The sequence below is a fragment of the Lepisosteus oculatus genome, chromosome 5 (assembly GCF_040954835.1).
Source record: "Lepisosteus oculatus isolate fLepOcu1 chromosome 5, fLepOcu1.hap2, whole genome shotgun sequence".
Taxonomy (NCBI): domain Eukaryota; kingdom Metazoa; phylum Chordata; class Actinopteri; order Semionotiformes; family Lepisosteidae; genus Lepisosteus; species Lepisosteus oculatus.
Window position 1 is genome coordinate 33599419 of NC_090700.1, and position 288358 is coordinate 33887776.

A 288358-nucleotide genomic window follows, 5' to 3' on the forward strand; every position below is an offset into this window, starting at 1 on the left:
TTACACGCCCTTGATGGTTTTTTGAGACACGCTGTCAGGGTCAACCACTCTGACACCCGGCCGTAGCAGGTGCCGCTCACACCCCGGGATCTCGCGGCCCTCACCAGACTCCCCACGCCGCCGTAACTCCCCGATTCCCTAGGGTTATAATAGAGCGCGCTCAACCCCACAGCAGACATGATCGCCTTCCAACCCTAATACACGCTTTCATACACTTATTTATAAATCGAGGGATGCGGTGGCGGGGCTTTTGGACCCATGAGGCTCAGGACTGCTCGGTGAGGGAAGGCGGGGCACACCATTGGCTCGGGAGGGGGCAGGACATCCGACCATAACAACTCATCATTGGATGACAAGGGGGCGGGACATCCGCCCACCACGGACTCCCATTGGCTGAAAAAGAGGGCGTGGCACTTGTCAAAAAGTCAGTAATGTCAGTCAGTAATGACTTAGATTTAAAACAGCTGTGTGGAACTGGCTTTATCTGTCATTAAATTTAAAATCTTCCATGAAAAATGTAGTAGAAACTAGTGCATTGTACCTCCCCTGTGTCTCAGTAACGGTGGCAACTTGTTCTGTGAATCTGTTGAGCTGCAAAGTGCTCTTTCCTCCACTCTTTAAGACAGAGTTGGAGATGTGCAGATGTAAAAACCAGTGTCGTAACTTAAGAATTGCTCCCCAAAAAAGCACTTTTACTCTGTGAAATTAAAAATGACATGGTTTTATTTATATATACCAGAAGCCTGTCCAGATGTTTCCAGAGTGAAAAAATGTGTAGCTTCTTTTGACTCATCACTAGAAATTAAAAGGTTTCATTGATTGTGTTATTTTGGGATGCTGGAATATTTTTTTTAATTAGGAACAAGTAATAGGTTTATTCCATGCTGAAAAAAAGAAGAAAGAGAACACAACGTTTCGGCCGTGGAGCCTTCTTCAGGTGTCAGTTTTTCAGGAGTCGGATTTTTTTAATTATACCTATGATTAGGATAATGGCCGATACATAGGGAGAAGTTCAGAGATTACAGTACCTTAGTATTTTGGGTTGACAAACCCAAAATAAACGTTAAAAAATTTTATGTCCTGAGAAAATCAGGTGACCCCCCCCCCCCCCCCAGTTATTAAACATTACATAAAATAATATATAATTATTTCAAAAATAATGAAATCATTGTTAGAAAGAATTTAGAAAATAGTGAATGCAGGTATTTTTAATGTTTTTTGTATGAAGAATGATAATGGATTTGATTTTTTTTATTAATAAATGAGCATTGCTCTGTAAGGTTGCATTAATGCCATCCTGCAAAACACTTGCATTTATTTTTGTAACTCTTCAGATTAATTGCATGGATAATTTTATAACATATTTTAAAAACTTTTTTAAAGTTTTAAAATCACAGTAAAAATCAATTAACAAAACCATTCAAGTTTCTCTTGTAAAAAAATCAATATATACAGGAATTGCAGAATGAATCGATCCCGACATGTTTACACTTCAGGTGTATAATTCACAATGACAGATATTTTAGCCATAATTTGAAAACAGCAGCTAAGGCTACATAGAAATTATGTTGAAATAATATTTTCACAGATATTTTTTTTTACCTGGAGTCTATTTATATATTTAGTTCTACAAGTAATGGAGTGGACAACATTATTGAATAAATGTAAGAAAACATTATTTGACTACTGTACCTCATATGGGAGGAATGGAAAGATTTTTGTGTGATAATGTTTTCATAGAGAGCTCTGGTTCATCTGCTTTAGAAATATGTTTTTGCAGATAAAAGAAGTATAAACCATCGGTATCATTTATTTACTTGTATGCTGTTGATTTTATTTTCAGCAGAATGGATGACCAACAGTTTATTTTCTCATTACCTGGGTGATTTTCAAAGCTTTTTTGTGCATTCAATTTTTGAAAGTCAGGTATAAATATATTAAAAGGTAAGATATGGAAAATAATTATGTATTATTGTTTTCAGAATCAGATTTGTTTTTTCACTTCAAAATAGGTGTGGAAAATTTGCAAGAATTTCTTTATTTTGGGAAAAGGTGGAAAGGTTAAAACTAATCTCTTGAGTCTTTCCTGATTTGTGGCACTCGTTTTACCAGCCAAAGTCTAACATCATTTGTACAACACCTTGGAAGTTAAAATAACATCCTCAAAATGAAAAAGAAATGTTGCCTGTTCACTTGGATTGTTTTTCAGTCTAGCAAATCCTGCATTTTGCAATGGTGTTTTAGGTCATTCAAAAAGGAAAAGTATAAACATTAATCCTTTTGAAACACTAAATTCATTTATTTAAATGATTACAGTGAGCCTAGAGCTCAACTGTCTCTTTGTTCTTGTGTGAATATACAGTATTATAAATCTATCTGTACTTACATCTTGTCCATTTCTTGAATAGCAGGCCTATCAATATATTTGATCAAAAGCAAGCAGTATTTTCACTGCTTTCACTGCATATTTTAAATAGCTCACCAAAGCATATTGTAATCTTGTTCATTAAAGGAACTGAGATCAAAGATATCAATATTGTAACTAGCAGAGGTCTTTGAACTAGTTTTATTTCAATGACTGTCAGTTAAGTATAGAGATAATAAAAGTCAAGAAAATCAGTTAATTCATTATCTGGTCTTCAAACACAGGATATGTGTATTTGTTATTCATATAAAACATTGTAAAACAACCATTTTCTGCTTCAATATCTTATCTTGTGCATATATGCTTTAGCTCTTGAAGGCAGACAAAACAGTTTCCAGGAAGCTCAAGAGTATTTTTTCTTTGCAAATTTTTTTTTTCATGACTGTTTTTGTACAGTAGGTTTTATTACACTTTGTGTCAAAGTAGAAAACAAACTGAAAAAAGGTAACAGAAATGAATGAATATTGCCTAGATGCCAGAAATGCAGAGGTAAATTCCTATTTAGATCTTCTTCTCGTTCATAGAATTTAACATTTAAGATTTTGTTCTAACATTTTTAAAATAATTTAGAACTGCCAGATTTATTATATACAGCACCTTGAAGTCTGCACATTTTCACCCCCTTGAAATATAAGTACTGTATATACTGTAGGTATACACATTTTTGTGAAAAGTGAATAGTGCTCATCAGAACCTGAACACTCAACCTGAGCACTTAAATGGATGAACAATGTTAGACATAATGAAAAACTGCACATAAAACAAAAACTAAGATATGTGGATTGCATCATGTATAAGTAATATTCTAATTATTTTATGGAAGCTGCTGGCAACATTAACATCCCCGAGTTGTTTTAGATACTGGTTCTTTGCACATTTTTTTTTAGCAAACGTGCTCAAGCTTTTTCAAGATGGCTGGAGATCACTGATGGTCAGAACGTTTCAAGTCCTGTCACAGATTTTCTATTGAATGCAAGTTAAGAATTTGACTGGGCCAATTAAGGACATTCCCCTTTTTTCTTAAGCCACTGCACTGTAGCTGTGACCTTTGCATCATTGTCCTCTCGTAAGGTGAAAGTTCATCACATTTTTAGGTCTTTAGTGGACATTATATCCTCTAAGATTGATCTGTATTTTGCTGCATACATTTTCTGCTCAATCTTGACAAGCTTCTGAAGACAAGCAGCCCTTTAACTGAATGCTGCCAGAACCATGTGTAACAGTAAAGATGGTGTTGACTGGGTGATGTACTGTATTGGGTTTGAGCTACTGTACATGTAAGAGATTGCTTTTAGATCAGAGGATTTCAGTGTTTTTAAACAAATTTGAGATGAGTTTGCCATTCTGCCAGTTTGCAATTCTGCCATACAGGACAGATTTGTGGAGTGACCAGTATCAATTTGTTGATTATTGTTGATCTATGGACATTTTCTCCGATCTTAATCATTTCACTCTATAACTCCTCCAAAGTTGTTTTTGATCTCACAGTGGCCGTTCCCTCTGTGCCTGTCTTCTCCATTTGGATAGACAATCTGATCACCCGATCAAAGTGTTCTCCTGAAATACTTAAGCTTTGCCGTAACACAAGAAATGACCACTGATGTAACCAGCATCATTTTCTTTACAATCTTTTTAACATATAACTTATTTTACAGGTAAAAATGTTCCATTTGAACTTTCAAGTTTTGATTAAAAATTTGGAATTCAACAAAACGAGATAACATTGAAAGCAGACAATTACATCTGCAAAGCTACTATATACTGTATGTGTTCATGCAGTGTGTTTGTGGTTTACCTTGCAATATGATAATGGTGAACATTGCCACTTTCTATTAAGCTGTAAGACCAGAAACTGAAAACAAAAAAAGGGTTTTCTTCAGACACTTACAGTGTAAGTTTGTTATGGCCCTTATAAAATATTCTAGTGGAGCACAATTATCCTATTTCTATATTTTGTCTTGCTCTGCACCATGAGTCCATCATGATGTCCTTTCTTTTTAGAGATCTGCTCTGTTTAGAGCAGTACTAATGTTTAAATCACAATTTCAACTTTCTAAATGTAGCACTGGAAATATGGCACTTGATCTAAGCCCCCTTGTTTCCTTTTCACTTGTATCAGAGGGTTAAACTTAAAAGCAGCAACAAACTCATTTTCCTTGTGTATGTATCTACCTTGTATTTCAAGTCATAAAGTTTACAACACAGATATTAGAAACAGAAGAGAAGAGAAGCAATTTAGTAGATCAAGTGTATTTGTTGTCTCCTGTTAATCATTATGTGAGCACTGATCCATACTGTGTACCCTTCTTATGTTCTTGAGCTGCTAAATTGTAACATGCCTGCATTAGTGGGAGATGTGCTTTGAAAGTCTTGGGAGAGTAATGTGTTCATCATTTAGTGTCATATTTTTTAGTAAGTAATCCTGTTTGTGCTTCTTTGACATTGTTTCATCTTATTCTTGAAATGTTTTAGGTACAAAAGGCCATGTAGTGATGTCCCTAGTGTGTGGAGCTAACTGAGCACTAACCAATGTCAAATAGTAACAGGTCACCCCCCTACTCCTCCAAAAGCCCACAAAATGCTCCAAATTACAGATCCTTGAAGAAGAACTGGGCAAAATATGACATCAGGAGTGTCCTCTGGCAGTAGCTGGATGTCAAGATGTTTGCCACCAGAGATTGTGTCTTTTATTATCCAAAGTAAAGAGGTACCTTTCCCACCACCCTATTACTCATCATAACTCAACAATTCCCCCAGACCTAAGTTCCCAGTGACCCTTGAGTCTTGGCCTGGGTGAATGACTGCTACATAAACAGTAATTAAATGTTGACTTAGCAATGTATTCCAACTGTATACAGTGCCTTGGTAAAATATTCATCCCCCTTTTTATTTGGACCTTTTCACATTTTATTGTGTTACAGCATGGAACCATGATCTATTTAACTGCGAATGTTTGCCACTCATCAACACAAAGTACTCTACAATGGCAAAATGAAAAAAAAAATCCAACCATTTTACTAAATTAATTAAAAATAAAAACCGAAAATAATTGAAGGCATAAGTATTCACGCCCCCCCACCCCGACTCCAGTGCGGCTTTTTGCTATATTTTTTTGGGGTCATTTTCTTGTTGGAAGGTGAATCGTCTGCTAAATCTATCTGCTTTTGTAGACAGCAGCACGTTTTCCTCCAGGAATTCTGTATTAAGCTCTATCCATTTTTCCTTCTATCTTTATGAGTTTTCCTGTCCATGGCGCAGAGAAGCTTCCCCAAAGCATGATGCTACCACCCCTATGCTTCACTGTAGGGATGGTGTTCTCAGTGTGATGTGCTGTGTTAGGTTTGACCAAACATAAAGTTCAATTTTGATCTCATCTGACCATAGAATCTTCCTTCAAATTGTTGAGTCTCTCATATGCCTTTGGGCAAACCCCAGCCGAGATGTTATAGGAGTTTTTTCAACAAAGGCTTTCTTTTTGTCACCCTTCTGTACATGCCTAGCAGCTTGCGTTGGCCTCAGGCAGTTCTGCCAAAGTAGCGTCTTGCTGATTTCAGTCTTTAAAACAATCTGTGCACAATCTGTCTTCTTGAAGTCCAGCCATAAGGTAAACAAAATGGGAATTTGGTTCGTCCCAGCTATAGCTTTTCAGAATATGCTTAGATATTCTGTATGTTGACAAAAATAAAATCAGGTGAAAATAACAATAGGTTCACGAACACAAGATTTCTTCTGTTGGAAGGAGAATATATTGGGCACAATCCCACACTTTACCAGCTCACTCTCTTATTCTGGCATCTTGGAGAAAAGTACCAACTTGGACTGCTTACAGCCACGTGATTGTAAAACTCAGTATGTCCATTTCGGGAGAGACAGATTTTAAGTCTGTGGTTAACCGATGAAGATGTGTTAAGTTACAATACAGGTTATATTGGGTATTGGGTGACAGGCCATTAGGTATAATTCTGGTAACCACCCTACAGATCACATTGGTGGTCCTTCCTTTAGGTGATTGACCATGCCCTGTGACTTTAAGATCATGTCCAGATGTGGCTATGGCTCTCTGCTAGACATCCAGGCACCAGCAGTGGACATCCATCATGGTAGTTTAGACCGTCACTGTTGTGGAAAGGATCATTATCCAAAAGACAAACTCACCTCCCTTGTTTTCCCACACACTAATACCACTAGGTTATTTTGTAGCTGAGATCACAAAGAGGGGGTCTCTTTAGTTACATTCCTCTGCTATTCACAGATAGCAACATGCTGTTTGGTCATAGCACATAAAGATTAATAGAAATCTTTATTAACACTTAATTCCAAGTAAAATAATAGGCTTTGTCACTACACAATTAATATATTTTGCCTCATATCATGCAACAAGACTTTCAGCTTGGATGCGATCCAAGATATGTTGAAACAAATCTGCAATAAACACAGAAAATCTGCAAAGAGCCTTATATCTGGCTAAACCTGAGTTTTAAGAACATGTTTCATCATTTATAGTGGACTTCTAATCCAGAGTCACTTTGCTTTTCCTTGGCTATCTCCAGAGTGAGTTATTATTTGTATTGTGTTTTTGAACTTTGAAAATTTATTTAACACGTTTGTTCTTACGAGGTACTGTACACATTCTGAACTCCAAACATGTTCATCAAGGTCAGTTAAAATCAGGTTCATGCTCCCTGCTACAGGCAATTCAAGATTTAAATTATCTGTTGTCAAAACTCTTAGAAACATTTTCTGTTGACAAATTCAAAAAGCTTCCATTGTTTTCTTGACGGTATCAGTGCATATTAACTCATGATGTACATTCTGCACCTCTTAGAAAGATAATACTTTGCTATCTAAAAATAAAATGAAGCTTTCACATATGGAGCACAATATTTGGTATAAATGGTAGATTAGTGTATTAAGCACTTTGTTTGTGAATTCAGTGCTTTGATAAAGGTCTTTGACCATAATGGCATCTTTTTGTTATTTCTAAAATAAAACTGTGGTTTTGCTGCTGCATGTTTCCCTTCCTTCCTATTTTGACCAATCCTCCTACACACCTTCAGCAAGTACGTATGTTGTTAAGTGTTTAAATTGAAAAAAAATTAAGTATGGAGGGTTTTTTTTTTCATTAAGACCGCAAAATGGAAAAAACACCTCCATATTTCTATTTGTTTTTCAATTTAAACAATTAACAACATAAAGTATGTACTTGCCGAAGTTAAGTTACTGTTGATTGCATCTACATGTTGAATAAGGTTTGATTTTAAAAGGCTGCAGTATATTTCTTGGTAGTGAAGTGAGGGAAGTGTGCAGTGGAAATAATATGAATGTTTTGTTCTTGGTGTGTGAAATTGCTTTCAGGTTTAACAAAATATTCAAAGTGTTGACAAAAAAGCAATTTATCTTCATTCTAATTTGAGTTCAGCCTTTCTTATTGTTGAGGAGGTGACCATTGTTTGTGTCATCTTTGTATGACTTATTTTGGGAAGAGCATTATTTTGTACGATATCCTCTTTCTTCAAGCAGTAGTTTGGGTTTTAATGTGCTGTTATATATGTTAAGAATAATATATCTTGTCACTGTTTCTACACTTTTTAAACACTGTACAATGAAAAGCTTAGGAGACCCAGATTGAATAACAATTAGTGAAACTGTCCATGAATTCTTGTGAAATGTTATTACGGTAATAATGTAGAAATGGATATACTGGAAACAAATGGTAGGTTAATGGATTTTCCATTAGAAGAGTTAAATCAAAGCAATATGACGCATTCAGTGGTGTAATACACCACTCTGATAGTTGTTTTTTTTTATACTGTATTTGTTTTGATGGCTTCATATTACTCTTTAAAGCATACTTTATTGTATCTTAGACTTTTAAAAGGACTGTCTGAAAGTAATTTTGTAATAAAATAAAATCCAGACTATATCTGCAATCAGTTTAAAAATAAAATATTTTGTGTTGGCAAGTGCAGCACAGAATTTCTTAAAAGAGTATTAATTAGAGAAACGCTCTGATATGACTCTGAGTTCCTTAAATAGATTATATTTCCTTAAATGGATCTGCCCCCTTTAAAGAAACCTCTATATAACTGTTAAAAAAGGTTTATTCAATATGAATGTGAGCAATTAATATATTTTAAGACCTGCTGTCCAGGGGGTATATGTTTGACTGCAGTAGTGAGTTTAGTTCTATTTACTGCTTCAGGGAGCTTTAACATAGCTCTAATCACTGACCTAGTGAAACACAAAAGACATTTTCTCATATGATATCTAAAAATCTTTTGGTGCTCTGTAGTATGGCATAGGAATGTTAAATACTAGTTCATAGAGGTATTGTGATGTAGGGAAAAAATCTCCTTTAACACAAAAATACCTTTGGTCAAGATGGAGGGCAACCTTACTACTCAATGAAATAAAGATGTCCTTGATCCAACAATGTCTCTCTTCCTGCAAGGCAATCCAGCAGCGGATTTTCAATGCAAGGCCACACAGTTCCAGAATAACAGTGGTACAACTTCAAGAAACCAAAATCAAAGTTTTGGGCAGCTTTTTCTCCTGACCTGAATCTAGTACAAAATCTGTCAGACCAACTTTCCAAAGCTACATGAGCTGGCGGCGCCTCCTCGGGGGAAGTTGCAGAACATCACAAAACAGTCTGTCCAGAAGATCCATTCATCTACAATATCAGCATTTTGACTGCTCAGGCAGGTCACACAGATTAATCTATTAGAAATGTTTTTCTGTTAGTTCATTTGTCATGTTTCACTCTAATGATTATTCTATCTCGGTTTTTGTTACATTTTATGTGATTTTCTTCAGATCTATGTTTAAAATATTTCATTATATCCATTGGAACTGAGTGTTGCATTTCATCTATGCATCAGTATATTTTGCTGACAAATGTAGAGGCATGTGCGTATAAAATCAATGCAGAGCATTCTGTTTTCCTTGCTAAAAAGATCTTGTTAGCCTAGGGGAATTTGTGTCATGTATCAATAAAGCTCCAACAAGAGGTCTGCTTCCTCATGCTCTCGTTGCCTAAATTTTTCAAAGCACTTTACAGGTAATGGCGACTCCCCTCCACCACCACCAATGTGCAGCATCCACCTGGATGATGCGACGGCAGCCACAGTGCGCCAGAACACTCACCACACATCACCTATCAGTGGGGAGGAGAGCAGAGTAATGAAGCCAATTCATAGATGGGGATTATTAGGAGGCCATGATTGGTAAGGGCCAATGGGGAATTTGGCCAGGACGCCGGGGTTACACCCATACTCTTTTCGAGAAATGCCCTGGGATTTTTAATGACCACAGAGAGTCAGGACCTCAGTTTTACATCTCATCCGAAGGATGGTGCCTGTTTACAGTATAGTGTCACCATCACTATACTGGGGCATTAGGACCCATGTGGACCCCAAAGTGAGCACCCCCTGCTGGCCCCACTAACACCTCTTCCAACAGCAACCTTAGTTTTCCCAGGAGGTCTCCCATCCAGGTACTGACCAGGCTCACACCTGCTTAGCTTCAGTGAGTTGCCAGTTGTGAGTTGCAGGGTCATATGGCTGCTGGAAATGGCTGCAACTCACTTTATCCCACAAGTGCCTCACCAGCATATCAGTAATATATACTTCAAATTTAATTAATCAACAATTAGACAGCAGCAATTTAACATACTGTAACAGATTTGGGTTCTCGGGCATGTGCCTTCGCCACTACCACCCCAGTTCATCCCTCCACCACATGGGCGTGAACCCAGGTCTCGACTGTCGCAGAACAGGGGTCTTGCTGGCTGAGCTAAAGAAGATCTTACTCAGCTTGGGCGCCCAAGATCTCTATTATGCGCAGGGGCGTATTCATTACAATACTAATGACACTAGAGGTCTCAGAGCTGAACTATTTAGCTACTGTAGCTGAGACATTCATCAAAAAATGTGTTTAGGAGAGTTTAACAGATTACTTTTATAATTTAGGTTGTGCTAAGGTGGATATTTGAACAGAGAAGCTACAATATACCAAACAAAAGCATACCATTTTTTTATCTGTAAATGAACAAATTACATGAGTCAAGAACACTTTTTAGTCCTCTTTATCTCTTAAGAGACCACACAACTCAATTCACTTTCTTTTAAGGTCGAAGTTCTCCTCAATGAACACTGTCAATAGTGTCTGTGTATCAGATGAAACCATGACGTTGATTAATTGGATATGGGGCTAGAAATATCTCCTTGTTATGTGTTATTGACTGAGGACATCATTACTCTATACAGAAGACAGAGATTAGGACTTGAGTTTGACTTCATCTGCAGTCAGTGAAGCTGAAAGAGATGGGCCCATCTGTGTTATAGTGAAAAATGGGTCTGTTTGTGTGCCAAGTTGGTTGCTAAGACATTCAGAGCCAGCCTGCTGCTGGGAAGTCTTATCATAAACTTCATCAAAACAGTTCCTCCATCCTCCCTGTGGGGCCAAGTTATCTATACACACAATTCTCAATCTCTTTGATAGCAGGGGTGAAACAAAGGCTTCTCCTGTTTATGTATTTTTATTACAGGCTTCACATAAACCCATAGCAGCAGTTACTATTTGGAGAAAGGACTAGAATGTTGCAGATGAGGAAACTTCCTGGGACATTACTTAGGATAATACAAAATCTGCCTGCAAGACTCCTAACGACTGAATGATCCACTTAAATTCCTGGCACCCCTCATAGATAATATCTTATGAAGATAATTTTCATTCTTATTTGAACAGTCTGACTGTGGATGCACTGGGGTACTTTGTTACACATTTCCAGATGCTCAGAGGTTGTGAAGTTCTGAAAAACAGATTCATCCCTTTTCTACCATTCAAAACGGGGATATTTCCTGTACACATTACTTTAAGTTTTAAGTAAGTGCTGGAAACAGATCTGTCTAGCTGGTCTGACTGCAGCTAAAATGTTGATAGTGCTGGATTGGGAGTCTCTGCATTGCCCCATCATGCATCAGTGGATCCTGGTCCATTCTGATATTACTGTGAAGGAAATTCAACTGCTAGGATCCATGGTGCCAGTGGGAGTGTGGAGTTCTGCTACTGATGCAGTTGCAGGAGGCTCCAGTGTTATACAGTATATATTTGCTGTATGTCCAAGCTCTAGGGACCCTTAAGCAGATGCTGGGGGAGGAGTACCACTGTGATAGATGAATTAACCGGTTATGTGAGGTTGGGGAATGGTCTTTTTTTAATTTTGTACTACGTTGTGTTTTGAAAAAAGTAAAAATAATACACCATTCCACCTAGCATATCTCCTAAATTTCCTTTATCTGCATTCTTGCTCGAATCCAGTCACATACCAAGGAGTTATCTTGAACAGGATCATATTTCCCAGCATTGGCCTTGAGCTAACCCGACTATGACATGCAATTCTGTTGTGTGCCAAGTCCAGTGAAAAGTGATTCAATCTCCTAACTTCACATAAGGCTCAAGACTGTATTTATAAGGAAACGTGAACAGGCATGGTCATAGGAGTTCATAAAGAAAAAGCAAGTGACTTAAAAAGTAAATTTCTGCCTTTCATTTCCTTTAACTGGAAATTTCTGAAATAGGGCAGCACTTTATATCAAATTGTTATAATGCCTGCCGAGTTAACATTGTCTATTTTTTGCTCCAGTGTAAACACCAAGGTACTGTATTTCCTCTAAAGAGTGGCAAGAAAATAATTCTAAATTTAGGATCTGCCACTAAAGATAACAGTTAAAAATACATCATAGAATATATACAGTATAAAACATTAGCATGAAAGCTAAGTATTTTTCAAAACTTCACCAATCATCCTACCAAGATCTCCACAAGAGCAACCTGGAAAACCATCCAGGAAATCAGTAAGAACTCTAGAGTAACCTATAAGGATCTCCAGGTCTTGATGCATCAATCATCCGGAAAAGACTGAAGGGGAATGGGTTTCATGTGAGGACAGCCAGGAAGAATCCATTGTCCTCTAAAATGCATATTAAGTTTAAGTTTGTCAAAGACTACGACAGCCTGAAAAGACATTTCTCTGCACAGATGAGTCAAAAGTTATTGTTTTTTTTGCCACAATAAGAAATGTTCAGTATGACAAACAACCAAGCACTGCCTTCCACTATAAGAACCTTTTCCCAACACTCAAGCGTGGTGGTGGGAGAATCATGAATTGGTGCTTCTTTGCTGCATAAGGATCCAAGCAGCTTACCATCATTGACAAAATCATCAATTTAGCTAATTCTGGAAGAGAATATCAGGTCTTCCATTAGTCAACTGAACCTGAGCATGCAGTACAAGCAGATCTTCAACAGAATAGCCGTTATACTGCATATAGAAATATATATATAATAGACATTTTGAAATGGTCCAGACCTAAACCCCATTGAAGTGTTATGGCAGGGCCTGAAGAGACCTGTTCATGCAAGACAATTCTCAAATGTCATTGACTTCAAGCAGTTCTTTGGCTTCTGTCTGGGCCAAAATGAAATGAAAGCTGATGGGAGAGAAAAATGAACAGGTACATTGCTGCTCAAGGAGTTTTGCCACTGGTTACTGAATCTAAGGGTTCACATACAGTACTTACTCACATATTTACATTATCTCAGGCATTTATTTATGAATCCAAAACACTAGCATGACGTTTACAAGTGAGTTAAAAGGAATGTAGCAACCCAAATAATTTTTTAATTAGTTTTTTCTAAAAAAAAAACAGCCATTTCACTTCTGTATTTCCATTACGATTTGTACCTGTTTCTCTCTGTAATGAGAAAAGGAGTTTCAGTTCCTTGGAAAAACTGGAATTGTATTTGTGCATCTCACCCTGACCATATCCAGAGGAAAATACAAAGAATAAATTGGTTTTCTTGGCACAAAGTGTAATCATTTTTTACTTCAATTTTTATTGTTTGAGGAGATGGGAACACTTTGTTCATCTGATTTAACGTTTAAACAGTCTTTCTAAACAATAAACCTGGAAGTCGTTTTAATTCTATGTCAGGCTTCAAGGTGGTAAAACAGCTGAAATGTTGTGTTCTTGTTTCTTTCTTTTAGCATAGAATCAACCTCTGCTTGTTCCTTTCCAAGGCAGTAGCATTCCCTGAAAAAGGCGTTTGGATACCCTGGGTCAAAGCTCATCCTTACCATCTCTCTTCCTACTGTTGGAGGTGAAGCACCACACCCATACCCATTTCTATGACATGACAGGTCCACCTGCTGTCAATAAACAGTTTGCTGCTGTGAGAGGTGTCACTGAAGAAGGTGATGATCTCCTTCTTGACTGCATTATCAATATCTTATATATAGTGTACTGTGCAATATATCTAATGCAACTGCCAACCTCAGTATTTGCCCTAATCTGGAAACGGCATCTCTGCAGTGACACTTACTGCAGCACCCACCACTGACAGGTGGCATGCTCTTGAGCCCAAAAGAGCACTTTAAAAGAGTCAAGAGAGGTGAGAGTCAGGAATGTAATTGGGCCATGTTGTGGAAGCTCCTGAGAAGCTCGTATTTAGGTTTTTGAAAAATTGTCTGAAAATAGGTTTCAGAATGTAAAAAGAACATAACATCTTGAATCCTGAATCTCCTGAGGTACTGTAGCTAATACAAAAATATTCAGATGTAAACTTTATTGAAAATGCATCAGAATGCCAGACTATCTAACTCCAAAGTCCCTTAGAGACATTTAACCTGAAAGCTCCTCTGTCCAGTGTTTTAGATTTAGTGGTGCTTTCTTAAATGTCTTTGCTTATCACATGTGAACAAGCATTGACAAGCTTCCTGTAGATGTGGTTCACCACAGTCAACACCATATTAACAAAAATACTTTGATACTGTATATAGGTCCTCATTGAAAATGTTTATTAAGAAACGTACTATAGGTCACCTTAATAATAAAGAAATACATATACCATCTTTAATACTTTTACTTCTCCTTCTATCCCAATCAGAAACAGTCCAGTTCTGAAATCTTGCCTGTTTATCTGTGCTTCGGTGCGAGTTGGAAAATATGTAGGTTCAGTCCAATTACCTGGACAGCATCTCTGCTCCAGAAAGGGTTTAAGGACTCAGTAACTAAAACACTTTCTTCAGCAGCCACTGAAACGGAAGGAATTGCATATACAGTTTTATCTCTATGTTCTATCGGTTACAAGGCAGAACATAGTTTCTGCTAATTCACTAATTTCATAGTTGAAGCTATTACAGTTCAGTCAATTAAGTCCAAATATTTCCTGCACAGATGCAGTAAAATAGTATTGTTGTGGTAGAAGCAGAGGGTTTGCAGAAAAATGAAATGGATTTTGTCTTTGTTTTCTATAGTTTCAGACATCCAATTTTACTTGTAAAATTAAAATACTTGTAATTAAAAAAACAGTCTTGAAAATGCATTTTTCTTGAAAGAAATAATACACACAAAAACTAAAATGATGCAGTTAAGTCAGTCACTTTTCTGTATTTTTAAGATTTAATCATTATAAATAATAATATGAATTAGAAAATGAGAGAAGATAATTCAAAACCACTAATTTTCAGACTGTCAAAATGTGTTTTGTTTTGAGGGAGAAGGCAATTTATTCTGAATTTTTATATTTTGATTTTGTATGCACTTTTTTGGGCACACATAGAATGGGTGTGGAAAAAACTCCATGAATATTTGTCTTTTATATTCATATAAGCATATTTACAATATATGCCTTCACATCTGGCCTGCTCCACTCTCCTGTCACATCTGAGAGGCCTGTTGAAACTGGCAATCCCCACCAGTTTCAACAGTTAAGTTCCACCTAACTGTTTATTCCTGTTAGTCTCCCAACAGTTCAGCAAGCAAAATGCTTGTGTAGACATTCCATCTGTCTGATAGACAGAACAGTTGACAACCCTTAGGGCAGATGCTTAATTCCATCCCCTGCCAATAAATGGAAAATATATAATTGAAGACTCTTCTGACAGTGTGATTGCCCAAAGCTCCTCTTTATATATATTTTTTACTTTTCCTCCAACCTTCCATCACCTTTAGCACAGCATGGCCTCAGGGGATTGGTGACCTAGTTTGCCCTAACTAATACAACTGCAGCCCAGCTGGGACTGTAGGATCTTTCACACTAACGATGTACACCTGGGGATCTTTTCAATCAATAAATCGGCTTGTACTGTCTGACATAGACTTTGGCATTATGTACCATGAACGACACTGTTCAGAATTATGTACATTATAATAATGATAATGGCCTTAAAAGGAAATGAAAAGATGTGAATGAGAGAAAACCATTCCATGTACAGTATCTTGTAAAAGCAGTGGTTGGCTGTTACAGTATGCCTCAGCTGACTGCAGTGCACTGTCATGGTCAAGATGACCTGGTTTCCTTCATGGGATTCCGGAAAGGTCTGGGGACTGTAGGGAATGAGGCAGACTGAAAAAGACCACTGGACATTCGCTGGTTGGCGGCAGACAGGCAGACAACGGACTGGCAGGTACAATCTGGCAGGTACAGGCACAGCAACCCTGCTTAAAACAATTAACATCAACACAATCATTACGGAAGAATGAATAAAACAATTTTACATTTATTTGTTGTTTTTTTTTGCTCTCACTCTTTGCATTTTCAGAACTACAGTCACTAGGCAACTGGTATTGGCATGCCCCAAACAGCGGAACTGAGTTGGCAAAATGGCACTACAGCAGGGAGAATGTTTGTCAGCCGGGGGTCCTCTTGGCACAATGATGCCTATGACCTGCCAGGAGCCTCTCTGTACTTGTGTCAGCGAGAGGGTGCTCGTCCACTGGGCGATAGCTGTTCTGGAGGGCTCCGTGGAACCTGCTCACTGTCAGAGGATGAAAAGGTCAGATGGGTGGGCATTTCAGAGAAACTAGGCATTTTTCATTTTCCCCAGGTGGGCACAGCAGTCATTAAGAGTTTTTATCGACCGGTGATTCCAAATTGGGTGGTTATCAAATAATACTGCCAATTCAAATTTTATAAAAGAACCCTGCATAGGTAGTCATTACATACTTTTTTAATAATACAACATAGCTGATTGCATAAAACTGTGTCTCTAGTCCTGGTCCTGAAGACCCCCCTGTCCTCTGTAGGTTATCTTCTAATGTTCTTAAACACTAATCAATAATTATGTGTCATTTATTGTTGTTAGGTGCAAGCACAATTAAACATGTACTCTGTCTAATGAAGAAAACTTGAGGTATAATGACTTGATTACAAATCTTGTGCTTAAAAAATATGATAATTGTCTTCACAGTCCTTTCTACAGTAATAAGTTTGATTTTGTAATGTTTGAGAGAAACATTTTAAAAAGAAAGTTACAACATACCTACACATTATTCTATCATGCCCGCACATGCAAATATGTCAATTGTTTTTCTTTGTAATGCCTTGGTTCACCTCTTTGATGTCATACTCCATTTCCTGTTATAATGTTAAGGCATTCCACTGAAATATTTCTTTCAGTGGCTTTCTTTTCCCATATACAGGAGAAACAGTAAAAAACAAAACACCAAAGGGGACAAAACAGAAATAAATTATGCCTTAATCTATCCATGTGTTGTTTTTTCTCTCACTTCTAAATTACAGAAATAGGGAACCAAAGTGTCTTTCCCATTCTTTTATTCTTTTAAGTAGTTTTACAGTTGCTGGCTATGTCCTCTTCTTTAGCCACATGTTAAGAAATTCCCACTGGAAAATCTTGGCCCTTCACTTCTGCATTGGCCTTAAAGAGTCATTTATTTTCTCCCTGGGATTTTCAAACAGATACAGCAGAATCTATATGTCAAATGGAAGACAGGCACTGTGTCTCCAAATACTGAGCTGCACATTATTGAGGAGCTCCAAAAGAAAAAAATCACCAAAGAGAAACATTAAAGGGCTATGATATATACGTAAATGCTCACAGACTACATTTTTTTAACAATGTAAGCTTCTTTACCATGTTTGCTCTGTCTTATTCATCCATTGTCGGTTTTTGGCAGCAGATTCTTTGCACCCTAGTGCTATGAAGTATGATTACACCAGTTCGATTTGTGAGAAAGTGTTGTAAAATCAAACAGACCACTAAAAGACAATTAACTGCATAATACAAACATAACTACAGAAGAGGTTCATGCTTCTAGATCTTGGTTCATGCAGTGATAGGGCAGAACTGTTAAAGATTAGAAAAATTGTTTTCTTTTGATTGTAAACATTTTTGTAATCACATGTTGATTGTCCATGAGTACTACTGAAAACAACGCAAAGATTAAACAACAATCTGTTCAGCAGAAATCACCCCATACTGTATATCAAAATTCTTAACAGGTTAAATTGTGTTTAAAGGGGAGAATATTCTAAAATGCCTTTGATATAGCCTGTGCTGAATATTAACATTGAACAGATTTAGCTTCAGTGTTTTGTAATTATCTTATGTTTTGGGTGATCAACTTAAACTGGATAAGGCCTGATAGAAAATTCCATGTAAGCTTTTTTTTCTGTATGTGACCATTTCTATGTGCCTCTCTCAGCACTTTCATTGCAGTCTCTCATTGGCAATTATTGTCTGCAGCCTCTTGCATAGCTTGGCAGACAATCTTCTCTGTAGTGTGAGGTCCTGGCTGTGTACACTGGGCTTACTCTTCACCATGCCATTGAGTGGGACTCAGCCAGACCTGCTGAGAAGTGCACATCTCCTCTCAGCTGGAAAAACGCTACTTCAGCTTTCAATGTCATTATACGGCTTTCAGCACTCTGTGCCACCTTCCTGGCCATCTGTGAAACAGAATCCAGAGTGAGAATGTCAGGTTCTAGACATTTTCCCTAAGCCATGTTCACAACAAAAAATTGAACTACCACTAAACATCATTAACTGTGTAGGTGTGGTATTTATAAATATTTCCTTTACAGATTTATGTATTCATATCTATTCCAAATGTGTTTTCTTCTACATACAGTGGTGTGAAAAAGTGTTTGATTTCTTATTTTTTTGCATGTTTGTCACACTGAAATGTTTCAGATCATCAAACAAATTGAAATATTAGACAAAGATAACACAAGTAAACACAACATGCAGTTTTTAAATGAAGGTTTTTATTATTAAGGGGAAAAAAAATCCAAACCTACATGGCCCTGTGTGAAAACGTGATTGCCCCTAAACCTAATAACTGGGCCACCCTTAGCAGCAACAACTGCAATCAATTCTCCTTCAGGATTTTTTAGTAGACAGCCGAATTCATGGTTCCATTTACCACAGCAAGTCTTCCAGGTCCTGAAGCAGCAAAACAGCCCCAGACCATCACACTACCACCACCATATTTTACTGTTGGTATGATGTTCCTTTTCTGAAATGCTGTGTTACTTTTACGCCAGATGTAATGGGACACACACCTTCCAAAAAGTTCAACTTTTGTCTCGTCAGTCCACAGAGTATTTTCCCAAAAGTCTTGGGGATCATCAAGATGTTTTCTGGCAAAACTGAGACGAGCCTTTATGTTATTTTTGCTCAGCAGTGGTTTTCGTCTTGGAACTCTGCCATGCAGACCATTTTTGCCCAGTCTCTTTCTTATGGTGGAGTCATGAACACTGACCTTAACTGAGGCAAGTGAAGCCTGCAGTTCTTTGGATGCTGTTGTGGGGTTTTTTGTGACCTCTTGGATGAGTCGTCGCTGCGCTCTTGGGGTAATTTTGGTCGGCCGGCAACTCCTGGGAAGGTTCACTACTGTTCCATGTTTTTGCCATTTATGGATAATGGCTCTCACTGTGGTTCGCTGGAGTCCCAAAGCTTTAGAAATGGCTTTATAACCTTTTCCAGACTGATAAATCTCAATTACTGTGTTTCTCATTTGTTCCTGAATTTCTTTGGATCACAGCATTATGTCTAGCTTCTGAGGATATTTTGGTCTACTTCACTTTGTCAGGCAGGTCCTATTTAAGTGATTTCTTGATTGAGAACAGGTGTGGCAGTAAGGCCTGGGTGTGGCTAGAGAAATTGAACTCAGCTTTCCAAAGATGTGATAAACCACAGTTGATTTATGTTTTAACAGGGGAGGCAATCACTTTTTCACACAGGGCCATGTAGGTTTGGATTTTTTTTCCCTTAATAATAAAAACCTTCATTTAAAAACTGCATTTTGTGTTTACTTGTGTTATCTTTGTCTAATATTTCAATTTCTTTGATGATCTGAAACATTTCAGTGTGACAAACATGCAAAAAAATAAGAAATCAGGAAGGGGTCACACAGTGGTGTGACACTTTTTCACACCACTGTATATTTTATCACCTTCAGTAATCAGAAAAACATGATTAACACTTCCTGTTTGCTAAATGGAGCAAGGAAATGAATGTGCTTACAGAACGTTTTACTTTTGACACTTTACAATACATTTCCACTCCTTTCCATTTAAAACCCATATGCTCCCTGACAGAGATTTTCCATTTGTTTCTCTTGGATAGCACTGTCAGCATCCTTACCTTTACACCATGCGTTTCTAACAACTCCCTAACCCAGGGTCGGGCTTCGACTGTTCCTGTTTTAAATTCTTTGAATACTTCATTTTATATCACCATGGAAACCTCATATGATATTGTCATCTCTAACTCCCCAAAGCGGTTTTTATTTGGGCTTCTGCATCAAACATTCCTGTTGCCACACTGTTTTATGGACTTTTGGGAAGTATAAAATCCTTTCCAATGCTATTAAAGGCTGGAGCTACAGTATGCTGTGCTTCTCCTGCCTGGGTCATCTAGCAGGCAAATCATATCTTAAGCTTCACCCCTACAGAAATTCTCCCCCTCTCTTTAAATGTTATTTGTGGTGTGGCTCTACCATGATTAATTCACATGATTTCTTCTGTAAATGTCAAATATCTCTGTCACATTTACACTTTTGTGAAACAGCTCATTTAAACAGTAGGCCTTTTTGATGGCTGTTATGTGTCTCCAGACAGTCCACATTGAGATTGGACATTGATTACTAATATTGTGAGTTATAGCTCCTTGAAGAGCCATAATTCTTTCTGAGCATGGCAAACTGTATATTAGGGATTGCCAACACTGGCGCTAGGAAGCCACAACAACCCACTGGGTTTTATAGGTCACCCTTAGTTAATGCATTTAGTTTCAAAAACAAAGTAAAGAAAAATACCACTACCAACACCACATAGATCTGCAGGTTCACAACATGGTTAAGTCCTTCATGACTTAACCAAGCCCTTTGCCCTGGGGCCTTAGTTTGGGGTGTAATAGATTCTGCTATTGAAGTAAAACTGCCGCACTTCAGACTGGGTGATATCAGATCCGGGTCCTTTTCTGACTTTATACTCAGAAACTAGGCAAACACTGGGAAGTTACAGTAGATTTACAGAAAGAAAAAATAAGTATTGCGTACAAATACAGTATGTGATGTGTTTCAAAGATCACATATTGTGTAAAGCACTGCAAAAATGAAACAGAAGTCATGCCCTGACTTGCGACTTGCAAAAAGCAATGTTTTTTTTCCATTCCACATTTCATCAAATGTCTGATCATGTCATAACAAACCAACAGCTTTTCTGAAAGGTTGTATACAGTATAAATTCCTGAAAAAATTACACTTTCAATTCCATGTCTGCTTATATAAAAGTATACATGTGTGTATTCACTTGACATTTTACAATTGACTATAATGATATAATCGGAGGATTAACATATACTGCAGCAGAAAGTTAAAATACAGAAAGACTCAAGGCAGGGCAAACTCTTGACAGATGTTTCATGCACATAACAGACATACTGCATGTAGAGTACTACTGTATTATTAAGATGTAAAACTGAACTTGAAGAAGCTGCCTATAAAAAATACTTACTGTAGGTGCTTATGTTGACATATTTACATCATATAATATAGGGTGGCAATATGAAAGGTGAACGAATGTTAGGATATAAAGGTTTAAAACTGTAGAATTTAAATCAAGAAATTAAAAGTTGTACATTGGATTAGTAAAACATTATTTACAAAATGGTTAACCATTTTGGCAATCATGTTACAAAAAATATTACTACTCTGGAATCAGTCTATGAGAACACCAAACAGATACAGAATGTTGTCTATGAAGAGATGTGGCTGAAGTATTCAAAATCCTCAGAGGCATTGATAATGTCAGCCCATTTTTCCTAAGTGGAAAATACGATGAACGGAACACGAGACGCTTTTTTGCACAAAGGGTTGCTGGAGTGTGGAGCACGCTGCCCAGCCATTTTGTCAGTACTGGCTTCATTAAAAGAAACGTCAGAATGAGATTCGTAATGTACAAGATTATTTATCGACCAAACGAGCTACAGTAAATGGGCTGACGACCTGTTACTTTTCTGTGCGTTTTGTGCGTTTTGTTTATATAGAAAGCACACATACTCCTGGTACTGGATAATACTGTCCGGTTAGAGATCACAAATCATAGAGAGCAGAATACTACCTTTCTTTCTTCATTTAAAATGTGGTTTTAGGTGGTATTTAAAACGCAGTCGGCCGGTGGTTAACTGGGTTGTTATAGGTACTTTTGAACCTCGATCGCGCAGAAAAGGCTGGGTGAGGGAAACATATGATGTCTACATTCGCTCTTTTTAATTCAAAGGGGCTTCCGATTGCCTACAGACCTGTGTACGTGCCTCCGTTTCCAGTCTTTTGAGTGCTAAACATTCTGGACAATGTGCACCTGCCGTGTGATTTAATCATCCATTTCTATTAGACTCACGACACACTTTCGCTTAGTTAGTTCTACGGACTGCATGTTTTGTTTTTTTGTACCTGGACATTTTTTAATCTTTCTGTTTAATAGTGGCTGTCAACCTGCTTGGGCTTGTAAAAACAGGGAGACATGTTTTAACTATGATAACCGTATGATAACCGTAATTCAGGTATTTACAAGGTGTGTTTTTGTAGTATTGTGACCCTCATTTACCATGTATATTTTTAATGGAGGACTACAATTAATTTTTTTTTTTTAGAAAAAAGGTAGAGGTAGACGCAGCCTCCCTTAAATGAATATCATACCCTCCCACCCCTCACCCAGGACCAGGACACTTGAATGAATCAACAAAGCAAATAAAACCTTCCATGCACTGTCACACATTACGGCCACACGTCATACTGTCAGAATTCAAACGCGTGTTGTCGAAACCCAGCGAGTGAGCGAGAAGCTGAGCAGCTCGCATGAAACGGGGAAGAAGACCAGAAGATTATGACCTGGTGCGAGTAACGAAGCAAAGCGCACGGGGGTGTGGGAAAGATACTGTGTTCCTTTCCCTTTTTTTCTTGTACGGGACAAAGGGAAAAATCTGCGCCACCTGCGTTTGAATGATGGTGTAAACATGGACTGCTTGGACAGGACTGCTTTCAAAAGAGGGAAGAGCCTGCAGAGCAAACAAGAGAAATAGGTCGCCAAGAATAAAAGAAGAAAAACATAATAAATATTAATAGTAATAAAGGATATAAAAAATCAGGACAGCTGTTTAAGGTCAGCGCAATGCTTAGGAGGACCACCACCGCACAACGGAAAACGTGACAAAAACGCTGTAGTTAAGAGCGACACTGCCATCAGACTATCTCATTTCGTTGCTTAATTCAAAACCGTGCGTACTCGCCCGACGTCTCCGATGGGTTGTTTATTTAACGAGAGAAACAAGATTGTTGAAGGTGACTTAAGATAATGAACAACAAATTGTGCTAACAATGGAAATTGTCATGTAAACCGCAGAAGGATTTTACCTTCATGCAATGGATGGAGGTCCTGTAACTGGCATTTCGGAAAGCACCGAGCGAAGTGTGAGATAATGCGGGGCTCGGGGTGCACCTTTTTCTATCAGGATACATGTGCTAACATTTCAGTCTAACTGGATTTTTATCAAGGGGACACATGTTTAGTGTACATGTGGGACCTTTTTTACCTCTCACGGATTGTCCAAGACGAATTATGCCTTCAGACTGGATTTAAAAATACTTTGTGGCATCCCTCCTTGCACAAAGGTGAAATTAATTTTTAACATCAAGATTTGTTTGTGGACGGGTCCTGGAAATATGACTGGATTGTCATTTTTACCGTACATAATTAGACTCTCATGTTTTTAAGGGGTACGTAAATTCTTTGCTCTGGAGTTCAATTTTACGGTTTTAAGGATGTCTGGACAGCTGGGACCATCCCAAGTGCTCTATATAGGAATGGAGGTAGTGATAGCCGTCTCTTCTGTACTGGGCAATGTAATGGTAGTTTGGGCAGTGAAAATCAACCGCTCATTAAGAGACACAACTTTCTGCTTTATCGTCTCTTTGGCCCTGGCTGATATAGCCGTAGGAGCGCTCGTCATCCCTCTGGCCATCACCATCAGCATCGGGCTACAGACTCACTTCTACAGCTGCCTGCTCGTAGCCTGCACGGTGCTCGTGCTGACTCAAAGTTCGATCCTAGCCCTGCTGGCTATTGCCATTGACCGCTACCTTCGGGTCAAGATACCCACCAGGTAAAGTAGCAGCTTCAATGAAAGCTCCAAACCTGAACGCTAAGAATGATGATAAAAAAAATGACCCGGGAATTCTCATTTATTGCCATTAGCTAAGATAAAAAAAATACGTTTACCGATTTTACAGAAGGGTGAAGATTTATCAAGAGTCTTACCTTCTCTGCTATGGTTGTGCATACTCCGTTTCTATAGCTTGATACTGGGTTTTTTGTTGTTGTTGTTGTTGTTGTTGTTGTTTTTGGAAAATTCACTAAAATACGAGACTTGAAGTTATAGTGTTCCGACATCACTGAATGGACTGAACACACCACACACAGTGTGGCGATAGAGCTGCTTTTGTGCAGCACCCAGTCTGTGGACCTCAATATCTTGGCCTAAGGAGGTTTACGAAAGGGTCTTTTTGTAAAGCTTGTAATGTGGAATTTGTTTTTATAGTTATTTTTTTTCTATACAGCTACTACTACTACTACTACAATAATAATAATTCAGTTGTTGTACAATACGACAGTACGATAAAGTCAATATTTCTACACTGATATGCCTACTCAGATGCTCATTAAGATAGCTAGAAATAACATTCTTCTGCATGTCATACCACCCGTTAACGACCCTGGATTTCTCCTGGGGGAAAACAGTCTTCACGTTTCAATACTTAATAGCAGTTTCACCAGATATGTGTTGCTATTTTTAGTAAGGAACTGATACCTACGTCGCTTTACTCATCCTGCATAATCTGTAGGTGAAATATGATCGTGGAAACGCTTTCTTGGAGCTAGAGAGTGTTTATGCTGCTATTTTGCATGGTTCTGTGTCACCTTGAATTTTTTTGTGAAATTCACAGACGTTGTTAAAAAAAGTCGCTTACGAGGTTAATTTTTCGCTCTTACTGTGTACAAAATATTTTCCTGCTAAGGACAGCTATATTTACTCGTCATATCTCGTTTTCAATAATCTACTACCACGCAGAAAACAAGCTCTCCAATTTAAGATTCATTCACACATTAATGCTATCTTGCTAACAACTGGATACCAAGATTACATTATTATATATTTTTTATAATATCTTTGGTTTGCTTAAATTCGGTAACGTTCAAATCTTCCACTAAGATAATCAGTCGTGAAAAGTTACAAACAGTAATGGAGACTTGAGTCCTTGGTCTACTCACCCATAGACATACTGTACATACTGTATGCTGAAGCTTTGTGTATAACATATTCCATTTTCACAAAATCGTTTCTGGTCAAATCCTTAATCTGTTTTGATCCGCCTAACGTGAAATAAATTAATTATAAATCAACACGGTTTAAGAAATCAGATATATTCCCATTGCAATTAACTAGTGGAGAGTAAAATATGCAGTATATCCAAGACCAGATGCTTTTGGGTCTGGCTGCACATTACCCATCCACACAACACCAGGAATAAAGTCAGCTAAGATTTTTTATATATATATGACACCTTTCTTGCAAAAATGTTAAGCACTCACCACTGAGAAAGCCCATGACAGAAAATACCTTTCCAGTTGGTAAAGATATTAGGTCAGATCATTTTAGTGAAGACTGGTAGTTTTCCTTTCTAAAATGTCTCATGTCTGGTTTCTTCTGTCCGAAGAGCAGTACTTAATTCAACCTGCCCTTGAACTTTCCTTTTTCTGGACCTATTTTCGGCTTGTTTTCACATCTGCTATGGGGATATGAATATAGCATATTTTGAATCAAATGAATCTGTAGTCCACTACTTTTCAAAAGGGGAAATTTCTGGTGTGTATATTAGTTTATAATACAGCAGTATTATTATATACTGTAATTGCCAGCAATTACTGTATAGCACCCTGCAGCCTCCAAACTGGCCGCCCACTGAAGTTAAACCGATGTGAGACTGGCCAGTAACTGGATGGGAGGCACAAAGCACTTTTAATGGAGTGTCCAGAAAAGTGCTATACAGTACTGTATAAGTGTAAGGAATTATTACTATTATTGTTGTTGTTGTTGTTGTTGTTGTTACACAAAGCAAATTTGTATTTATTCTTAATATTTATTTAATGCACAATATTACTGTGGAGCCTCAATAGTATTGACTTAAAGTATTACCATATTCAATCAGCAATTAAAACTATTGTACCAATTATCTAACATTTACTAAAGATAACAAAAGGAAAGCACTATAGTAAAATAATGATCTTACCCTTTAGATTTATTTTAAAAATATCTGCTGATACATCTTGTTGGCCTAAGAGATGAAGGGCAAATGTATTACAACCTACTTCAAGAGGACATATTCCAATGCTGAGTTCATAACCATGTTTGTGAAAAGAATCCCTGTCAGAGAACAATTCTGGAACAAGGTTTTGATATACCCTTCAGAAGAATACACAGACCTTTGAAGTCCCTGCAATGTATGATCCCAGAAATTTGAATGCCATTTATTCTATTGGAAGCTGGTAATTCACACATCTGGTTCTGTACATTTTCTATATGTAGCACCAAGATCATAATGTATAAGAGTTAATCATTTACATAAATAAATCTCTGTAACACAGGAAACAATCACAGATGGATACCAGGTATAATGATTCTTTTGAATTCTTACCATATTGCCTGCAAGGACAAAAGTACAAATTATGTATAATCTAATCTTCTAATTGGAAATAAGCATAACTGTTTCTTTCCAGCATATACTTGGTTATCAAAAAAACGATTTCCAGGATTTTTTTTTCATATATTCAATTTTCTATTCAAACTGCAAACTAAAGTGCTGAAACAAGATTGTAGTGATTATCCAAGATACAGATCAGGAAAAGACAGTGCTGAATGAGCTGTTTACTTGCAGATTGCATATTAGAGCAAGAACTGTCTCTGTTCTACAAATTGATATTGCAATCAGCTGTCTGCTGTGAAGGGTGCACTATGAGCTCATTGTAGCTGTTCACAGTATGTCACTGCAGGCTATAAGAAATATTTCACTTGAAAACAATGCCATAAAATCTGACCTGAGCCAACCACAATTTGAGAAAGTACAGTTAGTCACTTTTAGCAAACAAAGAATGAGTGACAAAAAATGTCTTAAAAGTTCATGTAAACACTAGCAATCCAGTGAGTGTACGGTAAGAATGAAGGGAAAAACAGCTGTTAATTTTAGTAATTACTATTTGTTATTTACTGCACTGTAAAGCAACTATAGTGAAACTGAAATAAAACACATTTACATACCTTCTAATAATGCAATTTGTACATACAGCACTGTATGCAGAGGTGCAAGCCTCACAAGGAGGAGAAAATTCTACCTACAGTATAAGAGAAAAGGGAGAGATGAACCTGGGTTTAAGAAACTAAAAACAGATTAAATGCAAACAATTCAGAATACGCTGCATTCAAATAGTCTGTGTAAAAAAAAATGAAAACGGCTAGAGCAGGGAAATGTTGTTTGGTTTGTGTTTCCCACCATGAATGTGTCAGTAGGGTAGTCACTCTCCCTGTGAGAAAGAATGGTGATACTATTCCCATTGGCATTTAGAGTTCCAAAATGGGTGAGAATATTTGTGGTGAGAAAGATGTAAAAAGCTTCCGCTGAGAAGGTCTGAGGAATAAAGCTGACTAAGAAAGATCAATACAAGGAACATAAATACAGGGGAAAGCATGGCATACAAATGCCTAATTCTGAGACACCAGACAGTCAGGCAGCCAGGCTTTATTTGGTGCTTGTTTAAACAAACTGAGTTCATTATGCCCCTTCGAAAAATCTAAAATGTGTTTTAGCAGAGTGATTGAACTCTGATATTGAGCATTAGCAATATCAAGAGAAAGCTTTAAATACTTGACCCTTCAGATGACACTGAAAGTCAAAAGGGCTTGGGATTTCATATCACTGAAAAGATTAAATTTTTAGATTAATGCTTGATTACTCTCTCTCTCTCTTTCTCTCTCTCTCTCCTTGACAACAAGCTGTTATGTTCCAGCTATAATCTAGAGCATCAAGCAACCTGTACACAAATAGACAAAGGTTAACTTGCAACAGTCAGAGTGAAAAAAGTCTAAGTACAGTAGTCCAACCCACAGCGGAAGATACACAGAGAGTTCTCCAAATATTTTATCTTTAATCTGCAAGAGGCAACACATTTAAAACTAATTCTCAGTCTTCAGTAAATATATGATATTAATATAAGGTTTGACATTTCTGCAGTTAACAAACAATATAATTCACTTATTTATTATATATGTGTCTCTCTTCACAAATTAGTGAATAATCTTGTTCCTGATACAGTGCCAACATGCTTTTTGTTGTCCGAAACAAGCTTGCACATTTAACAGTCAGCACTAATACTTAGACACCGGTCAATAGAAACACTACTGCAGATTCAGCGTCTTAGGTAGCAAATGACTGACACCTTGTGGTGGTTGCAGTGTGCTCTACAATTTGAAGATATCCCATTTGGTTTGAAATTGCTTTTCAGATTTGGATTCTTGGCTGAGCTAGTGATATATATATATATTTTACCAGGTTTTGTCCAAACTGAAGGCAAGGTAGCAGTGTCAGTATTATTGGACAACACCTTTTTATTTTGAAGAAGATTGTCTGGGAATGCATTTTTTGGTTCATGCATATTGGAGCATGCTTTCTCAGAACCCCCCAGAAGACTATTGTTCATTTCATATGCGATGCTTTGTTAAGAAATATAAATCAGACTAATATACAGTATATATTTTGTAATTTCAGCTGCAAAATGATGGTTGCTAAATCCCCCCTACTCCCATAATGCTGGAATTTAAGAATAGAAACACAACTGAAATGGTTTACTATCCTAAAGAGATCAGAAAAAAAGGGCTTTTAAAGGCCAGCTGATGAGGATGACAGCGTCAGCTGACCTACTTCTAGTCTCTTTATGCTTCTTTTGTCTGTATAGAGTCTCAGGTGATGTGTACTTTTAAATTGATTCATAGAGGGCTAAGAGTCAAATTTCCACATGGGGATAATTTAATGTTTGAGATATAATGGGATTCACAGTGATAGCTGTGGTTATTAGGTTGTTTGTATGTGTGAATGGAGATGTTTCATATGAATAAAGTCTCTTTTCCTTGTATTTTGGCTATCTGTTGTGAGTTTCATGTGCTTTGGGGTTGGGCAGCAAGTTGACCTTGGACTCCTAGAGGTTTTTTTTCTCCTTACTGAGGAGTTTTTGATTCCTCTCCTCTGTTGTCTTCTGGCTTTTTCTCTGTCTGTATTGTAATGTCATGTATTGTCACAAGGCTTTGTTAAGTGCCTTGGGGCAACCGTGTTGTGAAAGGTGCTATATAAAAATAAATTGAATTGAATTGCTCAGGGCTCATGAGCCACCTATTTAGAGGGAGGACTGACAAGGGATTTTACAGTGTGCTAGCCAGCCTTATTATTTACAGCATTAGTCAATATACTGTAGCCTTAGCCTAACAATTATTGTTTTACTTGTATCCTGAGATATGTCTATGAAGAGGTGCTTTTCGTTTAATTTACAAGAAAACTGAACTGCTACAGTATGAATATACAGTATAAGCAGATGAAAATTCCTGGGTAGTGTATGGTAATATTTGAATTTTTTATTGACATACAGTATTATTTACATAGAATATAGTTCTCAGAGAGGATCAGACGTACTGTTATGGTGTTTCCCAAATTTCATATTTCAGTCCATGAATGTGGCAGATGGCTCGCTGAGGTCAGACAATGAGGTCCTGATATTCTTGTTGCATCTATATTACTGTGTGTACTGTATGTGGTAGAAAGAGGAAGGAGTGGTTCTCACGCATATTAGCTCTGTGCATTTTCAACCATGTTATTGTCATTAGCAGAATCTCTCTGATTGCATCCCAGTCTTTTATTTTTTACAATAGCCATCTTTGTGGTTTACTGGGCAAGAGTGGTACATTCTTCACCAGCAAATGCTGCCATCCTCCAGTGCCCAGCAGTAATACTGTATGTCTCTGACTATGAAGTGGGCCAGCCTATTGTAGTCACCGTGCGTACAGCAATGCTTAATGTATGAAAACACACATCCTTTTGTGTATTGGAGGAGCTGCTTTGATTTAAACTAGAAACTTAAATCTGTTTTTTGTCCCAGTACAATGTGCAGACTGTCCAATTCTCACATTGTGAGAGTTTGTATCTTTACCAGTTTTTAAATCTGCTATAGTTTTTTCAGCAAGAAACCAACAAGCTAATTAAAGCTGAGAGAAAAAACTAGCAGAACTCTGCTACTCTCATGAACTCTGTTTTATATTCACAGATTTAAAAAGTAGGTTACATCTGTATTTTTATATTAAAAATATTACACCATCATTAATCATTTCAGACATTGCTCACTGCTTAGATACATTGTGGCCACAGTAAAGAGAGACTGACTCCCTGGATTACTTTTTACCTATTTCCACATAGAGAACAAATAATTTAATAATTTATCAGTTTAATAATTGTGACAAAGACAGTTTAGTTCCTGACCATCAGACACAAATGCTTGAGGTTCAAGGTAGAATTATTAAACATGAACATGTGGCTTACTGGCTACCTATTAAATAGTTTATATCGATAAAGTGTCTTTATGAGATCAAATGCGAATTTACTTACAATAATGTAATATTTTGTACTGTATGTTGTTGTACTGATATATTTATATTTATTTTCTGTTTTTCATAAAAGACACTTTACCTGTTATCTCAGAGGTTTGTTTCTACTGAACATAGATCAAGTGTTTTTCAAGTTTTCACAAAAAAAAATGACAACCAAAGAAAACGTACACTGAGATGTATCTTTGTTTTCATTAACAATAACAAAAAGCATCATTAAAACCAGTTCACACTTATCTCTGAGCATAATACTTATGGATACAATGAATAGGAGATAATTCCTGCCCATTATATACCATGTATTAATTGTTTGTTCTGTGTAAACCTCAGACCTCAGTAGGCTTTTGGTACTGTTGTGGCCTACGGACTCTTAAAAGGGAAAGAGGTTGTTGCTTTTATTTATGATAGGAAAACAGCCATTTGTAGGATCAATTACATACAAGAGAAATAAAAAGCTTCCCATTAGCTTTCTGCTTATTGGAAGTTGCTTTCTAATCAGTAGGTACTGTCCTCTTCTACAGTATGTCCTCAAATAAGTGCCATTTGTAAAGCAAATGTGAATGGCCTCAGGATTGTCCAGAATACTTTATTCCTGCAGTGAAATACATCCGTTTTTTTTCTTTTCAATTTCTCCTCTTTTTGTGGTTGGGGAGATATATCAGCCAATAAATTGACCATTTACAAATGCTACAATGAAACCCAAAGAGGTAGTGTCTCTTTCTGTGTCTTTTGCATGTATCTGTCTTTCTGTCCACCCTTCTATAGGCCAACGTAATGGTGCTGTTTTGACTGTCCAGAGGAATGCAGAATGACAAGCATTTATCATCTGTCCATCTGTCCATGTATCTGTCCATTTTAGCATGCTACAGTCACAGTGGTGGTAATGCAAGTCTCTTGCCTGTAATCTGAAAAGTGGTGGAAAAGTAATGGTGGAAAGCTTTGCTTGCTCTGAGCACTGTGGAGATTGCAGAATGTCAAATGTGAATGGGCCTGGCAGACAAATGGGCCTGTGAGGGGAATGCATGCACTGTGTGGTATGGGGATTGTAGCAGTAAATTGAATCCATAAATAATTGATGACTCCAGATTGTGTGAGAATATTAAAAACCATTGGTTAGTCCCAAAAGAAAACCACAGAAAATGTTTCATTCGTTAAGGAAGGAATTCCGCACAAATTCAGTTTTGGCCCTTAGTTTTACCATGCACCAGTATTATCAAGGTTAGGTTTAGTGTTCTTTCTTAAATTCGTTACCGACCTCCCATACATCCAATTTAATTATGAATGAGGAGTCGTTCAGGAAGCAAGGCAAGAAATCACTTTGCATGTTATAAAATGTGTCAGAAATTAAACAGCGCCTCTGCCATAGAAGGGGTGCATGTACATAAAGTGCTTTTTATACAATTCACATGGAGGCTCTCTAAACTATTCAGCATTAACAAGGGATCTGCTCTACTGACAGATCTACTTTTCTGAAAGAAATACACACAAGGGGTTGGCGTCTGTGGCTGTGGTCCCTGCCTGTGTGCTGAAAGCAGGCAGAGGTGGTGACGAGATGTTTCTGTTTCTGCTTTCTAGCTACAAGAGGGTGGTGACAAAGAAGCGTGCTGGAGCAGCCGTGGTGGCTTGCTGGACAGTGTCCTTCATCGTGGGCCTGACGCCAATGCTGGGCTGGAACAACCTCCAGAAGATGAAGGAGAACGGGACCCAAATCACCTCTGATCTCACGGTCACCTGCCAGTTCGAGAACGTCATCAGCATGGAGTACATGGTCTACTTCAACTTCTTCGGCTGGGTCCTGCCTCCCTTGCTCCTCATGGTCCTCATTTACGTGGAGATCTTCTACATGATCCACAAGCACCTCAACAAGAAAGTGACGGCCAACAGCTCGGACCCCAGCAAGTACTATGGCAAGGAGCTGAAGCTGGCCAAGTCCTTGGCCCTGGTCCTCTTCCTGTTTGCCATCAGCTGGCTCCCCCTGCACATCCTCAACTGCATCACACTATTCTGTCCCTCCTGCCAGAAGCCGATGATTTTAATTTACATCGCCATCCTACTGACACATGGGAACTCAGCTGTCAACCCCATTGTGTACGCCTTCCGGATAAAGAAATTCCGATCCACGTTCCTCAAAATATGGAACCATTACTTCTGCTGCAAGGAGAGGAAACGGCCCACCAACTTTCAGAGTGAGCGGTCAGACTTCCAGGGACGTAACTCCATCTGAGCTCGGCAGGCAGGCTCCAGATATTTTTCCATACAGCATCTCTATGGGCTTTACCATCGCGACCTGTTACAGTTCACAACACTGGCCTCTGGTGTTCCTGATGTGCTGATGCAAATTGAGGTTACACTACAGAGAGGAGAGGCGTGCTGTTTTCTTAAATGGTTTCTTCTGATGAGAAGTGTAGAAATTATATTCTCACTTATCTGTCGGGAAGAGGAATATTTCAGGAGAAAAGGGGGAGAAATGTTCTTAATGTGTGCCGCAAGAAAATGTAGGTTTATGTGTATTTCTAAAAATATATTAAATTGTTAACTGTAAAAGTATGTCGGTAACCAAGGTTGATTTTGGAATGATTAAGTATCAGCTAAACCACCAAATTAGATGAGTAATTTGAAATATGAATAATTTATTTGGTGATTCAGAGGAAGACAAGTGCCACAACCTGCACAACAGTAATAGGCCTTAATGCAGAACATTAAGAACTGCTGCTGGTTTACGGACGAACAAGATACATTAATGCTGACACACAGATTCTGTATTTCTGCAGTCTGATTTCCCTCTTCACCGGCAGAATCCTATACTGTTTCAATTTACTGACAGAGCTCTTATTCATGATGAGCAGGATCTCAAAGCACTTTTCCAGATCAGGTGAAGGGCAACCACAGTGCCAATGTCTTATTACGAGTACAATAATTAGATTTCATTTGCATAAAAAATGTTTTGCTGTTCATTCTAATATAGAGATATTTCACCAAGGTATATGCTGAAAGCAACTGCAGTGTTTAATCCCCCGTTTCAGTATCAGATAACTTCTTGTAGTATTATTTACCTTGTTGACATATATTTCTCATCTGTGTGTTTCTGCTCCAGTGTTGCATTTTTTTAACAAATGCAGACCCACTGATTGTATAGCCTGGACTATTTTACAGACCCAAAAAGGGGGTCAGGACTTTCACCGCTCATTGCTTTACTTCTGTTTGGGTTCGACAGTTGTACCTGATAAATATTCTGAAGAAAATAATGAAGTCGAACACACCAATGGCTGGTGAAAAGATATGGAAGACAGATGAGTTCTGTGTTTACTCTGTTCCATGTCTTTGTTCACTCAAGATAGTTACTGACGTCTAATTCACAACTGACAGATGTATTTAACACTATGGATAGAACAAAACAGTCTGATTGCCGATCAATAAATGTATTGTCATTCTGCAGAATACCGCTGTTATAAATGTCTTGTTTTACATGTGATTCACTTACTGGAACAATGGTGCACTAAAGCAATCAGGTTAATAAGTATTGAACTGTACTAATCTGAGTATCATCACTGTATGGAGGAATTAAAGTAAAACAAATTAAACTGAACACTGATGAACAGGGACACTGCTGTGGTGGTTTTAATGTTTTTCTCCTGCCCTCACAAAGTCTTGTTAGATGCTAGTGTGTCAAACCAGGGGATTAAATAATCACTGATTGGCTTTATTTAGTGTTCATTATTTCCTGTTGTAACTCAACAGGAGACAGTAATTGTAGTGGTGGATTGTGATGTTCTGTCAGGACTCCAGGGGTTTTGCCTAGTTTTGTACCTTTTTCTTTGTTTTAAAGGGAAACACAAGATAAGTAACACAATTATGGTATATTAATATAATATTGAGCATTCCCCTGCTCAGTTTCAATATCATTCTGTCATTTCATCTACACCAATGTATTTTGTGTTCTGTGAAGAAGAACCTGCTCTACCATCCATCCATTTTCTAACCATTTCTTCCAATTCAGAGTCCATATGTACATGATGTGCCCTCCAAAAAAACAGTACCGCCTAGTATGGCAGATGCAGCCATATTAGTTCCAAACAATTTCTACAGTTATTACCAGAATTTCACTATATACATGATGGATAATTCAGTTCATAAAAATATGGTTGGAGTGTCTTCAAATTCTCACACTGTCCTCAGGTTGTGCCAGCTGTTCTCTCATGTGCTTTGGGTGAGCCTTGAGTACCAAGACTGACTCTACACCATCTGGCATAAAGTGGGTGCCAACAGAATATCTTTTCTGATATTCATATATAACTGAAAACTGAATGTTTATAAAGAAAAATTATATAGGGCATCCGATTCAAGTATTTAAACTCCTCACAAGTATTGACACAATCAGCCCAGTGGAGTTCTTTAGACTGAAGAAAGAACCAGAGGACAAAAACTGGGATAATGGGAAAGTGCATTAAAAGCTTGAAACAGGATCCATTGTTCTTTTACACAAAGGGTCTGTAACAAGCTGTTGCTAAACTTGCTTCTTTTAGGAAACTCCTCAGTTTCAACAGTCATAGAATAAACATTAAACCAAAGGCAAACGAAGAAAGCAAGCCTGTGAAGAGTACCTGGATCTGTAAAGGGAGACAGTGCTGTATCTCAGGGAGCTCTAAAATAAATCCTCTTAAGAAATGTCTTTTATGTAAAGCAGTTGTTTACTTCCTTTCAGCTAAACAATTAAGGCACATTCAGCAATGCATTTTCTCCGTGTCATCTCTTCACCTCTCTTTCTTCATCCCTGTCAGCTCTGAAGCTTTGCCCCAGTAAACAGCCCTAGACAAACCTTTTGTCTGTAAATAGTAACTACTTGGTCATTTAAGTATTATAAACCTTTTTCTTTGGTTTGGCATAATAAAGAATAGAGTCTGCATTCTGAGACCTTCTTTATTTCATTGTATGCTCAGGGGAGATCAGAGAAAAGCAAATCAGAGTATACTGTACATATGCACAGTATCCATCGGCTATGAAAATTAAAGATTAAGATTCTCTGTATCCTTGTAAAATTAATCTGACCTTTCCTTCTGACACAATTTACACTGATGAAAATGCCACTGTTGAATAAAGACCTTCTTTAGGTAAAAAAAACAAAGAAATTCCCACAGGATTGTGCTGTGTCAATTCAAGGTCAAAGGGGAAAGAATTCCAATTTTTCTTGCCGTACTCCCATTCAGTAGATTGGATCGTCATGTATTTATTTTGCAAACAAGCAGTTTCTGTAATCAAAAACTTAAAACAGCAATGCTAATGAACACAGCCAAAAAGTCCTGAGCAGTATATTTTACACCGCAAAATCTGTGGAAGGTCACATTAAGACAATGTGAAGCTGAAAAGCTTTGAACCACTAACTTCAATTAGGAAATCTGTTTTGGATCTCATATGCAAAAGCCCCTAGCTTTTTGGGGCCCTAGGCAAGAACTTGGAAAGGGGCCCAGATCACAGTTTGCAACTGATAACAACTATTATCAGTTCCTAACAAAATCTTATTTTACTATTTCAAACAATAAAATTAATTACATAACTAGAAACCTTTTCTTAAGCAGCTTGGAAGAATACAGTACATAACTTATAAACAAGAACACACGACACACGTTTTACAAAGGTGACGCATTTTAACTTTGAAAGTAATAAAAAGGAGAATTACTGACAATAAATAATGATTGTAACTTCAAAATTTTAGCAAATCATAACTTATAAATTACAGCATTGAAATCTTTGTAGAAATGAATTGCAGAAATAAAAACAAAGAAAAAAATATTCTATACATCAATTTGCCTATATTTTCGACCTCAGGTACTGCATGTTTTAATCAACGTAGGCTCTGAAAAGCTCCTCTCTGCTTCGGCTGCTGTCACTGGGAGAGAGACTGCAATCTGAAGGGCTATACAGTAGGTTGAGTTCACGATACTTCCATTTAATAAAATACAGGAGAAACCGCAAGGAAAACAATACGTTTTAATGTCTAATCGCCGAACGGACTTTGAAAATGTGACATGTTTGCTAGTGTTGTTGATCTGACAGACATAAAACCAAAATAAATACAAATGATTACATTATTGCACATATCGTGCATTGCCAATGACTTGATTAGGCGTAGTTCTGTTTTGGGACCGCCGATCCTGCTCTTCTATTCCTGGCTTCAGAAACATTGCGCACTCTATTTTGATTGGTCATTTTTGGAAGACTGGGCTTCCATTAGGGTAATCCACAGCAGCAACAGAAAGAGCTGCTAAAAGGATTTTATTTCGCTCACATTTGAACGTGCCAATTAAAAATATGTTGCGTTGCACATTGAGGGGGCCTCCTGGCGGCCTTGGGGCCCTAGACAGTAACCTAATTCGCCTGTGCCGTGGGCCGACCTGATCATCAATCTGAACAAAAGAAATCTCCCCATTCCTGTGAGATAGAATGCTGGCAATACATATGAATACAGATGTGCTCACCCTTCTGTATTTACATGCATTGGCAGAATTCTGTCTCACAGAATAAAGATATTTCTTTTGCGGTAAAAACTGAATAGTTGTATATGGCATTGCAACCATTGATTTAGGAGTGCTGGTATAGTGATGTAATGCCTCCCTCTAGTGGTTAATCAAATTTTCTTCATGAAATGAGATGCTCTTCTCCAGAATAACATATTACCGTTTTTACTGTTGCTACTGTACATCCATACAAAACCTTTTTAGGCAAAAGCACTAATGCAGCACGTAGGTTGTACATTGACTCCAGGCTACTGTAATAATAATCTAAATCGGAAAGCAATTTCTTTAGGACTAATTTAATGCCTGATGATTGCCAGCATAAAAATTCGATTTCCAAGCTGTTGGACTTGTTTCCGGGTATTAGGGCTTGATGGTAGTTACAGGAAGTAACTACTCTGAGACTTTTCTTTTGTATTTCTGAAAATATTAACATACTTCAGTAATGAAAGTAGTGTAGGGAAAGGGTATTTATTTCGGCTTTAACCCGTATGCTTTAAAGGAAAACTCCCTGGATATATGGATGAGAAAACTGGTACCTGTGTACCAGGCCAGATCCTAACCTTGCACACTTCAGCTCCCCTTTGCATATACTGTACAGTATCTTGCAGCCCCCCTGCCTCCCCATCTACACCCTTGCAGCAGCTTCCTAGCTCATTCCTCTCAACAGTGAGGGGAGTATGGGCAGGTATTCTGTCAGGGAGGCTGCCGTTCTCTTTGCTACTGTAGGTGAGTCACACCAAATATTTATCTATCACATTCATTAAGATCGAAGCCGAACTACTGAAAACTGTGCCACTGTACTGGCACTGAGACTGGAGAAGGGCTGTAGGCATTACTAGGTACTTATCCCCTGTAGAGCTGGTGAAGGGCAGAAACTATGGCCTGTCTTTCTACAGAACTTTTATTAAGTTGATCTCACAAACAGTGACAGGTGGGACAGCCTACGACAATGTTGACTGACTGAAATAATGGAAAGCATTTCTCCTCTTCTGTTTTTCTCTTCATCATCTCCAAAACATAATAAAAGATCATTGGTTGGCTCTGGGTCTTCCATGCAATTATGGGAGCACAAAAAGCTTAATGCAGAGAAAAAACTAAATCTACCTATATACTCCCTATATTCAGTAGTAGAAGTTATTCAGTAATATTGGTACACCCTTAACAGGTAAGAATTACTCTACAAGATGACAAAAAATCACCTAATACACACATAGCTATCATGCAGCAAAACATTTAAATTACGGGACCCGTAAACAAGTTTATTCATTTTACCTTTTATTTTAATTTCATTAAGAATTCCCAACATTTAAAATTAGAACAATAAAATTAATTTTAAAAACATTGTGTCAATGTTTATTGCATCTATACAATGTGCACAGCATGAAGACTACAAAATGAATGAAGATACCAATTTGTGGTTTATTTTTCAGGTTAATAAAGCCTATCCAACCTGAAATGAAATAAATTCTATGTATCAAGTTACAGTACATACTCTATAGACTGTTCACCACACACACAATTGCCTTCCCTCTCATTTAATGCTCAGATTTCATTTAGCTGACCACTAATTTCACACTCTTCCATGAGCAGGGTCATCACCAAATATTTGTCTTACAAGACATTTTCACAAAGTGTTTTATGCCGTTTTTTAAATAATTAGGTATCAAGATTATTTAAAGACTCTTTTGTAGAAGACATTCATAATTAAAAACAGGATGTTTTGATTATGTTTTATTGCTCAGGAATGTGAGGCAGTGTAATATAACATCCCTTGTACTGCCCAATGGCATCATCCATAAGAGTGACTTGTCCAATTTTCTAAGTACTGGGAATGGCCTATGTTTTCTAAGGGCTGTAAAATAGCTGCAGACTAGGATCCTATCATCAGAGTGCTGTAGTAAAGAAATCTGATGTTGGCAGCAGCATTACCAGCTACTAGCCTGATCCTGTCGGATCTCAAAAACTAAACCAGGTTCAACTGGGAGACTTCTCAGGAAAAAACACATTACTGCTGTGTGTGGTGTTGGTGGACCAGTAGATGGACATTCATTTTTCTGCACCACAAATAAACAAAAAACAATACTGTAGTATACCCCGATGGTGATCAGAAACACTACTGTAGCAGGTGCAGTCCTTTGGATGAGATGCTCAGATGTCAAAGTAAGATACGTTTGCTTAACCTCTGCTCTGAGCTTATACAACTTGATCTCCCTACAGCTCCCCCCGATTTCAACTGGTGAAGCAATTTCTCACTTCTCCTCCTATTCTGCTATGTAGTGGGGCAGCATTAATGTCATACGTCACCCTGGTGGGTACAGCACTTCAGTGGTCGATGAGGTGATCTCTCTTGAACATGTACAGGAAAGCTTGTGGCCTCAAGTGGCATGATTGGTGGTGCAGGGGCCGCCAGAGCACTGATGAAGGTATCGGTGGATCTGGCTAAAATGTCCATTGAAACAGCTTCAAGCATTTAGAGTGTCTGGTAGCCAAAAAAAACATCAATAGTAAGTTTATGCAACATTTCATGCAACAAGACACAACCTAACCAAAACGACAGATGGCAGATTTCACATTCTGCGATACGATCACGTGATTGGTTCCATATCTTCCTGCTTGAGGTGGACAAATCAGCTATTCTCTACTTTTGTGGTATATTTGAAAGTCAACAACTCAGAAATAAACTGTAGCCTCCAATGTCAAAGATGTGTCAGTGATTTGAAGAGACAGCACCTCACTTATGGCTGAAAAAATAACCAATAGGGGATATAAGAGTGTCTAGAAATGTAAAGAGATTATGTAGTATTGTAAATCATGCATGGTTATAGAAACTAGGCTTCTACTGTACATACAGGGGAAAAATCCTGTTACAACAGTGCACTAACCTTTCAATTTCTGAAATTTTAGAGATTTTTAAGACCTTATCTTTTAAGAATTAAGTCAAGATGGCAACTAGATTAGGTGTATCTTACTTTCACAATAGCAGTGTACTATCAATTAATTTATTGGTTTAAATTTTGGACACCTAACCTCTATATACAGTAGTTTTGTGGCTAGGAGCTACAAAAGTGTAGTGATCAAAGTTGCAGGTGCTACATATGTTCATTGAAGTAATACAATGTGTGCTTGAGATGATAATGATACATTTTTAAAAAACTCAGAAATGTAATTAATATGCTTACTACAGTACCTATGATATTACTAGCAAATACTCATTTTTACCTTCCACTGAGAAAAACACTTGGTACACTTTGGTGCTTTGGTACACTTGACCAAATTCTCTCTATCATAGGTGACAGGGTCTACTCTAAATGTACTATATGAAAAAACACAAGTGAGTGCGACACCCATAAAAATGAAAAACTGTACTAACAAAAATTACGGTACAAACACTCCTTATTGCTTTATTTCATTTTAGAAATAAGAATTCAAAAGCATGCTATGTTAAAGATTATAACAGATGTGCTATAGGGCTTTCCAAAAAAATAAATTTAAATTATTCAATCAGTGCAGTTTGGTGTAATAGAGAAGTTGACAGGATTCTGTTGGTTTTGGCAATATATTCCCTTTACCGAGAAACTTAATTCATAAAGGTGATTATGGTGATTAATTCTAACAGCTGATTGCTCAGTTTTTAAATCAGAAGCAACATTAAATATTTTGCCTCACTTTTCTTCCATTCTTACATTGTTTGTTTGTTTTTGATCTTTCATTCTATATACCGTGTGCACTCTCACCCACAAAACTTGGCTTTAAGTTTCAGCTGCTGTTCAGCTCCGTTACATGATGAGCAACATTGATCTGTACATCTCTGATGTGCACTCATCTGGTAAGCTAAGCTATGAGAAAACAAAGGTGGGGTAGTATTAGCACTACAGCTGCAATAGTATCTGAATCTGCTATACAAGGAAGTGGGATCGAATGTGTCTGGAAGTGCGTGATGAGACTTTGAAGGAGTTGTGCACAAGCATTTTGCAAAGACACACAGTGGAAATGGCACTCAATCTTGGCACTCGTCAATACTTGAAGATTGTCTTTATGTTGCTGTTTAAGAAAATATTCTAAACTGCACAGAATTTTGCATGTACCGGTACAGATTTTAGAGATCAGAAAACTCTCCTGTCCTTGTTAAAGGAATCTTCTTGGTGATTGTCATGATTATATGATTCAAACAGAAATGAAGTTGCTTTTTCATGCTCGCAAAAAAAGTTCTTGAAAGCTGAGCGAGTGCCATTTCTTAAAAGACAGATAAAAACAAAGCAATAAATACTTCCATTCAGACAGAATTCTAAAAAAACATCTTTTAGTTTAGAGAACTAAAAGATTGCCGTTTCAAGAAGACCTGATGTCACACTCGATGTTACTTTCCCTCAGGTAGCTGACTTTGTCCTGCACAATTTCTCTACTGAGAAGCCACTTGCTCCTAAGAAAGAAAAAAAAAGTTACAAACGTATTGTGGGAACGGAAAATAAATAGGCATCTAAACACATAATTTACTTGTCGTTCAAATGTCTTCACCTCTTTAGACAAGAATTTAAAATCATATTCTACCGAAAAATAGGTTTCAACATTTCGTGCACACCTTTAACACAAACAGAAAGCAAAGGAATGACTTGTGTCAAGTCAATCTAGATCCTAGACACTATATTATATTTGCAAGACATTGCCTTTCTTGGCCAGCACAGTTTGAATGAATGCAGACTGAGGTTCAAAGGTGCTCTCTCAGAACTGACTCAGCACCACAAGGAAGTGTGGTTGTGATTAGTCAATCACAGCTTTCTTGGCTCCTGAAGACATAGCAAACCCATGTAATGACTTGGGCACCAACAGGCTTGCTGTGATATTAGGAAAGCACATGTCTCTCCTCAGAAGGGTGCAGTCTTCCAGGCAGTTGCCACGGCATAAGAGGAGTTGAGGTGGGAGCATCAGACAAGCCAGTTTTCATTTCCTCATTCAAACTGCATGAGTACCAAGGATTCTAACATGAGAAGAAATCCAAACCTACTTGTTTCATACAGTACATACCAAACGTGCAAGCTCTGCACACTGCGTGCTTGCAAAAAGAAAAAAAACAAGGAAAATGTCTGGAGTGTTTTTAACTTTAAAAAATGCACATAATAGAAGATCTAGTTTACCAAGAAGAAGAATGTGATGAATTCTGAGGTCAAATTAAAAAAAAATGAAAACTTAAATCATCATACAGCACACATGTAATTTCAATTTACATCACAAAAGTAAATTAACCATTCCAAACATGCAAAAGATATTTCACAAAAACATTAACCAGCGAATCAAACATATACTTTTCTTTTTACCCACACTTTTACTTTTCTTTTTATGAAAGACATTGCTACTTTTTTATTTTTATGTATCTATGTTAACACCTAAAAAGGGGGAAAAAATGATTTGCTCACAAGCAAAACAAAAACAGATACAGAACACAAACCTTACACAGTTCAAAAACTTTTGTGATCTCTGCTGGATGGTGCTGACAATCACATTACTCTCTTGGGTTAGACAGAAAGTATCTGCAGTTTGTTTACAGAGTTAAATGTTCACAGTTAATCACAAACAGAATAAAATTGTTAAAAAATGTAGATGTTTGATATGATATTTTCAAATGTTTTGAATAAACTGAATTTAAATATATTGTGTACCTGCTCTGTCTGTTTTTAATGGGGGCATGTAATAAAAAAAAGCTACAGCTTAATGTTGAAGCATTCAACTCTGCATAAAGTGGTTTACCCAAAGACAAATGTAGGTAAATTGGCTTCTGTAAAACTGGCCCTGGCATGAGTCTGTATGTGCCTGTATGTGCCCTGTGTTGGCCAGGCAACCTGTCCAGGGTGTATCCTGCCTTGCCCCCATCACTCGCCTGCCAGGATAGGCTTTTCGGGGCAGTGCAAATACTGGAAATGATTAATCATGGCAGATAATCTAAAACAAAACAACAGAGCACAGCTTGGAACACTGAACTGTGAGTTGCAAAATGGAGAGGGGAAACTTTGGAAGGTGTTGATGAGGCAGATTTACTGTAAATGAGGAGAAGAGTTCATTTAAGAGCTCAGATAAGACCAAGAGTTCATTTCATTAGTTTGAACCCTACAAAGTGAAATCATTTTACAGGTTTTTGTATGATTTCGTCTCTCCTTGTGTTTTGCCTGTTTTGCTCACTGTATAAAAATAAAAGCACCAAAACTGTCTATTGTTCGAGACCTGCATATTTAAGACACCTGCTACTACACCCCACCCCTGGTGGCTTACATATATACTTAAAAGAGGAGAACTTAAATAAAGAGTTCTGACATATTGTCACTTAACGCACTAGTAGGACTTCATTCAGAACACTGTGTCCAGTTTTGGTCACCACTGTAGAAAGAAGATATTGCTCCGGCAGAATCCACCCAAAGAAGAGCAAATAGATGCACTGTCAGGCTAAAAGTTTAAACAAGATAGAATTTTTATAGTCCTGAATATAAGATAAGATAAGATCCAACCTGGTTTAAAAGAAGATTAACAAAATCAGCTCCCTGGACTTCCTAAATACCAATGTTGAAACGTTAACAAATGGGAACTACAAGGAGGCCAACTTAGAACTGAGGCCATGAACACATCCTTTACACAAAGGATAGTGGGAGAGTAGAACACGCTACCCAGCTATATTGTTGAAGGTGATACCCTGGCTTCTTTCAAGAAATGCCTAAAATAGACTAGGTAGCCTCCCCTTGAAAATAGATTCTCTTTTCTTCAAAAGAACCTCCCCAACGGCTGGCTTCTAACACCTGGACATTATTGCATCAGCTGACCTGAGAAGTGAATCCAAATAGCAGCAAAGATCAGAAAGGTAAACAAGCTTTACCAGGGTAGGAAGAATGCAGCAATGATGCTTTTAAAGGAACAGTCTTCTGCATACCCTTACTGAAATGCAGTGCATCAGTTTACAGTACTGTATATCACATTTCACACTAATTTCCAAACTAGGACCCGACATTTAACTTTAATAAATTACATCCATAGTAAAGTATAGATCACTATCATTTCTACACTACATTAGAAACTATTATTTACTATGTAAGAGTTAAGAAAACATTACAAATAAAGTAATTAGATTTTGTCTGAGGAAATTCCCCATACATGAAGAACCCTAGGCCAGAAATGCTTGGTAACGTAAAACAGAAAATTAAAACTGTTTATCTACTAATTTTCCAAACAATCAACTGTCAAAACTCTTTTGGCAAAACACAGGAAACACAAATAACACAAATTGAAGGTACAGACAAAAAAAAATGTTTATCGGCTTTCAAACATGATTCAGCCAATAAAACAACCTTTAACCCTGGCACGTGCTAACATTCCCTTAAGATGACTCATTATGCTGGTCTAGTTTTCTTCAGAAATACCAGCTCTGCATGGCACTGCGTCATAAGCGTTGAAAAATTTTACTCTCTCTTCTGCAAAAGTGTGTTACTGCATCCTTCCAACAGAAATATGAAATCAAGATTATTTTAGTTCATTGAACACTAACTAGTGAAATCATTTTGCAGTTCCTGTATGATTTTTGCTTCTACTTGTTCGCTGATGAACTTTCATTACTGCGTAGTAACATGGAGTGATTTATTTCATGAAAAAGCCTCTCCTTCACGGCCAAAGGGAACATTGTCATTCATTAAGCTTAACATAAATGCCTTTAATAGTTATTTCTAAATGTTTGAAAATTCCAAATCATAAAGTATTTTTTTGCAGGTGCACTAGAAACTAATCTGCAGATCACTGTAACAAAGCTGTATTTTTTTTTCTGTTCTTGACTTGCTATCCCTCAATGTTTATTCATTTATTTATTTATTAAACTTGTTCCCTTGTAAAGGATTAAAAAAATATAACCACAAAACAGGAGATGCAGCATCAGAGCATTTTAGAACCACTTGCCAGTAAAAGTAGTGTTTTAATTAAGCTCTATGGTCTATGAACTCATTCACATTCATCTGTTTTTTTTTCCTGTGGCTTTGGGTATGTTTCTCTATTAGTAAGTGCGAAGAAAAGGGAGCCAAGAGAGAATCTGCAAATGTACATTACAAAGGCTACAAACATTAGAAAGCAAATATTACACAATTTTAAAAGTGTTATTTAAAACTGCCTAGACACAAACTGTTTGCAAACTGGGGAGAAGTACTAACTCTTTCCTAGCTTTCATTTTCATCTGCTCCGGAAAATTCTGTTAAGAGCTGATATTGCAACACCTGCTCTGAACAAAATTTCAATTGGTATGGAAGGACACTCACCCAGCCTCCTTGCTGGACAATCCAGCTGCCCAGACGAGTCTCCACAAACTGAGTCAGCACGTTCTGGATGGTCTCTGAGAGATTTGGACACTTCTTATATGCATATAGTCCCACAGTCACAGATGCCTTCAGAAGATATTTCTCCTGTCGGACCTCTGCTCCTTCAGAGGGCCAGGACTTGCAGAGAGACTCCACAGCATCTGAGAAAGCCAAGGCAGCCTGCATAAACAGGACACACAGCAAACGTCAAAGAGTCTTTTAAATAATTTGCTCCATCTCTCAGTTTATACAAAAGGAAAGTGAAGTGTACACGTAGTAGGTTCACAGCAATTCTAAAACTTTAAATGCAAAACAAACTGATTCATTTATTGCCATTCCCAACAAATGGTGAACATTTTAAGACCAAATATTGATATTTTTTTTTGTCAGAAATACACAACTTCATTTAAAAACTCCTGTAGTAACACAATGTTATCAAATGTTACATATTATTATGTATTAGACTTGCCAGACAACCAGAACAGGAAATGTGACAGAATTGCTTTTTTAAAAATGTCATTGTTGCCGATTATCTTTCAAAATCTATGACTACATCTTGATTTTTAAATTAATAAAAAAAAAATGTTACCTGCTCTGCAGCTGCACTTCTTGCTTGATTCAGAAATTTATCCATATGAGGCTTAATCACCTTTTCATTGTAATCATCCCCCAACTGCCTGAGCTTATCAGCAATAATAACAGGGTCAAATGAGTCCTCTTCTAAAATAAAAAAGTAAGACCATTTCAACTGAGAATACACTACAACATGTTAAGAAATTGTAGTTCTGTGCTTGGAAAAGGGTCTATCTAAAATTCTGAATTTTTCTTGTTTCTGCATTATTAACTCCCCATTTCCACTTACAAGTACTCAATAACCGTCCTCTGTTGTTTATGATGTAGTGTTTGTATGGATGTGTACAGTACTTACTTCAACTGTACAGCTGGTTAACTTGTAGCAAATTAAGTGATCAGGGCTAAGATAAAGTTTCTTTCATATGTTGGTCAAGCTTGGAAATACAGGTAGTTGTGATAATTAATATTAGCTACAGCTGTAATGCAGCACAAACCCTAACAACAAAGTTCGAAATAACAAATACAGGTACCTACAGTATTCAGTTACTATACTGTACAAAAGGGCACCAGCAATCAACTACAGAAGAAGTGTTGATTATATACAGTAAACGGTTATAGTAATACGACTGCTTTCGTGGACTAGAGTGCATTTACAAAAACGATACAGCCTTGACTGCAGCAAGATTTAAAAACGAACTCAAATTGGTCTAAGTTCGTTTCTTCTTGCGTCAATGATCTTAGTGTGGGGCTTTTCCGACATGGCGTTTCGATCAGTAAACGTCAGTTAAAACGCTTGACAAAATTGCACTTTGACTTACCGTCTCCGACACCGTCCGCAACCACAGTGTCTTCGAATACGAGACTTTTTGCTTTTAATACAGGCTCCTCGAAAAGACATTGGATCACTGAAGAGGTCTGCTGTTTGAAATCTTTCGGAGCCATCGTCTTCTTGGATATTTAAGTTCTTATTTGAACAGCCAGTCAGCTTTGCTTTTCACTTTCCTATTTCCTGGTCAGGCGTGGGGCGAGGCTGCTGGTTACTTTAATCCCTCGGTTCATCCAGGGCAACTCTACTATTAACAGGATACGGACAGCAACAAAACACCAAAAACAAATTTAAAGATTTCTACAGTTTCCTTACCAGATATACTTTATTAGGTTATATGCCGTCATTTCTTACTTGTGTAACAGGTTTATCAATGCTACATCACTTTTTTAATACTGGATATTATGTTCATTACTCCAACAAAGTCGAAACAAATACAGAGTACAATTTTAGAATTCCCGCAAATCTTAACTCGTTTAGGAAATTCCCAAATGTTTCGTCAATAGGGACAATCCCAGTTTAAATTAAGGGCACCCCACCCGCTTGCTGGAAAAACCACTTGTCAGTGCTGTAATTATAAATGTCATACCTATGCCATGTTTGGGGGAAGTCTGAAGCTGCGAAATACAATTTCGTTAAAGACAGCAAGGCAGCAGAACGCAACGCACTGACTGAACAACCATTTATTGCAGTGAACAAAGATAATAAAATAAAAATCGACAATATCAACGCTACAAAAAGTGACGTACAGACATCTGCAACATATGCTGCGTCCTCTTTGTGTCTGCTCCGCAGTTTCAAATTCGCCCTGACCTGTAAAAACAAGGAGCTGGTTGGTAACATTTGACAAAAGAGTCAAGCGCTGGGTCTCAAGTCTCTGTGTGCTGACTGGTCGGGAAGCCCGTTCATCATGGTCGACCCGGAAGCAAGGCGTGGAATTGTTTATGCGAAAAAATATGGCGGGTATTTACACGTTTTGTACCTAATTTTCAGTCATGTAGAAACGGTTTTTTCCTTATTTGTAACTGAGTACAGCCGAAAAGTAGGATTACATTATAAGTGTCGATTTTTGGGTGTCCTTAAAAAAAATACAAACGACAAGGTAAGGTATTAGGTCATGAGATTGCAATTGTTTTGCTCAAACTCAAGTCGGTACTACAGTTATGAAAGAGCAAACAGCTGTAGAATTCCTAGTTTTTTTTTATATTTTGTGCCCACTTAAAGCAAAATACAAAGAAATTCGTTATTCAGCGCCTTTCTTGATTTGACACCTTGATGCACCTGGAATTGAAGTTAGTCTTCGTTTAACCTGTACTTTACATTTTATTTCTTGTTTGGTCAGATGTGTCTGTAATCCTAGGTGAAAACTTATGTATAGATATATATATACACCAAGTGCGGTAAAAGAAAGTACATTAATTTACACTCACCATAGCTTGAACTTTTTAAGACTGGAGTGATTCTTGCTATTATCATTTGAATCCATTTTTAATGCATAAACTATATTTTAGATAGAATTTCACTTTTCATATTACCACACATAAACGTGTGCGTTGTCTTTATCCATAAAAGGAGAAATGAGAGTGCAGCAATGACTTGTAAATCGCTTAAAAATAAACATGCAGTTGCTCCATTTATAATGATCTCGTTTTCACCTTGGTGTTTGTTTGGCAGGTGGTTGTGGGGGCTTACCTTATTGACATGAATGGAAAGGTGATCCCTCACACCCCTCTGGCTGTGGATTTCTGGCAAGTGCGGAAGTGCAGCCATGTGCGTTTGTTTTTCCTGTCGCACATGCACACTGACCACACCAGCGGGCTGACATCCAGCTGGAGTAATCGGCCCATCTACTGCTCCCCTGCCACTGCCAAGCTGCTGAAGTTAAAACTGCAGGTGAGCAGGCCTTTCCCCAGTTCTCTGTTAACTAATGCCACAATATGTGTTTCATGATGATTTGAAGGTTGTTTGAGATTTCAAATCTATCTTGTAGTCTGTTGTGCTTTGTGAAGGTATGGCTGCCTTGCTTGTGTGGGATATGAACACTGTGTTCGAACCAGATTTGAGGAAATCTGAAAATATCGTGCTTATTGCGCTTGACCATTGTTTGGCAGAAAATTGCAGGTGTTTTCAAGCCATGTCTTCTTTTAAGTCACATGCCCCTTTTCATCCGATTTCTTTGTCTTATTTAAGTTTGCAAAAAGATGAAAGAGTATTGTGCTTGGTTTTTAGGCAAAAGAATAGCAGTGACAAAGGCGTGCAATGTGAAGTACTATTATAATACAAATAGGTGCTCTTCGGGTGCATGTTGGTCATCAGTGAAAGCAGAATCTCAAACAACAGCACAAAGATCTTACCCCAGAGCAGTTTTTCGAAAGATTTACTGAAGAAAATTAAGCTTCAACAAGGTTTTTTTTTTTAAATCCAAAGCAGCAAACCACACAGTAGTACCGAGTTTATTAAGCCCTGCCTTGGGAAGACAACTTCAATAAGTGGCCCAGACAAAAAAAAAACTGCATTCAGTGAAATCTAAAATAGGTATGAATGGAAGGCCTTAGTAATGATCTTTAGAAGCAATACTGATAATACTAATAACTGCTCTGTTGATGAATGTTATATCATTCTCTTTATAAGTGAGTCTGTAATTTATATAATTGTGATATGAATGTTGACTTCTGTTCTCAGTTAATTGAGCTAACCTCCTCACAGATCTATTCAGATCCAGCCATACACCCAATCTTTGTGTAGATTTTGCAAAGACAAGGAGAAACGGCTGGTACTCTTCAGCTTTCCATCAGAGTATAAGAAAGGTTACAAACAAGAAGAAGGCTATTTAGTTTATTTCATCTAGGCTATTTAGTAGTTAATGATCCAAAGATCTCAACCAGCTGTTCAAATTGAAATCATAATTTAAATTATTACCGTTGAAAGTGGCAGTAAATTAAAGAAAATGAGTGTCCCTTACCATTTAATACACAATTGTAAAAATTTATGGAGTTTAGGTAGAACTGGATTTAGATTTTCATAATTTACACACCATTTACTTTATACATGGGAGGAAGTATAAATAGATTTTGAGAATTGAAATTGGAGGAATTGCATGGATTCCATGGGCTGAATATCAATGGAAGGAATTGATGTGGAAAGGGAATCCCATGAACTGTAGTTGGCTTAGTGGAATTGGAAGTGGCGTCTTTCTTTGGCTGGTTCAGTGCCTTTCACTTTAGAAATGACATTCAAAGGAGCTGCTGCACAGAGGGCCAGGTTGCCCCTGATGTTTCCCTCCCACCCAGGTGAAGGAGAAATGGATACACCCTCTGGAGGTGGGCGAGACGCACATGCTGGCCCTGGATGACATAGGCAAGGAGACGCTGACAGTCACTGTGATTGACGCCAACCATTGCCCAGGGTCTGTCATGTTCCTGTTTGAAGGCTACTTTGGCACCATCCTGTATACAGGTCAGAGCTCTGTTTACCCCACAGAGACTTGGAAAGATTTCACTGCAAGTGCAAAAGATTCTGTCACTTTTTATGTGTATGGAAGGTATTCTTGATACAAGAGCACTTGGTATCAGCCTACTTGAAATATGATATTCCGAATACTTCCACATAAATTTCGGAAATTGGAAGTACTGTGAGTTCATTTGACAAATATCACAATCAATTTCCCTAATCTGTGACAATTTAGAAAGTAAGGAAATAACCAGTGGAAAAGCTTAGGTAACATTTTAATTAGGTGGAACTCCATCACTTTTTTGTATATTTCGGGGTTATCATGAATTGGCAATGATGTGTGCATTTCAAACCACAGTGAAACTACCTGTATAAGGTAATGTGTACAACCTCCAGTTTACGTCACAAAAGAGTCAAAGTTTCAACGTGGGTATATAGACTTAATCTGTGTTTACATGATTTTTCTTTCTTAGTCTAGTGTTTCATACACCCATACATCCAACTCATTAACCTGTGTTGTGTTTTGTTATGGTTGTGTACACATGAAAATACCTCCCCTTAATATTTGAAGCTTGTTTTATGCCAAGCACTCTTCACTGCATTTATTAACAGGAATGATTAACTGTGCTTCATCTAAATCAAGAACACCATCTGAAACTGAAAGCTTGTGTACAGCATTGCTCCACACTAACATAGAAATCTCTTATGAGTCATTTTCCAGATAATTACTATTATTTCCTCATAATCAGCAAATTAAAGTTCCAGTATAGTGTAGACGTGAAATACTAGAGACACAAATACTCTAATACACTCTACTAGTACACTACTAGAATGCCTACTTTTGAGTCCCTGAAAATGAGGAGCAGTGTAACATTTTATATTTTGGATAGTACTAGAGATATTAAAAATAGACTATTGAAAATGGAGCAGGGAGTATATTATCAAATTATTCTGTAACTCTGGCCTGGTTAAAGTAAATGTGACTTTGAAAGTATAATCTCTTTTTTTCATGATAGACAATTCTGCAGTAGATAAAATGCTAGGTTCATAGCTATAATAAAAAGGCTTGTGTTCCTCATTCTTGAATCCCTATATGTCAAACTGTTTTTTCCTGACATCAACAGGAGTTTAATCTCCTCCTCTCAGATTCTAAAACTTAACTGTTAACATCCCCTGTGTAACATCCATGTTGCACCTGCACACATTTAAAAGGGGGATATAAATATTAATTTATGGTATCATAAAATTTAACAAATTTCAAATTGTGTTCAGAATTGTGAACTTTTTGAAAGTACTGTATTGTTACCATGTAGTCCCTGAGATAATGTATCTAGAAAACGCCACTTGTACTGTATGTGTTAGTTTCATGAAAAGATTTAAAGATAATATAGTAGCAAAACTGGCTTGGTCTAAAATTTGTTCACAATGTAATGGGGCTGTTTAAGTGTCAACAGAAGTTTTGTTGCCTTGTTCTGAATCTCAGACAATGACAGCAATATAACACTATGCATGCATTGAAACTTCAACTTTTTTGTGATATAAATTGGAGGTTGGACACATTACCTTATACAGAAAGTTTAATTGTGGTTTGAAATGCACTCATCATTGCGGATTCATGATAACCCTGAAATATACAAAAAAAAGTGATACAGTTCCACCTAATTAGAATGTTATCTAAGCTTTTCCATTGATTATTCCCTTACTTTCTAAATTGTCACAGATTAGGGAAACTGATATTTGTAAAATGAACTCAGTACTTCTAATATCCACCTGTCCATTTTCTGACCACTTCTTCCAATTCAGGGTTGCCGCAAGCAACCAGCACAAGGCAGGATACATTCTGGACTCAATACCAGTCCATTGCAGGGCAGAAACACTGACACAGACACAATGTTCCCATGAGTTGACCTAGCAGCATGTATTTGGACTGCTGGAGGAAACCTGAGCACCAGATGAAGCCCACACAAACCTGGGGAGAACATGCATACTCCACACATATACTGTAGCACCTCAGGTCTGGAATTGATGTCTGGGCCCCAGTGCTGCAAGGCCGCAATTCTCACCACTGCGCTACTGTGCCTCCCATTACGTCTAACAATATGGTACAAATTCCTTTGGTTGTTTTCTCAATTATATACCACTATGATGGTATTTCTGAAATTAGTGCATTTTTTAAATATGATAACAGCAGAATGTGGCACAGCATCACTAGTGAAGACAAAATTCTGTGTGTTGACAAGCACTTCAGACGCGTTCAGAAATCACTTGCCTCCCTCCTCCTTGGTGTGTCTCTGAAGCTGTCTGGGCCTGCAGGTGATTTCCGCTACACGCCGTCCATGCTGCGGGAGCCCTGTCTGGGGAGCTACAAGAAGATCGACGTGCTGTACCTGGACAACACCAACTGCGACCCTTCTAGGACCTTGCCCTCTCGCCAGCAGGCCACCCAGCAGATCAAGGAGATCATCCGCCAGCACCCACAGCATAACATCGTTATCGGTGAGACAGGGGATAAGCTGCTCTTATAGTAATGTCAATTACTATTGATCAATTAAGCAATTATGATTGCTCAGTCCTCTTGGATGGGAGGGTTTATTCTCAGTTAAGGGTGCAGGACCTACTTTATTGTTCATTACTGTAGGTTTGACCTATTTTATTTAATACCGAGAATCATCTATGACTACCTGGGGGATAGATAACTGAGCAAAATGTTTAGTTTAATGTTTTATTTTTATTTGTTGCTGAAATACAGGCTGCATTGAAAATGAAGGAATAGATGTAGGCAAAGAATCTGCCTTTAGTACCTTCAAAGAAGTATGAATCTGCCTTTAATATTTTCCTATAACGTAATAATACTCACTTACAGTATGGCTAACTTTTGTACTAGCCACCACAGCAGCCATGAGGGGTAGGATGAAAAATGTTGTCTTTAAAAATAAAGGAAACAAGAGAAGGGGAATTCACAGCGCTCAGTGTGTTCATAAAACAGCAAGCATAATAGTGGGAAACACAGTACACACACATAATAGTGTGAAATGCTTTCTTCACATGTTTAAATACTAAATGATGAACTGTAACATGTGGGTGGCATGGTGTGCAGTGGTTAGCATTGCTGCCTTGCAGCGCTAGGGTCCTGGGTTCAGTTCTAGACCTGGGGTGCTATAGGTGTGGAATTAATATGTTCCCGCTGTGTTTGCTTGGGTTTCCTTTTACAGTCCAGGGACTGGCGTCCCTTCCAGGGCATACCCTGCCTTGTGCCCATTGTTTGCTGGGATAGGCTCCAGCTCCCCCGCAACCCTGAATTGGAAGAAGCCGTTAGAAAATGGATGGATGGAGCTATAACACTTGAACAGAAAGCAAAAAAAACTTAATGCAAGTAACCTGGGGAGTGAAGCATTGATTGTTTTTGAAAATGAATAAGAAGTGCTGTTTTTACTGTTGTTGCTTCAAAGTTCGTGAGTGCTATTATTCCTAATTCATCCTTGCCCCCCCTCTTTCACAGGCCTCTATGAGTTGGGCAAGGAGACGCTGCTGGTGGAGCTGGCTATGGAGTTTAAGACATGGGTGGAAGTGAAACCAGAGCGACTGGAGACCCTGTGTGCTCTGAATCTCCCAGATGTGTTCACCACAGAGCCGGGGGCCGGGCGGATCCGAGTCGTGTCCCACACTGAGATCAGGATGTCCTCTCTGATCCTCTGGAACAGGCAGTACCCTACAGTGGCCATTCTGCCCACCAGTCGGCCTGTGCCTGTCCTGCATCCCTGCATGTATGTAGTGCCCTACTCTGATCACTCGTCCTTCCAGGAGCTGGAGGACTTTGTTTCGGCTCTCAGACCTGCTTCTATAATACCCATCATCGGGACCTGCATCCCTCACTTCTCTGCCTTCTTGAGTCCCAGAAAAAGCAGCAGGGAGGTGGTGGTGCCTGAGTCTGTGAGACAGTTCATGACCAAGGTTTGTAACTCTGACACTTCAGTCAAACCCACTCGTTGGCTTTTCCGACCTTCTCCCCCTGTGGCGAGAGGCGTGGTGTTCGAGTCCCCAGAGCACAGTTCCCAGCCTCCTGAAATTGTGGCGCAAGAGAATAGCCCTCCATCCAAAGTGTTAAGCCCAGATTCCTGGATGGATGTCCAGGACCAGTCCACACAAAAGCTCCCCTTAATTTGTACCGGAAGAACAGAAAAGCAGAAAAAGCTGTTGGATATATGGAAGTGTTCGGCCGTGGATTCAGAGATGACCAGAGGGGACGCTGTGACCTTTTCACTGAAGCCTAATGTCAAAGAATTAGCCAAGTCTTTGCTTTGTTCGCCTGGCTGCATGGGCCACTCACCCAACATCTCAGCTCAGAAAAAAAAAGTAACTGAAGTAACATCTCAGGTAGGAAATAAAGATGGGGAAAGACATAGTCCAGGTTTAGAGGATTTAACCTCCATGTCTGGAAATGAATTCCTCTCACAGCAGCCCACAGCTGTGAGGGCAACAGACTGTGACATTGTAAGAACCCAGAATTATCTTGAATCTGTATGTTTTCTGCTGGAAGCTGAGAAGGCTTGGCTTTCTCAGCTCAAAGTAGGCAGTTTTCTACCAAAAGAAGAAATCTCCAACAAGGTTATCGTCAAAGACAGAGAACTGGCCAACAAGTACCGTCTTACTCCTGTAAATTTCTCACAGCAAGATCAAGATGCCTTTGACTGAAATTTGTAAAGATTACTTACTGTATCCTGTCCCTTAAAACAAAAATAGTTTTAATAACTGTGCCTAAATCATTCTACTCCTGCCAGCTACTTATAGAACATTCCAGCTCTGGAATTGTTTTTTCTTGACAGCATAAGTGTTTATTATCCACATTGTTTATTTTTCACAGTATTAAGCTCAAGATACTTTAAAACAGGAAAATAACACCGAAATTGTACAAGACACTTACAGTGAAAACAGAAATTGTACAGTATGTTGCATAACACTGGTGCGTCGTTACATGATTATGCTTTAGTAACTCCCAATTTCAAACACTGCCCTTTGATAAGTGGAAATGACTTAATTTTTCCCATACCTTGTAAGCATCCGTTTATAAATTAGAATTTACTCAAATGTAGTTGAGGCATGTTAGGATATTAGAAATACTGTAGGTCACAGTATTATAATATGGACATCTGAATTGTAGCCAGCTTAGTAAAACAGAATTGTATTTTTTTCCTACTTGCCCAATCGGGAGTCTTTGATTCCTTGTCTGAGCTCAGAGCAGTGCCCTAGCTGCCTCACAGGAACAGTGAGGAAAGCTGAAGATGCTCCCTTGAACTGCCCACCCATGCCAGTTCCATAGTGCTTTACAGAAGCTGGAGATGATTGCAACAGTGGCGTCTCTCACTGATATCACTGCCCTGGTAGTAGCAGGAGTCACTGTCTCACCAGGAAAGCCAAACTAATTCCGTTTGTGCAGCACAGTGGTGTCATGACGTGACCCGAGGTGTGGCTGTCTGGATCTCAGAGCTCAAGCTATACTCGGAGCATGGGCCTTAACGTGGGAGTCCATTATTAACATTTCACATTGAAATTAAGTTTAATCAAGTGACTCCATGTTTTAATGTTTCAATAATTTTTTCAAGCTGCTGTCAATTGTTGGACTCTTAAGAAGGCATACAGCCACTTCTACATTTAATTTGTACATGTGGCTGTTTGGACAATCTTCAATAGTATTGGAGGTTCCCAGTTTTGTTCTCGCCAGTTTATAAATGCACAAGTGAAGTTCTACTGTAAAAGCCTTCACCGCGTGTGTCACATTAAACACAGTCTGAAGACTAAGCTTTGATAGCTCCTTTACAAGTTGAGCTCACTGGTTTTACAGTTTGCGCGGTTAGCATGACAACAGGACATGGTAGCAGCAACAGTTTCAGCCTGGTTAGCTCTTCCTGTGAGACTTAGCTTGACTACACTTCTCCTTCCTATACCGTGCTGATGTGGCAAAACATAGGCCATCTACCAAGGCAGTACAAAGGGTGTGGGACCCATTCTTTAATTCCTGCATCCTTATAAGAATCCTCCTGCATTGTACAAGTGGAAATCTACAGTATGTATGTTGCAGATACTGTACCACAGCGTTTTCTCAAACTGTACTTTGCATTCACCTCAACTGTTCTTTGTCATAATGAGCAAGTTAGTTATTCTTCAGGTGTGTGTGCACCACCTCGCCTGACCACAGCTATGATACATCGTCTGGAGGGCTGCTTGTTTGTGAAAAACATACGGAAAAGGATGTAGCAGTTGCAGATTTTGAAGGTGATGGTTAGGTCTGCTGAATCATGAAGTGCTTGGCGGGTTTTGACAGCCAGCCAGTGCTTGGTTTTAAGTGTGACATTACCACCAGCAACCACAGCGGCTTCCCGCGTCCCCATGACACGGTGAGGTTCCTCAGCTGCATCCGTCTTGCATCTCTATTCAAGGCTTGAATCTACATTAATGTGGTTTCACGCTGCAGGCGCACAGTGTGAGGGTATTCGGATTACGCATTCTGAGGCCTTTCTCTTTTTATCTGCCATGCATTGTTAATTGAAAGCACTCCAGTAAGACCTTTGAACAACTACATTTGACACTTTTTGTGTGCATTAAAACTAATGGGAGTGATGCAGTACCTGTTAGAATTAACACGGGCTTACAAAAATATACAAAATCGTCCCACATACCATGAAACAGAGGGATGTTCCCCAACCTGGAAACCCGAGAATGGAGATAGTGCAGAGGAAATTTACATTTTAGCCACCATATCACCCCTAAAGAGTACAATGAACAATGTTATTTTGAAAGAAAAGGAAACAAGAAAGAAAGGGGACTTCACACTGGTGTGGCATTAGCAGTCCCTGCCTAAGATGTGCTCTAGCATTTCACTTGGTTTCATGGTATGTGAGACATTTTTGTAAATCTGTATTCTAATGGGTGTTGCATTACTTCCTTCGGTGTTAATGACAACACAAACGTGTCAAAATTCAGCTGTTTAAACATTTTACTGGATTGCCTTAATTTCATAATAGTCAGTAAAGTAATAAGTGCAGATATCAGAAGTGTTTAAAATTACTCCGTCACAGATGGGAGCCTGATGATAGAAATAACTGAAATTCATAACTATGAAGAGACTGGCATTCTGTAACTAGAATATATACAAATTCACAAGAAGAAAGCATTTATGAATATTTGCTCTAAGATTATTTTAATGCACTGCAGCCCATAATCATACAATTAAAAGGTGCAATAGAGCTAAAAGTGATATAACACTAGGTAAATTTAGGTTATTTTACTATATAAACCAGCATGAATGTATAGTATCATTTCATGGATTGCTATACAGAAATACTATACTATAGTCACAAAGTTGTTTGAAAACATGACTGAAATAAGAAACTAGCTGTCAGAATACTAAAGTGCTCAGCCTTCCCTGTGAAATGGAACAGCAGTAATACACAATGAGAACCCCACAAAGTGACACTAGAGGGCAGTGAGCTACTAACTTGGTGCCTTTTAATTTACCTTTTCAAACAGTTCATTATTTGTGTTGTAATTTTGCATGTGCCATTGATTACTTTAAATTACATATGATCTTTGTCCTTGAGGGCAACCTTTTGAAAAGAATATGATTAATAGTAATGCAATATATTTTGGTTCTAAAAATGTTTAATAAATCTTGTATAAAGTATCAGTTTTCAGGTTTCTCTTTTGCATCTGCGCAAAATCCATAACTCTACAGAATAAATACAGTAATTTTTATTTTCGCTTTACATTTTGTGTGTCAAGGAGGAGGAGGGTTACGGGGTGTTTGAAGTCTTATTTGTTTAGATACACTTCTGTGTCTGAATACATAACATTTTCAAGTTACCTGTTTTTTTGTGGTATCACACACTGGCAGAATCTTTCCTCTTTTTTTGTGATCATTTTTGTATAATAGCTATTCTTTTCTGGAGCAAAATCTGTGTTTGACAGTCCCAGGAAGTGGAATATTTGTCCTAATATCAGTCAAAAATGTCCCACATGTTCAAATGTCTGATTTGCTTTGTGTAAAATGTGAAGATAGTCTACTGTTGTATTGTTGCATGTAAACTCTATGGCATCCTGAAGTCAGATTCATATCTAGCGTCTCACCTGCATTTCATAATGTAATGACCTGGATTGTTTTTCAAGATCTCAGATTCAGCCCCAACCGGAATGAGGTCAACTACTTTCACAAGGATAGGTTTTGACAAGAAGAGTCTCCTCATGACGGCACACAAGCCCCACCCAGCCGTGTGGTTTTAAGTGCAACATTCCTGACTGGGGTGGTACTTTCACAATGACCTACCAGCTGTACTGTGAATGTCACGCGACTGACACTTAACAAGGTGATAGCTGTAGGACTTAGAGCTAGAGCACGCATCTGTTCTCAGCCTGAAAAATAGCTGAGAATAGCAGAATAGACTCATCCATATATTCTGCAGTATAAAAAAAGATTGATTTTACTATGCAGCTGTATTGATGAAATTAAGGTTAGCTTAGCTGCTTATGATTAATGCCAATGAACAGTGATAGAAGACAAATTTCATCTTAATTGATAAGCAGCTGCAGCTAACTTACTGGTAACTAACTGGTACTGACATTTGTTTTAATTGTGGTTGTCTTTCATTTCTCAACATGCTGCATAATGATTTTAAAGCTTACAAAACGCAACTATAGTGCAACTAGAGATCTGTCGCCTTGTGCTTCTGATGGGTAGGAAAAGATTAAAGTAAACACACCTGCGAGAGTAGTGCGCAATCATTGGGTGTAACAAGTTACACCTTTGACCATGAACCAGCATGTTTAACCTTCCTCCAATAGAACTTCAACCCGATTCCCCAGGATTACTTGTGATGTGGATGTGGTTCAGTGGCTCTCTAAATGTGTCATAGTCACTGGTGGATCAGTTCCCAGTCTGGGAGTGTGGGTGTTTGCAAACTGGGGCGTGAAGCATTATATCATGCAGAGGCATCTTACAGCACTTCCCCAAAAAAACATGCAACCTGCAAAAAAGGAAGAGAATAATATTAGAAACATTACTCAGACTGTTAATTACTCAGACATACTGTATCAAAACATGGATATGTGTTTTTTTAAGAACAGGAAAGTACTGTTTCTGTTTTTTTTTTTCAGGGTTTGCATTTTCCAAGTGGAGTAATGAAACCATCCACCCATTTTCTTTGTCCAGTTCAGGGTTAAAGAGGCAACCCATTTACAGTTAGACTGAATAAATCTTGAAAAAAACAAGATCTATCACTCTCATGTACAATACTGATGCTCTCATGAGGTCCCATGAGGAAGTTTAAAATACAGATTTCTTTCTTTATAGTACCCATAATTTCAGCTGTGAAAAACCTATGAAAGATTCACAATGAGCCTGAACACCCCATGAGTGCACTTCAGTTTTGCCTACAAAAAATCTTAACATCATCTTGGATGGAAATACTGTACAGTATAAACTGTAGAGGAAGGTATGCGTGAGAGCTGTGACACGATGAAGGAAGAATATTACCTTCCTGTTCTCTTTTCCTCGTAGGCTGCAGAACAGAAACTGTGCGCAGCTCTTGATCTAAATTCCCTTTAAAAAAAAATTTAAACATGAATCTTCAAATATTTCATAAAGCAATCTTGTGATATACCGCTGGCCGCACACTGCTGGGTGGCATTCTGTGCTAGTTTCTCTTTGCTTATTCGACAGTGTGTTTCTGTCATGCCAGCTGACTATTTGGCTTCTCATATAGGTTAGCAATGAGGTCCTAACCACCTTACTGCCTTACATCTTGCATTACATTTCAACATTGATATTGAGGTTATTGTTAGAACAGTAATAATACATTGCAGTCGTTTTTTTCTCAAACTATTTTGAACAAGCTGTTCAAGTGTATACAGTGGTCGACCTTAAAAACGTCACATGAAAAATCGGCATAACAAAGCAATCTGACATATATCACCTTAATCCTGTCGATAATTTCATAGATAAATAAAATTACTGGGATTCTGAACTTTGTAAGGGGCTAGAATGTGAAACCATCTAGCAACCTCTTTGGTGAGATCTGTGTTATCTACTCTAGGAAGTTTTTGAAAAGCACATCGGTCTTATGCTAACAGTGATCCTGGACTTTTTCATTGTGTGTTCTTTTCTAGTTTGAGTAAAGGAACACGTCTTGTCACCTAAGCAATCTTAAATAAATATAGAAGGGGAAATGTAACGCTGAACTCTTGTGTTTGCTAAACATCACCTTCCTGGTCTATTTCTGGTATTTGGAATTCTGATGTCTGTTGACAGACTCCAGTGGCATTGAACTGTAAAAAGTTCAATCCTGCCTCTGCACTTGTGAATACAAATTTCTGAAATGTATCAATTCAAATGAGAAATTATTGAAGATTTTCTGAAAAAAAGTCATATCTGCATTGCTGTTTAAAATAAAAATTATCAGCAATTCTATTAATTAATTTATGTATTAGTCTGGTAGTAGTTGTCATTAGAATTTTTTAGAACATAACATACAAATATTTCTTTCAAGAGTAATATAAATCTTGCATTTTTGTAGGATTTATGGTGGCTTTGTTTTTTTTCCTGTGGCCCTTGCTGAGTATTTAATTTGTTCTAAGGTAAGTCATGACTTCAATGTTAAAAGTTAAATGATCTTTTACTAATTTCAAACAGAAATTACACAGTGCTTATGTTGCAACGCAAGAAAAGATAAGATCTGTCTCTTATCTGTACAACTGTTAATGTGTATACTGTAGGTTAGACTGAACAGGTTTGACTAGTGTTTTTTGTTTCATCTGATTAATTGCGGTCTGCTGAAAGAGGAAGAGCAAGTTATGCGTCATCTTGTTCTTCCAATTTCACTAGTGGGTAGCAAATGTAGTCTGGAAAAGCTTGAGAGCTTCACAGTAGTGGCTGATGGTCTCCCCATTCACACGTCAGCAAGGAATCTGGGTGTCACACTGGATCGTCTCATCTTTTTCCAACCAAGATTAATACATAATAATAATAATTAATAATTCCTCACACTTGTATACTGTAGCACATTTCTGGAAACACCACTGTACAGGTAATGGGAACTCCCCAACCAATGTGTAGCCCCACCTGGATGATACAAAGGCAACCATAGTGCGCCAGTACGCTCACCACACACCAGTTATCAGTGGGGAGAACAGAGTGATGACACCAATTCATAGATGGGGATTATTAGGATTAAACTGGTAAAGGCCAATGGGAAATTTGGCCAGGACGCCAGGGTAACACCCCTACTCTTTTCGAGAAACGCCCTGGGAATTTTAATGACCACAGAAAATCAGAACCTCGGTTTTACGTCTCAGCCAAAGGGCGGTGGCTTTTTACGGTATAGTGTCCCCATCACTATTCTGGGGCATTAGGGCCCACATGGACCGCAGGGTGAGCACCCCCTGCTAGCCCCACTAACACCTCTTCCAGCAGCAACCTTAGTTTTTCCCAGGAGGTCTCCCATCCAGGTACTGACCAGACTCACACCTGCTTAGCTTCAGTGGGTTGCCACTTGTGAGTTGCAGGGTGATATCACTGCTGGCTAAAAAAAAAAAGTCATCTTTTTATCACTTGCATTAGGGAATTTCTCTCGATGCAATTTCACTGATGCCGAGTACCTGATTCATGCATTTATAACATAATAATAATAATAATAATAATAATAATAATAATAATAATAATAATAATAATAATTGCTTACACTTATATAGCGCTTTTCTGGACACTCCACTCAAAGCGCTTTACAGGTAATGGGGACTCCCCTCCACCACCACCAATGTTTACATCAAGGCTTATTTCTGCCACTCTTTACTCTATGGGCTCCCTAACTCTCTTCTCAACAAATTTCAATATGTTCAAAACTCTACAGCTAGACAAGTAACCCACACCAGACTTTGGTTGCATATCACTCCTACACTTACTGTAAGTCTCTACATTGGTTGCATAAAGTCATATAAATTCAAAAAACAGAATACAAACCTGTCTAACGTAAACCAAGGTCTCCACCTTCATGTGCTAGAATTTTAAGGTGATTCAGAATTGCTGCATTTAAGGAATTTATTAATGATTACAGTAATATGTGCACGCTTTCATGAAGTTACAAGGGAACCGGTCCATTTCTACTGTAAAGTGCATGGGCTGAATGTTGACCTTTACTTAACAGCCCAGTGGAATGTACTTTTTTGTTAATAATTTACAAAGCACTAATTTCCATGTACTTTCCATTTTAGACACTGTTGGAAAACACAAATACTGCTGAACCCTGAACTATAAACTACATCTTAAGTTGAATTGAAGTACAGCAGGTGACAAAGTTACTCTCTCTGGTGTGCAGAATTTGTTTTTCAAATTTTGCTTTATTGCTATGAGTGATATTTCCCCAACGGAAAGCTATTGCATTTCCTAGACTGTGAGAATATTAATATTAAAAGATTAAAAGATTTGGTACGCCACCAAAAGCACTGAACTATAACACATTTATAGATATACAGTATATACATTTTACTTATAAGTGTAATACTGGAATCTCAGCTTCAATACTGTCTATCCAAAGGCAGAAATGTGGTAATTTCAGCACTTTACAGGTGTTTGGTATTTGTCAGAGGGCTTAAGTAGTCATTTCACCTATATCAGTGGACACTGTGTCTTTCTACCTGATTTAGAGCTGGTGTGGTAGTGAGGGGTATCTCTAAATGTCAAGAGCTACAATCAATGCTAAAGGACTTTGAGTAGAGACTCTGATAATAAGCAATAAAGAAAATGTATTATTCTAATTATAATCAGTTAAATTCATGATGAAAACCACAATCCTAAATTGTTGCAGAGATGCTGTCATCACATTACTCTGTTATATAGTGCAGATTTTTTTACATGGGATTGTTTCTCTGTGGGAAATTAAAGACATACTGTATAGCAGATGAGTTTTAAAATATATGTATATATACAGTGCCTTGCGAAAGTATTCGGCCCCCTTGAACTTTTCAACCTTTTGCCACATTTCAGGCTTCAAACATAAAGATATAAATTTTTTATTTTATGTGAAGAATCACCAACAAGTGGGACACAATTGTGAAGTGGAACGAAATCTATTGGATTTTTGAAACTTTTTTAACTGATAAAAAAATGAAAAGTGGGGCGTGCAAAATTATTTGGCCCCCTTGCGTTAATACTTTGTAGAGCCACCTTTTGCTGCGATTACAGCTGCAAGTCGCTTGGGGTATGTCTCTATCAGTTTTGCACATCGAGAGACTTGCCCATTCTTCCTTGCAAAACAGCTCGAGCTCAGTGAGGTTGGATGGAGAGCGTTTGTGAACAGCAGTTTTCAGCTCTTTCCACAGATTCTCGATTGGATTCAGGTCTGGACTTTGACTTGGCCATTCAAACACCTGGATACGTTTATTTGTGAACCATTCCTTTGTAGATTTTGCTGTATGTTTGGGATCATTGTCTTGTTGGAAGATAAATCTCCGTCCCAGTTTCAGGTCTTTTGCAGACTCCAACAGGTTTTCATCCAGAATGGTCCTGTATTTGGCTGCATCCATCTTCCCCTCAATTTTAACCATCTTCCCTGTCCCTGCTGAAGAAAAGCAGGCCCAAACCATGATGCTGCCACCACCATGTTTGACAGTGGGGATGGTGTGTTGAGGGTGATGAGCTGTGTTGCTTTTACGCCAAACATATCGTTTTGCATTGTGGCCAAAAAGTTCGATTTTGGTTTCATCTGACCAGAGCACCTTCTTCCACATGTTTGGGGTGTCTCCCAGGTGGCTTGTGGCAAACTTTAGACGAGACTTTTTATGGATATCTTTGAGAAATGGCTTTCTTCTTGCCACTCTTCCATAAAGGCCAGATTTGTGCAGTGTAAGACTGATTGTTGTCCTATGGACAGACTCTCCCACCTCAGCTGTAGTTCTCTGCAGTTCATCCAGAGTGATCATGGGCCTCTTGGCTGCATCTCTGATCAGTCTTCTCCTTGTCTGAGCTGAAAGTTTAGAGGGACGGCCAGGTCTTGGTAGATTTGCAGTGGTCTGATACTCCTTCCATTTCAAGATGATCGCTTGCACAGTGCTCCTTGGGATGTTTGAAGCTTGGGAAATCTTTTTGTATCCAAATCCGGCTTTAAACTTCTCCACAACAGTATTACGGACCTGCCTGGTGTGTTCCTTGGTCTTCATGATGCTCTCTGCGCTTTCAACAGAACCTTGAGACTATCACAGAGCAGGTGCATTTATACAGAGACTTGATTACACACAGGTGGATTCTATTTATCACCATCAGTCATTTAGGACAACATTGGATCATTCAGAGATCCTCGCTGAACTTCTGGAGTGAGTTTGCTGCACTGAAAGTAAAGGGGCCGAATAATTTTGCACGCCCCACTTTTCATTTTTTTATTAGTTAAAAAAGTTTCAAAAATCCAATAGATTTCGTTCCACTTCACAATTGTGTCCCACTTGTTGGTGATTCTTCACATAAAATAAAAAATTTATATCTTTATGTTTGAAGCCTGAAATGTGGCAAAAGGTTGAAAAGTTCAAGGGGGCCGAATACTTTCGCAAGGCACTGTAACTCTACTGATTTGCAGGTGTTGTAGTCTACCTCCAATTGATAGCGTTAGGCCTGTAATGAACTCACTGGTGAACTGTGGACTAACTCCTGTTATAGGATTTAAACTTTTGGGTTATTTCTTAGACGTTTTGCTTCTTTAAAGACAGTCCTCAGGTAAAATCCGGAATGTTCCAGCAGGATTCTCCAAGCGATAGCTGATACAAAGCAATACGAAGATATTTTTGACCTTCGGTTACAACCCCACCCCCCACCTCACATTTCTACTTTGGAAAGCCAGCATTTAACAGATCAACAACCTGTTTCAGGAGAGTGGTTACGTATGAAGTCACATGGCCACAAGTTTCAGATTCCTGTCTGAACAAGTAGTAGATTGTGCAGCTCTGTTGAACTGTGCACGACTGTGTACTACTACAGGCTGCACTAAATAGAATATTTGCACAATTTGGTAACCGTAGGAAAGGATTGAGACCAATTTGTCTGGTGTTTGGTATCATAGTGAACTTCCATATAAGAAATACTGGAATAGTACAACACCTATATTTTTGTTGCAAAAGAGTATATTTCTTCCAATGGTAGATGAAAAGTACCTGAAAACTAAAAGAGAGCATTGTTCACCTGAGTTACTGCAGACCCAGATGTAGAAGATGGTAGCAGGTGTTGGTGGCTCAGACAAAAACTGTTTTACTGCAGTCTATTCTGCTCACAAGCAAATTGTTGTGTATTTACAGTATATATCCTGTAATATATATTACATAGAATTCATATTTTAAATTTAGATTTAAGTTGAACTGTGCTTGTACTCAACACATTATGTAATACAATGTAATACACATTGTATTCAACACTATTTTCTATTAGGATATTGTCACAATAAGCTGGAAAGCAAAATAATGCTTTTTTTTTTATACAGTGAGTGTGCATACAGTACCTACATCAAAGAATGATTTCATCACAGTGACCTTACCTTCCATACAATAATAAAACTGTAAAGAAAGAAGCTGTATTTCCTTGCTGTACTGAAGCTGAACTGAATTAACGCATTCCCAAATGGAGAACACTGTTCCAAAGCAGGGGCCCAGGGCTGCGGTGCCTGAGTTAAGTGGTAAGTGTAGCATCAGCATTTCACTACTGAATCACTCAAAGTGTGGCTTTTCACAAGGTGCTTCCCATCCCATCAGCACATGCGTCATCTTATTCACGGTTCTGTAAAGATACCGTCCCTCTGTATATTTGAAACCTCCTGCATGACCAGATTTCCCTTTAATGAACACTTAACTCAGCATTGCCACTGACTACTGTAGACATTCAAACATAAGAAATGTTAGGAGCACATTTGTCCTTTCTGATTTGGTTGCTACAGTAGTAGTTTATTGATCCAAGGACCTTGTCTACTAATTTTTTTTTAATATCCTGTGGATTTGTCTTCAAAACCATTGTTCATGGTGCTCAACAAAGAGTTGTATAAAGATGTGTCACCTATGATTAGTGTTAAATATACTTTCTGTTTGTGTCATAACAAGGAGAATGAAAACAGGACTGTGATACATGGTGAATCTCAATATACATAACCAAATTTTATCCTACCCAATTGCCCCAGGAACCTGTTTTTCAGTTAATTAAAATCAACCAATCAACACTCCAGCCAAACCTGGCTCTGCACTGTACACTCCAGCATTTGGAAAAAAAACAAATTATTTGTCATTGGATTCTGGACATTTGGACACTGATGTGTTACCAACAAACTGTCAAAGTGAATAGCAGGACATCTTGCCATCTCTGCGGCTCTCTCCTTTTTTATCAACAACTTCACATCTCGGGTTAAGATTTTCAAATATGCAGATGACACTACTATTGTTGGTCTTATCTCCGATAATGACGAGGCCCCTTGCCAACGGGTGATTGACTCAGGTAGAACCTGGTGTTCTGATAATGACCTTCAAATCAATTCATCAGAAAGTAGGGAAATCATTATTGAATTTAGCATATCCAGAACATAAAACTCCCCACCCATCCTATAATGACCACAAATTCCATCATATTCTTGGGAACATACGGATGTGACAATCTTGGAGCAGCAACACAGATCATATAGTTAAAAAGGCAGAGCAGAAGATGTGCTTTCTTACAGTTTTACACAGTCGTAATTCAAGGCATTTGACAGCTTCTATCTATTTGGTGTGGGAATATGGAGAGGTATGGTATACAAAAGGAAAACATGTCCAAACCCTCAAAAATAATAGGCTGTGATCTCCCTTCCATTTCATCCCTTTACACAAGCCTACAAGATTATTTCTGACTCTTCTCATCCAGCTCATAATCTTTCTCAGCTCCTCCCTTTGGGAAAATGTTTTAAAACGATCCTTTCAAGAACTTTCCACTTCAACCTTGGCTTCTTTCCCCTTGCCTATGAACTTTGAACTCGGCTATTAAACCTCCCATGAGCATCTCTTTTACAATTCTGATTTCCAACTGTAAGGTAAACATTTACATACGCATGTGATTATGATTGTGATTTGCTTTGCTTTTCATTTCAGTTTGTTTATATATTTTTAAATATCATGTGTCATATTTTTTAGTGTTCTCTTGCTGTACTGAAAGCAGACCAACAACTATTGTCATGTGACAGTAATGCATTCTATTCTATGAACACCACCTACACAAATTTTGTCCTTATTTTTACCATAAGATTTTACCCCATAAAACCAAATCTGAAATGTTAAGACAACAAGATAGGGTTTTTCCAAAGGTTCCCATTTTATTTAAAAAATATATAATAGTGCCCTCTTGTTAATGTTTTAAAGCTGTTTAAAATCAGATTATATCAACAGCAGACACTGTAATTCTGTTTTAAGGTGCAAATTAAATTAGTTACACTTCAGTGTGGGCTGTATGACAGTGTTATGGTCCTGCTAATAACCAAAATTAATAACCATTGTTATATACACACATATAACCATTTATATAATTTATATATACATATACAGTAGTGCCCTCCACATTTATTTATACTTTAATGAAATAGGAACAACAGATCATAGAGCAGAATGAGTTAGGGCTGGAAAATGTGTCTTTTTAAAAAGTCTCAAAGTTACACTGTAATCGTGATAGCATTTCACAAAGTCTTATCTGTCAAAAAATTGATTGAACTAAAAAAAAAGGAACCAAAAAAAAAGCTAAGGTTATTGGTGTAAACCAGCCAGGAAGAGGACATAAAAGTATTTTGCCACCATAAACTGATTGGTGGCAAACCACATGGTTTGGGAGGCAACTATGAATCCAAAGGCAACAGTTGGAGATATCAAATACGAATTGTTGAACACTACCGTTCAAAGTCCACTGTGCGAATGTGGCATTCAGAACACCTGAGGATGACATTGTGACAACTGAAACAATCTTATAAAAAAGACTTTGAGCCTTTTGGACACAATGAAGACTTCAGCATAATCACTGACACAGAAGGATTTCTAAAATCCTAACAATAGGGGGTCTTTATAAATGTGAACCTTGTGGTTTTTTTTAGTTTAATTAATTATAACAATCATGACTTTGCTCTGTGCAATCTTATTAAAATTACTGTATGGGATTTTTAAAATGATTTAAACTTTAAGTTATCTGATGTCTATTGCTCATATTTCATTTAATCTGCCATAATTCATAAATAAGTGGAAAGCATTGTACTGTCCTCTTTCTAATTTACTGTACATCTCCAGTAATCTCAAACAGGTTTATTGTCCACAAACATAGATTAATTTTACTCAAAACCAGTTCCAAAACTGGTCTCTCCTGTATGAGCCAGCAAAGACTCAATGTAGTGTCTCATTAAGTCACTGTCTTTACTATTGCCCTAAATGAAAAAACTGTGGTTCATCATTCTTTAAGGAGACCCAGCTTCCTCAGTGCCTCTTTCCTGTCCCCCTCGGTCTTTGCTTTGGGCATGATCTGGACACTGATGCCCTGAGAACGAGGCAGCTTGTTGGCTGTATGCTGCTGTGTGATAGGAGGGAGTGGCCGCTGGGTCTCGTGCTCTGTTGGCTCTGTACTTTTCCCTGTCTGCGTCCTGTTTCCTTGAACTTCTATAAAGTCTTTTCCAGTCCCAAGTGAGGCAGGACGAGGCCTGGAGTTGCGGAGCTGGTTTGGGGAAGCAGGAGCTTTGTTGCTGGCTTTGAAACTGCGCGTGTTGTAGCTGGGGTCTGCATGCTGGCTGGCCATGTAGCTCCCCAGTCCCATGCCCGAACGCTCCAGGGTGGCTGATTTCACCTCAGCCGGCCTGGCAGGTGAGGGTCTGTTGGCAACAGGGGGAAGTTCACTTCCCGATCGCTGGTGGTATCCTCTGGCTACCTGAGGCCTGCTCCTGGGCTCCTGGATTTCCGGCATAGCAGGCTGAGCTTTTGGCTCATTGGACAGATTCGGCGGGTTGGCAGACTTGGTCTCCCAGGATCTGCGTAGTTTGGGGGATTGTGCAAGGTTGACTGTCGACCCAGAATCATTCAAATTATCTTTCAGCAGTCCGAGCTTTTTCAAAGCTTCCATCCTCACCTTTTGTGGGTCCAGAGTTGTTTTATCTGGAGACGAAGAGCTGGTGAAATGTTCATTACCTGTTAGAAGGTTAGATTCCTGGCTTGGGAGAGAAGCTTTATGTTGCTTAAGAACAATGTTAGAAGGAAGTTTCTTTGGTTTTGGGGCAACAGTTGGTGGACCCATCTTTGTTTCAGCCTGGTCATGCAAGTGTGTGGGATGAGGACGCGAGTCTGAGTGCACAGAGGTTACAGTTATCTTTTCATCTGGTACAGGAAGCCCAGATAGCGACTGTGGCTTATCTTTGAGGTCAGGAGTATTCTGAGGAGTTTTCTTCAAATATGCTTTCTGCCTCAACTTATCCAGGCTCTCACTAGAAAGGGGCCTTGATGGAGCCACATCAGGGTTCTCCACAGGTTGGTCTGATCTCAAAAGAGTTTTGGTTGTCTGATCACTCTCAAGCTTCTTTTTATTTCCAACAGTAACTAGCTCATCCCTAAAATCCGAAGGTGGAGGGATGACCTCAAAGCTGATCTCTGACTTGTTTCTGAAATGGCCCTGGAATGTCTTGTTGTCTGATACCAAGTTTTTTGGCTTTTTATCTTCTTCTTTTGGCTTCTTGTCCAAATGGTCTGGATCTGGTGATCCCAATGAATGCCCAGTTGTTTCAGTCAGCCTGGTCTCAGAGTTTGTTGACACTGCTGAGCTCTCTGTGCCTCGCCCAGCACTAGACAGAGTGGCAGAACCATTCTTTGGCAGCACCAGTGGAGTGGGTACCATGTAGTTCATGGTAGGCTTGTTATCTTTACTGTATCTCTCAGTTATTGAATTATTGTAAGGGGGCTTGTGGACATCTGAAAAACAAAAGCAAGAGCTTAATTGTTTTTAAAGATGTGTTTCCTCAACCATACTAATAAGACAAAAGAATCGAGTGCACAAATTATTTTTCAGCATCTTGAAGCAAGTCATCTTGTTCAGCATTGCAGTGTCTTTGTCATACCATTAGCACTGCTTTTTGTAGACTGCCAGTCCATACCACTGCATAAAATCTTACATATTCCTATTCATAGGTGCTACAGTGGTTTATTGAAGGTGCTAAACCAGTTGACATTGGTGCACTCACCATCTGGCTTGCTCTTGGATGAGGAGAGATGTCCAAATTTAGGAGCCACGTTCCCATGAGAAGGTAGACTTTCGGGCTCATCGTTGGACAAGCCGCTGTCTTCTTCCAACTCAAGAGACTCAATGGTCTCTTCTAGGAACATCAGGCATGCCCGCTCCTCTGCTGACAGGTGCTCCAAGCTGTCATCGCTCTGCAAGGTAAACGGCAGCAATAACTTTCAGAAACTTCATACCTTTCCTGTGTGATTCCTAACAAGGAAGGATCTGTCAAAACTTGGGTCTACAGAAAAATAGCAAGATCCTAACAGTAATCTTACTTTAATAAACATCATAGAATGAATATATTTTATAGGTGGACATAACTTTTTTTCAAGCAGCAACATACACTCAGATACACCATATACTGTACACTGATTATTCAGTGCCTGCTTATGATACAAGAGAAAGGGTTTGCAAATAAGGACTTTGAATAGAGATGGAGCAGAATAATACTTACATAGCCTGAGTTGACGCTCATTACACTGTCACAGCTCCCAGCACTGTCTAAGCTGTCGATGGATTCCATGGCAATGCCTCCTGGGTGCACTTCACTCCTAGGCATCGCACAGAGGCATGAGCAGGGTCCTCGGCTGATTGGCTAGCCGGTACCAAAAGGCCTGTCTCCGAATCTACACTCAGAGGAAAAAGTTCCAGAGGAGGCGAGTTAGTAAATACAGGATACTGTATTCTCAATATGTGCATGTGATGACTTTTTAAAACGTATGTTCTCTCCTTAAACTTACCCAGTGTGCATTCAGAGTTAAAACCACAGAAGCAAGAATTTCTCTGCGATGAGCCGAGCTATATATAGAGCACTCGGAAGTAAGGCTTAGAAAATATTCAAGAAGGCAGCTTTCTTCTCTCAAACAACCTAGTTCCCACGCACAATTGTGGTTTTCACCACAAACCAGACAATCAAACCAAAGCTTTCTAAATGAGCTAACTTTTTACTTCGCGCCTTTATCCATATCAAAGACCCACAAGTCATATTACACAGTGATGAGTAGATAAACGACAACCTGGCAACCTCTGCTAAAGAGGGTTTGAAACCCCCTGCTGCTCCGTGCAAACTGAATCAACGTCTCAGTTTCCACTGGCACTTACACGGAATTTGAGACACACGTATCCTGCTCCAAACCCTGGCTTCAGTTCTTTGCAAGAGACACCATAAAGAACCTGAAGAGATCCCTTCTTCACCATATTCCATTCTTTAGTGTAACTTCAGACTATAGGCATTTTTGTAAACAATGTCATATGCATACAAAGCAAAAAAAGGAAGCCAAAGCTTCAGAACGGTTCAGCAATGAAAGGCAATTTTCTAGTACACATAAAGAATGCTTGCCACCCAAATAATCCCCTTTGGCTTTCCAATCTTCTTATATAACCCTCGTGTTGTTCTGCACATGCGCAAGCTTACAAATGAATGGGCTTCCAGGTTACTCCAAGTGCTAGGTATCATAGCTAAGTCTATTTCTGTGAGTGGAATTAGCTCACTATATCCTCTGTCACATGACATGTATTACTGCACACTATTCTGCAGTGTGAAGACAAACATTAACACATATGGAACACCATTAACTCTGGGCAATATGCAATCTACAAAGTTTTTTTTCTTCGTTTTTATTAAAACCGCAAATTCTGAAACATTTTACAGTTTACCTTTGAAACGTTCTATTCTACACGTTTTGTTGATAAAACTGAACTGCTCCCATTACATTCCACAGATTATTTTTACAGTATATGTACACACAAGCCAGCTCGTGGATTTTTGAAATTTGTCTGTTTATTTTCTTCAACTTATTACACTTCAGATACACGTAAGATTTCAAAATTGCACCATAGGTAATGCAAGGTAGATTCCTATTATGACTTTGGATAAAGACATTAACCACATATAATCTTCCAAATATTAATACAGCTTTTATACATATTCAGTTAAGTTATATATCTTTGAGAATTCAACTATGCTGCTTCAAACCTATGATAGTAAAAACTATATTTTCTTGTTTAATAATGAATCTAGTACAGAAACATGGAATTGATCAGAAATGTTTGATATCCCTGCTGTGTCTTGTCTTGTTAGATCACTGGTTCATTGACATGCAAGTACATATTGAGGTGAGTGTCTGTGTCCAGTGACCCCAATCACACGAGTTTGTCCCTGTACTCTGAAACAGCAGTGCATTCAGCACAGCACTGATAGCCTGACCTCGTTCTAGCTGTTTAACAATTAGAAACATAAACTGTGTTGATTCAGGATCGTGGAAAACAGTATAAACTGGAATCATATTCCACAGTAATCTGTAAGTAATCTGTGTTCCAAAACTCTGTACTTTTTACTATTGTTTTCTCAGGTAAGTGTTACTGCCACTGGACAATACAGTTTTAGTTTTTAAATCTCAGTAGTACAGCATAAACACCAAATATATCACTAAACAGATCTGTGTACAAAAGGTATAAATATGAATGTTTCATTAAACACAATTTGAGCATGATGGTTTCACTGTTCAAGTTTCTGTAAAGATCATTTTAATCTGTATTTCATTCTTAAAATGGCCATTTGAATGCAGTGAAATTAGAGATACCATGTAATGTCTTTTCTGTCTAACCTTATCCAACTGTCACTAATCTCACCATGTACATTTTCTGACAATTACAGGCAATGCAGAACATCAGTGAAGAGTGAGAAGCTGCGAATGCTTGAAACTGAACCAACTGAACAACAAGCTACTGTGCACAAACATTGTTTTTTTATAACGCAAACTTATTTTTAGAGAACATAATTCATAATGAACCTCTTGCCTAAAGGGCCAGCTAATACATGTCTTATCAAAAACAACTAACAGCGATCACAGTTCACTTTCACTGCCACCAACCACCCTGAGTGAGGAGTTAGCAAGTGTGATTGATTTGGAAGCGTTTCTGAGAAAAGGGACAATTTATTATTAACGTAGAGAGGATAAACAGTGCATTTAATGTATGCTAACAGCACAGAAGCAAGCAAAAAGAACCAATCACATACTGTAATTGGATTTCATTGTAATTATCACTATCAATTGTATTATTTTAATTAAGCATTAAAGTTTAATGTTTAGTGTAATTTAATGTAAGTTATTTCCATATGAGGGAATCCTTAAATTCTCATTTAAGGATTCCCCCAGTTTTGAGTAGTGAACTACTGAGAATCTTTTAACAGATCCCAAGCTTCTCCAAGACCACATTTTCTCTGAAAAGCACCAAATGCAATATGATTATTAATTAACTGTATTTGTATGAGTAATATTCTCAGAATCAGATAAAAAAATATAAAGATAATTACTTGTATCAGAGGTCTTTCACATTTTTGACACATACAGTAGCAGTTGAGTTGAAAAGCAAAATTGAAACTACGTTATCAGAAAATGCAATGTTTCAACACTCAAAATAATACAAGTTTTATGTTATAATACAATAATAAAATATCTTATTTCCACAATTTATTCAGCTAGCAATTTTGTCTTTTTAATTTGCTTACTCTCTTTCATTAGTTAAGCAGCACTGAACAGCTGTTTGCTCTAATTTTCAGAGTGATCAATTAGCCAAAGAAACAGTAGTACAGTAACTTCACCTTAAAATATGGGCAGGAAAAGCCAAGTTTAAATTTGTCACATTGACATCCTATAAATAGAATTGTGCTTAGAAATGCATAAAATGAGTCAGTGACTATCCCATGAATGTCATGCTTTGTTGTGATGGTTTGATTAGGTACATTTTAAGCTGTTAATTAGTGGAATTCAGTGACTGAGGTATTCATGGCTGAAGAACTCACCTAAACCAACTCCCAATTCTTGAGTGCACTATCACCAGAACTATAAATAAAAACTATACTTTCACTGTGCACGGAGGTTTTGTCAGAAGAACGTCACTTTGCCGGCTTTTTTCCAGTTTTATCACAGGGTTGTTATGTGTTGGACCACTTACATTCTTTATGTGCCAATTAATTACAGGAATGTAAGAGCACTGTCGTCATGTTCCTCATATGAATGACAATTTCTCCACTAACTCCAGCCTCACCTGGTATTGGGCTGGCTTGAGCAGAACATCAGCAGGACCAAGATACCTTTTTTTGTCAAACAACCAATTTAAGGAAACACACAACCAACAGCCAGTTGTTGTACCACACAGAGCATTACATTTAATACATAGTGTCACTTTTGGGACAACTGGGTCAGGTGAAAAGTAAAGTTAATCATTCACCACAAAGAAAAAATAGTACAAAATCTAACAGGTGTACATTTTGCCACGCCCAAGGGTGTAAATACAGAGACAGACAAATATCATTAATGCTTAACTACACTGAACACAGGTCACTTCCTACTTTAACTTGAAAGGATTGGACTCGCAGTGATTATGCAGATCAGATGCGGATATGTATCACTGCACATGCAAACCTCATTGTGCAATTAAACCATGACAGCACAATGGATTTCAGGCCAGAGCTCTAACTTGTGTGTGTACATGCCAAAGGCGTGTTTCAGTGAAATTGGAGCAGGTGAGGGCATTCAGAATCCCAGCTCTTCTGGTACAAGTAAAAAATACAACATTTCCTTTGTACAGATACCTATCCATGTGGTATACAGAAAGTGAAAGTACCCCCAAAGCCTCCACCAAAGTAAAACTGTCTAGACTTCTAGACTTTAAACTCTTTCAATATTAATGGAAGCTTTTCAATAAGCAGCGCCCTTGACTCACAATCTGTTACCCTAACCATGAATTAACTGAACTTTCAAAAACAACAAAAAAACAAGGTCGTGTTGGTGGCTCTGCTGTAACAGTTAGTGATAAATTATTCATGTATTATTCAAACTTTGGATTCTGTTAAAGTATCTGCTAAATTACTAGTTATAAAAAATAATACCAAGAGTTCAGAGAAAAAGCGAAAGTTCAGTCCTGGGTCAGATGTCAAGAGCTTTTTTACGTATCCTCCAAATTAATGATTTAAAGCTGGGTTTTTTTTTCCAGTAGCTGTTTGATTCAGTAACTTATTTTGATAAGATGTGTTAATCTGCTTAAGAGGATGTGCAGTAAGAAATAATTTTAAGATGAACACTCTGATGAAGACAGTGTTGGTGGTTCTTGTACACCATTAAGGCATTAAACAAGGCACAAACTGAAAAGGGTCCTGCTGGCTGACAATTCTATCTCTTTCATTGTTAAGGCTTTATCACATGAATAATGAATGACAGCTTCACACTGACTGCCATGTGATGGCATTGCAGTTAGAGATACAATTTCAGTGAATATTCCAGAGAACGGCTTTTACGTGCTTTATGTAATGTCCGGGACTTGGAAGTTTGATTATTTTTGCATTATTTCCTTGTGAGCTATAAAAGAGAATTAACACTTTCTGCCATACTGAAAACAATGGTTACAGTTCTTCCTACCTGCTCTCATTAGAAATAATAGTCCTTTGTTTTACCCACCAGCAAAACCACAGACAGCAACAGTCTGTCCATGACTGCTGTCGATGACGTCAATACTCCCCTTTGCAAATAAAGCCATTTTTTTTTTACTAATGTCAAGATTGTAGTCATTTTAACATGGGGTTAAACACAAAAACAGAGCAGATTGTGCTAGCCCCAAGCAACATACTGTATACCAAGGGCCCTGGGGTAAACAGTCCCACTCTTACTTATTGTCAAGGAATTCACAACCACCAAGTATTCTTTGATTTACTGTAGCACTGCACCTCCAGCAGTGTTCCCCATCACCACACTGGTTGGGAAACTGTGATCCAGAGGTGTGGTGACTTTGTGGCATAGTGGCTGGGGCCCTGAGTTCAATTACCAATCTGGGGTGCTTTCTGTATGTTCTCCCCATGTTTCCTTGGGCTTCCCACATTCCAAAGATATACTGGTAGGTTAATTGGCTTCTGGGAAAATTGGCCCTGGCGTGTGTGTCTGTGTGTCTTCCCTGTGATGGACTGGTGTCTCATTCAGGGTGTACCCAGCTCTGTACACATTTCTTGCCGAGATAGACTCCGGCTCCCCCACAACCCTGAATTGGAAGAAGCAGTTAGAAAATGGATGGTCCAGAAGTACAAGTGCCACCCAGTGGTCCACTAACAGCAGCAAACTGTTTTTTCTCGGAGGTCTCCCATCCTAGTAATGACCAAGCCCAACCTTGCTAATTTTCTGAGATTTCACAGATCAGGCTACATGGTGGTAAGTCTCTCTAGGAACAAACTACTGTATGTTTTTCTTTACCGTGATGTAAAAAGGCTTTAATTCTCTAAAGTACGTTTAGTATTTGATATTAAACTCCTACCACACGACGTACTGCATGCTGTTAGGACTTTCATAACTTTGTGTGTACTTAATAGCCCTGAGCCAATATTTGCCCAGCATGGGACCAAGAAGAAAAAAATACGGGAAACCGGCTTTCCACTGGACTCATCATAGAAGGTGGGTGTAGTCAATCATTAAATGTTGAGTTTTAGGGATGCCATTTTTTAACAAAATTACAAATTACAGTTTTGAAAATAAATGACCACCCTACAAGAAAGCGAACGTGACAAGCACATCCGTTTGCGGAATTTGTCTAATCGTGTTATTATTCATGAAGAAAAATGTCTGAAGCGTACCGTACAGTATATTATAACACGCAATTAGTTTTTATATTAAGAAACAAGTAAGGGTTTATTCTGTGCTGAAAAGAGAAGAAAGGAAACAGCGTTTCTCCTGTGGAGCCTTCTTCAGATTTTTGTATTTATGAGTGTGGTGCGTGGGTTTTGTGTGAGGTGTTTTTATATTTATGCGCAACTGACATTCTAGTAGCGTAAAAACTGATCACTGTTTGCAACACCAGTATGGATCTGTGTGCTAATCGAGCTCAATGCAGTGTTAAGATTGATAAAAGTCTGATCAGTTTACAAAAGTGAATATCTTTCAGAGATACATTACATAAAGTGTTTAATTAGTACAGCAGAATAAAATGCATTGTTCACGTTAAGATTGATGCTTAAAATGACGAATACATAAATTTTTCAAAAATGTTTGTAAGTTTTACTTGACACAGTCTTCACGAAGTCTTAAATACATCGAGACACCTACAGTACGTACGCACACTGAAAATGAAATGCTAACAATATTATCTACCCCAACAGAGAGAAATGTGCAGTTGATTTCCTTTTGTATGAGGTCCATATACGTTTCACAGCTGCATCGTGAACATCGTTTATGGTCCTGATGAAGAACACGACAAAAATCGACTTACCTTTATACGAAGGATAATCAAGACCCTTTAAAGCTATTTATGTATTCCACAAAGTTGCGCCCTCGCAAGCAACCTCTGGCCGCTGACTCTATTACTGCACAGGTGAGGCAATAATCTCCCGACTTCAGTCAGTCTGCTCCTGTCCCGAGTCTCCGGCGCCAATCAGAACACGGTGAGGCCGCCCATTCCCGCAGGTGCAGCCAATGACAAACTGGCTTTAAAATGAAACCCGCTTAGACAACACGCCCAAAGCGATCCAATTACTTCGCGTAATTAGTGTTCGCGTCTTTGTTGGTTTTATGTATTTGCTTAGGGAGAAAGTTCAAAGTGTCTCTTTACAATGAATATTTATATATTTATAGTTTGCATTTACAATTATAAGAAATAAACAGATTAAATCAACTATTGTAATTACGAGTATTATTATTATTAATTATTATTATTATTATTATTATTATTATTATTGTTGTTGTTGTTGTTGTTGTTGTTTTTGATTATGATGTTTGACGTTGTTATTGTAATAGTACAGTTGTAGAAAACTGTTGTACTGTTGTAGAAAAGGTCAAGCACATGACGTAATATTGAGACAGCACTAACTATCAGGCGAAGAAGCTGATGGCACTGCGGTATAGTTCTTGCAGTGCTATAACTGTAAATGAGATTAGTCCCTGGTGAATTAGTTTCGTATCGTTACAGGTTCCACGGCGTCGATTCTAGTGCTTTGTATAAAAGAAGGAGGTGTCTCACAGCAACAAGGTAACGATACTGTACTGCATGTATCCTCTCACATATTACAGCAATCCATACCCTGTCAACAACAGGAAACTGTAGATGCATATGATCAATACGGGAATATTCGACACCTTGCTAAACTGGTCTTATCAAAGTACCAATAAAGCACTTCAACGGCTTCCCTGGAACACATTCTTCCTCAAAAACAGAGAGATTCAGAACGTACACCACGTGTATATAACACTAAAGGTTTGGTGAGATGTGCAATGCAGTGCAAGTTTGACGGAAATTCAAGGCGAGAAACGGCTGTCTGTGCTTGCTGTTTTACAGCCCTATGGCACTACACTTAGACACCGTTGACAAGGGAGCAATGCATCATGTCCTATCCCTGTAGTCTATACAGTGTATATATATATAGTGTAGTATATAATCTTACTGGGTGTAAAGTAGCAAAATAAAAGCAGAAGTAGTATTCTTGTCTGCTCTGTGATAGAGAGAAAGCACTGCTCTTGCGATTCACTTACTCATGAGGCTTTGTGTTATGTTGTTATTGTCCTTCTTATTAAAAATTGTAATTCAATTATAGGGTTATGGTGCAGTGGTTAGCGTTGCTACCTCAAAGCACTGTGGCCTTAGGCTCAGTTCCAGGTGTGTATATGTGTGGAGTTTGTATGTTTTCCAACTTCCATGGGTTTCCCATGGGTGCTCTCTCATTTAGTCCCACAGTCTATAAACATACTAGTAGGTTAACTGGCTTCTGGGAAACTTGCCCCTGGTGTAAGTGTGTGCTTGTCTTTGTCAGTGTGTGCCTTGCGATAGACTGGCATTCCATCCAGGATGTATCCCACCTTGTTCCCATTGCTTGCCAGGATAAGCCCTGGCTCCCACCCAAATGTACTGGCAAATGGGGGGTTACGAAACTGGTGAAAATCAGGATTTGACTTCATAACCCCCAACATGTAAGTGATTTCTTCAGAATACACCTGGCCAGTTGATATAATTAGAGGCACGTGAATTCTTTATTCTTTGGCACCGCTTTGGTGACAGGAGTAATAATCTAGTCATGCTTGGTTAAAAAAAAATATTGATGATGATGACAAGACAAACTACACTACCCACAACAAAGCATACAAATCACAAGTTACTCTATGTACATATTTACAAACAAGGCATTTCAGAGCCAGCATAGCAAACACTTACAGAAGTTAATAATGCATAAATAGGTATTTAAATATAACATTTAAAATAACACTAGTCAGAGAATGTCCAGTGTGGTCACGTCTTTGTTTTTCCATAGTTTCGCTTTAAAGTTAAAGAATAGATAACGACTTAGAAGACACAAACATCTATTTATGTTCAGGTGGGTAGCTGCGTCAGCATGCGTAGGCTGCAAAGGAACAAGTAATAGGTTTATTCCTTGCTGAAAAGAATAGAAAGAAAACACAACGTTTCTGCTGTGGAGCGTGAAGAAGACTGCACGGCTGAAACATTGCGTTTTCTTTATTCTCTTTTCAGCAAGGAATAAACCTATTACTTGCATCTATTTATGTTGCCCTGCTGGAATGCTGTTATATCAGAATAAGGCTGCAAGTATGGCCGCAGGACTTGATCAATGCAGAGCAGTCATGTTACCATTAATCACTACAAGTAGAGATCTGTAACGACAAGACTCTCATATATCAACCATCATACATGGTACCTACCATACATTGATTGGTCTGTTGTACACAAGTTAGAAGACAATATCTGGCCTGCAAACGGACTTTTTAGCAATCCAGAACTGCAACATTGAATTTCCTGAGGAAAAAAAATAAGAAAAACCTTGCAATTAAAATAATTCCATTTTGTTTTTGTGTTTAACACCACAGCCCAGATCCAAGTCACCCTTGGAATACCACTGATCCTTTCAGGTCAGGCTAAATGGAGAACACTTCTCCACCGAGGATGATGCCACTAGTACTTTTTAGGAGGGTTAGGCTGAGCAGTCCGTGACATCTCTGTGTGGAGAATGACTGCAAATTTTTCATTTATTTCAATTTCATGGATATTGGTACAAAGACAAAAACTTTTGCACAATCAGCACAATGAGCAAGAGCAAAGAAAAAAAGGGCAGACCAGGCAAATCTCCTATGTTTCAGAGGGTGAAGGTTTTGGGAAGAGAGGTCCTTTTCCAAACACACGTAAGGCTTTACTTTAAACCAGAGAATGTGTTTCAACTCCTCATTGTGTGCGTCTACATGAAAGCAAAAATTATTCAACATCCACACCTTCTTCAAATCCTGTATAAAGGTAAAAGATTAGTCAAAATAACTTTTAGTCTAATCCAAGTAAATTGGTAATGACATAATCCCATTTAAATCTTTGGAATACATTACACAGGTCATTATTAGCTTCCATAGATCTGTGCTGTGGTGCTGTGGTGCTGTGGTACAGAAGAATCTGAGGTGTAACATATGCCCTATCCACTGAATATAGACCAGCTTTAGAGACGGAACTATCCACACACTCAGATCATCACACGGTATGTACAGTATCTACAGTATTTTACTGTATCTTGTAGAAAGACGAGTATCAGACCATATAGTATACATTGGAACTGAAGTGTACTGAACCCTGTTTTGTCTCTGTAGTGTTAATAGGCTTGCATAGAAAATAAAACTTGGCAAATCATTTAAATCAAGACTTTATAAGTGGAAACAAATTTGTACAGTACATTTGTCAGTGTTCTGTCAATTTACAAAGGAAGTTCTGTATTCATTGTAGTCAATATCTGTAAATGGCATCTTTATCAGAGCTACAAGGCCATTATGAGATCTATCTCATAATCTCATATTCTATTTCAGAATATTTTTATGAAGATTGTGTGATGTAAGCATTTCAGAATATGTGAACTATCTACATTACTTAATGCTTAAATGCACAACAATTTATTAGGGGGGTTAGGTTGAACAGCCTGTGACATCTCCGTGTGGAAAATGCCTGAGAAGCATTCATTTATTTCAATTTCATGGATATTCTCCATACGCCACTGACTTCTCTGTGACACTAATAGGCTTCTGTCATTTTCAGGGTTGTTCAGTATTGAGCATTATTAAACTAGGCACAGATGGTGCTCGTAAAAAACCTATATATATACATTTCATTAACAAAGAAACCAAGATGCGCAATGACTCAAGATTAGGTCATACCCATTTATAAGTCCTGTGTGATCGCATGATGAGGCAGAGCTTTTATAGTTAAATGACCAGCAATTATGGATTTATAAAGACTTTTGGGCATTTAAAGATGCGTAGTGCCCATTAATATTAAAAGTAATGAAAAAGTGTTTTAAAGTGATAATGATTAAAATTCTATAAGACTGTACCTTCAATTATTCCAAAATCAATTACTTTTTTGTTTTGGAAATCCCCTTGTGAACAGCACACCGCCATAACAAACCCATATTATAAATCCTTAGGACACAGCACTTGTTTTTGTCAAAAATGGACATTCAATTATTCACGTGAGTAACCTGTTACCAAAAACCTTCTGCAGAATCAAAACACAACCTACTGTAATTACAAAGACAAACTGACCTGCTCGAAAAAAAAAATATTTTAAATATTTTTAAAACTATAAACAATGTTTTATATTTGGGAACATATTTACGTATTTCTATGTGCCATATTATTGTTTTTAATACTTAATAAGTATTAGGCATTTTTAGTCTTGCTCTTACCCCCACCTACTTTTAGCTGTAGTTTTTTTTATTTATTTAGTGGTTACTTCAGTCTGCCTTTGGCTGGAGCTAACTTGAAAAACCTGCATGAATTTGAATTGTGTGATTTGTGGGTGTCCTCTGTTAAAAAGACTCCAGATATCTGCAGTTATGTATGTAGAATGCAGTGAAACATGTGAATGACGGGGCTCGACGTGGGCAGTTTCCACCTGGAACCAAAGGCAGGAAGAGAAAATGTGCATTGCAAACTCTGATTATACACAAAAATACTCTTTCCTCCTCAAAGACCAGCCCAACCTTTGTAACGTCCACAAATAAAGGGTCATATCACTTAAAACAGGTTATTTGTTGGACGACTGACCAGGTGTCTCAGAGCAGATGAATTAAAGACATTAACTGTTGATTTTGATATTATTATAACATTGAAAAGGTGGCACAGTTGTACAGTGGTTAGCATTGTTGCCTCGTAACTCTGGCCTTAACTCCTGTACTTGGGGAGCTATCTGCATGGAGTTTGTTTTCAGCACATCTGTGTGAGTTGTCTCAGGGTGCTCTAGTTTCCACCAACAGTCCAAAGTCATACTGGTACTGTAGGTTAATTGGCTTGTGGGAAAACTGGCCCTGGTATGAATGCCTGTGCGTGTCCTGCGATGTACTGGCATTAGAAAATGGATGGATGAATGGATTACATTGGAAATTCCTCGTGTTCATCTTAGGTGAAAGTCATCATTGGCAGTCCTCGAGAACCTGATGCCTTTGAATTTTCATTCTAGCGCAGATACGTAAATACGTAAATGAAATTATTTGGTAAAATGTTAACCCATGTCAACTAGATTCTGGTTGGAAAGTACCTAAAAACTTGTATGAAGCTTTCCTTCAAGGAACTGAGTTGCCTGTAAACGCTTCATTCAATACACTATACATTCATATACAGTGTCCGTTATCCATTGTAAGAAAGCTTCTTATTCCTAGGAAGGGAAGCATCTGCCCAGAGCCTAGCTGTGAAGAATAGGGTGCTAGGCATAACTACACCACATTACTGTATATGCTTGATCCATGTCAGCTATTCCATAGGATCTTACTTTTGATCTGATCCTCTGATCCTCATACTTTTAAATCTTTACAATGGTAACATGCAAAACTGCCCTGCACAATGAATTAGAAATATATTTATAATGCAAACACAGACCTGAGAATTTGGTCATGCAAGCTAATCACATTACAGAAAGCCAATTTAGAAACAGACAAAAGTAGAAAGAGTTTATTTTTTTCTATTTATTTTTATTTTGCTTCCAAAAGGTACTATGCCTATATCCAGCATTATAAAATAACACTGCAGTGTGTAACCTCACTTTTGTCATAGGTGGTGCAAACATTGTTAAAATAGAGTCAAAAGACAGTGGCTGACATACCAAGTAACAAAAATCAGCATTTTGACACGAACTCACAAATAACTTCAAATGCATCTGGAATAAATTGCGATGGCAACAAATAAAATTAACGCAATTATAAGACTTATTTTTTGCTCTGGTAAACTGCTTCAACATTTAACATTCAGCTGTATTCTGTATTTTTTTTGTGTTGTAAACAATGGCTTTAAGTAGCCTTAACACAAGAAAAAAAAAGGGATACCCATGTACTTCTTTTAATTACTAATATGTACATTTATATTCTATCTTCATGAGTCCAATTTGAGCCTCAAAAAAGGAGATGGGAGTCTGGAACAAGAGAAAACAGGATTGTTTCGGATCAATGCAGAGAGTCGCAGATGGGTTTGTGTGTAATACAGTGCCAGAGATTCTGCTAGATTGAATGAATTCTTACATTTGGTTACCCTAGTACTAGGTTAAAACATAGGCACTTGACACAGCTCAGATGGATCCTACAGTTCTTTCCAGAAATTCAAGGGGGCAGCTTGTTTTCTGTTGGCATACAAGGTGAACAATATCATGCGATCAGAAATAAGAGCTATTTTCACAAGCAATAGCAAGTCAAAATAAATTATTTTTAATTGAGTGCAATGCCAAACATAACTGCTGCATTTACAACTTAATTAAATCCCCTTAGAGCAGGTGTGTTTGGCTCTCCTGCATCACTACCAGACCCCCAAGCCAGATACCATTAAACATACAAGAACTCATTAAACATACAGAATCAATCTCAACATGTTCTATTAAATTCAAAGAAACACAATAACGAAAAATCAGGTAAAACCAGTAGTGTTTCTCTATAGTGCTTGATGTGCAACATTCAGAAGCTGTGAGTAAATGTAATGGGTTCATAGGCTTGCGTATCCATGCATGTGGAGTTACTGTGAATAGAGAACAACGTTTTAAAGCCATGTTTCAGTTTTGACAGAGGTTTAGATTACACCAACACATACAGTGGCATTCCTGGTGAAAAGCTCCAAGTACTGCTAACATTAAATTTCTCAACGTACTGCACGATCTTGCTTTATATTCTGCATTGTTGAAGACAAAGAAACAATAATAAAAATACGTAATGCAGAAATTCATTTCTTTACATTTTCATTCTCCACATCACTCTTTGCAGATGAAAACCAAAAGCTTGTGCGAGTTAAGTACTTTATAATATTCATACTTAACAGTAGTAACTATTGTGTTTTAAAATACCCAATGAACACCGTGGTTCAGTCACATGCGCCACAAACACATTTGTTTTCATAGCATAGTTAAGAAATTCTAAATCTGGTCAATTAAAGGTAATTAAATGTACTACTTGAAACTTCCAGCCATGAGTGAGAGTATATATAAAAATAGAAAATACTAACTACTCCCATCACATTTTTTAAAATAAATGAGAACACATCCCAAGACATTTTCAGTGAAACCTAGTCATTAGCATTCTTAAGAAATTTAAAAGTAGTGCTACATCTTTTAAAAGTTTTATTTTAGACCTGAAGGGGATCCGTAAGATTAAAATCTGACCACACAGTTCCATAACAATAAAAAGTTCAATACAGGTCAGGAGGCCCTGTAACAAAATTAGAGATTTAAAATCATATATAATTTTGGAGATGGTGTATCCCTGAAATATAAGCACAGAAGAATTAAGCCGACTCAGTGCCTTGAATGCAATAGAAAAAGTTATCATCCCGTCAGTCGATCTCATAAAATACCAAATGCAATGTTTCTGGTATTTAACTCCCCTCCCCCAATTATTTTTCTATGGGAGACAATGCAATTGGATCTAATCAGATCTCTGGCTACAGTTACTAAGATACACCACAGTAACAATGACAAATGAAAAACCTAACCATACGTTCTCCTGCCCTCTTTTGAACGACATTTGTGCCTTCTGGCAGTCAACACAGATCAGTTTATATTCAAGTGTCTGAATATGGGTAACCTACACATGGCTCACTGGCTCAATGTTCATCGAGAGTCTTTAATTTCTCTCTGTATTTTCTAATTACAGTGCAAAATGTTCAGTGAAAGACTTTGAGAACTCTGCATAAGGAAAAGCTCATATACAGTACCCAACTCTGTTTCAGAGCATCATCTATGTATGTAAACTTTTAACATGTCAAGAAGCACAGAAACTCTACATCTATCACTCCTCTTAGTTCATAGAAAATCCAACTATTTTAATGCTTTGTTGAATAAGCCACAACTGTAGATTTCTAAACTAAGATTTTTAATAGCACCAAATCCAAACACAATGCTGTATATTGCATGCTTGTCTACCTAAAATCTGAAACTCTTTCAGTAGCAGATAAGAAAACCCATGCAGCTTTGTCTTCAAAATCGCAATGGTAATGTGATAAGCATTCTTACATTATCTGCCTAAAACTGTACAATTCAATAAAAAGGGAAAAATGGGTTTTATATAAGCAACAGGTTATATGTCATAATGTATGCTTATTTTTGAAATTCAGAAATGGTTCGTGGAGTGGCATATGTGCAAGGTTTCAGACACAGCCCTTAATGTAAATAAGTTTGCTATTATATTAGCTTAATTGAACCAACATAACAACTGCTCAGCTCTTTTTATAAGGACATAGAAACCTTGCAAATTCTCCAGCCCTCTAGAATTAGGAGTCGACTCTCCTGTCTCCTGAAAGAATAAAGTTGTTGGTAATTTAATGGGCAAAATTAATACTTCAAGGCCACTTTTAATGTTATAAATTGCCTTTCCTGCATGATATCATGACCTATAATAGGATTTAGTTGCAAAAGTAGTTAAATATAGAACTCAGTCTGTAAGAGAAAGAACTCAGTTAAATGCTCTCACTTTAAATAAACCATACATTTCAAGAAGGAAACTCTTACTGCAAAGGAAATCGTACTCTGCAGATTTTTTAAGTGTTTTGATAGTTTCAGACACATTCATTTTGGCAGTTTTGATGCATGGCAAATTCTCTATAATTCTAACATTAAAACAGAAAAGTTTAAGCTTCTGAGTGAGCAGATGGAACAATATTTAATACTATGATATTTTTCAGAACTGCAATCTTCCCTATATAAGCTGATGTGTTTCATAAATGTTTGATCTAATACTTAGTTATAATGCCCAGGTACTGAGGCACAAAGTCAAAAAATACAATTCTGACATTGTTTTCAAATGCCTGGGGTTAACATCCTTTTTTTAAATAAAACACGCTGTTCAACTGTTCAGCGCCAAAGCCTCAAGTTTCAAAATTTAAACGGCCATACACCAGATAGATAACAAGAGGGTCCTTTAAAACGGAAAACTAAATCTTCATGAAAAATAGGATGAAACCAAAAAGGGTGCTGCAGTGGTGCTATTGCACTTTTGTAGGAATAAGAGACTAGAGGCACATGTCTCACCTCAGGATTTTGGTTTCAATATCAAAGTCTTGTGGGCTTAGCAACAGATGCACCTTGTTACGCAAGCAGGATAATATGATCTGCAGCACATACAATAATAACCGTGACCTGAAAAAAACAAAATCAACTAGATTCAAGCCCTAGCAAAGCAGCCATGTTGGTTTTTAGCTTAGTTCACTTTAGTTGAATGTAACACTGACTACTGGACTAACGGATCTTGGTACAGTATGTCCACAAGGACCCAAGAACTATGCTAGGGTAGTGAGGTAGAAGAATGCACCTCGGGGACAGGGAGAGCGCGCGAGCAAGCGTGACTCACACCTCCCCGAAGTTGGTATGTCCCGTTTCCTTGGCATGCTCCCGAGCCTCTGCCTGTCCCACCAGGCCGGTCTGACACACCATGCACCGCAGCGAGAAGCGGTTGACGTCGGTGAACTGCCGCTTCCTCCTCGCCTCGTCCGCCAGCTCCAGAGCCTGGGCCAGGATAATGTCGTCCGCCGTGGAGAAGATGGTCTGGGGTGGCGTGTCCGAGCCGGAGATTTCCTTCTGGAGGGGGTCGTAGTGGATCCCGTCGTAAATGAGCAAGACCCTCCTGTTGTAGCCGGCGTCCTCCCCGAAACGGTCCACCCGCACTGTCTGCGTGTCCACCACACAGATCTCGCACTTGTAGAACTTGGATAGGATGGACACCTCGATGGCGCCGCCCCAGGTGTCATCCCTCCTGATCCAGCTGCAGTAGTCCTCGTTCGACTTCCCCAAGACCGCCTCCGAGTACGAGGCCGGGTCGCTGGCCACAATTTGCGCTATGAGACCACGCATCTCTGGAGCGCAGGACGGGTCGTAGACGCCCCCCTCTATGACGTAGAAGACACTGGTGAAGAGGCAGGAGTTGTCTGCAGGAACCACGCGCCTTGCCAGCACAGGGCTCAACTCCTTCTGCAGCCCATCCATCGCGCCGCCTTTCGTCACTGAGGCAGAAGGCTGGGGCTTCGGCTTGCTCTTCTCTTCTTCCACAATCAGGGTGTCTCCTGCAGATTCAGGGGTACAATCTCAGAGCAAGACAACAAGGTCATGTAGCAAGGTGTCGTGCTTTTTTGTTTGTGCATTTTTCTTCACCATTCGTACTTGTGGTGTGCATGAGTTCTTAGCTAACTGAGCCAATATTCTTACAGTATATTGACAGCACCAACCTGGGATCCATGGAGGTCTCCCATACCAGTACTAACCAGGCCTAGCTATGCTTTGCTTCCGAGATCTGATAAGACCTCAGAAATAATGTTGCTGACTAAATCAACCTATGACCTCTACAGTAAGGATGTTCTCCTATATTGGTCATTTAGTTTGCATATCTACTGTGAACTGCACTGTGGAATTCCTGTGCGCAATAAAGGTTAACTGAGCACAAGACTGGACTACCAGATTCTCGATTGTTTGGTTATTCAGTACAAACAGATCCCTTTCATGCCAAGAGGAGCCTCATTAAAGTGGAACTGTTACTTTTATAATCCGGGGTTAGAAAGAAGCAGCATTGATGAGTGCATTTCAAACCTAATGGAAAGTAAAAAGTACACAGAATTGTTTTAAACCTCCTACTTACATCACAAAATAGACAATTTCCAGTATGGGCAGTGCCATATTGCCGTCATTGTCTGCAATTCAGTATGAGGCAACAAAACAAAAGCAGTCCTATTATGTTGTAAACAACCAGGATTGTGAATATCTCTTTAAATCCAATAGAAATGTTGCTCTCAACTTAGATCATGCTGGAACATTTCTGCAGTTAAATGTCCTCTGTACAACCTGCACTTAGTTCATCCTTCACTTGTACATCACATTCCTTTAATCATTACAGCGACTTGTGAGCAGGAAGGGCTGCTTCATGTTACAATTCTCACAAACTCTTGACAACATGGCAACTATACAGTACATTCACAAAGTGCACGATTGTATGTTTAATTCAACATTTTACCAATTCTGAGATACCACCAATCAATTTATTTTGTTAGCAACACAACAAAATAGCCTGTCTGAGAAATTGGGACTGCAGTTCCCCTTTAAGATGGTACAGAAAACCACACAACACCAAGCACAGAACAGAGCACACGAAAAGCAGTGTTTGGTTAAGTTAGGTTTTGCGGAATTACGCGGGCCTTGATCTGGGTTCTCATGCAGAAGGCTGAGATTTATACCCCCCATGTACATCAGCCCTGAGGGAAAACAGTTTGGAAAAATAGGATAAGTCCCCATTCTCAGAATGCAAAGCAAAGCTCTGTAAACTCCAGGCTTAGAAGGAGCTCAACGAAACAGTATTATTCTCTGTCGGTGACAAAACTATCTATACTATTCACTCTAGTTTTTTCTCTCTCCACTGGTTGGAAAGATCAAGAATGGTGAGTTTACCAAGCTATAGGATAGATGAATTTTGACTGAAACATAACATCAGACAACAGTGACCTTGACCTGTAATGAGAAGTAAGTCGCACCCCTCCACCAACCAAACATCATCCCCATCCATTAACTGCTCTATCCAACACAGGGTTGCGAGGGAAAAGGAGCCTATCCCACAAAGCAATGGGCAAAAGGCAAGGATGCGAATCCATTGCAGACCGTCCCTTTATATATACATTTTTAAAAGCAGAATTGCGTTCGACTAAGGGGGACTCTATTTCCCAGGTACCTGACTTGATTGGGTAGTCTTTGAGGTGGGCGTCTCCATTGCTGAGGTCCAGGCTAGACGGAGGGTATCCTACCATGATCTTCTGCACCTCGCAGGGAATGCCTGTCAGCTCGGCCACCCTGTCCTTCAGCTCCTGCACACAGGACAGCTGAGTGAGGCCCTGCATCAGGTGAGTCCCATTCTTAGCCTTGCAACGCAGACGCAACATCCTCAGCTCTCTCAGTTCTGCAAAATCAGGACATAAAAAGAATCCTATAATACAACACTGTAAGAACGCCACCTGCTGTAGTTCTCGATCTTGTTAAATGTTTTATTAAGGCATTTCTGCTTCAGTTCTAAGAGTGTAGCAGGTATTTTCATTAAAAAGACTTTTGGATTTGCAGCTTTATTTAAACTATACAGTTTCAAGTTTGTTCTGGATCAGTTCCCATTCCCTGGTGAATTCAAAAACATTGATGTTCCCCAACATTTCTAGACAGCAGCAATGTAGGCCTCTACGATATTTTACAATAATATTCCTGGAGCCTTCAGGACTCGTCCAGAGAAAGTGAAATGCCAAACAGTATAATAATCATACAACCACGGGTGTATAGCACACAGTGAAAAAAATTGGAAACCCTTTCCTACACAAAGGGCTACCCCAGTGCCAAAGAGATGAAAATGCTCACGACTGCTGAAAGCGAACAACAGACAAATCCACACACAATCCTACTTCATCTTCGCTTTATACTGCCCACCCCTCCCTTTTCTCTGCACACGTAATGTCAGTTAACTCTTTTTTTAGCTAAATAAAAAGTTAACTATGGACATTTTTTTATTTTGGTATTTAAAAATTTACAACAATCACTGCTTTATGAAGCACCTTTTTGTTGAGCATTTGTAGAATATATATTATGGTCGATTAAATTTTTAAACACTTACATAAACGTTATCCATCTTACGAAATTATTATAATCTTGTCTTTCAAGGTTGCTACAGACTGTGGTACTTGCAGTTACGCGTTGTGTTCCAAGGTGTTGATTGAAGGATTAATACTTTTAATCTAATCTTGTAATACTATAAAAAATGCCGATAACAATCCATGCCTTTCCATGTACAAGTAATGCCTGCGTGTAAGGCTTATGTTTTTTCCCGTGGTTAACATTATACAGTGCAGTAGTTTGTTTCAGCGGAACGGAAGATTTTTCACTGAAGTTAACCAGGGGCTTGATACCTACAGTACTAGCAATTCGTAGGGTTCCACTACAGTTGTTTTCACGTAATGTGCGACAATAGTTGTATTTCTTATGGAGTCAGTATCTAAAAACCAGAAAATAAATCCTTTCTTAAATATTTTCCACGATATTCAGGGTTACGTATTGCTTCGTAAACGGATTTAAGAATCAAGAACACGAGTGCTAAGCTGTAAATTCCTCTGCACGGTTCAGTGGAAGAATAACTAGATGTATGGGATGCTAATTATTGCACTGTGAGTTTTGAAAATCGGCTTTGTTTTTTGGTGAGTAAGCCATCATGCCTGCTTGCAGCATGGTCAATAAGAAACAAATCATAAAAGTACATTTCCGCTCATAACTACGTATATCCAAAACCTACCAATTCTGAAACGCTTACATTAAATCCATCGCTACATTTCGGAGTTTTAACTATATTAAAATCACAGTAGTTATTTTACCTGCACTCTCCCACCCGGTTTCTCTCCAAGACAATAAATAGTTCAAAGGCACTGCGTGTGTAGTTCGTCACTTGTTTCTGTGAGCACACAAAACTGTGACGTATAGATGGGCGGACCTGTGGGCCGTACGGATTTGCAAAGGTGAATAACTAGTTGGTTAGAAGTCCAGCTGTTGCAAAACTCAGCAATTGTTTATTCAGTTTACTTTCATTTTATAAGAAAGAAAATTTGATCTTAGATAGTTATATGATTAGGGGAAAAAACTCCCCTTTTCTGTAACCGTTACAGTTTGTATTTTTGTTAGACTGGATAATTCACGATTGCAAACTACAAGGCTGTATAATCACCCTTTTGTTTGCCTTTTTAATTTTTAAAAACGGGGTATGGATAATCATTAGGCTGCTTCTGTGATTAGTCTTTGTCTTCGTCTCTAAAAGCTTGCAAGTGTCTGTCATAAAACATCTTTTTATGTAAAGTCTTCTGTTCAGGTTCTCGTTCATTTCTGTTGCATCTCTAATGTCTAATAATAAATGTACCATTTATTATTTTACTTATTTTAACTACACAAATAATAGTGTTTAATCGCACATCGTGTTGCAGAATAAATAGAAACGGACTCAAAATTATTTTTTATCGTACTTCAGTAGTTATAAAAAATCTTCCCAAATACATTTCAACGCAAAAACGGTCGATTTAAACCCCTGTTGTGAAGAACAGCTGAAGGTGAGGATTTTTAAGAGGAAATCGGAGTTGGATGCTCGTTTTCAGTGAGTCGTTTCTTTTGGGGATATGGATTTTGGACGCATTTCAGAAAAGAAAAGCTTAGTCCACTTCTGTCAGCTCTGTTTAGCCTAAACGTAAACGGCGTCAAATAATGGACACATTAATCTTAACCGCAACGATTGACCTATCCTTCATTCACTTTATTGTATCACTGTAATATTTGCTCATACGGAGAAATTAGTTTAACTGTGCTAATTACCCAGATCACCAGCTAAATAGGCGTCATTTCTGACGTTTGGGAAGTAAATGTGAGTGGATTTGTCGAGCCTTGGTGCTACAGGATGTCAGTTCCTTCCAGGAAAGGTGAGGTGGCAATTGTTTTTTTTAAATGTGTGGACGTTATTCACAGCGTTAATGCTCTCTTTCACCCACCAGTGAACGAAAACGCCGGCCTTTAAAAATGAAGGAATCGGATTTTGAGTTACAGTCTGCATTGCTTGCAATCGGACTTTGCGATTGAGGCTGCAGCCTCACGTTCATGCAAGGCGTATTCACAAAGTGAAACCATGCGCTGCACTGTAACTGGTATTCAGTGTGTAAGGGCGGTGTCGGGTACACACCACTGCTGAAATAGTGAGGTTCATTCTGAAGATCAAAGCAAGCTTGCAATGTTGCATTAAGTGTAAATTAAACATAACGACCTTCTTTGTGGTTGCACGAACTGGTGTTTGTCCTTATTTCGTTATTAAGTATTAACCTACAGTACCTGTTACTACAAACTACAGTTCAATGGCATTTTACCCTAAGTGAAATAAGATCGTTGTCGATCGTTGCTTTTACATCAGTTGGAAAAGAGGTGGTCAGGACTGGGTAGCAGAGCTAGGGTCAGCATTGAGGTCAGAAAATGGTCTGATGTGTCATCAGAGCTGACCGATATCACTGTACACTCATGAGTTTATTGTTGGATGTAGGATTAGGTTTGGTTAGAGTGTACATTTAAGTTTGGGGTCAGGTGCTATATAGTATTGTAACGCTTACGGCCGACAGGCGCTGTGTAAGAGCCGGCGTACCAGAGCGGGTGACGTCACCGCCCTTCCCTGTGATAGCAGGACCACAGCTACTGGGCTGTGGAGAGATCTCTCTTTGGCTCACGGGGCTAGGTCGCTGCAGAGAGACGCGGAAGTCCCGGGTTCGAGCCCCGGACGGTGCAGGGGCCGACCTAATGCGGCAAGGGCGCCCGCCGGAGCCCCGTTGCGTTACAGTATGATAAGGTTAGCATTTGCACTATAGGCCTGGGATTGAGGATTGGGCTGGAGGTCATATATAACATTTAGGGCAAGGTTTTAGAATGAAACTATTGCCTTTTTTGCTTAAGCCATTATATCAGTTTATTAATATTAGGTAAGATTGTCTAAGCTTTTGGTCAATATTGTATTTAATATGCCAGTCCAGTGGTGTCTTTTTGTAAATAAAACTGGTCTTTCCAAATATTTTTTCCCTCAGATTTGTTTAACGGGGGTGTCACATGCTGAAAAATACCTTTTTGAAAAATCTGAATGGTCAATTTGTATAAACTTATCAGTTTGCAGCTCAGCCACAGTCATTCGCTGCTCAAGAAATCTGCATTCTCAATCTGCAAACAGATGGGCTGAATAACATCAACAGTACCTCTCCCTATCCCGTTCCTCTGCATGTACTGCAAGAGGACAGTTGGCAGGCTCTATGGGCTGATTCAAGCGCATCCTGCTTTTGTGGTCTCTAGAAAGTTCTCCTGCTGTTTGCCACCAATTGGAGTTTCACACTCCAAAGAGCTCTGCAGGACCCAGATTTAAATCTGTTCCGCCTATAGACAACACTCTGGAAGCATTCCAGTTTCTCTTAATAATAATAATAACTGCTTATACTTATATAGCGCTTTTCTGGACATTCCACTCAAAGCACTTTACAGGTAATGGGGACTCCCGTCCACCACCACCAATGTGCAGCATCCACCTGGATGATGGGACGGCAGCCATAGTGCGCCAGAACGCTCACCACACATCAGCTATCAGTGGTATCAGTAATGAAGCCAATTCATAGATTGGGATTATTAGGAGGCCATTATTGGTAAGGACACCAGGGTAACACCCCTACTCTTTTCAAGAAACACCCTGGGATTTTTAATGACAGGGAGTCAGGACCTCGGTGTTACGTCTCATCTGAAGGACGGCGCCTGTTTACACTATAGTGTCCCCGTCACTATGCTGGGCATTAGGACCCACATGGACCACAGGGTGAGCACCCCCTGCTGGTCCTACTAACACCTCTTCCAGCAGCAACCTTACTTTTTCCCAGGAGGTCTCTCATCCAGGTACTGACCAGGCTCACACCTGCTTAGCTTCAGTGGCTTGCCAGTTGTGAGTTGCAGAGTGATATGGCTGCTGGCTCTTATATTGCTGTTCAGGTTAAGATGTCTAGAACTACCAAACAAATGAATACTCACCCTGTGGCAGAAATGCTTGAAAGGTTTCCAGCCAAAGTCAATCATATTCAGTATCATCATATCAATCAGTTTGATGCAACACCCTCTCAACCCTCTTACATCCTCATTGGAAGGCAGTTCTGCTGCCTTCCAGCAGGAGGCTGGACTCACTTCAGAGCCTTTTCCTATTGCTTTAAAGGGGCAGAACACATTAATAATAATAATAATAATTGCTTACACTTATATAGTGCTTTTCTGGACACTCCACTCTCCTGTTTACAGTATAGTGTCCCCGTCATAATGTCCTCAAAGTGTCCGTCCAAAGCATTATTCTTTATAATGAACCCTCAAAGTGTCACGACTATAGTCCCCCCTCCTTAAGGGTGCTCCAGCCCTTTCACTAAAGACTTCATTCTCTGCACCTGTTTCCCATTCCCTGCCCACCTTAAAAGCCAGGCGCTGACGCTCTTCCGGCCTCTGCATCTGATTTCCATATCGTGCGAGTCCGGGACCAGGAAGCGCCTGGTTCCGTTAAGGTTTTAACCTCGGTTCCCGTTCCTGTTCCCCGTCCGCCGGTTCCGACCCGGCCTTCGTGGTTTTTAATTCTTGTTCTGATGGATCTCCTGGTTTTGGACTTACTCGTGTGTTTTGGATTTTCCCTAAGGACTACTCCAGGATTGTTCGCCTCGGCCACACCTCCCCCGTGCACCAGCGCACCTTGGACACGCCCCCCTGTCTTCAACCCCGTTTTCCTGCATGACGTTTCCCCAATGTTTCCCCACTCCGTCGGACTGTGTCGTCCGCATAGGGTCCGGAAAGAACTGTTCGTTACACAAAGTAGTTATTTTTTCACGGCATTGTGCTAAATACTTTTTATTTTGGCAATTTGGACATCTTTTGCTCAGGAGCAGAATTTGTTGAAGACTATTTTGTAGTACTTCCTGAGTTGTATTCCTTTGAATAATGCTTTTTATGAGTTGAAGGGACATGCTGCTTGTGGGGGGAGGCACATAATTCACATATATGCAGTAAGCGATTTCCATTACAAAGGTACACATTCATTTCTGCTTTCTTCTGCCACTTAGTGTTTAACAGATATATGTTCAAGTTGTGCTGAAGTGGCACATCTAGGGGTTTCTTCTTGACAGTTAAGCAAATGCATCAGGTTTACATCAATAATTTTAACTCATGTCCTTCACCTAAATAGTGACTTGCTGGGAACTCAATACATTGCAGTTGTTTTGCTTTTTATTGGTTATATTTATTTACCCCCAAATGGTTGCAGACAGGACAGTAGAGTTTAACATACTTCTGCAAAACTAGAATTTTATTAGTTGTAGTTTTGTCAAACAACTTGCCTGCCAGCTTAAAAAATGAATTAATATCACCACTAAAGCAAGAGAGGGGGGAAAGAAATTAGGTTGTTAAATGGGTAAGAAAAAAGTAACATTGCACCTTTGATGTGTAATTTAGGGTGAATCTTCTTCAAGTATTCTTATGAATGTATTTCACACTTGGAAAAATATCAAAAAAGTATTGCAATACTGAGAACTCTTTTGCGTTATGTGAAGTACAACATTTGCTCTAGGTACCTCAGTGATATTCCGAGGAAATATTATGCGCTGTCTAGAAAGACGTTTTTTTCAGCTGTCAGTACCTGTAAGTAGGAAATTTCATAATTCTTAAAATAAGAAAAAGAGACAAAATAGTGCCTTTGAAATGACGGATTTTATGTAGCATTTCACTAAATGTGAAGCTGACTGTGCTTGGTGATGGTGAACCAGTTAGTGGCGCTCTGGACTCTTGAACCAGAATTTCTGAACTAGGACTCTAATAATAGTGACCAAGTGATACAGGGCTGTAGACGGAGCCATCCTTTACGTGAGATGATGGACTTAGATCCTGAATTATTTGTTTAATGAAGATGCAATGGAACTGTTCACGAGAGCACCCCTCCCTAAATTGCCCCCCTTAATTCACTTTAATTTCTGTGTCAAGTGGAATCTGCACATTACCCAGCTGGGATCTGTGGAGCACTAGTGGATGGAGTTGGTCCCATCTTATAATACTTTGGGATCCTTCAAGATGAGAAGTGCTATAAATAATATTTATATGCATACAAAGAATTTCTTGTTGAATAAGGTAGTGAATAATAACTGTCTGGTTGCATTAAGATGTGAGTGTGTGACACTTCAGACTGCCGTCTTAATTGTGTTAATAGCGTACAAAGGGCATAAAAGCCAGTTGTTTGTATTAGACTGTCAGAAGCATTAGCACACTGAGATATTGCTGCAACAACATTATTTCGCCCCATTTATTGTGTTATTGAGTTTCTCACTCTGATTGAAAGCTCTTTTCTTCATCAGTTCATGAAAAACATGGCTTTCCCGTCTCTAATGATTTCGTGGTCACAAAGTGTTGCAAAATACAGTCGATACACTGTTAACACTACCCTATAATGTCCAGCAGATGTCACTAGAGACCCAGCCTTGTACGCTTTGCAGACACAGGGCTAATAGTGTTTTTGCAGTTCATTTATGCCACCACATCAATACTTAAAAGTCTTCACAATAAATCAATTCAATAAGACATCAGATTATGAATCAGATTTTAACGCACATTAATTCAACGTGTCCTATTATTTTAGCAAGTAAGAGTTTCGGTTAACTGCGATTCTAGCGCCTGTGCTGAGTGAAGTTGTAAAGACGGTCAACTCTCCTGGTTTTATTGTCTAGCTAAGCACAAGTATTATTTGGTCGTAGTAAAGTTATCTTTGCATTGCGATATATTCTAATGTTTTATCGGAAAATATTAGATAAAAGCAGCACAGTTAAGTCTTCAGTACCAAAGAGGATTTTCCAGTCGATCCGTGAGTCAGGACATGGCACAGGGTTTAAAGAAGAAATTACGAGATGGAGGGATTCCCTGTTGTATGCTCTTTGGGTGCAGCGCTTTCTGTTTGTATTTGGATCTGTTCTTTGAAACTGCACTGGGGACATACTGTATACAGTGGACGCGGAATCTTTCATCAAGGAAAACAGATGAAGATGCACCGTCTATTTATAGCTGCGAGCACAACCAAATTGGGGGAAATGCGCTTTCAGCATTTTTTATTATTCCAGTTTTAGTAGTCTCAAACGTGCCAAGAGAAATGTTATCGAATACTGTAGTAAGCGGCCGGTTGGGTTGCATCATACTGGCTTTTAAAGGAGCCGCAGTTAGCGAAGATCTTATTGAGACCCAGTCGGCTGGGGAGAGCATCCGATTGGTTCTCACAGTGCAAATCTGGGAGAAATCCAGTTAGCAGCCTGGTTCTCTTTAAAAGCATCAGTTGAGAAAGTAGTGTAAGCCTCCACAGGGCAACATGGCTGTTAGTTTCTCATGGGTGCATTACCCCATATCGTGGGTAAGGAATTGCTGATGTGTTGCTTAACCTTTCTTAATCTTTTGATGCCGTAATAACACGCTAAAATGCAATAGGAACGATAATATTAAAAACAAAGCATCTTTGTTATTATCTGTCCGTACCGTACTGCCTAAAATAATAGTTTAAAACAATTTAAACAACTTACTTTTTGGTGTTCCCCGCGCATTCACAAAACAATTACCATACTTTCAAGTTATTGAGAACTAGAATTTCCAATATAGAAACCATTCGACTGGTACGCCCATTGACTAAATGTAATTTTTAAAATGTATAATGCAAAAGCAACATACTTGTAATGATACACTGTAACATCACAACAATACACAAGACAGTATTAAAGTGGATTGGGTTACGTATGATTCCGTTAAATAAAATATGCAAGTACAGAACGAGCGTCATTTCAAATACAGCTCATGCAAGATTTCTTAGCCAAGCTTACGTAATGCGCAGTATTTGGAGTCCTAGTACTCTGAGAGTTACGGTAGACAGATTGTGACGTAGGGACACACCTTCATTCATGTACCCGGTGTACATTAGGAAGGTCGTCTGCGGCACTGGCGAAGAATTTGCTTACCTGCTGTAGTAGCCGCATTGCCCGTTCTTTATACCCGGATCTTTCCTCTTGTCCGCTGCCTCACACAGAAGCACCGACAGCAGACTGTACGTCAAAAGTGGAGGTTTGCCTCTGTCTTTCTCACAGGGGGGAGAAGATCCGTAAAAGAACATAACCTCCTGCAAGCGAAATAATTGCGTACCAGGTATCCGTTTACATCAGTCTGTTTTGGGGGGTTACTGAATGGAGGGCAATTATTATCAACATTCCTGTTAATATTCAAAGGAATGATATAAATTTGATTTGTAGGCAGATTAGATTTGTAGGCAGTGTATTTAAGTGTTTTGTGTTTCAATATGTAATTGTCAGTATGACATTTGTGCTAAAGCCCGATAGTTATTCATCACCTGATTAATAGGAAATTGTTTATTGCTGTTGCTATGACTGCACTGACTGCAGACGGCTAGATGTAACAGGACCCTTCTCTTTGACGGATTGCTGCCTGAAAGTCTATCAATTTTAAGTGTGGAGTGGAGACTTATTTGGTATGTCCATGAGATGGTCAGAGTACTCATTGTAATACAAAAAGATCATGACAGTCAAGTCACGTTTTTTTTTCTCTCAGTGTCAAAGCTGTTTTTGGAACTGTTTGCAGTGTTTTGCTTTCACAAAAAAAAGAAATTGTTTTAATTATACTGCACTGTAAACCCCCTGTAATGAATATTAATGTCCATCACATTTTATTTGGCTGTGATTTAAACTTTTCATATTATGGTTAGGATCTATTGATGCATTAACAGTTTTTTTTCCTCATCTTCCTTTTAACCACATTATACAGTTTAAGACAAAGACCTAAAACTGAAAGTCCAGGGGCCTTGTTGTATATTAGTTTTCTATTTTAATGCCAAGATACATAGTTGGCTCAGCATCAGTGTACATAATGTTATAACTTGCACTAACTTGGTTATATTTTATTAACGCAGCTTAATTCTAGCGTTTTTTATGACCATAATTAATTCTATAACCCTTTTTGTGGATGCTGCAGAAGCCTGTGCCCAGCTGTCGCTGTTTGTCTTGAGTCATGAAGGCCCAGCAGAGTTAGAACTGTGCCTCTGGATGTCAGACTTTCTGGTGGTCGGACAGCGCACTTGTGTAGCACCATGGCCACCACTCCACAAAGAGAGGCCGCAGTATCGCACTCCTCTGACACCCGGAAAATGGAGTTAAGAACCAATGACAAAAAGTGCTGTAAGTACGGCCGATTTCTTCCCCGTCAGGGAGGGGGAACGCTTACACCTTTGAGGAGAGCCTTTAGGAAAGTCAGGTGTGTGAAACCATGGTAGGAAGTAATGGAAAAATGTAGGAAATCTGAGAAATTGTAATCAAAGTGTAAAGAGGGGAAGGGATTGTGTACATTTACCAAAGTAAATGCATGGCGTGAGCACAAGAAAGCTGCAAAAATAAGGTGCAGATTTAAGGGTGATCTCTGATTATGGATACAAACCCAAAGGAGAATGCTGGATGTTCTGGCTGCTTCAGGTTTTGTTCCTCACTGATCATGGCTCCATTTGTGATGAGTTACCAGTTACTTTTAATATAAAACCACAATTGGCTCCGACCTGTCCAGGGGCATTTTTGTGCTGCTGTGGTGGTTATCATGCCCCTGACAGACATACTGTAGATAGCTGACACATTAAACTCAATAAGCATTGAGTATTTGGGACTCCTAACTGATACATGGGAGTGTTGTAATCATTATCTTTATAGATGTGGAGTTTGGGCTTGTATTGCATTCTTTAAATTCTCTTCAGCACTCACTTTTTTTATAAAGTTCCTAAAGCAATTCAATCAAACCGTCCCTGGAATTTAAGCAAAGATAAGCAGAAGGTAGGTTTGCGCTCAAACAACTTGTCCAGCCTACGGTTTTCCACTCAGGGTTTTTTTTTTTAAGGAAGATAGGAATCCTTCACAATTTTAAACTAAAGATCTGAGCATTGTTCAGTAGAGATTATGTTTGTTGATTATTTGCCCTTTTGTTTAAGTGAGTTTTACTTTAACCAGCTGTTTGCAATATCAGTTTGTTTTTGTGGTTTACAGTTGGGTCCAGAATCTGTGTACTGCACTAGGCTAATCTGATTGCAAAACTTGTACTCAGAGAGCGGCTCAAAGCAGTTCTTTGCTACCTCAAGCTCTTTTTAATATTTATTGTCCACCTGTTTCCTGTGACCTCCAGTAATTAGACTGTCCGCTTTGTTATGCTTTACAGTAAATTTGTGTAAATGAACCTGTGTGTTTTTGGATGTGAATTCTGGCCCTTATTTAACCACATGCAAGCAATTTATCTTGTATCCGTCTTTGGGAGATACACAAGTTGTTTAAGAGACAGAAAGGGGCAAGGTGTGCTTGTAGCCAGTGTTGGCATAATTTTCTGAAAACATTGATTACTTTTTTTTCTTGTTTTTCATTTAGTTGAGAATTGCTCATTTTACAAATCTGAAATTGTAGGCAAATAAGTTTCACGTAGCGGCAAAGAACTAATTAGGGAAAGAGCGTGGACACAGAAGGAAGCCTATAAATATATACAGTACAGTTTGCCTCTTTTGAAACAGCTGTCAGTTGATCATCCCTTACGATATTTACAACCGTGTGAGACAAGAAGAGCACAAGGTCTCATGACTGCACCCTTGGCCCTGTTGACCTCCCCTGGGTGGCCAGCGTACTGCGAAGGTGACCGCGAGGCTGTCCGCTGAGCTATCACAGAAGTGACGCTGGCACTGTTTGTGGACAGACAGTGTGTTTTTGAGGAGCCAACATATTGTGACCAAAACAAAAGACAAGAGTGGTGGAGAGTGAACAGGGGATATTTTCTGCATGGTCACTGACATTTAATTATCCGTATTGACTTGCGTAAACTCTTTTATACGCTTTAGTGTTTTTCCGATCAAAGAAAAATGTTCCCAGATGAATGCCAAAATGTTGCACTAGTGTTAGAGTACTAGAAAGATGGAAATTTAACTGTATAAATTAAACTTCAAATCCTACTGTTTAAAATGGTCAATTGTTGATGTGCCACACATATGAAAAAGTGTTTTATATCTTATTTATCCACTTTCCTGCAACTTACTATGCTGTATAAGAAGTTGTTAGAATGGCTATTTCAAGAGCCTCACCGAAGCTGTTCTGACACCTCAGGATTATTCCTTGTAATGGTGTTACAAGCTCTGGTGTGTTTTACAGAAGTTCATAATGACTACTTCAAAGTGCGGCCTTTCCCCTGACACCTTCTGGCTCTGTTTAACCTATGCGGTCGTGCTTGGTGTGCCTCAGTGGAGCTGGCCGTGCCTGACACAGCGCTGAGTCAGAGCCGTGTGTGGTTTCCAGGATGGAAACTGGCAGGGAGCTGCGGCTGGCTCCTGGGGAACTCGTGAACTGCTCCTGAGCCAGAGCTGGCGTTGGAAAGAGTGTCATTCAAGGACAGAGGTGACAGAGAGGTTAGCCTCCTCTGGCCTGTGCTGTCCTGCCTGCGTCTAAGTACGTGTAGCGATATTACTCTACTCTGTTTACTCTAGCACTTTCCAGTTAGAAACTTCCTTGTCATTTCCATACTCTCATAGAAGGATATTGAAGAAGAAGATATGCTACATTATTTAACTCCGTGAAATCAAGCAAAGAGCATGAAACAAACAGTACCTGGGGTTGGCTTACAGTATATACTGTCAGAGACTTTCATGAAAGTGGAATAATTGGTTTTCCTGCTTTTTGAGGTGGTAATGGTGCTCAGTGTCCTGATAATGTCCCAGTTAGATGCGTACATTGGAAAGGATCGTGTTAAGATTTTTTTTTTATTCTTGAACTCCTCCTCGTACAATACCAGAGTTTTGTGGTGCTGTAATACACCATGGGTTTGTAGCTCTCTGGAACAGAGAAGCATGGTTCTGGACCTGAAAATTAAGTGTCTGTAGGTGTTATTCTTTGTCCTTTTCATCTTGGCTCTGAACTATCGAATGCTTCAATTTTGTTCTTAATTGCTTAATTAATTTTATTTTTTATTCATTGTTTCTTAATTTATACAGTTTATCAGGTCTTTCCTGGATTGGAAGAGGCTCATTGTAGTATCTTCCAGGATCAGTAATACAGTTTTTCTCCCAAGAACACTTTACTGGACCATATTTGTTCTATGAAAATATAAATGATGTATATTATTAAGAACTATAAGCACTATTCTTGAAAACAACCAACTTGATATATATCTAGCACCCCCTACTTTAATAAAATAGTTTTATTTGAACTATTAGATTATGTGATGTGATGATGTGAGGTTTGAATCTGGGATCACAAACAGACAGCCCAGGAGAAGTAACTGAAATAATGGACATACAGGTTTACGTTTTTAAATAAACTCTGATTCTTGCTGATAAAGGCAAGAGGCTGAGGATAGAAGTCCTTTCTGCTCTTCATGATGGTTTGTAATCTGTTCCTGTAGGAGCAATATCAGTGAGGACCTGTGGGAAAAGCTTTACTCTGTTTTCATATTAAAGCAGCGTTTGGGGAGATACTGCCATTGCATTGTTTTGCAGCTGTTGAACTGGCAATTGTGTGGATAAGCTGTGTAAACGGTGCACATATTTACTGCGCTAATGACTCAATTTACAGTTTAGGTAACACGTCTGTGGTGTGTCAGCTATTTATATCTCTACGATTGCTGTTTTTGCTTAGTTGCAAACTGGTCCAGGTGGCAGTGCATTCCCCTTGCACTGGGCCACCTCAGTCCACAGGATGACTTTGAACCAATAATTTTGTCTTGTGTTGTATACATCTAACTGAGCAGGGAGCAGATGTTTCTACCCTGCATGGTGTCAGGGCACTCTAAAGGTTACCTCACAAGCACAGCTCAGTTGGAGAATGAAATGGACTCCACTTCTGGCGATTTTCACCCATCTGTCTCTGTCCAGCATGGGCCTCCTACATGACCAACTCGCCCATGGTGATTGTGATGATTGGCCTGCCAGCGCGGGGGAAGACCTACATGTCCAAGAAGCTAACGCGCTACCTCAACTGGATCGGCGTACCCACCAAGGGTGAGTGGATAACTGAAACCAATAGACAATTTCACCATGTCCCTCTGTTGCGGTATGGAATTCACTGGTTATCGACAAGAAACCACTTAACAAAAGCAAGAGTACGTAGCAGTCTGGACATCATGCTTCTTTCATTCATAATCTGAGTACACACTACCATTGCTGTCTTCCCACTGCAGTGTTTAACCTGGGAGTGTATCGGAGAGAGGCTGTCAAGGCCTACAAGTCTTATGATTTCTTCAGACACGACAACCGGGAGGCCATGAAAATTAGAAAGTAGGTGAAAGATCTTTTCACTTTCCTTCAAGTGTGCCGTGTTACAGTGTATATTTATATATAAAACTCTCCAAGAAAAGGCATTTAAACACATAGTCCTGCCACTCGAGGACAGTGTTGTTTATCTTCCGGTGATGCAGGATTCAAGACTGCAGTTCTGCGAGGTGCAGATTCACTCATGCAGTTCTGGATTCCTCAGCAGAACACTGACCTATAAAAAAACTGCTCCTGTCACTACAGGGGTGCTAATATAAGGTTACTGGCTCAATAATTCAGATGACCTTCTCACCTTCTCACTCTGTGCCTTGACTATATTTCTTCTATCCATTTTCCTTCATGCCCATGACATAATATTGGTTTAAATTTTAGGGAAAATGTGTACAATTCATTTTTTTGAGTGAAGTCATCCAATGCATATTATTGCAAAGCATTGGATTTGTACTGTACAAAAACAAAATATTATTTTTTCTCACAGGGTTAGAGTGTGAACTAGAAGTTCAACAGAAACATTTGTATATGTTCCTGCTTATACAGAAAAAACTATTCCTTCTCTTCAAAGAAAAACAATATTGGTTATGTCACTGTATGTAAGCAAAGTGATCAGTGATTTTATACAGAATGCTGAAGGTGGTAGGGGTGCTAGATTTTAACTACTGTTATAATATAATGACTGGAGATGTCAGGTGGTATTGACTATCGTATAATTCGTTTGCACTCAAGTAAAGGAGTCAAACTGGCTGGTAAAACATTTCATCCATGATGGCCAAAGTACTTTTGTTCAGAAATCAAAGATCATTTCACTATCTGATTTTATTTCTACCCTAATACTTCATGTCTGCTACCCTTAACTTTAGAGGTGAATTGCACAAAGTTGTGACAAATGCTTGAGGGTCAAATTACCTTTTAAAATAATTATTTTCAGACAGCTAGTTGTGTAATGAGTGACTGCATTGAGGAAAAGGTTTGACTCTAATAACGGTCACTGGTTGCATCAAATAACAGCTTTTCCTTCTTCATCACAGGCAGTGTGCCTTGGTAGCTCTTCAGGATGTTAAGTCATATTTAAATGAGGAAGGAGGACAGATTGCGGTAAGACATCTCAGCCCACAACAAACACACTGTTAAGCTCAGAACCATTCATCTGTGAGCACCAGGGATCCAGTACTGTAGGACCGAGAGAATATATCCCACATCACAAAGCCTTAAGCACAGGATTAGGGAATTTAGGAAGAGTGTCATTCTATCCATGACTTTCACATGCTTTAGAGAAGCATCAAGGTCTTTCATTTCTGCTGCTATTGAGTGCTACCCCCAAACTGTAAAATTTACCATAAATACACAACACTGTGCTCTTTATTTACCTGATGTGAAATATAAAGGAAATTTCATTTCCTTTAGGTGTTTGATGCCACAAACACAACCAGGGAAAGAAGAGATCTCATCCTCGGTTTTGTGAAACAAAACGCGTACAAGGTAAATGCTGAGGCGAGAGTTTCCAGTCTTGTCTTGCACAGAAATCCTTCATGATATGCACATCTGGTGCTGCAAGCTGTGGTTGTGCAAGACTCGGGCAGCTGTAACCAGGGAACAGTTCAAACATAAAATTCCACCTATTTTTGTTTTCCCAGTTTTTTTTTCTTAAGGTTTTACAATATATTTATCGGGTACTTTCCTTTTTCACATTATGTTTTTGCTATATTTTTGCCTTTTTTTCTTTATTTTACTGCAGCCTGTGCTTTCAACATGCTATATTTGGAACTTGCACATATCTCTAACAACCGTCTAGCACTTGTACAGTAAAGAGCTGTACTGGATCAGTTAGTAATCCCTAATCCTGTTGGAAGTAATGTACTATAACAAATGCAGAGTGGGCTTTTTTTCTTTCAGGTGTTTTTTGTGGAGTCAGTCTGTGATGATCCAGATGTCATTGCTGCTAACATTTTGGTAGGTTCTCTACAAAGCAATTGTCGTTATACAAAAACTGAGATCAATTGCTTCCCCACTCTTAATCGGAGCAAACTTGATCATTTGCTGTTTTTTTAATTATTCACCAGCTGGTGAATAAAATAGTCTGTATATGTGTCATATATGTTTTATTCTGCATGTGTGATTTCCTTGTTCTTAAACACAGCCTTTTTGTATCGCTTTCTGTTTTTTGACAACATGTCTACCATGGATGCAATTTATTCTGTGCAATGTGAGCCCCTGTGTACTGATACCCAATTATCAGTGGACACCAACCTGGTTTCATCAAATTGAATTTTGTTCTGAAGTTGTTCCTCTTATTCAAATTGTTCTCTTATTCTTTTTCATCAACAGGAGGTGAAGGTGTCCAGTCCAGACTACCCAGAAAGACACAGGGAGTGCGTAATGGATGATTTCCTGAAGAGAATCGAGTGCTATGAAGTTACATACCAGCCTTTGGATCCAGATGAATATGACAAGTAAGTTAATACAGATGAGAAGTTTTTAATGAGTCATTCTTGCTTTATTATCCTTTATTATACAGTAAATAATTCATTTTCCTCAAATTGCACTCTGGTATATTTGTACCTCTCTGCCTACCAGAATAAGGTATTGTATATTAACATGGCACTTGTGTTTACAGTATATATGATACTTTCTAGAGAACCCACTGTCTTCTGTTTTAATTTAAACCACCCTTAATTATTCTCTCTCATTTAACATGTCATTTAATAATTATTTTATCTTTTATGTTTTCATTTCTTCATGTCGGTAAGAAATTGTGTGCAAAATGTGTTACTGACACATCAGCAAACAGAAATGTTTAGTCTGTCCTTTTGATGGATTAGAATTATCTCTGTACTCCTTTCTAAACAAATCTGTGCCTTGTTATTAGAGTACAAACAGAAGAATGACACTGTTTCAAATACTCCCACAATATCCATACATTTGGTTTGTTTCTACTCAGACATTGAAACGGTAATCCTAAGAACAGTTCTAAGACTCAACATGCAACACAATACAACCCAGCATTTGTGCTAATTTCAAACCTTATTCTTCTGTTTAAGAGCCTAAACTATTTAAATGCAATCCTATCCTAGAATTACAGGTTTCATAAACCTCGGTAATTAAGAGCACTATAGGAATTAAAACCAGACTACATCTTCAGCTCTGGACAACCAGGGGAACCGGAAGGTCTTGATTAATTGCGTAGTGAACTGATTCATACAAATATTGCCACTAGAGGGAGACATAGTATAAGCGTTCCTGCACTCTCAGTAAGCTCCGTTACAGCCATAAACCACTGGGGAGGAGATGCTTGAAGATTAGAAATCCAAATACACCTTTCTTGTTCCTCAGAGTTGAAATCAACATTTTTCCCTCTGCCCCATCGTGCATTTTCTTACTTTAATTTTCGTTGCTAATTACTGGTTGGTGTCTGTGTATTTATCATCAGAGACCTGTCCTTCATTAAAGTGATAAATGTCGGACGCCGCTTCTTAGTAAACAGAGTGCAGGACTACATCCAGAGCAAAATCGTCTACTACCTCATGAACATCCACGTGCACCAGCGCACCATCTACCTGTGCCGGCACGGGGAGACGGACCACAACATGCAGGGCCGCATCGGGGGCGACTCCGAGCTGTCAGCCGGGGGCAGGCAGGTGAGACCGCTGGAGAGGCAGCGGCACTACCAGGCAAACGGGACCGTGAGGATTAATCTCCACCATGAAATTTCACAGCAGCCCAGTAAGCTGCGCACATCTGTTTTAACGGGTTCGAGTCGAACCGTGCAGAAGAATGGAAACTGTGATTACAAGTTTCTTCTAGTTTCTTCTACGCTTCTACAAGTGCCCTGTACTGTTAACATTTGCTACAGCGTAGCTGAGGTCTGTTTACTTCAATTGAATCGGTCATCTTTAAGCCATAAATATAATGTAATAGAAAGTGAAATGGATTTTCATTTTTCAAATGAAGTAAATAGCTTATCTGAATGAAGCATTTTGTTACATTGGTAAATAAGGTGGTGCAGTGTTGTTCAGAGCGTTAATGATTTAAGATAAGATTAAGATAACTTTATTACCCATTTACAATTCTTATTACACATGACCAATTCCTAATGCAAAAAAAATACATTTGTTTGCATTAGGAATTGGTCTTTTCGCACACAGACAGGGAGAGAAACTTGGGGTCAGAGCGCAGGGTCTGCCATTGTACACAGCTGGGGTTAAGGGCCTTCCAGCCACAGGCGCAGATCTTTAGCCACGGTGCCACCGCTCCGCCCATCTATGAATTATACAATTAGCTAAATAATTAAGTTTCCAGTGTTTCAATGTCACTGTTGTATGCAGTTTGCTTCCTGAGCATTCGACTATGTCATGCCTTGTCTTTTCCTGTAGGTTTTGCTCCAGAAACTCGGCTCCTCTGTTTTATGTGCTAACCGTTTCCTCTTTCTCAGTTTGCCAAAGCGCTGCGGGAGTTCATCGAGGAGCAGAAGCTGTCGGACCTGAAAGTGTGGACCAGCCAGCTGCGAAGAACTATCCAGACTGCGGAGGAGCTGGGTGTGCCGTACGAGCAGTGGAAGATCCTCAACGAGATTGACGCAGTGAGTGAGCAGCTTGGACATGCTCAGGGTTCTGAACATGGAATTCGCATTATCTGCTTTAGATAACCCTGCAAGCATCATTGATTTGACGCATGGTGTTTGCCAGTATATACCTGTGCTCCGAAAGACGGCGCTTTTAGAAAGGAGCAATATGAAGCAAAAGTAATAAGAGGGAATGTGTCAATCCCAGCAGTACCACCACAAAACACAAGAGGGTGCCAAAGGCTAAAATGGAGGAAGTCTTGGAATTAATTTGGTAGCATAAGGGAAACAAATTTACCTCCAATGTAAAATTAATTCTATGCCATTGATGTTTGCTCACAATATATTTAGATTTTTAAAGAATGGTTAATATTGTTTTCCAGCCTATAATATATGTTAGGCTTGAGTGAGCTTTTAGCTCTAACACTTTGACCTGGAGTAATAATTTGGTTTCTGGTCTGGCTTGAGATGAGGGGCAGTGTTAATCAGAGGGAAGCTGGGGGAGGATTCCTGCTTCTCCCACAATTCTCTGTCTAGTCACAGCAGTTACACCCCGGACCACTCGCCTGTTAACCCCCTCTCAGAGATCGACTTGAGGACGAGTAACGCACAGCTCGCTCCCAACCACCGGTGCTCTCAAGTTGTACTACAAACCTGAAGGGCCAACTGTAGATTCATAGGTGTCAAAGATATAAAAAAGCGTCTGCTTTCACAAGGACAGATTTTGTAGTAAATTAAAGAAGCTGCAAATAGTTTTGAAGACCTTGGAAGGATGCCCCAGGGCGCTCTGTCCTAGCCTGTTGGAAGACGTGAGCGTGACTGTAAAAAAAACAGCATCTGGAATTCATCTGTATGACTTGGAATCTTTGTGATTTTAAGGAACAACAAAACAGACGTTTTTTTTATCCTGAAGAGCAGCATAGGCAAATGTTTCGTCTTTTTAGGGGGGTGGAAGGGGGTAATTTGATATCCATGCTTATCGTTAAATGGGGATTTTTTTTGACATATCTGTCACTTGGCATTAAACAATGCACTGCTGTTATGTGGGAGATTGGAAGGGACCCTTTGTGTGTCTCCTACTCAGGGGGTGTGTGAAGAGATGACCTACAAGATGATCCAGGACACGTACCCAGAGGAATTTGCCCTCAGGGACCAGGACAAGTACCACTATCGCTACCCTGGAGGAGAGGTATGGCAAAGAATTGGATACCTTTATGTAACAATACTTCTCCAGCACAATCTCCAGGACCCTGGGAGGTGAAGTGCCTAAAATAAAAAGCCCTCATCAACCTTTTAGTAGGTGTTTATCCAAATCTTGTGTTCTTTCAGTTTAAACGAGTTCTTTGCAGAAATCACCAAAGAAGAGCAAGATGCCCCATTTACTTGAATCGCTTCATCTATAAAAGCCAAACGTGAATCCAAACTGTAATTAGAAAATTATGGTTATGCATTTTGCATGTTATGCAAAATTGTTACAGCTTTTAAAATTTAAAGGTTAAAAATGCAAGAGTCAGAGATGGAGCGACAGTAGGCAGTTGGAAGGCAGTGACCCACTCTGGAAAGCCAAAATGTTGTTTGAGGGACCTCCCTAGAGGGCTTCGTCTTTGGGGAAAACTGTCCACCAGTGTCTGCATAAAAATAACTCCTAGATTGGCTTAATATTAGCAGAATACATTTGTACTGAGCCAAGCAAATTTTGCTGACATTCTGCCCCACACATATCCAGTTTGCTATTAGTCATTCCGAATAATAAGCATGATGTGTGGGTGTAACACAGCTCAGTATCTCAGTCCAGAATTCTCCTGCTGCAGAGGTGTAGGAGGGGGGGAGAGAGAGGCCTAGAAAGGTAGAAGACCCAGTCCTTTGTTGTAGGAGAGTTTGCCACTGTTGAGGGTGTAGTGCAGTGTGGCTCTGCTGATTGAATCTCAGCAGGGGCAGAGCAGAGCTGCACCCCTATAGTATGTAAGCCAGGATCAGTGGTGAGGTAAATTTACACCTGACGTAGTTGACTGAAAAGGCCCTCTGGGCTTCCACAAGATGTGCAGCCAGCGCATAGGTGAGTTTCCTCTTTCCACAGTCGTACCAGGACCTGGTCCAGCGCCTAGAGCCGGTCATCATGGAACTGGAGCGACAGGGAAACGTGATGGTCATCTGCCACCAGGCTGTCATGCGCTGCCTGCTGGCCTACTTCCTGGACAAGAGTGCTGGTACTGTACATCCCCGCTGCAGAAGTCTGCTGACCGTCACTCTCAGTCTAGCCTCAGGCCCTGCGAAAAGAATGTCATTTTGTAGCCCCATTACAAATGGTGAGATGGGTGGAAGAGTGAGTGAATAGCTAAGGCAGGTCTTTATCTGTCCTGCTATTGACTGAGAGAAATGTTCCTATCGTTTTAGAGAAACAGCACTTTAAAGGGGGAACTGCTGTCTCAATTTCTCAGACTGGTTATTAGAGCTCTTCATCGCAAATTCATCACGATTTTTACAGATTTTCAAATCGGGTGCAAAATCGTGAACCTTGTGAAAGTACTGTATGGTTTGCCGTGCTGTCGCATGCAGATGAGAAACGGGTGAGAGTGAGAGTTCTTGCGGATTGGGATGTTAATGCCGCTCTTCCTGCTCAGTGGTCGCTGTAAACAAACGGGAAACATGGTCTCTCGACACCATTAATCGTTTTTTTTATGGTTTTGAACTTGTGTACAGTTGCAAGAAAAAGTTTATGATCCCCTTGGAATTACCTGGATTTCTGCATTACTCATAAAAATGTGGTCTGATCTTCAACAAGTCACAATAATAGACAAACACCATCTGCTTAAACTAATAACACACAAACAATTGTACTCCTTCTTGTCAATATTGAACACATCGCAGACTTTTTCTTCCAACTGTTTGTTTTAAACGATGCCTCACTGTCTAGCATTTGGCTGTTCAAAACATAGTGGACACGCACAGAACAGAGAATCAGATCAGCAGAAAATAAGACCATTTCCTTTTCTAAGGGATATCCAGTTGGCACTGATGTTGATCCCAGGTTCACTATCACGTACAATCGAATAAGTACGACAAACAAGCAGATATTTGTCGGAAAAAACATCCTGAAGTCTATGTTGAATTCAATTCAATTGCACTTATTCAAATCAGCTGTTTAGGCAGCAGTACAGGCTATGGCACAGCAAGGACTGCAATAATGTAAGTCCTGCTGGAATTTTTCTTTTAGATGTTTAGATTTTTTACTTACCGTAAAATAACCACAAATGTAAATGATAGAGCACTTTTGTAAAACTGAAATGTATATGAGGGTATTTTAGTTGGTTGGCAGGTTGCTATTTTTTTTTGCAATACTTTATCTACAGTATCTAAAAACATGTCATCTTGTAAGTGTCAGTTTCATGAAAACATTTTAAATTAATATGGTAGCAAAATTCACTTAGTCTAAAGCACTTTTATGCCCCGACTACCTCAGTTGCTAAAGCATAAGACTCATAATCTCATGGTAGTGGGTTCGTGTCCCACGTCGGGCGCCAGGTTCTCTAATAACCCCGACTGGGCAGCAGCAGTATGGGGCACTGTTGGCGGTGGAGGATCACATTTCTGTGACAACGGGAACAATACTCGCCCTGTCCACGCGGAAGAAAGGCCTGACAATCTACTTCCGTATCTTGCCATGAAAACTCTATGGATAGTGACGGGGGAACTGTCCATGAGTCGATACGTGACTCGACGGCATTCATCACATCCCCATCCCAAAGCACTTTTACAATGTAATAGGGCTACTTTTGTGTCATCAGAAGTTTTGTCGCCTCGTTCTGAATCACAGACAAATGACAGCATTGTGGTGCTACGCAAAAACTGAAACATCATCTCAACTTGGATGTACAGTAAATTGGAGGTTTACACTTTACCGTATGCGTGGTAGTTTCACTGAGGTTTAAAATGCACTAATCATTGCTGATTAACTATAACCCTGTAATGAAAAAACAGCCTTACAGTTATAAGTGCTTTAGACCAAGTGAACCTTGCTGCTATATTATTTAAAAATATTTTAATTAAACTGACGTATAGAAGGTAACAGTTCCCTTTTAAGGTCAGCTAGTATTTCTTCTTTTCTTTTTTTTTAGCAAAAGTGGAGCTACTGAGTTGGGCAACAAAACATAATTACTATTATTATTGCTAGTTTAATTGGCTGACCCTTTTCTTCAAAATGACTTAACATTTTCAACCATTTATAAAGCTGGGTCTAAATGATTCAACAAACCCTGCTTTGTTATATTCATTCTCTTGGTCTCTGTGCACGTTCTCCATATACCTTTTTTTGTTTTCCTTGAAATTGAGGTTATATACAGTACTTTTAGTCCTGTCATTTAGTTATTGTTATAGCTTGTGAGCAAAAGGACTTAACAGGCTGTTGTCCATCAGCAGAATGTGGGCTGGTCCTTGGTTTTCCTTACTTCTTGTAATCTTCAATTTACAGCCCACATGGTGACTCAGAATTTCCCCTATTACAGGTCGTCATTGAACGAGAAACTCCTCCCAGACCCAGAACTCAGTGGTCACACAGACTGTTTCCATATGCACACCATAAATAAAATAATCCTCTTATGAAAGTGGTTGAGCTATAAATGACATATTACAATTATGCACACGCAGTGATTTGTTTCCCTGGCCAAACACAAAAAACAAAAAATAAAATAATTTAACTATTAGAACTGTAGATGGAAAAACAAAACAGTGCTCTCATCTTGCAGGAACTAGCAAAGGAATCCTGGTACAGAGATAACATCAGTTACTACAGTGTTTTTATGTGCGATAGTGTCTATTGATGGCCAGTCTTTTTATTAACACTTTGTCAAACGGTTTTCAGATGACCTGCCTTACCTCAGGTGTCCTCTTCACACCGTTCTCAAATTGTCACCTGTTGCCTATGGTAAGATGTCCCAGCTGGACTCCGTGTGAACCATCTTACCCTCTTGTCCTAGAAGAACGGACATGCTTTCGCATTACTGTGCCCTTCTGACAGTTTATCACCCTCTTTTGCCAGCGTGCTCTTAGATCAGGCTGCCCTTTTTCTCTGGTTCGCCATCCCTTTCTAATGAATGAGCTTGCTTGCTGTCATGGTCTGCTAGCTTGCCCTGCTTACTTCCTGTGTTGTCCCAGATGGGAAATGTGCTTTGCAGGCAAGTAACAGCCAAAACACAATACACAAAATTGTCACAACATGAACCAATCAACAAATAAGAGATAGATATGCATTAGATGAGAAAAAAACTACTTACTTAACTACTTTAAGTAATCCTCTTAAGAGGAGTTTAGAAAGATCAAGACGTTGGGTTATCAGTGTGCGAGCTGCATTACATCCATAAAAATCATGCCTGTGGAGGGGGGGAGGACAAAAGTAAAATAAAACAGTTGTCCAAATTAAGCTGGTTAATATCTGTGGAAATTTCTTAGTACTATTGCAGATACCTTGGCTCTGTTGTGCTATTGTACAATAGACGGTAGTTCCGTCTACTTTTCTTTGCTAGCTTATCATGCTTTTCTGTTGAATTGTCGTTCTATTCTGGATGAACTAAAGTACTGTGATAAGAGCATAAGGTTATGAACAAGACCAGACTACCTGAGCCACAGTGTTAAAGCCTCACCCAGCTGGCTCTGCTGTAGGCTGCCTCTCCTCAGCTGGTAGCTTGCCACACTGCTCTGCGCAGAAAAAGTAAGGATTCTCTTTCAGTTGTTTGGTGAAAATGTGCTTTTTTCGTAAGTACTGTTTTTTTTTAATGTTTTTTGTTGTTGTTGTCGTCTCAGGCTGTAAAGTTGAAATGTTTTACTTGAATGTGGAAGCAGTGAACACTCACCGTGAGAAGCCTCTGGTAAGTCCAGATTCTTGAACATCTTTGTTGATATATTATTTATCCACTAAGCAAATGGTGTCTGGCCCTGGGCATTTAAATCTGAATTTGACGCCTCTGTAATATCCAGGAGTTATGATGGTGGTAACCTACAGCTGGGATTGGTGATTTTCCTTAACGATGTGTCCAAAAGCACTGCAAGGCTACATCAAAACATGACATTCCAGGCGAAATGGGCATCATAAAAAGATAACATCCAAAGTAAAAGCTTAGATTTTAAAAAACAAAACCTAACTGCCAAATGATGATAAAACTTTACATTCTAACTATAAAAAGAGATGCACAGATGCAGTGACTGAACTACAGATTTTTACAGCCATAAAACTACAACATTGGTAATTTAAATCAAATACTGAAAACCATTTTAGTGTCTAAAAACAAAACACTCTACTTGGGCCTCCACTCATCTGCTAAGAAATTTAAAAGCACAGTAATCAAACAAATAAGCTTTAGAACTGTATCAAATACTAGAACTTTGTACAGGACCAAAGTACTTTCTTGGTGACTAGAATAGGTTTATTTTTTTCCTGTCCATAATTACTGTAAATACACAGGCCTCTAAACCACAGAAATAGGTTTTGTGATCTCAACCGTAACATTTCCTGAATTTCAGATCAAATATTACAGAATCTTGCACAGTGACATCTGGACTTTTATTCATGAAATACTTTTATTACCATTTTTGTTTTTTTGTTATATCCACTTGATTTACAATCTCTAACATGTTGGCTCGTGGTTACAAACCCTGCAACCGCACACGGGGAAGAGTGAGGAAGTGTAGGCAGACTCACCTTCATCTCTCATTTTTTAACACCAAACTGACAACACAGCCCCATACCAGAGGTTCAAAGCTAATTGGAGGAGAGAAGTGTCCCTCACTAGCAGTACATTGAACACACAGGCACTGGGAGACCACAGGGGTCACTGTGTTGCTAATAGAGGAGGCCAAATAATCCCTCCATATCCACAGTAGCCAATTGTGTGTCACCATTTGGGGAAACCCTGGCCAAAGTCTATTAGGTCCACAACTCAGGCTCAGATCGTCACTTTAGCAAGCGCCTTCATTGGTTCAGCCGTTTCTGAGATTAATGAGATACACTTGAAGTGGCACATTAGGGCTTGGGGTGGCACAGTGGTTTAATGGTTAGCGTTTCCAGCCTCACAATGCTGGAGCTCTGGGCATGCAAGCCCTGCTCTGGGTTGCATGCAAGCCCTGAAGACATCTCTTCACTTACCTGTGGTGTTCATACTGTGGGAGAACCAGCTCCTTATATACAGAGCACATTAATTAGCAAAATCAATCAGTGGGTCTGGAAACATGGAAAACTCAGCAAATGCAAATATTTTATGAGGAGGCAATGAGGAAGTCACTAACATTTGAATATTAATCATTGTATCAGCCAGCACTCTGTAACTCATTATGCACTATGTAACCAAAGTCTTATATGTTTTTTGGTTATTAGTCTTTGTATATTTTTTTCAATGTTTCTTTTGATTTGTACAACAGGAGCCGTCTTTTCATTTTCAGGAAAAAAAGAAAACGGCAGTTACGATGGTAAAGAGTGTCAGATTTGTGTATGCTCCCTAGTTTTTCTGTGTAGGAGCAGAAACGTTCCTTTAAAAAGTTTACAAGAGTGTCCCACGGTTATAACACTGCTAAATCTTTATAAAAGTCGGTCATTACTTTACCAAACCCCTGCTTTGGAAAAAAAACAATGAAAAAGAAATGGTCCAATCTTGGTTTAATTTCTTGGGGTTGGCCTTTGGTTCATTTGTTCATTATTTGTAGACATTTTGTATTCAAATACTGTACTTTATAATTATTTTGTAGAAGCTAGTACTGAATTCAAGTTTAAATAGTGCCTTTTAATTTACAGGTACAGGTTGTGTTTTTAAGTACACAACCTAAAACTCCATGTCTTGCTGTCGAGACATTGTGTACCTGTCTTTACAGCTTGCTTTCTGTATTCCTCAGAGACCTGACTAAAGCAGGCACCCACTTTCATTTCGCAATGCTACCAGGTTTCTGTGAAGGGAACACTGACTTGTTTTTGTAGTGATTTATTATTTCCATGCTTTTTTTTCCTCTAACATACCGTAATATACAGTATATTACAGTGAATAGAATAAATGAAAGGTGATCATTGTTTTATCAGTTTTTCTTCTCTGGGTAATTGAGGAACATGTACAACTCTTCTTTAAACAGCAATCAAAATCAGTGGACATCTCAATTGCTTTGCTGTGCAATTTGACACAGCATGTTTTGTTCAGGGGACTGGCCCATTTGAATGACAGCATTCTTCCTTTCAGAAGGCTTTTGACTGGTTTTTCATTTAAAGTGGAAATGCCCAGTTTAGCCATTCCAGCCATTCTGTTTGTACCGTTACATCCGTCTCTCCATTTCCTGTAGTGTAGCTGTTAGCACGAGTTCAGATCTGCTCAGTGTGTCACCTGACGCACGAGAGAGTCTGCAGCCTGGCTGTTCAACTCCGTTATATTGGGGAAACATCCCAGATCTCTCCTGGGGTTATAGCAGAAGCTGGAATGGTTTAAACTGCTATGCGCTGACAATCTCATTGCTATCCCTGCTGTTCCATTGGCACTGCCAGGCTTGTAGTAGCTGGAAGGTACAGGAAAAGCCGTATCCTGTTCCGCCAAGAACACTCGGTGTTCAATAGCAGTGTACCTGGGTCCCCGTGCAGTGCTGTTGTGCCTGTTTTGTGTGCATTTTAATGCTCCTGGTTTCTCCCCGTCTCCGATCAGGACAAAATCCAGAAGAATCCTGCTGCCGTCCTGCTTCGACGGAATAGCTATACCCCCCTGGCCAGTCCCGACCAGGTCAAGCGCCCTCGTCTCTACAGTGCCGGCAACAGGCCCTGGCTACCCCTCGCCCCCTCCCCGAAGGCCTTGCAATTCCACGAGGCGCCAGAGGGGGCAGTGCTGGAGCAAAGCCAAGTTAGTGTCAGCACTGTGTTAAATGGCAATCACCTTGATTAAGCCTCGATAATCACCCCTAAGCCCCTGCGTTCTCTACCTCGCAGTGCCCATCAAATTGAATCAATCCTCCATCAGCTTCTGCAAAAAAACTCTTTGCATTTTGTGTGTGGATTTGTACCATTGCCGGTTTTTACAGCAATGTGTTCTGCTCTCCTGACTTTTTTTCCCCCAGTCATGTGACCCCTTTTTGCTTTTCTTGCTCATCTTTTGGTTTATTAGCTCTTACGCTCTGCTGCAATACACTGAGTTGTTCCCTGACTATACTTCACTAGCCTGAATGACTCAGGAGCCTGTTTAGAATGAGTTAGAGCAGGCCATTCTTCCCGTTTTTTATGCATATTTAGACATGTCAAGTTGAATATTTTTATTGCATTTTTATCTTATTTACTGCAATGTGTGCAAAAAACAATCTGGAGGGAAAATGTCAAAATGTAAATGGAGAAATCTGTTAAAGTACAGTAATACATGTGGACTGAACTGTTTCATGAATCTTAGTCTTAGCCTTGTATTTCAGTTGAAAAGCTCTTTCCCAAATATACTGATAATAATAATGTGGAGCTAGATGATATCATAATCTGTGAAGGGAAAAAAAAAGCAAATGTTCTACATATTCAGAGAACGTATCACAACTGATACAGCTCTTTTCATCCCAAAGGATCCCATCTTGTTTTTCATACACTGTAGGAAGGGATCCACTCTATGCACTACTGAAGTGCAGCACCTAATATGCATCAGAATTTGAATAACTAAAGAGCCTGATATTGCAGAGGATTTAGGTCTTTTACTATTTTATCATATTCTACAACTTCTCTTTCTCTGTCACCCTGTGTGTGCTTGGCTCTGCTGATGAAAGTAAATGGGCTTCATCTTTCCTCTCCATCTCTCTCTGTCTTTCTCTCTCTTTTCTCCTTTTCTCCCTCTCTCTCCACAGCCCCGTGCAGGAAGCGCCTGCATGTGAGTATCTTTCCAGCTCTCTCTGGCTTACGCTGCTAAGCACCCAGATGCAATTGAAACATTTCAGTGTCGTGGAAGGTTTATTCCTGGGCAGTCAAAAAAACTTGGTTTTAGTAAGGAGAATTTAATATTTTTAAGTCCCCATTTCGTAACAGAGGAACACATTAGTTATTAATTTGTTTCTCTTCACACCTGTGCCCTATTATGGTGGCTATATCTTGCCAGAATCTTATATAGTGTATTTATTTCCCGCTAAAATCAAAGACTCCATTCACTGTCACGTGTACGAATAATCGTACCAGTACTTTTAAGTCCAGTACGAATGATTGATTTTGCACTATTTGTGCAGTAAGAATTTAAATTGTACATCCATTTGTACAGCTTTAGAATTTACTGTATACCCTCTACTCAGTGGGAATAATATTAGTGTAAATATAGCACATCTTCTATAGTACTTAAAATTCCTTACATTTAAATAAGAGTCCGCACAATACAATGTGAGTTATGTATAGTATATCAAGTGATTTGTTTTACAAATCATTCCATTCCATTGCAGTTTAACAAAGCGGTTTTCCAAAATGATTTGAAAGCTAGTTGACATGTAACCATATAAATCTGTGTATGCACAGAGCCCAAGAAATAACTGGAAACAAGTTACACACTCATCTTCTCCCAGTACACCATCTCCTAGAACATTGAGGAGTAATGGTTAACTAGGTCTGATCATCCTCTTAAGCATGGATTGGTAAATGAAAGGTTTTCCTTGCCGCAGACAATGGAAGGAAGCTGTTTGTGTTTTTGTCTTGAAGGCCTCGCTCCAGTATGACAGCTCCAGAGATGCTGGTGACTGTGTCGGGCTCTGAATAGGGAGATGCTCTCTTGTCAACCCTGGAATCTCCTGCTTTTCTGCCTAGCTTCATCTCGCTCCTCCTCTCTGTGCTGGTGTAGAAGGACATGACACAATGCGTATCGTCCCTGTAGAGACCGACACCGCATTCTCCTCAGAAATGCTTAGAGACAAATTGGTAGCGAAGTTTGACCCTGCCCTTACTTCAAAGTGAAATGGGCATGCCGTCAAATGTTGCTTGTTACGTTCTTTATTTTTATTTTGTCAACCGTTGACCTTTTAAAAAGTGATGATGGAAAATTCATGCAAATGTAATATTAAGGAAGGAAGCACAGAATGTGTGTTTTTTTTTATTTTGTATCTTTAGCTTCATGAAGTGATTTTAGATTTGTCAGGTGTTTCCTGTCAGTGGTTCCTCTTTTATACAATTATAACCCTGGTTAACTGACTAATCTTGTTTGTTCTTGAAGAAGAATATGACAGTTAAGATAGACCATAATTTGGTTTGGGATTGGGCATTAATACAATCAAAGTGGAAAAAAGGCCTATTCTTCTATAAATATTATTCAAGCAACAATTTAAACTAAACTATTCACCCAAAAATTCAATTTTAGAGTAAGTGATTGAAGACTCTAAAGCTACAAATTCTCTTATTTTTATTCTGTTTTATATTGTTTTTGATTATAAACATAAGGCTTAAACTTGTTGCTTTCTTAGACAAACTGTGATGCAGTATCGCACAAAATGGATTTATGACCCATTTGCATGAGTTTGTGACAATTCGCTATTCCTTAGTAATCTAGAAAAGAGTAATCTATACCTTATCAATTTGAATGTTGGTACTGTATGTTCATACAAACTGCTTTTAAAGATTTTGTTGAATGTGAAGTTTTAATAATTAGGCCAAAATCAACCTTTACTTACTGTATGTTTCAATAAGGAACATATCTTGACTTAAATAATGTATTAAAGCTTCAGACAATAGTATTATTTCCACTGGTTTTGTGCTTTACCATTTCTTGGAATTTGGGGGTTGTGTTTAGTTTTAAATGAATGTTATTTTAAGTCACTCGATTGTTACCATTGACACTGTCTGTGAATGAATGTACGGTAATACGGGCAAATGTGTCCTGAACACATGCTCATGTGCTGGCAGGGAAAAAAACCTTGACAATTCAATGCAGATTGTCCTGCAAAGGGATGTGCAATCAGATTTAATATATTTAGATGATTTATTCAGAGAAAATTAAGGTTTTATTGCTCACAAGTATAAGTGCTTGACTGTTCTCAGTGGTATCTCACTTTTCTGTAGCATGCACTGCTGTGTCCTGTAAAAACAGTTGGTGCTCACCCTACAGAGTGACCACACCGGTACCCATCTTGACCAGCCAGTGGCCTCCATTCAAGCTCTTTTGCTAAACAATGTAGTCTTCATAAACTGCTTAAATCTTACGGAGAAGTGCTAAAATACAACAAATGCATACATGAGTGTTGGATACAATACCAACGAGGATTTTAAAGACTTCTTAGCATATTAACAAGACCATGATTATATTTTTAACACCCGATTTTGGCTTCAGAACCACTCTCCTAAAACTTCAGAAGATCCCTTGCTCATCAGCAACAGTGTACTTGAGTAGTACTGTTTGAGAATCGGATGTCGCAGGATTTCCCCTCTGTCTAGAAAGCATCTGGGAATGAGGAGTACTTGGCTTTACATAGTGATGTTTAAATCCTGCCACAGACTGGTGGTTATAGAATTGTATTGTCTTTTTCTTTTGATTTTAAATGACTGATTAAACACTGGACCCATAATGTGAATGATGCCAGGAGTCCCATACATTATGATTTGTTTTTATGCTACTTCATCATAATTTTTTTTGGGGGGTTAGCCTCAAACGAATCACTAGACAGAGTTTGTACTTCACAAATTAAGATATTTTAAGTGAAATATCCAAATATCCTTGAAACTTTGGAATGCACGAATATAATTGTTGGCAAGTCTATTTTGGCATTTACAGTACTTGCTAAAATACTCTGAATATTGCTGTTTTTTTAGTATTTATCCTAAGGTTTTTATGGCTATTTTGACATTTAATCTCTCTTGTCAAATGCTGGGAAAACGCACATTAAGGGTCCTATTTTTGTGATTCTAAACGGTGCTTGAACACAAATTTTACAAAATGAAATCATTTGTTATTCTAAAGCTGATGTGTCTAAGTATCTGTGCCTTCGAAGCAGATGAAAAGATCCTCCTAACGGTCGCATCTAGAAGGATGCCTGTATAGATGATATTCCACTTGTATGCCTTTTTAGTATATCATCCTGGGGACAGCATTGGATGTATTTTTTGCCACTTGCTGAAATAAAAAAGTGATTTTTTTTTTACTTTGCAAGCAATTGTGTTCCCATCACATTAAACTTCCAGGAGGCTTTTTTTCTGCTTCCCAGGATGAAAAGGAGTTATTTCTGTTGCCATATAGTTGGACATAATCAGTAATCTTGTTAGCAGATTGTGCAGTGTATCTATTACTGAAGACTGCACGTGTTTGTACGGTTCAGACTTCTTTTTACAAATTCACATTAAACAAATTACAAACTGTACATGTTGTGAAAATTACAGAAAGTACAAGGAAATACATTTTGTTCTTGATGACCTATGGTAAACCAAGCACTCACGGGAGTGCCCTAATGAATATGCAGTCATGCTAGGACAATTTAGATGTGTTAAGGGAGGAATCACCTGGTTCAGCATCTAACATTCTAACGGCCAGTCTTAACCTCCTAGTTTGCTCTGCTTCTGATTGTTCTCCATATTCAGCAATGGGATCATTTCAGATGTTGCCTTGTAGTACGTTCACATTATTGCTACAATGTGCTCTGATGTAACACATAATCCAATAAAGTGTTAAATGTTAAGTGTGTAGCCATTTATTCTAGCTTTGTTTTGATCTTCCTTCATCCACCTTAAAATATGGAATCTACCATGCCTTACCATTTTAGTGCTGTTTGGATTCTTGTTTGTGTTTACAATCCCAAATTTACCACCCTTTAATTCCAGGACAAGTGAACAGTTCTTCAGAACAGAAGTGACCTGCCCCGTCACTCCACAACTTCTTACCATAACAGCACAAGCTATGTCCTTGGTTATAGAAATGTGCAGGGCCTGCTGTGCATCTAGATTTTTTTTCTTCCTTTTTTCGATTCTTTAAATGGGAATCTGGTTACACAATGCATGTTCAGACAATCTGACATTTAGTGTGTTATTGTCTAGTTTCTTTCCTGATGTGCAGAAGTTGTTCTGTAATTTTGTTTGGTGGATTCAGGCTGGACCTATACTAATGTGAGGCAGTCCTTAAGCAACATTCATTATAGTTTGTTTAAAAAGATCTCCCAAGATTTCCAAGCTGGTCTCTTTTGTGATGGGATTTTTATCTTCAAAGTTATTTTGGTGTGCTGTTGTATTTCTTTGTAGAATTCGTGATTGCTTCCTGTAAGCGCTATTGGTCCATGTCCCAGCTCCATTGTAACCTGAAAAGCAATATGGCTATGTGAAACATTTTAGAAAATGGATTGCTTTGTTATGAATGTGTTAATGAACTGGAAATCCTATATTTGTTTCCATATTTCCAAAATCCCCTGTAAAGTAGTACTGTCAGATTTAAATACATTTCCACCCGTTTTCCACTTATCTCTAGTTTACATTTTGCTGTTGATACTCAAGGAGTCCACTTGGTTGACTTATCAGTGTTATTGAGGATTTTGCATATTTCAGTCTAGTCCCCTCATAGTTTGCTTTTTTTGGTCTTGAACAAGATTTGGTTCCTTTAGCTTAAGGATGCAGCTGGGTGCTCTTTTCTAAACTCATTCCAGAGCACAGTATATTGATAAGCAACAAGGTGACCAAAGTTATGCCTAGTATTCCAAATGACGCCTTACTTCATGCATAACTTAACATCCTTTGACTTAAATGCTATACTTTTAACTGTATAACCTATCATATGTGTTGTAACGCATACGGCCTCCATTGCTTGCGAGAGCTGGCTTACCAGAGCGGTGACGTCACCGCCCTTCCCTGTGAATAGGTGACGGGAGATTTCCCTTTGGCTCAAGAGCCTGGGTCCCTGTTGAGTGACGCTGGAATCCCGGGTTCGAGTCCCCGATGGTGGTGGGCCGACCTGATGCGGCAGCGGCGAGGGCGCCCACAAGAACCCCGAAGCGTTACAATATATATATATAACCTTTTGATTGCCTTTTTATTGCATGCACACACTCTCTACAGGTTATAAATATGAGCATAAACATCTAATGTCACGTCTCTTCAAGCTCAGAGTTTTCCCATTTTGTACCTCAACAGTGTCTTATTAATCCTTCTATTTTGGTGTTGTGTACAAATCTAACTGCTAAATTAATTCTACCAATCTCTAATCGTTGAAACCATTTAAACCAATCTAAAAATCATTGGAATAAACTAAGAACAACAGTGGTCCAAGTACACATCACAGAAGTACTCCACTAATTGCAACACCCTACTGTGAGCAGTCACCCTTTGTCTGTATTCTTTCTTATTTCTTATCTATAAACCAATTCTCAATCCAAAATGCTTGTTTTTCTCAAATGCCTGCTGGCTGTGTTTTGAGCATGAATCATTTATCAACAGCCTTCTGAAAATCCAAATACACCATATTGCTCTGTGTATCCATCACTCTTGTAGTGTGTTCAAAGAGCTCTCGCACGTTTGTAAGCGAAGTTGAAAGTTTGAAGTAACTGAATGGGTCTTGTGGTGGGTCATATGAAAGATTATCGGTACCTGCCAGGTCGGGTAATTGAGCGGCTATACTGATGTGTGTTGTGTACAGAAAAGAATAAAAAAGGTTTCAATATGTGTTTTACTGCATATGAAATAATACTTCTTTTCTAGCTTGACATTTCTCATTTGTCTATTTCAGAACACAAATGTCACCCGGACTCAAGAAGAAGCACTACAGACTGTGCCCGAGTTCACAAAGATAATGGAAGAGAGATAAATGACTGGCACATCTTGGGCATATTTCTTCAGTACAAGTGTGTGCAAGGGCATGGTGCAGAGGAGCAGGTGGTGGCAGGCTCTATAAAAGACAAGTGTCATATGTGTAATGTCCCAAAGACACGTTAACAAGCAAGTAACAAAACAAAATTTATTCTTATGTGGAAAGAAGGGATGACCTTGATTGAGGTTTATGTTCTTAATGAGCTGCAGTTTAGTTACATTCCTGTGGAAAAAATATCTTTGAATGTGAATGCCATTACTAGAAAATCCTGTGATTATTTCAAACCAACCAAAATTTTGGAAAATATTCCTAATAGTGGTGGCTAACAGTGGTTTATTTGACCTACAGAACTACATTTTCACAATTCCCTAGTCTTCTCTGGACATGTAAAATCTGTCATCTGTCCACTTTATTGAGTAGCTCCTTGTAGCCTGCATCACACTTCCTGTTGTATTTTTTAACCATCAGCAGCTTAGTAAGATTGTCTGAAATAATTTATCCAGGTCTGCTGTTGTCTTCAGCAGATCACCAGTGTTGTCTTTTCCATAGCACTGCATGCTGGGGGAAAGGCCGAGTCTGCTGCTATTTTACAGTACTCAGGGAAACATGTGACATATAACATTCCTGTGGGTAGCTGCGTCAGCATGCGTAGGCTGCAAAGGAACAAGTAATAGGTTTATTCCATGCTGAAAAAAAGAAGAAAGAGAACACAACGTTTCGTCCGTGGAGCCTTCTTCAGGTGTCACCTGAAGACAGCTGACACCTGAAGAAGGCTCCACGGCCGAAACGTTGTGTTCTCTTTCTTCTTTTTTTCAGCATGGAATAAACCTATTACTTGTTCCTTTGCATATAACATTCTTGCCTGCTTTTTCTAGCTTGGACAGCATGAGTAGCTCCAGTGAAACATTCAATACTTTGGTACAAGAGCACAAGCTTCCGTTGTGACACAGTTCTTCACGCAGTGAATGACAGTGCAGGAAACAGAACAGTACATTTCCTCTCAGACATATTGTAACTATGCCAAGTGAATCTGTGACATGATATTACAATATAAATATGATGAGCCATATATTGAAAGAACACTATTTTCCATACAGTACATATCTGCTTTACACAACTCTGTAGCTCTGGTGTAATTCTGTTTATGAAGCACTTACGTCAAATAGTTGTCATGAGTGGATCTGTCATCTTTTCTTATTAAAAGATTTTTTAAAAGATGTTAATAAGAGTGTTTTGTGTCATTTTAAAGAATTCAACTTTCAGAAGGCTTTTCAGCAGGATTGTGGAAGATAATATATCCGCATCACAACAGCGTATGTGCACACTTCTATGTACTGTAGATCATTTTTCATGGAGTTTGGCACTTTTAAATTTGAAATAGGTTTTGTGTTTAGGCTTGTTTATTCAGGTCAACGAATAAATTAAAACTTTTTTAAATATAATTTTAGTGGTAAATTAACTCAGTCAAGTAGTCAAAACATCCTTGTACAAAAAATGGAAGACATAACTGTATTGGAGGCGCCATCTCAGAACTCATTGTTTCATTTTCCAGATATTATGACCTTTCTTTGTGTTTGTTACATTTGAATTTGAAGGCTTTGTTCCTCAAAACAATTTTAATTAGAAGAAAACAATACCACTTCTCAGCTTTTCATGGCAAAGTTCAGCCTACATTCCTTTACTGTGACTGTGTTTTTAGGTGTACACTAGACTGTCATTTATTAAGCCACTAATTAGTGTGTTGCTATTAAACATGTTTTCTGCTAAGTATTTTTGGGCAGTTGCAGTTTGCTGCAGTATGTAATTGCAAAACAATATTTCTCATTGCCGTTTTGTACTTTTTATGCCTTTCAAATCTTCAGCGTTCTGTTTTATACAGAAATGTTGTTGATTCTTGGCAAGAAAGCCTTAAGAAATGGGAAGCCAGTTGATAAATGGAAGTGTTTGTGCAGCTGTGTTTTGAATATTATATTTTCCATTGTGCACTCTAAAATTCGAACAGACGGAACCATCGAATGACTGTGACTGTGCTTTTCACATCTCTATCACAGACTATTATTGATTGAGAAATGCATGGAGAGTCATTCTCACTGTGTATACACAGACAGAAAGTCTTTATTTCCTGTGAGGGAGTTGTCTTATTATACCCCCAGACTACTTCACAGAAGGCTGGTTGTTTTTCTATGTGATCCCTATTTCTAAGTTTGTTTTTAATAGACTTGTTTTGACTTGACCACACTACTAAAGTAAGGCCAATTTTACTCCTCCAGTTTAAAATACCGTATTGAAGTCCAGAACTCAGTATCTCTTCATTGTTTCTGGTAAATATGAGCTCTTGGTGTTAATAGCTTACAGCTGTGTCCTGGGTTTATCATGGGGAAGTTTTCTATAAAAATACAAGCACAAGCACTCTCAGACAAAACTTGACAAAACTAATTCATTATGTTTAATAACTGTTTTCTGAAATACATGTATTTATCAGTTATATCTTGAATTAATGAATTAAAAGAGTGTTCAGACATGAGTCTGCCACTCCACAGCTCTCTGTGGATTATTGGCAAACTACCTGTGATCCAAGCAGCTTACTGTGACTGCTACTCATCAGGATGATTCTGCTTTGTAAACATATCAGTGATAAACAATCATAGTGGAATGAGCAGTCTTTACTGAACAGACTTTATTAGTAAGTAATGTTTCAAATAAGGGTGTCATTGCATTTGTCCGTGACTTTAGACAAGGCAATGTTTACCAAGGGAAAGAGATCTTTTAATCTGAAAGGAATTTGACTTATTTTTATGATTTATGGTATTTTATCATGGTTTTCCTTTTAAGTGTTTTATTAGTGAGTGGTATCCTTCCTTTTCCTTGGTCACTTCTTGGCAGCTTTGTTCGGTATCATTGTTTTTCTATGTGGCCATTTCATTTGTAATTATTTATGTAAGAGCATTTTATAAATGAACATTTTCAAGAAATAGAGGCGTGTGGTCATGATGTGAGAAAACATATTTGGCACAGTTCAGTCCTGGGTCTTTCAGATCTGTACTGTGCTTGCTGCAGAAACATTTCCATTAGAAATTTTTTACTTATGTTACATAAGCAGTATATATTTATTTAATTCAGTCTATTTTATGTTTTTCTGCACTTCCTGCATAATGTTATTCATCTCAAAGGCTGCTATTACAAAAATATTACAAAACAATTTAAGGAAGATTACATTCTAGAAATATATGGCATTCCATTAAAATCCTTCTGGATGGTTTGAGGTGTGTGGAAAGTAATTATTGAAAACATGGGTCAGGAGTGGCATATGTCAGTGTACTGGAAACTCTTATCAGCATAGCTCATACTTTCTCTGAAGAGGTTCCTGGGATTCATCTGCAGGGCCACCAGCCCTGGTTCACACAGAGGACACCCAGGCACTATAGCAATGTAGACGTGATACTGGATAATCAATTGGTTTATATGCCAATAGGTTTATACAGTTTGTGTACTGACATATAAATCCATTGATCAAAGTGTTAGGAAGCTTGCAGGGGATGTGGCATGCATTCCTCTAGCCCCTGAAATGTGTCCAGCCCTATCCAATCCCCTTTCTCTAGCACAGGGGTCCATAATCCTAGTCTTGGGGACCCAAACACCTGCTGGTTTCCATTGCAGCTGAACACTTTACATGAATTCTTAATGGAACAAACAAGTTGCTTGGTTAGAATCTTGGCAAGTTTTTTTTTTTTCTATTCAGATGTTGGAGTTTTTAAGTTACTAAAGAAGTGCATTAGTCAAAAGGTAACTTCCTAAAGGGACTGAAAAACAATTAAACAGTGTCTAATTAGACCTATTAAGATTTATTTAGGATTCCATTATTTTAATAGAGGAGCAAAAATTTGCAGTTTGTGGATCCTCAGGTCTTAATAGGGAACCCATGCTTTAACATAGGGGTCTGAAGTCCTCATACTATGATGGTTTTTCTGGTGTTCATATTTCTGGTGCAGCTCATAATGCCTTAATTTGATCAGTTACCTAATTTTGAAAACCTAATACACTTTCTTGATTAAACCTACTTGTAAAAGCTGGACTGTTGCTCCCCAGGGTTAAGGATACCTGTGGTAGACAGAGACAGAGATAAAAGTAAGAGTGTCTGTGACTAAAATGCACATTTTATATTCCAGCAGAGTTCAAGAAGACGGGGATATGGTCATTTGTCTGGCCAGGAATGGTGATAAAGTCTGTTTCATGCCCTTACGTCCAATATGGGTTGCCTGCTAGTGATAGGGGCAGATCATTTGACTTTGGGTGTCTAATATTTTGGCCATTGAGCATTGCTTCCAAACTGGATGATGGTTTTCTTTATACAGTATTTCCAGAAAGATACAGGGTTCAGATTAATGTTAGGTGTGACAACACATAGCCTTCGAAATTGGGATTTCAGTCATTTAGGGAAATGTATGACTGGACTCTTGCACCATCATGTTACTAACAGCCCAGGAAGAAAAATGGGTCAAACAGTCTCTTCTAGTTTATATCCTAATGTATTGAAATATGTTCAGGGTTTATTTTCATAATAATCAAGAGCACTTTGTTCTTTCCCATCTCAGCCTAGACTTTTCAGCTGCCAAAACAGTAATAATAATATTATTATTACTAATATTACATAATAATGTTGCTTTATTGGCCCTATACAGTTTCTTGCATTAAGAATTTGTCTTTTCGCATACCCCAGCTTGCTCTCCATGAGACATAGACACACACAGACAGGAAGAGAAGCTTGAGGTCAAAGCGCATTGTACAGCTAATTCAGCCATTGTACAGCACCCCTACTATAAAGCTTAAGCATGCAAGGAGTTGCACTGGACAACAGTGCTTTTACAGACAACGTAACATTGAACACACGGAACATGTTATTGTAGACATGCAACATGAATTGTTCCACATTACCATGATGTCATCAGTAAGGCTGCTGTAACTAGGAAAACAGGGATAAAAAATCCCTGATGTTTTAGTTCATTTCCATTCTACTTGAACAATCCGGCTTACCTAATGCCCTTCCTTAAATCAACAGGTGCAGCAATCTCACTTCTGCAGTGTAGCACTGTATATGTAAAGTGCTTTTGGATCTTTTCTTTCTGAAACTATAAATGGAATTAATTATTAAATTGAACTAATTAGTACCATGGGATCCTGAAACATCAATGCCTTTTATTTAACGTCAGCCTCAATGAACAAACAAATTCCATTAAAGAGTGGCTTTGCACCTTAAGGACTTTATGACTCCTAACTATATACCTACAGTAACTATATAAATGTATAACTATATACATTTACTAAATACCTAGACAAGTAAGCTCAGATGTGTTCTTAAATCCCCATGTAATGAAGTAAGGGCTTGCACAAGGCTAGTCAAGTACTGATTCAGCTCACTTGGTCAGCTTGTCTATTCTCCTTTCGAAGTAACGAATGGGTAAATTTTGTGATCTCTTTTCCAGCTATTGAAAACCTGTAGGATTCTTTCTATCACATCCATGCAAAGGGTGTGCACGACTAGAAGGATTTCCGGTCATGGACTGCATGTGTCAGTTTAACTGGAAAATTAAATGTCAATCTTGTCAATGAAAACTGGTTTACATACTATAATTTGCGAGTGGGTGGAAAGAGTGAATACTGTAGTATTACTAATTAAATGTGGTAAACACTGAAGTACTGTAGTAATTAGTATTGATCTATAATATATCAACAGAGTATTAAAATAAATAGAAAGCTATATAATCCAGGAAATGGCAATTGTATTTGTACCAGGTGAACTGAAATTTTACTGAACAGGTTTTACAGTCCGGGCAGCAGCAAATGAATTTCCAGAATTTGATTAGTGTAGCACCATACGGTCTGTAGCGATTTCACACTATTGTCCAGACCATCTCACTCATACTGTACCTCTCTATTGAACTAGTGTGCTGTGTGATTCGTAGTCTCCAGGACCAGCATAGCAATGGCACGAACGCATTGTGCTCTTAGTAACAGGGTTCCTGTGTTAGCTGTTCTTTCTTCATTTTCACCATTCAAGTGATTAAGTTGTCTTTAATGCTCGGTATAATCAAACGTCGAGGTCTTCCTTTCCTTTGCCCTCCTAAAGAACGTATTTATCTGCAACAATTCATGAGAGCGAAGCGCTGTAGCTGTTGCAAACGTCTATACTTGTTTCATACATGTATAACAGCGGTAAGTGTCGAAAATCCTAAGCATAATTAATTTTTTATTTAGTCTTACTCATGGTGGTTCAATACGTTCATATATTATTTAATTAAGGCAGACCTACGCAATGTGGACTTAGTAGGAAGGGGGGGCAGGAAACAAAACGTAATAACATTTCTGAGATGTCCTGATTACTCAACTCTAGTGCGCTATAAAATTGACACGAGTTCGTTCAGTGAATCTTTTAAACTGATAAAACATTAGTGGTATTCACAGGGTGCCTCTAATAATAACATTTTGCAGGCTATTTCTTTGGCTAGGCGTCTTATATACATTAACTGAATTTAGAGGAGAAAAAACACATTGCCATTTGGCTGTTAATGCAAGGATTAATCTTTAGTTCTCAGTGATTAAACTGCGGCGAGTGACGGAGTTCGAAAATGCCTGGGACGCAGAAATCTCTTCTTTTCGAGGGGAAGGTGGTCTTTTTGCTTTTCCTTCCCATCGCCGAGGTCTTAGGTAAGAACCAAGGCAGCTATTGCTTTTGCTAACGTGCAAGATAAAAAGTAACGCTGTATGTTCTTTACTGATCTGAAGACAGTATTCAAAGGAAATGAATAACTGTTTACATAACTGATTTACAATGTTCCATCTTAAAAACATGTAGGCCAATATATATATACTTATTGTATTAAGGATGCCTGGAAAGTAAAGAAACGTAGTCAGGGAAAAAATTCAGACACTTTGACGACGGACTGCATTCTTTACTAAATATAGAACTGTTTTCTTTAAGAGTCTTAGGTTTAAGAAATAAAATCCAATGCATACGAAAGTGGGGATTTTTTCTCTGCACATTATAAAATGATAAATTAAGAACCGTATCTTTAAAAACTAATTTTAGGAAACACAGAACAACAAATCAGTTGAACGTGTCGTTTAGAAGAAAAAAAACATTGAAAACGTGGCAGCTGCAGTTCTCGGACAGAGGCGCTTCAGCACTGCTAGGTTCTTCGAGACTAATTTTAAAAATGTAAAAACACACCTTTCCGTATTTCAATACAAAATTATTCCAGCGAGGCACTATATCTGGAATATGTATGTGAAAATAACTCGACTGTTGCTGTAGCCTGATGGGTCATCATATTCATAGTTTTTGCCTTTAAGAAAACAATACTTATTTTAGGCGTGTTTAAAGTAATTGGAAGTTTTTTGTTTTTGTAGAAAAGGGGTTTTAAAATCATTTGAACAGCAGCAGCACTGCAACGCATATACTGTACACCTTTTCTCTGCACTGAAGGGAAATTGAAATACCTTTAACACATGCGCATTTAGCAAAGCGCTTTGTTGTTATATGAAAAAACGTGAAAAACGGAAAGCCGCTACAATAAATAGATCTTTATTATTCTGTAAGCGTTATTTTGTATTGCTTTCATATTTCAGGAAACTGTGGTCAGCCTCCGATGTATCCCACTGCACAGCCCCTGGAAGAGTACATGAGAAGAAAGGATTACTCCTCCGGGGCCAAAGTCACGTACAAATGTATAATAGGCTATAGACGACTGATGGGGTCTTCATCTATCCAGTGTGTTGATGGGCAATGGACGCCACTCAAAATGATGTGTGAACGTCAGTAAAGTGTATTCAGCTTTTTAATATCTGATAGTTTAATCTTGTAAATCGTGTTTACTCCTTAGGTAAAAGTGCCAAAATAAAGTCTTTCATAATCTGCTTTGATTGTATTTTCACTTTTATAACTGAGATTTACAGGTTCACCACTTTGTAAAAGAAGAAACAGAAGAATATTGTTTGACACAAATTTCCCCTTCTGCATTCTGTCTCTCATGCAGACTATTAAGTTTACCAATATAATGAATCTTAACTGCATCAGAAAGTTAAAAGTTTTCTTCACATTTCAAAGGCACAATTCGCCTCTGCCACATATTTTTTGAAGCATTTTGTAAAGTATGCTTGTATTATTGTTTGATATTTAGGCAAATCGTGCGGCTCTGCAGGAGAAATCTTGAATGGGCGCTTTAAATATGAGGATGTCCTGTTTGGGCACAAGGCTTTAGCCGAGTGTAATATTGGGTACGTTGCTGTCTGCTTTGAACTCTTTGTAAGGAGAGCACCCTGCTAATTTCTCATTTCTGGTGTGAATTGTATGCTCAACACAGTAAGGATAAAATCAAGAAAATATATTTTTCTAGTCTGAACAAAGATGATAACACATGGTCATGGTCAGAAAGGGACACATCTTTACTAAGAGAGGCTGAGGACTAGTGACATCTGAAGCAAATGTTGATTTCTGTGTGTTGGCTTAAGAAAAGTCTTGCGTTTAAGTGCCTAACTGCAGGATTTCAGAATGTTGAGGCAGATTGATAAATTCTTGTGTCTGGTAAAACATTAAAAGTACTGTTTGAAATATACAGTAGTACAGAAGGAGCACAGTCACATTTAATCACTCCGTCTTCCATATATAATTTAATTACCTACTTGATATTTTTGTTTTTTTGTGTGCTTTTGACAAGGTACCATCTTGTTGGAAGAAACTACAGGCAGTGTCTAGACTCCGGCTGGGATGGGGATATTCCACATTGTAAAAGTAAGGATGTCAGGATGGTTCATACAACTTGAAATTAAGTGAAGTCTTGTTCTTGTCCTATGTCCTAAATCATACTTGTTTTATTTTGGTTTGCACCAAATGTGGTTTAAACCAATTAGCTAATTTGTGTGACTATTTGAAATGTTCATGACCACATAGGTTTAAAAAAAAAGTTGAAAGGACATTTAATTCAGTATAATTGGACTTTTTTAAGGTCAGTTTATTTCATCTGAGGAGTAGACTTGTTTTCTGTCTTTTTTAATTCCAACACAGAAGGATGAACTTTCATGTTCGCACCACTTTTTGTTCGGTTTGAAGTGCTATTGGACCGGTCTGATTCACATCTTTGTTCTGGTGTGTACAGCATGCTCTGTGCATTAAAAAAAAAAATTGGAACTGTGACGTGTCCTTTTAACACCTGCCCAATTTCGAATTTTGTTTAAGAAATCGGCTTTAGGGTTGCAGCCCGTGTACTGCACAAGGACCTGGAAGACTCATGGACTTGCTCTTTTATAAGGCCTGTCAAAGCAATTAGTCTCGGGGAGTCCTGTGAGCACCACAGCACTGTAGCAGAGAGTTAGTGCTGAGTGGCTGTGATCGTCGCAGTTCTGCGCGGGGTAGTGCCCCCTGCCACCCGTTCCGTCCCCCACACCTGGGGTGCGAACCCGGGTCTCCGGCGTAACGCAACAGGGAACCAACCGCGTGAGCTAAAGGAGACCTCCCCCAGGCCAGGCAGCTGAGGACCCTGCTACACGCAGTGAGGGCGCTGACGTCACCACACTAGGTCCACTACACCCTCCCCTGCTGAACTTCACCTCGGCGAAGGCAAAGGACACTCCAGACTCCACACTCCTGCCCGAGTCACAGCACCAATGTGACAGTCACGGTTCCATGCCGGGTCGTGCCCCCCTGCCGCCCTTTCCGTCCCCCACACCTGGGGTGCGAACCCGGGTCTCCGGCGTAACGCAACAGGGAACCAACCGCGTGAGCTAAAGGAGACCTCCCTCAGCCCAGGCAGCTGAGGACCCTGCTACGCGCAGGGAGGGCGCTGACCTCACCACACTAGCTCCGCTACATGGCAAAGGGGTTTCTAACCTCCATGACATGACTACAGGTTTGTAGGTGGCTGGCAGGCTGCAGGAACTGCTTTTACTCTGAAACAGCGGAATAACACCAGACCCAATACCCTGATACCCCAAGAATGCCTAGGGCAAGAAAAGCCCAACCAATGCCTGGTGGGCATTTTGGGGGAATCCTCATTGACAGTCAGTTAACAATGTAGTCCAGGCTCAAGCCACCGTTGTGTGGGGTACAGAGCTTGACTTGAGCACTCTGAGACCCCTGGGAGCCTCAGCAAGCACATGTCATAAAATCCAAAATCTGTGAGAGATTAAAATCACCACTTGAATGTCATAGCGTCTCGAGTGGGAGACATGCGTTGGGTCCAATGTTTTGTGGGTTTGGTTTTTGTGAAGATGAAGTATCAGAGGCACCTGTGTTTTGGCTCAGTGCTGCATTGTATAATTCAAATCAAAGGTAAAACCACTCTTGCTGTACTGTTGGATCTTGTTTTGCAGTTGTGAAATGTCCCGACCCTCCAGAGGTGACTGATGCTGAAGTGGCAGGCCTGACACAGGGGCCCTTTGACTTCAACAGTGTGATCAGCTACAGGTGTCTGAGAGGGCAGCTCATTGGGGACAGGGAGATTTTCTGCACTGAGAATGGGACCTGGAGCAGCCCGCCTCCAGAGTGTAAAGGCAGGAATCTCTTTTTCATGCCTTTCGTTGTTTTTCTACACAAGCTTCTTTCATTACCTGGCCAAAAAAACTGATACTGAAATTACGTTACCCAACAATACCATTTCCCTTTGGTCATGGTAAAATTTGCTATTTTAATTTTAATCCATAAATGATGTTGCTGACTATAGTAGGTGAAGTTTGTATTCCTGCTTTTTTAAGAGATGTGGTACCAAATAATTAGACCGTTACAACCCCAGAATAGCAGGACAATGCAGAATTCAGTGTAATGTTTTCTTAATTGACTTATAAACATTAACATCCACCAGGTCTGTGAAGGGAAATCAGTCAGTAATGTTGCTCCAGTAACATCATTGTTGTCACCTGACGATCCCCCGTCATTCAAGCTGACAAAAATCTGACGACGTTCATAAGTCAAATGTGCCCCCTTTTTTGGGTAGGTTATGAATGTAGATTACACAACAGCAGAATTAGTCAGTTTTACATGGCTCATACTGCACACAGTAGTATAATGAGCTACAGCACTTATTCGTGTACAAAGTGAAGTGCTCAGTTTTCATTTTGGATTTTTTTAACCCAGGATTGTAACCCCTTCCAGCAGGTCTTCAGATTCAAGCATCCGAGCGCCATGTGGTGTTTATGATCCATGCCCTGTGTTTGTTTCTTTTGTGCAGAGATTGTGTGTGCAAACCCCCATGTGACCAATGGCAGAAAGACTCACGGATATGGCAGAACATATAAATACAAAGACATTGTTTCTATTGCTTGCAATCCTGGGTATCATCTGAATGGAACAGGTCAGATTCTTTGTGGAGAGCATGGCCACTGGCTGCCTTATGTTCCACAGTGTTTGTACAGGAGAGGTAAGCAAGTTCCGTTTTCTGCCTTCAAACCAAACCATGCCACTGGGCTTCTAGCGTATGTCCAACCACATTTTTCCGCACAGACCTGACAAAAAGCATTGACTATGAAGAGTAAGAAAAGTTGCATTGCATAGAGGAGGTGTCCACTCTGAAACAACATGTAGTTTTTTGTGTGTTTACAACAGCCTTCCATTTCCTTTTCATTTGAGCTACTATGCTTCCTAGGAAGCTTCTTAAATGAGGTGGTGTCTAATGCTCGTTTTTCACCTGTCACTTGTATGCTTGGAACAACATAAAATCATAACTCTTATGGTAATTTCGTAGAAAATGAAGGTGGTGGAATTCATAAATCTGCAAACAAAACAAATAACTAAGCCGCTTATACTGTAACAAAGCATTGTTGGAATGTGTATAGATGAAAATCTGAAAATCGGGCTCAGTAACAATCTAATACTTGATACGGTTAGTTAAAACTTTCAGTCATTCTTCAGTATCACATTTTAAACCAGAACTATGCATTTTATATATTTAAATTATGTCAGCTTGACTATTGGTTGCGCAAATGTAATTTTGATTTATTTTATCGTGTGGCCAATTAAATGCAGCTTCTGGTGTAGAGTGCCTGCCCTACATGTGGACACTGGACTTCAGTAGTGGGTGAAGTGGGCACCTTTATATACAGTATGTAAATTACTTTGGCATCCTGTGGGATGAAAAGCTCTATATTAAAACAAGGAATTATCTATACCTGGGGTGTTCCCAGCAGATCTGCATGACATATTGACACCAGTTTCACCAACCTGTTTACATGAGTTTTGCTGTTCCTGTTGGTCTTGTAGCTATGACCTGTTCACAACCTTCTGTGGCTAATGGCAGAATGACCAGTCAACACAGACCCCTGTATAAATATAATGACAAGGTTACTTTTGCATGCGACGCTGGATTTCGTTTGAATGGGACTGGTAAAATCACCTGCAGAGAGTTCAACCATTGGGCGCCTCGCATTCCTCAGTGTGTACCTCTCAAAGGTAATAATTAATACATTTTCCATCTTTGACTTGCCAGATCATTTTATCATTTTACTACACTTTATCTATTTGCATGAAGATGAAATTTGATTTTGATGAAAGATGATTTTATAAGAAAAGGCACAGGGAGGTGAAATCAATATACTTTTATATTGTCCAAGCACAAAGACTAGAAAAAAGGAGGGCAGGAACAGGGAATGTATGTATATTTGATGCCACACTATCTAGTATGCCAAACTTAAAATGCACAGTACGTTTTCTGTCTTTGACTTACTAGATCATTTTACTGCACTTTATCTATTTGCATGTGTTTGTATATATTCTGTTTTACAATAGGAAAATGGGGTAGGAAGGTGAAATCAATATATTTTCATGCTGTCCAAGCAGGAAGACCAGAAACAAGTCTAATAATATGTGGAGGAACAACAGATGCAGTATTTGATGCCACAGTACCTAATATGTCAAACTTACCTCAATAAGAGCTCAGTAACTCAGATACAGAAGTGGGTTGATATTGTGATTTTTGTAAGTGCTAGTTGATATTATAATGATTGGGACAGAGACTGGAATGGAATCCTTGATCGAGGGGTTTTCATATAGATTAACCTATTGTATGATTCTAACTATAATTCTGAAGTTTTTTTTTTAATACTCCTTTTTTAACACAGAAGATAACCACTTAATCACTGAAACTTTTGCCATTTACCATTTGATTCTGTAGGTGCAACATTTTCCGAAATAGTGTGTGGCCCTCCTGGAAAGATAAAAAATGGGCGATTTGTGACAAACAAAACACATCTTGGGTCTGTAGCTACTGCTGTGTGTAACAAGGGGTGAGTACGTCTTTATTTCTGTATGCAGAAGATCAATTCCAATGAATATCTGAAAAACATCTTTGTGTTATTTTCCAGTGTCTTTGTAAAATACTAATGATCTGTTGCATTTATATAGCACTTCTCATCCAATGGATCCCAGAGAGTTTAACATATTGGAGGGACCTACTTCATCAACTATTTAAATATCAATGATTCCAAACTTTGTTTAAAATATTGGACAGGCATGTAGGTTGGGGTATTTCCTCAGAGTAGACTTAATACACTTCCTTCTTCACAGTTTAAAAAGATGTAGTGTTAAAATTGTACTGATATATACAGCAGGTACCGAACAGCTATATACCTGCAAATACAGTAGGAAGTACTCTGGGAGAAAGTTAAAACTACTTTTGCTGTAGTAATTTGGCAGATAATGCATTCTTCCTTCATTCCATGCAGGAACATAATAATATTCCTTGTAAATTAAATAGAGGTGTGCTGTGTCCAGAGGTGTTAATTTGGAAAATAAGGATCTATTTGTGAAAGGAAAGAAGGGATGGACAGCAACCCAGTTGCTAGAGTGTTGCTTGATAAGGATCCAGCCTTCCTTCAGTGAATTACAGTCTATAGCATAGAAAATCATAATCTCCTCACAGCCTCTCATTATTTGTTTACTGTAGGTATCGCCTGGTGGGTCAAGGCCAGAGAAAGTGCTTGAATACTGGCTGGGATGGTGATATTCCTCAATGTGAAAGTAAGCAGAGCAGCACTTCAATTGTTGGGGTACACAAAGGTGCCGATCCAGACCAGTTACTGAAAATGATCAGGACTGATTCTTCACACCACATTACAGAAATTGTTGTGTGCCTTGCAATAGCTTCAGTTTTCTGTGATCTTTCACAAATGTATATATTTTACCTTTCCCGTTATTTTGCTGGTGGTGATGTTCAGTATGTCTTCATAAAGCTATCACTAAAAAGAATCTGCTGTCGAAAAAAATCCTTGCTCATTAAAATAGCATGGCAGTGCAGGCACACTTTCTCATTTTTGTCCTCAAAATTGTGTACCAGCTGTCACGCCCTCTGCAGCCAGAGGGCGCTCCTTCTCTGTCCTGTCCCTAGTTTCCGGTCTGCTGTCCTTCCGGTCTCTCTCTTTCCCTTGGGCTATATATTTCCAGGTCTTGCACTCTGTCCTGGCTCAGCATTGACGTTCAGATGTCCTGAGACCCGCCTAGCACCAGGGCGCCCCACGTCCTCTCCCTGAGGGCATAGGTTTCTATACGGCATTCCTGAACTCTTTGCACTAATGAACCTGGGCCTTTTTCCCGTCTCGCCGCTACACATATGGGTCTTTTTCTGCTCTCCTACTCCCCACGGTTAGTCCCTTTGGACGTCCGTGACACCAGCATCAAAATCACCATGTGCCTGAGAGCAGGTAGAAAGTAAGTCAGCTTTACAAGTCCAGATTCCAAGTTATTTATTTTGTCTCATGAATAGGTATTTGGATAGACAGAAGAAAAAAATATTTTCTTAAAAAGTGGTGTGCGATGTTCTGTAGTTTTTCTGCTTCCTGCATTACAGCGGCACACTGTATATATTTCTATGAGAAGGATCATTTCCATGGAATTCACTTTACGGTATATATTAATCACATCATTTGTTGTCTTCTTTTCAAAATCTTTTCAGTAACTACCTGCATTTCTCCAAATGTGACAAATGGCTTCCAGAAAGGGAAGCTCAGAGACACTTATAAATACAGAAAGTCGCTGTCTTTTGCTTGCCATGAGGGGTTTATGCTGAATGGACCCAGCAGTGTAACTTGTGATGAGAATGGCGAATGGTCCCCATCCATTCCGACATGTTCTGCACTCAATGGTAATCTGTCACTGACGTGCTTTCAGTCTTCAACTAACTGCCCAATACCTAACATTTGTTAAATGTTAAAAAAACATAAGACAATTTTAAGAGATATTTATCGATTTATCTAAAACTTAACAGTTTGATCTTTATCAGTTACATTAATGCAGTATACTGGGAGGCATTATGCAGCTACTAATGCCTTTCGCTATAAATTTGCTTTAAATGTTTTTACCATGATGCAGAGTGAATGCTCCTTTTTGATATACTGCAAAGTAAATTAGAATTGCGTTCATTAAAATTAATGCCAATTTTAGAGAGGCATAAAGATTCACAAATGCTACTAATGCATTCCAATACGATACTAATTTGCTGCTTGGAACAATTTAAATTTAAATTTCAATCTGTACAATTTAAAAGCACCAGAAAAAAAGATTTGTGACTAACACATTAAGTGGACAAGTTGTATTTGTCACAATAACGATGTCTTTATGTCCGAAAAACCTTTACTCTTCTGCCTTAGGAACATGCAGTATTCCCCCACACCAGAACAATGCACATCCCCGAGTCGACTTCCAGACACAGAAGGAATATGCTTCTGGTGCTGAAGTCATGTACACGTGTGCACTGGGGTACAGGAGAATGGGAGGCTCCTCATCTGTCCAGTGCATTAATGGAGAGTGGACGCAACTGAAACTGAAGTGTGAACGTAAGTGATATGTCTGAATTTATTGAAGGTGTAAGTCTTATTCTGATATGAGCAATGAGTCCCTGCATCATTTAGGACAAACGAGTATTCTCAGCATTTGTTGATCTGAGGACTAACTTTAAAGCACATGTAATGGTTTACATCAATTTTAAGTAGTACTGCTCTAGCATGCTACTAAAGACTTAATAGTATTTGTGGTAAAAGAGGGCTTCCTGTGATGGTTTTCAAGATAAATGATGGTTACCATTACCCAGCAGCAGCTAGAATGGCCACCGTGATTACAGAAGTAAAACACATGGTATGAGAAGTGGCATCATTTGGTGTGTAAACCCTAGATACATGGAAATAAAGCTTGAAACCTAATAATCATGCTGATGTTAACAGTAAATATAGAAAAGAACCACAGAACTGCAATAAGTTTGTGATTGTAAAAGCTCATCAAAAAATAGTAGTGAGACAACAACTTTGTTTCAATCATTGAGGCATTCGTAGGATTAATGAATGTATCCCTCTGGTTACCCAGAAAAGCCTGTGGTTACATCCTACTTTTTTACAAATTCTATATGTTAACATATATGTCTACGACGATAGTATTCAATTATACACTTTAACCAATATTAAATGTAAATGTTGCTAGTGTCTTGACAGAAGAGTTTCAGAAAAATCCAGAAATTATTTTGAATTGCGCCGGTAATGGTTGACAGGGAACCAATTTCAGTTAATGAGTGATAAAGCACATGTTGTTCTGAATCCACTCACACTGACTGAAGGACGAAACCTGTGGTACAATGATGTGTTAAAGGCCTTTGCGTGTTAAAACAATTTTGTGGGGAAACGCAATATTTATGCCAAAAGTAATAAATACCGACAGGAACAAGACAAAACACTGGAGAGTTTGGTTACCAATGTGCATAGACTTGCAGAGCAGTGTAACTTCAGGCGTTTACTTGACCAATGTTATTACAGAGGAAGTATTGTAGTTTGCATTCTGGCAATACGGGCAGATTTGAAGATTTGCTTATGAAAAGAGATATTCACTTCTTGAGTCGAGATGCAGAAAAAACACAAGGAAGACCTTGGGAGAATAAACAAATGCTTGGCAAGAACAAGACAGTTCCTCTGTTGGCCAGACCTGATGTGCATAACTGTATAAGGTGTGATCTTGTACACAGATGTGAGACCTGAATGACATCAAATGTTGTATAAGCAGTAAGAGTATAGGTGAGAGTATTTATTTGGCTCAGGTTACATGGTAATGTAACCTGGTGAATGTCTGATGTTGGATGAAAGTCATTAGGGAAACACACAGAAATGAAGCATTGTTCCCTGTTTATCAAGAGAGCAACACTTTTGTGTTAAGGCTCTGTCACTTTCCATTAGGCTTTTCATTGGCAAGACATTACAGCCAAACACAGTCTGTTCACCAAGACCTCACCTCCCCTCACCAAGACCAACAGCTCATCATGCTTCGTCTTTGTGATCATTTTCACACTGCAGTTCCACTGCATCTGAAATGCCAGGTCACAAGCACCTGAGCATCAGCAGTATGAGGAGGCAGCAAAGCAGTTGTTGTTTGCAAACTGGATCACCACATGGTTTTAGGGGTGTCACTAGTGTTAATTAATGCTATAGATTATGATGGTGTGTGAAGCTTACCTGCACTGCCCAGCAAAGAAGTCCCTTTTTGCACATTAGGAGTGTCTAGTCGCTAGACACTGCACAGGACTATGTTCTTTTAATGACCACTATTTTTAGCATATACATTCACCCAGCCATTTTCTAAACCCTTCATTCATTCTAGGGTTTCAGGGAAATGAGAGCCTATCCCAACATACAACAGATGCAAGGCAGGAGACACCCTGGACAAGACTCCAGTCCATCACTTGGCAGACACTCATACCAGACCCTACCCATATGTTTTTGGACTGTGTGAGGAAACCAGAGCTTTGCTGTGTCCCAATTCTTGTACTGAGCCCTAAGCCCTTCCTCCAAATCCGCAATTCTGTGATGTAGCTAAGTGTAGACTTGAAGTGTGCATCGTTATAAAGGGGGTAATGGGACAACCTTGCGTGATGTCACTCGTTGGTTTCACGGCTCACAGTAAGAATGCTGTCTGTTGTTGATGCTTTTTTGCCGGTGGCTAAGTGCATGTTAGTGGATAATCTTTAAATTCTCCGCTTATCTATCCTTGCACAAAAGTAGTGACACATTGTGTTCATGTTGAGCAGGCTCGACTTAAAATGAATGAAGTACAATACGCTAAGGAAAACTTGGCAATACCACTCTCTGTTTATTAAAAGCTTTGCAGTATTAAATGTATTTCATGTCGACTGTCCCAGTACAAAAATGACAGTACGAGGAACATTATGTGTTCATTCCCATTCATTCAAAGTAAATTAAATAAGGTAAACTTGGCCATACCTCAAAGCTTTGTATTATTAAATACGCATACTATTAACACAATACTCTGCAGGTAAAAGAATATTAATCAGTCAAAATGAGGTGACGAAATAAAAGCTTTATGTCAAAACGTTGTACCAAGAATACAAAAGTATGAATCTAAAGTAGCCTAATGAAATTTTGTTTTTACATAAATTATTCACACTGTCATGGTAATCCTGGAAAAGTTATGGAAAATTAAAGTTCATTTTCCAGACCTGGAAAAGTTTTGAAAAATGATCAAATATCCATTATGTTTTGGAAAAGTCACGTATTTATTTAAAATTGACACCAAATTATCATGCCCTTTAATAAAAGCAAACTTTTAAAAAGATGCAGCGGCATTGCCTTTGCTAACATTGAAAAATTACAGTGTCGCGTCAGACCCTCTGGAGGGAATTTTAAAGTGAGCCGTAAAAGCTAGCTTAGTGCCTATGTCAAAATGCCGAGTAGATGTGTTTTCAGTGACCCCTGGTTAGCAGATGAAAAATACAAACTATGGCTCCAAAAAGATGAAGACCCAGGACGTGCGAGATGTTAATTATGCGGGGAAACCTTTGACTTGAAGAATATGGGTGAAGCTGCGCTAGCAAGCCACGCGAAGGGTAAAAAACACATTGACAATAATAAGGCTGCAAGAGAAACAATTGGAATCTGTCAACTCATTTGCAGATAGCACAGCGAAAGTTACCACAATCACCTCACGGAGTGAGGCAGCCAAGCAAACACAGATATCAGCATTTTACAATTATGTACTTTCTGCTGAAGTTTTGTGGGCGCTGAAAGCAATTGATTCACATTATTCGTACAAATCGTGCGCCAGCGTTGGGCAACTATTTAAAACAATGTTCTGTGACGGCAAAATGGCAGCTAAGTGTTGTTGTGGCAAAACAAAATCTGCATATTTGACCACTTTCGGAATTGCTCCCTATTTTAAATCGCTGATTGTCAGAGACGTGTCATGACAAGCAGGATATGCCCTGCATTTTGATGAGATTCTTAATCATGCACTGCAACTCATGCAGATGGATTTAATGTGCATGTGAGGATTTGGAATAGTGGAGAAGTGAAAGCTAGGTACGTGGGCTCGGAGTTTAGGGGGCACGCAACTGTTGGGACATTATGGAGAAGATGCACAACCCGCTCTCATAAATCCATTTAGACTGATCTGATTTACAAATGAAACCTTTCAATATTAATATTGCAGGAACTATGTTTAGTTTGTCAACATGTTGAGGTATGTGAAATTATTCAGGCAGAAAAGAGTTTGTGTTTACGCAGTGAAACATTTCAGGATTGAAAAAGGCCATATACAGTATTTCCCTATCCTATTTGGGCTTACTGATGAGGAATGTTGCTCGTGTTCTAGGAATAAACATGCTGTTCAGGTAAAAGAAAAGTAATGCCATGCAAGAATGTATTTCAAATTAAAGTTTTGTATCAGAAAAATCTATAGCAACTGTAGACACTTTTATTTATTGTTTTGATTGTTGTTGTTTTTTGTAAACATTTCCTAAGAAATAAATCATAAGGGTGACCTTTCACTGAGATATATTGGTCATTCTGTAAGTTGTAGTTGTATTTATGCTTAGTGGTATTGAACTGGCCTATGTATATTTCCTCTAACTAAGCTCTTGCACACCTGAAAGAACTAATAACCAAATCACCAAACCCTTAGTTGAAACAGGTGTGCAAGAGTTGGGTCAGAGGGAAAATGTGCAGGACAGGGCCCCCAAGGAATGAATTAACTACCACTGCTCTAAATCCCACAGATTACTGTAGCAGTTGTAAGGCCAACTTATTCATGAAAGTGCAGAAATATAGTCATGGAAATTTGGTTAGAAGTTATGGAAAAGTCTTTTTGAGCACCCTTGTGAAACGCAAATTTAGAAATGGGACACCCTGTTCCTTGCACACTTGAGCGGGAACCCGCATCTGAAGGACGCAAGACTGAAAGCGTGCATATTGGGACACGGCCTTTAGCATATACAGTAGACTTCTTTATATTTCTGACACAGCACTAAAAATATTCATTCATAGCATTGCAGCCAGACCAAAACAGAAAAGTTAATTGTTGTTTTTTTTCTTGGTGATATATTTTTCAGCGAAGTCCTGTGGCTCTGCTGGAGAGATTAGGAATGGGCGTTTCATGTATGATGGGGTCCATTTTGGTTCTCGGGCAACCGCTGTGTGTGATGAGGGGTGAGAAATAACAATTCCAAGGAAATCTTTTTTTTTGCCTATTTCCCATCTGATATGTTGTAATTTAAGTATTGACTCAGATTCGGTTTTTAAAAGATGGCACTGTACACCGTGTTTGCTTAGAGAGCAGGATGCTAGAACCAGCATTAACAATGCTATGTCTTTAGTTTAGATGGTAATTAAATTATGCTCTCTTCGTCATTAGAAGTAATAAAATCTCTATCCCACACATCTCTTCCCCTGTGTCCAGGTACCAGTTGGTGGGCAGGGGATACAGAGATTGTCTTGCCTCAGGTTGGAGTGGTGACATTCCACATTGTGAAAGTAAGTAGTACAACTCATCTGACACACTGAAGCTCTTACAGCAGGGATCCTGTAGGTCACCATTAAACCTTCAGTTTCTGAAGATTAAGTACAATGCCATTTTGATCAATTAAATAAATGATTTGTTAAACAACATAGAGATCATTGAGGTCTAAAGTCTTAAGTACCCTTCTGCTCTTTAGCACTACAGTTCTTTTAATTGAACAGATTACTTGATTACATTGTTCAGTAGCTCATGGATATTCCCAGTCTTTCAAAACAAGTGGTCTAGTGCTCTGCAGGACCAGGGTTGGAGACCCCTGATTTACACTGGAAACTTCACACCCAGTTTTGACCCACTGTATCAGTTGGGTGACATGGGGTTTCTTTGATGAAGATGAAAAATTAGGCCTTTTGGACATATTATCTCATACATTTGGTAAAGGGTGCCATTGAAGATGATGTACTATGGTGACAGCTTACATTTATGTAGCGTAATTTATAGCTAGACCTCCCCTCCCTCCTCTTCAGCTAAAGCATTGCAAGTAAGAGGACAGCAGTGAGTCATTCCTAGCACACCACACCTTATAACATCACAGCAGTGACCAGGAAGAGCCATTGGGCTCATATTAAACCAATTTCATTCAGGTCACATTTTATACATGAAACAGGGCAGAGTGCATGTTTTATTTTAGAAGCACCAACTCTGTACCACTTGAAAACACGTAGCATTTTTGTGAGGTTAAAAATGTCAAGCAATGTCAAACATCTGGGCTTGTCTGATATATTCTTACCTTTCGCATCCAGCTGTGAGATGTCCCGACCCTCCAGAGGTGACCGATGGTGAAGTGGCAGGCCTGGAGGAAGGGCCCTTTGACTTCAACAGTGTGATCAGCTACAGGTGTCTGAGAGGGCAGCTCATTGGGGACAAGGAGATTTTCTGTACTCAGAACGGCACCTGGAGCAGGCCACTCCCACAGTGTAAAGGTACAAGCCTTCGATTTTTGTTACTATTAGGTGGCTTGCGTCGGTTTTTCCATCTTCGTAATTTTCTGTACTTTTATTTTGTGAAATATAAATGGCTTTGAGATCATTGCTCTTAAAAGTACCTTTATAAAACCGTTATTATGTTAAGTATAGGCTATTAAAAATATGCTTTGGGTGGAAGAAAAAAAGAAATATTTTTTTTTGTGAAAAGGGAAATGAGAAGAATTATTGTTTAATTTTCTTAATGTTCCAAAACCACTGTGTCCTGTATAATGCAGTGGGGTTTGTGTCACTTGATTAAAAAAAAAAGTTTAATTTCAGTATTTTGATGCCAGCAGATGTTTTGTGCTGCCTGTGTGCCATCATGGCAAGACTGTGATGGTACCAGTACATCTTTATGACACACACTGTTTATGTGTTTCACAGAGGTTTATTGCATGAATCCTGTTGTGACCAACGGAAGACAGATAAGAGGTCGTAGATCAACATATAAATACAGAGAAACAGTGGCTTTTGAGTGTGATTTGGGGTACAAGCTGAATGGACCCAGCATGGCAATGTGTGAAGCAGATGGCAAGTGGTCTCATCTCCCAGCATGTGTTAGTAAGTGACTGTAGTGTTTGTCTCCCAACATAAAGCTGTGGAGCCTTCTTCAGGTGTCCCCCTCTTCTTATGTCCCTCATTGTAATGAAGCACTCTATGTAAGGTACCTTTGCTCTTGCTGGAGGTCATTCAGTTATGTGAAGTGCTCAGTCAGATAATTCAAAACAATGTCAGCATTAAGAAACTGAACAATGATTGAAAACGTGTGTAATAACAATCAAGAAAGAGGGTGCATAGTGAGAAATTGAAAGCTGAAAAAGCCTGTAGAAATTGTGGAACAAATGTGGCATTACTGACTGTCCTACAGCAGCTGGACAAATAATTAAAGCATGTTAACAGCGTGAAATACTGAGAAGGCATTTAACTCTGTACAGGTTATGTCTGGGACACTTGAAAAAAACAAAGGTTTTGAGAAAGCATGTTCACCTTTGCTGCAGTGGCTAAACAAGTGCAACAAAAGGTGTGCGAGAAGGTGATATAATCTACACAGAATCTATTGCAAGATATTTTCAGGACACAGATTGACCCAGCCAAGGGACAAAAGGGACAAAAAAAGTTACCGAAGACATCAGGATACAAATTCTGACTCCAGAACATTTAAAATTCAAGCACTACAGGTAGAAAGGGTAAAAATGGGTCTTAAAATTAAAATAAAACTATATATTTAATATGTGATTGAAAACATATACAGCCTTTAGCTCTATTAAAACAGTATGTCCAGTGCCTCATACCCTTGCCATGAATAAAGCCTTGAATATCTTGGCACGGTGCATACTGTTTTAGAATTAAGTTACACATTATTCCATGTGAATGTGTCCTGTGTAAATTTGTGAGTCTGATTCTGTCTCTGTCCCTTTTCCTTTATGCAGAAGTTCAATGTTCTTCCCCTCTAGTACATGCTGGTAAAATAATTCAGGGTTCCAGTGGCCAATACATATATGGACACTCCGTAACCATCGAATGTGATTATAGATACCAGCTAAACGGTCACAGCAAGATTACCTGTGATAAAGATGGCCAATGGAAACCCTCCGTTCCCACATGTGAAAGTTCAAGTGAGTATATAGTTCAGGTCAGCACAAGGTAAAACGAGAGCAGAAAAAGTCTAAACCATGTCTTTTGCTTTTAATTCTGTCATCTTAATTTAGAAAAGTTCTACCTGATGTTAAATGTGGAAATTAGATTAAATGATTAATTTTATTGTCATCTTTACATCTGGGAAGATTTGTATCAGGGTGTTTTTATATTGTTTACATTTATTAGAAAAATCATCATAAGAGGTGACTTAAATTTCCTTCCATACCCATTGAATACTGATAATTAATGGAGTATTCCCCAAACATGTAGTGGAGCTAGTTGAGACACGGTGACATCATCACCCTCCCTGCGCGTAGCAGGGGCCTCAGCCACCTGGGCTGAGGGAGGTCTCCTTTAGCTCATGCGGCTGGTTCCCTGTTGCATTACACCGGAGACCCAGGTTCACGCCCAGGTGTTGCGGGACCAAAGGGGCAGGGTGGAGCGGTGGAGGGCACGAGCCTGCGCGGAACTGCAACGGCCACAAACAGCAACAGTAAAAGGCTGGGAATAATACAAGTCCCAGATCCCTCCTGTCAGAGGCTCCAGGGTATGAATACCTACAGATGGATGTTTCGTGTCACTCATCAAGCACTGCCTGTAGAAGAGTCTCTTTCTTTATTACTAGACGTTTGGGTCGTCGCTCAAAAGTTATTGTGTTAAAGCCAAAATATCAATATTATTCCGCAGTTAACTTTTTTTTATTTTGCCTCTTTGGAATGCATTGATAAAAGTTATATATAAACATGTTGTTAATCCTTTGTTCTTTGTAAGGTGCTCTGCAATCGTTCTTAAGATACAGCCTCTGTCCCTTGTCTCTCTGCAGAAGCTGAATGTCCTTATCCATCCGTGGATTTCGCTGGAATACAGGATGGGTACAAATCGCGGTTTACAACTGGAGACACTGTAACCCTAAGCTGTAGCTATGGATACAGGCTGAATGGTCCAAGCAGCATTTGGTGTGATCGAAACGGCCAGTGGTACCCTTATCTTCCCAAGTGTGAATATCTGTGTGAGTGTGGAGGCTGACAGTAATACTAGAAGGAAGAAAAACAACCTGTTGTATTTCTAACCACCAAGCATCATGTTTCCTGGCATCTGCCATTTCTGGGCTGGAAAATATGCTTCATTTTCAATAGTGTCACCATGTGTTACAGAAATGATAGTGCTGTTTATGTTTGTTCCGCTATTGAAAAATGTAATGAAAAGTAAAAATTACTATTCATATTTTTATAATAGCGGTTTATAAAATGTTTGCCTTGAAAGGGCATTTTCATTGCTTTCACATATAAAAGTTCAAGAGATGTTTTAAAAACAAATTTACCCAGTTACTAATTTGAGTTGGTTAAAATCACTGATTGACAAGTCAAAATGATGAAGTAGGTGGCTATTTAAGTGTGTTGTTAATAGTCTAGACAGTTAACTTTGACTTCTAGACAGAATAACATCGCAGGATTAAGACAAGGAGAAATGGATTCAGTAGTTTTACTATACAGCATATCTAATACCTATACTTATTTCCTTTTTGTTGTATAAAACAATAAAATATCAATTTTCATCTTTTCTTAACAGATTAACAAAATTGCAAGATTATCAATGGAAACTCAACGATATGGAACAGCACAACTTTTCTCCTCACTGGATTATAAGCCATGGGACTGCGTGGAATGAATTTATACCTGCACTCTGTATACAAAATCAACAACGTTAAAATATTTAATCGAATGTTTATTAAGAATGACATATTGTGTCATACTTGTTTTCACAACCGATTTGGTCAGAAATAACGTTTGTATTTTTATAATTCAGGTAACACAGAAGCCTTTAAAAGACTCTTGAGCACCTTACCATTATACCACGACCTTAAATATTAACACTAACCCTTGTTAACGGCCCCTTTCTTTATCCTGTGTGATTTGTTTACTTTAACACATTTAAGAGTCTTTAATGATTAAGAAATATACATAGAAAAATATCCAAAGAAGAGTTTGCATACTACATATCAGAGGTACAGTATATGTAAACACACACTCTTTGGTTCCTGTGTGTGAGAGGCAACCCTTCTGCCTTTTTTAGAAGTCAGAATGTAATCAAACAGCAGTCAGTGCTTCTGCATCACCGGTCTTGGGTCCTGGGTTCCATTCTAGCTCTAGATAATCGGACTGCATGTTCCCCCCATTTTCTCCTGGTGCACTGGATCCCTCCCTCAGTTCAAAGACCCTCTGCCCAGACTAATTGGGGTTTCTAACTGACTGCATGGATGGGGAATGACTGTGTGCCCTGTCAAGACCTGGTCCAGTGTGATTACCTAAACCAGGTTCTGAAATGGGTTGGTGGAAACTTCAACCTAGAAAATTGACTACTGTGTTGTTTCGACATGCTTGGTTGTGGGTAGGTGGTAATATGCTTAATGCACTGCCTTCGTGCTAGTTTAAGCAACACGTGTGCCCCACACCAGTTTCAGACATTTTTAGGCCTCTTAGGCATTAAGAACAGTTTTTACTTATACAAAAATATAATTCCAGAACACAATTAAAGTAAACAAATGGCCCAGGATATTAATACAAATAAGGAATCGGATTCTTAATGTTTAGATATTTACAAGACAGTTTATTCCTTTAAAAGAAGGTCCTTTAAAAGAAAGAAATAATGATAATCTGGGAAAACTGAATTCCATAATGTGAAATTCCTTTCTTTCCTTGTCTTTCAAATTATTAATAATATATTTTTGATGATATGAAAACTTTATTTTTCTGCAATAGCTTGATTAATATTCAAGTCAGAAGCTACTGTATATTACTAAAAAACCATCACAGCATTAGTTAATAAATGGAATAAAAAATGGAATAATGTCTTTGTCTCATTTTTTATATATATTCATTATTTATAAGTATATTTAGATGGACCTAATGGCCTCCATTCGTTTGGAAACTGCAGTGTTATATAATGAAAGAGAGCTAATGAATATGCCGTACTATAATTCCTGTGAGAATTCATAGTACATTTTTTTAAGACTGTTTACAGTGCTATATAAAAGTACTATATCTGACTCTTCCTAGGATGTCCCATTTTATGAAATTACAAAGTGATATAGTACGTGCAGTTTCTTTGTACTTAATAGTTTATTCAGAACCCAAATGCTGTATTTGATTACTTCTTAGAGTAAGATAAAAGATAAAGTAAATGTCAGCAAAACTAGAAATAAAACCTGTTGATTGCACACGTTTTCAGACAAAAGTGTTTGGTGGGAAATAACTGTGGCAGTAAAATCATAGCCTTTTTGAGTAGAAAAATGGATGGAGCAATGTACAGGCAAATACTAGGTGGAAAACTTGTTTCAGTCAACTAAAGACTTAAAATTGGTGGAGAATTCATTTTTCCAAGCACAAGTCCAAAGCCACACTGGTGTGACTGAAAAAAATATACAATATGTTGAACATATAATAATAATTGATTATTATTAATTACTTCAAAGTGTTTTGACTGCAAACTTTAAAGCAGTAAGATGTAAAAACTGTGCAAGAATTTTAATACTTGTACAATAAACTACTGTATATACAGTAGTCTAACATTGTGAATCTATTTCCACTTATTTTCAGTTGGCGTTTTTGCCCACTCTGTGATTTTCTCTAAATCTTTGTAATTCTATTACTTCTATTTCTGTTTACCACAACCCCCATTTTTCCATTATCTGAAAAGCAGATCATTGAGGGACACCTGGCTTACTTCTAACCAATTAGAAGTTGACCTAAGATGATAAATTGGTTTGACTGTTTGTTAATCAGTTCTTGATCCATGCGCTTACAGTACATTACTTTGGATCCTATGCATTTTATTATGAAAATTAATCTTTTATGAGGTACCTTATCAAGAATTTCCTGAAAGTCTAAATATTTTGGGTTTTATGCTTATCTGTTATACTTGTTCCTTGTCTGAAGAACTGTAGTTTAACAAGACCCTCCCTTTTTAAATCCATGTTGACTGTCTCTTAAAATGCTATTGATATGCTGTACAGTATATTCTTGTAATTTAGGTCTGTCATTTTCAGAACTTTACCAGTAACAGATATAAGACTGACTGGTTTATAGTTTTGTACCCTTATTTAGAAATCAATGTGACATCTGGTACGACTCTCATTTTAAATAACACTTCAATAATCCTAACTAGAATTCCATGACTAGGAACCAATAGTACTTGGTGATTTATTGATTTTTAGTTTCGTTAGTTCCTGTAAAACATCAATGCCATTTATGTTAAAATATCCAATATTTGATAGACATTATTGATGTCTTATATAAACATGTATGAAATCTTCATATATAATTTTTACTGTATTTTTATCCTCAATAAACAATTACCTGCTATGCTGCGCACAACTTATGCTTTTACTGTTTTTTTTTTACTGTTCTAGGACTAAAATGTCACTTAAGGACACTGCTTTACTATACATTATTTATTAAGCTGGTACTTTTATCTAAAGTGACACAGCTGCACATTTTACTTCAGCAATGTGGGTTGGGGGCCTTTGCTCAAGAATACAGCAGAATACAAAGAATACCATTTCAGATCTCAGCCCCACAATCTTCCAGTTATGAGTCACGACCCTAAACAATACTTTATTGAGGCCCTGAAGATCTTTAATCCCAAATGTTTTATTCATAGGAGATAAAATAGAATGACCAGTTGAAGCTTATACAGTAAATGTGTGCACCAGTAGCCAAGTGATTCAGCTTTGTAAATAAAACCACTTATCTTTTTCTAGCTTCTTTTAAATCACACACTTCTGATTTCAGTTTAAAACCATGGTTTATTTTTATACAATGATGTTTCAATCTCATAATTGTCGAACACCAGTTCAAATTATACTTAACAATTTTAGTGATTTGTCTGTTTAGTATTTAAACCTCACTTGACACATACATGTTCTTACTTCAATTGTTTATTCCATGTAGGACTTGAAAAAGTGACTGACCTTTACACGTTTCATAGCCATGAAAACACAAAATTTTGAATTCTGCACCATAGATCACCTACAAAAAAATGAGAGTGTAAAATAATTTGTGTTAACTTTATATATTTATATATTTCTAACTTAAGTATTTTGCTTTATATAGCAATATGAATTGGAAAGGTAAGGAAAAAAACAAACTTACAAGGTTTGTCTGGACTTGGAGTTGTGGTTGTGACTTCCTTGTCTATAAAAAAAACAGATTAACCAACATTTTTTACAATTGTATTTTTAAAATCATTTTCTTCTTCCGGCCATTCTTCCATTTAACAGGAAATCCTTGGCCAGCTAATCTCACCCTGCCCTCAGCAGGTCACAGATATCTATTGACATTACCCTTGACATGGCTTGAAACCATGACTCCTGGCTTGTGGCATTCAAGCTGTGCCAGAAATAAGAGAAATATTCTATCTGAAAAAAAAACCAGTATAATAACAAGTGTCCTATGTCCGATGGATGTCCGAAGAAGGCTCCACAGCCGAAATGTTGTTTTCCTTCTTCTCTTTCAGCATGGGATAAACTTATTGTTCCTTTGCAGCTTACGCATGCTGATGCAGCTACCCACCTGAACTACTTCAACCTACTTCGGCTGCAACCCACTATGCCTTCCACAAAATCTTTTTCTAGATCGCTTCGTCATTCCTTCTCTTCCTCCCTCTCTTACTAAACCAGCATTCTGTCTCTTCACAGCGATCTGTTCCAAGACAAGGTTTTCTAACCACTTCCTATTCCTTTACAGATGGTGTCATTATGATATAATTCCTAAAGGATTTTGCCTGAAATTTAACACTTTTTCTTTTGACTCTGTCACCACCCAGCGTAACACTCACACCCAAAGAAGGCTCCACAGCCGAAACGTTGTTTTCATTCTTCTCTTTTCAGCATGGAATAAACCTAATACTTGTTCTTGTGCAGCCTACGCATTCTGATGCAGCTACCCACTGAATACTGTCATATGCCTGTATTACAAATCTTAAATAATAAAAGGAATTGGATCTTTCACTGGAGAACAATGTGAACTTTTTTTGCGGGATTGGAAATTAGACAAAACAATCGCAAAATTTAATAAAAAATCTTTTGATGTTTTAAATATCACAATGATTTTGCACTTTTCTCTTATTATCATTGTATTTGTTTTGATTTGTGTGCATTTTATTATGTTTTTTTTAAACATGTGTGAAAATACTGTACTGTGCTTGGGTGCTGTATCTGGCTTGGGTTGTGTTATTTGTGAGATATTACAGTTCCTTCCAAACATATCGGAATTGATCATTTAATTGTATTTTGTTTTGAAGCAGAAAAGATATTCAGACAATTGTCTGATGGGTGTCTATTGATTGTCACAACATCAACTTTTTTTGTTGGATAATTAGCCGTTCATATAAGAGCTGTGAACATCCTAATATCCTGTTTGACGATAACTTTGGTTTCTCAGATTTTTTTCTAAGTTTCTCCATTACACAATTTAGGCCATTTTTCGAGAAATGCGTTCAACTAGAGTTGACTTTGTTTTGAAACCCTTAACATAATGACGCCCATCTCAAGTTTGCCCAAGAGCTTTTGGATTGGCAAAACTACTAGAAGAATGTTCACTGAACACACAAGGCAAAAGTTCTACTTCTTGTCCAGAATAAGAAATTATCTTCTATCAAGCGTGATGGTGGGAGTATTGCGGTTTGGGACTCCTTTACTGCCTCAAAACCTAAACAGTTTGCTATCATAGATGGAATAGATGGGCTAATACTGGAGGAGAACATCAAGCCATCCATTCATCAGCTGAAGCAGAGCCAAAAGTGAGTCATGTGGCAGGACAATGATCCTAAACATTCAAGCAAATCTACAACAAAATGGCTGAACAAAAAGAAATTTCACAAAGTCTGATCTAAGTAAGTTTAACCTAACTGAAATGTTATGGATGGACCAGAAATGATAGGTTTGTGCACATGTCCTCTACTTGAAGCAGTTCTGTAAAGAAGCAGGGGCCATAATTCCTCACTGTACCTTTGAATGTTATATCCCATCAATTCCAAACAATAAGAAATTATTTTCCAGATTTTGGACATCTTGTCCCACGCAGCTTCAATGACAAAGAACAAAGATTTGCTCTTTAGACTTACTTTTAATGCACCAAGGAATCTTGGGCAACCAGCCGTGTTCTTCACATGTGATAGTGCTGGATCCTATGAGCTTATATCCATAATTGCAAGTAAAAGAAACAATATCTTTGTATTTATAGGGTGGTAGACGCCCATACACTTTTTTGCCATCATGTACAGTAGGAGTTTTGCACGTAATATCTGCAGAGAAAGAGTGAAAAAGATCATGTTTAACCAACCACCATGATAATGTTTTCAATTAAGTATGTCTTTAACTGAATACCCTTGTTTAACTGAGCATTTGTTTCTGGTCCCATCATTCTCATATATTTTAAGTAAAGATATGGTAATAAATTGCAAGCAAAACACACATCTAAATTTAAAATTTCAAAAACACATGACAGTTCAAATATTTCAATACATTAATGGGACAAAATAGTTTCAATATTTTATTTTGCCTTCCTTATTGATTAGTTATACTTGCAGCCCAGAAATAACCAATATAATGAAGTTATATACACAATAATATTCATTCATTGCTGTACCTTTGCATTTGGGAGGAGGCCCACTGTAGTTCCCATCCTTGGTACAATAGATTTCTTTCTCCCCAATTAAGTGGAATTTGTTGCACTTGTACTGTATAACATCTCCATATTTAACATCACCGGAGAAAAAGGACAGGATTTCACCATTCTCAATTTCAGGAGGACTTGGGCATTTGATGACTGTGGGAAGCAGATGTTTTTAATTTTAAACGAGCACATTGGTTTTCAGACATCGGTCTTCAAACATTTATCAATATGCAGTAAAAAAGTGAAAAAAAGCATTTTCCCCCTGGGGATGGGGGCATCTAGATGGCACAAACAGCACATGATGAGCCCTGTTCTGAGTAGCAAAATTCAGCTGGCAGATTGCCACTGTAGGATGATGAGTGCCAACTGGCCAGGGCTGTCTAGACTGTCACTCACAAACAGCCAGCCAGTCCTGCCTCTTGCCAGCAATGGCACTTCTCGATCGGTGTGAACTAGTCGCTGTCACCAGTCAGGCATGACCACGACTCCTTGAACAAGAAAAAGTTGGAATTACTGTAGCTGGACAGGACTCTATTTTCCAGAAAAAGGCATCTCATATGACTTTTCTGGAGCCTTTAGACCTCCAGGGATGTTAATGAGAAGCAGACAAACTCCTCCAGTCAGCAATTTGAAACGTGAACACACTGGAGTACTCATCCTCATTCATTCTGTGTGGGTTGCTGCCAGAAAACCATCTTGAACAACTGCTTCTTTTACATTTGCACAAATGTAATACAAACAAATGACAATTCCAAATTTTCTAAAAATGGTTCTCATTGTCTTCATTTTGGGAAAGTACAGTGCTTTTGTCTAGCGGTACTGTGCATTATCATTAGGTAACGTCTGGAATTGAATGAGATTCTTGGTTATTTGAGCATAATATAAGGAAAAAAGGAGTTAGTCAGGCACTGACGACTCTATGAGAGAAGAGATGGAAGAAAGCGGAAAAAATATTTTTTTAGATCAAGCAAGTCAGGGCACTTGGTGTGAGCACAGTAACAGCCTGTGCTGTAACAATATGACATTTTGCTCATTCTGCTGTGGTCTTTGTTACCTTAAAAACTACAGGTGCTTTAAATCTAACTTCTGAACTGTTAAGAGAGCATGACTAAAATCTGTCTTAGCACATGCCATTCCTTTTGTCAATATAAACAAATTGTAGTACGCAAATGATTACGAAAGACGTTTAATCTCCAGCTACATGGGTTCATTATTAAATAATTGTTCTGCTCTTGGTTCTTTCTTGAAACAAAGATGCACAGATGAATGGATCTGGAGCCTGTGACAACTATCTAAAAAACAGACTCTGGGGCAGGTAATAGAAAGAATATGAGATGTTTTGCATTTGTATTTGTCTTTACTCACTATATCCCTGTGTACTAAAACTTGTAGTTTCCTCTGTCCTGTTCAGAATTTCTAACATCATCAGTAGGCCAAAGGAAACACAGATTAGCTCGATTCTTGTGTAACGAGGCTCAGCTGTGGGTGATTAACTTGTTTCCCAGGGTATACAGTGCCTTGCGAAAGTATTCGGCCCCCTTGAACTTTTCAACCTTTTGCCACATTTCAGGCTTCAAACATAAAGATATAAATTTGTTATTTTATGTGAAGAATCACCAACAAGTGGGACACAATTGTGAAGTGGAACGAAATCTATTGGATTTTTGAAACTTTTTTAACTAATAAAAAAATGAAAAGTGGGGCGTGCAAAATTATTCGGCCCCCTTGCGTTAATACTTTGTAGAGCCACCTTTTGCTGCGATTACAGCTGCAAGTCGCTTGGGGTATGTCTCTATCAGTTTTGCACATCGAGAGACTGAAATTCTTGCCCATTCTTCCTTGCAAAACAGCTCGAGCTCAGTGAGGTTGGATGGAGAGCGTTTGTGAACAGCAGTTTTCAGCTCTTTCCACAGATTCTCGATTGGATTCAGGTCTGGACTTTGACTTGGCCATTCAAACACCTGGATACGTTTATTTGTGAACCATTCCTTTGTAGATTTTGCTGTATGTTTGGGATCATTGTCTTGTTGGAAGATAAATCTCCGTCCCAGTTTCAGGTCTTTTGCAGACTCCAACAGGTTTTCATCCAGAATGGTACTGTATTTGGCTGCATCCATCTTCCCCTCAATTTTAACCATCTTCCCTGTCCCTGCTGAAGAAAAGCAGGCCCAAACCATGATGCTGCCACCACCATGTTTGACAGTGGGGATGGTGTGTTGAGGGTGATGAGCTGTGTTGCTTTTACGCCAAACATATCGTTTTGCATTGTGGCCAAAAAGTTCGATTTTGGTTTCATCTGACCAGAGCACCTTCTTCCACATGTTTGGGGTGTCTCCCAGGTGGCTTGTGGCAAACTTTAGACGAGACTTTTTATGGATATCTTTGAGAAATGGCTTTCTTCTTGCCACTCTTCCATAAAGGCCAGATTTGTGCAGTGTAAGACTGATTGTTGTCCTATGGACAGACTCTCCCACCTCAGCTGTAGTTCTCTGCAGTTCATCCAGAGTGATCATGGGCCTCTTGGCTGCATCTCTGATCAGTCTTCTCTTTGTCTGAGCTGAAAGTTTAGAGGGACGGCCAGGTCTTGGTAGATTTGCAGTGGTCTGATACTCCTTCCATTTCAAGATGATCGCTTGCACAGTGCTCCTTGGGATGTTTGAAGCTTGGGAAATCTTTTTGTATCCAAATCCGGCTTTAAACTTCTCCACAACAGTATTACGGACCTGCCTGGTGTGTTCCTTGGTCTTCATGATGCTCTCTGCGCTTTCAACAGAACCTTGAGACTATCACAGAGCAGGTGCATTTATACAGAGACTTGATTACACACAGGTGGATTCTATTTATCACCATCAGTCATTTAGGACAACATTGGATCATTCAGAGATCCTCGCTGAACTTCTGGAGTGAGTTTGCTGCACTGAAAGTAAAGGGGCCGAATAATTTTGCACGCCCCACTTTGCATTTTTTTATTAGTTAAAAAAGTTTCAAAAATCCAATAGATTTCGTTCCACTTCACAATTGTGTCCCACTTGTTGGTGATTCTTCACATAAAATAAAAAATTTATATCTTTATGTTTGAAGCCTGAAATGTGGCAAAAGGTTGAAAAGTTCAAGGGGGCCGAATACTTTCGCAAGGCACTGTAAAAGGGCACAGCCTATTGTTTTATGTTAGGAAGGTTTGAATGACTAAAGTTTCTGTTTTGTTGCTAAAAGAAAACTATGGAACAAAAGTTTGAGTTGAAAACAAATGAAGGGCTTCAAAGTTGGAGCCAGGTTTAATTGTTACTGATATTAATAGAAGCTGGAAGCTTATACAATGCTTGAAGTCTAAATAGTAACAAACTAAGGAAGTAATGTTTGTGAGGTTAGTTCCTTTGGACCAGAAAAGACAACTAGAAAATCCTGGTCAGCTGTGATGTAACATCCCCAAGCAAAATATTAAACAACAAAAAAAAAAACTGAAACCATTCAAGGCCTTGATTAAAAAATGAAGGGCTTGGCTTCAGAGCAGATTAGTCTACTTACTTTCACATACAGGAATATTACTACTCCAGGCGCCAGCTAAGCACTCTCTGGTTTTTCTGCCTACCAAGACGTATCTGTACACAAGACAAACAAAAACACAGAATGGTAGGAATGGGAGGGGGATTATAACTTTAATAAAACAGCGAGTACATTACCAACATAAACAGGAACTCATTCCAGATATGCTAAATGAAACATGGTCCAAATATTAAAAATGTATTCCTTTTTCCATCCACTATAAAAGTACAGTTTTACAGGAATATTTTAAACACTAAAGAACAAGTACACTTTACTGGACTACCACTTCTCTCAACAGTCCCCCTGTATTGAGACTCATGCATTTCAATGACTCATAGGCTTCCTGATTGAAGGTTTGGAATGCAGTGTATACTGCAACTACTAGCAAATCTTTAAGGACGCCTTTGAGGAGCATATGATAACAGTTCAGAAGTTAACTCTGTTCAGACTGTGGATTGTTGTCTGAGTACTGTGTTATCCTGAAACAACATACCTTACCACACTTTTCTGGACTATTGCAATATACTGCACTGGTGATTGTGATTCTTTACTCCATGAAGGGTACAAGGCTTTAATGACACCAAGAGTTCTGATTGAGCAATGCTGTCAAATGTTGTTTTGTATCATGTATGGTACTGTTGTTATATTGTATTATTGTCATATATGTTATATGTTTATGAGTTCCGATTGTGCAAGACAAATTCCCTTGGAAGCAATAAATGTTAATTCAAATTCAAGTCTATGGCATTATGAACAGACAGAACTATGACATTCATTCACAGTTTGTACAGTATCTTCCCCCATCTGGTGTGCACCTCCTTGGATTGCTGGAAGATGGTTTCTGAATCTTTTTAACCCTCAACATAGAAACACAGCAACCTATTTCAAGTATTTAACTATTTTAAAGTCACTGCCGAAGAAAACCTGGTGGACGGTGAAGCCCAAATCAGAGGACATGAGTGCATACGACGACGAAGTGCATTTCAAACAATTTGAAACAGAAAACACTTTTTTACACACAGTTTTGTGGGGGTCTGGGGAACAAAGCACCTCAGCCACGTTGTTGAAGTTGCTATCAAATGGCTGGATGAGATCCTCCAAAAAAATGTTCTACTTAAACAACAATCTAGATAAGCTGAACATCTTTCTCTGGATCGTAACAGTTCTTATGTTGCTATAAAAATTGCCAGTGATAAAGGGTTCCTATAAGCAGTGCAGATGTGGCTCATACAGTGGCCAAAAGGTTTCTATCTGGACAGTTTCAAGAAAGCAGCCATTGGAATGTATATCTTTCAAAACCGGGGGATTGTGTAGAGAAGTGAAGCAGTCTAACAAATGAGCAAACAAATACATTTGTTTTTATGAGTCCCATTTACATTTTGAAATGCTATCATAGTAAATGTTGCATTTTGCCTAGATAATCACCCCCAATGGATCTACACTAAATATTTATACAACATTTATCAAGATGTTGGCCCATCTTACAATTACCATATATTAATACTGCCTGTGATAGCATGCCTCCATTACCAAGATGAAATTGGGCCCTGCCAATTCTGCCCTAAGATCTATTTTCTGGAACCATGAAAGGCAAGTTATTGCTTCTCGAAGTCAGAACCAGGCTCTTTCTGATTTCACACACAAGATGGCACTCACCCTTCAACACAAGAAGCTATAGCATGTGACCCAAAAAGGACACCTTTTGGAAGATGATAACGTCCATTAACTATTTCTCCTGGGGACCCACAAGACTTGGCTAGATAGAAAGCAAAGAAAACAGTATGACACTCACTCACTGTGTGACAGTAGAATCATTTGAGTTTTGTGAAAAGTTTGTCTTAACTCGCTTGGCTGAGGGCCAACCTGCAGGCTAGAGGACGGGGAGGCTAGGACACCCCTGCTTAGTGAAAAGGTGACCAAGAAATAGCAGCAGACATGGACATGGGGTGGAGGAGGGATGCAAAAACAATCAAAGAACAAGAAAAGGTCACATGTAGTATAGATGAGGCAATTACATCAGGATTACTTGCGAGTTGTGGCAGCTAATCTTAATTAGTTTGGCTGCCTTCATCCCTCCCAAACTTTCTTTAGAACTCCAATTCTGTAATGAATTTAATTAGTCATGCATGTTAAAATCTATTAAAATTCCACCATCCACAATGCTTTCATTAGGGAACTGTGAATCGTTTTTTTTAGAACACAAGTATGTCGTGAGGAAAGCTAAAATTGAACATTTTCTCTTGAAAATATTGAAACTGCTACTGACACGTTTTTCCACTTTCAGGTGAGGCCTCCTTGCTCTTTTGCATTAATCTTATTTGCAGAAAAAACTCTGAAGATGCATTTTAAATCATTAGAAGCACACTCACGTTCACAGCGCAGAGTCAGACTGGTCCAGCTTTTCTTACTACAGATAATTTCAGGCCATCCGCCCCTCTGACTGTATCCTGGATTACAGACGTAAATCACAGTAATTCCTTCTGGGAAATCATTCAGGCTGCCAGACTCCTCTGACAGGGTAGCCAGAGGTACATGTGGAGGTCTATCACATTGTCCTAAAAATAAACAGGTATATTGTGGTAAAGATGCTAACATCTGCGAGGGCTGGTGTTCTTGTTCTTCTCTGACTCTTCTCTGATTTTAATGCAACAGGTTTTTGTTCAAAAACCCCACAAATGCTTTGTGAATAGGGAATAGAAGGTCTCCACAGTGGACCTGGACATTCCATCCAAGTCCTTGATTACATCATTTGAACCACTACTCGGGGAAAAGAAGAACAAGAAATTGACTTAACTTAGCCTACCTGGTTGAAGGAATGACAGCCTGACTATAAGGGTGCACCTATCAGAACCCCAGTCTCCCTCCAAAGGTTTTTTTTTTAACTTGAAATAAGCCAGGGAGCTGCTGCAAGGTTGATGATGGGCGGAGGGAGGGATGTGAAGTAGTGATGCTGGAATCCTGGTTCTTATACTAACTACACCGGGAGTTGACTTCCTCTGGAACATGTGTGTAAAAATCCATTCAAGTAGCTTAGTCAAAAACAAATTCAGCAAGGATAAATGAATAAATTAAATTGGACTGATATACAAAATGGTGGCATGGTGGCGGAGTGGTTAGCATTGCTGCCTCAAAGTACTGGGGACCTGGGTTCGATTCTAGACGTAGGGTGCTGTCAATGCGGAGTCTGAATCTTCTCCCCTTGTTCGTGAGGGTTCCCTCTGGGTGCTTCAGTTAACTTCAACAGTCCAAAAATGTACTGGTACCGTAGGTTAACTAACACCGGGGGAAATCGGCTCTGATATGAGTCTGTGTATGTCCTGCAATGGACTGGCATCCTATCTAGGGTGTATCCTGCTTTGTCCTCGTTGCTTGTTGGGAGCCTAGTTTGTCAGGACAGGCTCTGGCTCCCCCACGATTCTGAATGGGAAAAACCGGATGACATATAAACTTTGTTGGTCATTGTTCCCTCAGTACAGTAGGCTGAGTGGGTCCCCACATTGCTGGTGCAGAAATGTTCATCTGCAGAGTTTAGACTGTGCTTGCTTGTTTGTGGGTCAGTATGAATGACGAGACTGGAAATCAAAGGATTGGAGTGTGGGCACAGAGATTCCTCATTAAACTGTGAAAATGCTGTGTCAATCTGAAATGAATGACCAGAAGAGTTCAGTGCTAAAGCTACTGTAGCTCATATAGTATGAATAAGCAGTGGTGAATAACAACATTGACTCTCGTAACTGTGATTTAGGTTTTCTGAAGTTAAAAATGAAAGTCGGCAATTTGATTTGAGTATCCAGGAATGCGAGCAGTGTGAGTTATGAACACATTGCAAACGGAAAGCCAGGTGAGGTGTCTCAGTAGGTTCATTATGTGTTGAGTGGGAGTACTATATTTATAATTTGCACTGAGACTTCCTGTCTGAATGGATGATGATCAGGATTCACTGATAATGTTCTCCAATCATTAATATTGGTTTGGTGTTCCTGAAGCTGAAATAACAGCACTAGCAATAACACTCTTAGTTCTACTGCTATTAACACTAATAGCTATTGGGAATCTGTTTTTAATTTATAACTAACTCTGGGATCTGCCACATTTTTGTAACGAAATGTGCTTATAAACAAATTAGTCCATCTATTCCTTATCAGAAATCTGCTTATTTCTGGCAAGGGAACAGCAATCTGGAGACTATCCCATGTCACACAGTGTGCAACGGGGGTTGACGTGTCCAAGAAGCTTCACTCCAGAAGACGAAGCAGTGAAAGTACAAAAAGAACCATGAATAAACTGGTAATAACATAACAGGACACAGCAGTGTTAAAAAGTGAAAGAATCAACCAGAAAGTACTTAATCACATAACTGATAAACCCATCAGATAAATGGCAAAATCAGATTGCATTGAAGATTCTTTCAGTCATTGGTAATAGCAATGTGTGTACAAATACTGTGTATTTTTACTGTGTCTCACCACACCTTCTGAACCTCCATTTACAAACACAGTTTTTAATAACCATCACATTCCTTTCTTAGAGGAATCAAATCTGGTCTTAATTTATCATACAATCATACATCATACATACAATCATCATACTGTATCATCATACAATACACTCATACAATCACTTTGGAAGTCTCTTAACTTTTTTCACAAATTATCTAATCAGTTACAGAATTAGAAATTAATCTCACTTCTGTGGTGGAAGTGCATTTAAAACCAAGATCAGGTTTTGGAATGTGGAATTAGCTTCCCAGCATTGGTATCAAAGCAGATACTCTTGATTTTTTTTACAAAACAGCTGGATGCAATCTTGGGATTTATCTAAAATTCATTTAAATTAACTACAATTAATGTAATTAAAAGCTATTACAAATGAGCAAGGTGGGCCATATGGCCTCCTCTCAATTATAACCTTTTTTATGTTCTCAGCTAGAACAATAAATGTAACAATATTCCACACAACTAACCTTTATAAAATAAACCTAAACCCTCCTGTAAAATAATACAGATGAACAAATCCTACCAGCAGAACAAAATTTCTGCACTATGGTCTTGTTTGTCCTGAAAGCTAAAATATTATTTTAGTTTTCAGCCACTAAAAAGTATGCAAATATATCAAATATATCAGATCAGAAGTCTGATAGAGGAAGAAAGGTTTTATATTGTACTTACCTCTCACCTCCTTAGAACACAACCACAGAAGAAGACACAATTTAAAAGCACAAAACACAGGACTACATGCACACATTATTCTTCCTTTCAATCAACTGTGGACTTGCAGACAAAAGTATCTTATCATTTATATGGTGGAGCAAAATTGATTTAGACAAGAATGCATCATTTCCAAACTTGATGTTTGTTTTGGGTTGAACCTTGTCATTTGGTTGTTAATAATTACCATATGTGTCACTGCTCAGAAAGTATCACTGCATTATGTTATATCAGTTTACCAGTGACAAAACTAAACTTTGACCAGGAATATATATATATAATAATACATTATAGTCTACATATATAAATGTGGCTTTGGGCTACTTGTTCCAGTGCATCCAAGATTCAAACCAATATTTATTCTAGATTGAACCAAAATGAATTGCTCCAGTTCAGCCCTACCTGTTGAGCAATCAACATTGAAACGTATCTGCCGGCTCTCAACAACACATTCTAAGTATTCACTTTAAAAAACAAACTGTTGTGTCTCTTCTGGGAGATCTGCATAGTTTCAGTATGACAAGGTTTTCTCTATGAGAATATACACCATGTGGAAACAGACTATTTTGTTGCCTGAACTTGCCTGAGTGAAACCTGACCTTGTGATCATGAACTAAGGAAGAACAAACACCAAGTCTGGATACAAACACCAAAGAACATAATGTTTTTTGTAGTAAGTGTTAATGCTTTCAGTGCTTCTGTACTTAAATGGAAATCAAAAGTTAATGAAGTCTTTTTGTTTATGTTTGCATTTTATATACTTTATAACATTTATAAGCCACCCTTTTCAACTTCTAAAACTCTCTGTGGTTCCAATTAAGGTTCTTAGACTTTTAACGCCCAGCCTCACTTACACTAACATTCCACCATCATTCCTACCACTTCTCATGCAGCAACTCTTTGGTTACAACCATCTGATCCATGTGGCCAGGCTTTCAATCCTCAAAACAAGTGGGTTAAAGTCAACATACAGAAGCACTAAATGCTGCCCTTACTGCAATCACCATTAAGAGTACAGCTATGCATGCTCAATAACCACAGGACAACAGAATGTATAAAAACATTTTTAATAAACCTTTTATTTCTTTCTCAAAGTATTGCTTTTACAATTCAGTGCTTAGGGACTGAAAACCTTTCATGTAACAGTATCTCAAAGGTAGGCGTACAGTAAATGTTGTGTGTTCCCAGTCTGAACTTGGATGTATTCAACCTGTGATTGTTCATACAGTTCACTAAGATAATTCAGTGTTCAACAAAACTTGGAAAAATATAATCAATAAATAGGGATAGTTTGTTTTAATCCAAATTAATGAGTGAATATCTGTTGTAAACTGATGTGCCAATGGTGTTGTCTATGAGGGGCTTGTGTACTTATCCTGCATGTGAGCCAAGAGACAAAGTTCCAAAACAAATGCTAGTTTAAACAAAAAAGATCAGCCCAGGGAGAAATTTCCCAGCAGGGGTGAAAAGAGGCAACTCACTTGAGTAAATTAAGTATATCCTGTAATACACACAACTGATCTAGTGGATAACAGAGGTTTAAAAAGGTTTCCAATTCTGGAGTGAAGTATCAAATGTTGAGTTTTCTGGGAACATTCTGAATCTGGTGTCTCTTGAATCACGGAAAGCAGATGGTGTGATGTTACAAGGAATGGGATGTAATTGAATCACTTTGACCTCAGACAAAAAGATTTACAAAGATTTACACAACAAATGGCTAATTGGTTTACAAATACTTACATTAGTATTTATACATGATGAATTTTGCATTGCTCTGCATATCTGTAATTGTGCATTTTCTACCCACTTGTGATGTTCTGGTGTTAATAAACTTAAGGTATTACTGGATCAGTGGCTCTGCATTTGTTTAATTAACAAAAGAGTGGCATGTATTATTAAGTTGCCCATTAAGATTGGAGGCAGAACCCTATGGCCCTGGCACTGCCAGCTCAAGACTGGGTCATGGGTCTAGCCTTCTGTCAAGAGGGGTCTCCCAGAAGCAGGGGCTGAGCTGCCTGGAAGGCTGAAATTGATTGGCATGGGCTCTTTCAGCTTTCTACCAAACTAACTCCAGTGACATTACCAACAGGCAGGCTACTTCAAAAGGCATAAACTCTCCGGTAAGGCACTGCGGAGTTTGTAATGTATAAATGACAAACAGCTGTACAGTGGGGAGTGTCAGTGGCGTATCTCATTCTGTGGTCAAATGCATCTCCTTCTCCCCCTTGTGGTAAGGAAGTTGCCACCATAAAGCTAAGCCATTTTCAACTGGCGATTCAAAACGAAGTGGGAATGAATATAAAAATAAATAGGTATTCCAAAATTTAAAAATGATTTTACTCCCTTCTAGGAAAAAGGAGGAAGGGCCTTGGTTATGAATGCTGGGTATTTGTCAAAATTAAATGGAGTGAGCAGCAGATTTAGTTACTGTTGTCCTGGGATTTTGACACCTGCCTGTCAGGATGTTTATAGATACCCAATACATACTAGACAAAATATATTAAATATATTAAATATTCAGGTTATCCAAGACCACAGATCTGTATTTATCTAAATAAATGTGAAGAAAACATACTCAGCAATTTAATATAAAAAAGCAGACATATGGTATGGAAGACAGGCACAAATCAAACTGTAGAAATTAAGTGGACACATACTGTATAAAAAATTACCTTAATGGGATGACACAGAAGCAAATTTAAGGTAATAAAAGTTCAGTGTTACTTTAACTGTGGGTACAGCGAGGAATGTCACAACTTTAGACTCTCACAGTCCCTAAACTGCCCACATATTTCAGATTAAATCTTTTCACTACCTAATTCAGTAGTCTGACATGCATGATGTATTTTGTGGAGCCAACAGAAGAATAGGTCATGCGTGGGTCAGCAAACCAGTGTCAGAAAATATTTTACCGAAATTTATGTTACCAAAAGCCAACTGCAAATAATGCAAAAACATGCCCTGTACTCTGTTTGAGAAGCTATACAGCTATACTCTATGTATTTTTCAAGTACTTTCCATTCTACTCCTAGTAATGTAACAGTTCATGCTGCTGCTAGTTAGTACACACACCAGATATTAAGAAATTAAATTAAATTACATTATACTGTTGCAGTATCTTTTACAGTTGTGTTTTTAGGTCTGTGTGGTTTGAATAGTCTATGTTTCTCTCCACCATCTGTTAAGGATTCAGCGTTGTGTGTGAATTTAAAGGCTATTACGACTTCCAAAAGTTAATTTGAACATTTAGAGCCTTGAGTTGTTTAGAGATACGCTGAATCAGTTATCAATCGTTTCTTTGCTTATTTTTTTTACGCTTATTATCTGTATGCGTGACAAAAAAGTCTATTCCAGCATTGTGCAAACTGACATGCTGCTTTCAGGGGTTTGTCTGAAGGTGGGAAGAGCTTTCTGACCACCTAGCCCAACACCTTTATGGCTCCGTCTCTCAGGGGAAGTTCAGACCCAAGTCCATTATCCAGACAGCTCCGAGCTCTAACTGTAGTCTCACATCAAGGCTTAATCTTCCACAGCTGAAATAAATGAAACATAACACAGCAGTTTTAATATACTAAGCACCCAAAACAAAGTTAATGCATTGCAGACATTCAAAATGTATGTTTTTAGTTAAGTTTGCAAGATTGTTTGTGAATTTGTATTTGTATTAATTGAACAGGATCTAAGAATCTAATTTTAAATCTGTGAAACTTTCTTTGCTTCTCAGTCATGATCTGCATGATTAGATTTTGTAACATGATTCCTACTTTGAACTGACAGCAAGCACAACAATGTGATGAAGCACTAAAGCAAATGGTGAATGATTTGGGGTTGAAACCATATGCTCACACCATTGACCTGCTGATTTGTGTTACTCACTCTAATATTGATGCCCAAGAGGTCGCTGACAACTCCTGAGACCGCAGACAGAATGACCACCCGAGTGATGTTATAGATGAGTGGGTTCACCGTCAGTCCATACAGCCTGAAGGGAGTGTCCAGCTCCTGAGGGGCAGGGAACAGAGTGAGAATCTGAAGGCATCACTGCACATGGGGAGATCTTAGGCACTTCATTTGCACAATGACCACAACTGCACAAAGAGCAAATCACTATTGCTTTCTGCTCTGTGGCCACTGAAAGTTTAAATACACCTAACAAAACAGGCAGAACTTTGTTTTCAAGAATCAGAATTTGTACAACTCCACATCATGCACAAAACTCGCCCACAAACTAAATCTGTCAACACCTTTTTTACAACAAATGCCACTATCCAATGAATTTATTGAAGAATACATGTTGAAGAAAAAGTCTTTATCAATCTACTGAACGTCCAAAAATAACTATTACACATAAATGGAAAAGGGTATAGAATTTTAGCTAAAAGCAAACTGGAGTTCAGGAAAGGACTGTGTAGAATGAATATAGTGTATCAACATACTTCTTGGGGAATTTAAAAGTGGTCACAATTTTACAAAACTAAAATCTGCCAGTTAAGGCACAGAATTTTAGACAGAAAAAATGCTTTTTTCAAATGAATATACAATACTGTTTTGCTTTATCACTGGGTTATGTTTGCACTTGTCTTGATTTAAAGGTGATTCTGGCAAAGCACTAAGAACTTGTTATCCACTGACAGTGTCACTTTACAGATTAAGAGGAGTCTTCACTTCTTACTTTCATCAGTTTTGTAGCCAGTTTCAACACATTGTTCACAATGTTCAGCTCTTCTTTCTTACTGGGTTTCTTTTCCATCTTTAGATACAAGTTGATCTGATGGGGGGAAAAAAAATTACTTATTTGAACAGTTTTGCTGGAGAATCTCAAACAGCCGAGATCACTGGTTTCACTTCTGTGTGGGTAAAATGACAAAGTGTTGTACAATGATTCTTGTGCCAGTTATTGACTGAAAGAAAACAACAGAAATTCTCACACTGCCTGTGGACACGAGCTATATGTCACATGATGCCGGAGCCCTACCTGCTCAGTGAGCAATACTGACATGTTGCTGTACTTCCTGTTTGTTTCAGAGCCCAGGGTGGCCAGACGCAGCAGGAAAATGATGAGAGACGATTCCCAGATCAGCAGCTCCCAGTTATACATGGAGTCAAGGAACGTGTGATGACTTTGAAGAAACTAGGCAGAGAGCAAATTCCAACTCAAAAGATGAGCTCTGAAAGTATCTTGTAGTCATTTTGCCATATTGCAATAAGCTCTTCTACTATTTAACATAACCAATGAAATTGTACACTTTTCCCTTTTGTGCACCTTTGTAACAGTACGTCACCCATCTGAATGACCATCTACATCAGGAAATACAAGCATTGTTATTACAGTACATATCAAAGGCAGTTTTATCAAATAAAATACCAGTTGCTAATAACATTGATCTAGAACATTGTACTAGAAAAAGATCATGTTGGGCTGAAGAGACAATTGTTTTGTGCTGGGTTTTATTGTCAACCATATCTCCCAGTTTCTGCCTGGGAGATATTAAAAAAATTATTTTTTGTCATAGTGAGATAGTGGCAAACAATGGCATACCTCAAACAACCCAAGTCACACGTAAATGCACAAACACCTGCCTGCTGGCTCTTATCTGTGGACAAGCAACCTTTTCTCGAGTTGCTTCAAAGTTTTTAAAGCTGGCTGACCTGTGCACAACAGACGAAGGCGATCGACAGTGCGACCAGGAAGACAGAGGAAACGATTACATCCACAGAGCGTTGGGGTCCACGTCTCTGCAAGAACAAGTGCTATGTCAAGATGAGGAACACTACACTGTTGCCATCAAGCAACAGGTGCAGAACATCGTAAAATCACAAGAAGAACTGCTGATCGCCTTCCAGCAGGTGTAAAGGAATATTTTATACAAAAGCCCCTTGTCAACCATGGGTATTAAGACTTTTAAAAACCCCTGTGGATAAGAAAACAGCAGCTGACAAATACATTTAACTTAGGGGAGAAAAAGATTAGGTTCACAAGGTTGTGGTAAGACAACCTTGACAGGTTGTCTGGGAAGACAACCTCCCAGACAGCTAGGTAATCGTTTTGCTTACTAAACACAATAAAATCAATTACCGTAATGTGATATGTTGCAATGAAAAAGGATTACTGAACAATAAAATGCTGTTTCGTTTACCTTGAAACCAAAGCACTGATTTGAAAACATCATTTTCCTCCACCAAATCAAAAAATTCTCCATGGGCACGACATGTTTCACAGCCTATTGGCCACATTTATTTTCACATTTTAGGGGCTTTTTTTTCCAGTCATACAGCAAGAGGGATCACTATCACGGTTAGTGTGTGATAGAGCAGCATGTGATCCCACAATGGCAGACAAGCTACACGCATCTGACCACTCAAAATAAACAGCTGCCACCATTCATAGCTTCCACTCCTGAATCTGGGATGAGAAGAAGTCCCTCCAAATGTGGTAAAGGCTTCAAATAGTTCGCAAAAATTAAGTATATTTATATTCTACTTTAAAATTTCTAGTACTAGTGGCTTTTGCCATGTTTTTCAATTTACGCATACACAAAAACATCGTGTTACCGACAGGCGCCATTCTTTTTAGCTGTTGAACTAAACAAATGGTCAGAACCACGTTTGCTACCTTGAGAAAGGAACGAAGCGACAGCCATATCTTCACATTCTGCACGTTCTTCAGTCTGAAGTGCGGTATCTCAGACTTCTTGGCCTTGCGGGCAGATGTCAGGTGACTGAAGAGCTTGGCAAAGAGAAGCCTCTGGGATAAAGGGAAAAGAGGCATAACTAAGAGTGTTTCTGTTGTGAAGGCAACACTCTTGTCTCTTGCAAGACTGAAATATAGTATATAGTTGTTCTCCCTGCATTTGTGTATAGCAAGATATTTATTAAAATGGTGTATATTATACATTCAGCACATTGCACACCAATAAACCTTGCTGTGCTGTGCACGACAACAGCAAATAAGATACAAAAATGAAAACAAAAATCATGAAATAGCTGGATAAGATCCTTGGATCAATAAGATACTGTCCACGTAGATTTCTCATGTCCCTATAGATCAAAACAATTATTATAAAATATTTTAGGTTAGATTGAAAGGTTCTAGACAGCAAAGGTAGACACTGGAGATTTCCCCTGTTCATTATGGCCGATAATCTTTCATCTAACAGGGCCTACTTGTCAGTGACAATTAATGCCACCCTGATAGGACCTCCCAGCTCAGCCCGGCCGCTCACCTGCTTGTACGTCCTCTCGGCCACACACATCATGAAGAAGAAGAGCCAGGAGAGGCACACACGCTCCAGCAGGGTGATGAGGAGCAGGGTGTAACCCCGGGGGTCGGGGGGCCCACAGGCCAGATGCAGGAGCTCCGCCGCTGAGAGAGAAGCCAGCAGCGCCACATCCAGCTGCCTGGTCATCTGGAAGATGAGGGGCAGAAGCGCCAGCACTACCGTCACCCCTCCTCCCAGCATCAGGTACCCCAAACCCTGCTCCTCATCCTTCACCTGTATAGAGGGGCAACAGTCAACACTTGATACCTCCGCACCCACGTAGCAAAACACAAGCAGGCTTAGCTAGTCTAGGATCAGCGTTTCTAGTAACACAGCTACAGTAAAAAAAAAAAAGTGAGGGCCATTTCATGACTTAATGAATCATGTAAAAATGTAATCCCTGCTGAAAAGAGAAGAAAAGAAACACACAGTTTCAGCTGTGGAGCCTTCTTCAGCTGTCAGGATGGAGGTTTGGTGAGAGAAGGGGGAAAGTAGCTCAGGGAAGAGGTGAAGGAATGACGAAGAGATCTAGAAAAAGATCAAGCGGAAGGCATAGTGGGTCGCAGCAGAAGTACATTGAAGAAGTTCAAGTAGGTAGCCGTGTCAGCATGGGTAGGCTGCAAAGGAACAAGTGAAGGTTTACATGCTTAATGAATAGTCCTTCAGGATGGTCTCAGTCTCACTTGAAGGGGCAGGCAATGAAGGAGCATGCTAACGGCCTTGGGAGACATACCCGGCTCATGATGACGGCGCTGATCTCCAACACTGACATGTCCACCTTCTTGCACTCTCCATTCTCCCAGACGATGGTGCTCACTCTGTCTGTGGAGGGGTGGCATGACTGTAGCCAGGACAGGTGACTCTGCTTGGAGAGACACTTTTTACCTTCACTACAATACACTTAGTTAAAAAATAAAAGCCCTCTCCATGTGCAGTTTTAAATCTTTGGTGTGATGGTGTTATCATCAATTATACAAATTGAAACATTCCACCTCCATTCACTCTACTCAGTATTACCCCTGAAAAGACAGTTCTGAATTTATTTCTAGGCAATATCAGTTTATAAATGGATTCATAATTCATAGTGACGGCGTGGTCTTTATAGATACACCATTAACATGAGAGGTGCTCTCTGAAAGAAACAGCTACGCGTCTGACTCTCTAGATAAAGCTGGTTAAAGTTAGCTGAGATGCTGGGAATTAGAGGCCTTGAGAGGTTTGCCGGTGAGGGGAGAGGCACCTGCTGGAGGAGGTCTTCCTCGGTTGTCCTGAACACGGCGGGGGGCAGGCCGTTATACCACGGGCCCCCCTCCCCGCTGTCACTGCTGCCGGAGGAGGCACTGTCGGGGCCCTGCAGCAGCTCCTCGCACAGCATGTCGTCCGTGTCGGAGCCCAGCCGCGGGCTGTCCGAGGGGCGCCGAGGGCTGCCCCCCGCCCCCCTGCTGGCTGGCCGGCGCTCCTCCTGTGCGGCAGGAAACACCATGTTACCATACCTTCCTGACACGGTCACTAGACACTGCCTGAACCTTGAGACACCTTAAAGAACACACAACTCCTTTTGAGTCCATTAATTAACATAAGGGTTTCAGGGTGCAAAATAAAATATGGAAAAAATAACTGACTTCATTCAATCTGCACCACATACTGCTCAAAAATAAGCTCAGTGTTACTGCTGATTTACAGTCATTACAAAATAAGACACAATTTTAAATCAACATATACAGTAAGTGCAGTGGCTACTGAGGCTAAAGCAATGAATCAGTAAGTGTTTTTAGTTTTTACTGGCTAGCAGCTACATAACCCTGCAGCTCACAACTGGAAACCCACTGAAGCTAAGCAGGTGTGAGCCTTTCCTGGGAAGGCTAAGGTTGCTGCTGGAAGTGGTGTAAGTGGAACCAGTAGTGGGAAATGGGAATTTCTCACCCTGCAGTCCTTGTGGGTCCTTATACCCCAGTATAGTGACTGGGACACTATACTGTAAACAAGGCGGCTCCCTTGACATACAGTAAAACAAGTCCTGACTCTGGGGTCATTAAAAATCGGAGGGCGTTTCTCTAAAAGTGCTTGGGTGGTACCCCAGTGTCCTGGCCAAATTTCCCACTGGCCTTTACCAATAATGGCCTCCTAAAAATTCACATCTCTGAACTGGCTTCATCACTCTGTTCTCCAACCCACTGATAGCTCATGTGTGAGGAGCGTACTGACGCACTGTGGCTGCTGTCACGTCATCCAGGTGGGGCTGCACATTGGTGGTGTTGGAGGGGAGACCCCATTACCTGTAAAGCGTGTTAAGTGGAGTGTTCAGAAACACGCAATAGAAGTGTAAGGAACTATTATTATATAAGAAGGAAAAAAAGAGACTGAAAGAAAGTATTGTAATTCACCAAGCCACCACACTGTGGAGCTGCAATCTGAGAGGTTTCAGTCAGTCTGCTGTCCTACCTGAGACAGGGGGCTGTTATGCATTGAGAGTGCCCTCCTGCTTCTCAGGACACTGTCAGCTGGCGCTTCTTCGACCCTGCGTCTGCGCAGAGGAAGTAGCTCGGCATCATCCTCACTGGAGTAGTCATCGGATACCCCCATCACGGAGCTCTTTGAAAAATCCTGTAACAGAGTTTTAGAGAGGATTCCACAGCTTTACCCAACAAAAAAAATACTCCAATGAGCGGCAGTCTGCTTATTACTTCTGCTGGACATTAGTTTCCAATTAAGGTATTACCCTGAAAAAGCAAGACAAGAGTTTCAGCCTGTTTTCTATGTCAGACAAGAGAAAATTCCAGAAACCAGTGTCATTATTGCATCTTATTGCAAGAATTTGTAAATTCCTAAAGACCTTTTAAAAATATTATTGAGAGGGTTATGTAAATTTTCAAACAATTGTTCTAAGAAGTGTTAAAAATGTTAAAAAGTGATCATGGCACAACTGTGATTTTTTTATTCTAAAAACTAAAATGTTTAGAAAACTTCATGATATTGAAGGAAAGGAGTCACCTTAAGATATGTTGAAATATATTCTGCCCAAACAAATTTGTCAGAAATTTGGTTTTACTGTCAGGCACATCCACCTTACGAGACTGAGATTGACATTATGAGATGGGTTTGTGTGAAGGCCATGGGGGTTACAGTGAGCTTTAATTTGGAAACAGACCAACACTACTCTTAAAGCCAAGGTTAAATAAATCATCGTTGTCCACACAAAAAGAAAAAAACATACAAAAATAAGAATTGATAATAAAAGCCTATGACGATAATATTTTAAAAGCTCACCACTCTGTTAGATACTGCTAGACAGGTCCCAGCATTCAATGCAATGCCTTATTAAGAACTTCACTGAAGGGGGCTCTGACCTGCCTCTTTGGTGCTTTGGAATACTTGTCATTCTGGCCCAGCAGGCAGTGCTGCAGCTCAGGAGGTCTGTCTGCCTGGGCGTTCAGGCTGCCATCCCTCTGTGCTGTCTTGTCACCAGGGCTCCTCTCCTTCCTCGGCCTGCGCAGGGAACACACAGCAATGCCAACACTGACGACAGAAAGGCAGAAAGCACGGCGCTTGCATTTCTAGTCTAAAACCCTGAGCATAATTAAGAGCATCAGAAAGGGCACAAATGAGAGGAGGCCTTGCGGTTGTAAGCGGCTAATTGCCGTGAGGATCTCATACCAACTTTTCGAGAAAGAAAGCAGGGTTTTGGCTGCAGCAACGTGGCTGGGTAGCTCTTTCCATACCAGCCTCCTGTTTTCACATTTAAAAACAGTTTCCATTTGTGTTCTCTGGTTTGTGTTTTTCAGGGATGACTTGGCGTACCTCTTTGAGGGTTTCAAATACTGTATGTCTTCTAACTGTCTTTGCTAGAATAGTTCTCCGAAGCCAACTACTTTTGTATTTGACAAACCAGCAGTTTAACATCAAAGCTAGGAGTACTGTATGTTCCCACTCCCCCCTTATTCTGAGAGAGCTGCAGGGCAAGACTCCGACCTTCTCCTGCGTGCCGGGCCAGCTGCAGGGCTGCGGCTGGACTCTGTGGACACGATCTGGCAGTGGACTGTGCCCAGCAGCAGCATGAGACACATTGGGCCCACCAGTTCACTGATGTTCACGGCTGACGTCTCCAAATAAAGGAGCACTGCTAACACTGCAAGGAAACAAAATGCCAACAGCAGTGAATCCATACCTGGCCTGCCTTTTTTAGCTGGCCTCCTCATCTTTTCTGTCTTTTCAAAGAGGGAATTATGCGTTTCTCTCACATTTCCTAGCCTCTGACCTTACAAGTTCTTAAAGCCTGGAGGCCGAGTCATTAGAAGGGAAGTGCAGTCCAATTTTCTCAGATCGGTTAACAAATCTCGGTATCAAAATCAATTAATTGACGGTAAAGAAAAATTTTACGAATTTCGAATTGGGCACAAAATAATGAACTTTGTGAAAGTCACAAAGTCATGTTGTGACAAACTCGCATTTGAGTTCCCACAAATTGTGATGTGAAGCGGCCCTTCCTGCTCACAAGTCACTGTAACGTCTAATGTAATGCGATGTGATGTATGTGTGAATAAGTACAGGTTTAGCAGCAGATATTTCACAGCAGAAATGGTGCAATGTGATTTGCATGCAGAGTTAACAAGTACGTAGCATTTGTGGGCAAAAAACGCTGAAGGCAGGCTGACTCACTGGCTCGCTCACTGTCACCTCTGACCTCGAGGAGAAGGACTCACCTTGCAGGCAGTAAAGCAGCAGGAGCCATGTGAAGATGCACTTGGAAGTGACCTGGATCCACCACTGGAAGAAGACGGGAAAGAAGAGGACCCTCACGAGGCCCTTCCGTGTCAGGGATGTCCATGGACTCTCTGGCTTGGCCTTGCTGAACGTAGAGCCTTACGAAAGAGTCGTTCAGTCACCCAGCTAGCACGGCCCTACACTCCACTGGCCTTCATGAATAAACCTACACTCTCCCTTTACTTGGACAAATAACATTGTTCTTCAGGCCAGGCACTTACCTCTTAAGAGATCAACATCAATCAGATCAGCTTTGATGCGTCCTCTCTTCTTTGGTTTGTTTCTCAGACCCTGCGATAGACAGGCACATAAAAATCTAGCCGGTCACTACAGTTGGGTCAATTCAACACGCTTTTTCATCTAGATTTGGAATCACTGTTTTTTGTATTTCTTACCTACCAAAAGTGGAATTAGCAGTACGACTTGGAGAGAAGGTGGATGGACGAGTGCCCTTCTCAAACATGTCTGCTGATCAGAGCCAATTCTCAATCAATGTGCTCCAAGCTAAGAGTGCCTTACAATTGAGCGAACCCCAACTGGGGGAGAAGCACACTGCAGGCTGACACATGGCAAGCTGAAGCAATGCTTGCCCTGTCCATCCCTGGCACCCAGTCGAGCGTCATTGTATGGGGAATCTTGATCTCTATTGAATCTGAATCAGCTGCAACATGGTTTAGGCTCAAACCAGTGATCACCGAGCAGCTCGACTGCTTGAATTAATTGGCGACATAAAAAAACTTGAGATGCACGCTCTTCTTTTAGAGAAGCAGACTGGTACTGTCTCTTCCCACTGTTGAAATGAGGTTATTTTTAAAGTACGCAACGTATTTTAGGTAAAATGCTTTTACCTTAAAGTATCAGCTGAAGAAAGACTCTTAGTTACCTTTAACTCAGTTTGTTCTAAGGATTTCTCCCATATTTGCTGATCATAGGCTCCTATCTGAAAGAACAAGAAATATCTTAGGGATTGCCTTCCTGTATGCTAAATATAACAAAACTTTCAGAGAAATAGCATATTTTTTTCTTTCCAGTCAATGAATTAAAACTTTACTTTCAACTTGATGGTTCCTGTGATGCTCAATACAGAAAAAAAAGTCATTATTACCTTTTCTTGATACCATGCTATCGCATCTTTTTCATTTGATGCCATTTAGAGTCCAATCAGGTCATTTCACTGCAAAAAGAATAGCAGTGGGAACAGATCAGATACTGGGATTACTAGAGGAATTAACACTTTTCACAGTTTATAACTCTGCGAAGTGAAGGTATAACAAATATCAGCATCGAACTAAAGCAACAAACGCAACACTACAAAATCAGACGAATGAATTATAATGCAGAGATATTAGCCTGGATATTAACCGCCTGAGGGAGTAACAAGAGAAATGCAGGGCTGCAGGTTTACAGTACATACAAAAGGCCCATTGGTGCCTTATGAATCAAAGCTGATTACAGCAGATCTGAAGACCTGAAAAAACAAGCACATAGAACAGTGGGCTAAACCAGTTAGGCTAGCTCACAAAAATGATTTTTGTTTAAGGAGGTTAATTGCCATTAACCCATTCTGAACACAAGAAAGTGATGAATTATCATTAACAGAGTTGTTTTTGTAAAAGTAAATAGCGCAGGTTTATTACGGCTGGCACAGAAACCTGCCAAACCTGTCGATGTCACAGTATGTTGATGCCGTGTACAGTAAAGATGTACAATGTCAGAGGGTCAGTGTACAAGTACATCAACAGCGCTGGCCTGTTGCCACTAAACTAGGCTCACAAGGTTAAACACTATCGTCTTAAAATAATATAAATATCTCTTTTACCAAAGTCAAACGTTAAACCTAAACAAGTGATGTCCTCGAAAATACCAATACGGACTCAGTTCAATGTACACCGGTGGGACTGTCTGTCCATTGCCTGTATTCACTTTTGCAATTCGGTCGAGAAATCGATAATGCATTAAAAAGTGTACTGCCAGCAGTGCTTAATTCACTTTGTATACTGTATGTTGTAACACCAACACAATATCGGCATTAAAGCACTTGCTTACTTCATCTCAAGGTGCATTAGTGTCTGTGAAGTACACGCGCAGATAACGGAACGTCTATGCCTTATTTGAATATAAACAATTACCAAGTTACACGGAGGTTTCAAGGTAGAACAAGGAAATCGGAACCTGCCAAAGAAATAAAACATGATACGGATTTCCATTTCTCTCCCACGATTTCTTGTTGAAAGGGCATCAGCACAAGTTAAGAGCTTTAGTACAGAATTACATAATTTTAAAACGTTCTTTTAATTACAAATATAAAAGCATTCACTTACCAAACAAAAGGCTGGAAATGACACTTAACTGGGCTCCAAGATTAATATATTTAGCCAACGATAATCAGCACCACTACCGATTTTACTGCCGCCGATTAAAAACAAAAGTTCAGATCTTCCACAATTCCAGTATTTCCTGTTCAGATCACAATGTCCATGTTAATATCCATCGGTAGGTATACATGCCGCATTCCGCAGTTCCAAATGATGATTTTTCAAATATAATTGTTATTTCTTGGACGTGTCTGCAATTCAGAAATCCAGGAAACTGACGAGTATCTAGGTCCCATTATCCACAGAGAGGCATTTGCAGTTGGGCAAGAGAGAAAAGTTTTGCATTTCTACGCACCGGTTTGCAGCGATCAGTTGCAAAATTATGTCCTTCTGTCTTTACATACAGTAACACTGTCTTTTACAACATTAAATGTTAACGTTAGCCTCTCACAGGTCAACACGCCGTTTCTTGGTGCACAATACAGAACAACAGAAACATTGTTTTAGTTTTACTTCCTTTTTCCGGGTTCACGGACTGACCAATTACTACAAGTCTGCGGTTTGTTAGAAGTGACAGTTCGGGCAGCGCTACTGTATTAACTGTGTGGTGTGCTACTGATAAACCTATGGCGTGTTTGTCATTTTTTAAGGAAACAAACACAAAAAAGAAAAACTGAAATGTCCTGTCATAAGGAGATGTTAGACTACTTAACATCTTAACTTAGTTAAGCGTACTTGAGAAAAGACAAATAGCTTATAGAAACATGTACGGTTGGGATTTTAAACCTATTTAGACAATAATAATAAACATTTGAAAAGTGTACGAATGTATCTTAAGTGTGGTTGCGCCACTATTTCACTTTTGAGATTGCAAGAAACAGGAAACACATGATAAGAAACGATTGCAAAAGAAAGAAGGCGATTAGGCCCTGCCCTAGATCGTTTTTAAATTACAAATGTTAATCTATGCGAGGAAAGAAGCCAAGGTATCGACTTCAACAAAATGATTGGGTGGCTGCAGTCTCCCACAATGTTTTGTGTTAATACTGTTGGTGTTTTTGTTTTTGATACACTTCCTCTTCTTTTTTGTGTTTTATGTTTTCTGGTTTGACTAACGATATTGAATCTGAAGAATCCCTACGATTTGATTTAATTATGTTTTTTGAGTATTTTGTATACTAAGTGTTCTTCTTTTGGCTTTTCACGGTAGGAAACAGTACTCCTTTGAGCCCATGAAAGTACAGTACCTCATCAGTCTTATCTTGACTGATTCCAGTGTAACACGTATATATTTATTGAGGTAACCAAAAATGTATGTACGGTACTGAATGAGGTCTTCCTATTGTATTTTATTAAATATCCTAACATTTGGTTAGCCTATTTTATTGTTTCCCCACATTCTATAGAAGATGGAAATTATATATAAGTAAAAATACATGTTTTTTTCATTGGTTGCATCTTCAAGCTCAACATTTTTCATTTCTGATTTATAATTTATGTTTATGTTATCTGCATAACACGTTTGTACATTAAATGCTATTCTTTTGACAACCTCACCTGAAGCATTTGAGCATTTACCTTTTATCTGCACTATTTTCTATCATTTAACCAGTTCTCAGTCCAAAGACATTTGAAAATTAATCTTTATGAGTAGTTTTCACAAAAACCTTCTAAAAATCTCAACTTTAACCTCATACAGTGCTCTGTTTGCAGTTAAGCTAGACCTGTCTTTTATAAAGGGTTACAAACACCTAGAATCCCATTGACATATAGATCATCCTATAGTTTGCCAAAAATCCATCAATCCATTTTCTAACCCTTCGTCCAATTCAGGGTCACAGAGGAGCTAGAGCCTATCCCAGCAAGCAACAGGCGCAAGACAAGCTACACTCTGGATGGGACAATAGTCTGTTACAGACACACAGACAAAAATAGACATACATACTCACAGTTTTGGGCCAATTTTCCCAGCAGCCAATTAACTTACCAGCATGTCTCTGGACTGTGCAACAGGTGCTCTCTTGTGAGCACAAAGGGTACCAATCCTACTGGGAGAGAGGAGGGAACTCAGTTGAACTGGCAGCCCAGTATGTGATCTCCTGTCACAGCCTGAGGAACAGCGAGTCTGTCTCCCAGTAATGCTCAATGTGTTCACAGTATATGTAAATATTTTATGATATGTCTTTCTTGTAAATGTCTGTAATACAGTATGTATGTAGATTTTATTTTAGTTTTAGTTTTGTTTCCTGTTAATTTGATTATTTTTATTTCCTGTGGCAACACCGATTGTACCCATTAAATTGAATTGAATTGAAATGAAAAAAACACACCTTGGAGAGAGAGAAGTCAGGGAATCAAGGGAAAAGCTGACCTGTTTCTGGAGTGGTAAGGTGATGTATGTGCGACCCAAGGCAGGTTTGATGTATGTCACATCAACTGCAAAGAACGATACAGGATCGATAGGATGTGGCTTGAAAATCCCTGCACCATCTCTCAGCTATAAAGGCGATAGGCTTATTGGATTCTTGACTCGCATATCAAATGGGCTGTGATTTATGATCTACTGTATGTAAAGCCAAATTTAAATGTCAATCTGTCATACATCAAGTCTTACGATAAAAGTGCCACATGTTCTACTCATTATCTACTGCAATTATTGAGAAAACCCTGATATGTATGCAAAGCATGAAAGTTTTTCACCATGCTTTCCTATTAGCAGTGTTAAAATTCACTCTGAGGCTTTCAGCCACAAGGTGTCAGTTCAGCTCAAAGTCAGCAATTCCACATCATTGTGTAGTCAAGACAGGTTAAGAATATTGTACTACATTGTGAGTCTGTACTGTGAGGAACTTGCATTAGGAGTTTAATCTGTAATCACATTTCTCTCGTCTTTACTACCATTAAACCTTTATTTCAAATGATTATTCATTTAAATTTACTTGCTGTGAATTTTACTTGAATTCACTCATCATTTTGTGCTTTTCCTTACGTGTTAAGAATTATACAGACTTTTTCCTTTCCTCCGTAATTCATTCCTCAGATCAGGAGCGGAGGTAACTTTGAGGCACAGCTGTTTAGTGGTTCGAAATGATGAAAAGCAGCAAAAAGCAAAATAATGCATCCCATTGTTTGGAAAGAATTATGAGAGCAGCTACACTACAGGTGATGTGGCTTCTTTCGGGTTTTCTGTAACCAAATCAGATCGGGCGGGGTGTTTAACTCCCTCCCCTGTACAGCTAAAAGGCCAAGTCAGCTGCCTCCTTGTGTGAAATCAATAATTAACACTCCTGAGAGCACAGCCTGCAGACAGGCATCAGAATAGAAGTACTTGACCTGCTCCACTTCTCTCTTTTAGAAGGGTAAGCTGTTACGTTTTTCCTTGCTTCTCTGTCTTATGAATTAATATATAAATCTAATAATGTCCAAAGGGTTTTATTTAAAACAATGTCTTCATGTTTTATTGCATTCAATTTCAGTAGCGCAATATAAAAAATCAATAGATGAACAAATGCATACATTAATCTTATTGTTTCGGGGGGGGAGGGGATTTAATATGCCAACAAGTGTGCCTTCACAAACATTGTGTTGATATTTTTGCCATTGATATGGAGCACTTGGCTCTATATTTTCATCTGTCAGACATATTTTTAAACCTTTTCTCAGTAATATTGCCGTAGTTTAAAATCGTTAATTCCATTATGATTTTTTTTTAACAATTTCCAAACATTGCTTCAAAGCTTATGTTTGAAATACTTTTTGAATTGTGTAGGTGACCGGGGTGATTGGGTGTGATTAAATGTGAGTGTGTGAGTTCTGGGAACCGTGCCGTATACTGGTACGCTCTATGTAGTACCTGATCATCTGAAGGTTAGATAAAAGTATGGACTGTTATAGGCAATGAGAGGCTTGGCATGGAATACTTGCAATACTGCCAACACTGTGATATTTCAGACTACACCAATGTTTTACGTGAAAAAAAAAAACAGTTTCCTGTGTAGTAGAGTCAAAGCATTGTGTTCAACTGGGAAAAGGTGAATACCTATGAATCCACCATTAGAACTATTAAGCCAGAATATCTATCCATCCAATTTCTAATCCCTTCACCAAAGTCGGGTTCGCATGTCTATCCTACCAAGCAATGGGCATGCCAGGGCCAATTTTCCCAAAAGCCAATTTACCTACACAAATACAAATGCCACGCAGACACCACCCCAAGTCTGGAATTGAACCAAGGACCCCAGACCCATGAGGCAGCAAATGCTAACCACTGTCTCACAGTGCCACTTCAGTATAAAAAAATGAAAGATTAAAGTACAAAATGCTATGTACAGAATGTCAAATCAATTCCTTTTGAAATTGAAAGTGCACTGTAACTCAGATTGGAGAAAAAAAATGTACAGTCCATAGCAGAGTCACATCACCAGGCCACAGCTTATCCTGATTTCCACAGCTTTAAGCAGACTGAAGAGCACATGAATCCCAGGCTGGATGGGACCCCTGTTAACCACAGGGATGACCCCAACAATGCTGGTCCCCATTTATACAGGTGGGGGGACTGGAGCAACAGAGGTACAGGACCTCACTCAAGGGTACAGCAGCAGTGTCTGCAGTAGGGACTTGAACCCACAACCCGCCAATCATGAGTCCAAAGGCTTACCTACTACACCCTGCTATTCCACTATACTGGAGGAAAGTGCAATAAAATGGGGAAAAAAGCTGGTTCTTGTCTTCCTGTCCTGGGTGGGGGCGGCCATTGTAGCCAGTGTTACCCTTTCCAGCCTCCCCCTTGGATTTTGATTGGCTGGTGAATCCTCAGGGGTCATGTATCAACAACGCCCACGCTACGTGATTGGGAGGCCAGCCTATTCCCTGCGTAGCTTTGATGAGGATTTCGACAAGAAGAGCCGAAGCTTCCCAGCAGCAGAGAAAGTGAAGAAGCTCTTCAGGTATGGGGCTCCTCTTCATGCTAGCCCTCCATCGGGTACACTGAAGGTTACCAAGACCAAGGGCCATCCCCCTTGCTGGCTCCCTTTGTTAAGTTATTGGCCTCACCCACCCCACCCTTTCAATCGGCCTTCTGTCCTGTCCTTGCCATCCATTCACATCTTCATCCTGCCTCGCAGTCACACCCCCTGGCCTGGAGCACATCACCAGTAACCTCAGTGCAGTCAACACTTCTCATCCTCCATCTCCCTCTCTCTCTACCTGCCTCCTTCTGCCTGCTCCACATTCAATTCACTTCACCTCAAAGTGTCTTAATGGCCAGGTTTTGTTTAAGTACATTTTTATCGATAGGTCCAGAGCAAGCAGAAGAGTAGAAATTACAACATATAATAATATAATTCCACACCAGATAACTGAGATGTTACAAATATTACTGTAGATGGACATTAAAAAAGCAATATTCTAATATTCATATTTGTATTTGTAGAGTATATTCATGCTGATATCAATTCAATATTAGTAATATTGATTTAATTCTTGTGGAGTGATATTAATTTTTATATATTTATAGTACTTTATGAACATGCATATTATTGTCGGAGGCATGGATACTTTGTATACGTGACCATGTAACAAGCTGTAATGAATTCAACTGCTGTTTCTGTGTGTTTCTTTGGGATTACACTTGGTTTGGTTTCTGTGCTTGTCAATCTGGGGTGCCTGCTAACTAGTCAATCTTGCCTGTGTGTCATCTGTCATTTTCCAGGCTCACACTTGCCACACAGAAGCAGATCTCTGTATTTCCAGGTCTGTCTGTGCTGGCACCTCTTACTGTGTTTAGCCTTCACATTCTCCAGTATTTCCCACACTAAATACCACTCAGAAATCCCATTACCAGAAGGTGAAAAACACAATGTAAAAGATCCAGTCACAGTTGTAGTGGTCATTGAAAAAAGAACTAAAGAGAAGAGAAATTAGGAAAAAATTAGATTTGTTTTCTGCACCTAACAGAACAGTCTTACTTGTCTTTGCCAGGTGTTCCGGGTCTTGTCTGAAAGCTCTGGCCCTCAGACACTTCCCCATCCTTAGCTGGCTGCCCAAGTACAAAGTGAAGCAGAACCTCCTTGTGGATGTCATCAGTGGAGTCAGTGCAGGCACCATACAGGTTCCACAGGGTCAGTTTGAGCTTGTGAATATGTAGTCCAAGGGGGCACAACACTGGTAACTGAGAGCTACAGACCAATCTAGGTCTCTAAGAACCATGATCTACGATAGACTTGTTGTAAAAAAAATGTATTTAATCAAAGAAGCTGTTAAATCAACCAGTAATAACTCTAGTGGAATGAAAACTAGAATTAGAACCTATTGCCCTTCAGGACTGGAGTTGAGGGGACCACATGTACTGTACTTTTGTCAAAAACACAGAGTTACAAAAGTCGCAATGAGAGCTCTTTCTCTTCACTTAATATTTTCAACATATTATATTTCCCACTATCAAGGCCTTTTTTCTCATGACACAACTCAACATCACTAAACAAGTTAAGTTGCAATTCTTCCACTATTGACCTATGAGTTTATCAAATAATACATCAGTTTGTATATTATTGTACATTTGTTTATCTATAATCATTCAGATAATATCATTACATTACTGAAGTTGGAGAATGTACAAAGAAGTGCAAAAATACCTAAGCAAATTAAATGTTGTGAAAGTCAAATCGCATTATAACAATTGACCAATACTTCATTACGAAGAGTTCTCCTTGAAAGTACTGAGCAAACACACATTCCACTTCTCTGAGTTTTGATTCAGAGGGAGAGTTCCAAGTACTTCTAGGGGAACAGATTTACTGAAAGAAGATGATAAGTTAACTGTTCATCTCTAACATGATTAAATGAGATTGTATAGCCCAAGACCTGAAAAGTCCAGAGCTGAGATCCTTTCCATTCAAAATGTCTCTGATCTACTGTAGTCTTGTTGCTGATTGAGATTTGAACATTGAACATGTCATTCACAGGTATGGCTTTTGCCCTGCTGGCGAACCTGCCTCCGGTCAATGGCCTCTACTCCTCTTTCTTCCCACTCATCCCATACTTCTTCATGGGCACTGCCCACCAAATGGTGCCAGGTAAAATGTTCTCCTTGGAGGAGCAAAATAGAACCTCCATTCAGACACAGAAGATCAAATGTGTGTCTCTCCCTTCTCTCCCTTAATTCTCATTTATCTTGGACACCCAGACAGGTGTGTACTTAAATTTTGTGAGTACTGCAGGAATGTCAAAACCCCAGTGGGAGGAGTTACACCTACTGATACCATGTAATCACGAGATTCATTGTAACTATTTCACAGACTTTTCTATTTTTTTTTCTGCAGTTCTTATTTAACATTGTCATAATGCAATATTCATGGGGAGAAAGGCTGTCTTCACAGCCACAGCACAATGTTGGAAATTGCTTGATATCAGAGGTAAAACAGAAGGATTTCCACAGTCTGTAAATGTCTCTTTGTTACATTGATATAGGTGCCCAGCAGTGGTTAGTATTTGGATTAGGGAATTGAATATTGCAAATAAAGACATTCCCCCAAAATATGTGTGGGTTATTAAAATTTCTGCCTTCAAAAACCTTAAGTATCCACTTAAATGTCCCTTAAATCCACTTACATTTGTGAACTATCATCGATAGTATCGTAAGAAGCTAGTCCTTGTTAAATTCTGGAAATAGCTCCCATTCTCTTTGTCCATTATTTTAAATAGGAATATTCTGTGTGCCTATATATGATATTTCGGGATAATCACAGTGGCCTTATTGCAGCTTAAATGCAGTTGGCACTGTGCTGTGAGTCTCTACATTGCCCCACCATGAATCAGTGGATCCTGGCCCATCTTGATATTATTGATATGGAACTTCAACTGCTAGGATGCATGGTGCCAGTGGGAGTGTGGAGTTCTGTTGCTGATGCAATGAGAGTCCTGTTGCAGCAGACTCCAGTGTAGCTGTATGACTGTTTTGTAGGGTTAAATAGAAACTTGTGGGGTTGGAGTACGGTTATTCTTGTTTTTATTTTTTAATTGTATATTATTGTGTCTAGGAAATTAAATTCACTAAAAGACCCACCTTCATATGTACAAGATATTTGTACAATAAATTGAAAAATGAAAAAAAAAACATTGAATGCTTTTGCAGATTTCTGAGTGCAATACTGTATAGTACAACAAAAGGAGCAATAAGGAGCCCAGTGTTGGGAGCAGTGAGAAAGTCTTTATCAGTAAGACTTCATTTGGACTGACTGAGGTTGACTAGGAATGTTGATGCCCCTTTTCCAGTACTGTGCAATTAAATTCAACTTGGGAAAATGTCTCAGAGCATGCAGTCACTCTGTTTGTGAACCTAGAGAATTCTGGTACACCTGCACTGCTGTACCTAACACTGAGCCGGTCATGTGTGAGGGCTCCCTTCTGTAATGGTCTACTGCGTGTGAAATTTGAAAAGAGCTCCTTCTCTGCAGGCACGTTTGCAGTGCTCAGCATCATGGTGGGGATGGTGTGCTTAGATCTAGCGCCCAATTCCCAGTATGAGCACTTCAATGCCACCCTCAACAGCACAGTGCTGGATGAGGCGAAGATGAACGCCGCCCGACTGCACATCTCAGGAACACTGGCCTGCCTGACAGCACTCATACAGGTAATCATTTACTGCTCATCAATTTCAAGCTAGCCATTCTTCTTAAAATGTAAACATGAATTTCTCCTAACCGTGACAAGATTCTTTTAATTGAAATTTTAACTTGTAAATTAAGGGTGAAACCTTTGATACCTTCTCTCTTAAGGATTGGAAATGTGTGTGTCTTCCAATGTAGATTTTACTGTCTCAGATCATTTCTGCATTTTTTTCAGGCTACTTTGCCATGTTACTTTTTTAATTGACTTATATTACCATTTACATTGAAGACCACTGTGTGAAATATAACATGGTGAATGTCCTCCTTTGCATCCTTTTGTTATATTCTTTCTTGTGTTCCTAAACTTCTGCATAATCCTATGCAAGCATACCCTGTAATGTAACATGAGGACAACATTTAAGGCCCATGATCAGGTAAAAAAAATCCCTTCTCGATGATAAAGTGCTTTATAAATCTAACTGGGGCAGTGTGGAAAATTGGCTAACAATGCATTAATTTCTATTGTGTGGTGAGTCCAGACCCTCAATGTGGACAATGCTGTTGTAGTAGAGAATCTTAAGAGGAGAAGATTGAGTGCACCATTGCATCTGGCTGCACAAACAGGCAACAACATTGCTGGAGGGTTATCCTGACATGACCTAATATCATATCCAATGAGACACTTCATGCCACAGAATCCGAGATAACCTCTGGAATAATGAGTCAGTACGCCCACGAATGACTTTGTTCATGAAGTTTGTCTGTTTAGTCAACTGATAATCAAATCAACCAAATCAACTGTTAATCAAATGTATCTGTTTAATCATGAATTTACCTGTTTAACCAACCAGAATGTGGAGCAAAACATAAATGACACACATTGTTTTTTTCTTGCTAAAGTTGCATGCTTAAAATGATTCTGTTACTTTTGAAATAAAGGACCAAACAACTTTAAGAATCCCCCCTATTTCCTACCCAGATAAAGACTGGTTGTGATTGTCTCTCACTTTCTGCTCCCTGCCTGTGCAGATGGGCCTGGGGCTGATGCAGTTTGGCTTTGTAGCAATCTACCTGTCCGAATCCTTCGTCAGGGGCTTCATGACGGCTGCTGGGCTGCAGATCCTCATCTCTGTCCTCAAATACATCTTTGGCATCTATGTGCCCCCTTACAGTGGACCCCTGGCTGTCATCTACGTGAGTCTGTCTCTATCTACATCCACTATGTGGCCTGTCATCCAGTCTCTTTGACCTCATGCCTTAACCCCACACAGATAGCATCTACTTAGTTAATCTCTTTATTAATGTTTATTTGACTGTTGTCTGGTTGATTTCTGACAATCTGCAATATGTCTGAGAAGCACAAGGCAGAACTGCCACCAGTTTCCCTCTGCCGAGTACCATCACCAGACCTCAAACTGATGGAACATACTGTTTGGTTTGCTTCTACATACTATAGCATCACCCTCATCCTAACCTCAAATTATGTCAAAAGGTCTCTGAATGTTTAACATTGTGATGGGACTCAGTGTGCTGAGCAGGTTACAGGGGTGATGTCATACTCTGAAATCTCGACAGTGTAAAACTCCTAGGGAGTGGAGCTGGGCATGCTTGGAGCCCACAAGAGACCAGGATCAAATCCCAGCAGTGACGTGCAGAAGCCCAGAACTTTTTTATGTGGACCTACATTTTTTAGGTCAATGAGTATGAGAAATATTTGAAGGGGAATATTTTGAGAGTTTATAAAATGCACATCTGCGGATAACAGGCCTGTGTGTCTCCTAGACTCTGGTGGATATCTGCTGTGGGCTTCACAAGACCAACATAGCTTCCCTGATCTTTGCGATAGTCAGCAGCGTGGCTCTCATCGTGGTGAAGGAGCTCAACGCACGATTCCGACACAAGATACCTTTCCCCATTCCCATGGAGATCATTATCGTGAGTAAAGGGACAAAGGACACTCACAAGGCTTCTCACAGGGAAGCTTCTACCTTTTACCATACAACAGTTGCAATGAACATCATTACTCAACACAGCTGATGACTTAAATTAAGTGTCAGCCTTGTATTCTTGTATTAGTTAGAAAGGACACAGTTTGCAATATACGATTCTTTGACTACACTACACTTCATCAGCTGGTACAAAACAATATATTTATTTATTTTGACAAAAGTCCATTCATTTAAATTGGGATTAAATTGCTTATTCTATAGTAACCATCAAAATAGTCTGAGGATGTACAGTTTCTTTCTAAATAGACCCTACTGAAGGCTAGTGAGGCAAAATCATTGCATTTACTTCTAGTCAGTAAAAATACTATGGATTTAATTTAAATGTGTTATGTGTCCCTACAGTAGGTATGCTACCCTTACCCCATTACCAAAGGAGTACAATGTGATTCGAAACTTATGATACACTTACAGTACATACTGTATGTATAGTGGGAATGAAAAGATGATGGAGAATGAATTGAATGAACAAGATTACATGTAATGTGAAATTATTTTTTTCTATGCTTTGAATGGACTATAATTGGTTCATGGCTTTTTAAACATGCCTAGTGTAGCTCATATGGTTTTTTCTATTGAATAATAATAAGATAATAATTAGGTATAACAATTCATTTTAAGTAGTGTTTACCATAGTATGCTACAGAACGCTTGGTTCACTGTTTTAAAATCATAGGAAAACAAAACAAAAATGCAAAGTCACAGTAAATGCAGAAAAATACTATGTTAATACAAACATCCAAGAAACATTTTCTTTTTTCAACTTGTATTTATTTTTTAGATCCCCATTTACCGGTCGTGTGAAGGCTGCTGATTTTAAATTGCTGGATTTTTACCTTAATGCAGATGGCCAGTCGCCGTGTGAGGCCGATACTGTGTCCATTGTGTCCATTAATCTCCCTCTGCTCTCTCAGGTGGTTGTAGCCACAGCCATCTCTGGGCCTCTGGACATGCCACAGAAATATCACATGGACATTGTGGGGCACATCCCTGCGGGGTGAGACTGATTGACTCTCATTTCTTCACAGACAGACTCTATACTAGATTTAACTAGATTTTTTATTGCCTTCCCTTGCTGTACATTTTCTTGGAAACACTTTAGTTTCTGAATAATGAACTCAATTATAGAAACTCCATAAAGGCTTATGTGATCTAGAGACCAGTTAGTATAATGCAACTTAATTGACAGTTTTGCATCATGCTCACATTAGACTTGGACAATATAATGGATGCTGTTAATTTAGAGGATGTTAAATGGTATAAGGATAGTTCAATCAACAATGGTACAAAATTACTGTAAGTATCCTGAATAGGCCTATTGTGTTTATTTTCTCCTTAATGATTCGAAGACTTTTCTTTAAAATTCACTTCACTTGTACTGTAGCAAACATGATCACTTCTTACAACTGATTCCCTTGCACCCCAACCCTCCAGGTTCCCAGCTCCCATCATCCCTGAGGTGAGCCAGTGGGGGGACATGATCGGGACCGCCTTCTCTCTCGCCATCGTTGGGTACGTGATCAACCTGGCCATGGGGAGAACGCTGGCGGCCAAGAATGGCTACGACGTTGACCCCAACCAGGTACACGCTGTCGGCCGGGGAACTCTAATTGAGATCGCACCCACGCTCTTTGCAGTGTCTCAAGATCCAGTGCAGGTTTATGTGTGAGATCACCGGCGCTGACCTCCTAATGCTAGTTATTGTAACAGATTGCGTTTCGTTGCCTCAGACCGTTTAATGACAAAAGTTACTGCTATCTGTGCCTCTTCAGTGACAGAACAGAGGTTGTTTTCTGGACTCCAGAGATTTTCCTGTTCTAATATGTGTCGTGCTGTTTGTCAGCTGTGGCCTGTAAATCAGTGGCACCAGTGCGCTTGTGTGCCTTTGAGCAAGAACTGCATTGCCCTTCCACATGATGCCTTAACTAGGAAAAGAAATTAAGCAGTCCCACAGCACTGAGCTGATAACGGACGCCCCTGGGGACAATAAAAAGGAAAACTGGTCCTTGATTGTTCGCTGTAGCATAATTAAGTAGCACAGAATCACCAGTTCTTAAAGAATGCAAGTGTCATTTGTAGGGTCAGCTGGACTTCAATTAATATCAGTTAAACAATTTATGTAATATTTGTAGTGGTGGAAAGAAAGTGAGTTGAAGTCTCCTGTCCCTTGAATTTCGTTCACACCACTTCTTTCAAGCAGTCCTTTGATTTCTCTTTTTGTGCAGGAAATGCTGGCTCTTGGCTGCAGTAACTTCCTGGGGTCATTTTTTAAGATCCATGTCATCTGCTGCGCCTTGTCGGTCACGCTGGCTGTGGACAGCGCCGGGGGCAGCTCACAGGTGAGCCCCAGAAAGAGCCTTTTAAATCCACACCCCGTTGTGCTCTTTGAGCTCTTTCCTTCTTTCAGTTCCCAATATGGGGCTCCATAGTCTCCGGGGAGGAGGGGCAGACTCTACGTTTTCTTCTTCCCAGCCCATATCAGATCTAAAGTGTCAGTCAGCTTTTTCACATCACGTCCTAAAATGTCCTTTTGCTCTTTACCTTTTAATTCTGTTTAATTTCTGAATGCCTGACGCTTTTGTTTTGTTACATCTTGAATCTGACTACCAGGAAAGCATTATGTAAAATTAAGGCTAAGCCTATTATGTTATCAAACACATTTTCTAACCCTCTGAAATAAACATACTTTAAAAATGGAGGTTAAGATCTTGTGGGGGATAATATATTCCCAATTACAAGGAAACAACAGATGTGGTATGATTAGTGTTGTTAAATATTTGTATTAATTTGGTCCTTATTGACTTAATAAGTGCTTGAATACCACTGCATAATTATACCACTGTATAACTGTAGTGTAACAAAGTGATTCCTGATTTAATGATTTGGTTCCTCCCCCAGTTTGCCAGTTTGTGTGTCATGTTGGTGGTGATGGTGACAATGTTGGCATTAGGAGCGTACCTCAAGCCACTGCCCAAGGTAGGACCAGAACCACTTGTAAAAGCACTTTAATTCCTAAAAGGAGTACTGTGAAGATTCTCCTTATAATATTTGACTTTTATAAAATTGAGAGTACTGTGGAATGCTGTGTAAAGCATGACTAAACATAAAAAACTCTGACAGAAGATTAAGCACATTATGTAACAAGCATGGAAAAGCACATTAGGCTGCTGAAGGAAACAAGATATCATATCCAGAAGCCCTTTATGTATTTTAAACAGTCACTCAAGATAGGGATAGTACACATTGCACTTGAGAATTGCTAATTTAACTAGGTAATTATAGACCAAAACATTTGACTTCTAATACATGTACTGTAATGTTATGAAACACTTGTTAGAACTAAACTAGAGCCAGCTTCCTTCAAGAAACAACTAGATTATATCCAGGATAGATTAGCTACTGCATAACTACCAGACAGGACCAAATGGCCTCCTCTTATTTGGAAAACAAAAAATTTCATACATATTTGTGTTAAGTTTTAATATGAATTAGAGCGGATGAAGTTTTAAGAACAAGCAAAAATCTGTGAGATCACAAACGTCACATGAGGAACTTTTCTAATAATAGATCAAGTAAAAATATATCTTATTTTTGATGTATTTGCACTTGTATTAAAAATATTCACATCCTATGAGGGATTTGCTAATTAATGTAATTAAGGTGTGATGAGCGCAGTTCAATATGAATGCCTGCCTCTTCCCTGTGTCCCTGTAGTCTGTGCTGGGAGCTCTCATTGCAGTCAATCTCAAGAACACTCTTCTACAGCTCACAGACCCGTACTACCTCTGGAAAAAGAACAAGCTGGACTGTGTGAGTGATACACATATAATTACAGAATTTGTTAACTCGTCTCAGTGTTGTAAAAAGTTTTTAACATCTAAGCCTTATAAATTAAGTACTTAAATGCTAGAATTCTTTCCTGATAGCATGTGCCAGGGTTATCATAAGATGACGCACACAGTTTCATTGAAGAAGGGTGGGACGTTTTGGGAGTAAGATAAACTAAATTTGATAGCTTAGTTTGGGCACGTTCAAAGCTTTTTTTTCCCAGGGATCATTCTGCTGTAGATCTGGAGAGTTAAGAACTACCACCTGTTTACAATTCTGCACTTGTACTGTTCTGAATGTGCACTTGTACTGTTCTGAATGCTGCACAGTACAGCAAAGTGCAAATAAAACGTGTTTTAATCATGTTTTAATCCAAAATCAAATCATTAACACGTTCATGACATTCATGGCCCATTAAAAAGAGTTTGTGTGAAGTACTTCTAGATAGCTTTCCTTGAATCTTATCACATGTCAGTCACACTTGCCTTTGTCTGTGTTTACATGGCATTAAGTGTTTGAACAAGAGAGTCATAGTGCTGTTTTTCACCTTCGTATAAATGCTTACTGTATCAGATGCTAGGGTAGGCAACCTGCAGGTGTAAGCTTAGTTGTGTTAGTAGGCCAATACAAAGCAGTGCTTAAAAGTTCAAAATATGCAGAATGGAATTAGTAACTTAATCTTGTATAAGATCATCGTTGAGTAAGTAGTACCAGCAGAGACAAATACCCCTCATTTGGAAGCCACATCCAAAATTTTTCAATAAGGTGTACAACCTGTAAATATTTTCTAGAGCCACAGTACAGTGATGTGAGCTTTAGATGCCATTCCAACATGATTTCACTCACAGATTCTTAGGTAGGCAGCTTGGAATAGATAATGAGATAATGGAGATTTTTTTAACGTGGATGGCAAAGAGGTTTATAGCAGTCAAGGCTTGGACACAGGAGAGAGCATGTCTCTCTCTCTTTTCCCTCCCCTCTCTTTCTCTGCAGTCTGTCTGGGTTGTGAGCTTCCTCGCCACTTTCTTCCTCAGCCTGCCCTATGGAGTGGCCATCGGGGTGGCCTTCTCAGTACTGGTGGTGATCTTCCAGACACAGTTGTGAGTGCATTTGAATTGTCATTAAGAATTTTAGTATTTTTAATGCTATATGGAATATGCATTCCATCCTGATGTATTTCTGATCCTAAAATACAGACAGTGGTGTCTTCAGATCCTTCAGAAACTATCTCCTCTTGCTACTGATTGCTGGCTCTTATATAACCATCCATCCATTTTCCAAATGCTTCATCCACTTCAGCGTAGTGGGGGAGTTGGAGTCTATCCCAGCAAACAACGCACGCAAGGCAGGATACACCCTGGACAGGATACCAATCCATCATGTGACACATAAACACTGACACACCCACACTCCCACCAGGGCCAATTTTGCCAGAAGCCAATTATCCTACCTGTATGTCTTTTGGACTGTGGGAGAAAACTGGAGCATCTGGAGGAAACCCACAAGAAACATTATGAGAAGATACAAACTCCACACAAATGGCACGCCAGGTTCAAAATTGAACCTGGGGCCTCAGCACTGCCAGACAGAAATACTAAGGCTAGTAGGAGGCCACCTGGGAGTAGTGCTGATGGGAAGGATAAGATAAGAAGATTATTACATATACAGAATATATAGTATTCAGATATGCTGACTGACTACTACCTGATACAAAAAGGAGCAGACGTAAAGATGTAAAGAGGAGTCTTTCTGTGTGCCCTTACAGCCGAAATGGTTCAGAACTGGGACAGGTCCTGGACACAGATCTCTACAAGAACCCTAAAGTGTACAGCAAGGTAGGAAGAAAGAGCATTGAAACAATACAGTCTGTCGGGTATTTATGTAGTGAACTGCAACATGATGAATGTTTTGTGAGAGACTCCAGTCACAATATACCAACAACTGTCTATTTCTAGTTTGCAAAAGGAGCTCATCATAAAAACAACAAAAGATGAGTTTTCCTTAACTATTTGAAAATTGCTGTTAGCTTGCAGCTTCACACGACGTTCTCAACATTCATCAATTAAACAGTGTGTTTGCTTTGATATGAGGGGCTTCTTTATTCTCCCATGCTTGATCAAAATGACTATTCATTCTTGCAGGTGAAATACATCGAAGGGGTGAAAATCGTTAACTATTGCTCTCCTCTCTACTTTGCGAATGCTGAAATATTCCGCCGAAAAGTCATCAAAAAGGTAAAAACAGGTTTCCTGATTAATAATTGAAACATGCAAAGTTTAGAATTTGGCCACAGTTCTATTTCTGATGGACAACAGCACAGAAAGGCTAGATGCTGCTCAGTACAAAGATTGTGCTGCTCTTAATGACAGATTATCAAAGAAAGAGAATCTCTAAAAAGGTGAATCTCTTTGAGTTATGTGGCACTCCCTCCACCCATGTTCCACATCCTCTTTATCCAATGGATCCTGACCCAGCAGACACAAGGGCAAGACAGGATACATCCTGGATCAGATGCCAGTCGATTCCAGGTCTCTCACATACAGATACACATAGGAACAACTCAGAGGTACCACTTACCTACATATGCCTACCATTGTCCAAATAAAGAAAGACAAAAAATGTACACCTCTGTGAAACCAAATAAAAGAACAACCTCTTAGACGTTTTTCTCATTTCACTCCAATATATACTGTATTATTTTGTACAAGCTTTCCTTTATGAGAAATCCATAGTGGGTCTTACAGCAAATTAAGGCTTGTGGCTTAAACTGAATGATTTTTATTTCATGCCATGTATTACCATGTACAGTATGCCAGTACTGTTCCTGTATTGTTTTACATGTGTTTCGACAGACAGGGCTGGACCCTGGGAAAATGCTCCTTGCCAGGAAAAAATTCCTCAAGAAGCAACAACAGGAGATGAGAGATCAGAAAAAAGAGGAGAAGAAGTGGAAGAGGAGTTCTCTGATCAGCATGAAAAACCAGGTGCGGATAGCCAGGGAGAAGAGGGGTCCCCCAGTCTAGGGAGGGTTACAGGGTTAACCTTCTTGTCATCAGGTGGGATCTACATGACCACAGGAAGCTTTGAGAGCACACTGAACAAAAAAGAAAGCAAAAAAAAAGATCTCAAAAAGGCAGGCCACAAAAGTTGCATGTTGAAGAATGGCACTTGGATAGGCAGAATATACCACTTAATGGCTAAAAAATTACAGTACTCTGATAGATGTGTCAAGTTGAGGGCTTCGTGCTCATGTCTGAGATGTTGTCTCTCAGCAAAGTATATTTCAGTCAGAGCAAGCCTGAAAATACCACACCTTCCCATCAACAGCTATTAACAACAGCTTTTCCTAATGTTATCTTATTTTGCTACAGCTTTGCAATGTTTCATGCTAAAATTTTCCTGGGATATATCGAGGCGCAAGCAAAGTTAATTCAGTCACAGGCAGACCATTTTGAGACCATGTTAATCATAGGGATGAGGTGAGAGAAGACATCGTAGGATACAGTCTGCTTTTGAGCAAATGGCTAAAACATTCTTCTTGTCTGTTCCTGGGTGCTGCTCGAAACTACCTTTCATTTTCTCTCACACAGACCACCTCATTGCAGCAGCTACAGAATGACTTTGACAATGTCGGCTCCACCAAAGGCAGCAAGCTGGAAGACGGACTGTCCCCGACCTACGTCAATTTTAACTGCAGTGTGATAGAACTGAATGAGCCAGGCCCACATGACTCACATCTCCCTCCAATCCCGGTGCTTCCCCCACCCCCGCCTTTCCACACCCTGATTCTGGACCTAGCAGGAGTGTGCTTCATCGACCTCATGGGCATTAAAGTCCTCACCAAGGTGCTGGCTTCCCCGTCCTCCCTCTGTTCCAACACATCGCCACACACAGACAGGATCTCACTGGGGCTAGAATGAGTCTCTACTGAGCTCAAGGGATTTTCGATACATGTACAGCCAGTTTGAAACAGTTACTTTGCTGTGTTTACCTCCTCAAAAATATGTAGTGGGCAGGTGTGAATAGACTTGGCTAATCATCACAGCCACTTACACTGCACAGGCAGAAAGTGTGGACCTCCACTGCATGCTCTCCTCTGGCGCACCTCTGTCAGAATTGTTCAACATATGACATGAGGTGAACCCCACAGGGCCTTATAGGAAGGTTAGCAGCTACTGGAGGAGGAGCATCTCTCTCACTGACAAAACTGGACATTTCCAGGTGTCCAGCAGCTCCTAGGAGTCACTGTTGAGCAGAAAGCTGAAAATATCCAGACTGAATGCCTCCTTTCTCCCCACCCTAGTAGGACTCGGACAGTTTTGTGCTGCCACATGGCGGGTCTTGGTCATGGCTGGCTAATGACACAGCCTACTGAGACACCTGGAGTACAGGGCTCAACAAGCACTCCATGCCAGCGCCTTTACCAGCTCGGCCTTCAGAGCTGGTCAGAGCTTCAGTCAGAGCTCCTTTATCTTTATAACAGCAATATTAAAGTCTCTTTAAGGTATTTGCTCTTCAAAGTTTTCTAAAGGATCCTAATGTGTATTTTCAGTGTAACAACAGGCCTAAAATTGATAGCAGTATTGTAAGTTTAATAATATAAAATTTAATTTTCATTTGCCGATTTTTACCAATTATGTCAAAGGCAACTTTAAAATAGAAGGAACAATTGATTCTTTAAACAACCTTCAGATGTTTTGTCATACATATGAGTGAGATCAATTTTATCTTAAAAATTCAGTCCTTGATCAGTTAATCAGTTCAATTGACAGAGGAAACAACTACAGTCCATGCTGGTATGCTTGGTATGGGTTGTAATGTAAGAGACATTCAGATGGCTCTTATATCAAGTAATGAAGATGTGTTACATGCGGGAAGTCTATACGACATTGACCAACACTGACAAGATCCTGTGGGAGAGCTTTCCCATGATGTGTCTTTGGCTGTCATGTTGCAATATTAAGTGTTAAGAGAACTAGCTACATACTAGATGTTCTCCAGATAACTCCTGGCAGTGAGATGATTGGAACTGAGCTTTAATTGCACCCTATAGTGCCCTATTACTCCTCCACAATACCGGTCTTGCTAAATTAAACAGCACTGTGCTAATCGCCATTGATAGACATGGAGTTATCAGCAAAGCCCAGATCAAATCTCACTTCATCACAGAAAATGACATCATTTTATGTGATATGATCAACAGTACCTCCCTTCGCTGCCCCATACTACCGTGTAAATTGTGACTAATGAGTAAGGATTTGCTTTGTATCCCTATCTACAATGCTACTCACTGTAGTTCTGTGAAACCGATTGCAAAAGTGTTGAAGAAGAATCCCAGAAAACGGTAAAATAAAGTATCTTTGAGATAAAAATCAGAAACATTTAGATGACGAAAGGGAAATAGTTGATGTTTTAAAATGGATATTTAACTTATGTTTTTACCAAAGAAGAAACTGACAACACTGAGGAAATAAAAAGTTCTATATGAAATAGGATAGCCTTGAAGTGTTAAAGGAAGTAGCAATATGTAAGATAAACACATGTTGAGGACCTGATGGTATTTTACCAGTTATACGTAAGGCAACAAGAGATGGTGTTCGTAGTACATGAACAAAACTACTCCAATAGTCAGTCAAGACAGACATTGTGTGCATTGATTGAAAAATTGCTAGCGTGGTGCTCAAAACTATACAAAGTAAATTTAGACCAATAAACAGAGTTCTATTTTGTGCTTGGCTAATATAATTTCTAATAAAACAGCAGAAGAGGACGTAAACCAAGCATGTGATGATATATTGAGATTTTCTAAAACAATTGAGATTATCATAAAATAATACAGTCAAATTATAAGGTGTAAGTGTAAAAGGAAATTTATCCATTTGGGTTGAGAACTGGCTAACAGATATAAAGCAGTGCCTATAAAGAGTTAATGCTCAAAATGGGGAGAGATCATAAGTGGAGTACCACAGGGATCTGTGTTAGCGCCACTTCCTAATTTATTTCAGTAATATAGGTTGTGGCATTGTTTGTAAACTAATTACATTTACAGATGACACCAAAATTGGAGTACTAGTAAACATTGTATATTCTACAAAGAAAAATCTAAGGGATATACAGTAGATAGAACTCAAGACAAAATATAAATTAAGAATCTTTTTTAGATTTAGGGAACCAATGAGTGGAAAGAAGCTGCTTATGAGAAGACTTTGGTGTGATGTTGATTTCCATTTTGTACACCATGTGCAATAAAAAAACAGAAATGGAAGATACTGCATTTAAAATAAATTGTATATAGTTAAAAATGTAGAGTTAGAATTAGCTTACTGTTCAGAAGGAAGAACTAAGCACAGCACAACATAAAGACTCGCTTTCCTTTCTCCCCTGTTTGCCGCCTTGTCTCTCTCTCTCTGTCGAGAATTTAGTGTGTTTGTGTAGTCTGTCTGACTGATCTCTGGCTCTGTCTCTTTGTGCATTGTAGTTGCACCAGCTGGTCCTGAAGACAGGCAGAGCAGCATACACTAATACACTTTCCCTTAACACCTGTAAAACAAACAATGGAGGCATTAGAACATGCCAACTGAAGCACAAGTTTCCAGGCGATGTCAATAATCTAAACACAACCAAAGAGAAATTGTGGCTCACAGATAAAAAACAAAAACAAATAAAATGTTAGCTTGTTGCTTGTTTTGTATTAATATTAAGAGGAAAAGTTTTATAGGTATAGATAGATAATACTTAATTAATCCCGTAGGGAAATTGATGTGTTACAGCAGTCCAGCCCAAGACAAGCAAAACAGACATCAGAATAGTTATAAAACAAAAGACAAACAAGATAAATAAAAATAAATACATAGGTGTGTGCAAAATGTGCTGATCATAGTCACTGTAAAAACAATAAAATATGTGCAAAATGTGCATAGGTTTATACAGACTGATTGTCCAAAAAGTACAATGGAGTAAATCAAGACCTGTGAAAGACCTTCAGGATTCTGTACAAGTGAAAAAAAATTTTTTTGATTTTTCCTTGTACCTACTGTAGGTAGGTTCAGACCTTTGCAAACATTGGGAGTATATTGTTGAACAAAACCCCATTGAGGACTTTGAGAATGCACTGTAGATCTTTATTCACCAATGGTGTTCTCTTCCTTTTTATTTCTCTTTACAGATGAGCTCAAGCTATGAGAAGTTGGGTATCAGGTTGTACCTGGCGAATGTTCAAGGTAAGGTGTTTTTCTTGCTTTGCTGGCAGTTTTGTTGACATGAGGCCCGAAATCAGGAAATTTTCAGACACAGAAATGAGTTTTCCTTTCTAATTGTTCAACGTGTGGGAATAAAAGTATTTTTTACAGTTTACTACGCAACATCATGGAATTGTTTTTTTTTCTGTTTTACCGTTGAAGCTATACATTAGAAACATTGCTGTAAGGTGATGGAGGGGAAGATTTAGCAGCTGTCTTAATTGTCCAATCCTTCACCTGGATGGCTGATATGTCAGCAGGTTTTCAGTTCTACCTCTGCCCTCTGATTTTAACTAAACGTTCTTACTGCATATTGTCTAACATCTCTGTTTAAAAGTATTTTCCAATATTAAGGAATCAATTGATTGCAAGTAATGTAGATATAGATGTAGATATATGTAGATGTAGGTTTAGACTACACCAGTCCTGGACTGGACAGCATTGTTCTGTCACGCTTGTACGCACCTCTCATTCACAACTTTTCCAGTGTGAAGTCAACACAAGACTGTCAAAGTACAGAGCCACTTTTTCTCAAAACTATAGAGCTAGCAGGAAAAGGCAATGAAAGGTAGTATATATTTACGAGATAAGAATAAGTTTGCTTTATGATTGGACACAATCAGGTTTTTGTCTGACAGCATGCGCTTTGTTTAACTTTGGAGAGTTATGTGATAATGAAGGGGTTACTCAATCTGAAAGTTAAAAGCTGTGCACTTTCTTTATTCTTTATGCTTTTCAAAGCCCTGTTGCCATGCAAAACCCACATCAAAAAGTAATCACTTTCCTTTTTTGTTTTCATAAGCTTTCTGTCACTGACTTCTTGCATGCTGCTTTTAAAGTTTCATAAGTTTTGTTTATCCACTTCAAGAACTACATACAGTACATGCTTAAGAGTATAGCTATTAAAAGACGTCTGCAGTACTTCTGCTTCAGCATGTATTGTCTGCACATGAAACAGAGACATCTTATTAGACTTTAATACACCTGGGAGCTATGGCAGTCACACATTAAAAGCCCTGTTGTGCCTTGGCCTCCCCCACCTTGTTCATGGCTCTGTGTACGGCCACACTGTAGCTCAGGTGTACGAGGAGCTGGAGGCTGGAGGGGTGTTTGAAGAAGGAAGTTTGGACCCCAGTCATCTCTTTCTATCTGTTCATGATGCCATACTTTTCTCTCTGGACGAAGCACAGCACAGCACAAAAGACCTGGACAAGGTAGGACACATTCTAACACTCTTTATAATGGCGTGCTCTCACAAACCACAGCAAAGAGCAAAGTTAAGCATGAAATGGTGCAAAAGACTAGAAAAGACCAGTGGAATACACACAGAAGGAACCAGCTGGGCAAAAACATATTATATTATTCAGTGTGCACATTAAAACTATCAAAAGCACATCCATTCAGTGTTTTTCTTTTGATTTGAGGACAGCTTCTTTGGAATTTGTTGGTACATAAACCGATCAATTATAAGCAGCAAGCATACTGTGTTTTGGGGAGAGAAATTGGTTGTTGAACTAAATATTAATACCTGAAGAAAGAATCTATCTGAAATATTTTTCTTAAATATCACAAAGCATAGATATCCTGTCGCTGATTCTGTTTGTTGCTACTTGGAAATGGAAGTCACCATTGTGTGCTGACCTTACAGTGAACGTGTCAGGCCAAGCCAGGCCGGGCCGGGTTACAGTCACATTTATTCCTTGAAGCCCACCTGAGCGGGTCTGTGTGTGGGGATGGCTGCTGTCCTTGGTGGCATGACACGGCCTTGACTCAGCGCCATGGAGTCCAGCCAGCTCAAACAGCAGTGCAGCGACTCCTTTGAACCGAAGGGCTGCTGCTTATGGGAGAGACGCTGAGCAGCCAGTGACTGTCAGGGCACAATAAGCCCACTGTTGTGTCTCTGACTCATGTGTGCTTTTGTCCACAAACAATTCTTTTTTTTTCGTTGTTATCTGTACCAGAGGATGTAAACTTTTGCAGCCTTGGAAAATGGAAATGGTGTTTAAGAAATCCAGGTCAAGTAAAAATCAGTACTGAGGTTACAAGTGACATTTGTTTTTCTTGGAAATTGGTTTTCTAAAAAGATTGTGTTCAGAATAAATTTACTCATCTCACTAAGACATTTGTTTAGAATGGAAAATGTCTCTAAAATCAGATGCAACCAAAACACACAATGCTGGAAAAGGGAATGTTGGTCAAATGGAAGACTGTTACAAATAAGTAACAAATATTGTCGCTTGCAAATAAATAGAATGAAAGAAATTCAGACAGGTTAGAAAACCTCTTTAGATCTAGGAACAGTGCCTGAAACACCTTTAGGAAATGTACAAGTCATTTACTCGTGTAATCTCTCATTCATCATTGAATTTTGTGAAGCAAACACTTTAAATGGGGTGTTCTGTTCTTCAGGGTGAGACGGAGAGGAAGGAGCTGGCCTGTGACATTGAGGAAGGGCAGACAGATTTGGAACAGGTAAGAGACAGTGTTCAGTCATCTTTTGTTTTGTTTTCAAGTCAGTCACAAATAACAAAGGGTACTTTTGTGAAAAGGCACATCATAGACTTCCAATTAGACAAGCAGAACTCTGTTACTGTACTGTGACCCACAGCTTGATCATAATACACTGTGAAAAAAGATCCTACTGAAAACACAGTATATTTCTTCTGAATAAGCTAAAAAGAAGGCATCCCTGTTTAGCTCACACTATTGAATGTCAGATCAGACTTGTGAAAAAAATTAACAGATTCATGCACTTCCACAAACTTTTGCTATTTATACTGTGAAATCATAATTTACATATATCGTTGGTCATGTAATGCAATTTTAAATAACGAACAAACATTTCCCTTTGGTCTGAAGGTACAGAACTCTTTACAAGAGACATCAAAAATAAATAATTAATTCTAGACTTGTACTGTAGCTGCAGTATGTGAATGTTACTTAGGTGCTTTAATTTGGGTTGTGCTGGTTTGAACTGAAGTGGTACAGTAAAGACAAAACGATATATTTTAACGTCTTCATTGTTGTTTTGTAGAGGTCTCACGCTGTGCCTCTCGGATACTTAGACATGGATGTGTAGAATGTGTAGGATAGCAAACGTCTATCACTTCTAATAAGTAGTGTTTTGTCAAGTAATATTTAACAGACATTCATATTCTGATGGAAATCCTTTTTAGATTATTCCAAAATATCTGCAAAGCAGCTCTATTCATTTTAAAGACTAGTTGGATGCATTTACATCATTCCTGTCATTAATCAAAATGAAACACCTGCTTAACAAATCACAGTGCCGCCACACAGCTTTTACAGGATCTGTTACAGAACATGGTGGCCATGGTCACATTCATTATGCAACACTGTACAGTGCACCTGCTGAAAAGGGCAGTATTTAAAAACCCAAGAGGAATGTCTTGTTATTACAATCAATTTATTGTATTTATTATCCAATGCTCGTTAATACTGCAGGCTATTTTACTGGACCAATTTGGAGTCAAATTAGTTTCTCAGGTGTACAAATGCCCGTGTTCCACCCAGAAACCAAACCCACAACCTTTCCATTCAAAGTTCAGAAGGCACTGCCTCACACCTTCTACCCCAGTTTGGGTAATTGCTGTCTTCAGATTTGGTGTCTTGAGAACAAAACAGTGATATTTTCATTCACATCATTTTAAATATAAATATACAACCACTAAAGGAAAAATAAAATATATAGATCACTGATTGTCAACCCAGGTCCGGGGATGCTCCATATCTGTTGTAATTACGTTATTGGTTGAATTATGTCTTCAAGACCTCTGTTGTAATAAAAAACTTGAAGATCATGTGGATGCTCAGATACAGGAGTAAAGATCACTGGTGTTAATTAAATTGTGGCTATGAGCTTACTCTGAGCTGTAGGTATTGCTCAGTTTTGTTTTTGTTCCTGTTTGCTTCTTTAGGTGACACTGGTGAACTGTCAGTAAATATTATAGTATAAATCCAAGGCAATGTATATTGTTAGAGGTCAGACAGTTTCGGGTTTTGTGATGGAAGTGTTTTCACACTGAAGCAGAAAGATAGCCCACACCCGTCTCAGGAGGATCTGAATGGTTGCAGTGGATTTGCACTTTTTGCATCTTTTATGGTAAGCTGAGTCAATTTAGCCACTCTCATATCAACACCTTTCTTTGGTTTTGACAGGAAATGTTCTGAAGGGCGTCCAAGAACAGATGGCTTCTCAACTTCAGACCGACAAAGGGGGGTAGAAGGTTTGAGTAGGTGCTCAGTAAATGACCACAAAACCCACCCTGCAGACTCTCACGTGGACCTTATGCATGATGTTTGATTACTATAATCAATTATAGTATAAGCTCAAAAGACAAAACAATTTAGAAACTTGTGGCTTTAACTATATGCAAATCTGACTAAGTAACTCCCTACAAGCATTCTCTGCTTTTATTTCTTCACATATTAGCATGACACTTTTTGCAAAAACTATAGGGAGGGAGTACTGATAAATGGAATATATTAATATATAGAATACAATTGAAAGAATCTGTTCTATCATGGCCATAAAGTGAAGTCACACAATTCTGTTAAATGCAATATGCATCTTAGTTCACTCAAGTAGTAGACACTTCCACTAGAACACTGTTTATACAGAGACTTTTCCTGAAAGCTCAGTTTACTTGTTTCTGCCTATTATAGGTTTAATTACTGAAGTAGAATCACCTGGTGATATGTAATTAGCTTCTACATCTTTTCAGCCAGATCATGTTACTTTTCAAGCTCCACAAGGGTCTCCATATGCACATACAGTAGTACAGTATGCATGAACAAATTACTGTATCTTTTTTCTCACTGTACAACTGGCTGTGATTAGGAATTTGTCTAAGTGTGGTGGCAGCCCAGTTTGACCTACATCATGCAAACAAGGTATATGGCTTGCACTTTTACTTCTCTCTCAGAAGTTAGAAGAGGAAATCCAAAGATTGAGACCTCAGGCATTATCCCATCTTCAAAGACATTACTAATTGCATACATTCACACATGACCCTTTCACTCAGTGCATGAAGTTAGGAAAACTCTAATGCAGACACCCACCCAAGCTGTATCCATGCATACAGTATTTCAACTGCTTTCAGTTTGGTAACGACCATTTATTAAATTCTTGGGAATATTTTTACTTTGTTAAAAGAAACCAATGTATTTAAAAAGCTGTTAACTGTTAATGCTGTTAACTTGACCTGATTTACTGGGTGACACACACATCCCAGTTGTACAGTTTTGGTAGTCAAAATATAAATGATACAGTATTTTTGCAAGATGCTGTACCCTCTTATAGTATTGGGAGAGAAAAGTAAAAAAATGTAACATTTGCTTTACAGTCAAGCAATTTGTGTTTGTGATCATGACATTAATATGAATGAACAAGTACAGATGTTTTATTTAGGGGGTAATTCTATGCATATATTTGATCACACCAGAACAAAAATATACTTTGTGTTCAACCCAGCAATTTTAGAGGTCATTCAAGCTTACTGTGTTTCGGATTGGCTCTTTCTCCTTGCCCTGCAATGAACAGGCATTTATTCATCCCAAAAAATGAAAGTTCCTCCCCATTTGGCAAGTATTCATATATATGATCATTGAAAAAATAAACTTTCAGACTCACAAAATTCAAGATGATTAAACAGAACTTAGCAAAACAATTACAAAATAGGATAGAGGATAGAAGACTGGTACATTTATTTTTACTATATGTTTTAACTACACAACATTAAGGGAAACATACACATATATCTTATTTTTCTCATCACACTTCCTGAGATTTTGTGAAAACCGCTCTCTGGAGAGGATGTGTTTTTTACTGTTATTATTTAAATGGGTATCAGTTCTTGGGCTTTATTTCAGTTCATTGCGCAGGGAAAGAGGGAGAGTATTTGCTCTGTTAAGTACACTCAATCTCCACAGGGAGACATAAAGTAAGGAGCAGGCAGGTACTGAGATAGGAGAGGCCCTGCTCCTGATAAGGACTTCACACATTGCTAGATCCCAGCAGCACCACAAAGCAGCTGTGAAAAGCGAAAGTTCTTTAACACTTTCTTAGACTGCAGTTCTGCTGGACGCACTCTGTCTTTGACAAGAAACGCATGCAAACATCTAGACAACTGGAGGGCTTCGAAGGAGTCCTTCAGGCTGTGTAGTCTGACTGTACTCCCATTAAGACACCACATTTGCACTAAGAGAGATGTTGGCGTGCAGTTTTTGGTATCTGTAGAAGATTAATTTATTAAGATGTTGGTGAAGTATTTTAGAAATATGTTTTTTATATTTATGTTACATCTGTTTTTTGTCATTTATGATAAAACGTATGCCAAGAATTTCTCCAAATATAATGCCTTTTAATTCTCATCAGTTGTAATAAAAGGCATCTCTCACTTTCATACCCACAGCCACAATACTGTCTAAGGTTTTGTGTTGTCATAACCTCTGGATCTTCCAAAATCTAAAGGACTTAAATAAATACAGTGTATTGGATTGTGATGCTGTTCTTGTGAATGTGAAGCCATACACTTCTTGTTCGTCTATGAGTTTTTTTTCAATTGACAAACATTGTATTATGTTTTCTGAACAAATATTGGTATGAATAAAATGCATTTGGCCTGCTCCCTCAAAACCAAGTTGGTCAGGGGTAATTCTCTGTTTTAAATTATTAATGTTGGTGGAAACCTGCAGTGAACTTTAAAAAGCTTTACACCATGTTTTTTATGCAGTTTGCAGATAGAACTACTGTATAGAGATACAGAACTTTTCCAGGATCTTATTTGCTATAGTAGATATTATACTTTGATATTAACCTGCCAGTGCATAGTTTTGGGATAACAGGCCATATACTTCATACTAAATAAATGATGAGGGCTCTCTTGACTATTGGGAATATTATATTTGTTATATACTTATCATCTACCATAAGGCCTGTTGGCTTTTGTCTGTATTTCTATTTGTGGTTTTATTTTGTTTCTGGGAAAGGAGTCATCAGAAACAAAGGTCAGCTTCCCACCCCTTGTCTAGTTGTGTTGAAGGTCAACAACCACACACACAGGAGCAATGTCAGATTTAACAGTGGATCTTTTGACCTGTTCTTGTGCTTTTGATATTTAGTCATTGATATTATTTGTATTAATTACATAGTTTGAATAGATTTCATTACTTCATCTGGGGGTCCTTATTGAAAGGGATTTTCCAAAAGGGGTCCTCTAGGCGTTATAGGTTAAACCCCCCTGGATAACGTTTTATTCAGTTTAAATTTTAGTCATTCATAATTGTCCGTTAACTACTGAAACGTCACAGGCGCCCTCTGCTGGGGAAAGGACCCATCGGAACACGGATTTTTTTTTTTATCGGTTTTTGCTTTTGTTGTTCCATGTCTCATAGTTCAATTCTTATATTTGTACAACATTATAATAACCTTTTTGACCAATACATTAAAAACGTATGAAAAAAATATTTGGTTTTCAAAACTTTTATTCTGTTTCTCATGCCCTTATTAACAGCTGGTATCAGTTTTTAAACTGTACATACAAGTTTACTTTGGAAAGGTCCATTTTACCCAACATGAGCATCACAAACAAACTCATAAAGCCTAACTTAACATGGGTTACAGTATACAGTATATTAAATATGGCCAAGATCAATTCTGTGAAGTCTGGAGATATTTGAAGAGAGACAGTATAGAAATTATTTTAAGTCTATGAAGTAACTATGACACCAGTTCAGAGTCACACAAAGCTTGTACAGCTTAAATGACATAACTTCATAAACAAAGACTGTAGTCCCACCCATCCATGCACACAAACACACACACCCATCACTGCAACGAACAGACAATATGCACGCCATTACAGGTAAGAAAGTGCTTTTTAGGGATTTTTTATTATTTTATAGTTTTGTTTTTCACCCATTTTTTTTGTGTGGACATTTCTCCTTTTTGTGGACATTGACAAGTCTAAATTGAAAGTTCTCTTGCCCTGTGACTTTCCTGTGCTGATATTTAAAGAGTACTTTGTGTCTGAAAGTGAAGGTTTTAACCAAGCAGAGAAAGTGCAGCTTTCAATTTATGAGTAAAACTCAAAACAAAAATGCTCTGTTTTTCTTATTTTCTAAAAGTCTAAAGGCTTATTTGTTTTCCACAATGAAACATTGTGCTAAAATAAAAATATAAACTGTAGAGTATTTTACTGCATCACTATAAAATATTAAACAGCACTTTCCAAAAACATCAATTTATAGAAAATATTCTGGGCAGATTAGAATAATGCTTGGAGAAATTGTATTGATTTCTCTTGTGCTCTTGTGCACTGAAAATGACACAAGTATGTGTGAGCCCTACAGAATTCATACTCAAAGCTGATCTGACTGTTGGATTGTAAGCCTCACTGTTTTGCAATGACCAGGCAAAAACAACAAGAGTTTGGCCAAGGAAAGAAAAAGCAATAGTTGTAAATAAGAATTTGATGTAATTGGATATTTCCAGTACTCAATTAGCCTTGGGAAAAAATATAATTGAGTTGTGCTTGCAAATACCACCTTTAAACCAACTGCTGTGTGTATGGCTGTACAGAAGTATTTGTGTTTGTTTCATTCTATGGTATTCTTCTCTTTAGTTTTGGCGGCAGTGATCCTCCTGGCTTCTGTGGGTAAGTTAAGCCTTAATTTGAAGTAACACCAGAAGGATTAAGATTCGACAGAGAAACAAAAGGAAAACCAGAGTTTATAACAAAAAAACTCCCACCAGGTTTCTTCAGGGTTTGGAGCAGAATACCTTGGGCAGCACACATCCTCTTGAATTAAGTAAACCTCCTCAGGGAGTGTTAAATAAGTGTCCCGGTTTCATAAAGTATTTTTCTTAACTTGAAACCTCTCCAAATGATCAATTGGGGAATGCTGCAAAACAAGGTGGATTGCAGGAAACTTCATCTGTACCAAGAAAACAAGTCAAACGTAATGTGTATTATTAGAGTAAGGGTGGGGCACTATTGCTGGGTTACACACTGAGGTATTTCTAATGAAGCTAAGTTGCTCTATCTATCCATCCTGAAAGAAGGGGAGCATTTATAACTGAGTTCCCACAAAGAATTACTTTTGACTGGTGTACAGCACACAGATTCCCTCATAAAACTGATCTGTCATTGAGAATTCACTTGACTTCCGTACCATTTGATATCACTATTCATCCTTTTGTGTATGCACACACACACCTACAGTACATCTACTCACACAGATAGACACACACATATATCTACGCCACCAGTATACACCGACACACCTACACAAAAACAGACATACAGTACAGACCTATAGTATACACATCCACACACACCTACACACCTACCCTTATAAAAACACACACACCTGCACCTACAGTATACAAACTGTACACAGAGACATTCACACCTACAGTACACATACATACAAAGATGCACACAGATACACACATCTACACCTACACATACACTTACACACATTCACACCTACAAAAACACAGACACACCCACACCTACACACACACAGAGACACACAAACCTACATACAAAGATACCTACACCTACAGTACACACACCCACACAAACACAGACACACCTACACACACTAACACCTACACATGCACATGCACACACACAAAGGTGACCCTGTGATGGGATGCTGACCCATGGTTTGGTGCTGCCTTCTGCCCTGTGCTTTCAGGATAGACTCTTGGGTGGCACAATCAAGCAGATTTCTGACGATGGATAGATAAAATAATAATAATAATAATTGCTTACACTTATATGGCGCTTTTCTGGACACTCCACTCAAAGCGCTTTACAGGTAATGGGGACTCCTCTGGGGAGGAGAGCAGAGTAATTAAGCCAATTCATAGATGGGGATTATTAGGAGACCATGATTGGTAAGGGCCAATGGGGAATTTGGCCAGGACGCAGGGTTACACCCCTACTCTTTTCGAGAAACGCCCTGGGAATGACCACAGAGAGTCAGGACCTCGGTTTTAAGTCTCATCCGAAGGACGGTGCCTGTTTACAGTATAGTGTCCCCGTCACTATACTGGGGCATTAGGACCCACATGGACCGCAGGGTGAGCGCCCCCTGCTGGCCCCACTAACACCTCTTCCAGCAGCAACCTTAGTTTTCCCCAGGAGGTCTCCCATCCAGGTACTGACCAGGCTCACACCTGCTTAGTTTCAGTGGGTTGCCAGTTGTGAGTTGCAAGGTGATATGGCTGCTAAAAGATGCATGTCTGTAAATGTCCAATTAATATTGCTGTGAAACACTGTAATTTCATTTCTTAATGAAATGGACTACATCATGAAAAAAATACCAGTCAAATTAAAATAATGACTTACACCTACATGGGTTTCCCCACTGATAGCTGATGTGTGGTGAGCGTTCTGGTACACTTTGGCTGTCGTCGCATCATCCAGGTTGATGCTACACATTAGTGGTGGTGGAGGGGAGTCCCCGTTACCTGTAAAGTGCTTTGAGTGGAGTGTCCAGAAAAGCGCTATCTAAGAGAAAAGGAGTCCTTCTTAATTAACATTATAAAATGCTAACTCCCATGGATTGTGGCTGTTCACGGTCTCTGTTTTCAGCTCTGTGTTCTCAGTACAAGCTGGTGTGCTATGTGAGCAGCTGGGCGCAGGACCGTCCTGGCGATACGCGGTTCACTCCGGACAGAGCCGACCCATTCCTGTGCACGCACATCATCTTCGCCTTCGCCGATGTTGACGAAAACTATAGCATGACAGCGCTGGGGCCTGGCAACGAGCCCCAGTACCGCTCCTTAGACGCACTCAAGGAACGGTCAGTGAAGTGCAAGATACTGTACCTTTCGACAGCTTCTTTATATTGTATGAATATAGATCCAAAGTCCCAGGTGCATTTCTGGTTAATGGTGGGCAATCATTGTACATGTCTTGCTTCTGCTATCGGATGCTGTCGAAATCCTACATTTATGAGCTCTTCCGGGGTACAGCCACTCTTCTTCAGGTCAGATCGTAGAACATTGTGTAGGGCTGAGGAATCTGTGCATCCTTGTCTGAGCCGAAGGAGGTGGCTCAGGATATGACAAAAGGTACTGTATGTCTCCTGGATTTATCTGACTTTTGGGCCCAGTAACTGTAGCTCCTTCTTCGCTTTGCTTTGACACAAAACAGTGTGTAAAGTTTGTGGCAATCACATTGAATGCAGTGACACAACACGAACACACATGCAAGCAAACAAGCAAAAGTCTTGCTCACCTGATTCTGGATTCCTGTGTCAAGTTCGGTGGAAAACAGGACGTATAGATTCTGGGACATTTAATTCCCCTAGGCTACGATCCTGTCCCTTGAAAAATGCTTTTTGATGCTTTGGTGCTGCACCTCCTCCCCTTCCATTTTTTCTTTCTCTCTGGAACACACTGTGTATCCACTGATGTTGTGTTTGTCACCGTTGTTATCTATTAGTCATGTTTCAGTAATTCCACTTACTGCCTGCTAATGTGGTAGCTCCTATCCTGTGCATTGTGTTTCTAATTTTCCTGGCAATTAAGTACTTAAGTAAGTAGACAAGTAAGTAATTAAATACAGAATTGCCTGGTCCTTTTTTTATTTTCCTTGGGTACTCTTTTTGATTCTATTCTCTGTGTATCTGTCTTTTTGATTATCTCTGGTTTCTCCTCATTTCATTGTACTTTAAATGTTTGTGTACTGTGTGTTTCTGTGGATTCTTGTGCCCGGCCTCACTGAGATTAAATATATCAAGTCTGTACATTGAAGACCCGGGACTTGCTAATGCAGTCACGTTGGCATACTGTACCTCATCACAAGTGAAGTTTTGTAGTGACTAGACACTTCTGTCCAGATTATCACACTTGGATCTCTGCAGTGATTGGTTTATTTTGCACAATAGTGCATCGTTCTACTGTATATGCATTCACCATACTCTCTGACATGAATCAAGTGATCTACACAGAAGCTTGATTCACTCCTAAAGAGGACGTGGCTCCCGTGTTGGTGTGTCCAACTGGGGCCTTGCTACATAGTATTGATGAAGCAAAGACATTGTTCAACAGTGCCATATATATTACCTTCTGTGTTATTTGTTCTTCATTTTCAGCAGGGTTGGCATTCAGCAGGTTAAATGACCTTAAATCCTGTTCCCAATCAACGTTCTCACTTGTGAGGTGATTTAGTGCTTAGTCAACAAGTCATGACCAGTCATGAATGATCAATTAATCAAAAGAAATGAGAAGCTCATGAAGATTATGAAAAGTGAAAGGACTCTGAAAGGAAGAAGAGAAAGATTCTTGCTCTTTAATGATACATTCTTATGTCCCTTTGTCACAGGAACCCAGCTCTAAAAACGCTGCTAGCTGTGGGAGGCTGGGACTCAAACAACAACTGGTAATCTTCCAACGAAGCTCCATTCTTTTGTGTTTACCATGACTGCACAATCACAATAGCTAAAGGAAGTACTAATTACTGGAAATGTATTTTTAAAACGGAGTGTTTCAGTCTCCTAGCACAGACTGAGGGCTTTCCAGTTCAGTGCTAGAGCTCTTCTCATAATGGAGTTTATCTTCCATTCTTTTTTATTCCTCGCAGCTCCCTCTTCCTTGTTTGTTATAGTACAGTAAATTAGGTGGTGGCTGCTGACCTTTCACTCATTTTATCCATGAGCTATAAACTATCAGAACTCCCAAGATCCCCTTTTTCGCAGGTTTACAAAGATGACTGGGAAACACTCTCGCCGAGCTGCATTTGTGGATTCTGTCCCAGGGTTCCTGAGATCCAATGGGTTTGATGGCCTGGATGTGGTGTGGCAGAATCCAGGTGTTTTTAGAGGAAAACACAGTGGTAAAAAACACTTCACATATTTGTTAAAGGCAAGAATTGTCACATTTTCTCAGCTTTATCTTCCTGTACAGTGTTAGTTCTGAAAGCCTTTTGCCTTCATGCTGCAGTTGGTTTTTTGAGCTTTGTTTTTTGTGTTTCAATTTGACTCGAATTATAGGGGTTTAATTATTATTAAAGGGCAGCATGGTGGCACAGTGGTTAGCATTGCTACCTCACAGTGCTGGGGCCCTGGGTTCAATTGCTGGGCGCTATCTGTGTGGAGTTTGTATGTTCATGTGGGTTTGCTCCAGGTGCTCCACTTTCCTCCCGCAGTCCATGGACGTACTGGTAGGGTAATTGGCATCTGTAAAAATTGGCCCTGGTTTGCATGTCTATGTGCACTGCTCTGGACTGGCATCCCATCCAACCCCATCTTCTCCATGGCCATGAACTGGCCATGAAAGTGATTAGACAATGAATGGCCGGAATCATTGATAATCATTAATAATGGACATTTTGAAATTACTTTAAAAGGAGTTCCAGAGGCTTTTTGATGAGAATACTCTAAGAATATTGCACTTCCAATTAAAGAGCATGGTAAAATGCTCATCTGTGTATATGGCACTGGACAATTCCATGGGCTGCAGTGCTGAGCTGCTCTGTCATACTGTACAGGAGTTGAGAGCTGCTTTTGAAGAAGAGGCACTGGTTTCTGGGGAAGACAAGCTGCTTCTCTCTGCTGCTGTCTCTGGCCTTGAGGAGTACGCCAGAGCTGCATACAACTCGCACACCTTTCCACAGTAAGAGGAAAACATGAAGAGAGGTTTTTTCCTTTAAACCGGGGTCAATTCTATCATCACTGAATCTACAACTACAGGAGAACGTATCCAGATAATGGTTAAATTGAAATGGTTGTAGCCATTTACTTTTCCGAATACAGACAGAGCAACAAATTATTTGGGCTTTGAATTTAAAAGTACTTTACATACATCACTTAATGCATTTTCAAATACTAATCTGTGTGACCCAGGTCTGAAGGAGTTCTTTTAGCCTGTCCCTTCTCAAAGACATTGTGCTTTGGGAGTTTGCCTTCATCTGATGCTTTCGTCTTTGCAGGTATGTTGACTTCATTAGCCTAATGACATATGACTTCCATGGGCCATGGCAAGGGATGACCGGCCATATCAGTCCCCTCTACAGCCGCCCTCATGACTCTGAGGACCAGTATCTCAGCATTGTATGGCCTGATTGCTTATTATGTCCACCATTCAAACAGCTGCAGACTGTTCAGTTAAAAGCTCCTCCTAGGCAGTATGCTGGCGTGTTGTTTTTCCTGGCAAACTACTGGCATTGCGATATTTTACTGAAACATCTGGATTAGCTTAATGGTTTTTATGAAAATATAGCAGGCCCATGTATGCTGTGGACCTGTAGTGTCACTGTATTTTTCAGCTCACGAAGTGTGCATCTGTTCTTGAGTGTCCTCCTTCACCATTACAGTTTGACTGTTTTCTCAGGACCATGCGGTCAAATACTGGCTGTCCCAAGGAGTGGAAGCAAGGAAGCTGATCCTGGGTTTTCCTGCTTACTCCCGTACGTTCCGCCTCACAGACAGAGGAAGGCGAGGTGTGGGTGTCCCCGCAGAGGAGGGTCAGGCTGGGAAATATACCAAAACGCCTGGATTCATGGCTGCCTATGAGGTAATAGCAATACCAACCCCCACCGTCCTACTGACTTCAAGATTTCTGAAGTCATGCAAAGACGTTTCCCATTGATTACTTTATCTGCAGGAAAAGGCTTAATTGACTTAGCATTAACATTAGGTATCCTAGCTTCTGTAACATTCAGCAAATAATGTTATTAAGTACAAACCCTTTATATGGTGGCACAGAGGTTAGCAAGTACTGCCTTGCTGTGCTGGGGCCCTGGGTTCATTTCTGGACATGGGGTGCTATCTTTGAGGAGTTTGTATGTTCTCCCTGTGCTTGAATGAGTTTCCTCTGGGTGCTCTGGTTTCCTCCCACAGTTAAAAAAATTGTGAAATGTAAACTGGCCCTGGCATGAATGTTTATGTGTTGTGTCTGTGTCTCTGCCATGTGATGGACTCTTGTACTATCAGGAGTGTATCGTGCCTTGCGCCTGTTGCTTGCTGGGACAGGCTCCAGCTCCTCTGTGACCCTGTACTGGTCTTTATTTGAAGGAGCATGGGGAGGTTCTGATTTTGTTTTTAAGTTCCTAAATTATTCATTTACGCATAAGAGAAGCTGCAACAAATCACCCAGTGAATTGATCAAAAGTAAACGTTCACGTTATTAGTAATGGGTCGAGGTTCTCCAGGATCAACGCTGGAGACCCCATTTGTGAGAACTTAGCTGAAAACCAATGCAAGTCTCAGCTATAATGCTGAAAATAAAGCATTTGCTTAATCTTAAGGGTAGCAGCTCTATTCACATGTATGTCCTTCCACAGATTTCAGCATGCTCTTTTTCCTATGCTTCAGGTGTGCCAGTTCATCATGCGTGGTGCCCTTGTGAAATGGGACAGAAAGCAGAAGGTTCCCTATGCACTAAAAGGCAACCAGTGGGTTGCGTTTGATAACGGACACAGCCTGAGGAAGAAGGTACGTGTGTGATAGTTATAAAAACACCTCAGTTTTGGATTCTTTTGCTACATAGAGCACTGAAAATAGATATTGGCTACAAAACGTAACCCTTAGATTCTAACCTGAGGCTGTGTCCTGTCCCTTTCAAGGCCTATTTCAAATCAAATACAAACTTGTAGGAATTCCCATTCAAATGAAATAATTATTAAATCGTCAATTACTTGGAGCAAATCAGGAATTTGTTCTGAAGGTTCCCCATAGTTAGGAAGATTAACTTAAATCCACCCATAACCACCCTCGAGTCCAACACAATATACTCAAATGTTCACCAGACAATTCTATTTTTTTCCTTAGATCTGCTCAAGAGCTGGTGGTGGATTACAGCTGCATAATCCCCCCTTAATTCTATAATTAATCTGCGGCTTTTAAATATGATTTAATGCAGCTTGCACAGACCTCATTTACTACTAACTTAGACTGCCATGAATAAAGGAAAATTATTCATGCACTTCTCAGCTTTGTATTGTACAGTGCATTGTTCCATAAGACTGTGTACATACTGTACTATGTGAATTTGCATGTGCTGTATAAGTAGAGCTCTGCTACTTTAAAATAAGCAGTGCACTTATAATGGAATTTTACCGTTTTTTCAATATACTCTCATACCGGTAGGATTGAATCACTAAATCATCCTTCTTCATGACCGTCTAATTCAGGCTTGCTGGGGTACAAAGCCTGTGTACCAGAAACAAATGCCTGCTCCATTTTGTGCCTGATATAGGCTGTCGATTTGAAAATGGCGGGACTCTGACCTTCAGGATTTCCTTGGTTTCTGCAGACAAAGTGGCTGAGACACCTGGGGCTCGGGGGTGCCATGGTGTGGTCTCTGGACCTAGATGACTTCACTGGCTCTTTTTGTGACTACGGCACCTTCCCTTTCATCAGGCTGCTGAAGAAATCCCTGCTGTCCAGGCATCTGCACACCCCTTGTCCTGAGCAGGAGCAGGTCAAATGAACCTGCTCCTTAGTGCCTTCTCCTGACTCAGTTCTCAACCCCCACTAACACTGGGCAATATTCTTGATTTCTCTTTCTTCCTGAATCTCCACTCCTCTCATCTTTCAGTTCATCTCGTATCTCTTCTCCATCCATTTTCTAACCACTTTTTTCCACACCCAGAGATTCCATGTGTGAAATTAAAAAACACTGACAAATGAATAAATAATTTAAATTATGCATAGATGGTTTTGTTTAAAACGGAAGTAACAACTGTTTCTTTTAAAGTACTAACTTAAGTAATCTTTTTTTGTGCATGTTCATCAGCAAAAGGTTCGGTTGAGCTATTCATACATAGCAAAATCAATTACCCATTAATAGAGTTTGTTTAGGAGCCAGATAAGCAACAAATTAGTTTAAAGATAAGTACTGCAGAGAACACAAGGAAGCATAAATAGTGACTGCAAGACTGTATTTCACATTCAATGAGTTTCATAAAATTCTGTTGTACAAATTAATCAAGAATGACATTATTTAAACCATTAAGATTCATGCTGTTCTGTTATGAACATATTGATTACATTTACAGATGTTATCAACATAAATGTTAGTGACAAAATATTTTGAACACACTCATTCCCGTTCATCTTGTAATATTGGAATCATAACTAATTTCCATCTAGGGCCCGACAGCTTTGTGTGCTTGGAGGTTACAGGTTGTCAGTTGTTTTAGGTGCAGGCACAACAATGCCTAATAATTTAGAGAAGAAAAGAAATTTGATCAAGAAAAATGCAAACATTAAAACCCATGTTCAATAGAGCTTGGCAACAGAGACCAAATCTGCCGTGTGTTTTTCATTCATCTTGATTTAGTAGAAGCTAAGCCAAAGCAAAATGCACTTTAGGGAAGTACAGCAATTGAATTCTCAGTATTTAAAAAAAAATCAATAAAAGAAATTGTGATAGAATGCATAGAGCTTACTGACTGAAGTCCCTTCTTTGTTGTCTGCTTTGGTAAAATGCTAAATAGGAATTTCTCAATCCTATAGAAGCCCATTCTAAACCCAAGCTTGATAAAAGCTACTCATTGCTCTTTCAGCTCATTTTTTTCCTGCTTGACCTTTTCTTTATGGAGTGAAATGATGACATCCACGTGCAATCCAAAGCATGGAGCGACAAGGAGAGTCCTCTAAGAGGGAACTTGTGTATTCTCTGAAGTCAAGGAACACAAGTGCCTGGTTCTACCAAAAAAAGAGATTCGTTCTCAAAGGATGCTTTACTTCAAGGACTTCACTTTGGAAAAAGATACTTCTGATCCATAAAGGTAAATCCTCATGGGAGCAGTAAGTGAAAATTCATATCCTGGTGGAGTCCTCGGTGTTGAGAGACATCTGTTCTGGATTGGCAGCAGCACAGCTCAGCTTGTTTTTGATCTTCTTGTTGGAGGTGATCATAAGGAAGGGGCTGAGGGAGGCATAACAGGAGGAGAAGAAGACTCGCATGTCCGCGATGACAGGGGGCACCTGTGCCACCGTCAGCATGTATATCCAGATGATGTTGTCGATGCCAAAGAAAACCACGTAGAGGGTGACCAGCGTGACCACGGTCTTGGCCGCTCTGGTTTCGGCCGCGTTCCGGGAGGAGTGCTGGTCGGGGCTGCGGATCTGCCTCACTTGCTTGCCGTGACGGTGCAGGAGGAGGAGGATGTAGCCGCTGGAGCACACCATGAGCCCCACGAAGATGAAGTCACGCCCCGAGACGGCCACCCCGTTGATGATGTAGGAGAGGCTGTCGCGAAAGTCCACATGGCAGAACCCCAGGTTGAGGGTGAATTCGGGGACGGTGCCGTTGCGGGGGGCGATGGAGAAGAAGGGGGCCGCGATGCACACCGCCATGTTGATCAGCCACAGGGCGGCGAAGGAGGGGAAGAGGAGCTGGGACACCCTGACCTTGAGGCCCACCCAGCGGGAAGAGGCTGGGGCGATAATGATGGATTGGAAGACGCTGAGCATGCTGGTGATACAGACAGACAGGGCACGGGCAATCCTGTAGGCATAGATGACAGCTTTGCAGCCGCTGTCGTTTAGAAGGTTCTTTAGCCCAAACACAGTCATGGTCTGGGGGACGCAGCGGGTGAGGAGGAGCAGGAGGTTGGCAAAGGCGAGATGGCACAGGATCTTGTCCACGGGCTGGACCCTGCCGTCACTACAGGCAATGTGTGCATATGCCAGCAGAACCAAGAGGTTGCCCAGGATTCCCAAGCCTGTTTGCAGTAGAAATGAAACCCCTTTAATTGTGATGCACAGGTCCATCCTGCAGAGTCCGGGCAGCCCAAGAAGTCACTGTGAGCCATGAAAAGGGAAAGCAAAGGAGGTTAACTTGCTCAAAAAGAAGCTTCTTACACTTACAGACACTGCCGAAAGGAGTTTTCTTCTTTAGTTAATGTAATGTATTTATCATTGTTATGATATTGACTTGAAAGTGCACCGATAAGAACCATAATATTTGTGCTGTTCTTTCAGTGCATATGCATGAAAAAAAAAGAATTTGGATTGGAAAAAGCGGACCAAGAACTGACCTTTTCTGGTAGGCTTTTGTGAAGTTTCTTTCTACCGTTGAATGTGCAGGTGTCTGCAGAACTTGAAGATAAAATAGTATAAAAACAAAACGCTGAAACAAGCTGTAAGTATTCTCACTTTCAGCTCTCTCTGAAAAGTGAATTTGTGGTTCAGCTGAATCAGGAAGTCTGCAATTAGGTGCCCCCGTAAACCAAATTTATACCTTTGTCTGTGCCCCAGGAGAATGGCTGATGTAGAGTACTTACACCTGAATATGAAACAGCAGCCAGAATAGTTTCAGGTCTATTAACATATACAGGATATATTTATATGTATACACATCTTAATGATTATATTGTTATGTACTCTGTTGTTTGGTCTTTGACATAATTAAATTACATGCTCATTTCAATATGTACTAAGCACATTTTTCAGGCTGACTGATGAAGACTGTAAAGATAAATCTATATGGGTTATGAATACTGTTGTATTACAGTTTTCTATAAGTTGGGGAAAAATGGAAGCTAAAAAGTCATTAACTGTCTTCAAAGCTATTTTGATAATACTGTTACAAAGCAGTGTGTAAGCAATATTTTCAGAATTAATTTATAATAAAAGTGCAGTCTGGAGAAGGCAGTTGTGAAGAGAGAACATTAACCTTTATTAACTGTCTGATCAAATCTCTAATTATCACTTCAGGGACTCCTTTAAGATCCACCAGTTTAGAAAAAAAAGAGTAAATTCTTCATTTCCAGCACTGGGGAGCAATTAAACTTGTTTATCAACATGATATTAAAGGCAGAGTTTCAGGCTGTATGTTTACACTTCTGCCCAGACATGAATGTGAACAGAATTAAATATGTTTATTTTTCATCTTCACGGGTACTGTATGCTAGTACGACGTGTAAGCGATACTATTTTCATTTTCTACTCTTCACCTCTACCCACACACCAGTCTTATTTTGCTTCAGCATAAAAAAATGTTCATTTTAGTTTGCTCATAATCGCCGATCTTCAAAATCATTTTTATAACATTCATCAGTACACTAACACTACTGAACTAAACATTGAAGTCGTTCCTGACTTCCTGACGCGTGAAAACAAAATACAATTTTTTTCAACAAACAAAAACATTTTCCCAAGCGTCCAGCAGGGAGAGACAAAAGCAAGATATAACAAAAAGGGCGTCTGATTTTTTTGTTCTTCAGAGCCACGCAGAGGTTTTTTTTGCGTTTAGCATTTATAGCAAGACATACTTCATTGGGTTATATCTATGAGTTCACGACGTCGGAAGGTAAAAAGAATAATTTAACAAATGGCCACCTTTGTGTGACCTTCTTAAACGGTCGGTCAGTCAATTCTTTTTGATGAAAGATATAATGCATATACTGGATAGGGGGTCCCGAACCGTGGTCCTGGAAATACCCAATCTATTCTTATAGCTTACCCTAAATCTAAAGATTATAACCACTTGTTTAAGTAATTGATCAATTAAGCAAGTAACGTTTCAATGGAGGGAACCCCATAGAGGACTGAATATTCTGTTATTTGATACCAAACATCTCTAAATTACCTAATTGCACACTCCTCCGATTCAAATGACCATAGGCTCCAAGGCCTTTAGAAAGTGATTATTTCAAGTTTATATTTAAACCCCGCTGGAGTAGAATAGAAGAGTAAAACGCACACATTTACAGTATATTTGATATGCCACTTAGCTTTCAAATGGTAGTTACAATTGTTTATTTTGAAATGTAAATAGATGGCACATACAATAACAGCAGTTATAAACGCAACGTGGTATTTTTCGAAACTATTCACCCTAGATTTTATTTTAAAAACTAAATGCGTTTTTGCAATTTTACCAATATACATTCTCTTCTGAGAATATTAGTCACGGTTACTTTCCCGTCCTAAAAGTGTACAGGGTTTGATGTTTTTCAAGAAACGTGTAGTTGTAAAACCTTTGGGACCATTCCGGTACAAACGACACCCATTCCTGACAGGACGCCATCAGACGCACCTTAACGGAGGTACAGTACTACGCAATCCTGAGTGGACCCTTGCAGACACTGGTAAGACCTTTGTTTACTTCTTTCTAAGGTGATGGGGGGTTGCTTCACGAAGCGAGATTACTCAATTAACCGGATAATGTTTGTAAACGTTGTCAAAAGTCAGGATCTCGGTTTTACACCGCAAGATTGAATTGTATCCGGTTAACTATAGCAACATAGCTAATATAAATTAGCAGCTTCCTCCGGGGCAAATTTAAATTTAAAATTTAACCTGATTGAGTTTAAGACCTCGAGTCACCGACAAATCAGTCCTGCAGGCAAGACAAAAAGATGTCACCATTCTCCGGGGGTCCAGTTCACATTGGAGCTTTGCGGAGAGAATGAAAGTTTACAGATCGCCCTTTACAGTTCGCTGAAAATGTTTTATTTGAACGACGTTATAGCTTACAAAGTATACATTCACGATTTCTTACGCCTCCCTGTGATAAATACTGCTCGTCATAGCTAAACGGTAAAAGGTAACTAAAACTCTGTTCATGGGACTGAGATTACCTGTGACTGGTGTAGTTTTTTACTGTGCAGGCAACTCGGAGCGTTTCAGTAGAGCAACAGTGTGTTGTGTGTTAAGGAAAGGAGAGTTTGCAATTCATGTCTTTGTGAACATTCACAGCGTTTCCGGGCCATACATTAGTGAAAACAATTAGACAGGAATTTCTTTCAATAATATTCTCATCTTTAATTTTATCCACTGGCATCTGTTCCCTGTAGCTTTCTATCATAATCTAAATTTTTCTTACAGCATTACCTAATGGGATCTCTGGACCGCACAGACATCCTCATTAAAGCACCCACAGAGTCAAACGAGGCTGATTTGTTTTAACAGAATATCAATTCACAGCATCAATGTACTGTACCGTTAAAAACAAAACTCTTCACTAATACTGTAGCTACTGTATAGACATCTTACCCTGGTTTATGACTGACATTCTGCAAGTTTCTGCTCAACTATCCTATTTGATTCAAACAACAAAAGTTCAAGTTCACATTTATTTATTTATTTCATTCCATCCATATACAAGTATACAGTGGAATGAAATATCGTTCCTCCTGGTCCACGGTGCAAATACAGACAGGACACTGACATAGATATTGTAGACAGGATAAACATGGTGCAAAGTGCAAATAGTGCAAATTACAAGGCAATACATACAGTAGTACAACATACACAACACACTGGTTTGTGATTTAAACCCTGTTTCTGGAATTGGGGCGGGTGCAAGTAGATTCCAGGGTGTTGAGGAGCCTGACATCCTGTGGGAAGAAGCTGTTACAGAGTCTGGTGGGGCTAGCCTGTACACTGTGATATCTTTTCCCGGATAGTAGGAGGGCGAAGAGTTTATGGGAGGGGTGGGAGGGGTCATCTACTATACTGGAGGCCCTGTGAAAGCAGCGTTTGTGATAGGTGACAGAAATGGAAGGGAGGGAGGCTCCAATGACGTGTTCAGCTGTTTCCACAATTCGTTGAAGGGTCTTGCGGTGTGAAACGTTGCAATTCCCAAACCCAACAGTGATACAGCTGGTCAAGGTGCTCTCAATGGCGCTTCTGTAGAAAGTGGTAAGAATGGGCGGGGGCAGGTTTGCCCTCCTCAGTCGCTGCAGGAAATAGAGACGCTGCTGTGCTTTCTTGGCTAGGGAGGTGGTATTGAGGGACCGAGTGAGGTCATCTGTAATGTGTACACCAAGAAACGTGGTGCTGCGGTGTCCACAGGGGAGCCGTTGATGTACAGTGCTGAGTGATCAGTGTGGGCCCTTCTGAAGTCAATGATTATCTCTTTTGTTTAATTGACATTAAGAGATTGATTGTTGTTTGTGCACCAGCCCACTAGTTGCTCCACCTCCTCTGTGTATGGTGAGGAAATGTTGTGGAAAAAGACAATATCCCTATAAAGGAATATTTTTTAGTGTGTTGATGATGATTCCTCCTCCTCCCCCTCCTCCAGTCCTACTCTGTTCACGCTTCTTGTTGGTTAATAATTAAGAACACTTTCATTCGGAGGACTGCACATTGGTCAGGTATTGGTATTGTACAGGATCCCTTTGGATGATATTGGACAGGGGTTACAGCGCTGCACCATCACTAACACACACACGAAGGGAAGAGGCTGTCTCCCAGCCTCCGCCCCACTATATACGGTCCTGTAGTCCCGCCCCCAGGCGTTGTTCTCAACTTCTCACTATTACATCAGATTTTATCCTTGTAGTTTTCATGAAAAAGCAATGGTCACTGGATTAAGACGCACATTCTGCTGGTGTGGGTAAAGGACGTGATGCTCACCCCCTCCTGCCTGCTGATGTAAGGAGTGACTGCAGCTTAAATCTGAGTTGTTTTAACCAGGTAATTTAAACCCAAGTTTGCCTTCGTGAAACGGAGTTGACCTGAAGTCAGTTACCGGGTTAAGTATATCTGGATAACTTGAGAAACTCTCGAATTACTTAAACCTGCTTTGCGAAACAGTCCCCTGATGTTGTGAGATCATAAATATTTCCAAGTGAATGCTAAAAGTGTTGAAGGCTTTTCTCTCGTTGGCTCATCATTGCACGTGGCAGTTACCCAGATCGTGCGCCCCAAGTGGCTTGAGTGGACTTGCAGTTTACGTGCAGCTGTTGGGCCGTGGAGTTTTTAAAAGTGAGTACCGCAAGGATTTTCACTGATGGGAGGAAATCCGTTTGGTTTGCTGGAGGTGGCTAGTATGCTGCAGTGTGCTACAGCAGTTCAGTTCTTGTATTTAGTTCAACATTCAGTTCTAGTAAAACTACCTTTACAACTAAAGCACTACTTACTTGAAGAAATTTAAGCGTAACTGGGGAAATCTAAACTTTGCATCCCAACTTGCTATTTAAGTGGGACTTGCTATTTAAGTGGTCTTAAGATATTTTCATCTTTCATTCACTCTGGCAGTTCAACAGGGCATATCCTAATTAGCCCTTGGATCTCCAGAGACTGTCCTGGGATATTTCTCCAGTGTGTTAGATGTCCAATTGAAATGTCTGTTTTGAATGATTGGTTTCAAATCAATATCTGCATTATTTAGGTTTTAATTTTGTTTCAGTTGGGGGGTACACTCTGGGAGAGATGATTCTAAAAATTCCCTCACGGTTGAAGTAAACCGTTTTACAATTGTTTTACACAGGACACCTGGGTTGTTGATCATCCAAAACCCCAAACAGATGAGAACCAAACATAATTAAAGGCTTCTAATGTCTCTTGGTTTTAATTGGGAGCAGTGGGAGAGATGTTTTAATTGTGTATTTTCTTGGGTTATAATGGTGTGTCGAGGGACACACACCATACGGTGAGTTTTACTGCCGGTCTTGTACATCTGCCACCTCTGGAGTTTTCTTTTGCCTCCTGGCCCGTTTGAGAACTGATGAGAGATTCATGTCATAGTAAGACACTTGAATCTGAGCTCACCATAAAAAAAGAGTTCTATGCAGAACGTTTAACTGTTTAGATAAGTGATAGAGAAAGGGTTTAAATTCAGTTAAAAAAACGGCCTTCCTGTTCACTGATGGAACATTAAAGAAGAACTTTAGTTTTATTAAAGGTTTCTTAAGGATTTTTCACTTCCCTCCTCTTCATAAAATAAGAGAAGGTTATTAACCAAACAGCCTTAGTCTTTGATACAAACAGCATGAGATTTTGATGCCAAGATACTAAGATATATTAATTTGGTTAAATATTTTCTTCATTTTTCACCACATACTCGTATGTAAGGTTAAACAACAGTAACGGCACAAATCCTCTTGATTCTTTGTTTTTTTTTATATTGAGAGAGAATTTGAAAGCTTGCCTTTTGCCTTGCATAGTCCGTTCTGTCTGTCAAAAGTGCTTTTTGTGTGTACAAAAAGTGTTATAGTGTACGTAAGGAATTAATCTGCCTTTTCTGTAACCATTCTAGGGAATTGGTTTCAATTAAGATTTGTTTTATGGCTCTCCTGATTTTAATGACTATAATTTCAATGGATATTCTTTAGGGTATATGATAATCTAGCTTGGAGTCCTTTTCCCCCATGTGCAACCATGTATAAAAAGATGCCTCATTTGACACCTGTAGGATCAGCTACAGTGAACACTGAGGTATGTAAGATCCTCTTCTTTCTGCCTGGCATATTCTGTTTATGAGAACTTGGTTCATCAGAACCTTATTTGAAAATGTATGAGCTAACTGACGTTATGGAGTGCATATGAGTGGGGGAACAATATACAGAATTCCAGACCGAAGGGACTCTTAGGCATTTTGAAACGGCTTTTTACCGACAAAATGCAACTTTTCAAGGTTTGTCAATGAGTGATACAGAGTGTTGAAACATTACTTTAAACCTTTCAGAATAACCTAAACAATTGTGAGCGTCCCTGCATGTTCTGTTAAAACTTACTGTGACTTCATACTTTTGAAAATCTGAAGCGATACGCTTTAAGATAAGAAGGGCTTATTAGTTTTCAACACTCGTTCACCAGGAGAGAGAGAGGAGAACTTTCTCCTGCAGAGCAAGCCATGGATCTGCGGAACCTGGCGAAGGCAGTCGCCACACTCCTCCAGAACATGGTGGGGATCCCCGCCAACCTCACCGTACTGGGAGTGTTTGTCCATGTGGCCCGAACTGAGCGGCGACTTCTCCCCACGGACGCCATCGTTTCCCACTTGGTTTCTGTCAATCTGTTGTTGATCTTGACCCGGGGGATCCCACAGAGCCTGTCTGCACTCGACTACAGGGGCTTCTACGACTCGGCCACCTGCAAGTTCCTTATCTTCACGTACCGCACGACCCGCGCCATGTCCATCTCGCTCACCTTTGTCCTCAGCGCCTACCAGTGCATCACCATCGCCCCTGCCTCCTCCCGCCTCTCCCGTCTCAAGCCCTGGCTCTACCGCTGCCTCCTGCCCCTCAACCTCTTCTTCTGGCTCCTGAACGGAGGCACCACCTACACCAGTATTCTCTACACCAGCCAGGTTAGGAACACCACGCTCAGCACCAACACTCTCAACCTTGGCTACTGCCTGGTGGTGTTCCCCAGCGAGGAGTCCTACTTTGCCAACGGCGTCATGTATCTGACCAGGGACCTGTTCTTCGTCATCCTCATGGTGCTTGCCAGCTTCTACATCCTGCTGCTTCTCTACCGGCACCAGCGGAGAGTGAAGGGGCTCCAGAGCTCCAACATGAGCCAGGGGTCACGGGCTGAAACCCGAGCTGCTAAGACCGTGGTCACCCTGGTCACCCTGTACGTCCTGTTTTTTGGCATTGACAACTTGATTTGGGCCTACACGCTCACCACGGAGAAGGTCCCGCTCCTCATGAATGACGTGCGAGTCTTCTTCTCCTCGCTGTATGCCTCGGTCTGCCCTGTAGTTGTGATTGTGTCCAACAGGAAGGTCAACAGAAGGCTTTCCTGCATCAAACTTGCTTGACGTTCTTTCTCTAAAGAAACTTTCATCTCCACTATTTAGATCAAAATGTACAGTATGTATTCTGTTTAATAAAGGTTTTTATCAGTTCTTTTTTTGTTGTGGTGTAGGGGGAGGCTTTTTGGTCATTTTTATTTTTGTTGGGGGGAGGCTGGGTGACCAGTCTTGGAGACCGGGCCTGGAGTCCTGTGTGCTGTAGCTTTGTTTCATGAATGCTTTTCATAACAAACTTACATAAAAATGTCTTCCAGGCACTTCCTGGAGGGCTGCAGTGGGATTCCTTTTCTGCTGCTGACTGTGCCTGACTTGTTGGTCTTAACATTGGGGATGATGGATTTCTGTTTTAAAAAGGTTTATGCCTTTCAGTCTAAACTGTTTTCAGGCTTCTTAAGGATGGTGAGGTGGTTAGATAGCACTGCTCCGTCACAGCTCTCAGCTCCTGGGTTTCATACTGGAGACGTATGTGTTTGTGGGCTTTGTGCGATATCTGTGGGTTTCCTTCCACTTTTATTCCAACTCCCAGAAACATGCTGGCGAGATTAAAAGGAGCAGTTAACTTGTCCCTTCATTAGTGCCATGCACTGTGAGAGACTGGTGCACTGTCCTTCTGGAATAGTATCCAGATTGCCCTAACCCTTATTGGTATATTTCCCCTAATCAGTGGATTAACATTTAAAGTACCTTCCCAAAGATTGGTTAGATGTATTTGAGCATTTGTTAACTTCAATATTGCCCCCTGGGAATGAATAAAGTAGTTTTAATTGAATTTAAATTTAAGTTTTCTTTTGGATACTGAAAGATTGGTGGTCTTGTTTTAGTCAGTATAAAAGTGACTGCAATGTTGCAGGTATAAATAAAAGGCTTGAAACTGATTTTCTCTAGAAATATTATTTGTGGCATATTGGTGCACAAAACAATTAATGCATTGAGCTTCAAGCGCACTTTCTAGAAGTGTTTCTGTTAAACTATGTACAGTACCACTTGTTTTTCATTTGTTTTAATTAAATAGCTGATTCATTGTTTTCTTGTGAGATGTAACTGTAGAACACTTAACATTTGCTAAGTATAGGCTGTTAATGACTATTGGTTTTAATTAGAGCTTGTGGAAACAACAGCACCTGAGTATTCTAATTTAAACCCCCTGGGATCTAACTCTCAGTGGGTTTTAGCCTGGTTAGGATTATGTGCATTTTAGTTGGAGAAACTCATTGAGTTGAGTAAACTTTGCTTTATGATTTAAATGCTTATTTAATGGTAGTGTCCACAGTGAGTGCAAGTGATTTTTTTAGTCAATACAGCATCTGTTCTGATAGTTTAACAGCATTGGATAGACCTTTAAAGACCATGAATGTACAGTTGTATAGAATGTGGTGACGTTAAGCAGTGGGTTTTGTCTATTCCTGCCTATAACTGGTCCAATAACTTTAAATGACAAGATAATAAACCTAACACTTCTACCTTCACTACTCATAACAAAGCATTGATTTCTGATGGACTGTTTGATGCAAAATGGCTTCTATTCACAGTAGGCAGTTTACTGGTACAATCTGTAAAGTACCTTGTTCAAGGGCCAAGAGCAGCACCTCACCCAGATTTGAGCCCACAACCTTCCTTTTACAGTGCTATTAACCATTATCCCATATCCTTGTAATTATGGATTTTTATAGTTCTTTATGTGAAGGAGTACTACAATGAAATTCATAGTTTCATGATTTTCTGAAATCTGTCTGCTATATAATACACTGGATGTAGAATTTGAGTATTGTTATTTCAAGAAACTGCAGGGAACCAGTTGTCAAAATAATTATAATGGGTTTAAGAAACTTTTCATTAATGTAACACTTTGTTGTTAAGTCAATCCAAAACTTATTAAATTGTTCTTTTGAAAATGTGTGTGGGTGGCCTGTTTTCAATTTCAAATCTCGGCACTTAAGCAGGAAGTATGATTTATAACTTTGACATTTCAGACCTCCAATATTCCTTTAATTAGATTGTGCTCTTTTTAGATTGTAGCCTTCTTGCTTTCATTTTCTTTTAAATAAGCACCTTTTTTGTCATATCAAGATACTGAATGGATTGGGGGAAAAAAAGCTTGTTTTAGCAATGCCTCTTGCTGGGAAGAATACACTCATCAAAGACTGTTCTGAAACAGCTTGAAAGGCTGTAAATCCAGACCACATAGCTTTTTTTAACTGTGCACACAGGGGAAGTAAGATAATCATTGTACTAGGCATAGTCTGTTTAAATCCGCTTTTTAAAAAAGACTTTAGTCCAGAAAAAATGCAGCATTTCAGACACATGCACCTACAGTAGTATTTATTAACTCCAGTACATCTTTCTTTGCACCAAACAGGCATAACCACATACGATGACTGAAATTAAATTATCTACATGTTATCAATTCATTTACTGTATATCAATTTAATTACTCTAATCTCTTCTCAGTGTTTCAAAATTCCTCATGTTTGTCTTTGATTCAACTCCCTGTATTAATAGCTATAATCTCTTGAAAGTATATGATGCTGGTCCTTAAAAGTCTGACACATGCATGTTATTCAAAACATGGTCACTGGGCAAAAGTCACTTCAAGATTTGACAGCAAACTGTTTGCAAAAATGTTTGAACTGGGTAGCTTAACAGCCTACTGTAAATATCCCAATGTGTGAATTATGGTTTTGCAAGGCAAGCAGGAGCAACTACAATATACCCAATGAGAAATATTATGAGGTTCTGTATGCACTGTAGACATCTTGTTAAAGAAGATAAAGTAACGGAAAACGTATTGGCCTTAACAAAAGGGGAGCGTTAATATACTGGTGCACCATGTCTTCTATTCAGTGTAGGATCCAAAACAAACCTGTTTCCACAGCTTTAAATTTAATAAATGCACAGGAGCTCCAGATCATGGCTGATTTACACTTCTGTACTATGCCTTTTTTTGTCTTCTATCAGTTATTTTTAACAGGTGGCCCATGTACCTGGTTCCTCACCACCATGCCATCGCTGTGGTGATGAAGACATGAAAGCGGTTCATCCACTTTATTACAGCAGTTCTGAATGCCTCCTAAATCAAATGTATCCAGGTTCTAATAATGGAGCAATTCGCAATATCTTCACAAAATCGGCCTTGTAGGCTCAGCATGATTACATATCGGCTGCCGTAGTAGAATTTAAGGACTCCCCTTCCCAGGTATCATGAGCAGTTAGGATCTATTGTACAAGTGTGTGATAGTTCAGGTGCGTCAGAATGCGTGGGAGGCAAAGGAACAAGTAAAGGTTTATTCCATGCTGAAAAGAGAAGAAAGGAGACTCAACATTTCGGCTGTGGAGCCTTCTTCAGGTGTGAGAAAGACAGGGCAGTAAGCAAAGGTAATATGGCATAGGAGGATAAAAGTGAAAGAATGGTTATCAAAACCATTCCATGAGAATTACGAATGGTGAACTTCCTTGTAGGTTTCACTCAAAAAAATTAGATGGAGCTTCTGATTTTTTTTTTTTTCACCGTGGTGTTGAGCGGGACAGCTTATTAAGATTAACTGAATTTTGGCGAATGCATGTAGGAGAGGGGAAGGGGTGTGTGATATGTTCACAGGTAACAATCTTCTATGTCACTTCTCCAGTTGAAGCTGTTTATACTGTGTGGCCTCTGGTGGCACATAATGTTAATCTGAATGTACTGCATGAACCACACTGGAGAGCACAGTCAGAAGACTTTGTGAACCTGTTTTCACTAAACATGACTAACCGTAATGGAAGCTTTCAAAATGCCAAGAAGATATTGACATAGTGTGGAAAATAGCAAAGGAGAGCTGTCTCACTATTTGGCATTTTTCAGTAAATCAGGGGTTTCTTAATGATGTATTGAAATGACACAGCAAGCATAGTTCTGAAATCAACATATATATATATAGCAGGCAAAGAGGACCTGGATGTATATTGGACCAGTTCAGGCACCCAGTAAATCCAGTGCTTTGTTTTGTTTTATGGGCAATATGTAAACACCATACAAGAGCTCTGGCTGTTTCAGATGTCTTTGTTTCAATAATTAAGTGTAAAACTGATGGTCATGATGCTGAAGGAGCACTGTAATGTCTGTCATTACAAGAAGTCATTATTGCATTACTGCCTTTCATATACAGTACTGTACTTGCTGTTTTTTCTTTTGGCTTCAGTAGTTTTCCAGCTATTTATACAAGCAATTTGCCTTTTTGCTGTTTGGGGCTATACAGACCCAGTTTTCTCTCACACATGAAATTCCACAGCATGTGTTGTAGCCCCTTCAGTTTCAGGAATGGTTCAGGCCTTTAAGAATGAAATAATACCTTTCAAATCCTGGAAATGAACTTTGTTTTGAGGATTTTATTAGACCCCGCACTGGTATAAAAAATGCCACTTCTTCCATTTTGTAGTTGATGTTCAAAAACGTTCCATTTGGTGGCAAGTCTGTAGGCACCAGCTGTTGAAATTAGCTGTGTTATTGTGGTACTGTATCTTTTAAGGCCTGGCTGACAACTTGCTTTAATGGAGCTTCTATATAGGCGGCGTGAAGCTGCCGTGGTTAACATTCCTGCCACAGATTGGCGGGACCCTGGATTCAATTCTGTGCCTCGGGTACTCTCTGCATGGAGTTTGTACAGTATGTTCTCTCCTTGATTGGGTAAGTTTTCACCAGGTGTTCCCACAGTCCAAACACATACTGGCAAGTTAATTGGTGTGTGTGCATGCCCTGTAATGGACTGGCATTCAATTCAGTTTATTTTTATATACTGTAGCGCTTTTCACAACAAGGTTGCCCCAAGGCGCTTAACATTGCAAGTGACCATACATCTTGTCAATACAGAACTGAAGACCAGAAGATAACGGAGGAGAGGAACCAAAAACTCCTTAGTAAGAAGAAAAACAAACCTCTAGGGGTCAACTGGTTGCCCAACCCCTTTGGGCATGCCAATATGCCAATTAATATTATATAATTAAAAAAATGGAAATAAATGAATGTGGTTATTAATCCATCCATCCATCATGTCTTCTGTGTGTTAGTACTCCATGCAGATCTCTGTAGACCTGTAAATTCCTCCTAAACTATAGCTATATCCACGATGTCCCTCTTGGATCCATGGCAGTGCTGCAGCATCCAACTCAGATGGTCCCCAGCCCGGGCACCATCCAAACATGTGGCGAGGAGAATAGGATAGTTTGGTCAGAACAGATGTATCTACCTGGTGGGCCAACATAGAGACACACAATGGCATGTACAGCAACACAGCAGCCACGGTTGCAGCAGGCTATAACGTAAGCCTTGCTCATTCCTCCTTGTGCCCATTTCTTCCTAGGATAGGCTCTGGCTCTCCAGTGTCCCTGAGTTGGATGGAGCAGCTTACTTACAGTACATACTGTAACTACTCTTCCATTATTTTCACTCTTCTGTGCTTTTGTGATGATACCATTACAATTTCTGCAAAGACAATTATAGTAGTTACCACGTACAATATTTTGAAAATAATTGATATAATTATAAATAAGTTTCACACATCTTCACATTTTATACAATTAATGGTTTAGTTTGATTATACAGTATCCCCAATGAATACACAGTGTCGATTGACAAATCTTAATAATCCGTAGGTTTTATATTGTCTTTGACTGCAAAAGATATTTAATAATCAATTTTTGTAAGAGAAGTTGAATAGTTGATTTGTCCATCTATACTGTATGGATTATGCAAATATATCCACATAGTCTCCATAATATATTTAACCGTGTAAGTGTTGGTAAAACAATCAGTAATTTATAGTGACAGACTATTCAAATACATTGGAAACACTGGAACACAACTGGTGGAATACATCAGAGACTTGTATTTTAATGTGATCTTAGTATTTTTATTAATTTATACCTCCAAGCATACGTTTTGGAACACATTGTGCTGATATAATGGGGATGAGTGTATAAAAAGAAATATTGTTAATTTAGTATTAGAAGCAACAGAAGATTCAAAGCAGGAAGAAAAAAGCAGTATTAACTGTGAGATCATTTTCATATGGTTCTATCCACCATCCTTTTGTATTGATCCTTATTTTAAATTGTAAAGTGGCCTTAGATGATGACATGTGCTTAAAAAACAATAATTAATTGTACCTTCCTTAAATACAACAACATTAAATTGGCAGTTTCTACAGGATTTCTGAAACAGAATCTAATTTAGGTCATTTCTCCAGGTTCTGCTCTTTGGGTCATCCTGGTAACCACAAGCTTGGATGTGCATATTTAAATGTACATTGCTTGTCACACGATGTTGAGCCATGACTAAATGTTCAACATCATACTGTAGCAACCCAGTGTATGGAACACATGTAAACGTTTCACAGTGAAATAAACACATGAGTTCTAATCTCTTGGGATGATATATGCTTTTATTTAAGCCATGTAGATTTTAGTTAGACCTCAGTCTCTTTGCAGTTTTCCCACAGAGTATATGACCCCTCTTGAGAGCTGTCCGTGCTGCTCAGAGACTTTGTTTCTCCTGACCCGTCTTCCTTCTCCTGGGAGACGCCAGGCTCCTGCCAATCGCACCTCCACAGCACCTTGTCGCTGTCTCCATCGTCGTCCAGCCAGGACGTAGGAGACGACATGGGCACTCCAGGGAGCTGCCAGTCGACAAGACTGGAGCCAACCTGGAGAAGAGACGGGCCGATGTGACTTAAATCTATCATCTGCAAAGTGACAAGGAAGACGATAGTGGAGTATGTTTGGCCATTTCTCTTGTTTTCACCATGTCTACTCTGTATACAGAACTGACATTCAAGAGCAGAGAAGCCACTCATTCACTTGACCTAGGCTCTGTGAAGAGGAGTTTTGTCACAGTTTTTGAGTGGCTGTAATTATTTTTTCCATACTGTACTTGTAAAAACGTGTCAAATCTATGCACTAGTTGATGGCATAGATCCACAGACACAGGCTCACTCTAACAGGGAGTCCTGGCGGCAGTGTGCTGGTCTTGACGTGCGGTGGAGCTGTCAGGGGACGGGTCAGGATCCTCGACGGAGCACCAGCCCACTTGGAGGTGGGGAGTCCCTCTCCAGCCTGAGGCGCCTCTGGGGAGCGGGGCTCTTGAAGGTGTTCTATTGGCTGTGATGTTTGGGGAGGAAAAGACAGATTAATAATGTCATTATAAAATAGATTTACACTGTATTAATACTACAGCTTAAACAAGGGCACAAACTGTACAAGACCGTTTGTGCTTCCTCTGCCCTTCCTCCTGCCTAAATCCCTTTCAGTTTCCAATCGTGATCCCTGTGTCGCTAGGACGTATGAAACAGTCCCTGGGATGAAAGCTTCTGTCCTGCCCGATACACTTGGCTCGACCCGCAATGTTGGCGCAGTGTCTGTGTGACTCACGGTACTCTGTCCGGTCTCTGGCTGCTTGATTCCTCCCGGGAAATGGTCTTTTTCCGGGGAGGGGTCGCGGCTGTCGCCTGGTGTCACGGCCGTGGGCTCGGTGGACACATCTGCTCCCCTGAGCGCGTCGCCCTCATCTTCCACAAGAAGCGGGCTGGGAGGTGTCTCCTCACAAGAGCCTGTAATTCAAGGAACCAACAACGAACAAATCTGAAATGCGGGGTCCTATAAAGTACCTGGTTTGCCTTTTCTGTTACTCTGGGGAAGTTTAACGACGTAATAAAATCTGTAATCAGCTGTCTGCCGAGACGAGGGTGGTGATTTTCTAAGTTACTAGACGAGCCTCCCTACCCGTAGAAGTGGGGGTCGCAGATCTCGGGGTGTCTTCCTTGTCATCAGAGTGTTGAGGTCTCACGGGGGTCACCCCCCCGCAGCACACAAACACCGTGGCGAGGTGCACAAGGAAAAGGGGGAACTCTCCGTCCTTCTCCTCTGCTCTTTTTTTGGGGGTCCTCCTCCTTTTCTCTCGAGGGATTTCATGGTCGCCCGGGGGGCGATCTGGCCTTGGGTCTTTGGCCTTGCAGGCCTCGGTTCTTCTTTGGATGCAAAGATTCTGACCCATGGGGAAACAGAAACTTATGCGATTTGATGACTGTGACCCCTTTTTATAAGGCTTGAAAGTAGGTCGTCTGATGTCACCTGGATCACCATTCTGACGCTTTCACGTTGTTAAGTATTAGTGTGATGTCATCTGACACCTCATAAAGGCTTATTAATGTCAAGAAATAACCTTTATTTTATACAGTGCCTTTCAAAATGGCTTCTCAAACCGCTTTACAAAAAAAAACCGGCTTCCAGCGGCCTTTGCAATATTTGTCTTAGTTTTGTGCTAAATACTGCTCGACTCAGTTCTGAGATCCGACACCTTTTTGTGGTGGTTCACTCTGCTGTCTCGCGATGCCTGAGTTTGGCAGAGAGCACGCTTGGTGTGGAGTTTGCATCTTCTCCCCTTGCCGCCCGGATAAACTGGGCTCTCTAATTCGCGCCCCTTCCGTGTGTGTGCGTACTGTGCACTGAGAAGTCAGCCCACGCCTCTCCAAGGATTAAGCTGAAAATATCATTTTTGGAGAATTGCGTACGCACACTGTTAAATACTGTACACTCACCCGTCGTTAAACGAGCACTTACTTTATTTACAAGTACCCGCTGAAACCAGCGGTGGATAAATATACCTGTGTTTAGACCAGTGAACCGTCCTCTCCGCTTAGACGAGCTCCGAGCGAGTGTCCCGTTCTGCCGGTTTTACTTTTCACTTCTGTCGGCTGTTTTCTCAACTTTATAATTCGTGTTCAAATAATCACGTTAGTTATTGTGTAGAATAATAATCGGAATCTTTATTCAATGAAATGAAACCCACTGTGCTCTAACAACGAGGGATGAATGCGCTACCAAACATATAAGAGACGGAATGGCCTCCGTGTGTTTGCAACCCTTTTTTGTTTTTAGGTTCTCAGGATAAATAATACTTAACCTGCCTCGGTGTTGACGCTGCTGCGTGCACAAGAACGGTTTTGTCCAACTTCAGATTATCGCGCTACAAACTTGGGATCGCCGTCAGTGTAAATGAAGAGGACTGAGAGGGGACGGTTGGTATCCGTGCTTTCGTTGTCCCTCGTTTATTTAAAAGTAGTAAAGTGGCAATATATTACTGAAAAAATAAAATATCTTCAAGCACAACGTATTTGTAACTGAAAATGAACATTATTTAAGCGAACGAGGTTTAACAGATACCAGCAGCGCCACTACATAAAGATGAACTTTACATATTCATCGATAACATTAATTAAAATGGATCAATGGATTCAAAATATGGATCAATACCATAGGTGGGCAAATACCATATTATTCTGCAACTTTCCAGTGCCAGGCATCATGCTGTTGATTCGAAGAGCACTGTTGGGATGATGGCTGTCCCAGTTGCTTGAGGTGTACAGTTCCTTTGGCTTCCTGGCAGAGATGTGCAGAGACCTTTTGGTGGGCAGTGGCTCAAAAGAGTATCCTGAGTATCCTGGACACAAGTCAGTGCCCGCTTGTAGTTCTGTGTTTTTTAATGTTACAGGAAGTTTGGCTGTGACTTCAGAGGCATTATAATATTCACAGCCTTGGCAAAACAAATGGTTGTCCATAATTGCTGATTATGTTTGATTAACAGGCCAGAGATTACACACCCTCTACTGAGCATATACTTTATTTTCCTGATATAAAATATCTTAACAAGAGGACTGAGCAAATAAAAGAGTTACGATCTAATTCCATGCAATACCAAATGGTCTTTGGGTCATCCTGGTAACCACAAGCTTGGATGTGCATATTTAAATGTACATTGCTTGTCACACGATGTTGAGCCATGACTAAATGTTCAACATCATAGCAACCCAGTATATGGAACACATGTAAACGTTTCACAGTGAAATAAACACATGAGTTCTAATCTCTTGGGATGATATATGCATTTATTTAAACCATGTAGATTTTAGTTAGACCTCAGTCTCTTTGCAGTTTTCCCACAGAGTATATGACCCCTCTTGAGAGCTGTCCGTGCTGCTCAGAGACTTTGTTTCTCCTGACCCGTCTTCCTTCTCCTGGGAGACGTCAGGCTCCTGCCAATCGCACCTCCACAGCACCTTGTCGCTGTCTCCATCGTCGTCCAGCCAGGACGTAGGAGACGACATGGGCACTCCAGGGAGCTGCCAGTCGACAAGACTGGAGCCAACCTGGAGAAGAGACGGGCCGATGTGACTTAAATCTATCATCTGCAAAGTGACAAGGAAGACGATAGTGGAGTATGTTTGGCCATTTCTCTTGTTTTCACCATGTCTACTCTGTATACAGAACTGACATTCAAGAGCAGAGAAGCCACTCATTCACTTGACCTAGGCTCTGTGAAGAGGAGTTTTGTCACAGTTTTTGAGTGGCTGTAATTATTTTTTCCATACTGTACTTGTAAAAACGTGTCAAATCTATGCACTAGTTGATGGCACATGATCCACAGACACAGACTCACTCTAACAGGGAGTCCTGGCGGCAGTGTGCTGGTCTTGACGTGCGGTGGAGCTGTCAGGGGACGGGTCAGGATCCTCGACGGAGCACCAGCCCACTTGGAGGTGGGGAGTCCCTCTCCAGCCTGAGGCGCCTCTGGGGAGCGGGGCTCTTGAAGGTGTTCTATTGGCTGTGATGTTTGGGGAGGAAAAGACAGATTAATAATGTCATTATAAAATAGATTTACACTCTATTATTACTACAGCTTAAACAAGGGCACAAACTGTACAAGACCGTTTGTGCTTCCTCTGCCCTTCCTCCTGCCTAAATCCCTTTCAGTTTCCAATCGTGATCCCTGTGTCGCTAGGACGTATGAAACAGTCCCTGGGATGAAAGCTTCTGTCCTGCCCGATACACTTGGCTCGACCCGCAATGTTCGCGCAGTGTCTGTGTGACTCACGGTACTCTGTCCGGTCTCTGGCTGCTTGATTCCTCCCGGGAAATGGTCTTTTTTCCGGGGAGGGGTCGCGGCTGTCGCCTGGTGTCACGGCCGTGGGCTCGGTGGACACATCTGCTCCCCTGAGCGCGTCGCCCTCATCTTCCACAAGGAGCCGGCTGGGAGGTGTCTCCTCACAAGAGCCTGTAATTCAAGGAACCAACAACGAACAAATCTGAAATGCGGGGTCCCATAAAGTACCTGGTTTACCTTTTCTGTTACTCTGAGGAAGTTTAACGACGTAATAAAATCTGTAATCAGCTGTCTGCCGAGACGAGGGTGGTGATTTTCTAAGTTACTAGACGAGCCTCCCTACCCGTAGAAGTGGGGGTCGCAGATCTCGGGGTGTCTTCCTTGTCATCAGAGTGTTGAGGTCTCACGGGGGTCACCCCCCCGCAGCACACAAACACCGTGGCGAGGTGCACAAGGAAAAGGGGGAACTCTCCGTCCTTCTCCTCTGCTCTTTTTTTGGGGGTCCTCCTCCTTTTCTCTCGAGGGATTTCATGGTCGCCCGGGGGGCGATCTGGCCTTGGGTCTTTGGCCTTGCAGGCCTCGGTTCTTCTTTGGATGCAAAGATTCTGACCCATGGGGAAACAGAAACTTATGCGATTTGATGACTGTGACCCCTTTTTATAAGGCTTGAAAGTAGGTCGTCTGATGTCACCTGGATCACCATTCTGACGCTTTCACGTTGTTAAGTATTAGTGTGATGTCATCTGACACCTCATAAAGGCTTATTAATGTCAAGAAATAACCTTTATTTTATACAGTGCCTTTCAAAATGGCTTCTCAAACCGCTTTACAAAAAAAAACCGGCTTCCAGCGGCCTTTGCAATATTTGTCTTAGTTTTGTGCTAAATACTGCTCGACTCAGTTCTGAGATCCGACACCTTTTTGTGGTGGTTCACTCTGCTGTCTCGCGATGCCTGAGTTTGGCAGAGAGCACGCTTGGTGTGGAGTTTGCATCTTCTCCCCTTGCCGCCCGGATAAACTGGGCTCTCTAATTCGCGCCCCTTCCGTGTGTGTGCGTACTGTGCACTGAGAAGTCAGCCCACGCCTCTCCAAGGATTAAGCTGAAAATATCATTTTTGGAGAATTGCGTACGCACACTGTTAAATACTGTACACTCACCCGTCGTTAAACGAGCACTTACTTTATTTACAAGTACCCGCTGAAACCAGCGGTGGATAAATATACCTGTGTTTAGACCAGTGAACCGTCCTCTCCGCTTAGACGAGCTCCGAGCGAGTGTCCCGTTCTGCCGGTTTTACTTTTCACTTCTGTCGGCTGTTTTCTCAACTTTATAATTCGTGTTCAAATAATCACGTTAGTTATTGTGTAGAATAATAATCGGAATCTTTATTCAATGAAATGAAACCCACTGTGCTCTAACAACGAGGGATGAATGCGCTACCAAACATATAAGAGACGGAATGGCCTCCGTGTGTTTGCAACCCTTTTTTGTTTTTAGGTTCTCAGGATAAATAATACTTAACCTGCCTCGGTGTTGACGCTGCTGCGTGCACAAGAACGGTTTTGTCCAACTTCAGATTATCGCGCTACAAACTTGGGATCGCCGTCAGTGTAAATGAAGAGGACTGAGAGGGGACGGTTGGTATCCGTGCTTTCGTTGTCCCTCGTTTATTTAAAAGTAGTAAAGTGGCAATATATTACTGAAAAAATAAAATATCTTCAAGCACAACGTATTTGTAACTGAAAATGAACATTATTTAAGCGAACGAGGTTTAACAGATACCAGCAGCGCCACTACATAAAGATGAACTTTACATATTCATCGATAACATTAATTAAAATGGATCAATGGATTCAAAATATGGATCAATACCATAGGTGGGCAAATACCATATTATTCTGCAACTTTCCAGTGCCAGGCATCATGCTGTTGATTCGAAGAGCACTGTTGGGATGATGGCTGTCCCAGTTGCTTGAGGTGTACAGTTCCTTTGGCTTCCTGGCAGAGATGTGCAGAGACCTTTTGGTGGGCAGTGGCTCAAAAGAGTATCCTGAGTATCCTGGACACAAGTCAGTGCCCGCTTGTAGTTCTGTGTTTTTTAATGTTACAGGAAGTTTGGCTGTGACTTCAGAGGCATTATAATATTCACAGCCTTGGCAAAACAAATGGTTGTCCATAATTGCTGATTATGTTTGATTAACAGGCCAGAGATTACACACCCTCTACTGAGCATATACTTTATTTTCCTGATATAAAATATCTTAACAAGAGGACTGAGCAAATAAAAGAGTTACGATCTAATTCCATGCAATACCAAATGGTCTTTGGGTCATCCTGGTAACCACAAGCTTGGATGTGCATATTTAAATGTACATTGCTTGTCACACGATGTTGAGCCATGACTAAATGTTCAACATCATAGCAACCCAGTATATGGAACACATGTAAACGTTTCACAGTGAAATAAACACATGAGTTCTAATCTCTTGGGATGATATATGCATTTATTTAAACCATGTAGATTTTAGTTAGACCTCAGTCTCTTTGCAGTTTTCCCACAGAGTATATGACCCCTCTTGAGAGCTGTCCGTGCTGCTCAGAGACTTTGTTTCTCCTGACCCGTCTTCCTTCTCCTGGGAGACGCCAGGCTCCTGCCAATCGCACCTCCACAGCACCTTGTCGCTGTCTCCATCGTCGTCCAGCCAGGACGTAGGAGACGACATGGGCACTCCAGGGAGCTGCCAGTCGACAAGACTGGAGCCAACCTGGAGAAGAGACGGGCCGATGTGACTTAAATCTATCATCTGCAAAGTGACAAGGAAGACGATAGTGGAGTATGTTTGGCCATTTCTCTTGTTTTCACCATGTCTACTCTGTATACAGAACTGACATTCAAGAGCAGAGAAGCCACTCATTCACTTGACCTAGGCTCTGTGAAGAGGAGTTTTGTCACAGTTTTTGAGTGGCTGTAATTATTTTTTCCATACTGTACTTGTAAAAACGTGTCAAATCTATGCACTAGTTGATGGCACATGATCCACAGACACAGACTCACTCTAACAGGGAGTCCTGGCGGCAGTGTGCTGGTCTTGACGTGCGGTGGAGCTGTCAGGGGACGGGTCAGGATCCTCGACGGAGCACCAGCCCACTTGGAGGTGGGGAGTCCCTCTCCAGCCTGAGGCGCCTCTGGGGAGCGGGGCTCTTGAAGGTGTTCTATTGGCTGTGATGTTTGGGGAGGAAAAGACAGATTAATAATGTCATTATAAAATAGATTTACACTCTATTATTACTACAGCTTAAACAAGGGCACAAACTGTACAAGACCGTTTGTGCTTCCTCTGCCCTTCCTCCTGCCTAAATCCCTTTCAGTTTCCAATCGTGATCCCTGTGTCGCTAGGACGTATGAAACAGTCCCTGGGATGAAAGCTTCTGTCCTGCCCGATACACTTGGCTCGACCCGCAATGTTCGCGCAGTGTCTGTGTGACTCACGGTACTCTGTCCGGTCTCTGGCTGCTTGATTCCTCCCGGGAAATGGTCTTTTTTCCGGGGAGGGGTCGCGGCTGTCGCCTGGTGTCACGGCCGTGGGCTCGGTGGACACATCTGCTCCCCTGAGCGCGTCGCCCTCATCTTCCACAAGGAGCCGGCTGGGAGGTGTCTCCTCACAAGAGCCTGTAATTCAAGGAACCAACAACGAACAAATCTGAAATGCGGGGTCCCATAAAGTACCTGGTTTACCTTTTCTGTTACTCTGAGGAAGTTTAACGACGTAATAAAATCTGTAATCAGCTGTCTGCCGAGACGAGGGTGGTGATTTTCTAAGTTACTAGACGAGCCTCCCTACCCGTAGAAGTGGGGGTCGCAGATCTCGGGGTGTCTTCCTTGTCATCAGAGTGTTGAGGTCTCACGGGGGTCACCCCCCCGCAGCACACAAACACCGTGGCGAGGTGCACAAGGAAAAGGGGGAACTCTCCGTCCTTCTCCTCTGCTCTTTTTTTGGGGGTCCTCCTCCTTTTCTCTCGAGGGATTTCATGGTCGCCCGGGGGGCGATCTGGCCTTGGGTCTTTGGCCTTGCAGGCCTCGGTTCTTCTTTGGATGCAAAGATTCTGACCCATGGGGAAACAGAAACTTATGCGATTTGATGACTGTGACCCCTTTTTATAAGGCTTGAAAGTAGGTCGTCTGATGTCACCTGGATCACCATTCTGACGCTTTCACGTTGTTAAGTATTAGTGTGATGTCATCTGACACCTCATAAAGGCTTATTAATGTCAAGAAATAACCTTTATTTTATACAGTGCCTTTCAAAATGGCTTCTCAAACCGCTTTACAAAAAAAAACCGGCTTCCAGCGGCCTTTGCAATATTTGTCTTAGTTTTGTGCTAAATACTGCTCGACTCAGTTCTGAGATCCGACACCTTTTTGTGGTGGTTCACTCTGCTGTCTCGCGATGCCTGAGTTTGGCAGAGAGCACGCTTGGTGTGGAGTTTGCATCTTCTCCCCTTGCCGCCCGGATAAACTGGGCTCTCTAATTCGCGCCCCTTCCGTGTGTGTGCGTACTGTGCACTGAGAAGTCAGCCCACGCCTCTCCAAGGATTAAGCTGAAAATATCATTTTTGGAGAATTGCGTACGCACACTGTTAAATACTGTACACTCACCCGTCGTTAAACGAGCACTTACTTTATTTACAAGTACCCGCTGAAACCAGCGGTGGATAAATATACCTGTGTTTAGACCAGTGAACCGTCCTCTCCGCTTAGACGAGCTCCGAGCGAGTGTCCCGTTCTGCCGGTTTTACTTTTCACTTCTGTCGGCTGTTTTCTCAACTTTATAATTCGTGTTCAAATAATCACGTTAGTTATTGTGTAGAATAATAATCGGAATCTTTATTCAATGAAATGAAACCCACTGTGCTCTAACAACGAGGGATGAATGCGCTACCAAACATACAAGAGACGGAATGGCCTCCGTGTGTTTGCAACCTTTTTTGTTTTTAGGTTCTCAGGATAAATAATACTTAACCTGCCTCGGTGTTGACGCTGCTGCGTGCACAAGAACGGTTTTGTCCAACTTCAGATTATCGCGCTACAAACTTGGGATCGCCGTCAGTGTAAATGAAGAGGACTGAGAGGGGACGGTTGGTATCCGTGCTTTCGTTGTCCCTCGTTTATTTAAAAGTAGTAAAGTGGCAATATATTACTGAAAAAATAAAATATCTTCAAGCACAACGTATTTGTAACTGAAAATGAACATTATTTAAGCGAACGAGGTTTAACAGATACCAGCAGCGCCACTACATAAAGATGAACTTTACATATTCATCCATAACATTAATTTAAATGGATCAATGGATTCAAAATATGGATCAATACCATAGGTGGGCAAATACCATATTATTCTGCAACTTTCCAGTGCCAGGCATCATGCTGTTGATTCGAAGAGCACTGTTGGGATGATGGCTGTCCCAGTTGCTTGAGGTGTACAGTTCCTTTGGCTTCCTGGCAGAGATGTGCAGAGACCTTTTGGTGGGCAGTGGCTCAAAAGAGTATCCTGAGTATCCTGGACACAAGTCAGTGCCCGCTTGTAGTTCTGTGTTTTTTAATGTTACAGGAAGTTTGGCTGTGACTTCAGAGGCATTATAATATTCACAGCCTTGGCAAAACAAATGGTTGTCCATAATTGCTGATTATGTTTGATTAACAGGCCAGAGATTACACACCCTCTACTGAGCATATACTTTATTTTCCTGATATAAAATATCTTAACAAGAGGACTGAGCAAATAAAAGAGTTACGATCTAATTCCATGCAATAGCAAATGGTCTTTGGGTCATCCTGGTAACCACAAGCTTGGATGTGCATATTTAAATGTACATTGCTTGTCACACGATGTTGAGCCATGACTAAATGTTCAACATCATAGCAACCCAGTATATGGAACACATGTAAACGTTTCACAGTGAAATAAACACATGAGTTCTAATCTCTTGGGATGATATATGCTTTTATTTAAGCCATGTAGATTTTAGTTAGACCTCAGTCTCTTTGCAGTTTTCCCACAGAGTATATGACCCCTCTTGAGAGCTGTCCGTGCTGCTCAGAGACTTTGTTTCTCCTGACCCGTCTTCCTTCTCCTGGGAGACGCCAGGCTCCTGCCAATCGCACCTCCACAGCACCTTGTCGCTGTCTCCATCGTCGTCCAGCCAGGACGTAGGAGACGACATGGGCACTCCAGGGAGCTGCCAGTCGACAAGACTGGAGCCAACCTGGAGAAGAGACGGGCCGATGTGACTTAAATCTATCATCTGCAAAGTGACAAGGAAGACGATAGTGGAGTATGTTTGGCCATTTCTCTTGTTTTCACCATGTCTACTCTGTATACAGAACTGACATTCAAGAGCAGAGAAGCCACTCATTCACTTGACCTAGGCTCTGTGAAGAGGAGTTTTGTCACAGTTTTTGAGTGGCTGTAATTATTTTTTCCATACTGTACTTGTAAAAACGTGTCAAATCTATGCAGTAGTTGATGGCACATGATCCACAGACACAGACTCACTCTAACAGGGAGTCCTGGCGGCAGTGTGCTGGTCTTGACGTGCGGTGGAGCTGTCAGGGGACGGGTCAGGATCCTCGACGGAGCACCAGCCCACTTGGAGGTGGGGAGTCCCTCTCCAGCCTGAGGCGCCTCTGGGGAGCTGGGCTCTTGAAGGTGTTCTATTGGCTGTGATGTTTGGGGAGGAAAAGACAGATTAATAATGTCATTATAAAATAGATTTACACTCTATTATTACTACAGCTTCAACAAGGGCACAAACTGTACAAGACCGTTTGTGCTTCCTCTGCCCTTCCTCTTGCCTAAATCCCTTTCAGTTTCCAATCGTGATCCCTGTGTCGCTAGGACGTATGAAACAGTCCCTGGGATGAAAGCTTCTGTCCTGCCCGATACACTTGGCTCGACCCGCAATGTTCGCGCAGTGTCTGTGTGACTCACGGTACTCTGTCCGGTCTCTGGCTGCTTGATTCCTCCCGGGAAATGGTCTTTTTCCGGGGAGGGGTCGCGGCTGTCGCCTGGTGTCACGGCCGTGGGCTCGGTGGACACATCTGCTCCCCTGAGCGCGTCGCCCTCATCTTCCACAAGGAGCCGGCTGGGAGGTGTCTCCTCACAAGAGCCTGTAATTCAAGGAACCAACAACGAACAAATCTGAAATGCGGGGTCCCATAAAGTACCTGGTTTACCTTTTCTGTTACTCTGAGGAAGTTTAACGACGTAATAAAATCTGTAATCAGCTGTCTGCCGAGACGAGGGTGGTGATTTTCTAAGTTACTAGACGAGCCTCCCTACCCGTAGAAGTGGGGGTCGCAGATCTCGGGGTGTCTTCCTTGTCATCAGAGTGTTGAGGTCTCACGGGGGTCACCCCCCCGCAGCACACAAACACCGTGGCGAGGTGCACAAGGAAAAGGGGGAACTCTCCGTCCTTCTCCTCTGCTCTTTTTTTGGGGGTCCTCCTCCTTTTCTCTCGAGGGATTTCATGGTCGCCCGGGGGGCGATCTGGCCTTGGGTCTTTGGCCTTGCAGGCCTCGGTTCTTCTTTGGATGCAAAGATTCTGACCCATGGGGAAACAGAAACTTATGCGATTTGATGACTGTGACCCCTTTTTATAAGGCTTGAAAGTAGGTCGTCTGATGTCACCTGGATCACCATTCTGACGCTTTCATGTTGTTAAGTATTAGTGTGATGTCATCTGACACCTCATAAAGGCTTATTAATGTCAAGAAATAACCTTTATTTTATACAGTGCCTTTCAAAATGGCTTCTCAAACCGCTTTACAAAAAAAACCGGCTTCCAGCGGCCTTTGCAATATTTGTCTTAGTTTTGTGCTAAATACTGCTCGACTCAGTTCTGAGATCCGACACCTTTTTGTGGTGGTTCACTCTGCTGTCTCGCGATGCCTGAGTTTGGCAGAGAGCACGCTTGGTGTGGAGTTTGCATCTTCTCCCCTTGCCGCCCGGATAAACTGGGCTCTCTAATTCGCGCCCCTTCCGTGTGTGTGCGTACTGTGCACTGAGAAGTCAGCCCACGCCTCTCCAAGGATTAAGCTGAAAATATCATTTTTGGAGAATTGCGTACGCACACTGTTAAATACTGTACACTCACCCGTCGTTAAACGAGCACTTACTTTATTTACAAGTACCCGCTGAAACCAGCGGTGGATAAATATACCTGTGTTTAGACCAGTGAACCGTCCTCTCCGCTTAGACGAGCTCCGAGCGAGTGTCCCGTTCTGCCGGTTTTACTTTTCACTTCTGTCGGCTGTTTTCTCAACTTTATAATTCGTGTTCAAATAATCACGTTAGTTATTGTGTAGAATAATAATCGGAATCTTTATTCAATGAAATGAAACCCACTGTGCTCTAACAACGAGGGATGAATGCGCTACCAAACATACAAGAGACGGAATGGCCTCCGTGTGTTTGCAACCTTTTTTGTTTTTAGGTTCTCAGTATAAATAATACTTAACCTGCCTCGGTGTTTACGCTGCTGCGTGCACAAGAACGGTTTTGTCCAACTTCAGATTATCGCGCTACAAACTTGGGATCGCCGTCAGTGTAAATGAAGAGGACTGAGAGGGGACGGTTGGTATCCGTGCTTTCGTTGTCCCTCGTTTATTTAAAAGTAGTAAAGTGGCAATATATTACTGAAAAAATAAAATATCTTCAAGCACAACGTATTTGTAACTGAAAATGAACATTATTTAAGCGAACGAGGTTTAACAGATACCAGCAGCGCCACTACATAAAGATGAACTTTACATATTCATCGATAACATTAATTAAAATGGATCAATGGATTCAAAATATGGATCAATACCATAGGTGGGCAAATACCATATTATTCTGCAACTTTCCAGTGCCAGGCATCATGCTGTTGATTCGAAGAGCACTGTTGGGATGATGGCTGTCCCAGTTGCTTGAGGTGTACAGTTCCTTTGGCTTCCTGGCAGAGATGTGCAGAGACCTTTTGGTGGGCAGTGGCTCAAAAGAGTATCCTGAGTATCCTGGACACAAGTCAGTGCCCGCTTGTAGTTCTGTGTTTTTTAATGTTACAGGAAGTTTGGCTGTGACTTCAGAGGCATTATAATATTCACAGCCTTGGCAAAACAAATGGTTGTCCATAATTGCTGATTATGTTTGATTAACAGGCCAGAGATTACACACCCTCTACTGAGCATATACTTTATTTTCCTGATATAAAATATCTTAACAAGAGGACTGAGCAAATAAAAGAGTTACGATCTAATTCCATGCAATAGCAAATGGTCTTTGGGTCATCCTGGTAACCACAAGCTTGGATGTGCATATTTAAATGTACATTGCTTGTCACACGATTTTGAGCCATGACTAAATGTTCAACATCATACTGTAGCAACCCAGTATATGGAACACATGTAAACGTTTCACAGTGAAATAAACACATGAGTTCTAATCTCTTGGGATGATATATGCTTTTATTTAAGCCATGTAGATTTTAGTTAGACCTCAGTCTCTTTGCAGTTTTCCCACAGAGTATATGACCCCTCTTGAGAGCTGTCCGTGCTGCTCAGAGACTTTGTTTCTCCTGACCCGTCTTCCTTCTCCTGGGAGACGCCAGGCTCCTGCCAATCGCACCTCCACAGCACCTTGTCGCTGTCTCCATCGTCGTCCAGCCAGGACGTAGGAGACGACATGGGCACTCCAGGGAGCTGCCAGTCGACAAGACTGGAGCCAACCTGGAGAAGAGACGGGCCGATGTGACTTAAATCTATCATCTGCAAAGTGACAAGGAAGACGATAGTGGAGTATGTTTGGCCATTTCTCTTGTTTTCACCATGTCTACTCTGTATACAGAACTGACATTCAAGAGCAGAGAAGCCACTCATTCACTTGACCTAGGCTCTGTGAAGAGGAGTTTTGTCACAGTTTTTGAGTGGCTGTAATTATTTTTTCCATACTGTACTTGTAAAAACGTGTCAAATCTATGCACTAGTTGATGGCACATGATCCACAGACACAGACTCACTCTAACAGGGAGTCCTGGCGGCAGTGTGCTGGTCTTGACGTGCGATGGAGCTGTCAGGGGACGGGTCAGGATCCTCGACGGAGCACCAGCCCACTTGGGGGTGGGGAGTCCCTCTCCAGCCTGAGGCGCCTCTGGGGAGCGGGGCTCTTGAAGGTGTTCTATTGGCTGTGATGTTTGGGGAGGAAAAGACAGATTAATAATGTCATTATAAAATAGATTTACACTCTATTATTACTACAGCTTAAACAAGGGCACAAACTGTACAAGACCGTTTGTGCTTCCTCTGCCCTTCCTCCTGCCTAAATCCCTTTCAGTTTCCAATCGTGATCCCTGTGTCGCTAGGACGTATGAAACAGTCCCTGGGATGAAAGCTTCTGTCCTGCCCGATACACTTGGCTCGACCCGCAATGTTCGCGCAGTGTCTGTGTGACTCACGGTACTCTGTCCGGTCTCTGGCTGCTTGATTCCTCCCGGGAAATGGTCTTTTTCCGGGGAGGGGTCGCGGCTGTCGCCTGGTGTCACGGCCGTGGGCTCGGTGGACACATCTGCTCCCCTGAGCGCGTCGCCCTCATCTTCCACAAGGAGCCGGCTGGGAGGTGTCTCCTCACAAGAGCCTGTAATTCAAGGAACCAACAACGAACAAATCTGAAATGCGGGGTCCCATAAAGTACCTGGTTTACCTTTTCTGTTACTCTGAGGAAGTTTAACGACGTAATAAAATCTGTAATCAGCTGTCTGCCGAGACGAGGGTGGTGATTTTCTAAGTTACTAGACGAGCCTCCCTACCCGTAGAAGTGGGGGTCGCAGATCTCGGGGTGTCTTCCTTGTCATCAGAGTGTTGAGGTCTCACTGGGGTCACCCCCCCGCAGCACACAAACACCGTGGCGAGGTGCACAAGGAAAAGGGGGAACTCTCCGTCCTTCTCCTCTGCTCTTTTTTTGGGGGTCCTCCTCCTTTTCTCTCGAGGGATTTCATGGTCGCCCGGGGGGCGATTTGGCCTTGGGTCTTTGGCCTTGCAGGCCTCGGTTCTTCTTTGGATGCAAAGATTCTGACCCATGGGGAAACAGAAACTTATGCGATTTGATGACTGTGACCCCTTTTTATAAGGCTTGAAAGTAGGTCGTCTGATGTCACCTGGATCACCATTCTGACGCTTTCACGTTGTTAAGTATTAGTGTGATGTCATCTGACACCTCATAAAGGCTTATTAATGTCAAGAAATAACCTTTATTTTATACAGTGCCTTTCAAAATGGCTTCTCAAACCGCTTTACAAAAAAAAAACCGGCTTCCAGCGGCCTTTGCAATATTTGTCTTAGTTTTGTGCTAAATACTGCTCGACTCAGTTCTGAGATCCGACACCTTTTTGTGGTGGTTCACTCTGCTGTCTCGCGATGCCTGAGTTTGGCAGAGAGCACGCTTGGTGTGGAGTTTGCATCTTCTCCCCTTGCCGCCCGGATAAACTGGGCTCTCTAATTCGCGCCCCTTCCGTGTGTGTGCGTACTGTGCACTGAGAAGTCAGCCCACGCCTCTCCAAGGATTAAGCTGAAAATATCATTTTTGGAGAATTGCGTACGCACACTGTTAAATACTGTACACTCACCCGTCGTTAAACGAGCACTTACTTTATTTACAAGTACCCGCTGAAACCAGCGGTGGATAAATATACCTGTGTTTAGACCAGTGAACCGTCCTCTCCGCTTAGACGAGCTCCGAGCGAGTGTCCCGTTCTGCCGGTTTTACTTTTCACTTCTGTCGGCTGTTTTCTCAACTTTATAATTCGTGTTCAAATAATCACGTTAGTTATTGTGTAGAATAATAATCGGAATCTTTATTCAATGAAATGAAACCCACTGTGCTCTAACAACGAGGGATGAATGCGCTACCAAACATACAAGAGACGGAATGGCCTCCGTGTGTTTGCAACCTTTTTTGTTTTTAGGTTCTCAGGATAAATAATACTTAACCTGCCTCGGTGTTGACGCTGCTGCGTGCACAAGAACGGTTTTGTCCAACTTCAGATTATCGCGCTACAAACTTGGGATCGCCGTCAGTGTAAATGAAGAGGACTGAGAGGGGACGGTTGGTATCCGTGCTTTCGTTGTCCCTCGTTTATTTAAAAGTAGTAAAGTGGCAATATATTACTGAAAAAATAAAATATCTTCAAGCACAACGTATTTGTAACTGAAAATGAACATTATTTAAGCGAACGAGGTTTAACAGATACCAGCAGCGCCACTACATAAAGATGAACTTTACATATTCATCGATAACATTAATTAAAATGGATCAATGGATTCAAAATATGGATCAATACCATAGGTGGGCAAATACCATATTATTCTGCAACTTTCCAGTGCCAGGCATCATGCTGTTGATTCGAAGAGCACTGTTGGGATGATGGCTGTCCCAGTTGCTTGAGGTGTACAGTTCCTTTGGCTTCCTGACAGAGATGTGCAGAGACCTTTTGGTGGGCAGTGGCTCAAAAGAGTATCCTGAGTATCCTGGACACAAGTCAGTGCCCGCTTGTAGTTCTGTGTTTTTTAATGTTACAGGAAGTTTGGCTGTGACTTCAGAGGCATTATAATATTCACAGCCTTGGCAAAACAAATGGTTGTCCATAATTGCTGATTATGTTTGATTAACAGGCCAGAGATTACACACCCTCTACTGAGCATATACTTTATTTTCCTGATATAAAATATCTTAACAAGAGGACTGAGCAAATAAAAGAGTTACGATCTAATTCCATGCAATACCAAATGGTCTTTGGGTCATCCTGGTAACCACAAGCTTGGATGTGCATATTTAAATGTACATTGCTTGTCACACGATGTTGAGCCATGACTAAATGTTCAACATCATACTGTAGCAACCCAGTATATGGAACACATGTAAACGTTTCACAGTGAAATAAACACATGAGTTCTAATCTCTTGGGATGATATATGCATTTATTTAAACCATGTAGATTTTAGTTAGACCTCAGTCTCTTTGCAGTTTTCCCACAGAGTATATGACCCCTCTTGAGAGCTGTCCGTGCTGCTCAGAGACTTTGTTTCTCCTGACCCGTCTTCCTTCTCCTGGGAGACGCCAGGCTCCTGCCAATCGCACCTCCACAGCACCTTGTCGCTGTCTCCATCGTCGTCCAGCCAGGACGTAGGAGACGACATGGGCACTCCAGGGAGCTGCCAGTCGACAAGACTGGAGCCAACCTGGAGAAGAGACGGGCCGATGTGACTTAAATCTATCATCTGCAAAGTGACAAGGAAGACGATAGTGGAGTATGTTTGGCCATTTCTCTTGTTTTCACCATGTCTACTCTGTATACAGAACTGACATTCAAGAGCAGAGAAGCCACTCATTCACTTGACCTAGGCTCTGTGAAGAGGAGTTTTGTCACAGTTTTTGAGTGGCTGTAATTATTTTTTCCATACTGTACTTGTAAAAACGTGTCAAATCTATGCACTAGTTGATGGCACATGATCCACAGACACAGACTCACTCTAACAGGGAGTCCTGGCGGCAGTGTGCTGGTCTTGACGTGCGGTGGAGCTGTCAGGGGACGGGTCAGGATCCTCGACGGAGCACCAGCCCACTTGGAGGTGGGGAGTCCCTCTCCAGCCTGAGGCGCCTCTGGGGAGCGGGGCTCTTGAAGGTGTTCTATTGGCTGTGATGTTTGGGAAAGAAAAGACAGATTAATAATGTCATTATAAAATAGATTTACACTCTATTATTACTACAGCTTAAACAAGGGCACAAACTGTACAAGACCGTTTGTGCTTCCTCTGCCCTTCCTCCTGCCTAAATCCCTTTCAGTTTCCAATCGTGATCCCTGTGTCGCTAGGACGTATGAAACAGTCCCTGGGATGAAAGCTTCTGTCCTGCCCGATACACTTGGCTCGACCCGCAATGTTCGCGCAGTGTCTGTGTGACTCACGGTACTCTGTCCGGTCTCTGGCTGCTTGATTCCTCCCGGGAAATGGTCTTTTTCCGGGGAGGGGTCGCGGCTGTCGCCTGGTGTCACGGCCGTGGGCTCGGTGGACACATCTGCTCCCCTGAGCGCGTCGCCCTCATCTTCCACAAGGAGCCGGCTGGGAGGTGTCTCCTCACAAGAGCCTGTAATTCAAGGAACCAACAACGAACAAATCTGAAATGCGGGGTCCCATAAAGTACCTGGTTTACCTTTTCTGTTACTCTGAGGAAGTTTAACGACGTAATAAAATCTGTAATCAGCTGTCTGCCGAGACGAGGGTGGTGATTTTCTAAGTTACTAGACGAGCCTCCCTACCCGTAGAAGTGGGGGTCGCAGATCTCGGGGTGTCTTCCTTGTCATCAGAGTGTTGAGGTCTCACGGGGGTCACCCCCCCGCAGCACACAAACACCGTGGCGAGGTGCACAAGGAAAAGGGGGAACTCTCCGTCCTTCTCCTCTGCTCTTTTTTTGGGGGTCCTCCTCCTTTTCTCTCGAGGGATTTCATGGTCGCCCGGGGGGCGATCTGGCCTTGGGTCTTTGGCCTTGCAGGCCTCGGTTCTTCTTTGGATGCAAAGATTCTGACCCATGGGGAAACAGAAACTTATGCGATTTGATGACTGTGACCCCTTTTTATAAGGCTTGAAAGTAGGTCGTCTGATGTCACCTGGATCACCATTCTGACGCTTTCACGTTGTTAAGTATTAGTGTGATGTCATCTGACACCTCATAAAGGCTTATTAATGTCAAGAAATAACCTTTATTTTATACAGTGCCTTTCAAAATGGCTTCTCAAACCGCTTTACAAAAAAAACCGGCTTCCAGCGGCCTTTGCAATATTTGTCTTAGTTTTGTGCTAAATACTGCTCGACTCAGTTCTGAGATCCGACACCTTTTTGTGGTGGTTCACTCTGCTTTCTCGCGATGCCTGAGTTTGGCAGAGAGCACGCTTGGTGTGGAGTTTGCATCTTCTCCCCTTGCCGCCCGGATAAACTGGGCTCTCTAATTCGCGCCCCTTCCGTGTGTGTGCGTACTGTGCACTGAGAAGTCAGCCCACGCCTCTCCAAGGATTAAGCTGAAAATATCATTTTTGGAGAATTGCGTACGCACACTGTTAAATACTGTACACTCACCCGTCGTTAAACGAGCACTTACTTTATTTACAAGTACCCGCTGAAACCAGCGGTGGATAAATATACCTGTGTTTAGACCAGTGAACCGTCCTCTCCGCTTAGACGAGCTCCGAGCGAGTGTCCCGTTCTGCCGGTTTTACTTTTCACTTCTGTCGGCTGTTTTCTCAACTTTATAATTCGTGTTCAAATAATCACGTTAGTTATTGTGTAGAATAATAATCGGAATCTTTATTCAATGAAATGAAACCCACTGTGCTCTAACAACGAGGGATGAATGCGCTACCAAACATACAAGAGACGGAATGGCCTCCGTGTGTTTGCAACCTTTTTTGTTTTTAGGTTCTCAGTATAAATAATACTTAACCTGCCTCGGTGTTGACGCTGCTGCGTGCACAAGAACGGTTTTGTCCAACTTCAGATTATCGCGCTACAAACTTGGGATCGCCGTCAGTGTAAATGAAGAGGACTGAGAGGGGACGGTTGGTATCCGTGCTTTCGTTGTCCCTCGTTTATTTAAAAGTAGTAAAGTGGCAATATATTACTGAAAAAATAAAATATCTTCAAGCACAACGTATTTGTAACTGAAAATGAACATTATTTAAGCGAACGAGGTTTAACAGATACCAGCAGCGCCACTACATAAAGATGAACTTTACATATTCATCGATAACATTAATTAAAATGGATCAATGGATTCAAAATATGGATCAATACCATAGGTGGGCAAATACCATATTATTCTGCAACTTTCCAGTGCCAGGCATCATGCTGTTGATTCGAAGAGCACTGTTGGGATGATGGCTGTCCCAGTTGCTTGAGGTGTACAGTTCCTTTGGCTTCCTGGCAGAGATGTGCAGAGACCTTTTGGTGGGCAGTGGCTCAAAAGAGTATCCTGAGTATCCTGGACACAAGTCAGTGCCCGCTTGTAGTTCTGTGTTTTTTAATGTTACAGGAAGTTTGGCTGTGACTTCAGAGGCATTATAATATTCACAGCCTTGGCAAAACAAATGGTTGTCCATAATTGCTGATTATGTTTGATTAACAGGCCAGAGATTACACACCCTCTACTGAGCATATACTTTATTTTCCTGATATAAAATATCTTAACAAGAGGACTGAGCAAATAAAAGAGTTACGATCTAATTCCATGCAATACCAAATGGTCTTTGGGTCATCCTGGTAACCACAAGCTTGGATGTGCATATTTAAATGTACATTGCTTGTCACACGATGTTGAGCCATGACTAAATGTTCAACATCATACTGTAGCAACCCAGTATATGGAACACATGTAAACGTTTCACAGTGAAATAAACACATGAGTTCTAATCTCTTGGGATGATATATGCATTTATTTAAACCATGTAGATTTTAGTTAGACCTCAGTCTCTTTGCAGTTTTCCCACAGAGTATATGACCCCTCTTGAGAGCTGTCCGTGCTGCTCAGAGACTTTGTTTCTCCTGACCCGTCTTCCTTCTCCTGGGAGACGCCAGGCTCCTGCCAATCGCACCTCCACAGCACCTTGTCGCTGTCTCCATCGTCGTCCAGCCAGGACGTAGGAGACGACATGGGCACTCCAGGGAGCTGCCAGTCGACAAGACTGGAGCCAACCTGGAGAAGAGACGGGCCGATGTGACTTAAATCTATCATCTGCAAAGTGACAAGGAAGACGATAGTGGAGTATGTTTGGCCATTTCTCTTGTTTTCACCATGTCTACTCTGTATACAGAACTGACATTCAAGAGCAGAGAAGCCACTCATTCACTTGACCTAGGCTCTGTTAAGAGGAGTTTTGTCACAGTTTTTGAGTGGCTGTAATTATTTTTTCCATACTGTACTTGTAAAAACGTGTCAAATCTATGCACTAGTTGATGGCACATGATCCACAGACACAGACTCACTCTAACAGGGAGTCCTGGCGGCAGTGTGCTGGTCTTGACGTGCGGTGGAGCTGTCAGGGGACGGGTCAGGATCCTCGACGGAGCACCAGCCCACTTGGAGGTGGGGAGTCCCTCTCCAGCCTGAGGCGCCTCTGGGGAGCGGGGCTCTTGAAGGTGTTCTATTGGCTGTGATGTTTGGGGAGGAAAAGACAGATTAATAATGTCATTATAAAATAGATTTACACTGTATTAATACTACAGCTTAAACAAGGGCACAAACTGTACACGACCGTTTGTGCTTCCTCTGCCCTTCCTCCTGCCTTAATCCCTTTCAGTTTCCAATCGTGATCCCTGTGTCGCTAGGACGTATGAAACAGTCCCTGGGATGAAAGCTTCTGTCCTGCCTGATACACTTGGCTCGACCCGCAATGTTGGCGCAGTGTCTGTGTGACTCACGGTACTCTGTCCGGTCTCTGGCTGCTTGATTCCTCCCGGGAAATGGTCTTTTTCCGGGGAGGGGTCGCGGCTGTCGCCTGGTGTCACGGCCGTGGGCTCGGTGGACACATCTGCTCCCCTGAGCGCGTCGCCCTCATCTTCCACAAGGAGCGGGCTGGGAGGTGTCTCCTCACAAGAGCCTGTAATTCAAGGAACCAACAACGAACAAATCTGAAATGCGGGGTCCGATAAAGTACCTGGTTTGCCTTTTCTGTTACTCTGGGGAAGTTTAACGACGTAATAAAATCTGTAATCGGCTGTCTGCCGAGACGAGGGTGGTGATTTTCTAAGTTACTAGACGAGCCTCCCTACCCGTAGAAGTGGGGGTTGCAGATCTCGGGGTGTCTTCCTTGTCATCAGAGTGTTGAGGTCTCACGGGGGTCACCCCCCCGCAGCACACAAACACCGTGGCGAGGTGCACAAGGAAAAGGGGGAACTCTCCGTCCTTCTCCTCTGCTCTTTTTTTGGGGGTCCTCCTCCTTTTCTCTCGAGGGATTTCATGGTCGCCCGGGGGGCGATCTGGCCTTGGGTCTTTGGCCTTGCAGGCCTCGGTTCTTCTTTGGATGCAAAGATTCTGACCCATGGGGAAACAGAAACTTATGCGATTTGATGACTGTGACCCCTTTTTATAAGGCTTGAAAGTAGGTCGTCTGATGTCACCTGGATCACCATTCTGACGCTTTCACGTTGTTAAGTATTAGTGTGATGTCATCTGACACCTCATAAAGGCTTATTAATGTCAAGAAATAACCTTTATTTTATACAGTGCCTTTCAAAATGGCTTCTCAAACCGCTTTACAAAAAAAAACCGGCTTCCAGCGGCCTTTGCAATATTTGTCTTAGTTTTGTGCTAAATACTGCTCGACTCAGTTCTGAGATCCGACACCTTTTTGTGGTGGTTCACTCTGCTGTCTCGCGATGCCTGAGTTTGGCAGAGAGCACGCTTGGTGTGGAGTTTGCATCTTCTCCCCTTGCCGCCCGGATAAACTGGGCTCTCTAATTCGCGCCCCTTCCGTGTGTGTGCGTACTGTGCACTGAGAAGTCAGCCCACGCCTCTCCAAGGATTAAGCTGAAAATATCATTTTTGGAGAATTGCGTACGCACACTGTTAAATACTGTACACTCACCCGTCGTTAAACGAGCACTTACTTTATTTACAAGTACCCGCTGAAACCAGCGGTGGATAAATATACCTGTGTTTAGACCAGTGAACCGTCCTCTCCGCTTAGACGAGCTCCGAGCGAGTGTCCCGTTCTGCCGGTTTTACTTTTCACTTCTGTCGGCTGTTTTCTCAACTTTATAATTCGTGTTCAAATAATCACGTTAGTTATTGTGTAGAATAATAATCGGAATCTTTATTCAATGAAATGAAACCCACTGTGCTCTAACAACGAGGGATGAATGCGCTACCAAACATACAAGAGACGGAATGGCCTCCGTGTGTTTGCAACCTTTTTTGTTTTTAGGTTCTCAGTATAAATAATACTTAACCTGCCTCGGTGTTGACGCTGCTGCGTGCACAAGAACGGTTTTGTCCAACTTCAGATTATCGCGCTACAAACTTGGGATCGCCGTCAGTGTAAATGAAGAGGACTGAGAGGGGACGGTTGGTATCCGTGCTTTCGTTGTCCCTCGTTTATTTAAAAGTAGTAAAGTGGCTATATATTACTGAAAAAATAAAATATCTTCAAGCACAACGTATTTGTAACTGAAAATGAACATTATTTAAGCGAACGAGGTTTAACAGATACCAGCAGCGCCACTACATAAAGATGAACTTTACATATTCATCGATAACATTAATTAAAATGGATCAATGGATTCAAAATATGGATCAATACCATAGGTGGGCAAATACCATATTATTCTGCAACTTTCCAGTGCCAGGCATCATGCTGTTGATTCGAAGAGCACTGTTGGGATGATGGCTGTCCCAGTTGCTTGAGGTGTACAGTTCCTTTGGCTTCCTGGCAGAGATGTGCAGAGACCTTTTGGTGGGCAGTGGCTCAAAAGAGTATCCTGAGTATCCTGGACACAAGTCAGTGCCCGCTTGTAGTTCTGTGTTTTTTAATGTTACAGGAAGTTTGGCTGTGACTTCAGAGGCATTATAATATTCACAGCCTTGGCAAAACAAATGGTTGTCCATAATTGCTGATTATGTTTGATTAACAGGCCAGAGATTACACACCCTCTACTGAGCATATACTTTATTTTCCTGATATAAAATATCTTAACAAGAGGACTGAGCAAATAAAAGAGTTACGATCTAATTCCATGCAATACCAAATGGTCTTTGGGTCATCCTGGTAACCACAAGCTTGGATGTGCATATTTAAATGTACATTGCTTGTCACACGATGTTGAGCCATGACTAAATGTTCAACATCATACTGTAGCAACCCAGTATATGGAACACATGTAAACGTTTCACAGTGAAATAAACACATGAGTTCTAATCTCTTGGGATGATATATGCATTTATTTAAACCATGTAGATTTTAGTTAGACCTCAGTCTCTTTGCAGTTTTCCCACAGAGTATATGACCCCTCTTGAGAGCTGTCCGTGCTGCTCAGAGACTTTGTTTCTCCTGACCCGTCTTCCTTCTCCTGGGAGACGCCAGGCTCCTGCCAATCGCACCTCCACAGCACCTTGTCGCTGTCTCCATCGTCGTCCAGCCAGGACGTAGGAGACGACATGGGCACTCCAGGGAGCTGCCAGTCGACAAGACTGGAGCCAACCTGGAGAAGAGACGGGCCGATGTGACTTAAATCTATCATCTGCAAAGTGACAAGGAAGACGATAGTGGAGTATGTTTGGCCATTTCTCTTGTTTTCACCATGTCTACTCTGTATACAGAACTGACATTCAAGAGCAGAGAAGCCACTCATTCACTTGACCTAGGCTCTGTTAAGAGGAGTTTTGTCACAGTTTTTGAGTGGCTGTAATTATTTTTTCCATACTGTACTTGTAAAAACGTGTCAAATCTATGCACTAGTTGATGGCACATGATCCACAGACACAGACTCACTCTAACAGGGAGTCCTGGCGGCAGTGTGCTGGTCTTGACGTGCGGTGGAGCTGTCAGGGGACGGGTCAGGATCCTCGACGGAGCACCAGCCCACTTGGAGGTGGGGAGTCCCTCTCCAGCCTGAGGCGCCTCTGGGGAGCGGGGCTCTTGAAGGTGTTCTATTGGCTGTGATGTTTGGGGAGGAAAAGACAGATTAATAATGTCATTATAAAATAGATTTACACTGTATTAATACTACAGCTTAAACAAGGGCACAAACTGTACACGACCGTTTGTGCTTCCTCTGCCCTTCCTCCTGCCTTAATCCCTTTCAGTTTCCAATCGTGATCCCTGTGTCGCTAGGACGTATGAAACAGTCCCTGGGATGAAAGCTTCTGTCCTGCCTGATACACTTGGCTCGACCCGCAATGTTGGCGCAGTGTCTGTGTGACTCACGGTACTCTGTCCGGTCTCTGGCTGCTTGATTCCTCCCGGGAAATGGTCTTTTTCCGGGGAGGGGTCGCGGCTGTCGCCTGGTGTCACGGCCGTGGGCTCGGTGGACACATCTGCTCCCCTGAGCGCGTCGCCCTCATCTTCCACAAGGAGCGGGCTGGGAGGTGTCTCCTCACAAGAGCCTGTAATTCAAGGAACCAACAACGAACAAATCTGAAATGCGGGGTCCGATAAAGTACCTGGTTTGCCTTTTCTGTTACTCTGGGGAAGTTTAACGACGTAATAAAATCTGTAATCGGCTGTCTGCCGAGACGAGGGTGGTGATTTTCTAAGTTACTAGACGAGCCTCCCTACCCGTAGAAGTGGGGGTTGCAGATCTCGGGGTGTCTTCCTTGTCATCAGAGTGTTGAGGTCTCACGGGGGTCACCCCCCCGCAGCACACAAACACCGTGGCGAGGTGCACAAGGAAAAGGGGGAACTCTCCGTCCTTCTCCTCTGCTCTTTTTTTGGGGGTCCTCCTCCTTTTCTCTCGAGGGATTTCATGGTCGCCCGGGGGGCGATCTGGCCTTGGGTCTTTGGCCTTGCAGGCCTCGGTTCTTCTTTGGATGCAAAGATTCTGACCCATGGGGAAACAGAAACTTATGCGATTTGATGACTGTGACCCCTTTTTATAAGGCTTGAAAGTAGGTCGTCTGATGTCACCTGGATCACCATTCTGACGCTTTCACGTTGTTAAGTATTAGTGTGATGTCATCTGACACCTCATAAAGGCTTATTAATGTCAAGAAATAACCTTTATTTTATACAGTGCCTTTCAAAATGGCTTCTCAAACCGCTTTACAAAAAAAAACCGGCTTCCAGCGGCCTTTGCAATATTTGTCTTAGTTTTGTGCTAAATACTGCTCGACTCAGTTCTGAGATCCGACACCTTTTTGTGGTGGTTCACTCTGCTGTCTCGCGATGCCTGAGTTTGGCAGAGAGCACGCTTGGTGTGGAGTTTGCATCTTCTCCCCTTGCCGCCCGGATAAACTGGGCTCTCTAATTCGCGCCCCTTCCGTGTGTGTGCGTACTGTGCACTGAGAAGTCAGCCCACGCCTCTCCAAGGATTAAGCTGAAAATATCATTTTTGGAGAATTGCGTACGCACACTGTTAAATACTGTACACTCACCCGTCGTTAAACGAGCACTTACTTTATTTACAAGTACCCGCTGAAACCAGCGGTGGATAAATATACCTGTGTTTAGACCAGTGAACCGTCCTCTCCGCTTAGACGAGCTCCGAGCGAGTGTCCCGTTCTGCCGGTTTTACTTTTCACTTCTGTCGGCTGTTTTCTCAACTTTATAATTCGTGTTCAAATAATCACGTTAGTTATTGTGTAGAATAATAATCGGAATCTTTATTCAATGAAATGAAACCCACTGTGCTCTAACAACGAGGGATGAATGCGCTACCAAACATACAAGAGACGGAATGGCCTCCGTGTGTTTGCAACCTTTTTTGTTTTTAGGTTCTCAGTATAAATAATACTTAACCTGCCTCGGTGTTGACGCTGCTGCGTGCACAAGAACGGTTTTGTCCAACTTCAGATTATCGCGCTACAAACTTGGGATCGCCGTCAGTGTAAATGAAGAGGACTGAGAGGGGACGGTTGGTATCCGTGCTTTCGTTGTCCCTCGTTTATTTAAAAGTAGTAAAGTGGCTATATATTACTGAAAAAATAAAATATCTTCAAGCACAACGTATTTGTAACTGAAAATGAACATTATTTAAGCGAACGAGGTTTAACAGATACCAGCAGCGCCACTACATAAAGATGAACTTTACATATTCATCGATAACATTAATTAAAATGGATCAATGGATTCAAAATATGGATCAATACCATAGGTGGGCAAATACCATATTATTCTGCAACTTTCCAGTGCCAGGCATCATGCTGTTGATTCGAAGAGCACTGTTGGGATGATGGCTGTCCCAGTTGCTTGAGGTGTACAGTTCCTTTGGCTTCCTGGCAGAGATGTGCAGAGACCTTTTGGTGGGCAGTGGCTCAAAAGAGTATCCTGAGTATCCTGGACACAAGTCAGTGCCCGCTTGTAGTTCTGTGTTTTTTAATGTTACAGGAAGTTTGGCTGTGACTTCAGAGGCATTATAATATTCACAGCCTTGGCAAAACAAATGGTTGTCCATAATTGCTGATTATGTTTGATTAACAGGCCAGAGATTACACACCCTCTACTGAGCATATACTTTATTTTCCTGATATAAAATATCTTAACAAGAGGACTGAGCAAATAAAAGAGTTACGATCTAATTCCATGCAATACCAAATGGTCTTTGGGTCATCCTGGTAACCACAAGCTTGGATGTGCATATTTAAATGTACATTGCTTGTCACACGATGTTGAGCCATGACTAAATGTTCAACATCATACTGTAGCAACCCAGTATATGGAACACATGTAAACGTTTCACAGTGAAATAAACACATGAGTTCTAATCTCTTGGGATGATATATGCATTTATTTAAACCATGTAGATTTTAGTTAGACCTCAGTCTCTTTGCAGTTTTCCCACAGAGTATATGACCCCTCTTGAGAGCTGTCCGTGCTGCTCAGAGACTTTGTTTCTCCTGACCCGTCTTCCTTCTCCTGGGAGACGCCAGGCTCCTGCCAATCGCACCTCCACAGCACCTTGTCGCTGTCTCCATCGTCGTCCAGCCAGGACGTAGGAGACGACATGGGCACTCCAGGGAGCTGCCAGTCGACAAGACTGGAGCCAACCTGGAGAAGAGACGGGCCGATGTGACTTAAATCTATCATCTGCAAAGTGACAAGGAAGACGATAGTGGAGTATGTTTGGCCATTTCTCTTGTTTTCACCATGTCTACTCTGTATACAGAACTGACATTCAAGAGCAGAGAAGCCACTCATTCACTTGACCTAGGCTCTGTGAAGAGGAGTTTTGTCACAGTTTTTGAGTGGCTGTAATTATTTTTTCCATACTGTACTTGTAAAAACGTGTCAAATCTATGCAGTAGTTGATGGCACATGATCCACAGACACAGACTCACTCTAACAGGGAGTCCTGGCGGCAGTGTGCTGGTCTTGACGTGCGGTGGAGCTGTCAGGGGACGGGTCAGGATCCTCGACGGAGCACCAGCCCACTTGGAGGTGGGGAGTCCCTCTCCAGCCTGAGGCGCCTCTGGGGAGCGGGGCTCTTAAAGGTGTTCTATTGGCTGTGATGTTTGGGGAGGAAAAGACAGATTAATAATGTCATTATAAAATAGATTTACACTGTATTAATACTACAGCTTAAACAAGGGCACAAACTGTACACGACCGTTTGTGCTTCCTCTGCCCTTCCTCCTGCCTAAATCCCTTTCAGTTTCCAATCGTGATCCCTGTGTCGCTAGGACGTATGAAACAGTCCCTGGGATGAAAGCTTCTGTCCTGCCTGATACACTTGGCTCGACCCGCAATGTTGGCGCAGTGTCTGTGTGACTCACGGTACTCTGTCCGGTCTCTGGCTGCTTGATTCCTCCCGGGAAATGGTCTTTTTCCGGGGAGGGGTCGCGGCTGTCGCCTGGTGTCACGGCCGTGGGCTCGGTGGACACATCTGCTCCCCTGAGCGCGTCGCCCTCATCTTCCACAAGGAGCGGGCTGGGAGGTGTCTCCTCACAAGAGCCTGTAATTCAAGGAACCAACAACGAACAAATCTGAAATGCGGGGTCCGATAAAGTACCTGGTTTGCCTTTTCTGTTACTCTGGGGAAGTTTAACGACGTAATAAAATCTGTAATCAGCTGTCTGCCGAGATGAGGGTGGTGATTTTCTAAGTTACTAGACGAGCCTCCCTACCCGTAGAAGTGGGGGTCGCAGATCTCGGGGTGTCTTCCTTGTCATCAGAGTGTTGAGGTCTCACGGGGGTCACCCCCCCGCAGCACACAAACACCGTGGCGAGGTGCACAAGGAAAAGGGGGAACTCTCCGTCCTTCTCCTCTGCTCTTTTTTTGGGGGTCCTCCTCCTTTTCTCTCGAGGGATTTCATGGTCGCCCGGGGGGCGATCTGGCCTTGGGTCTTTGGCCTTGCAGGCCTCGGTTCTTCTTTGGATGCAAAGATTCTGACCCATGGGGAAACAGAAACTTATGCGATTTGATGACTGTGACCCCTTTTTATAAGGCTTGAAAGTAGGTCGTCTGATGTCACCTGGATCACCATTCTGACGCTTTCACGTTGTTAAGTATTAGTGTGATGTCATCTGACACCTCATAAAGGCTTATTAATGTCAAGAAATAACCTTTATTTTATACAGTGCCTTTCAAAATGGCTTCTCAAACCGCTTTACAAAAAAAAACCGGCTTCCAGCGGCCTTTGCAATATTTGTCTTAGTTTTGTGCTAAATACTGCTCGACTCAGTTCTGAGATCCGACACCTTTTTGTGGTGGTTCACTCTGCTGTCTCGCGATGCCTGAGTTTGGCAGAGAGCACGCTTGGTGTGGAGTTTGCATCTTCTCCCCTTGCCGCCCGGATAAACTGGGCTCTCTAATTCGCGCCCCTTCCGTGTGTGTGCGTACAGTGCACTGAGAAGTCAGCCCACGCCTCTCCAAGGATTAAGCTGAAAATATCATTTTTGGAGAATTGCGTACGCACACTGTTAAATACTGTACACTCACCCGTCGTTAAACGAGCACTTACTTTATTTACAAGTACCCGCTGAAACCAGCGGTGGATAAATATACCTGTGTTTAGACCAGTGAACCGTCCTCTCCGCTTAGACGAGCTCCGAGCGAGTGTCCCGTTCTGCCGGTTTTACTTTTCACTTCTGTCGGCTGTTTTCTCAACTTTATAATTCGTGTTCAAATAATCACGTTAGTTATTGTGTAGAATAATAATCGGAATCTTTATTCAATGAAATGAAACCCACTGTGCTCTAACAACGAGGGATGAATGCGCTACCAAACATACAAGAGACGGAATGGCCTCCGTGTGTTTGCAACCTTTTTTGTTTTTAGGTTCTCAGGATAAATAATACTTAACCTGCCTCGGTGTTGACGCTGCTGCGTGCACAAGAACGGTTTTGTCCAACTTCAGATTATCGCGCTACAAACTTGGGATCGCCGTCAGTGTAAATGAAGAGGACTGAGAGGGGACGGTTGGTATCCGTGCTTTCGTTGTCCCTCGTTTATTTAAAAGTAGTAAAGTGGCAATATATTACTGAAAAAATAAAATATCTTCAAGCACAACGTATTTGTAACTGAAAATGAACATTATTTAAGCGAACGAGGTTTAACAGATACCAGCAGCGCCACTACATAAAGATGAACTTTACATATTCATCGATAACATTAATTAAAATGGATCAATGGATTCAAAATATGGATCAATACCATAGGTGGGCAAATACCATATTATTCTGCAACTTTCCAGTGCCAGGCATCATGCTGTTGATTCGAAGAGCACTGTTGGGATGATGGCTGTCCCAGTTGCTTGAGGTGTACAGTTCCTTTGGCTTCCTGGCAGAGATGTGCAGAGACCTTTTGGTGGGCAGTGGCTCAAAAGAGTATCCTGAGTATCCTGGACACAAGTCAGTGCCCGCTTGTAGTTCTGTGTTTTTTAATGTTACAGGAAGTTTGGCTGTGACTTCAGAGGCATTATAATATTCACAGCCTTGGCAAAACAAATGGTTGTCCATAATTGCTGATTATGTTTGATTAACAGGCCAGAGATTACACACCCTCTACTGAGCATATACTTTATTTTCCTGATATAAAATATCTTAACAAGAGGACTGAGCAAATAAAAGAGTTACGATCTAATTCCATGCAATAGCAAATTGTCTTTGGGTCATCCATGTAACCACAAGCTTGGATGTGCATATTTAAATGTACATTGCTTGTCACACGATGTTGAGCCATGACTAAATGTTCAACATCATAGCAACCCAGTATATGGAACACATGTAAACGTTTCACAGTGAAATAAACACATGAGTTCTAATCTCTTGGGATGATATATGCATTTATTTAAACCATGTAGATTTTAGTTAGACCTCAGTCTCTTTGCAGTTTTCCCACAGAGTATATGACCCCTCTTGAGAGCTGTCCGTGCTGCTCAGAGACTTTGTTTCTCCTGACCCGTCTTCCTTCTCCTGGGAGACGCCAGGCTCCTGCCAATCGCACCTCCACAGCACCTTGTCGCTGTCTCCATCGTCGTCCAGCCAGGACGTAGGAGACGACATGGGCACTCCAGGGAGCTGCCAGTCGACAAGACTGGAGCCAACCTGGAGAAGAGACGGGCCGATGTGACTTAAATCTATCATCTGCAAAGTGACAAGGAAGACGATAGTGGAGTATGTTTGGCCATTTCTCTTGTTTTCACCATGTCTACTCTGTATACAGAACTGACATTCAAGAGCAGAGAAGCCACTCATTCACTTGACCTAGGCTCTGTGAAGAGGAGTTTTGTCACAGTTTTTGAGTGGCTGTAATTATTTTTTCCATACTGTACTTGTAAAAACGTGTCAAATCTATGCACTAGTTGATGGCACATGATCCACAGACACAGACTCACTCTAACAGGGAGTCCTGGCGGCAGTGTGCTGGTCTTGACGTGCGGTGGAGCTGTCAGGGGACGGGTCAGGATCCTCGACGGAGCACCAGCCCACTTGGAGGTGGGGAGTCCCTCTCCAGCCTGAGGCGCCTCTGGGGAGCGGGGCTCTTGAAGGTGTTCTATTGGCTGTGATGTTTGGGGAGGAAAAGACAGATTAATAATGTCATTATAAAATAGATTTACACTCTATTATTACTACAGCTTAAACAAGGGCACAAACTGTACAAGACCGTTTGTGCTTCCTCTGCCCTTCCTCCTGCCTAAATCCCTTTCGGTTTCCAATCGTGATCCCTGTGTCGCTAGGACGTATGAAACAGTCCCTGGGATGAAAGCTTCTGTCCTGCCTGATACACTTGGCTCGACCCGCAATGTTCGCGCAGTGTCTGTGTGACTCACGGTGCTCTGTCCGGTCTCTGGCTGCTTGATTCCTCCCGGGAAATGGTCTTTTTCCGGGGAGGGGTCGCGGCTGTCGCCTGGTGTCACGGCCGTGGGCTCGGTGGACACATCTGCTCCCCTGAGCGCGTCGCCCTCATCTTCCACAAGGAGCGGGCTGGGAGGTGTCTCCTCACAAGAGCCTGTAATTCAGGGAACCAACAACGAACAAATCTGAAATGCGGAGTCCGATAAAGTACCTGGTTTGCCTTTTCTGTTACTCTGGGGAAGTTTAACGACGTAATAAAATCTGTAATCAGCTGTCTGCCGAGACGAGGGTGGTGATTTTCTAAGTTACTAGACGAGCCTCCCTACCCGTAGAAGTGGGGGTCGCAGATCTCGGGGTGTCTTCCTTGTCATCAGAGTGTTGAGGTCTCACGGGGGTCACCCCCCCGCAGCACACAAACACCGTGGCGAGGTGCACAAGGAAAAGGGGGAACTCTCCGTCCTTCTCCTCTGCTCTTTTTTTGGGGGTCCTCCTCCTTTTCTCTCGAGGGATTTCATGGTCGCCCGGGGGGCGATCTGGCCTTGGGTCTTTGGCCTTGCAGGCCTCGGTTCTTCTTTGGATGCAAAGATTCTGACCCATGGGGAAACAGAAACTTATGCGATTTGATGACTGTGACCCCTTTTTATAAGGCTTGAAAGTAGGTCGTCTGATGTCACCTGGATCACCATTCTGACGCTTTCACGTTGTTAAGTATTAGTGTGATGTCATCTGACACCTCATAAAGGCTTATTAATGTCAAGAAATAACCTTTATTTTATACAGTGCCTTTCAAAATGGCTTCTCAAACCGCTTTACAAAAAAAAACCGGCTTCCAGCGGCCTTTGCAATATTTGTCTTAGTTTTGTGCTAAATACTGCTCGACTCAGTTCTGAGATCCGACACCTTTTTGTGGTGGTTCACTCTGCTGTCTCGCGATGCCTGAGTTTGGCAGAGAGCACGCTTGGTGTGGAGTTTGCATCTTCTCCCCTTGCCGCCCGGATAAACTGGGCTCTCTAATTCGCGCCCCTTCCGTGTGTGTGCGTACTGTGCACTGAGAAGTCAGCCCACGCCTCTCCAAGGATTAAGCTGAAAATATCATTTTTGGAGAATTGCGTACGCACACTGTTAAATACTGTACACTCACCCGTCGTTAAACGAGCACTTACTTTATTTACAAGTACCCGCTGAAACCAGCGGTGGATAAATATACCTGTGTTTAGACCAGTGAACCGTCCTCTCCGCTTAGACGAGCTCCGAGCGAGTGTCCCGTTCTGCCGGTTTTACTTTTCACTTCTGTCGGCTGTTTTCTCAACTTTATAATTCGTGTTCAAATAATCACGTTAGTTATTGTGTAGAATAATAATCGGAATCTTTATTCAATGAAATGAAACCCACTGTGCTCTAACAACGAGGGATGAATGCGCTACCAAACATATAAGAGACGGAATGGCCTCCGTGTGTTTGCAACCTTTTTTGTTTTTAGGTTCTCAGTATAAATAATACTTAACCTGCCTCGGTGTTGACGCTGCTGTGTGCACAAGAACGGTTTTGTCCAACTTCAGATTATCGCGCTACAAACTTGGGATCGCCGTCAGTGTAAATGAAGAGGACTGAGAGGGGACGGTTGGTATCCGTGCTTTCGTTGTCCCTCGTTTATTTAAAAGTAGTAAAGTGGCAATATATTACTGAAAAAATAAAATATCTTCAAGCACAACGTATTTGTAACTGAAAATGAACATTATTTAAGCGAACGAGGTTTAACAGATACCAGCAGCGCCACTACATAAAGATGAACTTTACATATTCATCGATAACATTAATTAAAATGGATCAATGGATTCAAAATATGGATCAATACCATAGGTGGGCAAATACCATATTATTCTGCAACTTTCCAGTGCCAGGCATCATGCTGTTGATTCGAAGAGCACTGTTGGGATGATGGCTGTCCCAGTTGCTTGAGGTGTACAGTTCCTTTGGCTTCCTGGCAGAGATGTGCAGAGACCTTTTGGTGGGCAGTGGCTCAAAAGAGTATCCTGAGTATCCTGGACACAAGTCAGTGCCCGCTTGTAGTTCTGTGTTTTTTAATGTTACAGGAAGTTTGGCTGTGACTTCAGAGGCATTATAATATTCACAGCCTTGGCAAAACAAATGGTTGTCCATAATTGCTGATTATGTTTGATTAACAGGCCAGAGATTACACACCCTCTACTGAGCATATACTTTATTTTCCTGATATAAAATATCTTAACAAGAGGACTGAGCAAATAAAAGAGTTACGATCTAATTCCATGCAATAGCAAATGGTCTTTGGGTCATCCTGGTAACCACAAGCTTGGATGTGCATATTTAAATGTACATTGCTTGTCACACGATGTTGAGCCATGACTAAATGTTCAACATCATAGCAACCCAGTATATGGAACACATGTAAACGTTTCACAGTGAAATAAACACATGAGTTCTAATCTCTTGGGATGATATATGCATTTATTTAAACCATGTAGATTTTAGTTAGACCTCAGTCTCTTTGCAGTTTTCCCACAGAGTATATGACCCCTCTTGAGAGCTGTCCGTGCTGCTCAGAGACTTTGTTTCTCCTGACCCATCTTCCTTCTCCTGGGAGACGCCAGGCTCCTGCCAATCGCACCTCCACAGCACCTTGTCGCTGTCTCCATCGTCGTCCAGCCAGGACGTAGGAGACGACATGGGCACTCCAGGGAGCTGCCAGTCGACAAGACTGGAGCCAACCTGGAGAAGAGACGGGCCGATGTGACTTAAATCTATCATCTGCAAAGTGACAAGGAAGACGATAGTGGAGTATGTTTGGCCATTTCTCTTGTTTTCACCATGTCTACTCTGTATACAGAACTGACATTCAAGAGCAGAGAAGCCACTCATTCACTTGACCTAGGCTCTGTGAAGAGGAGTTTTGTCACAGTTTTTGAGTGGCTGTAATTATTTTTTCCATACTGTACTTGTAAAAACGTGTCAAATCTATGCAGTAGTTGATGGCACATGATCCACAGACACAGACTCACTCTAACAGGGAGTCCTGGCGGCAGTGTGCTGGTCTTGACGTGCGGTGGAGCTGTCAGGGGACGGGTCAGGATCCTCGACGGAGCACCAGCCCACTTGGAGGTGGGGAGTCCCTCTCCAGCCTGAGGCGCCTCTGGGGAGCGGGGCTCTTGAAGGTGTTCTATTGGCTGTGATGTTTGGGGAGGAAAAGACAGATTAATAATGTCATTATAAAATAGATTTACACTCTATTATTACTACAGCTTAAACAAGGGCACAAACTGTACAAGACCGTTTGTGCTTCCTCTGCCCTTCCTCCTGCCTAAATCCCTTTCAGTTTCCAATCGTGATCCCTGTGTCGCTAGGACGTATGAAACAGTCCCTGGGATGAAAGCTTCTGTCCTGCCCGATACACTTGGCTCGACCCGCAATGTTCGCGCAGTGTCTGTGTGACTCACGGTACTCTGTCCGGTCTCTGGCTGCTTGATTCCTCCCGGGAAATGGTCTTTTTTCCGGGGAGGGGTCGCGGCTGTCGCCTGGTGTCACGGCCGTGGGCTCGGTGGACACATCTGCTCCCCTGAGCGCGTCGCCCTCATCTTCCACAAGGAGCCGGCTGGGAGGTGTCTCCTCACAAGAGCCTGTAATTCAAGGAACCAACAACGAACAAATCTGAAATGCGGGGTCCCATAAAGTACCTGGTTTACCTTTTCTGTTACTCTGAGATAGTTTAACGACGTAATAAAATCTGTAATCAGCTGTCTGCCGAGACGAGGGTGGTGATTTTCTAAGTTACTAGACGAGCCTCCCTACCCGTAGAAGTGGGGGTCGCAGATCTCGGGGTGTCTTCCTTGTCATCAGAGTGTTGAGGTCTCACGGGGGTCACCCCCCCGCAGCACACAAACACCGTGGCGAGGTGCACAAGGAAAAGGGGGAACTCTCCGTCCTTCTCCTCTGCTCTTTTTTTGGGGGTCCTCCTCCTTTTCTCTCGAGGGATTTCATGGTCGCCCGGGGGGCGATCTGGCCTTGGGTCTTTGGCCTTGCAGGCCTCGGTTCTTCTTTGGATGCAAAGATTCTGACCCATGGGGAAACAGAAACTTATGCGATTTGATGACTGTGACCCCTTTTTATAAGGCTTGAAAGTAGGTCGTCTGATGTCACCTGGATCACCATTCTGACGCTTTCACGTTGTTAAGTATTAGTGTGATGTCATCTGACACCTCATAAAGGCTTATTAATGTCAAGAAATAACCTTTATTTTATACAGTGCCTTTCAAAATGGCTTCTCAAACCGCTTTACAAAAAAAAACCGGCTTCCAGCGGCCTTTGCAATATTTGTCTTAGTTTTGTGCTAAATACTGCTCGACTCAGTTCTGAGATCCGACACCTTTTTGTGGTGGTTCACTCTGCTGTCTCGCGATGCCTGAGTTTGGCAGAGAGCACGCTTGGTGTGGAGTTTGCATCTTCTCCCCTTGCCGCCCGGATAAACTGGGCTCTCTAATTCGCGCCCCTTCCGTGTGTGTGCGTACTGTGCACTGAGAAGTCAGCCCACGCCTCTCCAAGGATTAAGCTGAAAATATCATTTTTGGAGAATTGCGTACGCACACTGTTAAATACTGTACACTCACCCGTCGTTAAACGAGCACTTACTTTATTTACAAGTACCCGCTGAAACCAGCGGTGGATAAATATACCTGTGTTTAGACCAGTGAACCGTCCTCTCCGCTTAGACGAGCTCCGAGCGAGTGTCCCGTTCTGCCGGTTTTACTTTTCACTTCTGTCGGCTGTTTTCTCAACCTTATAATTCGTGTTCAAATAATCACGTTAGTTATTGTGTAGAATAATAATCGGAATCTTTATTCAATGAAATGAAACCCACTGTGCTCTAACAACGAGGGATGAATGCGCTACCAAACATACAAGAGACGGAATGGCCTCCGTGTGTTTGCAACCTTTTTTGTTTTTAGGTTCTCAGTATAAATAATACTTAACCTGCCTCGGTGTTGACGCTGCTGCGTGCACAAGAACGGTTTTGTCCAACTTCAGATTATCGCGCTACAAACTTGGGATCGCCGTCAGTGTAAATGAAGAGGACTGAGAGGGGACGGTTGGTATCCGTGCTTTCGTTGTCCCTCGTTTATTTAAAAGTAGTAAAGTGGCAATATATTACTGAAAAAATAAAATATCTTCAAGCACAACGTATTTGTAACTGAAAATGAACATTATTTAAGCGAACGAGGTTTAACAGATACCAGCAGCGCCACTACATAAAGATGAACTTTACATATTCATCGATAACATTAATTAAAATGGATCAATGGATTCAAAATATGGATCAATACCATAGGTGGGCAAATACCATATTATTCTGCAACTTTCCAGTGCCAGGCATCATGCTGTTGATTCGAAGAGCACTGTTGGGATGATGGCTGTCCCAGTTGCTTGAGGTGTACAGTTCCTTTGGCTTCCTGGCAGAGATGTGCAGAGACCTTTTGGTGGGCAGTGGCTCAAAAGAGTATCCTGAGTATCCTGGACACAAGTCAGTGCCCGCTTGTAGTTCTGTGTTTTTTAATGTTACAGGAAGTTTGGCTGTGACTTCAGAGGCATTATAATATTCACAGCCTTGGCAAAACAAATGGTTGTCCATAATTGCTGATTATGTTTGATTAACAGGCCAGAGATTACACACCCTCTACTGAGCATATACTTTATTTTCCTGATATAAAATATCTTAACAAGAGGACTGAGCAAATAAAAGAGTTACGATCTAATTCCATGCAATACCAAATGGTCTTTGGGTCATCCTGGTAACCACAAGCTTGGATGTGCATATTTAAATGTACATTGCTTGTCACACGATGTTGAGCCATGACTAAATGTTCAACATCATACTGTAGCAACCCAGTATATGGAACACATGTAAACGTTTCACAGTGAAATAAACACATGAGTTCTAATCTCTTGGGATGATATATGCTTTTATTTAAGCCATGTAGATTTTAGTTAGACCTCAGTCTCTTTGCAGTTTTCCCACAGAGTATATGACCCCTCTTGAGAGCTGTCCGTGCTGCTCAGAGACTTTGTTTCTCCTGACCCGTCTTCCTTCTCCTGGGAGACGCCAGGCTCCTGCCAATCGCACCTCCACAGCACCTTGTCGCTGTCTCCATCGTCGTCCAGCCAGGACGTGGGAGACGACATGGGCACTCCAGGGAGCTGCCAGTCGACAAGACTGGAGCCAACCTGGAGAAGAGACGGGCCGATGTGACTTAAATCTATCATCTGCAAAGTGACAAGGAAGACGATAGTGGAGTATGTTTGGCCATTTCTCTTGTTTTCACCATGTCTACTCTGTATACAGAACTGACATTCAAGAGCAGAGAAGCCACTCATTCACTTGACCTAGGCTCTGTGAAGAGGAGTTTTGTCACAGTTTTTGAGTGGCTGTAATTATTTTTTCCATACTGTACTTGTAAAAACGTGTCAAATCTATGCACTAGTTGATGGCACATGATCCACAGACACAGACTCACTCTAACAGGGAGTCCTGGCGGCAGTGTGCTGGTCTTGACGTGCGGTGGAGCTGTCAGGGGACAGGTCAGGATCCTCGACGGAGCACCAGCCCACTTGGAGGTGGGGAGTCCCTCTCCAGCCTGAGGCGCCTCTGGGGAGCGGGGCTCTTGAAGGTGTTCTATTGGCTGTGATGTTTGGGGAGGAAAAGACAGATTAATAATGTCATTATAAAATAGATTTACACTCTATTATTACTACAGCTTAAACAAGGGCACAAACTGTACAAGACCGTTTGTGCTTCCTCTGCCCTTCCTCCTGCCTAAATCCCTTTCAGTTTCCAATCGTGATCCCTGTGTCGCTAGGACGTATGAAACAGTCCCTGGGATGAAAGCTTCTGTCCTGCCCGATACACTTGGCTCGACCCGCAATGTTCGCGCAGTGTCTGTGTGACTCACGGTACTCTGTCCGGTCTCTGGCTGCTTGATTCCTCCCGGGAAATGGTCTTTTTCCGGGGAGGGGTCGCGGCTGTCGCCTGGTGTCACGGCCGTGGGCTCGGTGGACACATCTGCTCCCCTGAGCGCGTCGCCCTCATCTTCCACATGGAGCCGTCTGGGAGGTGTCTCCTCACAAGAGCCTGTAATTCAAGGAACCAACAACGAACAAATCTGAAATGCGGGGTCCCATAAAGTACCTGGTTTACCTTTTCTTTTACTCTGAGGAAGTTTAACGACGTAATAAAATCTGTAATCAGCTGTCTGCCGAGACGAGGGTGGTGATTTTCTAAGTTACTAGACGAGCCTCCCTACCCGTAGAAGTGGGGGTCGCAGATCTCGGGGTGTCTTCCTTGTCATCAGAGTGTTGAGGTCTCACGGGGGTCACCCCCCCGCAGCACACAAACACCGTGGCGAGGTGCACAAGGAAAAGGGGGAACTCTCCGTCCTTCTCCTCTGCTCTTTTTTTGGGGGTCCTCCTCCTTTTCTCTCGAGGGATTTCATGGTCGCCCGGGGGGCGATCTGGCCTTGGGTCTTTGGCCTTGCAGGCCTCGGTTCTTCTTTGGATGCAAAGATTCTGACCCATGGGGAAACAGAAACTTATGCGATTTGATGACTGTGACCCCTTTTTATAAGGCTTGAAAGTAGGTCGTCTGATGTCACCTGGATCACCATTCTGACGCTTTCACGTTGTTAAGTATTAGTGTGATGTCATCTGACACCTCATAAAGGCTTATTAATGTCAAGAAATAACCTTTATTTTATACAGTGCCTTTCAAAATGGCTTCTCAAACCGCTTTACAAAAAAAAACCGGCTTCCAGCGGCCTTTGCAATATTTGTCTTAGTTTTGTGCTAAATACTGCTCGACTCAGTTCTGAGATCCGACACCTTTTTGTGGTGGTTCACTCTGCTGTCTCGCGATGCCTGAGTTTGGCAGAGAGCACGCTTGGTGTGGAGTTTGCATCTTCTCCCCTTGCCGCCCGGATAAACTGGGCTCTCTAATTCGCGCCCCTTCCGTGTGTGTGCGTACTGTGCACTGAGAAGTCAGCCCACGCCTCTCCAAGGATTAAGCTGAAAATATCATTTTTGGAGAATTGCGTACGCACACTGTTAAATACTGTACACTCACCCGTCGTTAAACGAGCACTTACTTTATTTACAAGTACCCGCTGAAACCAGCGGTGGATAAATATACCTGTGTTTAGACCAGTGAACCGTCCTCTCCGCTTAGACGAGCTCCGAGCGAGTGTCCCGTTCTGCCGGTTTTACTTTTCACTTCTGTCGGCTGTTTTCTCAACTTTATAATTCGTGTTCAAATAATCACGTTAGTTATTGTGTAGAATAATAATCGGAATCTTTATTCAATGAAATGAAACCCACTGTGCTCTAACAACGAGGGATGAATGCGCTACCAAACATACAAGAGACGGAATGGCCTCCGTGTGTTTGCAACCTTTTTTGTTTTTAGGTTCTCAGTATAAATAATACTTAACCTGCCTCGGTGTTGACGCTGCTGCGTGCACAAGAACGGTTTTGTCCAACTTCAGATTATCGCGCTACAAACTTGGGATCGCCGTCAGTGTAAATGAAGAGGACTGAGAGGGGACGGTTGGTATCCGTGCTTTCGTTGTCCCTCGTTTATTTAAAAGTAGTAAAGTGGCAATATATTACTGAAAAAATAAAATATCTTCAAGCACAACGTATTTGTAACTGAAAATGAACATTATTTAAGCGAACGAGGTTTAACAGATACCAGCAGCGCCACTACATAAAGATGAACTTTACATATTCATCGATAACATTAATTAAAATGGATCAATGGATTCAAAATATGGATCAATACCATAGGTGGGCAAATACCATATTATTCTGCAACTTTCCAGTGCCAGGCATCATGCTGTTGATTCGAAGAGCACTGTTGGGATGATGGCTGTCCCAGTTGCTTGAGGTGTACAGTTCCTTTGGCTTCCTGGCAGAGATGTGCAGAGACCTTTTGGTGGGCAGTGGCTCAAAAGAGTATCCTGAGTATCCTGGACACAAGTCAGTGCCCGCTTGTAGTTCTGTGTTTTTTAATGTTACAGGAAGTTTGGCTGTGACTTCAGAGGCATTATAATATTCACAGCCTTGGCAAAACAAATGGTTGTCCATAATTGCTGATTATGTTTGATTAACAGGCCAGAGATTACACACCCTCTACTGAGCATATACTTTATTTTCCTGATATAAAATATCTTGACAAGAGGACTGAGCAAATAAGAGTTACGATCTAATTCCATGCAATACCAAATGGTCTTTGGGTCATCCTGGTAACCACAAGCTTGGATGTGCATATTTAAATGTACATTGCTTGTCACACGATGTTGAGCCATGACTAAATGTTCAACATCATACTGTAGCAACCCAGTATATGGAACACATGTAAACGTTTCACAGTGAAATAAACACATGAGTTCTAATCTCTTGGGATGATATATGCTTTTATTTAAGCCATGTAGATTTTAGTTAGACCTCAGTCTCTTTGCAGTTTTCCCACAGAGTATATGACCCCTCTTGAGAGCTGTCCGTGCTGCTCAGAGACTTTGTTTCTCCTGACCCGTCTTCCTTCTCCTGGGAGACGCCAGGCTCCTGCCAATCGCACCTCCACAGCACCTTGTCGCTGTCTCCATCGTCGTCCAGCCAGGACGTAGGAGACGACATGGGCACTCCAGGGAGCTGCCAGTCGACAAGACTGGAGCCAACCTGGAGAAGAGACGGGCCGATGTGACTTAAATCTATCATCTGCAAAGTGACAAGGAAGACGATAGTGGAGTATGTTTGGCCATTTCTCTTGTTTTCACCATGTCTACTCTGTATACAGAACTGACATTCAAGAGCAGAGAAGCCACTCATTCACTTGACCTAGGCTCTGTGAAGAGGAGTTTTGTCACAGTTTTTGAGTGGCTGTAATTATTTTTTCCATACTGTACTTGTAAAAACGTGTCAAATCTATGCAGTAGTTGATGGCACATGATCCACAGACACAGACTCACTCTAACAGGGAGTCCTGGCGGCAGTGTGCTGGTCTTGACGTGCGGTGGAGCTGTCAGGGGACGGGTCAGGATCCTCGACGGAGCACCAGCCCACTTGGAGGTGGGGAGTCCCTCTCCAGCCTGAGGCGCCTCTGGGGAGCGGGGCTCTTGAAGGTGTTCTATTGGCTGTGATGTTTGGGGAGGAAAAGACAGATTAATAATGTCATTATAAAATAGATTTACACTCTATTATTACTACAGCTTAAACAAGGGCACAAACTGTACAAGACCGTTTGTGCTTCCTCTGCCCTTCCTCCTGCCTAAATCCCTTTCAGTTTCCAATCGTGATCCCTGTGTCGCTAGGACGTATGAAACAGTCCCTGGGATGAAAGCTTCTGTCCTGCCCGATACACTTGGCTCGACCCGCAATGTTCGCGCAGTGTCTGTGTGACTCACGGTACTCTGTCCGGTCTCTGGCTGCTTGATTCCTCCCGGGAAATGGTCTTTTTCCGGGGAGGGGTCGCGGCTGTCGCCTGGTGTCACGGCCGTGGGCTCGGTGGACACATCTGCTCCCCTGAGCGCGTCGCCCTCATCTTCCACATGGAGCCGTCTGGGAGGTGTCTCCTCACAAGAGCCTGTAATTCAAGGAACCAACAACGAACAAATCTGAAATGCGGGGTCCCATAAAGTACCTGGTTTACCTTTTCTGTTACTCTGAGGAAGTTTAACGACGTAATAAAATCTGTAATCAGCTGTCTGCCGAGACGAGGGTGGTGATTTTCTAAGTTACTAGACGAGCCTCCCTACCCGTAGAAGTGGGGGTCGCAGATCTCGGGGTGTCTTCCTTGTCATCAGAGTGTTGAGGTCTCACGGGGGTCACCCCCCCGCAGCACACAAACACCGTGGCGAGGTGCACAAGGAAAAGGGGGAACTCTCCGTCCTTCTCCTCTGCTCTTTTTTTGGGGGTCCTCCTCCTTTTCTCTCGAGGGATTTCATGGTCGCCCGGGGGGCGATCTGGCCTTGGGTCTTTGGCCTTGCAGGCCTCGGTTCTTCTTTGGATGCAAAGATTCTGACCCATGGGGAAACAGAAACTTATGCGATTTGATGACTGTGACCCCTTTTTATAAGGCTTGAAAGTAGGTCGTCTGATGTCACCTGGATCACCATTCTGACGCTTTCACGTTGTTAAGTATTAGTGTGATGTCATCTGACACCTCATAAAGGCTTATTAATGTCAAGAAATAACCTTTATTTTATACAGTGCCTTTCAAAATGGCTTCTCAAACCGCTTTACAAAAAAAAACCGGCTTCCAGCGGCCTTTGCAATATTTGTCTTAGTTTTGTGCTAAATACTGCTCGACTCAGTTCTGAGATCCGACACCTTTTTGTGGTGGTTCACTCTGCTGTCTCGCGATGCCTGAGTTTGGCAGAGAGCACGCTTGGTGTGGAGTTTGCATCTTCTCCCCTTGCCGCCCGGATAAACTGGGCTCTCTAATTCGCGCCCCTTCCGTGTGTGTGCGTACTGTGCACTGAGAAGTCAGCCCACGCCTCTCCAAGGATTAAGCTGAAAATATCATTTTTGGAGAATTGCGTACGCACACTGTTAAATACTGTACACTCACCCGTCGTTAAACGAGCACTTACTTTATTTACAAGTACCCGCTGAAACCAGCGGTGGATAAATATACCTGTGTTTAGACCAGTGAACCGTCCTCTCCGCTTAGACGAGCTCCGAGCGAGTGTCCCGTTCTGCCGGTTTTACTTTTCACTTCTGTCGGCTGTTTTCTCAACTTTATAATTCGTGTTCAAATAATCACGTTAGTTATTGTGTAGAATAATAATCGGAATCTTTATTCAATGAAATGAAACCCACTGTGCTCTAACAACGAGGGATGAATGCGCTACCAAACATACAAGAGACGGAATGGCCTCCGTGTGTTTGCAACCTTTTTTGTTTTTAGGTTCTCAGGATAAATAATACTTAACCTGCCTCGGTGTTGACGCTGCTGCGTGCACAAGAACGGTTTTGTCCAACTTCAGATTATCGCGCTACAAACTTGGGATCGCCGTCAGTGTAAATGAAGAGGACTGAGAGGGGACGGTTGGTATCCGTGCTTTCGTTGTCCCTCGTTTATTTAAAAGTAGTAAAGTGGCAATATATTACTGAAAAAATAAAATATCTTCAAGCACAACGTATTTGTAACTGAAAATGAACATTATTTAAGCGAACGAGGTTTAACAGATACCAGCAGCGCCACTACATAAAGATGAACTTTACATATTCATCGATAACATTAATTAAAATGGATCAATGGATTCAAAATATGGATCAATACCATAGGTGGGCAAATACCATATTATTCTGCAACTTTCCAGTGCCAGGCATCATGCTGTTGATTCGAAGAGCACTGTTGGGATGATGGCTGTCCCAGTTGCTTGAGGTGTACAGTTCCTTTGGCTTCCTGGCAGAGATGTGCAGAGACCTTTTGGTGGGCAGTGGCTCAAAAGAGTATCCTGAGTATCCTGGACACAAGTCAGTGCCCGCTTGTAGTTCTGTGTTTTTTAATGTTACAGGAAGTTTGGCTGTGACTTCAGAGGCATTATAATATTCACAGCCTTGGCAAAACAAATGGTTGTCCATAATTGCTGATTATGTTTGATTAACAGGCCAGAGATTACACACCCTCTACTGAGCATATACTTTATTTTTCTGATATAAAATATCTTAACAAGAGGACTGAGCAAATAAAAGAGTTACGATCTAATTCCATGCAATACCAAATGGTCTTTGGGTCATCCTGGTAACCACAAGCTTGGATGTGCATATTTAAATGTACATTGCTTGTCACACGATGTTGAGCCATGACTAAATGTTCAACATCATACTGCGGCAACCCAGTATATGGAACACATGTAAACGTTTCACAGTGAAATAAACACATGAGTTCTAATCTCTTGGGATGATATATGCATTTATTTAAACCATGTAGATTTTAGTTAGACCTCAGTCTCTTTGCAGTTTTCCCACAGAGTATATGACCCCTCTTGAGAGCTGTCCGTGCTGCTCAGAGACTTTGTTTCTCCTGACCCGTCTTCCTTCTCCTGGGAGACGCCAGGCTCCTGCCAATCGCACCTCCACAGCACCTTGTCGCTGTCTCCATCGTCGTCCAGCCAGGACGTAGGAGACGACATGGGCACTCCAGGGAGCTGCCAGTCGACAAGACTGGAGCCAACCTGGAGAAGAGACGGGCCGATGTGACTTAAATCTATCATCTGCAAAGTGACAAGGAAGACGATAGTGGAGTATGTTTGGCCATTTCTCTTGTTTTCACCATGTCTACTCTGTATACAGAACTGACATTCAAGAGCAGAGAAGCCACTCATTCACTTGACCTAGGCTCTGTGAAGAGGAGTTTTGTCACAGTTTTTGAGTGGCTGTAATTATTTTTTCCATACTGTACTTGTAAAAACGTGTCAAATCTATGCACTAGTTGATGGCACATGATCCACAGACACAGACTCACTCTAACAGGGAGTCCTGGCGGCAGTGTGCTGGTCTTGACGTGCGGTGGAGCTGTCAGGGGACGGGTCAGGATCCTCGACGGAGCACCAGCCCACTTGGAGGTGGGGAGTCCCTCTCCAGCCTGAGGCGCCTCTGGGGAGCGGGGCTCTTGAAGGTGTTCTATTGGCTGTGATGTTTGGGGAGGAAAAGACAGATTAATAATGTCATTATAAAATAGATTTACACTCTATTATTACTACAGCTTAAACAAGGGCACAAACTGTACAGGACCGTTTGTGCTTCCTCTGCCCTTCCTCCTGCCTAAATCCCTTTCAGTTTCCAATCGTGATCCCTGTGTCGCTAGGACGTATGAAACAGTCCCTGGGATGAAAGCTTCTGTCCTGCCCGATACACTTGGCTCGACCTGCAATGTTCGCGCAGTGTCTGTGTGACTCACGGTACTCTGTCCGGTCTCTGGCTGCTTGATTCCTCCCGGGAAATGGTCTTTTTCCGGGGAGGGGTCGCGGCTGTCGCCTGGTGTCACGGCCGTGGGCTCGGTGGACACATCTGCTCCCCTGAGCGCGTCGCCCTCATCTTCCACAAGGAGCCGGCTGGGAGGTGTCTCCTCACAAGAGCCTGTAATTCAAGGAACCAACAACGAACAAATCTGAAATGCGGGGTCTCATAAAGTACCTGGTTTACCTTTTCTGTTACTCTGAGGAAGTTTAACGACGTAATAAAATCTGTAATCAGCTGTCTGCCGAGACGAGGGTGGTGATTTTCTAAGTTACTAGTCGAGCCTCCCTACCCGTTGAAGTGGGGGTCGCAGATCTCGGGGTGTCTTCCTTGTCATCAGAGTGTTGAGGTCTCACAGGGGTCACCCCCCCGCAGCACACAAACACCGTGGCGAGGTGCACAAGGAAAAGGGGGAACTCTCCGTCCTTCTCCTCTGCTCTTTTTTTGGGGGTCCTCCTCCTTTTCTCTCGAGGGATTTCATGGTCGCCCGGGGGGCGATCTGGCCTTGGGTCTTTGGCCTTGCAGGCCTCGGTTCTTCTTTGGATGCAAAGATTCTGACCCATGGGGAAACAGAAACTTATGCGATTTGATGACTGTGACCCCTTTTTATAAGGCTTGAAAGTAGGTCGTCTGATGTCACCTGGATCACCATTCTGACGCTTTCACGTTGTTAAGTATTAGTGTGATGTCATCTGACACCTCATAAAGGCTTATTAATGTCAAGAAATAACCTTTATTTTATACAGTGCCTTTCAAAATGGCTTCTCAAACCGCTTTACAAAAAAAAACCGGCTTCCAGCGGCCTTTGCAATATTTGTCTTAGTTTTGTGCTAAATACTGCTCGACTCAGTTCTGAGATCCGACACCTTTTTGTGGTGGTTCACTCTGCTGTCTCGCGATGCCTGAGTTTGGCAGAGAGCACGCTTGGTGTGGAGTTTGCATCTTCTCCCCTTGCCGCCCGGATAAACTGGGCTCTCTAATTCGCGCCCCTTCCGTGTGTGTGCGTACTGTGCACTGAGAAGTCAGCCCACGCCTCTCCAAGGATTAAGCTGAAAATATCATTTTTGGAGAATTGCGTACGCACACTGTTAAATACTGTACACTCACCCGTCGTTAAACGAGCACTTACTTTATTTACAAGTACCCGCTGAAACCAGCGGTGGATAAATATACCTGTGTTTAGACCAGTGAACCGTCCTCTCCGCTTAGACGAGCTCCGAGCGAGTGTCCCGTTCTGCCGGTTTTACTTTTCACTTCTGTCGGCTGTTTTCTCAACTTTATAATTCGTGTTCAAATAATCACGTTAGTTATTGTGTAGAATAATAATCGGAATCTTTATTCAATGAAATGAAACCCACTGTGCTCTAACAACGAGGGATGAATGCGCTACCAAACATACAAGAGACGGAATGGCCTCCGTGTGTTTGCAACCTTTTTTGTTTTTAGGTTCTCAGGATAAATAATACTTAACCTGCCTCGGTGTTGACGCTGCTGCGTGCACAAGAACGGTTTTGTCCAACTTCAGATTATCGCGCTACAAACTTGGGATCGCCGTCAGTGTAAATGAAGAGGACTGAGAGGGGACGGTTGGTATCCGTGCTTTCGTTGTCCCTCGTTTATTTAAAAGTAGTAAAGTGGCAATATATTACTGAAAAAATAAAATATCTTCAAGCACAACGTATTTGTAACTGAAAATGAACATTATTTAAGCGAACGAGGTTTAACAGATACCAGCAGCGCCACTACATAAAGATGAACTTTACATATTCATCGATAACATTAATTAAAATGGATCAATGGATTCAAAATATGGATCAATACCATAGGTGGGCAAATACCATATTATTCTGCAACTTTCCAGTGCCAGGCATCATGCTGTTGATTCGAAGAGCACTGTTGGGATGATGGCTGTCCCAGTTGCTTGAGGTGTACAGTTCCTTTGGCTTCCTGACAGAGATGTGCAGAGACCTTTTGGTGGGCAGTGGCTCAAAAGAGTATCCTGAGTATCCTGGACACAAGTCAGTGCCCGCTTGTAGTTCTGTGTTTTTTAATGTTACAGGAAGTTTGGCTGTGACTTCAGAGGCATTATAATATTCACAGCCTTGGCAAAACAAATGGTTGTCCATAATTGCTGATTATGTTTGATTAACAGGCCAGAGATTACACACCCTCTACTGAGCATATACTTTATTTTCCTGATATAAAATATCTTAACAAGAGGACTGAGCAAATAAAAGAGTTACGATCTAATTCCATGCAATACCAAATGGTCTTTGGGTCATCCTGGTAACCACAAGCTTGGATGTGCATATTTAAATGTACATTGCTTTTCACACGATGTTGAGCCATGACTAAATGTTCAACATCATACTGTAGCAACCCAGTATATGGAACACATGTAAACGTTTCACAGTGAAATAAACACATGAGTTCTAATCTCTTGGGATGATATATGCTTTTATTTAAGCCATGTAGATTTTAGTTAGACCTCAGTCTCTTTGCAGTTTTCCCACAGAGTATATGACCCCTCTTGAGAGCTGTCCGTGCTGCTCAGAGACTTTGTTTCTCCTGACCCGTCTTCCTTCTCCTGGGAGACGCCAGGCTCCTGCCAATCGCACCTCCACAGCACCTTGTCGCTGTCTCCATCGTCGTCCAGCCAGGACGTAGGAGACGACATGGGCACTCCAGGGAGCTGCCAGTCGACAAGACTGGAGCCAACCTGGAGAAGAGACGGGCCGATGTGACTTAAATCTATCATCTGCAAAGTGACAAGGAAGACGATAGTGGAGTATGTTTGGCCATTTCTCTTGTTTTCACCATGTCTACTCTGTATACAGAACTGACATTCAAGAGCAGAGAAGCCACTCATTCACTTGACCTAGGCTCTGTGAAGAGGAGTTTTGTCACAGTTTTTGAGTGGCTGTAATTATTTTTTCCATACTGTACTTGTAAAAACGTGTCAAATCTATGCAGTAGTTGATGGCACATGATCCACAGACACAGACTCACTCTAACAGGGAGTCCTGGCGGCAGTGTGCTGGTCTTGACGTGCGGTGGAGCTGTCAGGGGACGGGTCAGGATCCTCGACGGAGCACCAGCCCACTTGGAGGTGGGGAGTCCCTCTCCAGCCTGAGGCGCCTCTGGGGAGCGGGGCTCTTGAAGGTGTTCTATTGGCTGTGATGTTTGGGGAGGAAAAGACAGATTAATAATGTCATTATAAAATAGATTTACACTCTATTAATACTACAGCTTAAACAAGGGCACAAACTGTACAAGACCGTTTGTGCTTCCTCTGCCCTTCCTCCTGCCTAAATCCCTTTCAGTTTCCAATCGTGATCCCTGTGTCGCTAGGACGTATGAAACAGTCCCTGGGATGAAAGCTTCTGTCCTGCCCGATACACTTGGCTCGACCCGCAATGTTCGCGCAGTGTCTGTGTGACTCACGGTACTCAGTCCGGTCTCTGGCTGCTTGATTCCTCCCGGGAAATGGTCTTTTTCCGGGGAGGGGTCGCGTCTGTCGCCTGGTGTCACGGCCGTGGGCTCGGTGGACACATCTGCTCCCCTGAGCGCGTCGCCCTCATCTTCCACAAGGAGCGGGCTGGGAGGTGTCTCCTCACAAGAGCCTGTAATTCAGGGAACCAACAACGAACAAATCTGAAATGCGGAGTCCGATAAAGTACCTGGTTTGCCTTTTCTGTTACTCTGGGGAAGTTTAACGACGTAATAAAATCTGTAATCAGCTGTCTGCCGAGACGAGGGTGGTGATTTTCTAAGTTACTACACGAGCCTCCCTACCCGTAGAAGTGGGGGTCGCAGATCTCGGGGTGTCTTCCTTGTCATCAGAGTGTTGAGGTCTCACGGGGTTCACTGCCCCGCAGCACACAAACACCGTGGCGAGGTGCACAAGGAAAAGGGGGAACTCTCCGTCCTTCTCCTCTGCTCTTTTTTTGGGGGTCCTCCTCCTTTTCTCTCGAGGGATTTCATGGTCGCCCGGGGGGCAATCTGGCCTTGGGTCTTTGGCCTTGCAGGCCTCGGTTCTTCTTTGGATGCAAAGATTCTGACCCATGGGGAAACAGAAACTTATGCGATTTGATGACTGTGACCCCTTTTTATAAGGCTTGAAAGTAGGTCGTCTGATGTCACCTGGATCACCATTCTGACGCTTTCACGTTGTTAAGTATTAGTGTGATGTCATCTGACACCTCATAAAGGCTTATTAATGTCAAGAAATAACCTTTACTTTATATAGTGCCTTTCAAAATGGCTTCTCAAACCGCTTTACAAAAAAAAACCGGCTTCCAGCGGCCTTTGCAATATTTGTCTTAGTTTTGTGCTAAATACTGCTCGACTCAGTTCTGAGATCCGACACCTTTTTGTGGTGGTTCACTCTGCTGTCTCGCGATGCCTGAGTTTGGCAGAGAGCACGCTTGGTGTGGAGTTTGCATCTTCTCCCCTTGCCGCCCGGATAAACTGGGCTCTCTAATTCGCGCCCCTTCCGTGTGTGTGCGTACTGTGCACTGAGAAGTCAGCCCACGCCTCTCCAAGGATTAAGCTGAAAATATCATTTTTGGAGAATTGCGTACGCACACTGTTAAATACTGTACACTCACCCGTCGTTAAACGAGCACTTACTTTATTTACAAGTACCCGCTGAAACCAGCGGTGGATAAATATACCTGTGTTTAGACCAGTGAACCGTCCTCTCCGCTTAGACGAGCTCCGAGCGAGTGTCCCGTTCTGCCGGTTTTACTTTTCACTTCTGTCGGCTGTTTTCTCAACTTTATAATTCGTGTTCAAATAATCACGTTAGTTATTGTGTAGAATAATAATCGGAATCTTTATTCAATGAAATGAAACCCACTGTGCTCTAACAACGAGGGATGAATGCGCTACCAAACATATAAGAGACGGAATGGCCTCCGTGTGTTTGCAACCTTTTTTGTTTTTAGGTTCTCAGGATAAATAATACTTAACCTGCCTCGGTGTTGACGCTGCTGTGTGCACAAGAACGGTTTTGTCCAACTTCAGATTATCGCGCTACAAACTTGGGATCGCCGTCAGTGTAAATGAAGAGGACTGAGAGGGGACGGTTGGTATCCGTGCTTTCGTTGTCCCTCGTTTATTTAAAAGTAGTAAAGTGGCAATATATTACTGAAAAAATAAAATATCTTCAAGCACAACGTATTTGTAACTGAAAATGAACATTATTTAAGCGAACGAGGTTTAACAGATACCAGCAGCGCCACTACATAAAGATGAACTTTACATATTCATCGATAACATTAATTAAAATGGATCAATGGATTCAAAATATGGATCAATACCATAGGTGGGCAAATACCATATTATTCTGCAACTTTCCAGTGCCAGGCATCATGCTGTTGATTCGAAGAGCACTGTTGGGATGATGGCTGTCCCAGTTGCTTGAGGTGTACAGTTCCTTTGGCTTCCTGGCAGAGATGTGCAGAGACCTTTTGGTGGGCAGTGGCTCAAAAGAGTATCCTGAGTATCCTGGACACAAGTCAGTGCCCGCTTGTAGTTCTGTGTTTTTTAATGTTACAGGAAGTTTGGCTGTGACTTCAGAGGCATTATAATATTCACAGCCTTGGCAAAACAAATGGTTGTCCATAATTGCTGATTATGTTTGATTAACAGGCCAGAGATTACACACCCTCTACTGAGCATATACTTTATTTTCCTGATATAAAATATCTTAACAAGAGGACTGAGCAAATAAAAGAGTTACGATCTAATTCCATGCAATAGCAAATGGTCTTTGGGTCATCCTGGTAACCATAAGCTTGGATGTGCATATTTAAATGTACATTGCTTGTCACACGATGTTGAGCCATGAATAAATGTTCAACATCATAGCAACCCAGTATATGGAACACATGTAAACGTTTCACAGTGAAATAAACACATGAGTTCTAATCTCTTGGGATGATATATGCATTTATTTAAACCATGTAGATTTTAGTTAGACCTCAGTCTCTTTGCAGTTTTCCCACAGAGTATATGACCCCTCTTGAGAGCTGTCCGTGCTGCTCAGAGACTTTGTTTCTCCTGACCCATCTTCCTTCTCCTGGGAGACGCCAGGCTCCTGCCAATCGCACCTCCACAGCACCTTGTCGCTGTCTCCAGCGTCGTCCAGCCAGGACGTAGGAGACGACATGGGCACTCCAGGGAGCTGCCAGTCGACAAGACTGGAGCCAACCTGGAGAAGAGACGGGCCGATGTGACTTAAATCTATCATCTGCAAAGTGACAAGGAAGACGATAGTGGAGTATGTTTGGCCATTTCTCTTGTTTTCACCATGTCTACTCTGTATACAGAACTGACATTCAAGAGCAGAAAAGCCACTCATTCACTTGACCTAGGCTCTGTGAAGAGGAGTTTTGTCACAGTTTTTGAGTGGCTGTAATTATTTTTTCCATACTGTACTTGTAAAAACGTGTCAAATCTATGCAGTAGTTGATGGCACATGATCCACAGACACAGACTCACTCTAACAGGGAGTCCTGGCGGCAGTGTGCTGGTCTTGACGTGCGGTGGAGCTGTCAGGGGACGGGTCAGGATCCTCGACGGAGCACCAGCCCACTTGGAGGTGGGGAGTCCCTCTCCAGCCTGAGGCGCCTCTGGGGAGCGGGGCTCTTGAAGGTGTTCTATTGGCTGTGATGTTTGGGGAGGAAAAGACAGATTAATAATGTCATTATAAAATAGATTTACACTCTATTAATACTACAGCTTAAACAAGGGCACAAACTGTACACGACCGTTTGTGCTTCCTCTGCCCTTCCTCCTGCCTAAATCCCTTTCAGTTTCCAATCGTGATCCCTGTGTCGCTAGGACGTATGAAACAGTCCCTGGGATGAAAGCTTCTGTCCTGCCCGATACACTTGGCTCGACCCGCAATGTTCGCGCAGTGTCTGTGTGACTCACGGTACTCTGTCCGGTCTCTGGCTGCTTGATTCCTCCCGGGAAATGGTCTTTTTCCGGGGAGGGGTCGCGGCTGTCGCCTGGTGTCACGGCCGTGGGCTCGGTGGACACATCTGCTCCCCTGAGCGCGTCGCCCTCATCTTCCACAAGGAGCCGGCTGGGAGGTGTCTCCTCACAAGAGCCTGTAATTCAAGGAACCAACAACGAACAAATCTGAAATGCGGGGTCCCATAAAGTACCTGGTTTACCTTTTCTGTTACTCTGAGGAAGTTTAACGACGTAATAAAATCTGTAATCAGCTGTCTGCCGAGACGAGGGTGGTGATTTTCTAAGTTACTAGACGAGCCTCCCTACCCGTAGAAGTGGGGGTCGCAGATCTCGGGGTGTCTTCCTTGTCATCAGAGTGTTGAGGTCTCACGGGGGTCACCCCCCCGCAGCACACAAACACTGTGGCGAGGTGCACAAGGAAAAGGGGGAACTCTCCGTCCTTCTCCTCTGCTCTTTTTTTGGGGGTCCTCCTCCTTTTCTCTCGAGGGATTTCATGGTCGCCCGGGGGGCGATCTGGCCTTGGGTCTTTGGCCTTGCAGGCCTCGGTTCTTCTTTGGATGCAAAGATTCTGACCCATGGGGAAACAGAAACTTATGCGATTTGATGACTGTGACCCCTTTTTATAAGGCTTGAAAGTAGGTCGTCTGATGTCACCTGGATCACCATTCTGACGCTTTCACGTTGTTAAGTATTAGTGTGATGTCATCTGACACCTCATAAAGGCTTATTAATGTCAAGAAATAACCTTTATTTTATACAGTGCCTTTCAAAATGGCTTCTTAAACCGCTTTACAAAAAAAAAAACCGGCTTCCAGCGGCCTTTGCAATATTTGTCTTAGTTTTGTGCTAAATACTGCTCGACTCAGTTCTGAGATCCGACACCTTTTTGTGGTGGTTCACTCTGCTGTCTCGCGATGCCTGAGTTTGGCAGAGAGCACGCTTGGTGTGGAGTTTGCATCTTCTCCCCTTGCCGCCCGGATAAACTGGGCTCTCTAATTCGCGCCCCTTCCGTGTGTGTGCGTACTGTGCACTGAGAAGTCAGCCCACGCCTCTCCAAGGATTAAGCTGAAAATATCATTTTTGGAGAATTGCGTACGCACACTGTTAAATACTGTACACTCACCCGTCGTTAAACGAGCACTTACTTTATTTACAAGTACCCGCTGAAACCAGCGGTGGATAAATATACCTGTGTTTAGACCAGTGAACCGTCCTCTCCGCTTAGACGAGCTCCGAGCGAGTGTCCCGTTCTGCCGGTTTTACTTTTCACTTCTGTCGGCTGTTTTCTCAACTTTATAATTCGTGTTCAAATAATCACGTTAGTTATTGTGTAGAATAATAATCGGAATCTTTATTCAATGAAATGAAACCCACTGTGCTCTAATAACGAGGGATGAATGCGCTACCAAACATACAAGAGACGGAATGGCCTCCGTGTGTTTGCAACCTTTTTTGTTTTTAGGTTCTCAGGATAAATAATACTTAACCTGCCTCGGTGTTGACGCTGCTGCGTGCACAAGAACGGTTTTGTCCAACTTCAGATTATCGCGCTACAAACTTGGGATCGCCGTCAGTGTAAATGAAGAGGACTGAGAGGGGACGGTTGGTATCCGTGCTTTCGTTGTCCCTCGTTTATTTAAAAGTAGTAAAGTGGCAATATATTACTGAAAAAATAAAATATCTTCAAGCACAACGTATTTGTAACTGAAAATGAACATTATTTAAGCGAACGAGGTTTAACAGATACCAGCAGCGCCACTACATAAAGATGAACTTTACATATTCATCGATAACATTAATTAAAATGGATCAATGGATTCAAAATATGGATCAATACCATAGGTGGGCAAATACCATATTATTCTGCAACTTTCCAGTGCCAGGCATCATGCTGTTGATTCGAAGAGCACTGTTGGGATGATGGCTGTCCCAGTTGCTTGAGGTGTACAGTTCCTTTGG

The 288358-nt window shown here is 40.5% G+C and overlaps 13 protein-coding genes across 35 annotated transcripts; 7 read left to right on the forward strand and 6 right to left on the reverse strand.

Moving 5' to 3' along the window:
• The first annotated feature begins 22489 nt into the window (after positions 1-22489).
• Positions 22490-34092, forward strand: adora1b (adenosine A1 receptor b). The gene is made up of 2 exons (XM_006628388.3): positions 22490-23896; positions 32066-34092. The coding sequence occupies exons 1-2, from the start codon at positions 23556-23558 to the stop codon at positions 32712-32714; spliced, it is 990 nt and encodes a 329-aa protein (XP_006628451.1). The 5' UTR covers positions 22490-23555; the 3' UTR covers positions 32715-34092.
• Positions 34093-40377: 6285 nt separating this feature from the next.
• On the reverse strand, positions 40378-48479 carry LOC102691271 (bcl-2-like protein 15). Of its 4 annotated transcripts, none has more exons than XM_015342294.2 (6): positions 48409-48479; positions 47466-47529; positions 46709-46960; positions 45907-46037; positions 45279-45497; positions 40378-41422 (listed from the first exon to the last, which is right to left on the reverse strand). In XM_015342294.2, exons 3-6 carry the CDS (start codon positions 46830-46832, stop codon positions 41402-41404), a joined length of 495 nt encoding a protein of 164 aa, XP_015197780.1. In that variant the 5' UTR covers positions 46833-46960; positions 47466-47529; positions 48409-48479; the 3' UTR covers positions 40378-41401. The 4 variants fall into 4 exon arrangements, with proteins under 4 accessions (XP_015197780.1, XP_015197778.1, XP_069046416.1 ...); XM_015342292.2 differs by having other exon boundaries at positions 46709-46963; XM_069190315.1 differs by lacking the exon at positions 48409-48479 and having other exon boundaries at positions 46709-46963; positions 47466-47553.
• dclre1b (DNA cross-link repair 1B) lies at positions 47596-57915 on the forward strand. The gene is made up of 5 exons (XM_006628390.3): positions 47596-47818; positions 48391-48609; positions 50007-50172; positions 52480-52662; positions 53666-57915. The coding sequence occupies exons 1-5, from the start codon at positions 47627-47629 to the stop codon at positions 54856-54858; spliced, it is 1953 nt and encodes a 650-aa protein (XP_006628453.2). The 5' UTR covers positions 47596-47626; the 3' UTR covers positions 54859-57915.
• A 9823-nt stretch (positions 57916-67738) lies between these two features.
• LOC102691669 (specifically androgen-regulated gene protein) lies at positions 67739-81704 on the reverse strand. 5 transcript variants are annotated; one of them, XM_015342183.2, is made up of 5 exons: positions 77690-77935; positions 70893-71064; positions 70398-70587; positions 69237-70128; positions 67739-69104 (listed from the first exon to the last, which is right to left on the reverse strand). In XM_015342183.2, exons 2-5 carry the CDS (start codon positions 70995-70997, stop codon positions 68627-68629), a joined length of 1665 nt encoding a protein of 554 aa, XP_015197669.1. In that variant the 5' UTR covers positions 70998-71064; positions 77690-77935; the 3' UTR covers positions 67739-68626. The 5 variants fall into 5 exon arrangements, with proteins under 5 accessions (XP_015197669.1, XP_015197668.2, XP_006628454.2 ...); XM_015342182.2 differs by lacking the exon at positions 77690-77935 and adding an exon at positions 80125-81704 and having other exon boundaries at positions 67739-70128; XM_006628391.3 differs by having other exon boundaries at positions 67739-70128; positions 77690-77933.
• Positions 81705-85031: 3327 nt separating this feature from the next.
• Positions 85032-94568, reverse strand: yod1 (YOD1 deubiquitinase). 5 transcript variants are annotated; one of them, XM_069190317.1, is made up of 3 exons: positions 94505-94568; positions 89628-89852; positions 85032-87978 (listed from the first exon to the last, which is right to left on the reverse strand). In XM_069190317.1, exons 2-3 carry the CDS (start codon positions 89833-89835, stop codon positions 87266-87268), a joined length of 921 nt encoding a protein of 306 aa, XP_069046418.1. In that variant the 5' UTR covers positions 89836-89852; positions 94505-94568; the 3' UTR covers positions 85032-87265. The 5 variants fall into 5 exon arrangements, with proteins under 5 accessions (XP_069046418.1, XP_006628382.1, XP_015197677.1 ...); XM_006628319.3 differs by lacking the exon at positions 94505-94568 and adding an exon at positions 91300-91379; XM_015342191.2 differs by lacking the exon at positions 94505-94568 and adding an exon at positions 91221-91297.
• On the forward strand, positions 92200-124112 carry pfkfb2b (6-phosphofructo-2-kinase/fructose-2,6-biphosphatase 2b). Of its 6 annotated transcripts, XM_006628392.3 has the most exons (17): positions 98424-98668; positions 99509-99711; positions 103416-103541; positions 103721-103817; positions 104840-104906; positions 105216-105290; positions 105705-105761; positions 106137-106261; positions 107239-107446; positions 108241-108387; positions 109454-109558; positions 110447-110576; positions 113228-113290; positions 114166-114230; positions 117033-117224; positions 118198-118220; positions 119030-121986. In XM_006628392.3, exons 2-17 carry the CDS (start codon positions 99624-99626, stop codon positions 119085-119087), a joined length of 1626 nt encoding a protein of 541 aa, XP_006628455.1. In that variant the 5' UTR covers positions 98424-98668; positions 99509-99623; the 3' UTR covers positions 119088-121986. The 6 variants fall into 6 exon arrangements, with proteins under 6 accessions (XP_015197672.1, XP_006628455.1, XP_015197670.1 ...); XM_015342186.2 differs by lacking the exons at positions 98424-98668; positions 99509-99711 and adding an exon at positions 92200-92385; XM_015342184.2 differs by lacking the exons at positions 118198-118220; positions 119030-121986 and adding an exon at positions 124017-124112 and having other exon boundaries at positions 98425-98668.
• Positions 124113-130054: 5942 nt separating this feature from the next.
• LOC102692067 (zona pellucida sperm-binding protein 3 receptor) lies at positions 130055-150365 on the forward strand. Of its 2 annotated transcripts, XM_015342309.2 has the most exons (19): positions 130055-130307; positions 130681-130799; positions 131721-131906; positions 132272-132368; positions 132809-132882; positions 134460-134639; positions 135314-135502; positions 136342-136530; positions 137252-137363; positions 138023-138096; positions 139028-139216; positions 139722-139907; positions 144452-144548; positions 144799-144872; positions 145659-145838; positions 146265-146441; positions 147311-147496; positions 148342-148527; positions 149088-150365. In XM_015342309.2, the coding sequence occupies exons 2-19, from the start codon at positions 130721-130723 to the stop codon at positions 149090-149092; spliced, it is 2460 nt and encodes an 819-aa protein (XP_015197795.2). In that variant the 5' UTR covers positions 130055-130307; positions 130681-130720; the 3' UTR covers positions 149093-150365. The 2 variants fall into 2 exon arrangements, with proteins under 2 accessions (XP_015197795.2, XP_015197794.2); XM_015342308.2 differs by lacking the exon at positions 130055-130307 and having other exon boundaries at positions 130465-130799.
• Positions 150366-152302: 1937 nt separating this feature from the next.
• LOC102692269 (C4b-binding protein alpha chain-like) lies at positions 152303-164026 on the reverse strand. The gene is made up of 8 exons (XM_015342310.2): positions 163903-164026; positions 161104-161289; positions 160391-160490; positions 158717-158790; positions 155165-155344; positions 154641-154820; positions 152669-152710; positions 152303-152545 (listed from the first exon to the last, which is right to left on the reverse strand). Exons 1-8 carry the CDS (start codon positions 163976-163978, stop codon positions 152499-152501), a joined length of 885 nt encoding a protein of 294 aa, XP_015197796.2. The 5' UTR covers positions 163979-164026; the 3' UTR covers positions 152303-152498.
• Positions 164027-164992: 966 nt separating this feature from the next.
• On the reverse strand, positions 164993-178814 carry phtf1 (putative homeodomain transcription factor 1). Of its 5 annotated transcripts, none has more exons than XM_006628395.3 (17): positions 178283-178813; positions 177067-177135; positions 176845-176901; positions 176183-176252; positions 175901-176059; positions 175170-175326; positions 174548-174686; positions 173643-173804; positions 172441-172662; positions 171934-172062; positions 171165-171434; positions 170555-170686; positions 169591-169677; positions 168917-169072; positions 168614-168709; positions 167818-167943; positions 164993-167474 (listed from the first exon to the last, which is right to left on the reverse strand). In XM_006628395.3, the coding sequence occupies exons 2-17, from the start codon at positions 177109-177111 to the stop codon at positions 167454-167456; spliced, it is 2028 nt and encodes a 675-aa protein (XP_006628458.2). In that variant the 5' UTR covers positions 177112-177135; positions 178283-178813; the 3' UTR covers positions 164993-167453. The 5 variants fall into 5 exon arrangements, with proteins under 5 accessions (XP_006628458.2, XP_015197824.2, XP_015197825.2 ...); XM_015342338.2 differs by having other exon boundaries at positions 171934-172065; XM_015342339.2 differs by lacking the exon at positions 178283-178813 and adding an exon at positions 178008-178035 and having other exon boundaries at positions 171934-172065.
• Positions 178815-181554: 2740 nt separating this feature from the next.
• On the forward strand, positions 181555-207422 carry LOC102692675 (solute carrier family 26 member 9). The gene is made up of 21 exons (XM_015342100.2): positions 181555-181635; positions 183093-183222; positions 184256-184395; positions 185239-185349; positions 186730-186905; positions 187912-188076; positions 188665-188817; positions 189803-189885; positions 190323-190470; positions 191114-191227; positions 191787-191864; positions 192603-192698; positions 193710-193816; positions 194482-194551; positions 194858-194950; positions 195569-195700; positions 196307-196561; positions 199882-199936; positions 201029-201168; positions 202364-202426; positions 204134-207422. Exons 2-21 carry the CDS (start codon positions 183098-183100, stop codon positions 204143-204145), a joined length of 2316 nt encoding a protein of 771 aa, XP_015197586.1. The 5' UTR covers positions 181555-181635; positions 183093-183097; the 3' UTR covers positions 204146-207422.
• A 369-nt stretch (positions 207423-207791) lies between these two features.
• LOC102692878 (acidic mammalian chitinase) lies at positions 207792-216639 on the forward strand. Of its 2 annotated transcripts, none has more exons than XM_015342147.2 (10): positions 207792-207840; positions 208600-208632; positions 210583-210793; positions 212320-212376; positions 212693-212858; positions 213484-213608; positions 213925-214045; positions 214326-214508; positions 215309-215428; positions 216249-216639. In XM_015342147.2, the coding sequence occupies exons 1-10, from the start codon at positions 207825-207827 to the stop codon at positions 216423-216425; spliced, it is 1209 nt and encodes a 402-aa protein (XP_015197633.2). In that variant the 5' UTR covers positions 207792-207824; the 3' UTR covers positions 216426-216639. The 2 variants fall into 2 exon arrangements, with proteins under 2 accessions (XP_015197633.2, XP_069046420.1); XM_069190319.1 differs by having other exon boundaries at positions 216192-216277.
• Positions 216640-217759: 1120 nt separating this feature from the next.
• Positions 217760-218722, reverse strand: LOC102693077 (olfactory receptor class A-like protein 1). Its single transcript, XM_006628398.3, has one exon. It carries the CDS (start codon positions 218714-218716, stop codon positions 217760-217762), a length of 957 nt encoding a protein of 318 aa, XP_006628461.2. The 5' UTR covers positions 218717-218722.
• A 1835-nt stretch (positions 218723-220557) lies between these two features.
• LOC102693283 (olfactory receptor class A-like protein 1) lies at positions 220558-226583 on the forward strand. The gene is made up of 2 exons (XM_006628399.3): positions 220558-221037; positions 225497-226583. Exon 2 carries the CDS (start codon positions 225534-225536, stop codon positions 226443-226445), a length of 912 nt encoding a protein of 303 aa, XP_006628462.2. The 5' UTR covers positions 220558-221037; positions 225497-225533; the 3' UTR covers positions 226446-226583.
• Positions 226584-288358: the final 61775 nt, after the last annotated feature.

Excerpts from the sequence above, each read along its gene's own strand:
- dclre1b (XM_006628390.3), top strand. The coding sequence starts at position 47,627 with ATGGTCGACCCGGAAGCAAGGCGTGGAATTGTTTATGCGAAAAAATAT. Across the intron at positions 47,819-48,390 it reads AAAAAAATACAAACGACAAG|GTGGTTGTGGGGGCTTACCT; the intron begins GTAAGGTATTAG and ends TTTGTTTGGCAG. Across the intron at positions 50,173-52,479 it reads TGGCACCATCCTGTATACAG|GTGATTTCCGCTACACGCCG; the intron begins GTCAGAGCTCTG and ends CTGGGCCTGCAG.
- LOC102693077 (XM_006628398.3), bottom strand. The coding sequence starts at position 218,716 with ATGGACCTGTGCATCACAATTAAAGGGGTTTCATTTCTACTGCAAACA.
- LOC102691271 (XM_015342294.2), bottom strand. The coding sequence starts at position 46,832 with ATGGCTCCGAAAGATTTCAAACAGCAGACCTCTTCAGTGATCCAATGT. Across the intron at positions 46,038-46,708 it reads TGCGGACGGTGTCGGAGACG|AAGAGGACTCATTTGACCCT; the intron begins GTAAGTCAAAGT and ends TTTTTATTTTAG. Across the intron at positions 45,498-45,906 it reads GAAGTGCAGCTGCAGAGCAG|GCTGCCTTGGCTTTCTCAGA; the intron begins GTAACATTTTTT and ends CTGTTTATGCAG.
- adora1b (XM_006628388.3), top strand. The coding sequence starts at position 23,556 with ATGTCTGGACAGCTGGGACCATCCCAAGTGCTCTATATAGGAATGGAG. Across the intron at positions 23,897-32,065 it reads CGGGTCAAGATACCCACCAG|CTACAAGAGGGTGGTGACAA; the intron begins GTAAAGTAGCAG and ends TCTGCTTTCTAG.
- LOC102692878 (XM_015342147.2), top strand. Across the intron at positions 213,609-213,924 it reads AACTCGCACACCTTTCCACA|GTATGTTGACTTCATTAGCC; the intron begins GTAAGAGGAAAA and ends TCGTCTTTGCAG. Across the intron at positions 214,046-214,325 it reads AGGACCAGTATCTCAGCATT|GACCATGCGGTCAAATACTG; the intron begins GTATGGCCTGAT and ends CTGTTTTCTCAG.
- LOC102691669 (XM_015342182.2), bottom strand. The coding sequence starts at position 70,997 with ATGCCTAGGAGTGAAGTGCACCCAGGAGGCATTGCCATGGAATCCATC. Across the intron at positions 70,588-70,892 it reads TGAGCGTCAACTCAGGCTAT|AGCGATGACAGCTTGGAGCA; the intron begins GTAAGTATTATT and ends TTTACCTTGCAG. Across the intron at positions 70,129-70,397 it reads ATCCAAGAGCAAGCCAGATG|ATGTCCACAAGCCCCCTTAC; the intron begins GTGAGTGCACCA and ends TTTGTTTTTCAG.
- pfkfb2b (XM_006628392.3), top strand. The coding sequence starts at position 99,624 with ATGGCCACCACTCCACAAAGAGAGGCCGCAGTATCGCACTCCTCTGAC. Across the intron at positions 114,231-117,032 it reads CTCACCGTGAGAAGCCTCTG|GACAAAATCCAGAAGAATCC; the intron begins GTAAGTCCAGAT and ends GTCTCCGATCAG. Across the intron at positions 118,221-119,029 it reads CGTGCAGGAAGCGCCTGCAT|GCCTCGCTCCAGTATGACAG; the intron begins GTGAGTATCTTT and ends TTTGTCTTGAAG.
- LOC102692067 (XM_015342309.2), top strand. The coding sequence starts at position 130,721 with ATGCCTGGGACGCAGAAATCTCTTCTTTTCGAGGGGAAGGTGGTCTTT. Across the intron at positions 138,097-139,027 it reads TGATATTCCTCAATGTGAAA|TAACTACCTGCATTTCTCCA; the intron begins GTAAGCAGAGCA and ends AAATCTTTTCAG. Across the intron at positions 139,217-139,721 it reads GACATGTTCTGCACTCAATG|GAACATGCAGTATTCCCCCA; the intron begins GTAATCTGTCAC and ends CTTCTGCCTTAG.
- LOC102692269 (XM_015342310.2), bottom strand. The coding sequence starts at position 163,978 with ATGTGTGCATGTAGTCCTGTGTTTTGTGCTTTTAAATTGTGTCTTCTT. Across the intron at positions 158,791-160,390 it reads ATAGCTTCTTGTGTTGAAGG|ATACGTCTTGGTAGGCAGAA; the intron begins GTGAGTGCCATC and ends TCTTGTGTACAG. Across the intron at positions 154,821-155,164 it reads GCCTCCTCCCAAATGCAAAG|ATATTACGTGCAAAACTCCT; the intron begins GTACAGCAATGA and ends CTTTCTCTGCAG.
- phtf1 (XM_015342338.2), bottom strand. The coding sequence starts at position 177,111 with ATGGCATCAAATGAAAAAGATGCGATAGCATGGTATCAAGAAAAG. Across the intron at positions 174,687-175,169 it reads GGCCCGGCACGCAGGAGAAG|GCCGAGGAAGGAGAGGAGCC; the intron begins GTCGGAGTCTTG and ends TTCCCTGCGCAG. Across the intron at positions 172,066-172,440 it reads AGGAAGACCTCCTCCAGCAG|CAGAGTCACCTGTCCTGGCT; the intron begins GTGCCTCTCCCC and ends TGTCTCTCCAAG.
- LOC102693283 (XM_006628399.3), top strand. The coding sequence starts at position 225,534 with ATGGATCTGCGGAACCTGGCGAAGGCAGTCGCCACACTCCTCCAGAAC.
- yod1 (XM_069190317.1), bottom strand. The coding sequence starts at position 89,835 with ATGTTGCGTCTGCGTTGCAAGGCTAAGAATGGGACTCACCTGATGCAG. Across the intron at positions 87,979-89,627 it reads AGACTACCCAATCAAGTCAG|GAGACACCCTGATTGTGGAA; the intron begins GTACCTGGGAAA and ends CTGAATCTGCAG.
- LOC102692675 (XM_015342100.2), top strand. The coding sequence starts at position 183,098 with ATGTATCAACAACGCCCACGCTACGTGATTGGGAGGCCAGCCTATTCC. Across the intron at positions 188,818-189,802 it reads TTCCCATGGAGATCATTATC|GTGGTTGTAGCCACAGCCAT; the intron begins GTGAGTAAAGGG and ends CTGCTCTCTCAG. Across the intron at positions 201,169-202,363 it reads GCACAAAAGACCTGGACAAG|GGTGAGACGGAGAGGAAGGA; the intron begins GTAGGACACATT and ends TCTGTTCTTCAG.